This window comes from Pelophylax lessonae (assembly GCF_965119305.1).
Source record: "Pelophylax lessonae genome assembly, chromosome: 2".
Taxonomy (NCBI): Eukaryota; Metazoa; Chordata; class Amphibia; order Anura; family Ranidae; genus Pelophylax; species Pelophylax lessonae.
The window spans coordinates 682,766,111-683,054,468 of NC_138769.1; the positions used below are offsets into that span (position 1 = coordinate 682,766,111).

The 288,358-nt window shown below is 44.0% G+C and overlaps 2 protein-coding genes across 2 annotated transcripts; both read right to left on the reverse strand.

Annotated features, from left to right (window-relative positions):
* Nucleotides 1-30,323: 30,323 nt before the first annotated feature.
* Nucleotides 30,324-159,571, reverse strand: LOC309546508 (uncharacterized protein C11orf97 homolog). The gene is made up of 6 exons (XM_082246248.1): nt 159,516-159,571; nt 152,995-153,129; nt 149,747-149,842; nt 129,546-129,668; nt 69,141-69,185; nt 30,324-30,580 (listed from the first exon to the last, which is right to left on the reverse strand). Exons 2-6 carry the CDS (start codon nt 153,122-153,124, stop codon nt 30,486-30,488), a joined length of 489 nt encoding a protein of 162 aa, XP_082102374.1. The 5' UTR covers nt 153,125-153,129; nt 159,516-159,571; the 3' UTR covers nt 30,324-30,485.
* Nucleotides 159,572-184,351: 24,780 nt separating this feature from the next.
* On the reverse strand, nt 184,352-270,947 carry LOC309548251 (zona pellucida sperm-binding protein 4-like; the record flags this gene model as incomplete). The annotated part of the gene is made up of 11 exons (XM_082248200.1): nt 184,352-184,567; nt 192,659-192,763; nt 211,339-211,411; nt 216,424-216,571; nt 218,917-219,106; nt 221,939-222,066; nt 229,537-229,634; nt 244,246-244,499; nt 248,987-249,083; nt 264,811-265,007; nt 270,824-270,947. The coding sequence occupies 11 exons, from the start codon at nt 270,945-270,947 to the stop codon at nt 184,353-184,355; spliced, it is 1,629 nt and encodes a 542-aa protein (XP_082104326.1). The 3' UTR covers nt 184,352.
* Between the last annotated feature and the right edge of the window lie 17,411 nt (nt 270,948-288,358).

Genomic DNA, 288,358 nt, shown 5'->3' on the forward strand with positions numbered 1-288,358 from the left:
ATAATTGCTTGATTTTTTTGCACCTAAGGTTTACATATTCACAAAAAAGCACCAATTAAATCTAAAAGAAACCCAATAAGTGTTAGTAGCGCAGATGAAATTATCATCTAGGGCTGAAATGAGTGACCCCTCAAGACAGCACAATACAGTCAGTGAGGAATAAAGTCTCTTGGATAGAGTCTATATATTACTGAAAATCTTCAGTGACAGGGTAAAGTCACAGAGAATCCTGTATGTGAATTAAAACACGTCTCTTATCTCCTACAACACTACCCGGCTCCAATCATGGACAAGATAGCAACTCACCAGAGCTCATGCCCATTCACTCACATGGATAAGGTAATCGTGCTAGTATGATGATCTCCACAAAAGCCTTGGATCCCAATGACTGTATCCAGTATAGATGATAGCACCTTGGGGTATCTTCTAATACAGCACACACTTCTTCTATGTCTCTCCTCAATCCAATTGATGACTACAATGGGGGAAAGAAACAAAGGGGCCGCAATAGTGTGATACTGTTTTTAGAGCTGGTTATTATTAAATACCAAAGCCTCTTACCAAAGAAAATGCAGTGACAGCTATTTCCGGTGACACCACAGACACACAGGAAACCAATGTGCGGACAAAAACACCTCACACGCCTCCAACACTGTGACCCATGATGTGATAAAGATGGTAACTCACCAGAGGCGCATGCCTACCCACTCTCGTGGATTAGGCAGTATGGCAGGGTTGATGTTTTCCACACAGGCTGGGTTCCTGGTCACTAAATCCAGCATATATCCTATCACTTTATGGTCCTTTGTAAAACAGCACTCCCTTCTCTTGTATGTCTTCACAATTTCCCAAATAATGATAGCAATAAGGGAAGAAAAAACAGAAGGATCGCAATAGTGTAATACGGTTAAAAATGCTAGTTTTATTCACCCATAAAATGATACACTCACAAAGTGAGTCAGGGTCATCCACAGACGCTCCCGGTTGTTCTCACCCACTCCACACTAGTGAAAAGGTTCCAGGGGACGCTCCGTTCGTGACTCCCGAGTACTTCCGGTTTGCCGTGTGTTCACTCCCTAACGTTTCATCATTTCCGACTTTTTGCCCCCTTTGAAAAAGTCGGAAATGACAAAATGTTGGGGCGTGAACATACGGCAAACCTTCCCTTATTGCTATCATTATTTGGGAGTGCTTTTTTACAAAGGACCCTAAAGTGATAGGATATATGCTGGATTTGGTGACCATGAACCCAGCCTGTGTGGAAAACATCAACCCTGCCATACTGCCTAATCCACGAGAGTGGGTAGGCATGCGCCTCTGGTGAGTTACCATCTTTATCACATCGGGTGTCACAGTGGTGCAGGCGTGTGAGGTGTTTTTGTCCGCATATTGGTTTCCTGTGTGTCTGTGGTGTCACCGGAAATAGCTGTCACTGCATTTTCTTTGGTAAGAGGCTTTGGTATTTAATAATAACCAGCTCTAAAAACAGTATCACACTATTGCTGCCCCTTTCTTTCTTTCCCCTATTGTGGTCATCAATTGAATTGAGGAGAGACATAGAAGAAGTGTGTGCTGTATTAGAAGATACCCCAAGGTGCTATCATCTATACTGGATACAGTCATTGGGATCCAAGGCTTTTGTGGAGATCATCATACTTGCCCGATTACCTTATCCATGTGAGTGAATGGGCATGAGTTCTGGTGAGTTGCCATCTTGTCCATGATTGGTGCCTTAGTATTGTAGGAGATAAGAGGCGTGTTTTGATCCACATACAGGATTCTCTGCGACTTTACCCTGTCACTGAAGATATTCAGTAATATATAGACTCTATCCAAGAGACTTTATTCCTCACTCACTGTATTGTGATGTCTTGAGGGGACACTCATTTCAGCCCTAGATCATAATTTTGTCTGCGCTACTAACACTTATTGGTTTTCTTTTATATTTAATTTGTGTTTTTGGAGAATGCTATAACTGGAATGTAGCTCCGACTTGTTTAACTTCAAGATATTAATTTATTTATGTTCAGTACCTTTGAGCGCAGGGGACCATCTATTTGTCTTTTAATGGTTTTTATATATAAGATTTGCATATGTTGCACAATACTGTTTACCTTATTCAGCACATGCATTTTTTGCACATTAGCAATAATTGCTTGATTGTTTGCACCTAAGCTTTGCATACGTTGCACAATATTGTTTTACCTCATTCAGCACATGCTTTTTTTGCACATATGTTGCACTTTTCAAATATTTTAAATCATTTCTTTGATATATGACAAATTACATTAGTTGTATATCGCACAGAGAGCAAAACCCAATTTTTTTTTTACAGGTTTCATTATAGGCACTACCTAGGTAGTAGTCATAAGGGAGGCAGCAGGTCTATGCACACTTAGTACCTTACCACATATTGTTGAATAGTCATAACGCGGATTACATATATTTAATTAAGTTGCTATGTACTTACCCTTTCCTTTGCAGGCTTGCAGAGGATCTTCCGGCCTTGGAAAGGCCATCCACTGTCTACATTTGTACATATGTAAAATTGCTACTTGTAGTTTAGTCACTTAGGGTGTTTTACCTTCACTTGTCAGACAGATCTTTGTTTGGCGGCGGGTGCATTGGTTCAAATGCACCCGGTACCTTTTTTTTGTGTAAATATTGTACAGCAGAGACATATATTTTGTTTACTTAATTTATTGTATTCACTGGCCACATATGGGGTATGCCCCATGGCCCTGTACATATGTTATTTCCCTTTTCCCCCCTTCCAAGTTTGTGGGATACTCATTGTACATTTTGTACAGGTATTTTTGTAAGGGCGGATGCCCAGAACAAGTGAGGACATAGCTCAGTTTGGCAGGGGGTGGATGTAGCACCCTCCTAGGTAGGTGCTAGAGAGAGAGTATAGTTTTTGAATCCTGTCTGCTTACCAGAGGGATTGGAGGTAAATCTATATAGTTCTCTGCCTACCAGAGAGCAGGATCTGCTAGTGAGGTCTGCTCAATGTGCTCAGGTGCAACTCAGTCTGTCTGCAGAGTGTTTCTCACTGGTCCAATAGGGAGGCATATTGGACAGTGGGAGGAAACCTGACAATTGAGTACACAGGCATTTAATACAGCCCTGGTGATTAGGCAAAGGAGAATGCCTCAGTGCATGCTGGGATACTGTATAAATGCCAAGAGAACATTACTTCAGGATCTTTCATCTGGATAGCGGAGTTCCAGAGGGAGGGGGCGGCTGCCTCCTTCTCCTCTGTAGAGGTACCATGCAGCCTCAGGTAGTCGACCTGAGGGCCTAGAGCTAGAGAGGATCTGAACCCGGAAGTCTTGTAAAGATGACTTGAAAGGGAGACAATGAAGGTTGTGATTCTGCAGTACAGTGAGTACAGATCTGTGTCAAGGGGCCTGACCTGAGGGGGGCAGCCCCTGCAGCTAGAAGAGTCAGTGGATGGGTGTCAGTAAAGGGGATGCTAGAGAGTATCCTGAAGATAATGTAGATCACCAAGTCTATTGCTGGAGAGAGAGATCAAGGAGATTTAACCCTTTCCATACATGTGGCAGTATGGTTTAAAACTCGGTAACTCGACTTTTGTTAAGAAAAAAACATTCCCCTCTGGGAGATCTATGTACAATACAAGGATTTTAACAAACTTTGTTTCAGATTCCTTCCTTTTGTTAATCTGAAGCAATCACTGTTTGTTCCTCTGTGCTGAGTGGGTCTATTGGGAGTGGTTTCATAATTACCAGTCAGCTGTGGCAGCTGCAGGGCTCTAATGAGAAAAGCTACTGGGCCTGCACCCCTTTAGACGTGTTCCTATTGGGAGTATCTCACCAAAAATTACATTTTTGTTGCAGGGGATGCCAGAAATCTGACTTGTATCTTGGGTCAGACTTCTGGGAAAATTGGTGAGCCAATCACACAAGCAGGAAATTATGTTTCTGAGGTGTGGTCAGTACACATTCTGTGTACAGAACAGCTCCAGATAGCCATATTGCATTGCATTTTCAGAAAATTACAGTTGCTGCAGATTGAAAAGGAAAGGTAATTTTTAATAACTTTCAATTACAATATGACTTGTGTTGTAATTGTATACACTGTATTGTTTTTTCTTTATTTGCTATTTTATTTCCCTATGAAAGTGGAGTTGCCTTTTAACCACTTAAGCCCCAGAAGATTTTACCCCCTTCCTGACCAGGGGGTATTTTGCGATTCGGCACTGCGTGACTTTAACAGACAATTGCGCGGTCATACGATGCTGCACCTAAACAAATTTGACATCCTTTTTTTCCCACAAACAGAGCTTTCATTTGGTGGTATTTGATCACCTGTGCGATTTTTTGATCATGCGCTATAAACAAAAAAAGAGCGACAATTTTGCAAAAATAACAATATTTTTCAAATTTTTTTATATGAAATTCCCCCAAAAAAAAGTAAAAATCTAAATTTTTAACATTTTAGGCCAATTTTTTTTTTTTACCATATGTTTGGTGAAAAAAATTGCAAAAAGCGTATTTTGATTGGTTTGCGGAAAAGTTATTGCGTTTACTAACAAAGGGAAAGATTTTTGTCATTTTTTTTTTTTAATGCGTAATGGCGGTGATCTGCAAATTTTTTTTCGGGACTGCGACATTGCGGCGGACAGATCGGACCCTTGACTGACATTTTCGACACTTTTGGGGTTACCAGTGACATTACTACAGTAATCAGTGCTATACATATGCACTGTTACTGTAGAAATGACACTGGCAGTGAAGGGTTAAACTTTATTGGAGAGGGAGGGGTTAAGTGTGTCCCTAGGGGCGTGTTTCTAACTGTGATTGGCTGTGGCTACATGTGTAAGAACAGTGATCAACGGTCCTACATAGTAGAACCGTTTGATCACCATTCTTACACAGGGAAGAATGACAGGCGGCTTTGTTTACATTAGCCGCCTGCCTTTCTTCCGGTGTAACGGAAGATCGCGAGTGCCCGGCGGACATCGGGTCCACCGGGCACACGCGCGGGGAGGTCTGTTACCGCGCAGGAGCGGGAGCGCGCCTCCGGCGGGGCGCACTCGCTCCCAAAACCCTTACAGGCTAGCGACGTAGTACTACGTCGCTTTGCCTGTGAGGGGCTGACTGCCGACGTAAATAGTCGTGCGGCGGTCGGCAAGTGGTTAAGCAGTGTGACTGCTTCCACAAGCAGCCTGGTGAGGCCAAGTGAGAGTTGTCCTCATCCAATGTACATAGTTCCTGTTAGAGTATCCCACTGTTCCCTTCTCCCATCCAAGTTCCACAATAAATACTAAAAACCAACACCCCTGGACTGTTTGTTGAGCAACGAGCCATTGGGTGTAAGGTTTAATGTATGAACTGTACCCTAAGTGACTGTCTACAGGTAATCAGAGGAGGCCCAACAAGTTTTCATACAGCAAGCCCTACAGGGACAGTGCTACATGAGGACAATGCAAGAAGAAGAGGATCTGTGCATACAGAATCAAACAGCCTTTATACACAATGCAGAGGATTAACCCCTTAGGTTCCAAAGTGAGTAACAAGCATGCTTTACTGCATACACAGACTGATTTCACTGTTGTGGGTTTAGTAACACGTTAACCTGTTGATTAAGAGGGGAGGAAGGAACTAGGAAAAGAGAAATATAAGCAGTGTTAAACTTTAAGGTGACCTGCAGTAACTATTTATAGTACCAAGAAAGGTTTATTTGTGTTCACCAGTGGCTGCACAGTCTTCCAAATATGACAAAAATCGAATGGTACAGCAAAGTGAAGTATGAAACAGAGAGGAAAAAATGAATAATGTAATAGAGAAAATGAAGAAGGCAAAGCATATGGTACTGTATATGCCACTGGCAAAATAGAAAGTTGTGAGATTTGCCTCACTGTGCCTTTGAGACCTGTGTGTGTGCCCCATTCATTTTCCCAGTGTGCCCCAATTATTCACCTAAAGGTGAGCTGTCTTCCTCCAGAGGCTCCTTCTCAGTGGGGCTGGCAGGGTTAACGGGCGCAGCCTGCACTTCAGGAATGTAATTTGGCTCCTGCTGGGCAGTACTCACAAGTGCCAGGTCCCCGACTGGGCTGCAGGCCATGGCAGACTTCTAGCTCTCCTCCCTGAGATCACCCGTCTTCGCAGGGGAGTCACCAGGCTAAGATGCAACCCTTCGATTGCTTGTAGGCCCGCTCTCGCCCTCCGGGACTTTCTTGGCTTCTCCTTGCAAAAGCCTGATCGCAGGTCTACACGGTAGACGAGTGGCTCCTGCTCACTCAGTACCAGCTTGGTAATCGGCATGTTGCAGTGCTTGCACACGTGCAATAGGGCACAACAAGCACAGTTTCTCAGCCCCTTAAATTAAACCGAGGGCGAATCCCCCATGATGCTCCAATCTGACACCAGTGTCTACCAATGTCACTGTTAACTCGTTCACGTCAAAGGCAGTTGCAAGATGATTTATGACCCTTCAGTTCTAACTCCCTCATGTAGTGAATTTTTCCTCCTCTGGCCAGGAGATGTACACGCATACAGCACTCAAGCTTAATGGAAATACATCTGATTTATTTAATTTCAGCTCACATATTTATGGGCCATTTGAGCGGGAAAAAACAGTTTAAACTGGTGTACAATCCATGGGTCAGTTTAACAATAGAATATATCTACTAAGACAATACATGAAAAGGTTTTGTTGTCCCTAACACATTGATGTAAATGTGAGGTGTCTTGTGTCTGAAGTTGCTTTTGTGGAAGGGCCTTCCCGTCTATGCCCAGCTGTCTGATGTGTTAATATGTCTGTACTTATCAATGTGTTCAGGTGTTGTCTGTAATCTGTATGCAAAGTCTAACTGTTAAGTGTCCAGAAGGTATGAATGAGATGTGTTTAATATGTAAGCACTTATCAATGTATGACGTGTTAATGTATTTCATTAAGGCACATTGATACACTCTTTCAACCCAAGCTTTGATCCCAACCTTATTCAAAAGGGTGGGATCACCTAGAGACTGAGGATAGCACTATGTGCCCTCCTGGGTATGTTTGCTGTGCTCTCGCTGTAAGTATACATATCCTACACATAGATATGATATTAGGGATGCACTGAGCACAACAGCATAACATGATGATACCCACAATCACCCCCACTAAGGTCATTAGTATCCGTTGGATAAATGCAGTTCCAGGCAACCACCCAAAAAACCAGTCCCACCAATTGCTACTGATATCTTTCTTAATCATAAATCCATGTTTGATAATCATAAGTAAATATTTGATAAATAAAATGGCTGCTTCCCTTTTCCTCATCAATAATCCTCCTATTGGCAATATATATATGCCACAAACAAAACTGTCCCTTCCTACATTGGAGTTCTGGAAACATATCACTGCTATCTCAAGCAATCCACACACTATTTGTAGTGAAGAGCTGGGCCTGTGACCATTAACAGTGTAGCGGTTCCCGTATGACTTACCCAGATGTGGATCCTGGAGGTGCTGATATGAGGAATAAGGAACAAACTAGGTCTCATAACACATACAAAACCTAACATACAATGCATTTTTAAGAAAAGCAGATAAAATTACAATTCCTATCAATCCCTTCTGAATTCCCTGACATCTCCCTCCAACTGCCTAATCTTAGTTTAAATATATATTTTTTTTTCTACTTCATATTTCTCCTGAATTATGTATCCCATTTACTTCTGCAGAAAAATCTCACTTTGCTTTGTCAAGGCTAAAATATACAAAATATTAAAAAATAAAAATGTGACAAAACGAACCTAAAAATCAAAAAGTCTAAAAAAATGATGTGTTGGTCTAACAGTGTATGAACGCCAAGTCTTTTGTTGACTCCTCCTATGACAGCTAGTCCTCCATAAGACTCCACTGCAACACCTAAGAACTCATACAATGTTCATACATAATATTCTTCTCTTCAGGACCATCGCAGTTCACATGACAAGAAACTTCCGGTAGGTGTGCAGATCCTTTTGCAATCATAGCAAACTGAGCTTTAACTTTTCTAGACAGCTGACATGACAAGTATCAAAGTTCTTCAGATATTAAAAGGCTTTTTTTAAAACGCTCTTCTCCATCAATGCTGTTTGTGGTGATGTCATAACGTGCAGGAATGAAGGAGGGTATTTTTGTCGAAGATGGTGTCACTCAGATTGTTAGTCCAACATTTGATCATTAACAAAAAAATGCCCATAAAGCTGTTGAGTTTTTTTTTTCTGCTGAAGTAAATCTATGTTGTGAAGGGTAATAAGACCTAGAAGAAAAGAAAACAAAAATGTCTTAATACAAAGGGAAATCATTCTCATTTCATATAATGCGTCATTCAACCACCATCCACACTAAACTGTGTACATTATCCTGAATTCAGTGAAACATTTATCATGAACAATAGGCTGTCTCAAGGGGGCCTATCGCCTATGGCTTGGATCAACAACCCTACAGTAGATCAGGAACATGTAAGTACAGAGACAAAAACTTGGATAGCACAGAATACAAGATTTACAAGAATGGCAGGAGTATAGTGCAGCGCTGGGCTTCTGGTCTTATAGGCAGGCAGCAAAATAAATGCTAGTAAGAACCACTTGCAGCACTGGGGTTCAGGGCTCACAGGAAGGCAGGTCATTTTAAGACAGGAAGGATACCTAATGGCACTATTTGGGGAGAACACAGCATGTCCACACATGCAACAATGGTGAGGGCCCTTGGAGGGGTTGAGGTGCAAAGTCTAATGAACTGCCTTGTCTTCTCCAAAGGTGGAGATGGGTTAACTTGCAGCCAGGTCCCAGGTTGCAGTCCTCTTACTCACCCAAGCAGGCAGCTACCTAGAACTAAAGGCCAATAGACAACTGAGAATCCCTTGCATGGCTAAGGTGCTGGGATCACTAAACAGTAGGGAGTAAAATTCAAGCTGCCTTGTATACATGGACACACAGAGACACACAAAACAGCTAGAAGTGAGTCCCCATGCAAACAGAAATTTATAAGAGATGGTACAGTTGCCCAGTGATACCAAACAGGAAATCGAAACCAAACAGGTTTGAAATAGACTTGGAGACACAAGGCTTGACTACTAGGAACATTAATATGCAAAGCCTGGGGCAATGGGTCACCTTAGAATGAAAAGAGATGGCCTGGCTGGCCATGTAGCTAATTGAATTAACAACAGGAGGTTTGCCTAGTCTTAACTTTAAATCTTGTTGGAACAACAGGTAACAGCAGACCCATATGCAATGGGACCACATGTACCAGCATACATGCTGATCTTTGGGAATAAACGAGACAGATCTGTAGCAAAACTGAAGATCTGTGTCATAGGCCTAACTTAAAATCTTAGCAATACCAAAGTAACCTTAACAATTTGTAGTAACACTGAACATCATTCATTATAATTCTTAGCACACTATAGGTGTAAAAATAGAGCAACAATTTATCAAATTCCATCCTATTCTTCCATCTCACAATATAATAAAAACTTTATAAGACAGGAGATGCTTAATTATCTAAGGCATAGAAACTCATTAATGCCAGAGCTCATATATGTCAGATTAGAACACATCAAATATCTGACACCCAATAAATAAGAAATTAGAAACTGCTACAAGCAGTACAACACCCATAAAAACAGTCTAATAAACCAGAAGAAAACAATTTGGAACAATACTTCCATTGGTGAATTGTCTTTAAAGGCTGTGATCTGCTTTTGTTCTGAAAGTCTTAAAGAAATCAAACCAGGGCATAGAACTCATCTGAGAAATAAGCATAAAAAAATTTAGTAACAAAACATTATATCTTCCTCCTAAAAATAAAACAAAGGTTATGTGTTTAGCATACAGTAAGCATTTTAAACATTTTCTTTCTTAGATGTCTTAACAGTGCACTTTTCTAATACCAAAAATTGTTGATGTCAAATTAATTATTACCACGTGGATTTCTATTTTTTTTTGTTATGGTATACCATAAATTTAAAAAAAAAAAATGATTATTGTTCACCATGGTTAAAAAATGAGCAGCTCAAAAATAAACATTAGTAATTTCCCATTTAGCTACAAGAAAGTTATACTTCACCATATTGAACCCATTTGGAGCATTCTTCAAAAACTGTTTTTTTTTCTACAAAAGCAAAGATTTATAGTTAATACACATCTGTATATACAATTAACATATTCTTTTGTACTTTCCTCTTAAAGTTTACTCGGCTCAGTCAATTTGCATGACAATACAGCTGTTTACACTCCCAAACCTTGCAATTAACCTGTGTCAAGGGAGGGGGGGGGGGGGTTTAGTTCCCATGGTGGGTTGAAAGACACCAAATTTTTCGTTTTAAAAAGTCAATAGTTACCTCAATTATAAAGTTCAAATTGCTCACGATTTAAGAATAGAAATAAAATTTTAGACCTTAAGGTCACACTTTACACACCAAATATATTTTCTTGCTTCTAAAAGTTGCCATGACCAGCATAGCACTGATTTGTTACCTTTAGTTGTACTTGTGGCAAAGTCACATCACTTTAAAACATAAGTAATAAACACAAAACAAATCATTATGCAACCAGTATTCATTCAGTGTTATCAAATGTTTTGCTGATACAGCACTTTAGGAACATTATTAAAACTAACACAACATAACAATCCATGGATCTCACACACCTCTACACGACTAAGGTTGCCCATACACAATACAATTTTCATACAATTTTCTTTAACATGACTTTCAGTTCTAACCTTAAATTTCATTTTTCCCTTGGTATTCTCCATACCTTGAGAATTGCCCATTATTCTAAGCTCAGAATATAAAGTGAGATTAGCTGAGTTTGAAGGTTTATCTAGGGATGGTGATGTCAGTATTTAGACTTTACTGGCAAACCTGGTTTCCAGCTTATGTGGTTTTCCTACGTCTTTTCTAATCAGGTTTATCTACACCCAATTTATGGTTTGCTTTTAACTATTCTCAGTGGGCAAGTTTATACCTTCAAGCTCAGCTTAATCTCACATACAATCTACATATACATCTATACAATGGCATGCAATACTAAAAATACACTTAAATGTCTATACAGAAATATACAATGTTTAGAGGGAAAATTCACTATCACACACAGTACTGCTTTCTAACCGGGGCATCAGACCCCCTATTATCTTTAGGAATATCAGATTCCTGGGAGGCGCTACAGTAGCGCTTACCAGATCCTGTTAACCAGGACCCGCTCTGACAGTATAGGGTGGCAATAATAAAAAAATAATTACTCACCCGATACTGTATATGGCGGATCCCGCTTTCTGACACCAAACTGTTAACTCGTTCACGTCAAAGGCAGTTGCAAGATGATTTACGACCCTTCAGTTCTAACTCTCTCATGTAGTGAATTTTCCCTCCTATGGCCAGGAAATGTACACGCATACAGCACTCAAGCTTAATGGAAATACATCTGATTTATTTAATTTCAGCTCACATATTTATGGGCCATTTGAGCGGGAAAAACCAGTTTAAACTGGTGTACAATCCATGGGTCAGTTTAACAATAGAATATATCTACTAAGACAATACATGAAAAGGTTTTGTTGTCCCTAACACATTGATGTAAATGTGAGGCATCTTGTGTCTTATTTTACTTTTGTGGAAAGGCCTTCCCGTCTATGCCCAGCTGTCTGATGTGTTAATATGTCTGTACTTATCAATGTGTTCAGGTGTTGTCTGTAATCTGTATGCGAAGTCTAACTGTTAAGTGTCCAGAAGGTATGAATGAGATGTGTTTAATATGTAAGCACTTATCAATGTATGACGTGTTAATGTATTTCATTAAGGCACATTGATACACTCTTTCAGTCACCTCCTGCATTTGTGGAAAACAGGAAAAAACAAGCTCCTTCGCCATCTTGCTCCTCTATCGTTGTAAGTAGGGCACGCTGGGTCTCTTTGAGGGCGTGGCTCCGCCCCCCAAGCTTCCAGACTAGCTGGCGCCTGTAACTTTGATAAGCAGGCCTTTTTCCGCATGCTCTGCAGTAACCCCTTGTTGTCTTGACTGAATTTTGCAGGCACAACGATTATAATGCACACACTGGCACTTGCAGAACTTGTCCGGACATGCAACTGAGAGCAGGTTGCAGCAATTGATCGCCATGGGCAACAGCAGACAGTTTTTTTGCACAGCTTAATGTTCTCAGCAGGACATTGAAGCATAGAGTCACTTTTTCCAGCTTTAAGCAGATCGCTGGTCATATTTGTAATACATGTAACACATGGGCGCAATCACCCGCTGTGGTTGCCATGGGTGACAGCACACGGTACAGTTCATGGAAAAGCAGGTTTGGCACAAGTATCTGTTCCAGCCTCGGCTGGGGCAACTGGGCATACAAGGCAGCAATGATTTCAACAGTAGCTCCCGCTGGTTGCCACAGACAATAGCACATGGTTGCATCGAACAGTCACAGATAGGCAGAGCATACAAGTCCTTCTCCCCTGGTTTTAACTCTCTGTGGTCCAGAACCAAGTGCAGTTCTCCAGCTCGATGAATCTTCCAATGCTAGAAGCAATGGCTATGCAGGTTACTGTGGGCTATATTCCGGACGAGCCCCCAAATGTAGCGCACCCCATGTAGAAGCTGCTGGTGAATAGGGCTCACCCAACCTGCACAGTCAGGCACCCCGAATTTCCACAGGCACACATAAGCCAGGAAACAGTCCAGCAACTTTGTTTTTGTATTTTATTGAGGGTATAATACTTGCATGGGGATAGGGGTATTATGGAATGCCCACTTGACTTTTCAGCAAAAGAAACTCTTCAGGGACACAACTATATACAGTCCATATATAGACTCCTCTTCTGCCTCCTGCATAAATCTTGCTTGCAGATCCCCCTTTGATGTCAACCTTGTAGAAGGTAGTAGCAAAGGCCCTTTACAGACAGGAACCATGGGCCCCTATACTTGAAAACGGTGGGGTGACACCAAAAGCACTTTCACTGTATTTGCTGTCTGTGATCAATGAGCCTAGCACCACCTCTTCAGGCCCTGCCATGCCACCTGACTGCAGCATCCCCTCTCTAGCTCTCCTGGCTAAATCCCACAGTTCTGCCAGATTGCTCACTTACCAGTCCACCCAGCTGACTTCTCCTGGAGACCTCCTGGGTGTGCTCGCTGGCTCCTGATGTCCTCACTCCTGCTCCCGTGCCACTAGACAGGACTCCTCTATGTGTTGTGATGACCCCAGGCCCAAGGTTACCCCTCCAGACTGAGGAGCTTCCCTCAAGGTCCACCGACAGCCTCCCCAACACTCCATCTCCAGCTTCCACCCAAACTCTGCTGCCCTTGCTGGGCTGACCCTGAGTATTTAAGAGGTGCCTGCTCCCTTCCAGTCTTTAGGGGGATTGGCTGAGATCCTCATGAATACTCCAGACAGCTCCTCGTAGACCCCCCACCCAGCTGCTTCTAGAATCTTCCCCAAGTTTCCAGAAAAGAGGGGGATGCTGTTGCTGAGTCATCCAGCCTCCCTAAGTCACTAAAAAAAAAACAAAAGTTGAAAAGGACTAAAAGAGGTGCATGGAAGCCAGCCAGCCCCCAGTCTGATGTACTCACCCTCCAGTCTGCCACCAACCAAGTAGACCTGTCTCATGATATAAATAAAGAACAGGGGTTTAGTTGACACACATTTGCAAACGCATGTGTAAGCTGCAGGGCCACTACACGGCACCCTGTTTTACCTGCAGTCCTAACACTTTCTAATTTGAGTGTCTCCACAATGGAAGCGCATGGCTGTTAAATGGATGGATAGGAGGCAGGTGTGAGGGAGATTAGGGATGGAGGCACTGTGCTTTACAGGCCAATGCCTCATATAAAGTCCCAATCTGTGTTTTACACTGCATCTGCCAAGGGGTTGGAGGTGTATGCTTCTCAGCTGGTCCTTTTCAGTTTGTACCATCGCTACCACATTGCTATTAGAGTTTTGAGATACTAGACCAGTCATGGATGGGGGTGGGTTGGGGGAGGTTTGGGCTGCTCCCTCCCACCTGCCTCCTATCCATCCATTTAGCAGCCATGTGCTTCCATTGTGGAGACACTGAAATTAGAAAGTGTTAGGACTGCAGGTGAAACAGGGTGTCGTGTAGTGGCCCTGCAGCTTACACAAATGCGTGTCAACTAAACCCCTGTTCTTTATTTATATCATGAGACAGGTCTACTTGGTTGGTGGCAGACTGGAGGGTGAGTACATCAGACTGGGGGCTGGCTGGCTTCCATGCACCTCTTTTAATCCTTTTCAACTTTTGTTTTTTCTGATACAGGAATGGAGATGCTGGGCATTACCTGCTGGTGTCTCACATAAAGTCCCACATAGCCTACATTGTTTTTGTCCCTGAGTCACTCAAACACTGATCCAAAATTAACTTAGGCTTGGCTGATCGCCAAGCCAAATGTACCCACTCTAGCAAACTATGTACACTACAGCCGTGGCTAAAAGTTTTGAAAATGACACAAATATTATTTTCACAATGTCTGCTGCTTCAGTGTTTTTAGATCTTTTTGTCCAATGTTACTATGGCATACTGAAGTATAGTTACAAGCATTTCATAAGTGTCAAAGGCTTTTATTGACAATTACATCAAGTTCATGCAAAGAGTCAATATTTGCAGTGTTGACCCTTTTTTTTCAAGACCTCTGCATTTCACCCTGGCATGCTGTCAATCAACTTTTGAGCCACAACCTAACTGATGGCAGCCTATTTGTGCATAACCAATGCTTGCCGTTTCTCAGAATTTGTGGGGGTTTTTTGGTCACCCACTTGAGAATTGACCATAAGTTCCTAATGGGATTAAGGTCTTGGGAGTTTCCTGGCAATGGACGCAAATTTTCGAAGTTTTGTTCCCCAAGCCACTTAGTTATCACTTTTGCCTTATGGCAAGGTGATCCATCATGCTCGAAAAGGCATTGTTCGTCGCCAAGCTGTTCTTGGACTTTTGGGAGAAGTTGCTCTCGGAGGATGTTTTTGTACCATTTTTTATTCATGGCTGTGTTCTTAGGCAAAATTGTGAGTGAGCTCACTCCCTTGGCTGAGAAGCAACCCCACACATGAATGGTCTCAGGATGATTTACTGTTGGCATGACACAGGATTGATAATAGCGCTCACCGTTTCTTCTACTGACAAGGTTTTTTCCGGATGCCTCAAACAATCGGAAAAGGGGATTCATCAGAGAAAATTACTTTACCCCAGTCCTCAGCAGTCCCATACCTGTACCTTTTGCAGAATATTAGTCTGTCCCTGATATTTTTCCTGAAGAGAAGTGGCTTCTTTGCTGCCCTTATTTACACTAGGCCATCCTCCAAAAGTCTTCACCTCGCTGTGCGTGCTGATGCACTCACGCCTGCCTGCTGCTATTCTTGAGCAAGCTCTGCACTGGTGGTGCCTCGGTCCCGCAGCTGAATCAACTGTAGGAGATGGCCCTGGAGATTGCTGGACTTTCTTGGGCTCCCTGAAGCCTTCTTCACAAATGCAGTGGAAATGTTTTTTTATGAGATTACAGTGGGTACGGAAAGTATTCAGACCCCCTTAAATTTTTCACTCTTTGTTACATTGCAGCCATTTGCTAAAATCATTTAGGTTCATTCTTCTTTCTCATGAATGTACACATAGCACCCCATACTGACAGAAAAACACAGAATTGTTGACATTGTTGCAGATTTATTAAAAAAGAAAAAACTGAAATATCACATGGTCCTAAGTATTCAGACCCTTTGCTCAGTATTTAGTAGAAGCCCCCCTTTGATCTAATACAGCCAGGAGTCTTTTTGGGAAAGATGCAACAAGTCTTTCACACCTGGATTTGGGGATCCTCTGCCTTTCCTCCTTGCAGATCCTCTCCAGTTCTGTCAGGTTGGATGGTAAACGTTGGTGGACAGCCATTTCTAGGTCTCTCCAGAGATGCTCAATTGGGTTTAAGTCAGGGCTCTGGCTGGGCCATTCAAGAACAGTCACGGAGTTGTTGTGAAGCCACTCCTTCGTTATTTTAGCTGTGTGCTTAGGGTCATTGTCTTGTTGGAAGGTAAACCTTCGGCCCAGTCTGAGGTCCAGAGCACTCTGGAGAAGGTTTTTGTCCAGGATATCCCTGTATTTGGCCGCATTCATCTTTCCCTCGATTGCAACCAGTCGTCCTGTCCCTGCAGCTGAAAAACACCCCCACAGCATGATGCTGCCACCACCATGCTTCACTGTTGTGACTGTATTGGACAGGTGATGAGCAGTGCCTGGTTTTCTCCACACATACTGCTTAGAATTAAGGCCAAAAAGTTCTATTTTGGTCTCATCAGACCAGAGAACCTTATTTCTCACCATCTTGGAGTCCTTCAGGTGTTTTTTTTAGCAAACTCCATGCGGGCTTTCATGTGTCTTACACTGAGGAGAGGCTTCCGTCTGGCCACTCTGCCATAAAGCCCCGACTGGTGGAGGGCTGCAGTAATGGTTGACTTTCTACAACTTTCTCCCATCTGCTGACTGCGTCTCTGGAGCTCAGCCACAGTGATCTTTGGGTTCTTCTTTACCTCTCTCACCAAGGCTCTTCTCCCCCGATAGCTCAGTTTGGCCGGACGGCCAGCTCTAGGAAGGGTTCTGGTCGTCCCAAACATCTTCCATTTGAGGATTATGGAGGCCACTGTGCTCTTAGGAACCTTAAGTGCAGCAGAAATCTTTTTGTAACCTTAGCCAGATCTGTGCCTTGCCACAATTCTGTCTCTGAGCTCTTCAGGCAGTTCCTTTGACCTCCTGATTCTCATTTGCTCTGACATGCATTGTGATCTGGAAGGTCTTATATAGACAGGTGTGTGGCTTTCCTAATCAAGTCCAATCAGTATAATCAAACACAGCTGGACTCAAATGAAGGTGTAGAACCATCTCAAGGATGATCAGAAGAAATGGAAAGCACCTGAGTTAAATATATAAGTGTCACAGCAAAGGGTCTGAATACTTAGGACCATGTGATATTTCAGTTTTTCTTTTTTAATAAATCTGCAACAATGTCAACAATTCTGTGTTTTTCTGTCAGTATGGGGAGCTGTGTGTACATTCATGAGGAAGAAGAATGAACCTAAATGATTTTAGCAAATGGCTGCAATATAACAAAGAGTGAAAAATTTAAGGGGGTCTGAATATTTTCCGTACCCACTGTAAGTTCATTTTCATGGCAAAGAGGGATTTTTATATGCAATTATTTGAAATTCATCTGATCACTCTAAATCACATTCTGGAGTGCAAATGCCATCATAACAAGGCCACAGGGCTGCAGAAAATTAATATTTGTCTCATTCTCAAAACTTTTGGCCACAGCTGTACACTAGCACAACTATGTAATGGAAGAAATATGTGTACAGACCCAGGTCTGACACTCTGGCATGGAAGTATATTTTCCCCGAACAGGGAAGGCTGCTTTTTATTTGCTATAGGAATAAATGAATGTATTTAAAGTGGAATTAAACTCTGCTATTTATATTTTAAATATGGTTTATGCCATAATGTTCTAGTATATACAGCAGACTTACCTATCAAAAGAAACCCTCCAACAATGAGCTGTCAGCTGCTCCAGCTGGTTCCAGGTTTCACCTATTGAATGACATAATTCCTGAGCAAGTGCATAGGAGTCACTTCATCGGGTCATAGAGTGTTGCCGTAAATGTACAGCTCTGAGCTCATAGGTTTGACCAAATCAATGGTTGTTACAGATTCCTCTGCTGAATTTTAACCCTTCTTCCTTTATAATGTGGTTACTAGTTCATGATCTCTGTGCCAAACAATGCAAAAATGGTTTAGAGAATAAAGATTTGAAATTGTGTATGGATGCCATTAACTCCTTAACAACATAATGACAAACTTTCTAAAAGTAATGTGGCTAAGAACAAGGGGAAGGGTTTGACAATGGCTGAGGAGAGATTGGTGTACCCCCACAGGATTGAATGTCTTTTTAGGTCACTCCTGTGACATGTTTTCATCAGGACGCGGGCTGAAGTTTATACAAACTGACCCTCTTCCCCCCGTTTCTTCCCCTCCCCTGGCTTTTAATGCGGGTGTTGAAGACCTTTTCAATCAATTGGGTCCTCATTCTATATACCCTTTGTGGTTCCGTGGAGCCATGGGCAGTGGCCCCCATTTGGTCTAAACTTTGAGCTACAGGCCACAGCAAAAAAACACTCTTTGGTGTTTTTAATTATGCAGTTGTTTTTTCATTGTTGTGCAGCCCCAGCAGAAAAAATGCACTGTGTAACCATATACCCCATAAGGAAGAAAAACTATACGATTTTTTGAAACGCGATGGGTTCATATCGCTGTCATTACAGTTGATTTGAGTTTACACCTACACAACAGTAATATACATTTCAACCGCAATGTTATGTGATTTTTATTGGACTTTTGTATTGTATTGTCTTTTTTTTACATATATGTAAATTAAACCTTTATGCACTTTTAATTGTTTTGGTAATATTTCTGCCCTATAAAATCCCACATCAGGGGGTCTAGCCAATAGAGTCTATACTTCTCTTTTAAGGAGGGAAAGAAACAATAGTAACAATAATATTGATTAGTAAGCAGATAAGCAGGTATGGGTGAAAGAAAAGATAATGGACTATCAAAGGAACCTCAACGATCAAATCCCTCTGCTTTGAGGGGACTCCTTTAAGTGAAATAACCCAGAGAGCAGAGGTAAACACACAAATATAACAAAATATAGTTAGGATATTACTTCAGTGAATTAACTGCCAACTCTACTTAAATTGAGCGATATGAGTCCAGGCAGGAGGATGGCAGTTCCACTCATATAATGACTAGAGTCCTGAGTGTAGATAGGGTCCTTCAGACTTTTTTTTTGTTAAATATATTTTTATTAGTATATCGAGTGTACAATCACACAACAAAACAAAACCAAAGTCTTCAGTAAAAGACACAGTCGCCCACACAGAGGTCTAGAAAACAGCATAACATCATTCCAGTATCCTGGCGACTATGTTAACACTAGGCATGGCACAAGTCCTAAAAAGGTACCTTCTCGTGTATACCAGTAATGCTAATAAAAGGAGAATGCCTCCAGTATCACCACTTACCTCCAGTTGACACTACAGAATAAAGGGTTAGAGAGGTATGATGATTTGTCTTGCATAGCAGCAGTGGTTGGATCAGCTAACCATTTAGACCATACTTTATTATATTTCTTTGGACAGCCCCTATTAACATATGTTTCTTTGTATAAAGGCATGTTAACATTGACCAAATGTTTCCAAAAGTTAAGGGATGCAAGAGCATCCTTCTTCCAAAACATAGCTATGGCCTTACAGGCATAGAAAAGTAATAGATCAAGCATGGTCCTTCCTGCCACTGTAGGAACCAGTGCCTCCACTAATACCAACAGACACAAACTAACATAAGGTTTTAAGGAAAGCTTAGCAATAGAGTTGATAATAGTAACCACCTCCTCCCAATATTTGACTACAACCGGGCAGCTCCAAAAAATATGTGACAAGTCAGCAGGAGAATGATCACATTTTCAACATTCCTGAGAAATTAAAGGGTTCATTTTATGCAGCCTAGGCAGAGTAAAAGAAGCCCTATGCACAACTTTGAATTGAATAAGCCTGTCTCTTTGGGAAACCAGAAGACGAAAAGAAAAATCCCAAACATCCTCCTAGTCCTCATCATCAAGCTCGGGTATAACCGTCAGCCATCTCTGCCAAAGGCTGCAAAAATCTGGAAGAGAGGCCAAAAGAAGGTGGTCATATAGCACAGAGGTAGGTTTCTCCAAACACTCTGTTCTAATTACATGTTCTAGCTGAGACTGTTTCAACCGTAGGTAGACAGTGGTAAATTGGCTTCTGAAAGCACGGGACAACTAGAAGTATCTGAACAAGTGGGAGGCCAGGACATTATAATCAGAAACAGAAAGTGATATGAGGGATCGCAGGGAACCATTAGCTACAATATGGGGGATACAATTAATGTTTTACTTAGCCCACGCCTGTGGGTCTGGCAGGTTGTACAGGTGTATTCGATTTGGATTACGACACAGAGGAGTATTCTTGGAAATAATTTCCTGCGATAATACCTCAAATAATCCCTCAAATGACAACACTGCTGTCCAGGCCTTAATAGTGGTGACCATGGAAGGGGTCCGGGAGTAAATGGCCTTGAGACCTCTGAAAAGAAGGTGTTGCAGAGCCTTCAGGGAGTTTAATACTGCTGCCTCCATAACCGTGGAGGTGCTAAATATGTCAGGACATAGTCACCATCTGGCAGTGACCAGCTGTGATGCCAGATAATAAATGTAACAATACGGAAAAGCTAGACCCCGATGGAGGTAGGTCTAATGAGAATTGTCAATTTGTATCTCTGTAGATCCCCATATGAAGGAATAGAAAAGTTGATTAAACTGAGAAAAGAGGGATCCAGGGATCCATTGGGGTGATTGTCTATAAAGATAAGTGAATTTCGGGAATACTTTCATTTTAATTAAATGTATGCACCCCAGAAGGGACAAAGGTAAGTTCTCCCATGCCTGCAGCGGAGCTTTTGTAGCCTGGTATACAGGAAGGAGATTAAGCCCAAGATAATCCTCAGCGTTCTGAGACACCATCAAACCCAAATATTTAAATTGCTGCACCCATTGCAAATGCAATGCTGGTGAAGCAGATTTTTGAGTATCAGGGTCAGTCGGGAACAGAAGAGACTTGGATCAATTAACCTTCAAAATCTGAAGTGCCCTTTCCAAGGAGGGACCCGCATCATTTAAAAACAATAGCAGGTCCTCCTCATATAAAGCTACCCTCTCTTCCAGCCAGGCAACTCTCAAACCACGGATGAGTGGGGAGGCCTATTGCGATTGCAAAAAGGGCTGAAGAGAGAGGGCAAACCTGCCTCGTGCCTCTATGTAGGGCAAATTTTGCTAACAGGCCTCTACCTAACCTGATCACTGCTGTAGGGTGCTGATATATCGTTTTTTAACTACTGTATAAAAAGATGTGGAAATCCCATCCTCCGTAATACCTCCCACAAATATGACCACTATCAAAGGCCTTCTCTGTCTAGGGAGACAACCATTCTGAAGCCTAAGTTGTTATGTAGGGCATGGATATCTGTAAATAATCTCTGCATGTTGACATCTGTGGCCCTATGAGCCATGAACCCAGTTTGATCAGCATCAATCACCAAATGTAGAGGAGAGTTCAATCGGCAAGTAAGGAATTTGGTAAATATTTTAAGATCACAGTTTAATAAAACGATCAGCCTATAGGAGGCACATGGAAGAGGGAAGTTTATCTTTTGCTAGACAGTTTGTAAATAGGGATCCCAGAAGCGGGAGCCAGAAGGTCTCCCTTGGCTTTGTAAAACTCTATTGGCAGACCATCAGATCCAGGAGCCTTCCCATTAGAGAAGGATTGTAGGACTAGACGCACATCTTGTGGGGAGATGGGATGCATTAAGAGTGAACGTTCCTCATCAGAGAGCCAGCCAAGAGCCACCGTATCTAATAGAATAGCATTTAGTGGAAGAGAGGAGTTATACAGCTTGTCATAGTAGCATCTAAATTCCTCTAAATTGTCCTCCGAAAGAAGATAGGATATTTCCAGATTGGGATTTCATCTCAAGAATCAGCATAAAGGGAACCTGATTTTGGGACAACAAAGCTAAGAACGGCCATTTTTGTCTCCTTGTTCAAAAAATGTTTGTCTATATTTTAGGAGATTCAATCTAGTGACTTCAGCCAAATGTAAATGCAGTTCCCTTCTAGCCGACTCAAGAGAGTCAAAGTTGTCAGCACTAGGATTTGAGTTATAACTACTTGTTTGCTAAAGTACCCTTTTTTTTGTAAAGACTGCACCTCAGAGGCTTGATCTCACTTATCAGCAGCTATGGAAGAGATATAATGACCTCCAGTGAAGGCTTTAAAAGCATCCTTCTCTACGTCTAGAGAGGATGTTCCCCCATTGATTTCCCAATATTCCTTTAAGATGGTGAGTATCTTATCAGGGATGTCTGAATGGGAAACCCAGTGGGCTCCCGAGTCCCAAACACCACAAAGACCCATAAAAACGTGGTCTAGTACAAAGGACTACTACTAAGGGGCAGTGTTCAGACAGCCCACTAGGCAGATAAGCAGTATTTAAAATGTCCGCCAAGAGGGAGGAATTAGCAAAGGCCAGGTAAATGCAGGAGGATGTTTTGTATGAGGAAGAAAAGCATGAGTATGTTTTCATCTTGGGGTATTTCCATCTTCACACATCCATTAGACCAGCTGCCTGTGCCTAGTCAGACAAGTCACCTGAGAATTGTTTAACTGGAGTGGGTCTATTTAGGGTAGGAGACATAGTGGAGTTGAAATCACCCATGATCAATAATTTGGCCGGACAGTGGGGGAAAATCCTCTCGAGAATGGCATACAAAATAGCAGATGAGAAAGGAGAGGGAACATACAAGCTAGCCATTACAAATTTTTGTTGCCATAATGTCATCACCACAATCGCACAGGGCAAATTTTTACTGACAAACACTAATACTCCTCTGGCATAGTTTGAGAACATGGCATGAAGAAGAGCCCGGAAGGCATGGTAGAATGTCGGCAGGATCGGAGTTGAAGTGCCACACGCCTGTCCTTGTTTACATTCCAGTCATGCCCCTCGGCCCTTCAGACTTTATGGTGGTGCACTTGCTGGCTTTCTTTAGTGGAGTGAACAAAGTAAGTCCAAACAGGGCTTGGTATATAGAAAGGACTAGAATGGTGTTGGTAATCTTCAGGTAAATCAGGCAAGTACTATCACTGCCAAACAGAGTGTAACAGCATCACAGATTCTCCTAATTAAGTGAGGCAGAGTAACAACAGCAATTCAGTGTTCAGGCTTAGGGAGGATTGGGCAAGTGCCCTCTCACCAATCCTGTTTCCAGAGGCCCAAGGGGGAATAATCATAGGATTGATCCTTCAGATTTGCCCGACTGGTAACGTCCACACGGAAACATCAAACGCTGACAGGGATATACCGGAGGTCTTCTCTGTAGCCCTGAATGTCCGCCGCCGACCTCAGGGCTGCAACAGGAACGATCACACAGAATCAGGAGCGCAGCACCCTTCTCCAGCGTCTAGTCTTCCTCACACCTCGTGGTAACTCTCTTTTTCCCCAGGAAGCTTCTGCTGCAAGATTCCTCCTCTCTGTCCTGCTGGTATCATTCGTTTTTATCCTGGAGATTACAGTGGTGCAGCCAGGATTGGGGATTACATCTCCCAGGGTCCCTTGCAGTTCTTCAGTTCTCCCTGGATTGGCCAGCTCCTCCTGCCAATGGAGAAACAGGGGAGGTTACTGAGTGTCTGAGAATATGTCTCTCACTCACTGCACAGTGAGGGAAAGAGAGGAAGGTGGGAAATTAACCTGCAGCTGCTGGCAAGCTGTGTGTGTCCTTGTTAGCCTGCCTATGCTTGTATAAGTCTCAGGCTGCAGCAGGAAATATGGGGTCACAGCACTGCTGTATTTAGGCTTAGGGCGACACTTTGTGGGGGGGGGGAAGCAAAAAAGCTGCATGAAAAACCCCCCGATCCGCCGTTAAAACCTGAAAGAAAAAAATGGGCATTTCTTGGCTCTGAGGAAGGGGGGTCGCTCTCGAAACGCGTCAGCCAGCCTAAGCTACAGCAGCTCTGTGCAGTTCTGCCCCACGCCGTCCAGCACCACGCAGTGCCTGGCCTCCTTGGAGACGTCTTTATTTATACATTGAATTGTTGATATGTGTGTATTATCACACTCTGTGAGTATATTTTATGCTTTTTACCATTTTAATAAATGTTTTTAGTGGTAATGCACTAGGTCGGTGCGCCCCTCTTTTTGTGGTCATTTTCTTCAGTTTGTATCAGATACCCTTGGTCCTGAGGTGGCAGCAAGACCTTCAGTCCTACCTATTCATATTTGTTGGAAACTCACCTCTTCCTTCCCATTATTGCACTGGAGCGCAGGAGAATTGAACTACATTTGTGCTTGTATAAGTCTCAGGCTGCAGCAGGAAATATGGGGACGGGCTGAGAAGCATCTGCTACGTTGGGATGCATGGTTGGTCGAAGCCTGAGACAATGAAGGCAAAGAGAAATGGGGATGCCATCGGCAAGTTCTGATAAGTATTGTGATTCCTCCCCACTCCTTGCTGTACTAGTGGATTGGTGATAGGAAGCCTGATAAGGTCCTGTCTGGTAATAGAGTTATCATTCTGAGTGGTGCACATTAGTGAAATGGCGTGGCCCTGGAATATACAGTTCCTAACTGCCACTGCTGTTGTGGGGATAGTGGAGAGCATTTGGTGTATTGATTAGGATCTTGCTTTCCCTTTGTAAGCCCTCCCCACCTTTCTTATGTAGTAGCTGGCTTCTGAACCCTCTATTACATGTTGTCCATCATTGTGCAATATACAGTATATGGTATACATCTGTTTATCTTCCTTTTAACCGGAGACCTGAAGGAATTAATTAATAAGCTCTCCTTACTGCTTGGCTTGCTTTTCCTTACTGAATGTTAAAATCAAAGTGCATAAGTGCAGCTGCATAAATAAGGTCCTACAGTGGATCTGTATGCATTTCTCATAATAGGGCACCATGTTATGCAAAATGGCTTTGTGATACATGGTCCTGCTTCTTCTATTTAGCCTTCCATTCTGAAAGTATAAAAACTAAACTAACCCCTATAGTGTGTCAGTATTCATTCAGGCCTACAAAATGTAGAAGGAATGTGCATGTAATAACTATCTTTGCTTGATGTTTGATCAAGTAATGTGAATGACAAAGACATTCACAGTGCCATAAGCCATAGTTTGCCCAGCTACAGTCTAACCTTTTTTTTTAGGTTTTGTAAAGTCTTAGAGAAAGCAATTAATTAGGCCAACTTGGTCTAAAACTACATCTTTGTACCATCCATACTGTACGATAACAACCACAACTTAAAAGAGTACTCTTGTCCAGAAACAGGTTATCCATAGCCCTTGTGTATTTAGTTGAGTAGCTCTGAGACCCTAGTCACTATGGGGTTGATTTATTAAAGGCATATACTGTATACACTGCTCAAAAAAATTAAACAAACATTTTTTACAGTATAGCATCAAGTCATTTAAACTATTGGGATATTGATCTGGTCAGTTAAGCAACTGCTTTGGTGTTAATGAAATTACCAACAGGTGCACTAGATTGGCAACAATGAGAAGACCTCCAAAACAGGAATGGTTTTACATGTAAAGGCCACTGACAGTTTTTTTACCTACTCATCTTTTTCTGACTGTTTTTCACTAGTTTTGCATTTGGCTTGGGTAAGGGTCACTACTAATAGCATGAGGCGATGCCTGGACCCTATATAGGTTGCACAAGCAGTCCAATTCCTCCAGGATGGCACATCAATACGTGCCATTGCCAGAAGGTTTGCTGTGTCTCCCAGGACAGTCTCAAGAGCAAGTAGGATATTCCAGGAGACAGACAGTTAATCTAGAAGAGCTGGAGAGAGTCATAGAAGGTCCTTAACCCATCAGCAGGACCGGTATCTGCTACTTGGTGCAAGGAGGAACAGGATGAGTACTGTCAGAGCCCTACAAAATGACCTCCAGCAGGCCACTGGTGTGAATGTCTCTAACCAAAAAAATCAGAAACAGACTTCATGAGGTTGGCCTGAGGGCCTGATACCCTCTTGTGGGCCCTGTGCTCACTGCTTGGCACCGTGGGACTCGATTGGCATTTGTTATTGAACACCAGAATTGTCAGGTCCGCCACTGGCACCCTGTGATTTTGACAGATGAGAGCAGGTTCACCCTTATCACATGAGACAGACTTGAAAGGGTCTGGAGAAGCTGTGCAGAATGTTGAGTTGCCTGTAACATCATTAAGCATGACCAGTTTGGTGGTGGGTCAGTGATGGTCTGGGAAGGCATATCCATGAAGAGATGCACAGACCTCTACAGGCTAGACAATGGCACCCTGACTGCCATTTGGTATCAGGATGAAATCCTTGGACCCATTGTCAGACCTAAGGCTGGTGCAGTGGGTCCTGGGTTCCTCCTAATGCACGACAATGCCCTGCCTCATGTGGTGAGAATATGCAGCCAGTTCCTGGAGGATGAAGGAATTGATACCATTGAATGACCCCCACGCTCCCCTGACCTAAATCCAATAGAACAACTCTGGGACATTATGTTTTGGTCCATGCAACGCCGCCAGGTTGCACCTCAGTCTGTTCAGGAGCTCAGTGATGCTCTGGTCAAGATGTGGGAGGAAATACCCCAGGAAACCATCCGTCCATACAAACTACTGAGCACCTTGAGTTTCTGCAATGAAATTTCAGCAATATGGACTAGCCTGCTGAATCATTTTTTCACCTTGATTTTCGGGGGGGGTCTTTGAATTCAGCCCTCTGTAGGTTGTTAATTTTCATTTCCATCAAACAATGTGGCATCCTTTCATTCCTAACACATTACCCAGTCCATATCAGTATAGATATCCAGCATGATATTTTTTCCCATTGAGATCTGATGTGTTTTCAAAGTGTTCCTTTAATTTTTTAGAGCAGTGTACTTTGCACTTTGCCAAGTGCAGTTGCTCCAGAGCTTAGTAAATTATTCAGCACTGCGTAACTTTAACGGACAATTGCGCGGGCGTGCAATGATGTACCCAAATAAAATTTATGTCCTTTTTTCCCACAAATAGAGCTTTCTTTTGGTGGTATTTGATCACCTGTGCAATTTTTATTTTTTGCACTATAAACAAAAAAAGAGCGACAATTCTGAAAAAAAAAAAACAATATTTTTCACATTCTGATATATAACATTCCCCCCCCCCCCCCCAAAAAAAAAAAAGGAAAAATCAAAATCTTTTGACATTTTAGGCCAATTTGTTTTCTGCTACATATTTTTGTTAAAAAAAAATTGCAATAGGCGTATTTTGATTGGTTTGCGCAAAAGTTATAGTGTCTACTAACTGCGGGAAAGATTTATGTCATTTTTATTGTTTTTTTTTTTTTTTTTTACTAGTAATGGTGGTGATCTGCAATTTTTAGCAGTACTGCGACATTGTGGCGAACAGATCAGACCCCTAACTGACATTTTTGACACTTTTGGGGGGACCAGTGACATTACTACAGTAATCAGTGTTATACATATGCACTGTTACTGTACTAATGACACTGGCAGGGAAGGGGTTCACCCAGGGGCGATCAAAGGGTTAAGTGTAAGTGTAAGCCTAGGGGGTGTTTTCTAACTGTATGGGGGGAGGGGCTTGTGAAATCAACACAGAGACCTGTGATCCTAAATAGAAGGATCACAGGCGCTCTGTGTTCATTCCAGAGAGAACCACGGTCTGCTGTGTTTACAACAGCAGACCATCATTCTCTCTGCACAGGGAGTGATCGCGGGTGCCCGGGGGCAATCGCGGCCACCAGCCCAGTGGATTGGCTTCCGCACTGCCTAATGGGGGCGGTTTGCACAGCCGAGCCAGCCTGCCGCAGTAGATCCATGGCGGGTGGTCGGCAACTGGTTAAATAAGTTTAGCTATGCTTATTTTCCTTCCGGGTGTGTAGAATGCTTGCGCTCCCTGTGGCTGTGGTTCCTTCCGCTGGCTCGTATATCACTATATGAAGTATGAGCTGGCAGGAACCACAATAGCTTATGGAAGGAGAAAGTATTGGATCCATCTGACCAAGGACATGCAAAAGCTGCTTTTTCCATACAAAGGTCACTGTAACAGTAAGTACAGTAAAACCTTGGTTTGAGAGCGCTTTGCAAGACAAGAAAATTTTTTAAATAAATTTTGACTTGATATACAAGCGATGTCTTGATATACAAGTAGCGTCATGTATAAAAAAGAAGAGAGGAGCCTCTAAAGTGTAGCAATATGGTTACATTTAATGAAGGTTCAATATTTAGCAACTCACATGGTTGATGATTAAAACAGGCACATCTAAGAATGCAGGCAGGTAAAGCTGTCCACATAGACCATCTTCTGCACAGCCATCTTCATCATCCCTTCCCCACTGCACTCCATGAGTGATTCAAAGCCTCACTTTCAGATCACTCTACTGCAGGCTATTCTTCCCGGTCACGATTGCAGACTGACAGTGGTGAGAGCCGGTGGTTCAGAAGATGGTCTATGTGGACAGCTTTACCCCGGATGCCTGCATACTTAGATGTGCCTATTTTAATCATCAACCATGTGACTTTGCTTCTAATCCCCTTGGGAAGGCTGCATATTGTGGATGGACATTTTATGGTTACACAACCTATCACATTGCTATAATCTTTGTATATAGACTATAAACCGAAGGACTTGTGGAACGAATCATCTGAGTTTCCATTATATCTTATGGGGAAATTCGCTTTGATATAAGAGTGCTTTGGATTACAAGCATGTTTCCAGAATGAATTATGCTCGCAATCCAAGGTTTTACTGTATATCCATGCTTCTTTTACAGGTGAGCTCAGTGCCGGGACAAGGTCATCCAGCGCCCAGGGCAAGGATGCCAAACTGCGCCTCCCCTTCCCTTAGGGTTAGGGTCAAGGTGTCCCCCCTTACTGCAATAAACCATTGTGCCCAGGGCAACCGGCCCTCCTGCCCACCCCTTGCCCTGGCCCTGGGTGAGCTATTGGGTCAAAGAGTCACTTGAAATCAGTTTGGGAATTTCAACACATTAGAGAGGTTCGAGTCCCAGGTGCAGCTTCTTTTATTTGTACTATACAGGATTTATGTATCACCAACAGTTTGTGCAGCATTTCACAAAATAGAGGGGGGCAGTACAGTTACAATACAATTCAAAACTAGAGGGATAAGAGAGCCCTGCTCATTGGAACTTACAATCTAATAGGGTAGGTCAAAAAGTAGTAACTGTAAGTGATGAGTTGAAGGAAAAGGTAAAAATACAGTTTTTTAGTTAGAGGCAGGCTGGGCCTCTCTGAAGAGGTGGGGTTACAAGGATCACCTAAAGGCAGAAAGAGTAGGAGATAGTGGGACAGGTTGCAGTAAGGAGTTCCAGAGGATGGGAGCAGCTCTGGAGAGGTCCTAAAGGTGAGCAAGGGAAGACGTGATGAGGGAGCTAGAGAGCAGGAGGTCTTGGAAGGAGTGGAGAAGACAGTTTAGTTCAGTGTTTTTCAACCTTTTTTCAGTCAAGGCACCCTTTAAAATTTTAGACAATTTCAAGGCACCCTTTAAAACAATGGACAGTCTCCAGGCACCGCATTCTGAAATAAAAAGTGATTCTAATAGTTTTACATAATGCAGAAACATTCACACATGTAGGACATCCAACATTAGAGGTGATTTTTTTCTTCCAAAGCAAATACACTTTTGCACACTGGTACTGACTAGTATTCCAATGTTTATTTTCTCCCTCAATTTCTCTCCATCAGTCAGCTAATGTCATCTGAGTGCTGAGGGAGAGAGGCACAGGATGGTCAAACAAGGATGCTATGGAAGCACCACACATCCTCCTTATTAAAGCCCGTACACACGTACCGAATGTCGGCCGAATGATCGGCCGTCTTTTGCCCGGTGCTGTCCTGTCGGTTGAAAAGTGCTAAAGACTGCACACGAATTTTGTCGGCCAACAACAGCTGACTGCAGAAGTGATGCCATGTGATGGTTAACTTTCCGTGTGTTTTTTCTTCTCTGAGCATGCCCAGTCTTGCTCATCTGCTGTTAGTCGGCCGAATTCTGTACTGACTGACGAACAATCGGCCGTTCTGGTGACGGCCAACAAAAATTTTAAAGGCTGCAAACCCGATTCTGTTCGGCCGAAAAGTCGCAGTCGGTTGTCGGGAGCATCATACTAACAAGCCGACAATCGGCCGATCGTTCGGTGGCCGAATATTTACAGGCGACAATCGCTACGTGTGTACGGGGCTTAACTGATGACTTAATTGGTTGTTAGGATGCCAGTGTCTAGAAAGTCTTTATGGTGCATAATGAGAACCTGTGGCTTTGTGTAACTGAAATGCAGCCTTTATCCACATGCTGGTTTGTATACAATTTTTGATGAATGTTTAGACGGTTTGCCAAGGCACCCCTGAAGAAGCCTCAAGGCACCCCTGAAGAAGCCTCAAGGCACCCCTGAAGAAGCCTCAAGGCACCCCTGAAGAAGCCTCAAGGCACCCCAGGGTGCCTGGGCACCCTGGTTGAAAAAGGCTGGTTTAGTTGGTATTTTGAGATGCGGTTGGTGATGTAGCTCAAGGCAGAGTTGTGGAAGACTTTGTAGGTTGTTGTTAGTATTATGACATTTGTTTGTTTTTTTATTTACTGTAGTCCTTTTTTTTTTTTTTTTATTACTGTTCTCCAATCCTATGGATGGCTATTTTGGGTTGTTTCAGATCAGAGCAGATGTCGTTTATTATTACTTTATATCATCTGGCACTGTACGTTCACACTGTAAGCACTATAAAGAAACACGGAAAGGTGTTACATTCTAAAAAAGCATCTGCTAACACAAAAACATGTGGCGAGCATCATAAAAGCTTTGAAAACACACTACGGATGAGGCTCATCTTCAGGCTCCCCGCTGATCCGGGCCCTCGGCTGGTTCGTCAGCGGTTTCTGAGGCCAGTGCGTACTGTTCGCGCCATCTGTTCAAAGGGCGAGAACGCAATATATATTTATTTCCCTTTGATTTCTTCTACTGCCTGACTCATTATACTTTTATATCCAAGCATCTCTCAGGTTAGAGTCTGGAACCGGGGGGGACCTCTGACAGTGGGTATAATGTGTAGTCCAATAAAGACTTGTAACAAAATGGTGTAGCAGATGTTCCAGTACAAATCCATTGCCTCTGCCACTAACGATAGAGCAGAACAACACACTTCATGTACAGAACAGGACTGATGTATTGAGTGTTAAACTTGAGGGGAAAAAAAAAGCGGTTTCCGTGACAACCAATTAGATCTTGTTGTTTCATACTTGCACTAGACAAACGGCAGCTAGAATCTAATTGGTTGTTATGGGAAACAAATATATTTTTCTTTGACTTTTTTTTTTTAATATAAAGCAGTCTGTTAATGCGTTCTCTTTTGTTTGGTACAAACATTTGTATGTCTGGCTGAAAAGATTAAAATATCTAAACTGCAGCTTAAACACAAAATTACAGCAATAATTATGGTTAATTAAAGAACAGCTGGAGGCATGTATATAAAAAAACAAATTTATTTCACTTGCGGGCGCCAGTAAAAGTCATATCAACTATTTATTAAGTTGCCTGGCTGTTTCTGGCTTTGGTACTTGGTGAGTTACTGATTTGAAACAAGCATGCAGCTAATGAAGTTAGAATTCCTGATGGGCATGCTTGTTTCAGGATAGAAGCTAACGGATCAGTATAGCAGCCAGTCAACCAGCATTTTTAACGGGGAAAGGTCAGCAATGGCATCCTATATGTTCTTTCAGTGCAGGTTTCCTCAGCTACTGTTAGTATCAGAAATCCGTAGAAGTCTTTATACTGAGTTCACAAACCAGCTGAAAGCTGACAGCAGCCCTGCAGTATCTGTAAACTGTTCTGCACGAGGAGGAGTAATAAGATGGGCTTACAAGAAGGAGAGAATTCAGGGTTGGTGTCACACTGTAGTGCCAAGAAGTGTAAAGAAATGGCAGTTGCATGAAGTGTGCAGGATAGCTGCGGCATGATGTCTACAGGAATGGCAGTCGCATGACATGTACAAGATGACAATAGCATGAAGTATACAAGGTGGCAGTAGCATGTAAATGATGGCAAAAGCATAATGTCCACAGAAATGTCACTAGTGTGAAGTGTACAGGATGGCAATGGCATGAAGTGTACAGGATTGCAATGGCATGAAGTGTACAGGATGGCAGTGCCATGAAGTGTACAGGATGGCAGTGCCATGAAGTCTACAGGATGGCAGTGGCATGAAGTCTACAGGATGGCAGTGGCATGAAGTCTACAGGATGGCAATGGCATGAAGTGTACAGGATGGCAGTGCCATGAAGTCAACAGGATGGCAGTGGCATGAAGTCTACAGGATGGCAATGGCATGAAGTGTACAGGATGGCAGTGCCATGAAGTCGACAGGATGGCAGTGGCATGAAGTCTACAGGATGGCAGTGGCATGAAGTCTACAGGATGGCAATGGCATGAAGTTTACAGGATGGCAGTGGCATGAAGTCTACAGGATGGCAGTGCCATGAAGTGTACAGGATGGCAATGGCATGAAGTGTACAGGATGGCAGTGCCATGAAGTGTACAAAATGGCAGAAGCATGGACATGATGGCAATGGCACGACATCTACAGACCCACAATGAGCCCTCCAGTCACAGATCTAGCCCTGTGCACCGTCTGTCTCCGCTCCTATTTAGTAAACATAGGTTCCACCTAGACTATGGAACAAATAAGCCTCATAACCCTGTCTATCCAGTGGTGGGATTCAAAAATTTTAGTAACCAGTTCCGACTTTCCCAGCAGAATGACCAGCGTGCCCCCTTTAAATGCACAGAAACCAGCGTGCCCCCTTTCAATGCACAGTGACCAGCGTGCCCCCTTTCAATGCACATTGCCCCCAATGATTGCAGAGTGCCAGCCACAGCATTGTCCTCAATGATTGCTGAGTGCCAGCCACAGCATTGCCCCCAATGACTGCAGAGTGCCAGCCACAACATTGCCCCCAATGATTGCAGAGTGCCAGAACAGAGCATTGCCCCCAATGATTGCAGAGTGCCAGCCACAGCATTGCCCCTAATGATTGCAGAATGCCAGCCACAGCATTGCCCCCAATGATTGCAGAGTGCCAGAACACAGCATTGCCCCCAATGATTGCAGAGTGCCAGCCACAGCATTGCCCCTAGTGATTGCAGAGTGCCAGAACACAGCATTGCCCCCAATGATTGCAGAGTGCCAGCCACAGCATTGCCCCCAATGACTGCAGAGTGCCAGCCACAGCATTGCCCCCAATGATTGCAGAGTGCCAGCCACAGCATTGCCCCTTATGATTGCAGAGTGCCAGCCACAGCATTGCCCCTAATGATTGCAGAGTGCCAGCCACAGCATTGCCCCAATGACTGCAGAGTGCCAGCCACAGCATTGCCCCCAATGATTGCAGAGTGCCAGCCACAGCATTGCCCCCAATGACTGCAGAGTGCCAGCCACAGCATTGCCCCTAATGATTGCAGAGTGCCAGAACACAGCATTGCCCCCAATAATTGCAGAGTGCCAGAACACAGCATTGCCCCCAATGATTGCAGAGTGCCAGCCACAGCATTGCCCCTAATGATTGCAGAGTGCCAGCCACAGCATTGCCCCCAATGATTGCAGAGTGCCAGCCACAGCATTGCCCCTAATGATTGCAGAGTGCCAGCCACACATTGCCCCCAATGATTGCAGAGTGCCAGCCCCACATTGCCCCCAATTGCAGAGTGCCAGCCACAGCATTGCCCCCAATGATTGCAGAGTGCCAGCCACACATTCCCCCCAATGATTGCAGAGTGCCAGCCACAGCATTGCCCCCAATGATTGCAGAGTGCCAGCCACAGCATTGCCCCCAATGATTGCAGAGTGACAGCCACACATTGCCCCCAATGATAGCAGAGTGACAGCCACACATTGCCCCCAATGATTGCAGAGTGCCAGCCACACATTGCCCCCAATTGCAGAGTGCCAGCCACAGCACTGCCCCCAATGATTGCAGAGTGCCAGCCACACATTGCCCCCAATGATTTCAGAGTGCCAGCCACACATTGTCCCCAATGATTGCAGAGTGCCAGCCACACATTGCCCCCAATTGCAGAGTGCCAGCCACACATTGCCCCCAAAGATTGCAGAGTGCCAGCCACACATTGCCCCCAATGATTGCAGAGTGCCAGCCACACATTGCCCCTAATGATTGCAGAGTGCCAGCCACACATTGCCCCCAATGATTTCAGAGTGCCAGCCACACATTGCCCCCAGTTGCAGAGTGCCAGCCACACATTGCCCCCAATGATTGCAGAGTGCCAGCCACAGCATTGCCCCCAATGATTGCAGAGTGCCAGCCACAGCATTGCCCCCAATGATTGCAGAGTGACAGCCACACATTGCCCCCAATGATTGCAGAGTGACAGCCACACATTGCCCCCAATGATTGCAGAGTGCCAGCCACACATTGCCCCCAATTGCAGAGTGCCAGCCACAGCACTGCCCCCAATGATTGCAGAGTGCCAGCCACACATTGCCCCCAATGATTTCAGAGTGCCAGCCACACATTGTCCCCAATGATTGCAGAGTGCCAGCCACACATTGCCCCCAATTGCAGAGTGCCAGCCACACATTGCCCCCAATGATTGCAGAGTGCCAGCCACACATTGCCCCCAATGATTGCAGAGTGCCAGCCACACATTGCCCCCAATGATTTCAGAGTGCCAGCCACACATTGCCCCCAATTGCAGAGTGCCAGCCACACATTGCCCCCAATGATAGCAGAGTGCCAGCCACACATTGCCCCCAATGATTGCAGAGTGCCAGCCACACATTGCCCCCAATGATTGCAGAGTGCCAGCCCCACATTGCCCCCAATGATTGCAGAGTGCCAGCCCCACATTGCCCCCAATGATTGCAGAGTGCCAGCCACACATTGCCCCCAATGATTGCAGAGTGCCAGCCACACATTGCCCCCAATGATTTCAGAGTGCCAGCCACACATTGCCCCCAATTGCAGAGTGCCAGCCACACATTGCCCCCAATGATAGCAGAGTGCCAGCCACACATTGCCCCCAATGATTGCAGAGTGCCAGCCACACATTGCCCCCAATGATTGCAGAGTGCCAGCCACACATTGCCCCCAATGATTGCAGAGTGCCAGCCACACATTGCCCCCAATGATTGCAGAGTGCCAGCCACACATTGCCCCCAATGATTGCAGAGTGCCAGCCACACATTGCCCCCAATGATTGCAGAGTGCCAGCCACACATTGCCCCCAATTGCAGAGTGCCAGCCACACATTGCCCCCAATGATTGCAGAGTGCCAGCCACACATTGCCCCCAATGATTGCAGAGTGCCAGCCACACATTGCCCCCAATGATTGCAGAGGGCCAGCGACCCCCCCGCACTTACCTCTCTCGCAGCTTCTCTTCAGTCCCCGACTCCCCGCATCTCCGAGTCTTCAGTCCTCCCGCGGCTCCTCCTCCTCGTCCAATGGCACGGTGTTTGCCTTTCGGCCAATCAGGAAGCGGGAAGACCCGCTCCCTGATTGGCCAGGAGGAGGTTCCGTGTGACAATAGCGAATTCTCATTCGCTATTGTCACAGAATGGGCGGGTCGCGGCGCACTGCTCTGCTTCTTGCCCGCCACGTCTGCGGCTGCGCGGTCCGAGCGCGGGACATTCAATTGTACTGCGCTCGGACGTGCAGAGGGATTCAGCCGGTTCTGCGAACTCGCAGAACGTTAGTAACCGGTTCTATAGAACCGGTGCGAACCGGCTGAATCCCACCACTGTGTCTATCCAGTCCTAATAAGGAAGGGCATTATAGTAGAGCTGCACGATTCTGGCAAAAATGGGAATCATGATTTTTTGGCTTAGAATGAAGATCAGGATTCTCGAAATCCGCCGCTGGGACCACACTTATATTAAAGAGGACCTCCTGCCGTTTAAAAAAATACTGGGGTTATGGCAGCTATCTACTGCCATAACCCCGATATTTAACGTCAAAGTACCCACGTAAATACACGGTGGGCGGTCCGTAAGTGGTGCACTGCAGGCCTAACGCAATGGCACCCAGACCCCTTTTTTTTTCTATGTGCCCTGGCCTGTACACACCATAACATTGTGATAAGTTGGGTTGTGGATGCTTTGTGTAAAAAAAAAAATAGATATAGATATGCTGCATTTTATGCAACACAGTCACCGCACACTTCATGTCATTGTACATTAACTTGATTGAAGCATCATCTTGTAATGCGACACTTAAAAAAAAAAAAAAAAAAAGTGGGAGAAACTTGTGTGCGTGTATAAATAAATAAATATATATATATATATATATATATATATATATATATATTACACTTGTATGTATGTATGTATATATATATATATATATATATATATATATATATAATTAATATAATAATATTAATTAATGAAATTATTATTTCCACTATATTATTTAATATATTAATATCTATCTATCTATCTATCTATCTATCTATCTATCTATCTATCTATCTATCTATCTATCTATCTATCTATATATATATATATATATATATATATATATATATATATATGTATATATATAATTAGTGTAATATATAATATAATGAAAATAATAATTTCATTAATTTATATATTAATTATATTATATTAATAATTTTATTTTTTAGGGATTGCACCCCCTCCCTCCTCTGTCGATTACCTCCCGTGATGGAAAGCTGGAGTGCAGTGTCCATGGGACCTCTGAAGGTACTGCCCATCAGTGGATGTAGTCTCTCACTGCTGACATCAGTTCCTGTATTGGAGGTGGTGGCGCTATTTGCGTTCCAGGCTGGCTCCACCGTGGCCTCCCCTACCCCACCCACAGAATCGCAGATATTAGGGATGGAGATCGCATAGGGGGGTGAATCGAGATCGCAATCCTAAAATAAATAATCCTGCAGCTCTACATTATAGCAACATTGTTTTATTTATTTTATATTTTAATATATTTTTATATTTCTTATGTGAGCAACATTGGGAATGTTAGGCATGTATAATCACAATATCTAATCCTTCTGATATTCCTGAGCTCCGGTCAATAGGGTACTGGGGTTTCACTATCTTGTTTTCTAGTCCTGCACCACGATGGTCCGTCTGACGATTCTCAGGGACACACACACGTATAGATTGCGAGTATACATAACCGGGAATCCAAAGGAAAGTGGCCACCAGATATCCTCATTTAGATGCACAGTAGAGATGATCAATGTTGTCCTCTGATTTTCAACAAAATGGCCGCTACTGAGTCTATCTCTGGGAACTATTAGAACATGGCCACCATAGCATAATGGAGAAAATGGCAGCCATATCACAGACCATCGCTACCCTATTTAGGCACATCACACATGACACCTGCTATCCCCTGATAAAGTCACGTGGGGGGTGACCCAACGCGTAGGGTGGAGGCGTACTGGAAGTGACATTTTGAACGGGCTCAGCGCTCGTGGAGTGCATGAATATTTTTATTGTTAAAAAGTAAGTACATCAGCTGTTTTTATTGAATACATTTACCAAAACGATATTATACTATCGAGATTTTTTTCATACTTATACATATATGTATAACATGGAAAATTGAGGAGGAATCCCAGGATCATAGCAGAGGGAATGTGATCATTTTAGAGACCCACAAGCCAGATAAGGCATTTGAAGGTCCCCTAGACATGAGCAGATATACATGGATCAACATACAAAGCTATTGAACCCATGCTGTTACATTACAGCAGTAAGGTGAGCAGCCTGTGAGCACTTAGGTGTTATTATACTGAAGAATTAATTTCCCAGCACTTACTCATACTATATGGTGAAGGGATTTACCTGTTCATCTAACATGGAAATTTGCAATACAGACTTTTATCTTGTTGAATGCATTACCTAGTTAGCACAACATTGTCACTATTTGTTCATTTGAGCACTTATAAAGTTACATTTATTTACATTCACTTGCTTTTTGAGTTCATTTCATCACCCTAACAGCACAGCACCAACGCCACCCTGCAGTTATTGTTTTATTAGTCACAGATTAGCTAAATTGCTGCTGTAGTGGTGTGCCCCTTTATCCAGATGCAGGTGCAAGTCCCTTTAACTCAATTCCCCACAATCCTCTGGGCTCCCAGCATCCCCTGAGTTCCAGGACATGCCCAGGGAGTATAAATGCCAGCTCCGCCCAGCTTCCTGTGCTCAGAGAGATCCTGCCTGATGGGACAGCAGTGACTGGGCAAGTGAGCTGTCCCCAGGTGCTGGGTCCTCATTCGATAAGCCTGGTGTGTGGGCCTCCAGCAGTGAGCACAAGAGCACACGGTATTTATCCAAGCCCCAGTCACTGGAGAGGACTCTGTTACAGTCCATGTGGAGAAGTTGTCCAAGCAGTCGGTTGGTCCTATCTACGGCCCCCAGAGCCTCCTGACCAAAGTCAGCATCAGCAGTGCCTGTGTGAAGTCTGTGCCAGCAGGAAATACCCTCAACTCCCAGTCTGCTGAATGAACGATTAATCTCTGGGAACACGTGAGAATATTCAGATCTTTTCCTATCTGTAAACTGAACTCAGAACACTCTGCTGCCATCTAGTGGCCATTACTAGAACTGCAATATAATTGTTTTCACACGTTTTATGAATATTTCTCCTTTCCTCATATTGCTGTTTTGTACTGCAAACCCCTGTTCACATGATCTCCTGTGTAATCTACGTTCCACATTGTTAAGTAAAGTAGAAATTGCACATCACCACTGGTCTGATCATTGGCTGATACCATTACATAACACTGCTTGACGACAGCTAGAGAACACTAACATTTGTAGTGGTAGCGTGGGAGCCTCATCACACAAACAGTCTACAGAAATAGCCAGTAACAAAGTGTATATACAGGATGACAGTTGCATTAAGTGTACACAATCCCGCATGCCTGATTTAAGAATGTAAAAAGCGCTCTATAAATAGAGGAGTTAGTGTTTTCATTCATCCGTCTCTTTCTCCAGTCAAATTGATTTCAAAGTTGATTTCAAAATTTCATTGATTGAAGTGGTTGTAACTAACCCCTAAAAAAAAACCACTATGATTCTGATCCTTTAAAGCATGCTGTTTAGCTCAGTGCTCATGCTATGTAATTTTCCCCTTCCTATCTTGTAAAAAAACTGGTTGATCCTGCCAGTTCCTGTGCCTCCTATGTGTGCTGACCACGGTAATCATGGTTGCAGATCCATGATTACCGTGGTCAGTTTACGTGCCTCAGTTCTCTGCCCTGAAAGTCTCTCCTCTCTCCCCATCCCTCTCTGTCAGCATGAGAGCAGCTCTTCTCCCCGGCCCTCCAACTGCTGTTTAGCTGCATAATGCAGCATATATACATGTACCCCCCCCTCCCCACCTGATTGTCCTGCCATTATCTACTGTGTATTTGTTTTTTTCTAATGAAAAGGCTAAATCCCTTTTCCCACATGGCAGCTGTGCGGTCACGTGATACCCCTGTGCTGGCCAACCCTGATCTATGGAGAGAAGCAGGAGGGGCAGAGATCCCCCTCTGCTGGCCCGGCTGACGTCACCGGGGAATCTTGGCCCCTCCTGCTTCTCTCCATAGATCAGGGCCGGCCAGCACAGGGAGATCACATGACTGTACAGCTGCGGTGTGGGAAAGGTATTAAGCCTTTTCATTTAAAAAAAAAAAAATACACTGTTGTTAATGGCAGAATAGCCGGAGGGGATACATGTAAAGTCCCATGGTGACTTTACAATCAGTTCAAAGCTAAAGTACAGCTTCTATGAATAGAGAAGGGGGGTGGAAAGGGCGGGCATATTCAGCACTTTTGACGAGTGCCCTGTATTAGCCTCCACAGCACCAGAACAGTAATACTACTACAGGGGTGTGTGTGTGTGTTCAACTGGGACAGCAGGCACCAGCAGAAGGGACACTTCTCATTCATTATGCTGTATATTATGCTAATTAAAAAAATATTTTTTTTGTGCTGATTAAAAAAAATAAAAATGAAGAAAATAAAATTGTAGGTTTTAAGGCATTTGTCAGGACAAAAATAAAAAGTAAAACGAATATACAGTAGATCTCTCCAATACATACAATTTTGAAAACCATTTATCATTTTCCCTCCATTTTACAATTATGTGCCACTTTATGCTCATGCTATGTAATTTTCCCCTTCCTATCTTATAAAAAAAACTGGTTGATCCTGCCAGTTCCTGTGTCTCCTATCTGTGCTGACCACGGTAATCATGGTTGCAGATCCATGATTACCGTGGTCAGTTTACGTGCCTCAGTTCTCTGCTGCTCTGCTCCGACAGTCTCTCCTCTCTCCCCATCCCTTTCTGTCAGCATGAGAGCAGCTCTTCTCCCCGCCCTTCCCACCGATATTTACCTGCATAATGCATCAAATATACATGTACCCCCCAATACACTACTGTGTATTTGTTTTTTTTTTAAATGAAAAGGCTAAATCCCTTTTCCCACATGGCAGCTATGTGGTCACGTGATACCCCTGTGCTGGCCGGCCCTAAATTATGTACAGAAGTGGGAGGGGTGGAGATCCCCCTCTGCTGGCCGGCTGACGTCACCGGGGAATCTTGACCCCCTCCTGCTTCTCTCCATAGATCAGGGCCGGCCAGCACAGGGAGATCACATGACTGCACAGCTGCGGTGTGGGAAAAGGTATTCAGCCTTTTCATTAAAAAAAACAAATACACTCTGGTTAATGGCAGAATAGCCAGAGGGGATACATGTAAAGTCCCATGGTGACTTTACAATCACTTCAAAGCTAAAGTACAGCTTCTATGAATAGAGAAGGGGGTGGAAAGGCGGGCATATTCAGCACTTTTGACGAATGCCCTGTATTAGCCTCCACAGCACCAGAACAGTAATACTACTACAGGTGTGTGTGTGAGTTCAACTGGGACAGCGGGCACCAGCAGAAGGGACACTTCTCATTCATTATACTGTATATTATGCTGATTAAAAAATCATTTTTTTGTGCTGATTAAAAAAAATAAAAATGAAGAAAATAAAGTTGTAGGTTTTAAGGCATTTGTTAGGACAAAAATAAAAAGTAAAACGAATATACAATAGATCTCTCCAATACATAAAATTTTGAAAACCATTTATCATTTTCCCTCCATTTTACAATTATGTGCCACTTTATGTTGGTCTATCACATAAAATCCCAATAAAATATGTTTTTGGTTGTAACATGACAAAATGTGGAAAGTTGCAAGGGGTATGAATAATTTTCAAGGCACTGTATATTTTTGCAATTATTAAACAAATATAACAATAAATGGCATATTTATTTTTGTTGTTGTTAAAGGTTTACTTTAATGGCATATTTAACAGACCAAAAAAGAAGCCAGTAAGAAAAGTTCATTATTAGGGTTTCCTTACACTTTTATAGGACACATATTTAATTTTTTGGCAATGGTAACCTGGCATTGAGAACATGCCGGCTTGAAGGGTCTGCAGAGAAGTAGGTAAAAGCTCCAGAGGACTTCTTGCAAATTATATATGAGTTCAGAAAAGGACAAATCCCATTCCTTTTACTAATGTCATCTTATGTAAAGTGATACGTGGGAGAGCCTACCAAAAGGCAAGCTAGCAGATTTCAGAAAGTGAATACATAATTGTAAAATGTGAACCCACACAATAATAATGGCATGCATTCTATTGTACAATACAAAGCTATATGATCTCAGTTTTAGACATCAAACTGTAATGTACGATGAAGAAATGGGTGTAACTATAGGGGTGTGACTGTCCCCAGACTCATGAGGTCACTGGGCTCTGGATTACTTTCTTTTTTTTATTATTAACCAGCTGGGTGCTAACATTACAGTTAGAATGAGGCAGCATTTCTCTTCCAGCCAGGAGAGAACTGTGGTAGCTGCCATTGCTAACCTGTTTTTTTGAAGGTACAATTTGTCTTTATCCCTTCTTGATTACCTGGTGTTTTACGAACCTGGAACAAACATTTGTATATGAGGTAATGGGATGCCTGATACACATGCTGGTCAGAGACTCACTAAATCCCTGGTTCCCAACATGCAGCCCTTTGGCACTTTTTGTGCAGACCTCAGGGCCCTGTGGCTCTCTATTGCCCTATTGCAGCCCTATGGTGATGTTGGTGGCCACATTTGAGGTCCCCCATATCAATAATGTTGACCACCACTGTGCTAAATAGTGAAGAAAGGATGAAGAATGACAAAGTCTGCTGCTTCAAAAACATAGATTTCTCTTATAAATGGTTCCCTTTTTATTCTATAATCAGAATAAGGCATCATTCACATAGGTGTACCACAGCGTGTGCCCGTGCGAGGGCCGTGTTTACCTGCACAGGGATGCAAAGGTGTTCTGTACATCCCGGTGCAGTGTCAGGCAAAGGTTCACCTGCTGGTGGCACTGTGGCTCCCAGATCTATAGGCTGCAGTTCCAGTGCCCACCAGTGGGTGTCCCTCAGCAGCCAGAAGCTGACATCATCTGATGCAATCAGTCATCACCTGATGTTGGTCGCAGGAAGTGTAAAACCCTGTGCATGCTCACTGCCTTGGTGTTGTCTCCATATGCCCCTGACCTGCGTTCCTGTGTAACTGCATCCTGATCCTAGACCCTGATCCCAACCCTGCAGCTTGATCTCCTCCTACCTGCTTACTCTGTCTCCTGTTACCCTGTCCTGTCTTGTTCCCAGCTTCCTCTGCTTGATCTCCCGTGTATGTGTATGACCCTTCGTTAAAGCGGAGTTCCGGGCACAAAATCGATATTTTTTTTTTGTGCCCGTCCGCTAGTTCTGCATCACCTGAAAAGGAATTGGATAGTTAGGTTTTTTTTTTTTTAAAACTCACCTTGTAATTGAAGATCGTAAATACTCACCTCAGGGTACTTCCTCCCTCAGCGCCGCGGCTCCGCTGTCACTTCCTGTCTTGCGATGATTCCTGGGAGCTGAACGTCATCGCTCCCAGGAATCAATGCGACGGCACCGGCCCCGCTCGTCACTTCCGGGCGACGCCGCATTCCCCTGCTAAACAGCTTCTGGGCATGCCCAGAAGCTGTTTAGGAATGCGGCGCGGCACTGAAAGTGACGAGAGGGGCCGGTGCAGGCGCATTCTGGGAGAAGAAGACGCGGAAGAAGACACAGAAGAGGACCGCACCGGCTTCAGCTGCCCACAAGAGAGATGGAAACGCTGTGGAAGAAATTTTATAGGTAAGTATTTCCTCTAAAAGGTAAGTGCGAACCGGGACAGATCAGAGGCTAGCCATTGTGGAATGTACTAACCCTGACTGTCCCGGGGGTATGTTTGTTAAAAAATTACTTCTGTGCCCGGAACTCCGCTTTAATCCTGTTTTCTGTATACAGTATACTTGGTGTGAGCAGTTGTTCATTGTGTGCAGAGATGTATAGTAACGAAGTAGAACTACTTAAGTACTGTACTTAAGTACCGAAATGCGGTATCTGTACTTTCCTAGAGTAGAATTTTTTTCTCCTACTTCTACTTTTACTTCACTACATTTTTTCGATGATTTCGATACTTCTACTCAAGTATTTTTTTTTTGTGCTGCATAGTTACTCGTTACTTTTAAAAAAATTACCACTGCCAGAACAGTAGATGGCAGGTTACATAAAGCTCAAAAAAATATGTATAATGTCATTTGTAAATCAGCGCATAGGAAAATAAAGGCTGTGTATAATAAAAGCTGCTATACCAAATCTTTCCAATAAAAAGAAAATATGAAACAAACAAATAAATGGTGCTACAGCGCTTAAAGTGCATCAAGAAACTACTAACAAACACAGGTTAATCATTTGAAATAATAAAAAACAATATGATGTTCAAACATTTGACTTCTTTCTTTAATAACTACATAACACAGTACTTGTACTTCTACACTTGTACTTGAGTAGAAATTTTTTTTTCAAAACTACTGGTACTTTTTACTTTTAGTACTTAAGTAGCAATTTTTTTTAAAAAACTACTTGCAATACTTAAGTAAAAAAAATGTTGAATACTTTAGTACTTCTACTTAAGTAACTTTTTCTGCGAGCACTTCCACTTCTACTTAAGTCACTTTTTGATCGAGCACTTGTACTTTTACTCAAGTAGAACTTTCGAGTACTTTATACAAGTCTGATTGTGTGTCACTATTGTTTGGTTATCTGGTTTTATTTACACAGTTTTAATTTACTGGAGGTGTGTTTACATTTGTGTTATTCACTTATTTTAAAATAAATGATATTATTCTACACTTTACTTGTGCCTGATGTTCTCTGTGGCAGTCTACGCATTTCTGGTCACACTTATTACTGACATAACACCAAGGCCAGTCCTGACCAGAAGTGGCTGCATAAGGAAACCATCTTGGCTCTGCTGTGGTTTGTTGCAAGATGCATCCTGAGGAGGTTATCTACTTTTCTTTGCTAGTGACAGAGGAAAAAGAATACTGCTGCCAGATATTGAAGGAGTGGGCCAGAGATCAGCTGTTAGAATGTATTTGTCTTGCTCATTCCCTAGTTGATCAGGGAAGGATGTTGTTTGGAGATGTTCAGCCATTGATTCAAGTTTGTGCGGAGTTGGCTTTGTCCAGTACTCCTAAAGGCAGTGATGATTTTTCTCCCCCCTTCGGTATGGCCCAAGTAGAATCACTGGTATGGTTAATGGAGGATGACCTGGCTTATTTCTTTGAGCACTAGTCAGCATGTTATCAACAGGTGCTAGTGGAGTGTAATAATGCAGTGCAGTCTCTTGTCAGACAGGCAAAGTGTGAACTGCATGTTGGTAAGCCATTACTACAAGCATGGTCAGATATATTGCAATCAGCCTTAGTCAGCTTGCACCAACCTATTCCTGCTGCTAGACACCTGCCTGCTCTAATATCTCCCTCTCTATCACTGACAGCAACCACATTTGTATCCCAGAATACTCTACTGCTATCCATATGTTAGTACCCTGTTTCCACTTGCTGCACCCACCCTGCTTTTAACCCCTTGAAGATTACTTCTTCTCCGCTGCCTGTACCAATCCCCCAGAAATCCTCCTTAGCAGCTTTTCTTTTCCATCAGCTGCTCCCCCTACCCACAGCCCTGCGTTCACATGCAGAACCTCAGTGGCCAAACTCAAAAAGAAACAAAAGTTTTTCCCAACTCGCACAATCCTGCCACTATCCAATTCTGACTTTACGCCAGCCGATCTGCACCAGTCTGCCTCCACACCAGCCCATCTGCTCCAGCCTGCCTCTACACCAGCCCATCTGCTCCAGTCTGCCTCCACGCCAGCCCATCTGCTCCAGTCTGCCTCCACGCCAGCCCATCTGCCTTAGCCTGCCTCCATGATTGCCAATGGGATTAGGCTGGCCTCTGACGGTCCCAAACCTGATGACCCGACTGACCTTGCTGAGCCTCTGCCTGCTGCCAAGCCTGATGTGCCTCTGCTTGCTGCCCAACCTCTCTGCCCACTGGCTAGCCTCTGCCTGCTGCCCAGCCTGATATGCCTCTGTCCGCTGCCCAGCCTGATGTGCCTCTGCCCACTGCCCAGCCTGATGTTCAAAAAAAGAAAAAAAAAACATCAAGAGAGGATGCCCAAAAAGCGCTATATTTTATAGCGTATAGAGGTATAAATGTTGGATTTTTCCAAATAACGCACCCACACAGTTCCAAATAGAAAAATGTAAATTTATTGAATACAGGAACAAGGGAGCTAAAATAAGCATACGGTGCTTATTGGGCATCCTCTCTTGTCTTGATGTCACATGAGTATCACTCTGTTGATTTAACCTAGATTTTCGAAGAGTGAGTAGGTATTACCAATTGAATACTTTTTGCGAATATTAGCTTGGCTTTCCAGCAGTTTCCCCTTTTTTTTTGTCCAGCCTGATGTTCCTCTGCCCGCTGCCCAGCCTGATGTGCCTCTGCCTGCTACCCAGTCTGTTGTGCCTCTGCCCGCTGCCCAGCCTGATGTGTCTCTGCCCACTGCCCTACCTGATGTGTCTCTGCTGGCTGCCCAGTCTGATGATCCTGTGCCTGCTGCCCAGCCTGATGTGCCTCTGCTCGCTGCCCAGGCTGATGTGCCTCTGCTTGCTGCCCAGCCTCTCTGCTCACTGCCTAGCCTCTGCCTGCTGCCTGCCTGATGTGCCTCTGACCGCTGCCCAGTCTGTTGTGCCTCTGCCTGCTGCCCAGCCTGATGTGTCTCTGCCCACTGCCCAGACTGATGATCCGGTGCCTGCTGCCCAGTCTGATGATCCAGTGCCCGATGTCCAGCCCACCTCTGATGATCCCCTGACCAGCCTGATTAATGATCCTCTGCTTACTAACCAGACGGGTTCTAGTGACTTTGTGCCTACTGCCCAGCTAGCTTTTATTGACTCTATGCCTGCTGCTCAGCTGGATTGTCCTGCAAAGGGTAGGATTCCATTTGCTGTTGAGTCTGACACCTTTGAGTCTTCTTGTACCTTGTATGGATTACTTACTTTACCTGAGATTCTTTTTTCAGTTGACTCGGTTGGGTCCCTCTTACAGTATGTTGCTCTGATGGCGCCAAAGCCTGGTGGTCCAGACATACTCTGGTGGTCCAGAGTACCATTTGTGCCTTGCCATGACCCGGTTGCGATTGCCACAACTTCAGGTGCATTAAGGAACCCGTGTCGGGTAACCAGTGCCATGGGGAAACCTAGATGGCTGACTATGTGTGGAACAGGTCCTGGAAACCAGGCAAGCTACACAGTTGTAACCAGACATTCCGGTGTCAGAGTTCCGGTGGTGTCACATGACCCCATGGCTAGGTTTGTGGATGACCCATGGTACCCCAGCATTGGGATGCCTACTGCCTTGAGGGACCATATGTCTCTAAGAATCTAGCCAACAGGATACCAAGCTGGTTGCCTAACCCCAGAGGTGGGTACCTAGCCAGTCACCAGACCCAGGCGGTAGGACACCTAGCTTATTGTTGGATCCCAGCAGCAGAACATCTTATTTGGAACCCAGCACTCCTTTGGCCTACAAGACATTTTCCCGCTGGACATATGCAGCAACTGGGTATCTTTTATAAACTCCATCAGCTATGGCTGGTTGGAGAACCCTGGGGTCACTCCTTTGAGGGGGGTACTGTCAGGAAAGGGTTCACCTGCTGGTGGCACTGTGGCTCCCAGATCTATAGGCTGCAGTTCCAGTGTCCACCAGCGGGTGTCCCTCAGCAGTCAGAAGCTGACATCATCTCATGCAATCAGTCATTACCTGATGCTCGTTGCAGGAAGTGTATTTAAACCCTGTGCATGCTCTTCCTCACTGCCTTGGTGTTGTCTCCATGTGCTCCTGTATCCTGATCCCAACCCTGCAGCCTGATCCTTTCCTATGTGCTAACTAGTCTCCTGTTACCCTCTCCCTGTCCTGTCTTGTTCCTAGCTCCCTTTGCTTGATGTCCCTTGTATGCCTCTGGCTCTGTTACAATTACGATTAGTTTATCCTGTTTTCTGTATATACTTGGTTTGGGAAGTTGTTCATTGTGTGTCACTATTGTTTGGTTATCAGGTTTGATTTACACAATTTTAGTTTACTGGAGATTTGTTTACAGTTGTGTTATTTACCTATTTTTAAATAAATTATAATATTCTAAACTTTACTTGTGAAAGAATTATATACCCCAAAGTGGTGTATATCCTTCAAGCCTATGGTAGTCCTGTTGTGAGGGTGTTTTTGTTGCAGGCGTTTATTGGGCATTTTTTGGGCGTCTTTGGAGGCAGGCATAACATCTGAACTTCTGTATAGGGGTATATATACACACACACATATATGTATATATACACATACACACACACACATACAGGTGTGATAAGAGCGGAACCCCATCCCTGCAAATAATTTCATTAGCGCAGGGATGGGGTTCCGCTACTTTCACACCTATATATGTGCATGTGTATATATATACAGTTGTGTTCAAAATTATTCAACCCCCACTGAAATTGATTGTTTTGGCCAGTTTGACATTGATTTTGATCATTCAGTCATCCTGCTTACAATTAAATCAAAGAGGCACGTGTAGGTCAGACAAATATAACATAACATTTATAATGAAATACCCACAAATGTCTTTTCTGTATCAGTTTTATTCAACCCCCAAGTGACATTCAATCTTAGTACTTAGTACAACATCCTTTTACAGTTATAACAGCTTTTAAACGTGAAGCATAGCTTGACACAAGCAATCTACGGGTATCTTCGCCCATTCGTCATGGGCAAAAGCCTCCAGTTCAGTCACATTCTTAGGCTTGTGCACTGCAACTGCTTTCTTTAAGTTCCACCAGAGGTTCTCAATTGGATTTAAGTCTGGTGACTGTGATGGCCACTCCAAAATGTTCCAGCCTTTAATCTGCAACCATGCTCTAGTGGACTTGGAGATCATTGTCCTGTTGAAAGGTCCAACGTCTCCCAAGCCTCAGGTTTGTGACGGACTGCATCACATTGTCATCCAATATCTCCTGGTACTGAAGAGAATTCATGGTACCTTGCACACGCTGAAGCTTCCCTGTACCTGCAGAAGCAAAACAGCCCCAAAGCATGATTGACCCCCCACCATGTTTCACAGTAGGCAAGGTGTTCTTTTCATCATAGGCCTCCTCCAAAAATAGCGTTGATCCATGGGCCCAAACAGTTCTAATTTTGTTTCATCAGTCCACAGAACACTATCCCAAAACTTCTGTGGTTTGTCCACATGACTTTTGGCATACTGCAGTCGACTCTTCATATTCTTTGGAGACAGCAAGGGGGTGCGCCTGGGAGTTCTGGCATGGAGGCCTTCAATACGCAGTGTGCACCGTATTGTCTGAGCAGAAACTTCAGTACCCACATCTGACAAATCTTTTCTCAGTTCCTCAGCAGTCACACGGGGACTTTTCTCCACTCTACGCTTCAGGTAGCGCACAGCAGTCGAAGTCAGCATCTTCTTTCTGCCACGACCAGGTAGCGTTTCAACAGTGCCCTTTGCCTTGAATTTGCGAATGATGCTTCCTATGGTGTCTCTTGGTATGTTTAACATCTTTGCAATCTTCTTATAGCCATTGCCCTGCCTGTGAAGAGTAATCACCTCTTCTCTTGTCTTCCTGGACCATTCTCTTGACTTCACCATGTTTGTAACCACACCAGTAAATGTCTAGAAGGAGCTGAAGCTCACAGTCATTTTAAAGCTGCCTAATTGGTGCTTATTAGGCTTTATTGCTGCTCCCTGGCATCCACAGGTGTTTTCAATACCTGATTGAAAACACTTCAATGAACCTCTGTTCTTCAGAGTAGTAATCTTTAAGGGGTTGAATAATTGTGTCAATGAAGAATTCAAAAAAGAAACATTTACTACTGTATTACAAAACCAATTGATGTCATTTTAGTTGCATATGGTTCTTTAAGAAGTCCTTGTAGGATTTCATTCTGAATACAATTACAAATGTACACTAAATTCCCTAAAACCCTTTACAGCATTGGGGGTTGAATAATTTTGAACACAACTGTATATGTGTGTGTGTGTATATATACCCCTATACAGAAGTTCAGATGTCATGCCCAAATGCCCAATAAACGCCTGAAACAAAAACGCCCAGGTGTGAAAGTAGCGGAACCCCATCCCTGCGCTAATAAAAATTCTAAGAAAAATTATCTTTTTTTTCTGGTTCTCGACATGCTACAGAGCTGAAACTTCACAGGTACACTTTTTAGACCCCCAGACACTAAATCCAAAGAAATCTCTTTTTTTTTTTTTCAATAATTTTTTCAATAATTGTCTCTCTATCAAAAACGACAATTTTTAAGAACTTTTTTTTGTGTGATTCATAGTCCCTGGGACATGACCCAGAACCCTAGGCACTTTTTAGGTGCATTTATTGGGTTTTAGGGCTTCAAAATTGTGTTTTTTGATTACCGAAGTTCGGGTCCCATTGATTTCAATGGGGTTCTGGAATCCGGACCCAAACTTTCGGGAAGTTCGGGTGTTCTGGTCGAACCAAACTTTTCAAAAGTTCGATCATCCCTATTAGAGACTGCAGTCACCGCTGCCTCATGCTTCCATTTTGCTTCCCTGTCACCGAACGCTCAGTGCGCTCTTGGTTTCCCCCCTCTGGTGGGTGTCACCTAGGTGTGGTCTGCACCCCCGTGGCTGCGCCACTGGTCGTAGTGTCCCTTCTGACTGTGGGAAGCGATGCCCCCCTGAAAAATGGCACCCAAGGCAAACACCTTGTTTGCCTCATGGTAGATACTCCCTTGGGTACATACACACACCTCTGGTGGCCTGCATTTAAGTGTTTATGACAATTGAACTTCTTTATTGCAGTCAAAAATGTTTTGGAAGCACTGGGCTACAAACCTTGTACTGTATAGAGTTGCTGAGTGCCGTGGTACAGCAAAATCAGCATAGCATAACATGTGATGTTCAAGCTTTATCCTAAACTACATGCCTAATGCATAACACTGTCCCCCTGGGGAGCCCACTTGTTAACAGACAATAGGAAGTATGACCAGAATACATCTAAAAGATGCTGGAAGAACATTATGCATTCTGTGTACAAGGCTTAACATGATAGAGCAGACCTGTCACAAGCCTGTGCAATTCATGCATATAATAAAAAGTAATGCATAAACAGAGGTTACCTTCAATTAAAACTGTATGCTAAAATTATCTGTATATCCATGCAGCTTATGTTATGTGCAAATCTTAACGTTTGCTGTAAACATCAAGTTCTAACCCCTAACACTACCTGAGCTTCCTTATTGGTTTTTTCATGTGATCAGAGCCACTGATAGGGGGGGACCACCACCCCTCTTGTAGGGGGGCCCAAGAACACAGGGGGGCCCACACAGAGAGGGGGATTAGTGATGGACAACAAATACAGAAATCCTCCTCCAGCACTTGAATCTGATCTGTCCCTCTCCCTGCTATCAGCTTTTATCTGTTGAGAAAGATACAGTTGTGCCTCACTAATCCCCCTCCCTTGTGTGCTCCCCCCCCAGCACTTATCACTGCTCAGGAGTTTATTTGTAAAATTGTAACTTTGTTTCTCTCTCTCTGTCTCTCGGATCACTGAGCTCCAACTGCCCAGCCTACATATTTTTCTCATCTCATCTTTTATATTTAACATAGTTTTTTTTTTTAGATTTAGCAGGAATTATGCAAGTTATGTTATATTTGTGTCTGATAGTGATTTTGTTGTAATTTTAGCTAAATATATCTTTAATATTTTCTGGGGGGGGGGGCCCTGCCAGGTAGTCTGTATGGGGCCTCGCGATTTCTAACAGCAGCCCTGCATGTGATGGTTCTGTTTCAAATGCTGCTTTATGCATTGACACACCTCCTTAAATCCAGTCTGTCCAGGCAGTATGGTCACCTGCTGACTATCCACAGTCATCTTAACTTTTCAGTAAGACACAGATGTTGAATCCAATGCAATTATACTTCAGCTAATTGCAGTACAGAGGATGTTCTTCCAGTCTTTTGACATGTAGGAAGAGAGTGACTTTCCTAAATCAGTCTCTGTGAAGAACTAACACTGACTGACAGAACATAGAAGAAAGCTGGTGGGGTCTAGCTAGGACTAAACTAACTAGCACTCAACAGGAGGAGAGGACAGAGGGAGAAACTAAATCACATAGATAAACCCGCATACATCTAAGGCAATTTGATACATACAAGACAGAACAGGTGGCCCCACTAACCAAAAGAAACCCTGGAGAGGGCTGACATATGTTTTGTGTTCCATATTATTTGAGTTCATATTGCCATCGTAAGAGTTTATGATTCGATCTGACACTCCGGTTATACTTCAAATTCGATAACACAACTTCTTTAGAGTGCTACTTTTATTGTTTTACCTTTTTCTGAAGAAAAAGGCACACTTTTGAAGATACAACCACTCTTCTGAAGAAGCAGTCACACTTCTGAAGATGCAACTACTCCTCTGAAGAAGCAGTCACGCTTGTGTAGATGCAACCACTCTTCTGAAGAAGCAGTCACACTTCTGAAGATGCAACTACTCCTCTGAAGAAGCAGTCACGCTTCTGAAGATGCAAACACTCCTCTGAAGAAGCAGCCACGCCACGCTTCTGAAGATGCAACCACTCCTCTGAAGACGCAGTCACGCGTGTGAAGATGCAACCACTCCTCTGAAGAAATAGTCACGCCTGGGAAGATGCAACCACTCTTCTGAAGAAGCAGCCACACCTCTGAAGATCCAGCCATGCCTCTGAAGAAGCAATCACACCTCTGAAGAAGCAATCACGGTTTGTAAGTAGCAGTCATGCCTCTGAAAAGGCAGTAAAACTTCTGAAGTAGCAGTCATATTTCAGAAGAAGCAGCCATGCCTCTGAAGAAGCGGTCAAACTTCTGAAATAGCAATCACTCCTCTGAAGAAGCAGTCACACCTCTGAAAAATACCCACAAAACTCCAGAGCAGAAGAGGTCATTTAGACAGTACCCCCTACCTCATTGGATACAGCATACATTCCAAGGTGGTCTGCTTTAAAAAACATGATCTAGGTTGCTGAGGAGCTAAGAAAGGACAGGGAATATTTTTGAAGTAAATATGGGGGGCTGCCATTGCTGACCTGAAAGTATAATAGAGCAGAGTCTCAGTAACAAAGAGAGACTCTTGGTGTCACATGCAGCTTACACTGAGGCTTTGGGGTGATTGGGTGGATCTGGGTATTTAAACTGCCCTTTTTCTGCATTATGTTTAATCTAACAGCCAACTAGAAGCTGGCATTGAGCAGGCATGCCTCTGAAGATGCAGTCATGCCTCTAAGGAAACAGTCACACCTCTGAAGAATATTCACTAAACTCTGGTGCAGAAGAGGTAGTTAGACAACACTCACCTACCTCATCAGATGCTGTATTCCATGGTGCTCTGCTTTGAATACGTGATCTAGGTTGCTAATGAGGTGGCAAAGAAAAGGCAATATTTTGAAAATAAATATAGGGGCTGCCACTGCTGACCTCCTTATTGGGGGTGGATTTACTAAAACTGGAGAGTGCATAATCTGGTGCAGCTGTGCATAGAAACCAATCAGCTTCCAGGTTTTTTGTCAAAGCTTAAAGTGATTGTAAAGTCTAGTTTGTTTTTTCTTTTAAAATAACAAACATATTATACTTGCCTACTCTGTGGAGTTGGTTTTGCACAGAGCAGCCCAGATCCTCCTCTTCTTGTGTCCCTGGCTGGAGCTCCTGGCCCCTCCCTCCTGTTGGGTGCCCCCAGAGCAAGCAGCTTGCTATGTGGGCACCTGAGCAGACCCGCAGCGCCCTGTGTACATACAGACATGGAGTTGCCATTCATGTTTAGATTGCTCATTGGCTGTGATTGACAACAGCGGGGTTTGGGTACATTTTAGGGGGGGGGGGGGTTGTTTTTATCTTCATGTATAGAATGCATGAAAATAAAAAAAAAAAACCTTCTGACTTTACAACCCCTTTAAAGTGTTTGTAAAGGTACAAGGTTTTTTTTCTTCATGTATTCTATGCATCGTGGCAAAAAAACCTTCTGTGTGCACCAGCCCCCCCCCCCCAGCCCCTCGTAAAACTTACCTAAGCCCCCTCACGATCCAGCGATATCCAGGAGAGCTTTGCCTCTCCAGGGACTCGGACTCCTGGTTGGCTATTGGCAGCAGCGGGAGCCATTGTCAATCATAGCCAGTGAGCCAATCAGGAGACAGAGGGGGTGGGGCCAACCCATAGTTCCTTGTGTGAATGGACACACAGAGCAGTGGCTTGGCTCAGCTCCGGTGCCCCCATAGTAAGCTGCTTGCTATGGGGGCACCGGACAGGAGGGTGGAGCCAGGAGCTCTAGCGTGGGACCCAAGAAGAAGAGGATCGGGGCTACTCTGTGCAAAACTGCAGCACAGAGCAGGTAAGTATAACATGTTTATTATTTTAATGACTACAAAATAAAGCTTTACAATTATTAATATTATTATTATTATATAGGATTTATATAGCCCTGGCAGTTTACGCAGCGCTTTACAACTGAAGGATAGACAGTACAAGTATAATACACTTTAATACAGTAGGAATCAGAGGGCCCTGCTCGTTAGAGCTTACAATCTAAGAGGGAAGGTCAAAAGATACAAGATGTAATAACTGTGGGGGATGGGCTGATGGAGGAAATGAAAGTACAGTTGTTAGGTGGTTGCCAGATAGGATTCTCTGAAGAGATGTGTTTTCACGGATCGTCTGAAAGTGGACAAAGTAGAAGACAGTTGGATAGATTGGGGTAGAGCATTCCACAGGATGGCAGAGGCTCGGGAGAAGTCCTGGAGGCGAGCATGGGAAGAGGTGACAAGGGAGCTAGCGAGCAGGAGGTCCTAGGAGGAACAAAGAGAACAAGTTAGAAGCTGATTGGCTGCTATGCATAGGTCCAGTTTTATGAAATCAACCAGCGGTGGCCCGTCCATTGGGGGCGCAGGGGCGTCACCCCCCCCCCCCATCAGTGCATCCAGCCCCATAATCTACATGCAGGGCACTGGGTGCATGGATTCCAATAGGGTTTTTTTTTTAGCACCTGATTAGAGCCAGAGGCTCTAATAGGCTTCAAAAAAGGGTGGGCTCGCGCCCTGAGCCCACCCAGTTGTATGACAATAGCGAATAAACATTTGCTATTATCACACTGATTCTCCTCCCAGCCAATCAGGAAGCAGGTCGTGAGTCCGCTTTCCCGATTGGCTAAAAAGAGAAGTTATTTTACTGGCCATTGGCCAGGAAGAGGGAGGAGACGCACGGCCGGAGGAGACGCACGGCCGGAGGAGACTCACAGCCACTTGGGGAAGGAGGAGATAAGGATGCTGGCTGTCTGGTTGGCCAGCCCTCCATCTGTCCATCCCGGGGGGGGGGGGGGTGGTGGATTTGCCGGGCGGCCCGCAGGGGGGGTGATGGTTCTGCTGCCCCCCCAAATTATCATGCACCACTGAAATAAACCCCTTGGTGTTACTGGCCAAATGGAAAACAGACACATGCTGCCCACTAGAGAACTACTTTGCTGCAAGAAAGAAGAATAGGGCGCAGCAAATACTGGCAGCATAATTATTACCAGACTTTATTTTTTATCTCTGCCTGAAGTACCGCTTTAATACTAAGACGTTTATGAGTCCTAATAGAGCTGTGATAGTTCATTTGAAAAAAAAAATCTATAATGTAAGTACCCTCTCTTGGTACATGTTTGAAACGTAATAAAATATAGATTAAATCTTATATTACAAAGGTGTTGGGAGCTGAAGAAAGTGCTGACCATCGCAATGTTTGCCCTGAGCCCGTTAAGATCTTAAAGTGCCCTGTGTTGAGATATAAATGAAAATGAGTTTTTGCAGCCGTCCAAGGAGCAGAGGGAAATAGTGGTCATCTCATCAGTATGCAAGTAGATGGTATGGCAAGCTAATTATTTAAATGCACAGATGTGCTTCTACGGGCTCAGAGCTGTACTCTACCTGATGAAATTGTCAGGCTGAGACCCCCCTGGTCCCTCCGCATCAATAACTCTAAGTCTCAGTGTAACTGAAGAACACTTGCAGCCACGGAGAGAGAGAGATCAGCGCTCCGCTGCCAGTTCAGCAAAATGTGATGACACAGAGTTTATAAGCTTAAACTTTCGGGTGAGACTGAGGTCTCGCTATCTCTTAAAAAAATCGGTGAGTTGCAGAAAAAAAAAGTGCTGAGTGTCATATCTTTTATATACCTGTATTGTCTGAGAGTGACTGCAAATGCACTGGCCTTATTTAAAGGGTATTTCCAGGCATTAACCAAATATAAGTAAGGGGATACAGCGCCACTGATCCCAATAAAGTGCAAGCAGTGGCGGCTGGTGCTCAAAATTTTTTTGGGGGGGGGGGGGGCACAAACAGAAAAATGTAATAGGCATTGCTTTGCGGCAAAAAACGCTGTAAAAAATTGTGTGACTTTGAGGTCACAAAAGTGTGAAAGGGGCCTTCAGTAATCAAGCTATAGTGTGCCCCCTTTCAATGCAGAGTGACCAGCGTGCCCCCTTTCATTGCAGAGAGACCAGCGTGCCCCCTTTCAATGCAGAGAGACCAGCGTGCCCCCATTCAATGCAGAGTGACCAGCATGCCCAGTTTCAATGTAGAGTGACCAGTGTGCCCCCATTCAATGCAGAGAGACCAGCGTGGCCCCATGCAATGCAGAGTGAACAGCGTTCCCCCTTTCAATGCAGAGTGACCAGTGTGCCCCCTTTCAATGCAGAGTGACCAGCGTTCCCCCTTTCAATGCAGAGTGACCAGCGTGCCCCCATTCAATGTAGAGAGACCAGCGTGGCCCCATTCAATGCAGAGTGACCAGCGTCCTCCCTTTCAATGCAGAGTGACCAGTGTGCCCCCTTTCAATGCAGAGTGACCAGTGTGCCCCCATTCAATGCAGAGAGACCAGCGTGCCCCCATTCAATGCAGAGTGACCAGCGTTCCCCCTTTCAATGCAGAGTGACCAGCGTTCCCCCTTTCAATGCAGAGTGACCAGCGTTCCCCCTTTCAATGCAGAGTGACCAGCGTGCCCCCATTCAATGCAGAGAGACCAGCGTGCCCCCTTTCAATGCAGAGAGACCAGCGTGCCCCCATTTAATGCAGAGTGACCAGCGTGCCCATTTCAATGCAGAGTGACTAGTGTGCCCCCTTTCAATGCAGAGTGACCAGTGTGCCCCCATTCAATGCAAAGAGACCAGCGAGCCCCCATTCAATGCAGAGTAACCAGCGTTCCCCCTTTCAATGCAGAGTGACCAGCGTTCCCCCTTTCAATGCAGAGTGACCAGCGTGCCCCCATTCAATGCAGAGAGACCAGCGTGCCCCCATTCAATGCAGAGAGACCAGCGTGCCCCCATTCAATGCAGAGTGACCAGCGTGCTCCCTTTCAATGCAGAGTGACCAGAGTGCCCCCTTTCAATACAGAGAGACCAGCGTGCCCCCTTTCAATGCAGAGAGACCAGTGTGCCCCCTTTCATTGCAGAGAGACTTACCTGCAGCGCCGGCTTCTCCTCAGTTCCCCGCGTCTCCTCGAGTCCACCCGCCTCCTCCTCGGCCAATGGGACCTGCTTTCTGATTGGCCAGGAGGAGGATCCGTGTGACAATAGCAAATTTTCATTCGCTATTGTCACACAATGGGTGGGCTCGGGGCGCACTGCTCTGCGCCCCAAGTCCACCCTTTTCTGAAGCCTATTAGAGCCTCTGGCTCTAATCAGGTGATTAAAAAAAAAAAACCCCATTGAACTCCATGTGTCCGGTGCCCCGCATGTAGATTAGGGGGCCGGATGCATGGATGGGGGGGGGGGCGGCGCCCCTGCGCCCCCAACGCACCAGCCGCCACTGAGTGCAAGTAGCAACAGAATATGTGCAAAATGTGCAAATGAGTGCCCAATATGTTATTGCAATCCAAATACAAATGATTATATAATAATTGATGTATAGCTTACATAAACGCATCAAAAATGTGCAAATTAGCAAAAAAGCATATATACTGAATTAACAAGTATAAAGTGCTGATCTCAATAACTAGTATAATCTTGCGTGATTCAGTAATAGTGTCGATACACTATCCATGTTTCATCCACTGGATAAGCACTGAGCAGTTTATTTTCTCCTTTGTATGGACTTTTATCTATTTTATTTATATCACAATATATATTATGTTTTTTTTTGCTAATTTGCACACTTTTGATGCGTTTATGTAAAATATACATCAATTATTGATGCGAGCACTTTATATTTATTTAGTAATCATTTGTATTTGGATTGCAATAACATATTGGGCAGTGGGCACTCATTTGCACATTTTGCACATATTCGGTTGCTACTTGCACTATATTGGGATCAGTGGCGCTGTATCCCCTTACTTATTTATTTACTATTTGTATGTGTAGTGATTTCACATGTTTTGATATAGCCGCCACGATTATTAATAATTTCTTTTCATTGGTCACTAATGTGCGAATCCATACATAGTCGCGCCATTACCCAAATATAACCCCAAACTTTTCTATCCCCCTCTATAGCATGTCTCTGCATCATTTTGTTTCTTTTAGTTTGTTTCTGTAGGGAGAAGCAGCCTTTATTACTCCATGTGGCATCATCACCAGGCTTGTAAAATTCTTATAGGGCAAGCAACTGGGAGCTTCTATATATGTAGGCACATCCCCCTCACCCCAAGAACTACATAGTCCAAGAGCCCTTTCCCTATCCATAGGGGTGTATTTATCAAATATTTGCAGACCTATTAGTCCTGCAAAACTGCATGTTAATTCTGTGGGAATGCCAGCAAAATTAAAGTGTTACTCCACTTTTGTTGAGAAAAAAAAAAACATTCCCCTCTGGGTGATCTGTGTACATGACAAGGATTTTAACAAACATTGTTGCAGATTCCTACCTTTTATTATTCTGAAAAAATCATTGTTTGTTCCTCTGTGCCGAGAGGGTTAAATGGGGGTGGTATCATAATTTTCTATCAGCTGTGGCAGCTGCAGGGCTCTAATGAGGAAAGCTGCTTGGCCTGCATCCCTCCCACCTACTCCCATCTATTGGGAGTATCTCACCATAAATTACATTTTTGTTGCAGGGGATGCCAGAAATCTGACTTGTATCTTAGGCAGACTTCTGGGAAAATCGGTGAGCCAATCACACAAGCAGGAAATTATGTTTCTGGGGTGTGGTCAGTATACATTCTGTGTACAGAACACCTCCAGCCAGCCATATTGCATTGCATTTTCAGAACATTACAACAGCTGCAGATTGAGAAGGAAAGGTAATTTTTAATAACATTCAATCACAATATAATTTGTGTCGCAATTGTATACAATATATTATTTTTTCTTTATTTGCTGATTTTTTTTTCCTCACGAAAATGGAGTTACCCTTTAAATAATACTAGACTATTTTCTCTTCATCTCAGATGTTCTTCATTCATAAGAATAGTGTGAATCATGAAAATAATACATTTTTCACCACTAAAAGGAGCTGATGATCATAGTAAATTAATGCTTACTGTATTCACTTTGATCATCAACTCCATCTATTGGTCATATTGCAGTATTTTCCTGATTCATACTGTTTTTAGGATTGAAGAACATCCAACCTAGAGAGAAAAATAATCTAGTAACTTTCAATTTTGCCAGCATCTGCACAGAACATACGAATGTGCATGCAGTTTCGCAGGATGGACAGCTCTGAATATTTATAGATATATAGTCGGGGTAGCAGCATCGTTTTGCTGGGAAATAAATCGCTATTGCCTGTGTAGAGGGACAGAGAGGGGTGCAAGACAGGCAGAGTACTGTAGTGAAGCAAGCAAGACTGACATTTGCTGAAATTACAGTGCAGCAAAGCCACTATGTTCTTAGCTCAATGGGGAAATCAGGAACAAACTAGATTTTTTGCAGATCGTTCAGTGTTTTAACATTTTAAAGAGATAAAACATGGGAAAATGTGCTTGTAGAGATGTACTAAATATGTTATTTTTTATTTTTTGCCCAGATATTCAGTATAAGAAAACCATGGCAAGGGAAAGCCATGGCTTAAGGCCCGTACACACACGCAGATCGTCGTCATACAAACGTCGGCGGACGAAAGATCTGCCGATTGTACGCGTGTTAGTATGGTGCCTCCGACAGATGTCTGCACACAATCTGCGGACAAGAGTCTTTCTTGCAAACATGAAAATTTTTGTCTGGAGACACCAGAACGGACAATTGTTTGCCTGTCAGTACAGAAATCAGCCGACAGACCGCAGATTTGCAAGACTGGGCATGCTCAGAAAATAAAAAACACAGGGAAAGTTAACCATTACATGACATCACTTCTGCAGTCAGCTGAAGTCTGCGGACAAAATTCTTGTGCTGTCCTTGTGCTGTCTTTGCACTTTTCAACAGACACCGACATCCCGGGGAGAAAAGACGAACATTTGTATGACGACGATCTGCGTGTGTGTACGGGGCTTAAGTCTGTGCAGCCAGTCCTATAACCTAGGAACCCGGTAAAGTAGGTTTACAGTTTATACAACAGACAGGTTTATACAACATGACTGTTGTATAAAAAATAAGCAGATGCCCAAACTGTGTACACCGGAAGAGAACACACATGCACTGAGTAGCTGCGAGAAAGTTCTCTTGTCTATTCAGTAACTTACAAAGGCTTTTGTATATGTTAAGAGATAAGGTTAGATCAGGTTTCAGTTGGCTGAGACAGAATACAACTTTATTCCTAGTAAACGAGGTCAGCGCTGGGTATATACCTGGATATTAAATGTTATCTCTATGTTTCCATGAGAATGTGTTCTAGACAATTTTAAAGGGGAACTCTATGTGTATATAAAATACAAAATAGAGTCTCTAAGGCTCCATTCACACCTGGGCGTTTTCAGCTCCAAAAACGCTCAAAAGAAACGTTTCCAAAACGCCCAACAAGTAAAACCCCATTCATTTAAATGGCCCCTGTTCACATCTGAGCGTTTTAACGCCTGAAGAAAAACGCCCAACGCTTAAAAAAGTACATGAGCTTCTTTTTGGGCAGATTACAGGCGTTTTCCATTGGTCTCTAGTCAATCTAAAAATGCCTGCACAAAAAACGCCTGTAAAACGACTATAAAAACGCCCATAAAACGCCTGAAAAAACGCCTGAAACAAAAACGCCCAGGTGTGAATGGAGCCTAAAGCATAACTCTGGGTAAGGCCCACTTGCTCAGGACCAAAAGATGTTCCATCCTATCCTTATTTTTGGGCATGGCAAGAAGGTGACCCAAAGACATACACTGCACCTAAAAATCTGTTTAATGTTTTCTTTTAAGTGTTTAACCACTTCAATACTGGCCACTTTCACCCCCTTCCTGCCCAGGCCAATTTTCCGCTTTCAGCGCTGTCACATTTTGAATGACAATTGCGCGGTCATGCAATGCTGTACCCAAATGAAAATTTTTACATTTTTTTCACACAAATAGAGCTTTCTTTTGGGGGTTTTTAATCACCACTGGGTTTTTTATTTTTTACTAAAAAAAAAAGAAAATTGACATTTTTTTTTAGTTTCTGTCAGTAAATTTTGTATATAATGCATAAAGTGGTCACCGCCTCCATCTATAACAGTAATTTTTCTCCTACACTGATGTGCACTGATGAGGAGGCACTGATGAGATGGCACTTATGGGCAGTGATGGAAGTAACTGCGTTAAAGTAAACGGCGTTACTTAACGCAGTTACTTTTGAGGGTAACGAGTAATCTATCAGATTACTCATTCTCTTCCTGTAACGCCGCTGCCGTTACTTTCGGCTGCGTTACTGCAATTACATCTACTGCCACCAGATGGCAGTAGATGTAATTGTAATTCCCCCTCTCCTCTATGACCGCTGTCTGCGGTACAGGAAGTAGAAGAGGAGGAGACTCAGCCAAGGAAGGAGACACTCGGCAGATGATGATGGCTGCAGAGGGGCGGAGATGATGGCTGTGGAAGCGGAGATGACGGGGAGATGCAATGCTCTGGCAGAACCTGCCTGGCTACATATCCATGGAGGGTTCTGCAAACTATGGAGATGACTACAGCGGGCGGAGGCAGATCGTTTTTCATGCTATGGAGCTGCGGTATAGAGTACGGGGAGATGCACTGCTCTGGGGGGGGGGGGGGGGGGGCTAGTGGCTACATATCCATGCAGGGTCCTGCAAACGTCAGGAGTTGGGGCTGCAGATGAGTGTGCATTGGGCCTGTTTAGTAGTGGGATGGGAGTTAGTTGCTGGATGGTGGATGGCAACCCCCAACTCCTGACGTTTGCAGGACCCTGCATGGATATGTAGCCACTAGCCCCCCCCCAGAGCAGTGCATCTCCCCGTACTCCACACCGCAGCTCCATAGCATGAAAAACGATCTGCCTCCGCCCGCTGTAGTCATCTCCATAGTTTGCAGGACCCTCCATGGATATGTAGCCAGGCAGGTTCTGCCAGAGCATTGCATCTCCCCGTCATCTCCGCCTCCGCAGCCATCTTCTCCGCCCCTCTGCAGCCATCATCTCATAATGGGTTAATCATATCAAGGTATATCGGGCTCGAGAGGCAGAGAGCACAGCGCGCCAGCCCCAGGAGGAGGACGGAGCCAGATGGACCCGGACAGTGTGCCAGTGCCTGCCAGGCCACACCACCTCCAGCAGCCAGTCCAGCACTGCAGGTACCAAAAAAAAAAACCTCACAGTCAGTCAGGACTCAGACCCACACCGCCACCACCAGTGTGCCACACCGCCACCACCACTAGTGTGCCACACCGCCACCATCACCAGTGTGCCACACCGCCGCCACCACCAGTGTGCCACACCGCCGTTACCACCAGTGTTTCATACCGCCACCACCAGTGTGCCACACCGCCACCACCAGTGTGCCACACCACCACCACCACCAGTGTGCCACACCGCCACCACCACCAGTGTGCCACACCGCCACCACCACCAGTGTTTCATACCGCCACCACCATTGTGCCACACCGCCACCACCAGTGTGCCACACCGCCACCACCACCAGTGTTTCACACCGCCACCACCACCAGTGTGCCACACCACCACCAGTGTGCCACACTGCCACCACTCGTGTGCCACACCACCAACAGCCAGCCACTCCAGGCAGCAGGTACCAAAAAACAAAACAAAATAGTTACTCCAAGTCAGGAGGACTCAGGACTCAGACCCCCACAGTGTGCCACACCGCCACAACTATTAAAGATCTCATAGAACGTAATTGCATTATAGAATAGTAAAAAAAGTCGCAGTTACTTTTCTGAGTAACTAATTACTTTTTCATGTGGTAACTGAGTCAGTAACTCAATTACTTTTTGGGAGAAGTAATTTGTAACTGTAACTAATTACTTTTTTAAAGTAAGATGACCAACACTGCTTATGGGCACTGATGAGGTGGCACTTATGGGCTGCACTAATGGGCACTGATGAAGTGTCACTTATGGGTACTGATGAGGTGGCACTTATGGGCACTGATGGGGTGGCACTGAAGGGCACTGATTAGGTAGCACTGATGAGGTGGCACTAATATGCCACACTGATGGGTACTGATAGGTGGCACTAATAGGCAGCACTGATGGGCACTGACTGGCAGCACTGATGGGCACTGACGGGCGGCACTGGTGGGCACTGATGGGCAGCACTGGTGGGCACTGATGGGCGGCACTGGTGGGCACAGATGGGTGGCACTGGTGGACACTGTTGGGCAGCACAGATGAGCAAGAACTGACTGGCATCAATAATGGGCACTGATTGGCACTGATTGGGTGCACTGATTGGCACTGATTGGGTTAACTGATTTGCCATGTTTTTGATGTGATTCTTGTGCATTTAATTTACTTTGCTGTAATCAGGGCACTGTCTGTCTTTTTTTTTTTTTTTTTTTGTAAATCTCTGTTTATTGATTTTAAACAAGAAAAAGACATAACACAACATAGAACACAAAAACAGAAAATCAGCTGACAACAGGCAGGAGCAGGGCCTTACGGGCATAAAAGAGCAGCAAGCTCAATAACGATGCAAATGGCCCTAGCGGGCACCACCCCATCAACTAACCCCAGCAGGCAAACATCCATAGATCTAGGAACCGACACCTTCGCCACTCAATACACCTCAATACAGGCCAGCACAGCAGTCCAGAAGTCCTGAACCATCGGGCAGCGCCAGAAGATGTGCCCAAAATCTGCAGGGGAATGCAAACCGCGCCAGCACTCAGCGGAAGATCCTGGGAAAATGCAAGCCAGCCGTGCGGGCGTGTAGTAGATCCTGTGCAGGAATTTAAAGTGGATTAAACTTTCAGGGCATCAAAGGGGCACAGTTCCCCGCCGGACGTAACATCACCCAGCGTCTTGACCCCCCCTCGACGCACAGATGATAGGGTCAGGTATCGAGGAAAGATGAGGAAACCGAGGATTCCGCCACAGGGGGGAGGCCGCATCTGGTCCCAGGCTACATGTGTCTGTCTGTATGTGTGTGTGGGTGTACATGTGTCTGTATGTGTGTGTACATGTGTCTGTATGTGTGTGATGTCACCCTCCTTCTCACCAAATCTTTAAGAAAGGTGAGTATATTATTAACACACACAGATTCTTTTTTGCCCTTTCATGCAGCATTACCAGATAAGGAATGGAGGTCATGCTGATCAAGTGTTAATTTTGTCGACTAAAATATTTTCATCTACCAAATTAATACTATTTTATTTGACTAAACTACAACTAAAACTAAAATAATTCATATGACTGAAATACGACTAAAACGAAAATGTCATTTTAGTCAAAAGACTATGATTAAAACTAAATCGAAAATTGACATCAAAATTAACACTCCTCTGCTGGCCATTTCTAAACCGTCAATACAATTCCATCCAGAGCCTGTAATAATGGCACATTAAAGTTTAACCACTTCAATACTGGGCACTTTCACCCCCTTCCTGCCCAGGCCAATTTTCAGCTTTTAGCGCTGTTGCATTTTGAATGACAATTGCACGGTCATGCAACACTGTACCTACACCAAATTTATTTCATTTTTTTCCCACAAATAGATCTTTCTTTTGGTTGTATTTGATCACCGCAAGGTTTTTTCTTTTTTGCTAAACAAATAAAAAAAGATCGAAAAGTTTGAAAAAAAAAAAAAAGTTTTTTTGTTTATGTTATAACATTTTGTAAATAGATACGTTTTTTCCTGCACTGATGAGCACTGATGAGCCTGCACTGACAGGCACTGATGAGGAGGGCACTGGCGGCCTGATTGCCATCCCTGGTGGCCATGGTGGGCATCCCTGGTGGTTCTAGTTTCTAGTGGCACCCCCCCCCCAAGCGTCTGCACTGGTTATCAATGCTCTGATTACCAGTGCAGACCCCCCCCCTGTCAGGAGAGCCGCAGATCGGCTCTCCTCTACTCGTGCCTGTCAGGCACGAACTAAGGTAAGCCGATCAACGGCTCTTCCTGTGTACTATGTGACCAGCTGTGATTGGACACAGCTGGTCACATGGTCAGAGATGTATAGTAACTAAGTAGAACTACTTCACTACTGTACTTAAGTACCGAAAGGCGGTATCTGTACTTTCCTAGAGTAGAATTTTTTTCTCCTACTTCCACTTTTACTTCACTACATTTTTTCAATGATTTCAATACTTCTACTCTGATATTTTTTTTTGTTCTGCATAGTTACTCGTTACTATTATAAAAATGACCACTGCCAGAACAGTAGATGGCAGATTTCATGAAGCTCAAAACATGTGTATTATCAGCGCATACGAAAATAAATGCTACTGTATGCATAAATAAAAGCTGCATTTGAAATAATAAAAGACAATATGATGTTCAAACTTTTGACTTCTTTCTTTAATAACTACATAGCACAGTACTTGTACTTTTACTTTCAGTACTTGAGTAGCAAAATTTTAAAAAAAACTACTTGCAATACTTAAGTTCAAAAAATGTTGAATACTTTAGTACTTCTACTCAAGTCACTTTTTGATAGAGCACTTCCACTTCTACTCAAGTCACTTTTTGATAGAGAACTTGTACTTTTACTCAAGTATGGGTTTCGAGTACTTTATACAACTCTGCACATGGTAAAGAGCCTACATCAGTAGGCTCTTTACCGAGATCAGAGATGCGGTGTGTCAGAGTGACACGCCGCATCTCCGATCGCCGCTCTGCACGCCCCCCCCGGGGGGGGCCGCAGAGCGCATTATCCTCCCGCTGTCATATGACGTCCGGTCAGGATAACGCAACCACCTTCCCGCCAATAGGGCGGGCGGGCGGGAAGTGGTTAAACATGTATTGCACTCCCGAATAAGCATATGTAAGGGGCATCTACTAAGCTGCTGAAAGAGAAAAAATTAAGAAAAAGGTTTTTCTTATATTTTTTCTTAATATTTAATGTTGGTAATACATTCAGGTAATATGTGCAGTGACATTACAGCCAACAGAGTTTACAGTTTTTGTGTTTTTTTGTATTTTAAGCTTCTGTATGTCAAAAAGCAATATTTTTGTTTGTTTATAAAACTTGATTTTATTTATAAAGAAGTTCTATATCACAATGGCTAAGCCCCCGTTCACACTGGGGCGACGCTACTTCGCACCGCGACCTCCGAGGTCGCGGTGCGAGCAGCGCGCCGCGACCTCGGAGCGGCCGCCACGGACTTCATAACATTGAAGTCTATGGCGGTCGCCTCCTGGTCGCCCCAAAGAAGCTCCGGACCCTTTTTCTGAGTCGGAGCGACTTGTGTCGCTCCTATCAGAACGGGTCCGCAGCTTCCCTATGGGAGGCGACCTGCGGCGACCTGAGAGGCGATCAGGTCGCCTCACAGGTCGCCCCAGTGTGAACGGGGGCTTAATCTGTGTCTGTAGTGCGTGTTTAAACCTTAATACCGTAAATAATAACATATTATTAGATTTTTACTCCAGGAGTAAATAATTTGTTGGAAATTCTAGAGACATGTTTAAATAATGCATTACAGTTTACCTAAACCCATTCGATTTTCAGTTGACTAAAATGTACTGGAGATTTTAGTTGACTAAAATACGACTAAAACCTTAACAATTCAGATGACTAAAATATGACTAAAACTAAAATAGCGTTTTAGCCAAAAGACTACAATAGGACTAAAACTAAAATGTCAGTTTAGTCAAAAGACTATGACTAAAACTAAATTGTAATCTGCTGCCAAAATTATTACTGCGCTGAACAAGGGGATCTTGACTGAAGTGCAAGGTAACAAAAGAAGCTCAATTCTTGTTCAAATATTTTTTTTCTTACAATCTGTAAAACAAAAGTAGGCAAATGAAGACGTTTTGTCTCCTCTCAAAACAGTAGAAGGCACACTTGTCAGACCCCTATTTTTGTGCCTGGTTATTTTAGGCCAAATTATGGATTCTCCACAGGCTGAAAGTTGAATGTTTCTTTCTGCTGACAGTTACCTTAGAACTACTTCTGAACTCGGTAATTACACTCAGTACATTGTTTCAGGAAGTACATTTTTTATCTTGCTTATAAGATTCAAAAAAAGCACAAAAAAAGTAAAAGTAGTACTTTAAGGGAAAAAAAAAAACATGGCAAGTAATTTTGATACACAATGCTTTAGCAAAGAATACTTTAGTGAGATGTAGCCAGGTAGGGTTTCCATGTCTATGTGTTTTTTAACCACTTGCCTCCACTTAAACCCCCTTCCTGCCCAGGCCAATTCTAATTTTTGAATGACAATTGCGCGGTCATGCAACACTGTACCCAAATGAAATTTTTATCATTTTTTTCAAACAAATAGAGCTTTCTTTTGGTGGTATTTAATCACTGCTGGGGTTTTTATTTTTTGCTGAACAAACAAAAAAAGACCGAAAATTTTGAAAACAACAAACAAACAGTTTTATAGTTTGTTATAAAATTTTGCAATCAGGTAATTTTTCTCCTTCATTTATGTGCGCTGATGAGACGGCACTGATGGGCCCTGATAGGCACTTATAGGCTAAACTGATGGGCACTGATAGGCTGCACTGGTGGGCAGTGGCGTAGCGTGGGTTGTCAGCACCTGGGGCAAGGCAAGTAATTTGCGCCCCCTAACCCGGCTTTGAGGTCACAAAAGTGTGAAAGGGGCCTTCAGTAATCAAGGTATAGTGTGCCCCCTATCAATGCAGAGTGACCAGCGTGCCCCCTTTCAATGCAGAGAGACCAGCTTGCCCCCTTTCAATGCAGAGAGACCAGTGTGCCCCCCTTCAATGCAGAGAGATCAGCGTGCCCCCTTTCAATGCAGAATGACCAGCGTGCCCCCTTTCAATGCAGAATGACCAGCGTGCCCCCCTTCAATGCCGACAGATCATCGTGCCCCCATCAATGCAGAGTGACCAGCGTGCCCCCTTTCAATGCAGAGAGACCAGCGTGCCCCCTTTCAATGCAGAATGACCAGCATGCCCCCATTCAATGCAGAGAGATCATTGTGCCCCCATCAATGCAGAGTGACCAGCGTGCCCCCTTTCAATGCAGAGAGACCAGCGTGCCCCATTCAATGCAGAGAGACTTAACTGCAGCGGCGGCTTCTCCTCAGTTTCCCACGTCTCCTCGAGTCCTCCCACCTCCTCCTCGGCCAATGGCATGCGTTTGCCAATCAGGAGGAGGATCCGTGTGACAATAGCAAATTTTTTATTCGCTATTGTCACACAATTGGTGGGCTCAGGGTGCACTGCTCTGCGCCCCGGGTCCACCCTTTTTTGAAGCCTATTAGAGCCTCTGGCTCTAATCAGGTGATAAAAAAAAAAACCCACTCTGTGACAGAGCCAGGCTGCTGACTCACTCGCTGCTAAACTGACTGAGCAGTGAGGAGAGGAGGCATAGGCGGGGCTTGGCTTGCAACGCCACCCCACCCTACACCAATGGACGGGTGAGGCACAGTCCAGCCCCGACCCACCATTTTCAGCCATAGCGCACTGGACATCTCCCAGCCTAAAGATGGAGGCAGCCGCAGACAGTGTGTGAACTGTGTATGTCAGAGTCAGACAGACAGAGTGACACTGCGGATGCGCCCCCCCAGATGTTGCGCCCAGTGCGGCCGGCCCCCCCTGCACCCCCCACGCTACGCCACTGCTGGTGGGCACTGATAGGCTACACTGATTAACACTGATAAGGGGGCACTGATAAGGCAGCACTGATAGATGGCACTGATGGGTGGCACCGATGGGCACTGATGGATGACACTGAAGGGCACTGGTAGGTGGTGCTGAAGGGCACTAATAGGCAGCACACATGGGCACTGATAGGCACTAATAGGTGGCACTGATGGGTGGCACTGATGGGCAATGATAGGCACTGGTAAATGACACTTATGATGGGGCACTGGTTGGCACTGATAGGTGGCACTGGTGAGCACTGATAGGTGGCACTGGTAGGTGGCACTAGTGGGCACTGGCAGATGGCACTGGTGGACACTGGTAGGTGGGGCTGGTGGGCACTGGTAGGCAATTGTGGGCACTGGTATGCACAATTTGCCCTCTCCTCTTCGGGACCGATGTCCCCCTGACAACAGCTGACAGTGTGAGAATAAAAAAACAGCTCATCGCCGGCTGCTGTTTACTTCACATGATCAGCTGTCATTGGCTGACAGCTGATGACATGGTAAGGGGGCAGGACTGCCCTTACTCTGATCTGTGATCAGGCAAGTTTCATGGACTTGCTGACCATAGAGCGAGCCGGGCGCGCTCCGCAGGGAGAGCGCAGGCCGCTCATGCACAGGAGGATGTCAATGTATGCCCTCCCGGCAATTAAGGTCCGCGCTGTAGTCGTCTTTCGGCTATAGCGCGGGCGGAAAGTAGTTAATCAGTTTTGCTTTGCATTGCATAGATTTGTGATGGGTTTACTTTAGTAACTTGAAAATGGCTTTGCAGTTTGAGAGCTCATACATGTCTCAGCTGTCAGATCCCTATGGAAGAAAGGATTAATGCTGCTGGAAGCCTGCAAACCTCTACAATTCAGTGTATTATTTCCAAGCAAATAATTACCTTCCTTCTGCAAGCTGTTAATGTTGTTTGAAACTCTTGGTGGACCTAAGACAGAAAAAAGTGTATTTAAGTTTCCATACGTCTGCAATGCTCAGTTTTAGAGCTTACGGCATTGACCTTAAAGGCCCGTACACACGTACCGATCGTCGGCATACAAACGTCGGTGGACGAAGGATCTGCCGATTGTACGCGTGTTAGTATGGTGCCTCCGACAGATGTCTGCGCACAATCCGCGGACAAAAGTCTTTCTTGCAAACATGAAAATATTTGTATGCCGACACCAGAACGGACGATTGTTCGCCTGTCAGTACACAATTCGGCCGACAGACCGCAGATTTGCAAGACTGGGCATGCTCAGAAAATAGAAAACACAGGGAAAGTTAACCATTACATGACATCACTTCTGCAGTCGGCGGACAAAATTCTTGTGCTGTCCTTGTGCTGTCTTTGCACTTTTCAGCAGACACCGACATCCCGGGGAGAAAAGAGGAACATTTGTATGCCGACCATCGGTACGTGTGTACGGGGCTTTACTTTACTGCATCAACTTTTGGCCCATCCTGACCAAGTTTGCTTTAATCCCCAACCCCCAACAACATACACTAGATTACCAAAAGTATTGGGACACCTACCTTTAGACCAGGGATCCTCAAACTATGTCCCTCCAGCTGTTGCGGACTACACATCCCATGAGGCATTGTAAAACTCTGACATTCACAGACATGACTAGGCATGATGGGAGTTGTAGTTCCCTAACAACTGGAGGGCCATAGTTTGAAGGCCCCTGCTTTAGACACACATGAACTTTAATGGCATCCCAGTCTTCAGGGTTCAGTATTAATTTGGCCCACCCTTTGCAGCTATAAAACAGCTTCAACTCTTCTGGGAAGGCTGTCCACAAGGTTTAGGAGTGTGTCTATGGGAATGTTTGACCATTCTTTCAGAAGCGTTTGCGAGATCAGGCACTGATGTTGGAGAGAAGGCCTGGCTTGCAGTCTCCGCTCTAATTTTTCTCAAAGGTGCTCTGTCGGGTTGAGGTCAGAACTCAGTGCAGGCCAGTGAAGTTTTTTTTACCCCAAACTGGCTCATCCATGTCTTTATGGACCTTGCTTTCTGTACAAGCCCTGTCAGACTTGTTTTGCCATTTGTGTCCCATTGTGGAGATTTCTCTTCACTTCCTTTCCCATTGCCAAACAGGAAGTGAGATGAAATCCCTGCAAAAGAAGGGAATTCCTTAGAGACCCCCAGGTCATCAGAAGTAATGTCCCCATTGGACGATTTCCCCTCTATTACTTTTCTAGGGACAACCCAAAATTTTTAATTTTCTTTTACTTTCACTTTCAATGATAATGGTAAAGAGGAAAACGATGAATGATGAAACAGGGGCAGAGACAGCAATAAAAACTGACAATCATTCTAATCCCTCTGCACGCTATCCAAAACTAAAAAAAAAAAAAAAAAATGTGCCTTTAGTTATACTTTAAAACAGTGTGTAAGGGTTTTTTACATATACTCAGTGAAGTGTTTAGCCTCAGGTGATACACAGAGGGGAAAAAAATCCTCCTACATAAGTTCAGAGATGTATAGTAACTAAGTAGAACTACTTCACTACTTCACTACTGTACTTAAGTACAGAAAGGCGGTATCTGTACTTTCCTAGAGTAGAATTTTTTTCTCCTACTTCCACTTTTACTTCACTACATTTTTTCGATGATTTCAATACTTCTACTCCAATATTTTTTTTTGTGCTGCATAGTTACTCGTTACAATTATAAAAATGACCACTGCCAGAACAGTAGATGGCAGGTTTCATGAAGCTCAAAACATGTGTATTATCAGCGCATATGAAAATAAATGCTACTGTATGTATAAATAAAAGCTGCATTTGTAATAATAAAAACCAATATGATGTTCAAACTTATGACTTCTTTCTTTAATAACTACATAACACAGTACTTGTACTTTTACTTTCAGTACTTGAGTAGCAATTTTTTTTTCAAAACTACTGGTACTTTTACTTTCAGTACTTGAGTAGCAAAATTAGAAAAAAAACTACTTGCAATACTTAAGTACAAAAAATGCTGAATACTTTAGTACTTCTACTCAAGTCACTTTTTGATCGAGCACTTCCACTTCTACTCAAGTCACTTTTTGATTGAGCACTTGTACTTTTACTCAAGTATGGGTTTCGAGTACTTTATACAACTCTGCATAAGTTGCACATGTTTATCTGCTGTCTTCTTTTCTCTACATCCTTTCAAAGTCCAGAAATGAACAAAGCTTGTCTGAGGGGGCGGAGGGATGAAGTTACACTCTGCAGAGCTTAGTGAGGAGAACTATGAGAGCTGATTGGAGGGAAAGGACACCCCCCCCCCTTCACACAGCACACAGGAACAGAGAGGAAGCTGTCAATCACAGGCTGTGTGCTGGTAATCTCTCCCCGTCACCTTTTTACCTCTTGGTGCCAGGAAAACTTGTCAGAAGTAATTCATACAGATAGCAGAGGAATGAGGCAGCAGACAGAAATGACACTTAGTGCTTTGTATTGAGAGGGATATGCAATGTTCACAAATCAAAGAAGAACCTCATTACATGGCCAGTAACTACTTAGCAACCAGCAATTGTTAAGACAATGAACATTTTGTTTAAGAATTCCTAATATAAAATATAGCAAAAAGAGTCCAGGGTCAGTAGTATGAAAAGTAAAATATAGTGTATAGTGCAGGGGCCAGGAGTGTGTTAGCAAAGAGCAGGGCTCAGGCTTACATAACACAAAGAGTGCAGGGGTGAGGAGTAATGCACAAAGCACAAGGGTGGGTAATGTACAGATCAGTGTACACAGTAGAAGCAAAAAATGTCCCGCCTGTACAAATTCTCAAGTACAAATCCTTGCTCAGTACAGCCCCTTCTCCAAATACACCCCCCCCCCCTTACAGACACACACACACTGTACAGAATTTCCTCTTGCCTGCACTGCCAACAAACTACGACTGGTTGAAGAGAAAGCTTGCTGAAATATCTTCATTTCTTGTCTCCCCTTCTGTGCTCAGTGGCTCCTTTCATTGTCCCCTGTGTTCTTCATTGTCAAATGGTGTGATGGAGGAAACTACAAAGTGCACCAGAGGGTGCCAGCATTCGACACTCCCGGTAGTGTCAAACGCAAAGTATGGGTGAATAAGCTTCTTTATTCAACTGACAGCAAGATAGGTACTGTAAGCATTATTTACCTGGTTAGCGATTTAAAGGGAGCAGGTAAGTAAATGTCCTCTAAGAATTTTTGTGTTTAACCACTTTAAGACCGGAAGGATTTGCCCCCTTAATGACCAGGGCCTATTTTGCGATTCAGCACTGCGTTACTTTAACGGACAATTGCGCGGTCGTGGGGCGCTGTACCCAAATAAAATTGATGTCCTTTTTTTCCCACAAATAGAGCTTTCTTTTGGTGGTATTTGATCACCTCTGCGATTTTTATTTTTTGCACTATAAACAAAAAAAAGAGCGACAATTTTGAAAAAAAAACAATATTTTTCACATTCTGCTATATGACATTCTCAAAAAAAAATTAAAAATCTAATTTTTTTAAATACTTTAGGCCAGTTTGTTTTCTGCTACATATTGTTGGTAAAAAAAATTGCAATAAGCGTATTTTGATTGGTTTGCGCAAAAGTTATCGCGTCTACTAACTACGGGAAAGATTTATGTCATTATTATTGTTTTTATTTTTTACTAGTAATGGTGGCAATCTGCGATTTTTGCTGGTCTGCGACAGATCGGACACCTAACTGACATTTTTGGGGGTACCAGTGACATTACTACAGTAATCAGTGCTACAAATATGCACTGTTACTGTAATAATGACACTGGCAGAGAAGGATGTAACGCTACGGGTGATCTATGAGTTAAATGTGAGCCTAGGGGAGTGACTCTAACTGTGGGGGTGCGTGGCTTGTGAAATTACCATAGAGACATGTGATCCTATATAGAAGGATCACATGGGCTCTATGATCATTTCAGGGAGAAGAGCGGTCAGCTGTGTTTACAACAGCCGACCATTCTTCTCTCTCAGCGGGGAGCGATCATGGGTGTCAGGTGGCAATCAGAGCTGCCTCACCCGTGCATCGGCTTCCCTGCTGCCGAGTGGGGGGCGGGCACTCGCCCCCTAGCTTCCCGCACGCGACCAACATAGACCTACGTCAGTTCGCGCAGGAGAGCCACCCTGCCGCAGTAAATTTGCGGCGGGTGGTCGGGAAGTGGTTAACCACTTCCCGACCAGCCACCGTCTATATACGGTGGCAGGTCAGCAGATTCCTGCAATCTTCTCCCTCTTGCCAGCCAATGCACGGGGCCGGCAGCTCCGATTGTCGCAGGGCACCCACGATCGATCCCAGTGAAGAGAGAACAGCGGTCTGCTGTTGTAAACACAACAGACTGTTGTTCTCTCAGGAATCAATGCAGAGCTCCTGTGTTCCTCCTATTTAGGAACACAGGTATCTGTGTTGATTTTACAAGCCCATCGCCCTCACAGTTAGAAAACACCCCCTAGGCTCACATTTAACTCTTTGATCGCCCCTGGGTTAAATCCTTCCCTGCCAATGTCATTTTTACAGTAAGTGCATAGTTGTAGCACTGATTACTGTAGTAATGTCACTGGTCCACCCCAAAAGTGTCAAAAATGTCAGTTAGGGGTCCGATCTGTCCACCGCAATGTCGCAGTCCCGCTAAAAATCGCAGATCGCTGCCATTACTAGTAAAAAATAAATAAATAAATGAGAATGACATAAATCTTTCCCCTAGTTTGTGGACGCGATAACTTTTGCGCAAACCAATCAAAATACGCTTATTTACCAAAAATATGTAGCAGAATACAAATTGGCCTAAAATGATGAAAAAAGTAGATTTTACATTTTTTTTTTTTGGGGAATGTTTAATAGCATAAAGTGAAAAATATTGTTTTGTTTATAGAGCAAAAAAAAATTGCAGAAGTGATCAAATACCACCAAAAGAAAGCGCTATTTGTGGGAAAAAAGGACATCAATTTTATTTGGATACAGCGTCGCAGGACCGCGCAATTGTCTGTTAAAATAACGTAGTGCCGAATCGCAAAAAATGTCCTGGTCATTACGGGGGGGGGGAAAACCTTCCGGTCCCAAAGTGGTTAAATAGTGAATGGTAAAGCAATGCAGTTGCTATCACTTAAAGCGGAACTTTACCCATAACAACTTAATAAAAGATAATGTTCTCTAGTAAAGCATTATACTGTATGCTTTATACCCCTTTTCTTTTACCCTCTTTATTCAGCCCCTAGGTCTTTTCAGCCGGTTGGACTATATTTTGTACCCCCAGTGACATCTCTCCTCTTCTATGGGAATGGTGGGTGAGCCGCCTGTTCTGTTCCAGTCTTAGGTCAACACAGACGACCATTTATCTACTGGATTTTTATATACCCCTGGGCTGATTTTGTATGTGGAGCGTCTCAATTTGGCCTGGTCAGTAGTCATTTAATTAGATCATACTCTGATATACTGATATATTTATCTACTTTTGTTACATTTTTATATTGTGTATTCATTATCTTATTTTGTATTTTAGAACAACTATGTATACATGCATGTGAGCATCCCTGAAGAAGAGCATTGCGTTGAAGTCTCGAAACGCGTCGGCTAACTCACTCTATTTTTATGTGTTCCATAGAGGTTCTCTTCCTGTTGATGTGGTGTTTCACCTACATACATTTAAGCCCGAATTCCCCTTTTTCCAGGTGATTTTTATTCTGATGTTTAATAAATTTATACTTTATATATGTAGCAGGTTTTCCAGGCATTGGGCCTGAGATGGGTCTGCCATTGTTACCGGTGACACCTTCAGCCCATTTAAGCTGAGTACCCAAGTGTGAGAGTTTGGTTTGTTTTATTTATTTTATATTGGGGATGGGAGAAGGGAATGAGTGGGATACTCCTCTGGCTCAACTAGGTAAAACTGGGACACTCTGTAGAAAATGCCTGTTAGCGCTGTCTTGACGCCAGCTGGATGCCGACCAACGCTTACTGGCACTTGAAAAATGCTTTATTACTGAACTGTGCTCGAACTTGACTTGTAACACACTGGTTAACTCAAAAGATACTGGACTGTAGTAAGACTTGACTCTCGACACTCTACTCGAGGTAGCTCCTTGTAACTGCTTGTGCTGCTGCAACTCTTCAACACTTCACACTGCACGCTGTACACATTAACTCTTTAGGGCCCAAACGCTAGCGCCCTCTTTGACACTTCAGGGTCCTCTCACTAGGCACCCCCTCTGACACTTCAGGGTCCTCTCACTAGGCACTCCCTCTGACACTTCAGGGTCCTCTCACTAGGCACTCCCTCTGACACTTCAGGGTCCTCTCACTAGGCACCCCATTTACCACTAGCTAGCTCCTGGATCCCTTGGACCTTCACCGGAGCGGTCCCCTATGTCAGCTAGGCAGACCCCCAGGGGCAGTTACAGTACTCACGAACTTGGAATGCTTTCCTGAAACTGGGCCCCCCTCAACTCCGCTGGTCCTCGGCACACCAGATCCTCTCTGCAGCTCAGCTCAGCTCTCTCTGTATCCTCAGGCAAGCCACCCGAGACACCCGACCCTTCTGACAGGAGGAGAGACAGCCATACTCTCCCTTCTGGGACTCTGCTTCCCACCAAAGACGCTGCGTCATGCACTCCCCTCAAACTTATACCCACTCCCAGAATGCTGTGCGGCAGAATCTGCCTTTCTGGGGTAGATACAGGCCTGAATGTGCCACTGATTGGGTTTCCTCCACTGCCCAATGAAAACCCTCTCATGGAGCCAGTGTGGAGACTCCCCAATCCCAATAGCAACACCTGGGAGACATGACAGCGCAGCTGAAAATCATGGCCCTGCTGTTAGGCAGCCAAGGCCCACTATACTTTTGCCTAGCACCTACCTTGTAGGGTGCTACATATACATACATGCCTTTGTGCTCTTTGTCTGATATCGCCTATAATAGTCTCACATCCAGAAGGTTTTTCTTCTTCCATCTTCTCTAGCAAGGAACATACATTCCACATTAACAATTATGCTACCAAAATGAGTGTGTGCTGTAAATTACCTCCAGCATTGCTCCTGTTTCTTCTTGCTGGAGGCCGCCATTTTGCTAAAGCCCAGAGCCTTTGAAGAACAGTAAGGCCTTATTCACACTATGTGCAGCAGAGACGTCAGTTTTTCTGCATGCATTCTGCAAGGCCACAAAAAATTGTTCTCTATGTGCCCTGTTCACATCACAACACTATTATCACGTGCAGGATTTTTTTCTCTGCAGGAATCTGCAATGCCTATGCTGTTTTCTGCATGGGAAAAAAACTGACGTGACATCAACACACAAAACTGACGCACATGAAAACTGATGTCAATGTGCAAAAAAACTCACTGAAACATGCATGATGTAAACTGATGTTTCTGCAAGGGAAATCTGTGTGGTTTTCCCATCAGTTCCCATGCATGTATGGTGTGAACGAGCCTAATCAATTAAAAAAATAGTTAGGGCTCCTTCACAGCATCTGCAGAGATCTGCGGTTGTCTCTGTAAGACATACAGGAAACAATGGTTTCCTATGTGTCTCGTTTACACCAAAACGGAGGTGTGATGTCTGGTGCAGAGCTGTGAGGGATTACGCAGCATGTCTGCAGTTCCCCCCACAGCTCTGCACTGGATCACAGGCAAAATGGACAGCACCTCTCTGCATGCCTCCCATGTGATAGGAAGTGGGAGGAAATGTGCAGAGCGGCACTCCGTGAGCTTACAGCCCACCTTCTCCCCCTGTGGATTCCAGCTGGGATGCTGCCGCTTGAGTACGTTTCTGGAAGGGCACTAGCGGGGAACAGAGCAGAGGTATGCTGTGAGAAGGGACACAGATGATGGGCACAGATGCGGCTAACCCACAGGTGGTATGTGAGGGCAGAACAGAGCAGCGGTATGTAATCAGGGGGACATGGATGGTGGACAGTGATGGTGGGGACAGAACAGCAGACAGTGTTAGTGGGGACAGAATGGCGGACGGCGATGGTGGGGACAGAACGGTGCACAGTGATGGTGGGGATAGAACGGCGGACAGTGATGGTGGGGAGAGAACGGTGCACAGTGATGGTGGGGATAGAACGGCGGACAGTGTTAGTGGGGACAAAATGGCAGACAGTGTTGGTGGGGACAGAATGGCGGACAGTGATGATGGAGACAGAATGGCAGACAGTGTTGATGGGGACAGAATGGCGGACAGTGATGGTGGGGGACAGAATGACGGACAGTGATGGTGAGGAAAGAACGGCGTACAGTAATGATGGGGACAGAATGGCCGATAGTTATGGTGGGGACAGAATGGCAGACAGTGATGTTGAGGACAGAATGGCGGACAGTGATGTTGAGGACAGAATGGCGGACAAGGATGATGAGGAAAGAATGGTGTACAGTGATGATGGGGACAGAATGGCAGACAGTGATGGTGGGGACAGATTGGCAGACAGTGATGGTGGGGACAGAATGGCAGACAGTAATGCTGGGGACAGAATAGCGGATAGTGATGAGGAGGGAATGGTGTATAGTGATGATGAGGAAAGAATGGCGTACAGTGATAATGGGGAAAAACTGGAGGACAGTGATGGTGGGGACAGAATGATGGACAGTAATGATGAGAAAATAATTGCATTCAGTGATGGTGGGGAAAGAATTGCGGACAGTGATGTAGGGACAGAATGGCAGAAAGTGTTGGTGGGGACAAAATGGCGGACAGTGATGATGGGGAAAGAATGGCGGACAGTGATGGTAGAGACAGAAAGGTGGACAATGATGGTGGGGCAAAATGGCAGACAGTGATGGTGGGGGCAGAATGGCAGACAGTGATGATGAGAAAAGAATGGCATTCAGTGATGGTGGGGACAGAATGCCGGACAGTGTTGGTGAGGACAGAATGGCGGACAGTGTTGATGGGGACAGAATGGCGTACACGCAGGGGTCTTCAAACTATGGCCCTCCAGTTGTTCAGGAACTATAATTCCCATCATGCCTAGTCATGTCTGTGAATGTCACAGTTTTACATGCCTCATGGGATGTGTAGTTCTGCAACAGCTGGAGGGCCGTAGTTTGAGGATCACTAGCGGACAGTGATGGTGGGGACAGAATGGCGGACAGTGATGATGGGGAAAGAATGGCGGACAGTGATGATGGGGAAAGAATGACATACAGTGATGGTGGGGACAGAATGGCGGACAGTGATGACAAAGTGACAAGTGCAGATAATATGGAAAATATAAATAATATAAATAAGTCTGTGGTTAAAAAATTAATAATATAAATGGGCTCCTACTGGTAAAGTGTGTGATCTTTTAAATAAATTCCAGTATGTGTATCAGCATTTCTTCTAAGTATATGTGAATGAACAAAAATGCTTCATGCAAATGTGTCACCAAATACATAATTGTGCATTCAAAATACACAATAAATGCAATATAAAATCATGGTAAATTAGATATATAGCAATAAATAAATAATAAATAAAGTGTCAAGTGAAAAAAAGTCCTTATATTCCACTATGACTATATTGTATAGGTAATTCTTTAAAAAGTGCTGGTGCTCAGAATACAAACGATAGTGAGATGCTTCGTGCTCCACTCTGTGCTCCCCTCTTGTGTCCCCACTCACCGGACAATAGAAGGGATGAATGATGGATCAGCAATGAAATACAGTGCCTTTGCGAAAGTATTCGGCCCCCTTGAACTTTGTGACCTTTTGCCACATTTCAGGCTTCAAAAATAAAGATATAAAACTGTCATTTTTTGTGAAGAATCAACAACAAGTGGGACACAATCATGAAGTGGAACAAAAATGTATTGGATATTTCAAACTTTTTTAACAAATAAAAAACTGAAGAATTGGGCGTGCAAAATTATTCAGTTAATACTTTGTAGTGCCACCTTTTGCTGCTATTACAGCTGGAAGTCGCTTGGGGTATGTCTCTATCAGTTTTACACATCGAGAGACTGAAATTTTTACCTATTCCTCCTTGCAAAACAGCTCAAGTTCAGTGAGGTTGGATGGAGAGCGTTTATGAACAGCAGTTTTCAGTTCTTTCCACAGATTCTCGATTGGATTCAGGTCTGGACTTTGACTTGGCCATTCTAACACCTGGATATGTTTATTTGTGAACCATTCCATTGTAGATTTTGCTTTATGTTTTGGATCATTGTCTTGTTGGAAGACAAATCTCTGTCCCAGTCTCAGGTCTTTTGCAGACTCCATCAGGTTTTCTTCCAGAATGGTCCTGTATTTGGCTCCATCCATTCCCATCAATTTTAACCATCTTCCCTGTCCCTGCTGAAGAAAAGCAGGCCCAAACCATGATGCTGCCACCACCATGTTTGACAGTGAGGATGGTGTGTTATTTATTTTTTCTTTATTAATTAAAAAAAAATAGAATAAAATGGTTTATAGTGCACCAAAGCACAAAAGTATTGCACCCAAGCACCACATTCCCTTTCCACATTCTATACTAAAAAGTAGGGATCGACCGATTATCGGCAAAGCCGATTATCGGAGGACCGATATTCACTTTTACCGATATATCGGTATCGGCCCCGGAACTTGTCGATATTACCGATATTAGTGTATGTAATATTAGTGTATGTAAAATCCTAGCATCCACTTTATTAGTGTTTTATATAATGTCCAGTGTGTGGTTTTGTAATCTAATAGTGTGAAATACCTTTGTTATATCAGTGCTCGGCGCTCAGCTGATTCCCCGCTCTGCTGTTTTCTCCTCTCATAGCTGTCAGAGGAGGATCTCAGCCCCTCCCCTCTGCAGTGTACACAGAAGCCCAGGGTATTAGATTAGAATCGTGTGAAATACCTTCGTTACATCGCCGCTCGGCCCTTTCGTGACTCCCAGCTGTATGGGAGAAGAGAAGTACAGCAGAGCAGGAGATTAGCTGAGCCCGGAGCGTCAATGTAACAAATGGTATTTTACACTATTCTAATCTAATACCCAGCACTTCTGTGTACATTGCAGAGGGAAGGGGCTGAGATCCTGACAGCTATGAGAGGAAAAAAGACAGCAGAGCAGGAGATTAGCTATCAACACTAATAAAGTGGATTCTAGGATTTTAATTACACTAAACTGGGTTCACACGTTTTTCTGCACCTGTATGACAAGTACATACAATTTCAGATTTGTATGGAAATTTTAACAGCAGGGCCCATTCCTGCGCCCAGTAAGAGTAACTGCGAGGGGTTGCGGTGTTCAGGCACCACCAACAACCAAGGCCCAATTTTTTTGCACCTGTATGACAAGTACATGCAATTTCAAATTTGTATGGAATTTTTAACAGTAGGGCTCGTTCCCGTACCCTGCGGGGTTTTTTTTTTTTTTTTTATATAATTTTGGCGTACCAGATCCAAATCCATACCAGGGGGGGACCCTACGCCGTTTTTTCTTTTTTTTTTTTATCTGTATTGCGGGAAGCCGACAATACATTACAGCGGCGAGCAATTTTAAATGACATTTTTTCCTTTAGAAATGCCAGTATTGCTGCAGCAGGCTACATACTTTAAACAGATGCGCTACTTTACAGGCACAATAAGGGGACCCCCCAGGCATGATATTTAAAGGAGTTTTTCATTTTTATTGTTTTACTTTAAGCATCATAGAAATCACTGCTCCTTTAAAAACGATTGTTTTTTTTTTTTAAAAATTGCATTGGTACATGTCCCCCAGGTCAGTACCCGGACACCCATACACTTTTTTTGGGCAATAACTTGCATTTAAGCCTTTAAAATGAGGACTTTTTATTTTTGACGTTCGAGTTCCATAGACTTCAATGGAGTTTGATTATTCAAACAAACCTTTCCTTTGTTCGCGGTGTTCTGGTGCGAACCGAACGGGGGGGTGTTTGGCTCATCACTACTTATTTTTAATATTTTACATAGCTAAAATAGGAGCCAGCCTGAAGTGATCTAGCAGGACTTAATTTTTTGACTAATTTTCCACTTCAAGATAAATATGGACAGTAAAGCCTCGTACACACGAGCCGAATTTTGGAAAACAGCCGACATTCAGCCCATGTGTATGACACCCTGTCCGACAGAAGCCGGCTGACGAGTTTGCTGAAAAACCAGCAGCCGACCAACTCCCAATCAACTCTCTCTGCCAATGGCGGAGAGAGCTGATCAGAGTGTTCTGGCGCATAGTAAGTATAGCGGCTCCGACCGTTTTTTTTTTTTTTTCATTCAACCAGGCTTTAGCCACTTTTACATTCCTTAACAAGAAAATGTAAAAATTATATTGGGCAAAACCTACATGAGGCAGTATGCTCGAAAATAGGTCCATTTAGGCTTACACAGTGGGTTTCACAGATAGGGTGCTGTGCTGGCGATGTAGGGCTCAAGGATGCACCAATCTAAATGCATTCTGAGCAAGAGGGTCCTTCCCCAAACTGGAGGCAACATACAGGGATTCTTTGGACCATCTCTATTCTGTCCCTGCTCTTTAGAATCCACTAAGCATATCTTTCCCTAGCTAGCATTTACCTGTCAATACCCATATACTTCTCACATTGCACATTGCATAGTGTGCAAAAATGACCCAGGGTATATATAGCCTTGGGAGTAATTTTTTTCATATGTGGGCTCCCAAGGAGGCCAAAGGCCCAAGATGACTGCCCAAAGCTTGGGAGCAATCTGTGTCCAATCAGACAAGATAGTGCTGGAAGCCTAGTGCAAAGGACATCTTAGTCCTCTGCAAGGTTCCCCTACCTAGTGGATTGCCTTTTTTACTCTCTCTTGCTGTCACTCACCCAAACGATATTAAAGTGTTACAAAAACCCAGGACACTGCATTCACTATATCTGGTCTCCCACAGTACAAAGAACATGCCTAACTGAAGGCAACGTACAGGGATTCTTTGGACCATTTCTATTCTGTTCCCACTCCTCAGAAACCTTTCCCTGCACTAAGCATATCTTTCCCTAGCTAGCATTTACCTGTCCATAACTGTATACTTCTCACATTGCATGGCGTGCAAAAATGACCCGAAGGCCCAAGATGTCTGCCAAAAGATCGGTAATGCTCAGTGTCCAAGCAAACAACATAGTGCTGGAATCCCAGTGTAAAGGACATCTTAGTCCTCTGCAAGGTTCCCCTGCCTAGAGGATCACCTTTTTTACTCTCTCTGCTGTCACTCGCCCAAACTGGAGGCAACATATATGGGTTCCTTGGACCATCTCTATTGTGTCTCCGCTCTTTAGAAACCTTTTCCTGCGCTAAGCATATCATTCCCTAGCTAGCATTTACCTGTCCATAACCGTATACTTCTCACAATGCATGGCGTGCAAAAATGATCCAGGGTCTATATATAGCCTTGGAAGTCATTATTTGCATATGTGGGGTCCCAAGGAGGCCAAAGGCCCAATATGGCTGCCCAAAGTTCGGGAGTGCTCTCTGTCCAATCTGACAAGATATTGCTAGAAGCCCAGTGCAAAGAACATCTTAGTCCTCTGCAAGGTTCCCCTGCCTAGTGGATTGCCTTTTTGACTCTCTCTGCTGTCACTCACCCAAACTATATTAAAGTGTTTCTAAACCCAGGACCCTGCATTCACTATATATGGTCTCCCACAGTACAAACAACATGGAAATGCAATTATTTTAGAAAATAAAAATGGTTAAATACCTTTTTTCATCAGCAGTATATAGCAGCCTTGTGACTTCTATCAGTTCCTAGTAAAGCTTTAAGGAGGAGTTTTCATTCTCCCCTGATCCTCTGTCTGGACATGTCTGGAAAGTGCTGATTGGCCCTGTTCTGATCACATGCACTCTCCCAAGAAAAAAAAATAAAACTCTAGCAATACACACCAAACTGAGCATGTGCAGCCCAACCCCTGGCTCTGTAAATTTTTTTGGAGACAGTGAAAGAAGAAGAGGAGGATCGGAGAGACAGGATCAAACAGCCTTTATACACAATGCACAGGATTAACCCCTTAGGTACCACAGTGAATATAAAAAGCATGCTTTACTGCATATACAGACTGATTTTACTGTTGTGGGTTTAGTTACACTTTAATGCTAATTTGATGCAGCAGCCAAAATAACAGGTCCTCTTAATACAATAATGGTTTGTTGAAACATACTGTATGTTCATTTTTGTGTCTTGAAGCCAGCACCTGAGTCATACAGAGAGTGTTTATCTCTGGAGTTTTCTTTAGGTTACATTTTATATTTCTACTTCCCTTTTCATATGGTGCTGAACACAGTGGTGTGTCATTTAGTGGGCAGACAATCGATCAGCCTAACACGCACCTCACATCATTCGTTTTCTGTGCATTAACCACAATCTTTGTCCCCACTTGCAGTTCCGAGGCTGACAAGCGGCTGGAAATGATGCGTGCTGAAAAGCTTCACTATAAACTCTATTGTCTCACACAATTAGAATATTTATAAGGAGTAAAAATCTGCCTGAGGGCAGTCTCCCTCATATCCAATGGTAAAATGTGAATGCTGGGAGATTCTCAGCAAATGCAACAACGTGATTTACATAGGGAAGCAATCTCAGACTTTTTTCATCAAGGTCTGTTGTAGTACTTATCACAGATGACAGCCGGATATCCTGGGCATCACCTATTCAATAGGTGTTCACTGAAAATGAGAAAACTACTTATTTATACTTGCAGTTAGGGGGCAGCAAAAGCGCGCAGTTGCTTTTACCGCTGCCCCTTAAAGTGGAAGAAAACCCAAACTATACCTATTCTTATTAATATCCCTGTCATGGTCTTACCTTCTTGCTGTTCTCCTTCGTTTGACATGTGCTGGCGGCCATCTTGGTTTCTGGGTTTCTTGTAGCCTCCCACTCTGCGGCTCCTCCTTCCCACTGGGAGGAGCTGGATGCCTAGCTCATATATATAGGAGGCCTGTGGCTTCAGTTCCTTGCTTGGTCCTCCTGTGTTCACATGCTTCTAAGACTGCTGCTGCTTCTGGTTCCTGATCCTGGCTTCGTCTGACTACCCTGCTGGTTCCTGATCCTGGCTTCGTCTGTCTACCCTGCTGGTTCCTGATCCTGGCTTCGTCTGTCTACCCTGCTGGTTCCTGATTCCGGCTTCGTCTGACTACCCTTCTGGTTCCTGACCTCTGGCTTCGCAAGGACTCTGCCTCGGTTTCACCATCCGTTTGGACTTTTGCTTTACAGCTTGATTTTCAATAAAGCCTTCTTATTTTCACTTATCTGTTGTTGTACGTTTGGTTCATGGTTCCGTGACATTAGGACCAAGCCATGAATTCTGACGGTACAGGGCCATCCTCGCTACCCACGCTGGTTGCCAGACTTGATCAGCAGGATCACCTGTTGGGTCAGTTCGCCGTGGCGTTGCAAATCCTGCTTGAACGCACGGCTCATTTCGCTCCCGTTGCCGATGGGTCGGTTGTCGCTCCTGGGTCCGCTCCTACTGCCGCTCCGGTTGTTGCGCCAGAGTCTACCCCGACACCTGTTGTTGCGCCTGCGGTGTTTCGGGGTATGACCGGTTCTGCCCCCCTTCCACAGCGCTTTGGGGGAGAGCCAACTCAGTGCCGAGGTTTCCTTAACCAGGTGGGCATTTATTTCGAGTTGCTGCCACATGCCTTTCCTACTGAGAGATCAAAGGTGGGCTTCTTAATTTCGCTGCTCTCGGACAAGGCCTTGGCCTGGGCCAGCCCTTTATGGGAGAACAACAATCCGGTGGTTGCCGAGTTTTCCGGTTTTGTTGCTTCTCTTCGGAGGGTATTCGATGTGCCGGCTCGTGCTGCCTCTGCTGCGAAGCTCCTTATGTCCATCAGACAGGGTTCACGATCCATAGCTGAATACGCCATTGAGTTTCGTACCCTGGCAGCAGAGGTGGGCTGGAATAATGAGGCTCTGGTCGCTGCTTTCTCTCATGGTCTCTCGGATGTCTTGAAGGATGAGGTTGCAGCTAAGGACCTACCAGTGGAGCTCGAGTCTCTTATTTCTTTCCTGATTTTGATTGACACCAGACTCAGGGAGAGACCTTCCTTTAAGGAGAGTCTGCGGAGGCCTCCTAACAGATTGGCGCCTACCTTTGCTGTCCCACCCGTGCCTCCCTCTCCTCCCACGCCTCCTGGGGATGACTTGGCTGGGGATGAACCCATGCAGCTGGGCTTTGCTCGCCTGTCCGAGGGGGAGAGGGTACTCCGGAGACGCGAGGGTCGATGCATGTACTGTGGTCTCGGTGGGCATTTCCGGTTGGCATGTCCGAACCGTCCGGGAAACGCTCGCACCTGAGATCCTGTCGGGGGCAGATCTTGGGTGGAGTCTCCTCGTCCCCGGTTTCCCGTGTTGACAAACCACTGATCACTGTTGTCCTCTCCTGGGTCGGGGGCTCAGTGACAACCCAGGCGTTGGTGGACTCTGGTGCTGGTGGTTTGTTCATTGATAGTGTGTTCGCTGCCGCCAATTCCATTCCTCTGCAGGCCCGAGGTTCTCCACTGGCTCTTGAGGCGATAGACGGCAGACCCCTTCTGCCGCCACACGTGACTCATGAGACCCTTCCAGTGGGGATAGCCATTGGTGCCGTTCACAGAGAGTCGGTCTGCTTCCAGGTTATTTCGTCTCCACACTACTCGGTGGTCTTGGGGTACCCCTGGCTCCAGAAGCATAATCCGACTTTCGATTGGAGATCGGCCGAGATCCTCTCGTGGTCACCACAGTGTGGGGCTAGTTGCATCCATGGGCCTGTCAAGTTGCTGTGTACTTCCTCGGACTCTCTGTTGCCTCCTGAATACGAGGAGTACCGGGATGTATTCGATAAGGTGCGCGCGGTTGCCCTACCTCCGCACCGCCCATTAGATTGTGCCATCGAGTTACAACCTGGTGCCGTTCCTCCTCGTGGCAAGTTCTATCCACTGTCGGTAGCGGAGAATGAGGCCATGGAGGAGTACGTGAAGGAGGCGCTTTCACGCGGACACATTCGCAAATCCTCGTCCCCGGCAGGGGCTGGATTTTTCTTTGTGAAAAAGAAGGGCGGTGAGTTGAGGCCTTGCATCGATTACAGGGGTCTCAATCGCATCACGATCAAGAATGCTTACCCGATACCCTTGATTTCCGAGCTGTTCGATCGCCTTAAAGGGGCCACGGTCTTTACCAAACTCGACCTGAGGGCGGCATATAACCTCGTAAGGATCAAGGCGGGCGATGAGTGGAAGACCGCGTTTAACACCAGGACCGGTCATTATGAATCCTTGGTTATGCCCTTTGGGTTGTGCAATGCGCCCGCAGTCTTTCAGGAATTCATCAACGATGTTTTCCGTGACCTGTTGCAGCAGTGTGTGGTGGTCTATTTGGATGACATCTTGGTATATTCTGAATCCATGGAGACCCACATTCTGGATGTCAGACGAGTGTTGCAACGGTTACAAGAGAACAAGCTGTTCGGTAAGCTTGAGAAATGCGAATTTCACCGATCCCAGGTAACCTTCTTAGGTTACATCATTTCCGCTGAGGGGTTCTCCATGGATCCTGAGAAGGTTTCGGCTGTCTTACAGTGACCCCAGTCCAGTGGTCTTCGCTCCCTGCAGCGCTTTATGGGCTTCGCCAATTATTATCGGAAGTTCATCAGGGACTTTTCCATGCTAGCCAAGCCTCTCACGGATCTGACCAGGAAGGGCAGTAATTCCCAGGTCTGGCCGCTCGAGGCCATCCGAGCTTTTGAGGCTCTAAAGTCCGCCTTTGTGTCGGCTCCGATTCTGTCGCATCCCAACCCTGGGTTGCCCTTTGTCCTCGAGGTGGACGCGTCTGAGACGGGAGTAGGCGCCCTTCTGTCTCAGCGTAGAACACCAGAGGGTCCTCTGCTTCCTTGTGGGTTTTACTCCCGGAAACTGTCTTCCGCGGAGTGCAACTATCAGATTGGTGACAGGGAGTTATTGGCCATCGTGCAGGCCCTTAAAGAATGGAGGCACTTGCTCGAGGGTTCGGTGGTTCCGGTCCTCATCCTGACGGACCAAAAGAATCTGACCTACCTTTCTGAGGCCAAGAGATTGACTCCACGTCAGGCCAGATGGGCCCTGTTCTTGTCACGTTTTAATTACGTGGTCTCCTACCTACCCGGTTCCAAGAACATCAGGGCGGATGCCTTATCACGGCAGTACTCCGACCTGTCCAGGGAGGAGTCGATTCCGACTTCGGTCATACCTCCGAATCAGATCCTGGCCGCCATTCGCACCAGCCTGACCTCTCCCCTGGGTGAGCAGATTTTGGCGGCTCAATCTGGTGCTCCCTCTGGGAGACCCAACGGCAGATGTTTTGTGCCTGAGGAGTTGCGCACTCGGTTGTTGCGAACCTACCATAACTCCAAGACCGCGGGGCATCCTGGAAAGAATCAGCTGTCCTGGGCTGTTTCACGTCTGTTCTGGTGGCCTTCCCTACGTTCCGACATCGCCGCATATGTAGCGGCATGCTCCGTTTGTGCCCAGAGTAAGTCCCCTCGGCACCTTCCGTTGGGCCTTCTGCAACCCATAGCCACCGGGGAGCGCCCATGGTCACACCTGGGGATGGATTTCATTGTGGACCTCCCTGCATCCCGAGGCCATATGGTCATTCTCATGATTGTAGATCGGTTTTCCAAAATGTGCCACTGTGTTCCTCTCAAGAAGTTACCCTCTGCACAGGAGTTGGCCACGATTTTTGCCAGGGAGGTTTTCCGGTTGCACGGTTTGCCCAAGGAGATTGTGTCGGATCGGGGGAGTCAGTTTGTGTCCAGGTTCTGGCGTGCCTTTTGCTCCCAGTTGGGGATTCATCTCTCCTTCTCCTCGGCCTACCACCCTCAGTCCAATGGGGCCGCAGAACGATCCAATCAGGCCTTGGAGCAATTCCTTCGTTGCTATGTCTCCGATCACCAAGACAATTGGGTTGACCTCCTGCCTTGGGCTGAGTTTGCCAGGAACACGGCGGTGAACTCTTCCTCTGGGACGTCTCCCTTCATGGCCAATTATGGGTTCCAACCTGCCGTGTTACCGGAGGTATTCTCTCCCCAGGATATTCCGGCTGTGGAGGATCACCTTTCAGTCCTACGTGCTTCTTGGGTACAGATCCAGAAGTCCCTTGAGGTCTCTGCGCAGCGCCAGAGACTCCAGGCTGATCGCAGACGAGCGCCTGCTCCTTCCTACCAGGCCGGAGACCGTGTATGGTTGTCCACCCGCAACCTTCGAGTGCCCACTCCCAAGCTGGCGCCTCGCTTTGTTGGTCCCTTCCGAGTGCTTCGCAGGGTAAACCCGGTAGCCTATGCCCTTGCGCTTCCTCCTGGCATGCGGATCTCCAACGTGTTTCATGTCTCCCTGTTGAAGCCACTGGTGTGTAATCGTTTCACTTCCTCGGTTCCTCGGCCTCGTCCGGTCCAAGTGGGCAATCGTGAGGAGTATGAGGTGAGCAATATCCTGGACTCACGCCTGGTCCACGGTCGGGTGCAGTTTTTGGTTCATTGGCGTGGTTATGGTCCAGAGGAGCGTTCCTGGGTTCCCTCCGCAGATGTCCATGCTCCTGCCTTGCTCCGTGCCTTCCACGCACGCTTCCCTCAGAAACCGTTCTTTACTCCGCGGAGGAGGGGCCCTTGAGGGGGAGGTACTGTCATGGTCTTACCTTCTTGCTGTTCTCCTTCGTTTGACATGTGCTGGCGGCCATCTTGGTTTCTGGGTTTCTTGTAGCCTCCCACTCTGCAGCTCCTCCTTCCCACTGGGAGGAGCTGGATGCCTAGCTCATATATATAGGAGGCCTGTGGCTTCAGTTCCTTGCTTGGTCCTCCTGTGTTCACATGCTTCTAAGACTGCTGCTGCTTCTGGTTCCTGATCCTGGCTTCGTCTGACTACCCTGCTGGTTCCTGATCCTGGCTTCGTCTGTCTACCCTGCTGGTTCCTGATCCTGGCTTCGTCTGTCTACCCTGCTGGTTCCTGATTCCGGCTTCGTCTGACTACCCTTCTGGTTCCTGACCTCTGGCTTCGCAAGGACTCTGCCTCGGTTTCACCATCCGTTTGGACTTTTGTTTACAGCTTGATTTTCAATAAAGCCTTCTTATTTTCACTTATCTGTTGTTGTACGTTTGGTTCATGGTTCCGTGACAATCCCCCCCCCCCAACCTACTGTATCCAGCCTAACCTTTACAAAAAATGATCTGTGTACTTACCTACATGTATTTTTAATCCGATCTGGTCCATTTACGTGATCCTGCATGACTGGATTAAAAATAGGTAAGTACATACATCTTTTTTACACTGGTTAGGTAGGATGAGGGGGGAGGAACATTTTTAAAATTAGTTATACTTTGCCTATTCTTCCCCTTTAGACCCCGTTCAGACAGGGGCGACACGACTTGGTGGGCCGACCTGTGAAGTCGCGGTGCCCAGCGTGCACCGCGTGCACCGCGACCTCGGCGCGACTTGCACGGACTTCATATCATTGAAGTCAATGCAAGTCGCCTCCAGGTCGCCCCAAAGTAGTACAGGACCCTTTTTCTAAGTCGGAGCGACTTGTGTCGCTCCTATTAGAACACCCGTTCTGTGCTAATCAATGGCGAGCGACCCACCGCGACTTGTCAGGCGACCAAGTCGCCTGACAAGTCGCGCTAGTGTGAATGGGGGCTTAAAGTGATACTAAAGTCTGTTTTTCTTTTAGTTAAAAAATACAAACTAAAACTGTGCATTGGTTTCGCACAGAGCAGCCCCGATCCTCCTCTTCTTAGGTCCCACTTCGGTGCTCCTGTCCCCTCCCTTTCCTGTTGAGTGCACCTACAGCAAGCAGCTTGCTATGGAGGCACCCAAGCCGAGCTGCAGCTCCCTGTGTCCATTCAGACACAGAGCCGCCCCCTTTCTCTCCTTATTGGCTGACTGACTTTGATTGATAGCAGCGGAAGCCAAAGAGGAGGGGAGTCCTGGGCAACTGAGACACTCCTGCAACATCGCTGGATATAGATGGACCTCAGGTAATTATTAGGGGGGCTGTAGGGGCTACTGCACAAAGAAGGCTTTTTATCCCAATGCATTGAATGCATTGTGAAGTGAAAGTAAAATGATAAATGGTTTTCAAAATTTTTTACAAATAAATATGTGAAAAGTGTGGCATGCATTTGTATTCAGCCCCCTTGAGTCAATACTTTGTAGAACCACCTGCACTACAATTACGGCTGCAGGTCTTTTTGGGTATATCTGTACCAGCTTTGCACATCTAGAGAGTAAAACTTTTGCCCATTCTTCTTTGCAAAATATCTCAAGCTCTGTCAGATTGGATGGAGATCATCTGTAAACAGCAATTTTAAAGTCTTGCCACAGATTCTCAAATGGATTTAGCTCTGAACTTTGACTGGACCATTCTAACACATGAATATTCTTTGATCTAAATCTATTGTAGCTCTGGCTGTATCTTTAGGGTCATTGTGCTGCTGGAAGGTGAACCTCCACCTCCACCTCTCAAATTGTTTGCAGACTCTAACAGGTTTCCTTCTAAGATTGTCATGTATTTGGCTCCATCCATCTTCCCATCAACTCCGACCAGTTTCCTTGTCCCTGCTAAACAAAAGCATAACCACAACATGATGCTGCCACCAGCATTTTTCACGAGGGGGATGGTGTGTTCAGGATGATGTGCAGTGTTAATTTTTCGCCACACATAGCGTTTTGCTTTTAGGCCAAAAAGTTCAATATTGGTGTAGCAGGTTTTCCACGCATTTGGCCTGATGTGGGTCTGCCATTGTTACCGGTTACCTCTCCAGCCCATGTGAGCTGCGACCCTGGGTGTGAGAACTGAGATATTGACAATTCTGGCATCTTGGGTTTTGTGGTTTTATTGTAGATAAATGGGATGGGAGAAGGGAATCAGTGGGATACTCCTTTAGGCTTAACTAAGTACAATTCGGGACTTTATCTAGAAAATGTCTGTTAAAGCTGCCTTGACGCCAGCCGACGCTCACTGACGCTTAGAACACACTGTATCTTGAATGAAGTGCTGAATCCTCGACTCTAGGTCCAGAAGACTCAAGACTGTGAAGCATAGAACTACTGACACTGCTGCACTGCAAAGTCACTGACCACCCTCTCCAGCCTGGCACTGGCTTGAGGTAGCTCTCTGTGAATTACTGTATAGCTGCAACTCTCAACTGGCACTCTGCACAATTCAGGGCCCAAACCGCAGGCAACCCCTTTACACTTTAACTCTTCAGGGTCCACTGACTATGTACCCCCTTTGCTACTTCAGGGTCCTCAACCTAGGTACCCCCTTTACAGATACAGTGCCTTGCAAAAGTATTCGGCCCCCTTGAACTTTGCGACCTTTTGCCACATTTCAGGCTTCAAACATAAAGATATAAAACTGTAATTTTTTGTGAAGAATCAACAACAAGTGGGACACAATCATGAAGTGGAACGAAATTTATTGGATATTTCAAACTTTGTCAACAAATAAAAAACTGAAAAATTGGGCGTTCAAAATTATTCAGCACCTTTACTTCTCTCTGATCTCTGAATGATCCAATGTTGACCTAAATGACTAATGATGATAAATAGAATCCACCTATGTGTAACTAATGATGATAAATAGAATCCACCTATGTGTAATCAAGTCTCCGTATAAATGCACCTGCACTGTGATAGTCTCAGAGGTCCGTTTAAAGCGCAGAGAGCATCATGAAGAACAAGGAACACACCAGGCAGGTCCGAGATACTGTTGTGGAGAAGTTTAAAGCCGGATTTGGATACAAAAAGATTTCCCAAGCTTTAAACATCCCAAGGAGCACTGTGCAAGCGATAATATTGAAATGGAAGGCGTATCAGACCACTGCAAATCTACCAAGACCTGGCCGTCCCTCTAAACTTTCAGCTCATACAAGGAGAAGACTGATCAGAGATGCAGCCAAGAGGCCTATGATCACTCAGGATGAACTGCAGAGATCTACAGCTGAGGTGGGAGACTCTGTCCATAGGACAACAATCAGTCGTATACTGCACAAATCTGGCCTTTATGGAAGAGTGGCAAGAAGAAAGACATTTCTTAAAGATATCCATAAAAAGTGTTGTTTAAAGTTTGCCACAAGCCACCTGGGAGACACACCAAACATGTGGAAGAAGGTGCTCTGATCAGATGAAGTTTTTGATAGGCAAATGCAGTTTTAGTTTCTTTAATGTGTTTAATGTGTGCCTGTTTTGTAAAATTAATACTATTCCAAATATTTCACTGAATTGCTCTCTCCATTTTCTCTTGATTACATGGACCCCCTAAGTATTGTGTAGGCTTTAAAACATGTTAGCACTAAACAGTCAATAAACAAGTGCGTATTTTTTCGATTTTTAGATATTAGTCATTTTTCAGTACAAAGGCTTTAGTTCACCAATCACAGCAGGACCATTGTGTTTCACAAAAGTATTTAAATTTGTTTTTTAAAGTATTTAGAACATTTATACAGCAAACTTCTGCAAAATAAAATTACGTGAAGGAATAAAAGAGGCAAAAACACATAAACAGGTCTACCAGGTGCGTAAGAGTAGCGCATAAAGCTGCGTTAATGTGAAGGAGTACAGATAATTGCATATTTGCATCAACGAGATAAGCTTACAGATCACGCCGGTGGTAAAAATTGCTGCCGGTGAGAGTGCTTGCCTCTGTGGGAGGGGAGAGGGGTGAGAGGTGTTGTGGAATCAAACTGAGGGCTTGGAATTTATCGGAGAGAAGTTGAAAGTAGGGAATGACAAGCGGGGCGATTGTGAACAGATTAAATTAAAAAGAGGACATTGTTTCAACTTAGAAAAAAAAATAAAAAATTCTAGGCTAAAACTTTTAAATAAATGATGAGCTAAAAACTTTTACAGCCCATCAATTCAGACGCACCAAAGGAAGTAGCTGCCATCACAGCAGCATAGTCGCCCAAAACAGCATGCTGATCATACAGGAAACACTACAGCATAGGGACTCCAAAGACTTCTCTTTTAGAAAGCCTCTAACTATGAATGAATATAAACAAACTGAATATCCGCGCTACCAAAGTGAGCAGCTGGCACAAACCACAATGTGATACAGAGAATAAGATATAAAATGCAGCGCTGTAAATAAAATCCTGTATATATATTATGGAAACATAAGTTCAATTGAGGATAATGTTATGGAACAGTCCAATCCACCAAAACACCATGGTAAGTGAAGAAATCCGTCAACTTGGTATTGGAAATAGTGAGAACCTCCACCACACGTAAAGTGACCAATTGGCCTCTTACCAGATACAGGTGACCAATGCTCTCACAAAGGTCGCCAAACGCTTATGCTCAAAGCAGGACGGTCAACTTCCAGAAAGTGTTAGCAGAAGCTCCCAGGATCCACAGATCACCTCCCAAGGACAGGATCAACCATGTAACGTCCCTCTCAAATATGAAATATAGAGACAAGGAAAGACCATGGTGCATGTTCCAATATAAAATTTATTTAAAATTAGGTGCACTCACCACATGTAAGAGCATAAAAGGACCTTCAGTATAAAATCCAATAACCGCTGACAAGCGGTACGTTCAATCCAGCTTGTGACGTCGACGCTGGTGGCTCCGCCTACATGTTTCGCAGGCAACTGCGTCATCAGGGGGGGGAGTGAGCAGCGTTATAGACGTCTTTTAAAGGCTAATTAAATCCGGAAGTACAAGGGATCATCCGAAACGCCCTCCGGGGTCACACAGGAAGTGAAAACCACACCTGGACTGCATTAAGACACCGGAAGGAGTTCTCAGACCTTGAGACTAATAGCTAATGGACCGGAAGTATACCCTCGCTCCGGAAACAAAACAAACGATCACCTCCCGTAAGGATACATCCGCCCTCCAGGGGAGGGATCATTACATAATATCCCAATGTCCATAGATGGAAAAAATGCATAAGTCCGCAAACGGGAAAAATTACAAAAATTATACTAGAAACTTAAATTAATAGAAACAGCCCTATAGACCATCCAAGGACCCATAAGAGCTATTGCATAAAACCGGATATGAATACTCAAACCCAAACCGGGGGAGAAATATAGAAAAGGTCGAGGTCACAAGCCAGAAGAACTACAATTACAACAAACATATACAATAGTGATATGAAATACCCAAAATATATATAAACAATACCTCAATGTATACAGATTAGGTGAATACGCAAAAATTAACACAACTTAACATAAAATATTAAATCAAAAAATAATTTATGCCAGGATAATAATTTATAACCGCATAAAACAAAGTATCCAAGGTTAGCTGTTATTAATGAATGAATTTAGATCCAGATCTACATTTAAACCAGACGGCCTAAGGCATTTGAGGAGATAAATCCATTGGGTCTCCAACTGGGAGATACCTCTACGTAGGTTGCCACCCCGCCAGTTGGACTTAAAAAGATCGATGACCATGAAGGAGGTCCCTGTAGGGTCCCTCCCATGATACTTGTCATAATGCTTGGACAACTTATGCTTCGGGAAACCCCTGCGAATGTTACCGATGTGCTCATTCATTCTCACCCGAAACTCCCTAATGGTGCGCCCATTTAGAGTCCTTTTTCTCCACTCTGAACAACAATGATCGTGGTATAGCCCTGAAACATGACATCAGTATGGAGGAGATTAGTTTTCTGGATTTGAGGATTCGGGTCCAGGATAATAAACTAATCACATCCACGTTCTTTAAGGAAACGGACCGTAACGGGTTCATCAGCCTGGAGAGCTGTCATCATAGACCCTGGCTAAAAGGTGTCCCAAAGAGTCAGTTTCGAAGACTCAGGAGGAACTGCACTTTGTTGCAGGACTTCCTTGAGGAGGCCCAGGTTCTAAAAGAACGTTTCCTGGACAGAGGTTATGGATCAGATGAACTTGACTCCGCGATTCAAACTATCGCGGAGATGGATAGGAGTCTGATCTTGTACCCCGAGAGGGAGGTTTTATCTGCTAATAGGTCGGTGGAGGGGACAACCAGGTTTTCACCTCGGTTTTCCTTTTTCACGTCCTATTCCTCTCACCATTACTTGGTGAAAAGAATTTTGGCCAAGCATTGGGACATTTTGAAGGGAGATAGGGTTCTGGGATCTATGATTCCAGATCAGCCTCCAGTTATCTTCAGGGGTGCCCCTCCACTAAGGTTGAGGATAGCACCAAACATCATTGAACCTCCCATTAGACCTAAATTCTTCTTTGACAGAGATGGTTTTTACCCTTGCAGACGCTGTGCTGTCTGTTCAATCAACCATTTGAAACAGCGTAAGTACACCCAATTTTTGTGCAATGTGACAGGTCTAACCTATGACATGCTCGGCATACTTTAAAAGTACTGTACCACGTTTTTTTGTTTCAGTAGGCAAAAGAAGCTATAGGGGAGTAAATGAGAAGGCTGTTGGCAAACATATCCCTCTACATTCTGAGATAGCAAAGAGGAACACAAGTAGTGCAAAGCATAGGCAATGGTCACAACCCTGTTATGCAGACAAAGAATTAATGCACAATAAATGGTTGGTTAAGCCAATAAGTGCTTCTTTTTCCACCACTACTTTATTTTACTTTATTCTGGCTTTTCAGAATAACAAATCCAATCATTTAAAGGTTGGGTGAAAGGTTTAGTGCAGTGAAAGGCTCTTACACATTTTAATAGAGGTATTTATTACAGCCCAAAAAAAAGGATTTGGTTCCAAAATATGGATAGTATTTACAAATGAGAGACAGCTGGGAGATATATACCGACACAAGTAATCTCCATGGCTCCACTAAACACTGCACCAGCCCTAGGTAGGCCAGGCAGTGGGGAAGGAGCTTTATATAGAAAATACAATTTATTGCATATACTTAACTGCTGCAGAGTCCATGACTAAGCAGTAAATGCTCAATAACCTAAAAGTATAAGAAGGGCAAAGCAACAAGTTATCTAAAAGACTCTCACTTTATCCATTCAAGCCAAAGTGAATGGTTCTCTTGTCATAACCCCACCACCTGCAGATACCAATTTACTTACCTCGTGAAGATACAGTCCTAACCGTTTGTTAGGTCTGTGCTGGATGGCATCAGAACCTATACAGGGCTGACTTTCTTTTCCTTGTCAGGTAACAGTGTTTCAGCCTGGTAGTAATAACTTAGGCACAATTAATCTTTACAAAAAGTGCAGCGCTAAAGTAATTTGAATAATAATGTGGCAAGTGGAGAACCACAAAAAAAATATACAATATAAGCAAAATAGTGTCCAAAATACTGAATAAAGTCCCAAAACAGAAATGCAAATGAAAATGAATCCGCATGCAAGGTGTTGAGGAGAACAATCCTTTTCAGTGACACCCAGGGAAAAGTGGAGGATGGGGACACCTCTGTGCACAAGTATCACAAGCAGCTTACCAGAACTCCTTGGCTACTCAATTTAATGAGACAGCCTCTCCCAGCAAGATGTTATACCAATGTCACCAGCGGTTGTCAAGCTCCAATGCTTCATAATCACTCCATCATATAAGCATGAGTATATAAAAAGAATAAAAGCCCATAGCGTAATTCCGTAACATATAAAATCCAATTTATTAAAAGAATACTACTCACAGTGAGAAGGTAAAAAACAGGTACATAGAACAGTGCGGCGTCCCGCAATTGTCCAAAACAGCATCAAGCAATGTAAAGCAGCCGGCTCCGTAAGGGGGCGTGTGGACTTTGCATCTGGAGTCGCCAACGTTTCGTCATCAAAAGACTTCGTCTGGGCGTGACTCCAGACACAACTCACACGCCATTTGTACCCCCACATCTAGGTGAGTGACAACCTCGTCCACCAATGATGAAGCAGCGTGGAGACAAAGGTTGTATACATCCAACAATGATGGCCGACAACCCGGAAGTGTAAGCAGTGTCATCACATCTGCCAATGGTAACCACCAACCCGGAAGCGGAAGTAGTATCATCACATGATCTCACTCAATAGGAAGTGATAGACTACCCTGCACTCCATTCCTCTCTATGGTAGCTTAGTGCAAACTAACCACTGCGGGCTATATCATGCACCCACCACTAGAGACAGTATACCTCGCTCATGATTAAAAACTATAAGAAAATAAGGAGGAGTACAGTGTATTAATCACAAAGATTGAGGAGAATTACACAATTTAAAAATACCTATATTGAAACATAATACTTATTTAAGCACTATGTATTTCATAAAACTTTACACATCGTTATTCATAGATTGGGCTAATATGAACACACATCCTGTTGTGAATAAATAAAACGCCATCTTGTGGCCAAAAATGTGTGAAACATCTAATAAGAAAAATGATGAAAAGGTGAAAAAACAGTGAAAAATTACTAAAAACTTTAAAAATTTATACAAAAAAGGCTGTTGGTGAAAACAGTGTAATATTAAGAATATATTAAAAAATGAAATTAATATTTAATCATATGAAATAAAGAAAAATATATATATATAAAAATATATATCTAAAAATATATACATGAAAGGTGTATATGAAGTAGTGCATGTGAATGAACACATGTATGGAAAAAAGTATCCATAAACATATTATTCTTAATAAATGATGAAAATTCTGAATGAATCACCAAGCATCATACTATAAAGTGTGTCGTGCTAATAAAAAATTATATTAGCAGGATGTGTGTCCTATAACAATCCCAAATCTATACCAAACATATATTTATCACAGTTGTCATCATCACAAATGTTAAATAAAAATAATAAAAGGTTAAAAATATTAAAAATCAACTGTTATTAATAAAAGAGTTTACATCCCATTCCACATTCAACCCATGAGTGACATAAGTCTTTAAAAAATAGATCCAACGGGTTTCCATCCTTGATATCTCTCGTCTTATGTTGGATCCTCTCCAGTGAGGTGAGAACTTATCTATCCCTATAAACAATGTGTTTTTAGGGTTCTTGTGGTGGCACTGGTCATAGTGCTTAGACACACTATGACCAGGGAAACCTTTCCTAATGTTTCCCACATGCTCCCCTAGCCTGATCTGTAATTTCCTCGTTGTTCGTCCAACATATTGCTGACCACACTTACATTGCAGCATGTAGACAACATTGGTGGACGCACAGGTAATGAAAGAATCAATCTTATATTCACGTCCTGTGGAAGAGGATGTAAATCTTTCAATTTTTCTCCCCTTAAAAGAGTTGAGAGAACAGATCTGACATCTGTGGCAAGGGTAAAAACCTTTAAAATCACCAAAAAATGAGGGTTGAATGGGTCTCTCAATAACATTTTGAGCTATTTTATGTCTTAGGGAGGGGACTCCCCTAAAAATAACTTTGGGGTGTTCAGATAAAATAGGGCCCAGAATGCGGTCATTTTTTAAGACCGGCCAATGTTTTTTAATAATGTTTTTGATTAAGAAATGTTGGGTGGAGTAGGAGGTGACAAAAGAGTTTTTGAAGCTCTGGTTGTCATTCCCTTTCAGACTCGGGCGTAGTAGAGACAACCTGTCAATGGCAGCTGTGTCCCTAATGGTCGCGTCCAATTGGGTAGCATCATACCCCTTCTCCACAAATTTTATTTTGAGAGTGTTAGCTTGTTGTAAAAAATCTTCTTGTCGGGTACAGTTTCTGCGTAATCGCAGAAATTGTCCTTTGGGAACAGCGTTAAGCCATGACTGATGATGACAGCTGTCATGAGGAATAAAGCTGTTCCGATCCGTTTTCTTGAAGTGAGTGGTGGTGGTAATTCTATCACCCTGTGCTACCAAATTCAAGTCAAGAAATGTAATATGGGTGGAGCTACTGGTATGGTCCAATTTAATGCCCCTATCATTGGTGTTCAGCCTGGAAATGAAGGAGTCCAGCGAGGGGGTATCGCCATCCCATAGGAGGAGGATGTCATCGATGTATCGCCGCCACAGTATTAGCTGCGGCGGTCGATTGACAAAGACGACATCCTCCTCCCACTTGGCCATAAACAAATTCGCTAGGCTGGGGGCAAATTTAGCCCCCATCGCGACTCCTCTATTCTGTAGATAATAGGTGTTGTTGAACCAGAACAGATTATGAGACATGGCAAATTTAATAATGTCAATTATGAATGTCCTTTGTTCACAGGGTAAGGAGCTCCACAGATCCAAATAGTGCTGTACAGCTTCTAATCCCTGTCCATGATCAATTATGGTGTACAGCGACGCCACGTCCGCTGTGGCCATAATATACCCTTCTTTCCAAGAAATGTCTTGTAGAATATTCAGGACGTGAGTAGTATCTTTAAGATAAGACGGGATCTGTTTGACAAGTGGTTGTAAGAACTCATCTGCGTATTTGCCTATTCGGGAACAGAGGGAATCTATCCCGCTAATTATGGGACGTCCCGGAGGTTTAGCAGGGTTCTTATGGACTTTGGGTAAAAAATAAATAATTGGCAAACGGGGCGCAGAGGGTATTAAAAACAATTTTTCTTTTTTATTAATAATTCCCTCTCCATGGGCCCTATCCACTAGGGATTGCAACTCCTTTTTGTACTTGGGAGTAGGGTTAGAAGCAAGGACTTTGTATGTGTCTCTATCACTTAAAATATTTCCCATTTCGGAAATGTAGTCGACTTTGTCTAAAACTACTATGCCGCCCCCCTTGTCGGCAGGGCGGATTACAATGTCCTTGTTGTCACAGAGTTTCTGAAGCCCTGTGTGTAACCCATCATTAGTGGGGGGCCTTTTTATTCTAATATCTTCTATATCTCTCAAAACCAAGTCCTTGAAAACTTGGACTGAGGGGGCAACTTTCCCAGGGGGGTTAAATAAAGAAGCATTGGCCAGGGATGTATGTACAAACCTATGATCAGAGTTGGCTATAGTACGAGTAGGATTGGAGATGATGTACCTCTGAATGTTCAGTTTTCTGACGTACTTCTGCACATCCATGAAGACGCCAAATTTATTCAGCGCCTTCGGAGGTGCAAATTTTAGTCCACGATGAAGGACAGTTTTTTCGTCATCAGTAAACTGAGCCTTTGAGAGGTTAAATATGCCAGGGTCTTTTACACTCTCCTCCTTTTTCTTCCTTGACCGCCTCCCCCCTCTGGTCCCTCTCTTTGTTCTATGAATCTCTTGTTTCCCCCTCCCCTGTGAAAACCCCCCTGTTGGAAATTCCCCTCCTGTGAATATTCATAAGAGGGATAATTAGAATGAGGGGTATTTCTGGATGGATAGTAATCATTTTGAGGTCTTCTACCATCCATCCAGCCCCCATTAGGGGTCTCACTGGGATGGCGGGTGATCACCCTATTACCCGTATCAAAAGGGGAATCCCATCCTTCATTTTCTAGAGGGGTAAAACGATTAAAAGTAGGTACATCGGAGCGTCTAGGTGTTATGAACTCAGAGTTAGACTCTCGATGACCATTGTTGTTATTACCTCCTCTATTGTAGGGAGGATTTCTATAAGGTATTTGGAAGTTATTGGAATTATTACCCCTTTGATTTTGAGGTCCCTGTTTATTAGGGGGGGGCTTCCGTCCTTTTCCCCCCCTACCCCCCTGTTGAGGTCTCAAGGGGGGAGGGGGAGGGGGAGGGAGGGGTACAAAAGACTGTGTTTGGGTCTCCATTTCCTCATCATGAGGGTTGATGGTACCGGAACTATCAGAATTTCTCAACGTTTGCCATTTAAAAACGGTATTATTCTTATAGTCTTGTAAATCCCTATTGAACTTCCGTTTCTTTTTATTCTTTTGCTCCGTTATTTCTTTTTCTAGATGTTTTCTGAGTGTTTCAGATCTTTTCTTGTATTCCTCATCGTTTTTAAGGTCAGCAAGAGACGTTTTTAAGATCTCAATTTCATCGTTAATTTTAGTCAGTTTGCTTTTTTTCCTACTGATGAGAAATTGAATGAACCTGACACCCGCCTCATTAAAGTACTGAAACCAGCCATCTAAGTCAGGTTCATCGCTTTGGGGGTTGACTTCCCATCTAAGGCTACGGGGGACCATTTTGTCAACCACATACTTTTCCAGGAAGGCAATATCCCAGTTAGTATGGGTTTCTGATGTCATCAGATTTTTCAAACGTAAAAAACGGCCAGCAATGTCGTCTGAAACAACTCCACTGCCGTCAAACACATCCCCCACATCTAGAATGTAGTTGCTCCTATATTCAAAAATGTCTATATTAGTAGCCATCATAGACGGAAGATTTTGAATGATAAGCTGCAGAAATGGTGTGTTCATTCACATGCACTACTTCATATACACCTTTCATGTATATACTTTTTGTAAAGATTTTGGTTATTGATCACTGTTAGTTGATTTTGGTGCTAGCTGCTCACATAATTCATATCGAATACACTGTCATTTATTTAACTTAGCGCAGGAATTTTTTTCTCTCCCTTTATATTGTATTTTACTAACACCATTTCTGCAGCTTATCATTCAAAATCTTCCGTCTATGATGGCTACTAATATAGACATTTTTGAATATAGGAGCAACTACATTCTAGATGTGGGGGATGTGTTTGACGGCAGTGGAGTTGTTTCAGACGACATTGCTGGCCGTTTTTTACGTTTGAAAAATCTGATGACATCAGAAACCCATACTAACTGGGATATTGCCTTCCTGGAAAAGTATGTGGTTGACAAAATGGTCCCCCGTAGCCTTAGATGGGAAGTCAACCCCCAAAGCGATGAACCTGACTTAGATGGCTGGTTTCAGTACTTTAATGAGGCGGGTGTCAGGTTCATTCAATTTCTCATCAGTAGGAAAAAAAGCAAACTGACTAAAATTAACGATGAAATTGAGATCTTAAAAACGTCTCTTGCTGACCTTAAAAACGATGAGGAATACAAGAAAAGATCTGAAACACTCAGAAAACATCTAGAAAAAGAAATAACGGAGCAAAAGAATAAAAAGAAACGGAAGTTCAATAGGGATTTACAAGACTATAAGAATAATACCGTTTTTAAATGGCAAACGTTGAGAAATTCTGATAGTTCCGGTACCATCAACCCTCATGATGAGGAAATGGAGACCCAAACACAGTCTTTTGTACCCCTCCCTCCCCCTCCCCCTCCCCCCTTGAGACCTCAACAGGGGGGTAGGGGGGGAAAAGGACGGAAGCCCCCCCCTAATAAACAGGGACCTCAAAATCAAAGGGGTAATAATTCCAATAACTTCCAAATACCTTATAGAAATCCTCCCTACAATAGAGGAGGTAATAACAACAATGGTCATCGAGAGTCTAACTCTGAGTTCATAACACCTAGACGCTCCGATGTACCTACTTTTAATCGTTTTACCCCTCTAGAAAATGAAGGATGGGATTCCCCTTTTGATACGGGTAATAGGGTGATCACCCGCCATCCCAGTGAGACCCCTAATGGGGGCTGGATGGATGGTAGAAGACCTCAAAATGATTACTATCCATCCAGAAATACCCCTCATTCTAATTATCCCTCTTATGAATATTCACAGGAGGGGAATTTCCAACAGGGGGGTTTTCACAGGGGAGGGGGAAACAAGAGATTCATAGAACAAAGAGAGGGACCAGAGGGGGGAGGCGGTCAAGGAAGAAAAAGGAGGAGAGTGTAAAAGACCCTGGCATATTTAACCTCTCAAAGGCTCAGTTTACTGATGACGAAAAAGCTGTCCTTCATCGTGGACTAAAATTTGCACCTCCGAAGGCGCTGAATAAATTTGGCGTCTTCATGGATGTGCAGAAGTACGTCAGAAAACTGAACATTCAGAGGTACATCATCTCCAATCCTACTCGTACTATAGCCAACTCTGATCATAGGTTTGTACATACATCCCTGGCCAATGCTTCTTTATTTAACCCCCCTGGGAAAGTTGCCCCCTCAGTCCAAGTTTTCAAGGACTTGGTTTTGAGAGATATAGAAGATATTAGAATAAAAAGGCCCCCCACTAATGATGGGTTACACTTCAGAAACTCTGTGACAACAAGGACATTGTAATCCGCCCTGCCGACAAGGGGGGCGGCATAGTAGTTTTAGACAAAGTCGACTACATTTCCGAAATGGGAAATATTTTAAGTGATAGAGACACATACAAAGTCCTTGCTTCTAACCCTACTCCCAAGTACAAAAAGGAGTTGCAATCCCTAGTGGATAGGGCCCATGGAGAGGGAATTATTAATAAAAAAGAAAAATTGTTTTTAATACCCTCTGCGCCCCGTTTGCCAATTATTTATTTTTTACCCAAAGTCCATAAGAACCCTGCTAAACCTCCGGGACGTCCCATAATTAGCGGGATAGATTCCCTCTGTTCCCGAATAGGCAAATACGCAGATGAGTTCTTACAACCACTTGTCAAACAGATCCCGTCTTATCTTAAAGATACTACTCACGTCCTGAATATTCTACAAGACATTTCTTGGAAAGAAGGGTATATTATGGCCACAGCGGACGTGGCGTCGCTGTACACCATAATTGATCATGGACAGGGATTAGAAGCTGTACAGCACTATTTGGATCTGTGGAGCTCCTTACCCTGTGAACAAAGGACATTCATAATTGACATTATTAAATTTGCCATGTCTCATAATCTGTTCTGGTTCAACAACACCTATTATCTACAGAATAGAGGAGTCGCGATGGGGGCTAAATTTGCCCCCAGCCTAGCGAATTTGTTTATGGCCAAGTGGGAGGAGGATGTCGTCTTTGTCAATCGACCGCCGCAGCTAATACTGTGGCGGCGATACATCGATGACATCCTCCTCCTATGGGATGGCGATACCCCCTCGCTGGACTCCTTCATTTCCAGGCTGAACACCAATGATAGGGGCATTAAATTGGACCATACCAGTAGCTCCACCCATATTACATTTCTTGACTTGAATTTGGTAGCACAGGGTGATAGAATTACCACCACCACTCACTTCAAGAAAACGGATCGGAACAGCTTTATTCCTCATGACAGCTGTCATCATCAGTCATGGCTTAACGCTGTTCCCAAAGGACAATTTCTGCGATTACGCAGAAACTGTACCCGACAAGAAGATTTTTTACAACAAGCTAACACTCTCAAAATAAAATTTGTGGAGAAGGGGTATGATGCTACCCAATTGGACGCGACCATTAGGGACACAGCTGCCATTGACAGGTTGTCTCTACTACGCCCGAGTCTGAAAGGGAATGACAACCAGAGCTTCAAAAACTCTTTTGTCACCTCCTACTCCACCCAACATTTCTTAATCAAAAACATTATTAAAAAACATTGGCCGGTCTTAAAAAATGACCGCATTCTGGGCCCTATTTTATCTGAACACCCCAAAGTTATTTTTAGGGGAGTCCCCTCCCTAAGACATAAAATAGCTCAAAATGTTATTGAGAGACCCATTCAACCCTCATTTTTTGGTGATTTTAAAGGTTTTTACCCTTGCCACAGATGTCAGATCTGTTCTCTCAACTCTTTTAAGGGGAGAAAAATTGAAAGATTTACATCCTCTTCCACAGGACGTGAATATAAGATTGATTCTTTCATTACCTGTGCGTCCACCAATGTTGTCTACATGCTGCAATGTAAGTGTGGTCAGCAATATGTTGGACGAACAACGAGGAAATTACAGATCAGGCTAGGGGAGCATGTGGGAAACATTAGGAAAGGTTTCCCTGGTCATAGTGTGTCTAAGCACTATGACCAGTGCCACCACAAGAACCCTAAAAACACATTGTTTATAGGGATAGATAAGTTCTCACCTCACTGGAGAGGATCCAACATAAGACGAGAGATATCAAGGATGGAAACCCGTTGGATCTATTTTTTAAAGACTTATGTCCCTCATGGGTTGAATGTGGAATGGGATGTAAACTCTTTTATTAATAACAGTTGATTTTTAATATTTTTAACCTTTTATTATTTTTATTTAACATTTGTGATGATGACAACTGTGATAAATATATGTTTGGTATAGATTTGGGATTGTTATAGGACACACATCCTGCTAATATAATTTTTTATTAGCACGACACACTTTATAGTATGATGCTTGGTGATTCATTCAGAATTTTCATCATTTATTAAGAATAATATGTTTATGGATACTTTTTTCCATACATGTGTTCATTCACATGCACTACTTCATATACACCTTTCATGTATATATTTTTAGATATATATTTTTATATATATATATTTTTCTTTATTTCATATGATTAAATATTAATTTCATTTTTTAATATATTCTTAATATTACACTGTTTTCACCAACAGCCTTTTTTGTATAAATTTTTAAAGTTTTTAGTAATTTTTCACTGTTTTTTCACCTTTTCATCATTTTTCTTATTAGATGTTTCACACATTTTTGGCCACAAGATGGCGTTTTATTTATTCACAACAGGATGTGTGTTCATATTAGCCCAATCTATGAATAACGATGTGTAAAGTTTTATGAAATACATAGTGCTTAAATAAGTATTATGTTTCAATATAGGTATTTTTAAATTGTGTAATTCTCCTCAATCTTTGTGATTAATACACTGTACTCCTCCTTATTTTCTTATAGTTTTTAATCATGAGCGAGGTATACTGTCTCTAGTGGTGGGTGCATGATATAGCCCGCAGTGGTTAGTTTGCACTAAGCTACCATAGAGAGGAATGGAGTGCAGGGTAGTCTATCACTTCCTATTGAGTGAGATCATGTGATGATACTACTTCCGCTTCCGGGTTGGTGGTTACCATTGGCAGATGTGATGACACTGCTTACACTTCCGGGTTGTCGGCCATCATTGTTGGATGTATACAACCTTTGTCTCCACGCTGCTTCATCATTGGTGGACGAGGTTGTCACTCACCTAGATGTGGGGGTACAAATGGCGTGTGAGTTGTGTCTGGAGTCACGCCCAGACGAAGTCTTTTGATGACGAAACGTTGGCGACTCCAGATGCAAAGTCCACACGCCCCCTTACGGAGCCGGCTGCTTTACATTGCTTGATGCTGTTTTGGACAATTGCGGGACGCCGCACTGTTCTATGTACCTGTTTTTTACCTTCTCACTGTGAGTAGTATTCTTTTAATAAATTGGATTTTATATGTTACGGAATTACGCTATGGGCTTTTATTCTTTTTATATACTCATGCTTATATGATGGAGTGATTATGAAGCATTGGAGCTTGACAACCGCTGGTGACATTGGTATAACATCTTGCTGGGAGAGGCTGTCTCATTAAATTGAGTAGCCAAGGAGTTCTGGTAAGCTGCTTGTGATACTTGTGCACAGAGGTGTCCCCATCCTCCACTTTTCCCTGGGTGTCACTGAAAAGGATTGTTCTCCTCAACACCTTGCATGCGGATTCATTTTCATTTGCATTTCTGTTTTGGGACTTTATTCAGTATTTTGGACACTATTTTGCTTATATTGTATATTTTTTTTGTGGTTCTCCACTTGCCACATTATTATTCAAATTACTTTAGCGCTGCACTTTTTGTAAAGATTTTGGTTATTGATCACTGTTAGTTGATTTTGGTGCTAGCTGCTCACATAATTCATATCGAATACACTGTCATTTATTTAACTTAGCGCAGGAATTTTTTTCTCTCCCTTTATATAGGCACAATTAATGCATTCTAGGTGAGGGTTGTGTGATCACCTATACCTGAAACTGGAGGGGGAACAATGTGAGAGGCTCTCTTGCTTCATCTGATGCCCTCCCCTACTGCACAAACTCGTCGTCTCTTTGTTTCTCTGTTGCTCCATTTGGCTACCAGAAGAAAAGTGATGGAGTGCTGCATAGGGTCAGTCATGGTTTCCCACCTCCATGTAACCGCACTGGGCGACTAAAGGGCCAAGCGGCCAACATAAGCACTGTCAAGTGTAAGGGACGGTAATGAGTCACATGCTCAACATACCCAAATGTACAAAGTTTCTTTGCTTTGGTAGGCAAAAGAAGTGGTGGGGGAGCAATCGAGAGGTATGTGTAGCTGGGCAACATGTCACTTTAATGCACGGGTTCACCATTATTTATACTGCACTTGGACTTTACAACTTTTACTGTCAGTTTTATAAATTGGTCCAAAGCTCACTGGCAAAACAGACTACAAAAAAAAGGGTTTTTAAAGCCCAACTCTGAGCACATTAACCTACCAAGGTTCGTTCAGTTTTATATTCTGTCATAGTCAACCCCTCCCTATCATGATGGCTTTCCTCCACATTAGGCATAGCTGCTCATTTACATGCCGGAATTAATAGATCCCACCGTAGTTCCAGCCTGCTCAGATGTAATTGCTGTAGGTCTCAAACCTACCTGATGGTTTCTTAAACTTTCTTTTTGTATTTTGGGTACATTAGGGAGCTGGGCCACTGTTGGGGGGTACAGCTGGTCCTTCTGAACTGGGCCCTGACCCCATTAGTCCAGTAAGAAAGGGAGGATAATTGTTTTTTTTTCATGGGTAGCATGTGGAGTATTACTGCTGGAAATGGCTCCCAGCATTTATAGTAAAGTTCCCTGAACCCCATTAGTTCAGCAGCATTGCCAGGGCCAGAGAGGGGACCTTATTTTTGCTTTCAGGAGCAACTAAACTAATATTAAGTGACTTGGATTCCAACAGTCACTCCTGACCACTGCACTTTGTACCTTACATACTGCTCAACCTGCACTCTGTACAATACATACTCCTGACACCTGCACTCTGTATGTAGGCTCGAAGAGAACCTAGGGGCGACCCCTGAGAGCCCCAGTGGAAAGGATAATAGACTATCTCGGTACCCAAATATTAATATTGAATTATAAAAATGTAAGTTGTATTTATACAAAAATATTAAAAGGACATAGATCCACAATTTCAATAAAACAACAATTGATGGTAACATCATCAGATCATAAAAAATTCAAGGAGTTCTAGCTGATAGCATGATATCCTCAGACATACGCTAAGGAGGTAGAACAAACAATTTCTCGATGTACTCTATATTCTCTACATGTTTCACGGCAGTAGCCCCTTCTTCAGGAGTTTTCATGTAAAGCATTATCTAAAACAGAACAAAAAAGTTATATTATAATAGTGTACCAATGAATTGTAATGAGGGGAGGATAGTCACTGACCTGCTTACCCAAGGGAAATAAGCACTAGAATGGCAGTTGAGACAGGAATGCTTATAAAACGCTACATCCCTATTATAGGTGTCTTTTTGGTTTCAATATTTCCTGTTTATTCATAGAGTAAACCTTGTTTTTAGCCTCCACTAGGTTTTGTTAGTTAATAAAAGGGAAGTAACATTTATAACAGGCTATTACTTACAATATAGATAATTGGAAATAAATGCATTAATAAGTACTGGCCTATCCTCTTAAAAGATAACACAGTCAAAGAGGTGCTTCCCAGCCGCCCCCACGTTTATATATAAACAGGCTCCAGGTTTGAGAAATATCATATCCAAAAATGTACCAGACCCCCCAAGAGAGCTAGAACTTTTCTGCAAAGAAATGGAAGGAGGAAACTTTTTCCTCATCTGAGGGAAATTAGTACACAATGGATTAATTTACTACATGCGGTACAAGATTTGTTACATATCTGTTGATTTGTCTGTGCGGCCTTAGAAATGTTGGCCGGACAACCTGTATGTTGTCCAAGCGTATTGGGGAGCATGTTAGTAAAATTATTAAGGTGTACAGACAGCATAGTGTTTCCAATCATTATAGGCTCCTGCATAATAGGGATCCCTCATCACTATGGTTTTGTGGTATTGACAGCATGTATAAACAGTGAAGAGGGAGCGATATGCGGAAACAAGTGTTGCAAAATGAGACCCAATGGATTCACCGTTTAAGTCCAGGGGGGGTAAACTTGGATATAGACCTTAATTGTTATCCTAATGATTTTTAATCTTTATTTTGGGTATGTGATTGAATAGTCATTTGTTGAAGTGGTGGGCCAGGAATAGGGTGAGAAATCGGTCTATTTCGTATATTCATGATTTTTTGCTATAAATATTTTTTTGCCATATTATGGTTCCATATTTCACTTTTATTTTATATTTATGTATTTTATTTTTATTTAATAATACATTTTTTACCTCTCTTGATAGGGGGAAATTTTAATGTTTCTATTTAGTATGATAGTCGGCCTATATGTACATCAGATATTGTTATTTACAGTATCTTACAAAAGTGAGTACACCCCTCACATTTTTGTAAATATTTTATTATATCTTTTCATGTGACAACACTGAAGAAATGACACTTTGCTACAATGTAAAGTAATGAGTGTACAGCTTGTATAATAGTGTAAATTTGCTGTCCCTTCAAAATAACTCAACACACTGCTATTAGTGTCTAAACCACTGGCAACAAAAGTGAGTACACCCCTAAGTAAAAACGTCCAAATTGGGCCCAAAGTGTCATTATTTTATGTGGCCAACATTATTTTCCAGCACTGCCTTAACCCTCTTTGGCATGGAATTCACCAGAGCTTCACAGCTTGCCACTGGGGTCCTCTTCCACTCCTTCATGGCAACATCACAGAGCTGGTGGATGTTAGAGACCTTGCGCTCCTCCACCTTCCATTTGAGGATGCCACACAGATGCTCTATAGGGTTTTGGTTTGTAAACATGCTTGGCCAGTCCAGCACCTTTACCCTCAGCTTCTTTAGCAAGGCAGTGGTCATCTTGGAGGTGTGTTTGGGGTTGTTATCATGTTGGAATACTGCCCTGTGGCCCAGTCTGTGAAGGGAAGGCAATATGCTCTGCTTCAGTATGTCACAGTACATGTTGGCATTCATTATTCCCTCGATGAACTGTAGCTCCCCATTGTCGGCAGCACTCATGCAGCCCCAGACCATGACACTCCCACCACCATGCTTGACTGTAGGCAAGACACACTTGTCTTTATACTCCTCACCTGGTTGCTGCCACACACACTTGACACCATCTTAACCAAATAAATTTATCTTGGTGTCATCAGACCACAGGACATGGTTCCAGTAATCCATGTCCTTAGTCTGCTTGTCTTCAGTAAAACTGTTTGCGGGCTTTCTTCTGCATTATCTTTAGAAGAGGCTTCCTTCTGGGACGACAGCCATGAAGACCAATTTGATGCAGTGTGCGGCGTATGGTCTGAACACTGACAGGCTGACCCCCCTACCCCTTCAACCTCTGCAGCAATGCTGGCAGCACTCATACGTCTATTTCCCAAAGACAACCTCTGGATATGACGCTGAGCACATGCACTTAACGTGTTTGGTCGACCATGGCGAGGCCTGTTCTGAGTGGAACCTGTCCTGTTAAACCACTGTATGGTCTTTGCCACCATGCTGCAGCTCAGTTTCAGGGTCTTGGCAATCTTCTTTTGGCCTAGGTCATCTTTATGTAGAGCAACAATTTTTTTTCCAGATTCTCAGAGAGTTCTTTGCCATGAGGTGCCATGTTGAAATTTCAGTGACCAGTATGAGAGAGTGAGAGCGATTAACACCAAATTTAACACACCTACTCCCCATTCACACCTGAAACCTTGTAACACTAATGAGTCACATGACACCAGAGAGGGAAAATGGCTAATTGGGCCCAATTTGGACATTACCATTTAGGGGTGTACTCACTTTTGTTGCCAGCGGTTTAGACATTATTTGCTGTGTGTTGAGTTATTTTGAGGGGACAGCAAATTTACACTGTTATACAAGCTGTACACTCACTAATTTTCATTGTAGCAAAGTGTAATTTCTTTAGTGTTGTCACATGAAAAGATATAATAAAATATTTACAAAAATGTGAGGGTTGTACACACTTTTGTGAGATACTGTATATCCAATTAGACTATATACAAATAGTTGGGAGGTTCCACATCACGGGTACCCTTGTATCACATGTTGATTGATTGTTCGGCCATTTCACAGGGGTTAGTGATGGTGAATGGGAGTGCATGCTATGGTCTTTGACCAATATGCGCTACCATCTACTACACAGCATGACCACAGAGGGGCAGGATTCCCATAACATGTGTTTCACAATCTAATTATATACATTGGGGACTGGGTCTTTTTTTTTTAATATGAGATATGTGTATTTTATATGCATGAGAATTTTAATAGTTTAAATGGGTACTAGGATGTTGTTTCTCATTGCATATAATTGTAAAGAGCGATGCCAACTCGATAGTCATTACCTACCCTGGAAGGGGAGGAATAATAAAATGTCCATTTGAGGGTTTGTTAATGTTAGTGTGCAATATATGGTCACATCTATTAGGCGGTATGATTATTATTACGGTTATTTCATTAAACATGCAAATTGTGTTAAATGGTAGCCCACCAATTAGAAGAGCTATTTAGATCTCAGCATTTAAGAAGGCAACCGGATTTCCTGATGATGCCTATGGATGGTGAAAATGCATTGAGATCTGGTTGCTGTTTGAAGTAGATGTTTTACCACTGACGTCATATCCGGAACCACCATGGAACGCACGCCGGCCGGCGGATCGGAGCGAGGGGTGAGATGTTACCGATGCCAAAGAGTGTGGAGTGCAGTAGAGGCGATTTGAGCTGGTACCAGTCTAGGCACTTTTATGTACGCTGAATACCTAGGGATGTTATTGAGGGGATACTTTTAATAAACAGTGTTGCATGATCACCTTGTTTTCTTGCCCTTATGTTGTATGCAATCTGCTATCTGAGAGAAGGATGTGCACCAAGGCTAAGAGTGTTCTTTGTGGACGGATTTCTGGATGTTTTGGCGTCCCTACCGCTATAAAGCTTAGTGGTCCCTGGGACCGGGGAACTCTGGTGAGCGCATATATTTTGCCTTTCACGAGGTGGAGCCCTTTATTCAAGGAAGAAGAGCACATTTATTTATTGGTTGTGGTCACAGTAATTGGAGATCACCAGATTATTGGCATTTTATTTTTTTAGTGGACTATCACCATTATGAATATATTTTTGGTGATCAAATACTAATAATTTTAATTAATCAGTTTTTCACTTGCACTTCATGTTATTTATGGGGAGTTGATGTATACTCACCTGTTTGTTATATACAGTGCCTTTGCGAAAGTATTCGGCCCCCTTGAACTTTGCGACCTTTTGCCACATTTCAGGCTTCAAACATAAAGATATAAAACTGTAATTTTTTGTGAAGAATCAACAACAAGTGGGACACAATCATGTAGTGGAACAAAATTTATCGGATATTTCAAACTTTGTTAACAAATAAAAAACGGAATAATTGGGCGTGCAAAATTATTCAGCCTCTTTACTTTCAGGGCAGCAAACTCTCTCCAGAAGTTCAGTGAGGATCTCTGAATGATCCAATGTTGACCTAAATGACTAATGATGATAAATAGAATCCACCTGTGTGCAATCAAGTCTACGTATAAATGCACCTGCACTGTGATAGTCTCAGAGGTCCGTTTAAAGCGCAGAGAGCATCATGAAGAACAAGGAACACACCAGGCAGGTCCGAGATACTGTTGTGGAGAAGTTTAAAGCCGGATTTGGATACAAAAAGATTTCCCAAGCTTTAAACATCCCAAGGAGCACTGTGCAAGCGATAATATTGAAATGGAAGGAGTATCAGACCACTGCAAACAGGGCCGTTGATAGGGGGGGACCACCAGCCCTCTTGTAGGGGGCCCGAGCACACAGAGGGGCCCACACAGAGAGGGGGATTAGTGATGGACAACAAATACAGAAATCTTCCTCCAGCACCTGAATCTGATCTGTCCCTCTCCCTGCTATCAGCTTTTATCTGTTGAGAAAGAGACAGTTTTCCCTCACTAATCCCCCTCCCTTGTGTGGGCCCCCTCCCAGCACTTATCTCTGCTCAGGAGTTTATTTGTAAATTGTAACTTTGTTTCTCTCTCTCTGTCTCTCTGATCACTGAGCTCCAACTGCCCAGCCTGTATATTTTTCTCATCTCATCTTCTTTTTTATTTAACATAGTTTTTTTTTTTAGATTTAGCAGGAATTATGCAAGTTATGTTATATGTGTGTCTGCTAATAGTGATTTTGTTGTAATTTTAGCTAAATATATCTTTAATATTTTCTTGGGGGGGCCCTGCCAGGTAGTCTGTACGGGGCCCTGCGATTTCTAACAGCAGCCCTGACTGAAAATCTACAAAGACCTGGCCGTCCCTCTAAACTTTCAGCTCATACAAGGAGAAGACTGATCAAAGATGCAGCCAAGAGGCCAATGATCACTCTGGATGAACTGCAGAGATCTACAGCGGAGGTGGGAGACTCTGTCCATAGGACAACAATCAGTCGTATACTGCACAAATCTGGCCTTTATGGAAGAGTGGCAAGAAGAAAGCCATTTCTTAAAGATATCCATAAAAAGTGTCCTTTAAAGTTTGCCACAAGCCACCTGGGAGACACACCAAACATGTGGAAGAAGGTGCTCTGGTCAGATGAAACCAAAATCAAACTTTTTGGCAACAATGCAAAACGTAATGTTTGGCGTAAAAGCAACACAGCTCATCACCCTGAACACACCATCCCCACTGTCAAACATGGTGGTGGCAGCATCATGGTTTGGACCTGCTTTTCTTCAGCGGAGACAGGGAAGATGGTTAAAATTGATGGGAAGATGGATGGAGCCAAATGCAGGACCATTCTGGAAGAAAACCTGATGGAGTCTGCAAAAGACCTGAGACTGGGATGGAGATTTGTCTTCCAACAATACAATGATCCAAAACATAAAGCAAAATCTACAATGGAATGGTTCACAAATAAACATATCCAGGTGTTAGAATGGCCAAGTCAAAGTCCAGACCTGAATCCAATCGAGAATCTGTGGAAAGAACTGAAAACTGCTGTTCACAAACGCTCTCCATCCAACCTCACTGAGCTCTAGCTGTTTTGCAAGGAGGAATGGGCAAAAATTTCAGTCTCTCGATGTGCAAAATTGATAGAGACATACCCCGAGTGACTTATAGCTGTAATCGCAGCAAAAGGTGGCGCTACAAAGTATTAACTTAAGGGGGCTGAATAATTTTGCACGTCCAATTTTTTATTTCAGTTTTTTATTTGTTAAAAAAGTTTGAAATATCCAATAAATTTTGTTCCACTTCATGATTGTGTCCCACTTGTTGATTCTTCACAAAAAATTACAGTTTTATATCTTTATGTTTGAAGCCTGAAATGTGGCAAAAGGTCGCAAAGTTCAAGGGGGCCGAATACTTTCGCAAGGCAATGTATGTACACTGGAAAATGCAAGTTTTGTCATAACAGCGCCTTACTTTATTCGAGATTTCAATAGGAATCTCCTACTTAGAGAGTTGCCACCAGAAAAGTTGACCCTACTGGAAGATTTACCCTTACTTCTTGCACTGGTGACATCTCCAACATGCAATACCACAGAAAGTGTAAGGAAATCTCTACAAAGACAGAGAAATGCCTTCTTAGACAGCTGTCATCAAACAAGTACTCAAATTGGAAGTCTTACTCTCTATTCTTGTTCTGGTAACAACTTAAAACTTTGTTTGTACTCTATGCTCCATCACAGTATGAACTCTTCGTGTGATTCAATGGAGAGCGTACAGCCCATGTGCAGGTCTGGCTGGCAAGACTTTGACAAATAGATGTGCAGCACCAACAAGCTGTTTACTGTAGCGTGCCTCTATGTAGTGAACTTTAACCCTTGCCCTACTGGCACAGGCATTTCATGAGAATGCTGTGGTTCCTTTGCATGGAGCCCACCAGGTTTCCCTTAACTGCCGTGCAGAAACCTCTAGACATTGCCTTTCTCAGGACCACCTGTGGGTAACCCTGCCTTGTCTGAACTGAACCCAGGCCCTTTGACCCAACCCACTGTCTCTTCCTGCTGGCCTTGGCCCTTCTCATTCCCTATGAACACAAGCTCTTTTCCAAAAGTAGTCCCCTGTTGCAACTGAATAAGCCTAGTCTACACCAGGCTGTTTCAAATGAAGTCCCGGTTTTCCTCAGAAGGACAAATACAATGGTCCTAATTCGGAAATACTGTTTGATTATTTCCCTAGATGGAAGTTTACTCATACTAACCCACCAGCCTACATAATAGCCCATCAGAAATACCCCGTACTGACAGGACATGGTTGCGAAGCTACTCAAGGAGGGTTTGCATTTTAAAGTGGTAGTAAACTCAGCCAATTTTTTTTTTTTGTTATGCCATAATGTGCTAGAATACACAGCATACTAGCACTTTATGGAAGACTTACCTTTTAATCGGAGCCCTCCAACACTGAGCTGTCACTGCTCCCGGCGCTTCCCTCCTCACCCGGTTCTCCTTCCAGGTCTGCATTCTCCATCTGCTTGAATGGCTGCATGCGCACGGGATCCACAATTGCAGGACTGCATTCTGGGCACACTCAGTGTACCCTGAATACAGAGCGCACTGCGCATGTGCAGTTATATCGACGACTTGAATGTAGGAGATATTTTCAGAGAGCCTACAGGTAAGACTTATTTTAAGCTTACTTAATGCTACAAGTTTTAAGTTAGAGTTTACTACCTCCTAAAAGGGCTTTACCAAAGTTACTGTCCAAGCTGCACTATTGAGTAAAGACCTCTTATGGTGGCTTAGGGGATCTATAACAGGGTATATGTGGCACTCCCATATAGCTGCCAAAGGTAAAGTTACGTGTCGACTGTTTATGATTAAACTTTCAGAATATAATGTTTAATCACTTGCAAAAGGCACTCATTTTTTGCTTTGCAAGCTTAGCACCCTCCTAGGTAGGTGCTAGAGAGAGAGTAACATTTTGGATCCTTTCTGCTTACCAGAAGGATTGCCAGGTAAATCTATATTGTTCTCTGCCTACCAGAGAGCAGGATCTGCTAGTGAGGTCTGCTCAATGTGCTCAGGTGCAACTCAAGTTTGTCTGAAGTGTTTCACACTGGTCCAATAGGGACGCATATTTGACAGTGGGTGGAAACCTGACAAATGAGTGCACAGGCATTTAGTACATCCCTGGTGATTGGCAGAGGAAAGTGCCTTGGTGCATGCTGGGATACTGTATAAATGCCAGGAGCACATGTGATCGGGGGCTTCCAGATGCAGAATCCCAGGGGGAGGGGGCGGCTGCCTCCTCCTCTGTAGAAGTTGCCATGTGCCCTCAGCTGGTTGACCTAAGAGCCTAGAGAGCTAGAGAGGAACTGAACCCAGATATCCTGAAAAGCTGACTGGAAGGGAGACATTGGAAGGATCTGATTCTTCATACAGTGAGCACAGATCTGTGTCAAAGGGCATGACCTGAGGGGAGCCATCCCTGTAGCTAGAAGAGTCAGTGGACGGGTGTCAGTAAAGGGGATGCTAGAGAGTATCCTGAAGATAATGTGGTTCACCCAGTCTATTGCTGGAGAAAGAGAGCAAGGAGACTTAACCCTTTCCATACACGTGGCAGCATGGTCAAAGCACTATGACTGCTTCCACAAGCAACCTGGTGAGGCCAAGTGAGAGTTGTCCTTATTAACTGTATATAGTTCCATTTGGAGTATCCCAATATTCCCTTCTCTCAACCAAGTTCCACAATAAATACCAAAAAACAAAACCCCTGGATTGTTTATTGAGTAATGAGCCATTGGGAGTAAGGATGAATGTGTGAACTGTACCCTAAGTGACTGTGTGCAGGTAATCAGAGGAGGCCCAACAAGTCATCATACAGCAAGCCCTACAGGCACAGTGCTACACAAAGTATATATCTAAGAGTCATATGGGATAACGCATGGCCTGGGGGCATACAATCCCCCTCTGCTCAACTGAAAGATTGGGTTGGTCTGGATTGTATACCATTTCTGCTTTTAAATACCATGCCGGCATTGATACCAGTGCACTGATATACCTTACCTGTGTACTCAGCTACCAGTATAACCTGTCTAATGACCCAAAAAAAAGACTGGAATCCATGCTAGCCACAGTGCTGCTCAAGGCTTTTAGAACTGTAGCAGCTAAAATGTCCTCAATAAATAATTGTCACCCTAAGCATTATAAATGTAGTAAAGCTGTTATCTACATTCAGTCACACTATGCATGTTATCTAGAGGCATGAATTTTAGAGGATGTGTTTTTTTTAGCAGTAGTACATAGTGGATCCAATGCAGATAAAGTTTGCCATTTAAAGTCATGCCCTAGGCTATTGTGTAATATTAGGCAAGGTAATGCCAGCTTGTCAGGGCTTTAAATTCAGAGGGGCATCATATATATACGTTGAAGTACTTAGTGGAACAGCAATCTATTTTCTAGGTCTGGCTAGTTTTCCCTAAGCTTGGTGGCTCATTGCTCTTTGTCAGCCTCTGGAAGAAGTTTCCAGAAATAGAGAAGAAGGGTCAGTCACTGGCTGATGAATATTTATGTGACTTCAACCAATCTCTGGGGGTAGGTACCCAAAATATTGCTGTGGAGTTAAAAAAATTAATGTTTGTGAGGCCTGTTCTAAAGTTCCATTTTCCTGGGACTGCTGCCCCTGGGAGGCACCCAGTGTAATGAAGAGCTTTGTAGGCCTTAGCAGATGCTTGTCTCAGGGCCTGGAAGAACTTGGATTTAAGGATATTTGCTGGAGGGCATCACCTGTTGAAGCTGAGCTGGAGATGGACCTTTTTTCTCACTGGAGAATGTCACATGGAAGCTTGGTGGAGGACAGCTGTCTTTGGACATTGTGAGTAGGACCTTGGCTTAGGACTCCAGGTGTGCATGTGCTTTGGAGGTTACTGTAAAGTCTGGGGCTGTTTATACAGAGTCTCAGAATAGCTGGTTGTCCCCTCTACCTCCAGCAAAGGCTGCTGCTAGAGAATTCGTGATTTGTCCTCCTGTACTTGCCGACGTTCTTGTATTATCCTGCAATGTCCTCCCTCTTGCCAGTTCTATTGCTGCAATATATCTACAAAAAGACATCCCCTAGGGGTCAGAAACCAGCAGATTGTGGACAAGTGACTGGTATATCTCAGTCTGGACTTGCTGACCCGCCACCCCAGAACACCAAACAGAGTACAATGCAGAGGGACTACTTGTAAAGTTGGAGCTGTAGTAGGGAGCATAAGTTGATGCTTCCTCAATAGTGCTTGCTCCTGTCCCATTCGAAGTGATACCAACTGCACGCTATCTCTTGTCCTGGCTAGCGGTCTCCAGAGTGGTGCCAACAGCAGAGAAAAAGAGATCTTCAGGTCAGTGTGAAGCAATACAATGGGCATATTAGTATAGGGCTCCTTTCACACTGACATGCTGCAGTTTACCCTCGCCCCGCATGCAGTGCAGTGTACCTGCAGCTTTCCTGTGGGTTTATATATCTGCAGGATATAATAAAAGTCTATGTCAAAGCACAGCTAACCCAGGAAAGTCGCAGATGCACTATGCTGCACCCGCGGTGCAGGTAAAACGTAGCACATTAGTGTAAAAGAAGCCTTATAGAGGTGCAGAACAGTAAGGGTTAATTTACATTTGCAGTTTGGGGGGTGGTAAGCCCCCATAGTTAAGGTGTGTTTTTACCACCCCAACCCCAACTGCACCTTTATTCAAGGAGATGGGTGTTGGGCGCTAATTACCAGAAGAAGTGTCCACCAAAAAACACAGAAGATGACCAATGGGTGCTTTTCGGACTGTCCAATAATAGCCAACATTCAGGGCAGCACTGGCGGTCAAAACACAGGAAATCCCGCTGGCAACAATAGAAAAGAACAGGCGCCACTGTAGTAAGCCAAGACTTTATTGCATAACAGAACGATATAGTAACTTACATGGAGAATAGCTTTAATCCATATTCCGTGTAGTGATGTTTCCTAGCGTGTAGTCTACGCTATTCCGGCCGCCCTGCAGCCAGGAAGTGACGTTCTAGGAAGCTGATCCACGGAGCTGGTTAAGCCGGAAGCCACCCTGTCATGGTTGGTAGGTGTAGCACAACTTGCTTTAATCTCTTGGACCCCACAGAAGCATAAAGTTGCATGACGCTTGGAGAGTGGCCCCATTTGAACCAGTCACAATTGGCAGGCAGTAGCACCCACCAGAATAATCAGGGGGTTTAATTCCTGCTGAGTCATGTGTACACCTTTGGCTCAGCAGCTAAAGGGGGTAGGAATTGAGGGCCATAAAACTGTGACTCAACCACGTGGTTTTACTCCCCCTCAACTTTATGTGTGAACAAGCCCTGGCGTCTAATGCAATAAGGGGTTAATTCAAAAGTACAGCAGGCAATGCTGCTCCTCAGAAAAGTGTGTTTGACAAGTGGAGAGGAAGTGATATGTTGCCTCCTTACTACCTGATTTAAACCCATGATTACTGTGCAATGCATGCAATTGTGACATGGTAGTACAGCAATTAGAGGTTTAACCAGTTCTGGACTGGAAGGATTTGCCCCCTTAATGACCCTTAATGCGATTCGGCACTGCGTTATTTTAACAGACAACTGCGCAGTCGTGTGACGCTGTACCTAAATAAAATTGATGTCCTTTTTCTTCCCCACAAGTAGAGCTTTCTTTTAGTGGTATTTGATCACCTGTGCGATTTTTATAAACAAAAAAAGCGACAATTCTGGAAAAAAAAAATATTTTTCACTTTCTGCTATATAACATTCCCCAAAAAAAATTTAAAAATCAAATTTTTTCATAATTTTAGGCCAATTTTTTTTCTGCTACATATTTTTGGTAAAAAAAAAAAAAAAAATCACAATAAGCGTATTTTGATATCGCGTCTACAAACTAGGGAAAAGATTTATGTCATTTCTATTGTTTTATTAGTTTTTTCTTTTTTTTTTTACTAGTAATGGCGGCAATCTGCGATTTTTAGCGGGACTGCGACATTGTGGCAGACAGATCGGACCCCTAACTGACATTTTTTACACTTTTGGGGTGGACCAGTGACATTACTACAGTAATCAGTGCTAAAAATATGCACTGTTACTGTACTAATGACACTGGCAGGGAAGGGGGTTAACACTGTGGGTGATCAGGGGTTAAATGTGATCCTATATTGAAGAATCACAGGCGCTCTGTGATCATTGCAGAGAGAAGAATGGTCAGCTGTGTTTACAACAGCTGACCATTCTTTTCTCTCAGCAGGGAGCAATCGCGGGTGGCAGGCGGCAATCTGAGCCACCAGCCCTGTGCATCGGAGTACCCGCTGCCGAGTGGGGGCGGGAGCACGTAGCAGTAGGCGCGTGACCGACGCACAGTTACATCAGTTTGTGCAGGAGGAGCTGTCCTTAAGTGGTTGAATCAGATGTGAGAAGGCGACACTGTGATCTTTTACTTCTCCCATGTCGTTCAGGTGAATCTCCATCTCTTCGCTGAGCATCCTGGATCCTCTGACGTCCTTACGTCACGCTGCATTCCAGAGAGAGTGATACTACAGCCGGCTTCCTCCTCATCTCCTGGGCCCATACAGCATTCCTTCCAGCGGTGCAAGCGGACATAGCCAATGGCGTCCCAGACCTCCATACATGATAAAGCCTGATTTTAATTTATCTATGTGAGTAGACCTGTTTATGGGTTTGATAAAACTTGCTTGTCCTACTACATTTAGTGGTGCTTCTCCTCTTCTGCTTCTTTCCCATTTTGTTCCCAAAACCAGCTACTGCACAAGGATTGGCTTGCCTAAGTGTTGGACGTTTTATGAACTGTTTCAAACTGAGAGACTTTGCCTTTGCGCCTACCATTCCTTCCCTTTTTTTAGCTCCACACATGTGATAGATCACGTGGTGCTACGGGACTGGCCCTGCAGCCTCCTGGTTTGTGTGACATGTCCCAGGAGAGTGTGGGCCAGGATGGGAACGGGGCGGGTGACATAATTATCTCCAAGGTGAGAAATGAAGAAGTTGGTTCTTGTCAAAAATAGGACCTGCTGGGCTCGTTTCGGACATACTCCCTTGCCGGTGACCCTTCGGTGGAATCCCTGTCCAGAACCCCCTTCCAATGGGTCAGACTGACGCATGACTGCTTATGTTTCCATTGCGTTTTGGGGGCTAGGGAGGTACTACGGTGGGCCATTTAAACCTTTCTTTTGAACCTCTCACGTTCTTTGGCAGGACAGCCAGGTCTTTGCATCATATCTTTCTAACAAAAGCTACTGCAATGGAATTTTGACTTTAACAGTTCCGCTTTGTATTTATATTATTTTATGTGTGGATATTTGTATGACTTGGACATTTTACAATAAAATGTGGAAAAAAAACTACCTTCCTACAAAAAATAAATAAATAAATAAAAAGTGTTAGAGGAGGGGGAGGTGAAGAGGATGAACAGCACTTTTCCTTTTGAGTAAGAGCCCATTCCCATTAGCGCGACTTGTCAGGCGACTTGTCAGCCTGACAAGTCGTGGTATGTCGCGGTCTATTGAGTAGTACAGGACCCGATCTAATTAGAAAAAGGGTCCTGTACTACTTTGGGGCGACCTCGGAGCGACTTGCATAGACTTCCATTATGTGAAGTCTCTGCAAGTCGCGCCGAAGTTGCGGTGCACAGCAGTGCACGCGACTTCACAGGTCGCCCCCGAAGTCGTGTCGCCTCAATGTGAATGGGCTCTTAAAGTACACTTCAAAGTGTATTTACACTTTTGCAGCCAAATTGGGATAACACATACTTTAAATTTGTTAAATGTTCTTATCACATAGCATAAATTAAAAAATATATATATTTGCTACCAAATTAGCATAACACCTATTTATATTATATTTGTTACATGTTCGCATTGACATAGCATAATTTAAAGTGGAACTCTCTCAATCAACATTGACTATTTTTAATTCTTATGCTGCTAGCATTAGTAGATAGATAGGAACTTATATTATATTTGCTTGTTATAATCCTTTTTTTCACATTTTATCACTTACTTCCTGGTTTTCAGACCTTGGCAAATGATGTCATACATCCTAGGAGTCTTCAAGAGGGGAGGAGGGGTTTTCTCAGCTAAGCACACATAGTTACATAGTTACATAGTAACACCCTCCTGCCTGCATGTCAAAACTAAGGGCAGATGGATTTTAGGAAGTAAATGCTACATGAATCATTTGCCCTTACTCAGGATGGCCATAGCCAGAAATGATAGGGGGTGTTTTTCAAAGTGATTTCTCAGCAAAATAAAGCAAGGAGACATGAATGAATGGGGGAGTTTGCTTTGAACAATAAAAATGAATTAAATAGCATTTTTGGTTTGTGGTGCTGGGGAGCGGTGTTGGCTGTAATTAACCATGGCTGTACTGTGCTTGCAGACAGTGGTGTATTTAGGTTTTGTGCTGCCCTAGGCCTGACTAAACTTGTGCACCCCCTAATTTAAATATAACGCACCCCTTCCTGTAAAGGCCACACCTCTTCCTGTTTATGACCCTCCCTGTCATCTGTAAACCACAACCACAGTCTATCAGTGCCCATCAGTGTAGCCTCATCAGTTCCCATAAGCATATGCACACAGAATTTATTCTAAATATTGTTACAGGTATCCTCTACCTCTTTGCACAATATCACATATTCTACTGCACCTTATATCACTTAGCACTTTATATATTTATATTTTGTATTGTGATTGATATTGGTGGTTTTATATGATACATATTTTTATACATATATGTTTATATTTTTTATATATATTTATGTACTTATGATTCTGTGTATATCAACACCACACGTCCCATTGATTAGATATTAATACCATTTACATATCCCTATCGGGCAGCGCCAATTTCCTACCCCTTATATACTATATCAGTGCCCATCAGTGTAGCCTCATCAGTTCCCATAAGGTCAGCCTCAGCAGTGCCCATCATCATACCATCATATCATACTATATCATACCAGGAGGTAGCAGTGTGACCGCTTTATGGGGGTGCCAGACTGATTTGCCTCCTGGACCCTGCCCTCCAGCCCAATTCACCCTATAAGACTGGCACTATACTAAAAGTGTGTAGCGCAAGCCGTCAGGGACTCTTTTTAGTGGGGGAGGCGGGAGGAGGCTGTTTTTTTCTCGTGCGTGGTGCAGCTTTTTTGCTGTCCCCCTGCAAAGTGCTGCCCTAGGCCTGGGCCTCGTTGGCCTAGGCCAAGATACAGCACTGCTTGCAGATCTCCTTATCAGTTGATAACTAGCTTTTAACATTGTCCTAAAATGGGTTAAAGATTTAGAAGCTGGGCATCTTACAGTGTATGTTAATGAGAGGAAGCTGAGTTTTTCCTCAGACTTTTTATTGCAACAGAATATATATTTGGTATGCCGTGTGAATGGAAAGACATATCAAACATATAATGGGGTTTTTCTTGAATTGAACTGCTAAAAGTGGAAATACACTTTAGGCCATTACGTTCATCCAAAATTACTTTCTTTATTTATCTTTGATGAGAAAACCTAGGTTTCTGATATGGTGTCTCCCTATAAGTGTAGAATATTGCTGTAATCACTGTTCTTGATGGCGCACACTAGTATATTTGGAGGATATTTCATATACTAAGAAAACTAAGATATACTTAGAAACCTGAAATAGCCACAAAACAGGATTATTTTCATTCTTCAGTCCCTGAACAATCTTTCAGTTACTGAAAACGATTTCTTAAGGGACCTCTAAATGCAGACTACAGATGTTCCCAACTGGTATCAGAGAACACAGTGAATTGTGTGTTGTTCTGCGCTTTGCTACCCTCTGGTGGTCAATTTCCCAATTGCTGTTTTAGAAGTATGTAAAACCCTAAAATAAAAATGTATATAATGCAGTTAGTCTGTAGGTAAGTTGGCTGCAATAGTTTTTTTTAATCTTTTTTTTTTCCCTGGTGATTTTGTAAATGACACACTTCCTGTCCTAGAGTGCCAATGCTCACTCACTGTACTAGCAACAGTGTATAAAACACTGTATAAAGCAACAGTGTAGTCACACTAGGACATGACTATAGCATAGTACAGTCAGAAATACTTTAACTTTTGTCAAATATTTGCTGTCTCATCAAATGAAAGTGTCAGATGAATGAAGGTAGGATGTATCATCGACTATTATTATTCTGCTCGGGGGAGGATAACATAGAAAGATCTCCCTTAAGTGATACTAAACTCTGGTTTAAAAAGATTCAATTCAAATATTGACCGAGGCTACCAACAATGCACAGAGGCTGACAGAAGGAACAGTATTGACGGAGGTTACCAGCAATGCACTGAAGCTGACAGAGGGACCAGTATTTACCGGGGTTACCAGCAATCCACTGATGCTACCAGAGGGAGCAGTATTGACCAAGGCTACCAACAATGCACTGAGGCTGACAAAGGGAGTAGTATTGACCGAGGGTACCAGCAACGCACTGAGGGTGTCAAAAGGAACAGTATCGACTGAGGCTACCATCAATGCACTGAGGCTGACATAGGGAGCAGTATTGACCGAAGCTACCAACAATGCACTGAGGCCGAACAGAGGGAGAAGTATTTACCTTGGCTACCATCAATCCACTGAGGCTGACAGAGGGAGCAGTATTGACTGAGGCTATCAACAATGCACTGATACTGACAGAGGGAGCAGTATTGACCGAGGCTACCAACAATGCACTGAGACTGACTGGGAATGCAGTATTAACTGAGGGTACCAGCAATGCACTGAGGCTGAGAGAAGGAACAGTATTGACCGAGGCTACCAGCAATGCACTGATGCTTACAGAGGGAGCAGTATTGACTGAGGCTACCAGCTGTGCACTAAGGCTGACAGAGGAAGCAGTATTGACCAAGGCTTCCAGCAATGCACTGATGATGACAGAAGGAACAGTACTGAATGAGGCTGCCAGCAATGCACTCAGACTTACAGAGGGAGCAGTATTGACCGAGGCTACCAACAATCTACTGAGGCTGACAGAGGGAGCTGTATTGAGTGAGGCTACCAGCAATGCACTGAGGCTACCAGAGGGAGCGATATTGACTGAGGCTCCCAACAATGCACTGAGACTGACAGAAGGAGCAGTATTGACCAAGGCTACCAACAATGCACTGAGGCTGACAGAGGGAGCAGCATTGACCGAGGCTACCAACAATCCACTGAGGCTGACAGAGGGAACTCTATTGACTGAGGCTACCAGCAATGCACTGAGGCTGACAGAGGGAGCAGTATTGACTGAGGCTACCAACAATGCACTGAGACTGACAGAGGGAGCAGTATTAAGCGAGGCTACCAACAATCCACTGAGGCTTACAAAGGATACTGTATTGACTAAGGCTATCAGCAATGCACTGAGGCTGCCGGAGGTGATCTAAAAACCTATGCAACTGTGATCAACTGGTTTGTTATACAGCATGGCTTCATTTACTGGTCTGCAGGTAGGACTGCATTTGTCATATTAGATTATTGAATTTGCTTGGGAGGCACTAGCAGCACATGTGCAGTACAATAAAGCAATAAAGTCAAATAAACAGTACCCTACTAAATCTAAAATGCGAGCACCATTAGCATGAGGTCAGCGAAATCAAGAAGCACAACAAGGTCAAGGTATGCAGATGGTCACATATAGATGTACATTATATTTTCAGAAGTATTGGGACACCTGCCTTTACACGCACATGAACTTTAATGGCATTCCAGTCTTAGTCCGTAGGGTTCAATATTGAGTTGGCCCACCCTTTGCAGCTATAACAGCTTCAACTCTTCTGAAAAGACTGTCCACAAAGTTTAGGAGTGTGTTTATGGGAATGTTTGACCATTCATCCAGAAGCACATTTGTGAGGTTAGGCCCTGATGTTGAAAACAAGGCCTGGCTCGCAGTCTCCGCTGTAATTAATTCCATAAGCCCCCACCCCAAAGCACTTTGCCCCCATGTTGATGGGGACAGGGGTCTCTTCCCCACAACCCTGGACTGTGGTTGTGGGGGTCTGCAGGGGGAGGCTTATCGGAATCTGGAAGCCCCCTTTAACAAGGGGACCCCCAGATCCCAGCTCCACCCCCATGTGAATGGACATCGGGTACATGGTACCCCTTCCCATTTACCACAAAAATTGTACAAAAAAGTAATGACAAAAGTCTTTTATTAAAAAATACTGTCCCCTGATGATCAGTCGCCCGTCCGCCCGAAAAATAGAAAAAAAGAAGAAGAAGCTCCTGCTTCTCCGGACGCTTCCCGTGGAATGAGCTGTTTTGATTTTTGACATCACAAGCCATCCCAATGACATCAGTCATTTATTCACTGCACCTAAAGCAATGGATTATGGGGGGGCGTCAGAGCCCTTTAAAAGAGCTGTCAATCTCAGATAGAAGTTAGTTAGCCAGAGAGAGTCCAAGGTTAATCAGCTGGCTCGGTGGCTTAGCTGATAGAATACCAGTCTTGCAAACAAAAGGCTGTGAGTTTTAATCCTCAGGCCAGTGGGTGTTTTATATTAATTATGGGTTTTTATTAAAAACATATTAATTGTCCCACCTCTTCTGAAGTGACATCAGTAATTTATTCACTGCACCTGAGCAATGGATTATGGGGAGCTGGTGATGTCAGAGCCCTGTAAAAGAGCTGTCAAACTAAGATAGAGAATTGTTAGGCAGAGAGAGTCTAAAGGCCCGTACACACGTACCGATCGTCGGCATACAAACGTCGGTGGACGAAGGATCTGCCGATTGTACGCGTGTTAGTATGGTGCCTCCGACAGATGTCTGCGCACAATCCGCGGACAAGAGTCTTTCTTGCAAACATGAAAATTTTTGTATGCCGACACCAGAACGGACGATTGTTCGCCTGTCAGTACACAATTCGGCCGACAGACCGCAGATTTGCAAGACTGGGCATGCTCAGAAAATTAAAAACACAGGGAAAGTTAACCATTACATGACATCACTTCTGCAGTCAGCTGAAGTCTGCAGACAAAATTCTTGTGCTGTCCTTGTGCTGTCTTTGCACTTTTCAACAGACACCGACATCCCGGGGAGAAAAGAGGAACATTTGTATGCCGACCATCGGTACGTGTGTACGGGGCTTTAGGTTACTCAGCTGCCTCGTGGCGTAGCTGTTATGTTATCTCTGTTTGAGATGTTCTGGTGCGAACCAAACATGGGGGTGGTCGGCTCATCACTACTAGCCTGTCTGCACCGCTAGACTCAAGCCTGAGGCTGTATGTACCTTACACCCTACAGCAATGCACCACCATCTGCTTTGTATACATTGATGGTCAAACAGACTGTTGCAGTACAGCTTTGACATTCGATATAGGCCAGGAAAGTTAAATCCAGTAGCATGTAGGCAGACTGCCTACAGATATATGGTTTTAGTTAGTGGCTGGCCCAGGCTGTGGGGAAATAAGTATTGTGTGTGTGTTACCGTTTCCAGGCTTTTTGGATCCAGTCTACCCACCAGTAGTATAAATATGGGGGAAGGCTGGGTTCGGGATCTTCAGGAGGGATACATGGAAGGACATGCCATAACTGCTGTGGAGGAGGACTACTGCACCAGGGTTACGGGGATCAACCAAACACTTGGAGAATGCCAAAATAGACTACTGCCTTTCTGAGGTACAGTATTCCTGGGCAGCCAAACAGTTATAGTTAGGGTCAAGATATGGATATTGTTCATGTTGAACTGTGTTGCAGAAATTCCTTATGTAGCACCCTCCTAGGTAGGTGTTCGGAAAAAGCATCTATTGCTTCTTCTACTTATCAGGGGAGCTGATCTGTTAGGTTGCCTGTTGCATGTCTCCAGGTGTGATTCACTGGGTCTGAGGGAGTGCCCCACTGTATCCAATGATGGAGCTTGTTGGACAGTGGAGGAAACCCAGCCAGTGACACATTAGCTTTTATGGGAGTCCCAGTGGGAGGGCATTCTTGCAATGCATCCTGGGATTGCAGATAAAAGCGGAGGGGACATGTGACAGAGCTTTTTTGGTGGGAAGCAGAGTCCCAGGAGGAGGTAGACGGCTGGTCTCTCCTCCTGCTGTGTATGAGGAAGGTGGTCTTAGGCAGTCAGCCTTGTGAACCAGGTGTGGAGCTGAGCTGCAGAGGACCCAGTGTAGCTGACGGTGGAGTTGCTGGCAGAGTCTCTCAGGAAAAACAGTGTCCATGAGTAAGCAGGGACTTGCCAAAGGGTCGGCCCAGGAAGGGGACCACTCCAGTGAAGTCAGGGGATCAAGGAGCTAGCTCACACGGAGAGAATTACAGTAAAGGGGGTGCCGTGTAGATCCCTGAAGAATAGGGGTGAAGGGGGTGCCTTGTTGGGCCCTGAAGAGCGATTTATAGACTAATACAAGTCCATTAAGTTCTTCTTCACTGCTAGTGACAAGGTGAAGCAGCAGCCTTGCCAGACTCAGTTATATCTAGACGTCCCAGCAAATTGTGCATAGTTTATTCAAGTTGGAGTATCCCACTCATCGCTTCTCCTATAAAAGTTCTCATATAAAACTACAAAAAAACAAAACAAAACCCCTAGACTGTTTCTTGACTGAGCCAAGCACTTCAAAGTCACTAAGCTATTGTGTTGTTGCTATGGGTAACCCAGGGAAGCCTGTCACCAGCAACTCCCAAGGGAGTAGTGCTACACTTAAGTAAAGTTGCATAAACTGTTCTGAACCTGGTTTGAAGTTATATAAAGGAGCGCATGTTGGTTTTGGGGTATCAAAAGAACTAGGGTCAGTAAGGCACATGTGTGGTATGAAGCTTAGCTGCTACAGAAGGTTTACTTGGTAAATAAAGCAAGAGGAGTAGTGCAGTTGCTATGGGTAACCAAGTGTTAGAACAAGCTTCTATGCAACCAGTCATTAAGCGTGGTATCTGGTAAAGGTGATAGGTCCTCCAGTAGTGAGGGGGTCAGTGCGCTGGCTTCTTCCCCAGAGGTTGGTTTCCAGTAGCAACTTAACAGAACCCACGTTACAGAGACCCATGTCCAGATCACAATGTATGGGAAAGAAGGTGTTAACTAGTGCAAGTGTGAGGGTTGTGCTATGCACATGGTGGGATGCCAATCTATTACTAGGAGTGAGGTAACAGAGGTATGCTGGGCTAGTGGAGAGGGCGCGGGTTTGGCAGCATCCCTTCTAATGCTACCTACATCAAGTGTGTAGTGACATGGGATGCTTCAAAAAGGAAACGGGATAGTCATTCTGCCCTGTCTTCACTCTCTATTAAATGAAAGATATTACTCTTTGCCCTACACTTCTTGAATATTACAAACCAGAAGCACATTTACCTTATTGTGGTAGTAAATTGCCAGAAAAAAAAAAAATATTCTTTCCTAGGTGGATGCAGCATCAGTTTGATTCTGCATCTGTCCCCCGTTGTCTCTAAGACTGAGAACTGAATAATCAAACACCGCTGACCGCTCGGTTCTCAGAGTTGTCTGCTTTGCACACCCCTTGCTGAGAGGCTGAGCTGGATGCCGGTCCAGGCATGTGGATGGATCCCAACCATATTGTCGCACTCTTGCCCCCGCCTGGACCGGCTCTGTGACGACAGCTGACATCGGGCTTCAGCCTCCTGTCAGCTGAAAACATGTTACAGGAGTGCAAAACGGACTGCACTCTGGTGATCCACAGGAGAACTACAGCCAAGCAAGCTTTGGCTGTACTTCTCCTTTAAGCATTAATACTTTCAAGTCTAGCAGAGAAAGAGTTACTCTTACCTTTGATTCCCTGGTGTCTGGAGTAATTGTCGGGTTGCGTCAGGAAGCTGTTCCGAGGCAGAGCAGCTGAATTAAAGGATCTCATATTCTTCTCACTTTTCAAAATCCTGTCCAGCTGCATTACTAGAGAGAAAAATAAATGTGAAGTAATGTTATCGGTGTGAAATTTCTATTGTTTTCTGCTCAGGATAGCATTACAATGTGATTTGGGAGGGAAGAGATTAAAGTAATAGCTCATCTTTGGTGTAGCGAGAAATAAAAGTGCAGACCGCTGCAGAATGGAATGGTTATCTGCCTTCTGCTACAGGTTTTCCAGTCTGGTCTTCCTTACCGTGAAGAAAGGTGAGGTGATTTTCTTAGTGGTTCAGTTAAGCCGTAGCATTGGATAAGGCTCTCTCTTCCTTCTTGCCCTCAGTTTACCTCTTGGGGACACATAGAATGGCTACAGTAATTCAGGGCCTGCATTAACCCATCCAGCCTCATATTATTATTTTTAATAAAATTATACAGGATTTATATTGCGCCAACAGTTTGTGCAGCGCTTTACAACGTTAGGGTAGACAGTACAGTTACAATACAATTCAATACAGGAGGAATCAGAGGGCCCTGCTCATCAAAAGTCTCTAAAATAAGAGATGCCTGCGATGGTGTACAAAGGCTTCAGACACTGAAACTGAAAAAATGCTGTAAAGCAAGGATATTTTCTTAAATAATGCAATGAATAGTTTTTATTTATCAAATAACCTTAAAACCTACAAAGTCAAATTAATATTTGGTGTGTCCACGTTGCTAAGAAGCTCCTATCTGGGAGCATCTTAACAATATTCTAGCATCAAGGCTGCACAAAAAGGCCCCATCTCAGGGAGTTTTTAGGCTAGACTCCAGGAGGTTAAGTAAATGGTCTACAGCTATGGCCATTACATTACATTGTACCACAGATAAAAATGCAGTGAAAATGCATGTGCAGTAACACATTTTATATGTTGTGCCTTGCTTTTATATGCATTAATGTGTGTTGTTGAGTGAACAAGGCACATAAAAATCCATGCTGTTAAGCATAGCAAAACTCTGAGAATCCAGCATAGTCCTGCAGTGATCCACTGTTCAGCTGTTTGTGCCCCTTGCCACCATCTTGGTCCTCTTCAGCTGGTTGGCTCTCCTGGGTTCAGGCAGCTTGGTCCCTAATGACATGGCAGCTCCATCCCCCTCCAGCCATTCTGTAAATGGGTTCCCCCAGTCTCCTAGGATATATAATGAGGCTTCCCAGGGGGCTGCAGGAGCAGAACACATTGTTTTGGCCTAGGCCAGAATGGCAGCGGGGCCACTAGAAAAAAACGGAACTCTACCCCCCCCCCCCCTCCAAAAAATACAACCTGCTAATATTATTGTCTAGGCAGCTTTTTTTCGCTGAGGAGGAATGCTATCTCTCTTCTGCAATTCCAAACACTTAACTGCCTGCCAAAATCATGCAATTTCGGGTGGACATGAAAAATTGAATATACCCTGAGCTGCTCATGTACATGTGTGCATTTTAGGTACACTCTGACTTTTATTGATGCACAAAACCAATCAAATAGCTGAAAACCTGGCACTCGGAAGTTGGCCAGGGAGAAGATGACAGTGACCGATGAGAGATGTAACCACCACATTACTGGAAGATGGAGGTGACTATTTCTGGGGATTTAGTTCCACTTTAATGTTAAATTTAAAAAGACTGAGAATGACTTCTGAAAATACATTAAAGCTTTCATGAGATTTATGATACACTAACACATGGAAGGTTTTGAATGTGGTCTATGACCTTGGTAGGAAGATATCCGTTCAAGTGATTGGAAATCTCATCAGTGGAGACACAGACTGCAACAAAACAGTTTTCGTTTTTTCTCTAAAACAGAAAAGGGTTAGAATGTGTGTTGGGTTATTATTACTGTCCAATATATCCTTGCCCAGTGATGACCCCTTCCCTCATTTTATGTCCTGCTGTCACAGGCTGTCAAATGGACTGGAATTGAATATATTTTTCCCAACATGGTCATGGACAGTGAGTATTTACTTTTTTTCTGGCCAAGTTGAAACTAATTAAAAGGTTTTGGAAGAAGTTGGGTTTTCGTGCATTATAGAAAAATCAGGTCATTCCTTCACTTTTCTTTTTTTATCAATGTTTGATTCATTAATAATTTGTTTAATTGAAAATTAAATACTTCTGATTGCATTGATGTTGACAGCTAAATAACCTGCATATCAAAGATGTTTCCAATCAAAGACTTTCCAACTTTCCATTCTTATTTAGGAGACTTTTTCTCTGCTCAAGGGAGCTGGATGGCTATGCTGTAAACAAGTAGATGTGCAAGTGTTTTGTGACACGCGGTGTAATCATGCAATTCATGTGCATCAATGCATCTTGCATGAATTCCGGTAAATCTGGAATGAGTTTCTGCTTACAGTGGCATCTTCTTCCTGGCAGCAGCACAAGGTAAGGGTGTGCTTTGTGATGTAAGGAAGGGTGGGTGACGCTTGACTTCTGATGGCGGGGGGCTCTTGACAACTCATGTAAGGGTGTAAGGGGGCGTGGGGTGCTCTGGACATCTAATCTTACAGATATAACCGGTCCTTTGAGGGCATAATGCTGATGCGGCCTGCGATGCAATTGAGTTTGACACCCCTGGTTCAAACAATAGAAAAACACAAACACACACACACAAAGTCCATATACATACCACAACTGCATGCATTGGATACAGTTGTGAAATGGCCTATTCACTTGAACATTGCATTCAGCAGCAGTATCACCTGCCAAAAGCACAAGTAATTAAATTTTTGCTGGGGCATGAGTACAGCCCTGAGCAGCTGCATTTCTATGTTTAGGTGGGTGGGTGGGATGAAGGGGGGTTGTAAAACCGCAGCTCAGCCACCTGATTTTACCACCCCACCCCACACCCACCAGTGTGATAAACCCTAATGGGGACAGAGCACAGGTAAAATAATAATGTTTTTTTGGTACAATTTTATAACCCAAAAGTGGAATTTCTGCTTTAAGAACTCCTGATCCCCTGACATGCCACATTTAGTGGCACGGAAGTTCTCCTCTCCCCCTCCCTCCCTGCAATCTTCTGGGACACGTCACAGGTCCCAGAAGATTGCCTGGCCATTCAGGACGCCCAGCGCGACTAACGCGTGTGCACACCCGGCTGTGAAGCCGCAAGCTGTCACAGCCAGGTGCCCACACTAATGAGGCCAGCACCGGGGAGAGCCGAGGGAGAGAAGAAAGGCTTCGGGCGGCCACATCGCTGGATCGTGGGACAGGTGAATGTGTGTTTATTAAAAGTCAGCAGCTACACTTTTTGTAGCTGCTCACTTTTCTTCTAATTTACTTTTTATTTTAGTTTTCATCAATACAGCATTTTAAATTTACATTTATACAGCATATGCAAATGATGATTCTACAGACAAGATCCATCACAATAAAAAACAATCATAGCCAACAACACTCAAACTAATAAGGAAAAAAAAGGAAATTTTTTTAAAATATCCTACAGTATCATATTACATGATATCCGTTGATATCCACGGTTCCCATAGTCTGCAAAACACACATCCCCTATTTCTATAAATCTGTTGTTCCGTCATAAGAGTATCGTTTACCTGTATTCTCCACTCTTCTAATGAGGGTGTACAAGAAGACAACTTTTTTATAGCAATCAATTTACAAGCTACAAACAACTGTTAAGGTTTCCCTTGAACCTAAATCTTCCTTTAAATATCGCAATATACAGGTCTTTAGATCCTGTTCAGTATATAATAATAGCTGCTGACTTTTAATAAACACAGAAACAGTCGGAACTCCGCTTTAGGCTCCGTTCACATCTAGGCGTTTTGGGGCGTTTTTGGGGCGTTTTTCTGCTCTAGGATCAGCTCTCAAAACGCCCAACAAGACAAATCCTATTCATTTCAATGGCCCCTGTTCACATCTGAGCGTTTTGACGCTGTATACAAAACGCCCAACGCTCAAAAAAGTACATGAGCTTCTTTTTGGGCAGATTACAGGCGTTTTCCATTGATCTCTATTCAATCTAAAAACGCCTGCACAAAAATCGCGGTAAAAATCGCGGTAAAATCGCGGTAAAAAACGCTGCAAAAATCGCGGTAAAATCACGGTAAAAAACGCGCGAAAAACGCTACGCTCAGGTGTGAATGTAGCCTTACAACATTTGTCAGATTTTTATTGCTCTCTTTGTCTTCTTGTCCTGGTGATACCCACATCCTTTTACTTCTTTCCCTGGTGTACAGAAAGTAAGGGAAAATCTCCCAAATCCGACTGACTTTTTTTTAAAACATTTTGGCTATTGTGTGACTTTAAAAAAATTAGCATACACATTGTCTATTCCGTGTATAAAATATTCCTTAGTTTTTCTTCCATTGCTCCCCTATTAGGAATATGCAAAACTGAATTATCATTTCATAATGATATAGTCTGCCAAGCCTAGATTAGGGGGGATATTGATGACATTTCAGAGAACATTCAGATTTCAGAGATGAAATGATGAGAAGAAATCTGTCATGGTAGTTCTATGCATTCTATAAATTATTATCTTCTCCCATCTCAAATACATTCTTGTTCCATGTCTAATGCATTGCTGATAATGAATAGGATCTCCATATAGAGATTCTACACAATCCACTGATTGCTAGAGGGGACTTAGAAGAGGATTTACTTTTTTCTTAATATAAATCCCATTCACATTTATTATCTCACTTTTACCACCGGATTGGTAAGAGTAAGATAAATGAAATGAAAGGCTTTTCGGGAAAGATTTAAACTCTTTCTGCTTCCTCACGGGATAAAGAGTTTGCAGTTTAGTACATTTTACAGTTCTCAGCTCATTAATTTTTACAAGAAAGTTGCGGTCTGGTGGTTAGAGAAGGAATTGCCATAGATGATCATAGACCTGAGTAGGTATTCCTTGCCGCATCTCCCATCACAACCATTTTTTTTTTTCAGCAAAGCTGTTGTTAACACTTTATACGAAGAAAAAAATCAGCGCAACAAAAAAAAAACCATCAAGTGGTTAAACACAGATGTATAAAGTGAAAAAATATATATAAATAATAAATTAATAAAAAACAAGCGGCCGCTATCACTGAGTATGTTTTCACTGCATACAAAATATCATATAATGTTAAAAAAAATGTGCTGCGCCACTTGAAACAATAATATAAAAAATTATGTGAGTGTAAAATATCATACTAGTAATGGAAAGAATCCCAAATGATACATATGTTAAAAAATCACTGTAAAGTGCAAAAATGGGAATTACAAAAAGTGAATCAATGTGATCAATGTGATACAATTCATATTAATAATAAAAAGTCCCATAAAAAGTTCATATTTAATATATCCCAGTAAAGTGCAAAAAAATTAGTGAAAACTGCAAATCCAAATAAAGAAAAACATTATATGTTTTTAACACTTGGTTCTGCTGTGGAAGATGATGAACTTGTGGCAAATCACTCAACAGCCCTCTTATCTCAAAGTAAAAAAAGTTTAACTCTGTCATGGAGAGGAAATGACGTCAAGTTCCCATGACTTGGGGTATTCTGACACACCAGTTGAAGCGACCATGTGATTAAAAGGGTGCTGCAAGGATTCCCAACTGGTCATGGTGTACAACATGGATAAAATTTGTCACCAGTACACTGGCAAGCGTATTTCAAAGTGCAAAGCACTTTATTGTTGTATGATCATATAGAAAAGCAATGTTTCGGGAGCACACAGGGACCCTTTCTCATGCATTTGATACACAAACAACAAAAAATGCAGACATATAAAGGAATCATCCAACAATAGAAAAGAGAACCTCCCAATGCCCCAACCCCAATTTTCCCAGCAAAATGGTAAAATATTGTTCATAAGTACAAATATGTTGACGGGGCAGTTAGCTTGCCTGCTACTAAATGGCTCTGTTTCCATTATAGCATGGTAAAGGAAAAGTTGTATTATATATTAGCTTACCTTTGAGCATAGATCCTCCTTTAGTGATGTCATGGGTGTGGTTAGTGCCCATATAAATGCCTGTGTGAAACGGGCCTAGTAGATGGAGCATGGGACCCAGACACCCCAGAGCTGCTAAGATTTAATCTTCTGCAGTATTGATCTAAAGAGCTCCTTGCAGGGCCAAAGTCTCAGGCAAGGTGGTACAAACCATGGGAGGCATGACAGAGTCCTCTTATGTGAGCAGTGGTGGAAACTTGGCAATGAGTGTGCCATCTGGGAGCATGCCTGGCTGGGCAGAGCTGTAGAAGGGACAGTGAGAGGGAGAGAGACTGGTACACTAATGAGGGCATCATGATCCCCCTGACCTTCAGCTGCAGGTCCTGTGATGAGGTGATATTATCATATAAAACATATCAAATTCATATGTGCAATATGAGTATAAACATTCATAGGTAATATGTCAATACAAAATAGGTTACATACATGCCCCTCATGTTTGAGGCTTGCGCATTAGCAACATAGGCTAATTCGTGCAAGCCAAGTAACTCACTAACTAACTGGTAGGGTTGAGTTCCCAGGAATGGACAAGCTGTTTTTCCTGGGTGGTCCCTAGTATAATTCAGGAGGGGGGCCTCCTTCCTTTTCTGACCTGCCAAGCTGCATGCCCAGTTAAGGGTCTGGTATGGATTTAGGGGGGGGGGGTCCCTTTATTGTATGCGGTCCCTCTTGATGTCCATACCAGACCCTTAAAAAGATAAAGGGTCTGGTATGTATTTTAGGCGGAACCCCACGACTTTTTGTGTGATGTCCCCCCAATAACATGTTTATGTTGGCTCATTGTCTAGGACGAAAATGAAGGGAATTCCTGGCCATTTGGTTACAACTGTAATTTACCAGAAATTTAAACTGCATTTTAATCTTTGTAAATAACATTTTTGCTGTAGTAGGTTGTATACCATGTACAGATGTGGCACTTCACAGGCTGGGTCAGGACATCGCCAGGCATGATATTTAAAAAAAAAAAAAATGTTTTGTTTTCAAAGTTTCACTTAAGCATTACTAAAATTGCCGCTCCCCGCTAAACGTTTTTTTTTAAATCAAATCATTTTTTGTCACTGGTACATGTCCCTCAGGGCACAGCCCAGCTCCACATGCCCTTTGTTTGACAATTCTTTGCCTATTAGCCTGGAATATAGCTCTCATTAAATTCAATAGGAGTGTGGATTCAACATCCAAACCGAACCGAGGTACATCTGGTTCATCAATAAAGACGGCTATGGGCCTACACTTTTATAAAAAAAAAGGGCTGAGCTATTCAATACTTCATATATTGGATCATCTTACTCAGCTGACCAGGGACAAAGGCTATGCTTTGCACTATAGGTTGTTCCTTATTTATGGTGGCACACCTGTAATGTTTTAAACCAAAAGTTAAAGATTCACAAACTCCCCATGGTAGTGGCGAACCAGAAACTCAATTCCTATTAGAAACAATGGTGGAACATGTTTGTGCAGTATGTGTGGTCACAGCCTTTTGTAAATTTTTGTTTATTAAAAATCTTACAATATAAAACTTAATAAAAACATATTTACATATACTGAATAAATAAATATTATATATATATATATATATATATATATATATATATATATATATATATATATATATATACACACATATACACCCACACATACACAAAACTAGCTTACTACAGCATAGAAAACAGAAAAAAAAATTTTTTTGCCAGAAAAACATCAAAACACCCATAGGCTAAAAAACGAATAAAAAGTTAATCCATACATGCAGCCTTTTTTTAAAAATTTGATCTTATAAAAATCTAGGGGACATGAAAGAATAGAAAGAAAAAACGCACACCCAGAGACTCACAAACAGCGGCTACAAAGACCTGACATTCCTCCACGTCTTTGTTCAAGCCCCCTGGTCACCATCTGCTCCCCTCAAGACCCTGAATCTTCCCAACCTCACCTAGAATGTTGTGCACCACCAACTTGACAGGAAGGACTTTTTCCCGAGTGGAAACCTGACACCGTGCATTCCATGTGAAGTAATAGACTACTAAGCTAACAAGAATAAGTGTCTCAAAATTAAAAACCCCAGTGAGTCTCAAAAGCCCCGTACGCCCACTCCCCATAACTCAAGCGGGAAAGGAAAGAGATACCCAGAGCCCACCCACCCACTTATAGACTTCTATATTGAAGGGGCCCTGAAACAAGAAATGGTCCATAGTCTCCTCCACACTGTCACACTCCACTCTTGGACAACCACAATTCTCCCCAGATCTATGCTTCAAGTTGCCCTTCACATAGTGTGCCATGGAACAAGAGCCAGGCCAAATCCCAAAACTTTAAAGGGATACTCTCAAGATTTTTTAAACGCAGACCCTCCCTCATAACAGGGCCTGGGCCATCCCTCAAGGCTAGTGCCTCGTTAAAGACAGATTTAACAACCCTCCTCTCCAGGACCTTCCTTTCAAGAGATTTAATTTCCTCTGCCATCACTTGCCACTGCCGAAGCATTTTCAGGCATGGTGCAACATAAGCTGGGAGCTCACCATGTCGGACCCTCAGTCTTTTCACTGGCTCCCCATTCTCCCAGCTTTGCACAAAAGGCCTAAACCATGACTGAAAAATACAGAACCACTCAGGCGGTTCCTCTGCCAGCATATTACCAAAATTATGTTTCATAAAAACATCATAGAAAAAAATACCACTGAGTTGACCATACCTAGGACACCCATCTCCTGGGAAGGTAGGTTACAGTCTTTTGTAGGCTCCTCCAGGGGCTCATGTCAAAATGGTTAATGCAAGAGCACAACTGAGAGGCAGATGTCATCCAAAACAAAAAGTGCCCAAACAAGGACTATGATGGCAGGATCACCAGGTATTTTTTTTATTGAAATATGCAGATTTAAAATTATTAAAACAACTTTTGAAACTGCATACAATTCTACAAGGATATCTATATTTGTTAATGGCATGATCCAAATTCCCTGTATGTTGGGGTTAACTAGTTTAGTTTGTAGATAGACCCCTCTTTTCTTCAGGTTTCCTCAGGAGGCTGCTAGATTTCATAGCAGGCATAGGGCTCAAAAAAGTATTGTCTCTTTACACATCAAATGTCCACTGTACTTTATTTTAGGAAGTAAAACTATGTTGGATTAAACTGCCTTGTCTTATTAAAGAGTTTAGCTAACTGCAGAGTAAATGTATTTAGCAGTTGGGCATACTAAGATCTATAGGATGGACTAAGGGCTAAAGGAGGTATATCAACGCAAAAAGCTGTGCTTAAAACAGAACATGCAGTCTCCTTGTCACTTCCTGTGAAATAAACTAAGATTTCGAATAATCTTACATCTCTTCCAAGCTATCTTCTAGAAAAAACAAATCACCCCACCTCCCATGTAAAGGGGATAAAACGAGAAATACACATTTGTAGTCAAAATCAGGAGACCAGCTTTGGGCTCTATCAAATAAACAGTACAATGAGTGAGCCTTGTTACCCTAGGAAAAGAAGTGTGTTATTGGTAGGAAAATAAAGATATAAAAAGGTGAAGGAACAGCACATAACGACTGAATGGATGTTGAAAACTGCCATCTACCCACCATTAACAATAATATAAGCACTAAGAGCACTTTATATCAGATTGGACACTATTGCAACATTACTATTAGTAGTATTCACCATGGACTTTCACAATCACTAATATATGTTATATTTGCAATCTATTTATTTTTGGACTTTTGAATTTTACTTATTTATTTCACTTATTGGAAAGATATTGAGTCATATTTACTGATGTATTTTTGATAATCCCGTAATAGATATTTATTTATTTAAGCGCGGTCCCCCACTAAACCTACAAAAAAAAAAAAAAGCCATCACATCTAATAACTGGTAAGCTGCACTATATACATTTTAGTTTTCCAGGTTGTTTTAAAGCTTGTATCTTGATTTAACTGATTGGGTTTAAAGCAGAATGTTTTTCACAGAGCACATATTTTGATATACGACAAAGTGGATAGGTGCGAAGGCAGATATAATATATGAGCCTCTGCAGAGAGATGCAAATCAAATATCTCCAGTGAATCATGGTTCCAAATTCAAGTTTGAGTTATTGATGCAGTGTGTACTTTAAGGTACCGTTCATGTTCAAATTTTTACATGCTTGCATTTTTACATTTTAGTTTCTAATAATTTCTAATTTGTAGCCTATGTTTTGTTTTGTGTGTGCTTATATTGATTATAGTGTATCTTTATCAAAGATATTGCTTGTGTATTGGTTGAATTTTAACCATGAATTAATAAAGAATTCTTAAACACCTCTAAATCCCAAGCTTAGGGATGATAAATCTTCTCAATAACTTTAACTTTGCTCAATTCAGTCAACTTTCTGCACTATATACACATCATTTTCTAACTAAATGAGCCCAATTGAATTCCAGGATTGCACGCCAATATATTTATTGATGAGGATCAATCATAGATCCCTCTAGGCATAGACCGGCTATCCTCATCAACCCCTTTTTCCCACTCACTCACAATATGTGACTAACTGATTTTCAAATATTCTTTCCAACCTGTCTGTCAGGATTATTGGGGAGATTAAATAAAAGAAAAATGGAATTATAAAGGCCATGTATATTCAGTCCTATATAGAGATTCTGAACAGTACAGCAAGCATCTTGTATGAGATCATGTTCTTTTGAACAAAATGTCTCTTACAAAAAGGTCTTGTATTTTCAGCAGATATTTCTGTAAGTCTTAAAAACGTAAATAATGGGACTTTCTGACATTTCACCTGATAAAAGCCTAGCCAGGATGGCACTAGGTTTTAAAGGGGGGGGGGTGATGTCTTTTTGATTGTCTGTATTTTACAATGAGCAATAAGTTCAGTATATTTTTTTTTAAAGGTTCGTTTAAAAATACATTTTAGAAAAAATTGTCACGTGTGAGATGTATATTAACGATAATACATTGTATTTTTATTATTGATATAATAAGTGTGAACTTGGAATTTATAAAATGTTGGATATATAAATATATATATATATATATATATATATATATATATATTAGAATATTTCTTTTAAGTGTAAGGACTTATGTGTCTTGAAACAAATTACTTCATTTTAAGGCATATAAAGGGAGTGTTTATATAAGAATTGCTTCAGCCTTGGCTAGGTAATATAAATCCTACAAGCCAGACACAAAGTCTGACAGCATATGACAGGATTTTGATAATTTAAGGATTTTCACTAGCCAGAGGTCATAGGTTATCAGTGTAATAGTGGTACTATTGTATTCTATATACTGAATCTAACAGTAATACAATATTGCCCCCTTTTGGGGACTGCTACTAAATGTAAAGATTTGGTATCTGGGTATAGTATATGGGTAAAATCAGTCATTTCCCATTAATATATATACTGTATTAATAATATATCCTTCTTAAATGGCTTTACCAGGTTCAATCCTTACCTAGATATATGATGGAGATATTAGATGGACATGTATATATACTATGAGAGTATGGAAAGATGTTTATGTTGTTTTTATGATTATTCTTAATTGGAGAAATTATTATATAATTCTAATATCCAAAATACTGGATGATTAGTAGAGGCGTTGCCAATGACCTCACCAGTAGGGATGGACGAAAATCGGCCGGGGCGGTTCGCGAACGTCAGTCGCAAATTTTCTCAAAAGTCCGCGAAGCGAGAGTTCGCGGCAGGCCCCATTGACTTTAATGGGAGGCGAACTTTAAAAACCTTTAGGTCATATTTGCAGCCACAAAAGACATACTAGCTGTGCACAAATAGTCCCAGCACATGGACAATGTCATAACAGAAATATTGCAATTGAAAAAGTTGCCCTAAATTTTTTTTTTTTTTTTTACAGTAAAAAATATATATATTTTTTTCATAAATCAGCCAGAACTGCCTGCAGCCGGTAAATAAATTGTGTAATACATATAGGGTCCATTCACACATCTGTAAAATGGGTCCACATCCATTCCACAATTTGGCAGAACCTTTACAGACCCATTGTTTTTCATTTCCAGTCTAAAAAATTTGGCATTCACAGGATAAAGAAGTAAGTGTCGGCCATTCAAGGCCCCAAAAATTAGCCCACATGTGTTTACCTGACAGCTAAGAACGTAGTATTCTGTGGCTGAAGGTACATTAGGCATTCACATGATACAGAATTAGGTGTCGGCCATAAAAGGCCACAAAAATTAGCCCACATGGGTTTAACTGACAGCAAAAAAATTCGTTTTTGATGGCTAGAGGTACAGTAGGCGTTGACAGGATACATAAGTAAGTGTCGGCCTGTATAGGCTCCAAAAATTAGCTCACATGGTTTGAACTGACAGCAAAGAACTTTGTTTTTGATGGCTACAGGTACAGTAGGCGTTCACAGGATACATAAGTAAGTGTCGCCCTGTATAGGCTCCAAAAATTAGCTCACATGGTTTGAACTGACAGCAAAGAACTTTGTTTTTGATGGCTAGAGGTACAGTAGGCGTTCACAGTATACAGAAGTAAGTGGCGGCCTGTATAGGCGTCAAAAATTAGCTCACATGGGTTGAACTGACAGCAAAGAACGTAGTATATGATGGCTAGAGGTACAGTAGGCATTCACAGTACACAGAACAGTAAGTGTTGGCCTGTATAGGCTGCAAAAATTAGCTCACATGGGTTAAACTGACAGTAAAGAACGTAGTATATGACGGCTAGAGGTACAGTAGGCGTTCACAGTACACAGAACAGTAAGTGTCGGCCTGTATAGGCTGCAAAAATTAGCTCACATGGGTTGAACTGACAGCAAAGAACATAGTATATGATGGCTAGAGGTACAGTAGGCGTTCACAGTACACAGAACAGTAAGTGTCGGCCTGTATAGGCTCCAAAAATTAGCTCACATGGGTTAAACTGGCAGCAAAGAACGTAGTATTTGGTGGCTGGAGGTACATTAGGCATTCACAGAAAAAATTATTGTCGGCCTTGAAAGGCCCCAAAAATTTGCCATTCAATGGACATGAAATGTCTTTTATGCCGCTGTATGTAGCGAAGCCAAGGACCAGGAATTGTTGTGGGTGGATGGCGGTCTGGCGGATATTTGTGGCCTAGCATGAGGAATTTTGATGAAACCTGGTCTACTGGTCACATGTGTTGAATTCCTCAGAGATCCATGCCTCATTCATTTTTATAAATGTGAGGTAGTCTACACTGTCTTGAGCTAGGCGTGGGCGCTTATCGGTCACGATCCCTCCTGCTGCGCTGAACGTCCTTTCGGACAGGACACTGGATGGGGAGCAAGCCAACATTTCCATTGCAAATTGTGCAAGCTCTGGCCAGAGGTCAAGCCTGCCCACCCAGTAGTCCAGGGGTTCATCACTCCTCAGAGCGTCCACATCGGCCGTTAACCCGATGTAGTCGGACACCTGTCGGTCTAGGCGTTCCCTCATGCTGGATCCAGAGTACAGCTGTAGATGGTTCGGCTGAAAGAAGGATCTCATATCTGAAGTGGCCAAGACATCTTTAAACCTCCCTCTTCTTGCAGGCGCTGTTGGATTGCTACCCGCAACTGTCTCTCTGTGACTGTAAATTCCTCTGCCAGCGCACGGAAAAGCAGAATACAGCATTTTCTGCAGCAAGGCCTGGAAGTGCTGCATTCTGACGGCCCTCTGTGATTGTGGTAACATTTCCGCCATTTTGTGTTTGTACCGGGGGTCTAAGTACGTTGCCACCCAGTACTGGTCCTTGGCCTTTATGCGTTTTATACGGGGGTCCCCCTTAAAACACTGCAGAATGTAGGCTCCCATTCGCACTAAATTGGAAGCGGTGTAGTGGCCTGCTTCCAGCTCTTCATCCAGGATAATGTTGTCCTCGTTCTCCTCCCCCCATCCACGGATAACACCAGGGATCCCAGAAAGGTTTAAAGCATTATCTTCTTGCTCCTCCTCATCCCCCCAGCACCATCCTCCTCTGACTCCTCTTCAGACTCCTGCTGTTGATTTGTCTCAGATGGAGTAGCACCCCCTGGGAATTCATTCAACATTGCGACTTCCTCATCTTCCTGCTCCTCAACGGCTTGATCAATGACACGACACAATGCATGCTGCAGAAAGAAGGCGTAAGGTATGATGTCACTTATGTCGCCCTGGCCGTGACTGACCAGTTTGGTGATCTCATCAAATGGCCGCAGAAGTCTGCATGCGTCCCGACACTGGCGAGGTGAAAAAAACCCAAGCTCCCCAGAACCTGTCCTGCCGCCGAGTTCGAACAGGTAGTCGTTAACTGCACATTTCTGCTGGAGCAGCCTATTGAGCATATGCAACGTTGAGTTCCATCGCATCGGGCAGTCACAAATAAGACGCCTGAGGGGCAGGTTGTGTCGCCGCTGAATGTCAGCAAGGCGAGCCATGGCTGTGTAAGATCTTCGGAAATGGGCAGAAATTTTCCTGGCCTGCCGCAAGACATCCTGGACCCCTGGGTATTTGGCAATGAATCATTGCACCACCAAGTTCAGGACGTGTGCCATGCATGGCATGTGTGTTATTTTGCCCTGTTTCAGCGCACTCAGCAGATTGGCACTGTTGTCGCACACCACGTTACAAACTGTCGAATTCAGCGGTGTCAGCCACTGATCTGGCTGTAAAGGCAAAGCTGAAAGGAGTGCAGGACCAGTGTGGCTCTTGGCTTCCAGGCACAACAGACGCAGCACAGCATGGCAACGTCTCACCTGGCATGTGGAAGAGGTTCTGGGGATCTTGGGCGGCGCAGGTGAAGAGACGGTAGCAGCGGAAGAGGAGGAGTCAGCCGAGGAGGAGAGGGAGGATGAAGGAGGAGGAGAAGAGGTAGGCCTGCTTGCAATCCTTGGCGGTACAACTAAATCTACACAGGTGCCACGGCCGTCAGAAGGTTCACCCAGTGGGCAGTAAAAGTGATATACCTTCCCTGCCCGTGTTTGCTAGACCATGTGTCTGTGGTCAGATGTATCTTGGCACCAACACTGTGTGCCAGAGATATATTCACTTGCCGCTGAACATGGCCATACAGCTCTGGAATGCCCTTCTGCGAGAAGTATTTCCTGCCTGGGACCTTCCATTGTGGTGTTCCAATGGCCACAAATTTCCGAAAGGCCTCAGAGTCCACCAGTTGATATGGCAGTAGTTGGTGGGCTATCAATTCCGACAAGCCAGCAGTCAAACGTTGGGCAAGAGGGTTATCCGGCGTCATCATTTTTTTCCGCTCCAACATTTGGACTACAGAAGCCTGCCTTTTTCCAGAACAACGTGATGACGGCATCATGGAAGGTTGAGTGGAGATCAAATGTGAGGAGAGAGGAGAAGGAGAAGGAGCTGGACGGTGAGAGCCTGGAGTGTGGCTTTGTGGGTTCTGACGGTGTTGCTCCCACTGGGCTCGGTGATGGGAGTTCAGGTGCCTTCTTAAGGCGGTTGTCCCTAGGTGAGTGTTGGGCTTACCGCAACTTATGCGTTGACTGCAAAGGCTGCAGATGGCAACACTGTTGTCAGCAACGGACACATTAAAAAAAGCCCACACTGCGGAGCCATAAGCCGGCGTCCTGGGAGAGCTCCAGATGTGACTGTACATGGTTGATGGATCGCTCCTGATACATTTGCAGTCTGCTTTGTACCTCTTGTGCAATGCAAGTTCTGACTGCCTCTCCTCCCTGTCTGCCAGTCCGTCTCTCCCTCTGAACTTTCTTCCTCTTCCTCTCTTGTGGCCACCCGTGACGTCCATAGACTCATCATCATCCACGTCACCTTCCCCACCACTAACATTTGAGATCTCGGCGTAGGCAGCAACAGCAGGGACCAACCTCCTTGGGCTGATCTGGGTACTGTCGTCAGACTGCTGAGTGGCGGCTGTTGCTACCTCCTCTTCCTGATCTGATGCCAACAATGGCTGCGCATAACAAACGTCTTGTGATGGATCGGAAAATAATTCCAGTGACTAAAGCGGAGGGTATGTGATGGTGGTGGTGTCTTTGAGGGTGCACACAGCAGAACGTGAAAAGGGTGCAGATAGAGAGGATGAGGAGGGTGCAGAAGAGGAAGGCTGAGTGACCCACTCAACCAAGTCTGGTGCGTCCTTTGCCGTAATTGCACGCGCCTTTTGAAACTTCACAGTTAGGCTCCAGCCTACTGCTCCTGCTCTACCCCTACCACCCCTGTGTACGTCTCTGCCTCTTCCTCTGCCTGTCATGTTTTTAATTACCCTGTGACAAAAGTCTCTAGAGAATCGCAGTATATCTAGAAAAAGGTAGATAACACCCCACTTCAATATGTGGTGGGCCACTGGTCTATCACACCAGTTCTACAAATAATTGGGCAGTAACTGTTGTCACTGTGTGTAGCACAGTCAACACAGCAAGAGAGGCCAAATTTTTGCAGGACCAAAATACACTCTTAGAAAAGTATACTGTTAAATAACACCACTTCAATATGTGGTATTGGGGGGCCACTGGTCTATCACACCAGTTGTTGAAAAAATTGGCCAGTGAGTTTGGCACTGTGTGTATCAGACTTCACTCAGCAAAGAGGCAATATTGTTGCAGGACACAAATACTCTTGTAAAAGTATACTCAGATAACACCCCACTTCAATATGTGGTATTGGGGGGCCACTGGTTTATCACACCAGTTGTTGAAAGAATTGGCCAGTGAGTTTGGCACTGTGTGTATCAGACTTCACTCAGAAAAAGAGGCAATATTGCTGCAGGACACAAATACACTTGTAAAAGTATACTCCGATAACACCCCACTTCAATATGTGGTATTGGGGGGTCACCGGTCTATCACACCAGTTCTACAAATAATTGGCCAGTAACTGTTGTCACTGTGTGTAGCACAGTCAACACAGCAAGAGAGGCCAAATTTTTGCAGGACTAAAATACACTCTTAGAAAAGTATACTGTTAAATAACACCCCACTTCAATATGTGGTATTGGGGGGCTACTGGTCTATCACACCAGTTGTTGAAAAAATTTGCCAGGGAGTTTGGCACTGTGTGTATCAGACTTCATTCAGCAAAAGAGGCAATATTGCTGCAGGACACAAATACACTTGTAAAAGTATACTCAGATAACACCCCACTTCAATATGTGGTTTTGGGGGGCCACTGGTCTATCACACCAGTTCTACAAATAATTGGCCAGTAACTGTTGTCACTGTGTGTAGTATTGCTGCAGCAATGCTCATTCGCCACACCTGTCACAATGCTGCACAGTGCACAATAATACTACTAATCCTCTATATTATGCTTTCTACAAAGTATATTATACTGTGGATTAACACCCTCTCCCACCCCCCTTTTTTGTGCACTGCACAGCAATACCAAAAAATTTGCAGCCCTTTAAATGACTTTTGTGGACATTAACAGAGCGATTTGTGTCACTGCTGACGATCTCTAACTGCCCCTACAGCAACCACTGGATACCTCTCCCTATACTAAAGAGACTGTAATAGACCCTATAACGACATCGGAGCACTTTAAATGACTTTTGTGGACATTAACAGAGCGATTTGTGTCACTGCAGATGACGATCTCTAACTGCCCCTACAGCACAGACTGAATAACCTGTCCCTATACTAAAGAGAGACTGGAACTATACCAATATACCAGCCCTGAAAAGGACTTTTGTGGACATTAACATAACGATTTGTGTGACTGCAGCCGATTTCTAACTGCCCCTAAAGCACCGACTGAATACCTGTTCCTTACCTGAAAAGAGACTGTAGAAGGCCTATACCAAAATACCAGCCCTGAAAAGGACTTTTGTGGATCTTCACAGCGCTATATGTGTCTAGCAAACTCTCCCTGATGAGCACAGCAGACCTCTTCCTACACTGGCAAAAAGCGGAATGTGAAATGGCCGCCAGGTCAGGTCTATTTATAGGGCAGGGGGACTGTCCATGTGCTGGAATGTTTCAATTGGCTGTCCCGTTCCACCTGACGGCTGTGTCATGGGTCAAAGTTCTCCCCAATGTAAACTAATATGGCCGCCGCGAACGACGACATGTGTTAGCAAATTTGGCGGGTAGGAAACAAACCAAATTCGCCGCAAACCGACCGCTGGGCGAACCGCAAGGCCATCTCTACTCACCAGTTAATGGATAAAATATCCCAACCAATGGGGATAAAGTTCCTCCTTCTGGGTTCGTCTTATAGTAATTTTACTGTCTTTTTGTTCAATACAATATAAAAAGGGAACCCCAGATGAAATTGGACACATATACATTACGACAACACTCATTACACTTACAACACACACGCTACTCACATCCATACATATACTCATTTATACATACTCCATTTTGCTCCATCATTTATCTGGAACTTTGAAGGACGCCAGACGAAACTCCTCCCTAACCGGCCTCCATTTTGGGAAGGCAGCCATCTTAAGGACTCTGGTAACGATAATTTTAAGCTAGCAGCCATTTTAAATGTGGTAAATATACCTTGCTGTTTATTTGATTATTATTTACTGTTGTTTATTTCCTTCCTTATATGTTTTATATTTCATGTTTAAGGGTAACGAGATTACAGTCCCAGCCGTATGAACCATATTAGATTTTTCTCTAAAAGCTGATTTTTGTTTTTATACATTTTTATTAATATCAGATTTAGCGCAATATTAGCGATATTAGTCTCCCATTTTGCATAGCCTATTCTCACTCCAAGCGGAGTATCGGACGCGCTTCCTGATTGGCCAGGAGAAGGATCAGTGTGGCAATAGCGAATTTTCATTCGCTATTGTCACACAATGGGTGGGCTCGGGACGCACTGCTCTGCGCCCGAGCCCACCCTTTGCACCGCCCTATTAGAGCCTCTGGCTCTAATCAGGTGATGTAAAAAAAAAAAAACTCATTAAGCTCCATGCGTCCGGTGCCCTGCATGCAGATTAGGGGGCCGGACGCTTGGATGGGGGGGCGGTGCCCCTGCGTCCTCAATAGACCGGCCGCCCATATATCTAACAAGAGACATTCCCCATATATCTAACAAGAGACATTCCCCATATATCTAACAAGAGACATTCCCCAATTATGCAGCAAGAGACAGTCCCCATATATGCAGCAAGAGAAAGTTCCCATATATCCAGCAAGAGACAGTCACCATATATCCAGCAACAGAACAGGCAGTCCCATATATCCAGCAAGAGACATTCCCCATATATCCAGCAAGAGACATTTCCCATATATGCAGCAAGAGACATTTCCCATATATCCAGCAATATTTAACCCCATATATCCAGCAACAGAGCAGACAGTACCATATATCCAGCAAGAGACATTCCACACATATCCAGCAAGAAACAACCCCATATATCCAGCAAGAGACAACTCCATATATTCGGCAAGAGACAGTCCCATATATCCAGCAAGAGACAGTCCCATATATCCAGCAAGAGACAGTCCCATATATCCAGCAAGAGACAGTCATATATATCCAGCAAGAGACAGTCCCATATATTCAGCAAGAGACAGTCCCATATATCCAACAAGAGATAGTCCCATATATCCAGCAAGAGACAGTCCCATATATCCAGCAAGAGACAGTCCCATAAAACCAGCAAGAGACAGTCCCGTATAACCAGCAAGAGACAGTCCCATATAACCAGCAAGAGACAGTCCCATATAACCAGCAAGAGACAGTCCCATTTATCCAGCAAGCGACAACCCCATATATCCAGCAACAGAGCAGACGGTCTCATATATACAGCAAGAGACAGTACCATATATCTAGCAAGAGACGGTCCACATATACTGTATACAGCAAGAGACAGTCAAATAACCAGCAAGAGACAGCCAGTGAGCAGTCAAAGTCTCAGGACAGGATAGGACACCACACCACATGGCAACTCTTGCTCACAAAAGGAACATCCCATCTGCTACAGGGAGAGACTGAGTGCAGCTGATATCACTCTGCCTTCCGCACTCCTAAGGCTGCAGCCGGCACTATAGGAGCTGTGTCAGCTTATGTGGCTGCCAGCTCACTCTGTGGGCCAGCAGCAGCATAAACCAACTGTAAAAAAAAAAAAAAAAAGTTCTGCCCTGTGGCAGAGGTGCCGAAACGCAGTTCCGGAAAGTTCCAACAGAAAAAAAGCCCTGCTTATATATCTAAAATACATAACTAAATATTTTGGCATTTACTGTTCTTACCAACTGGAGCCTGGACTTCATCTTTTTGTAGGAACCTCTCTTCCTCAGTTATCTCATGGATCCTTTTTGGGGTGCCAACATAAAAGAAATGCTTCCCTGTAGACAAGAGTGTAGTTTCATCTGAATGTAGTGCACATGAAAAAAAAAACATTAATCATGTTAGACAATCTTAGTGTCTTAGTTCACTATCATTACAATAAGTACAAGGCTTTTCATCGGTACCTCCGATGACATGATAAATATTGTTCAAAAGTAGTTCAAAAAATGTTTGCTTTTAACATTCAATTTTACAATGAATGGAGTTTCCCAAACAAAAAACACATTATCTATTAGAAATTCGTCTGTTCAGGTAGCTGTCTGGACCAGGGGAACACACATTTGTTGTTGCTAGTGGCCAATCGAGCGATCAACTTGGGTGTACAATCAGCCTGCCCTGACTGTCTCTTGCTGTATACAGTGCCTTGCGAAAGTATTCGGCCCCCTTGAACTTTGCGACCTTTTGCCACATTTCAGGCTAAAAAACTTAAAGATATAAAACTGTAATTTTTTGTGAAGAATCAACAACAAGTCTCTATCAGTTTTGCACATCGAGAGACTGAAATTTTTGCCCATTCCTCCTTGCAAAACAGCTCGAGCTCAGTGAGGTTGGATGGAGAGCAATTGTGAACAGCAGTTTTCAGTTCTTACCACAGATTCTCGATTGGATTCAGGTCTGGACTTTGACTTGGCCATTCTAACCCCTGGATATGTTTTTTAGTGAACTATTAAATTGTAGATTTTGCTTTATGTTTTGGATCATTGTCTTGTTGGAAGACAAATCTCCGTCCCAGTCTCAGGTCTTTAGCAGACTCCATCAGGTTTTCTTCTAGAATGGTCCTGTATTTGGCTCCATCCACCTTCCCATCAATTTTAACCATCTTCCCTGTCCCTGCTGAAGAAAAGCAGGCCCAAACCATGATGCTGCCACCACCATGTTTGACAGTGGGGGTGGTGTGTTCAGGGTGATGAGCTGTGTTGCTTTTACGCCAAACATAACGTTTTGCAATGTTGCCAAAAAGTTTGATTTTGGTTTCATCTGACCAGAGCACCTTCTTCCACATGTTTGGTGTGTCTCCCAGGTGGCTTGTGGCAAACTTTATACTACCCTTTTTATGGATATCTTTAAGAAATGGCTTTCTTCTTGCCACTCTTCCATAAAGGCCAGATTTGTGCAGAATACGACTGATTGTTGTCCTATGGACAGAGTCTCCCACCTCAGCTGTAGATCTCTGCAGTTCATCCAGAGTGATCATGGGCCTCTTGGCTGCATCTCTGATCAGTCTTCTCCTTGTATGAGCTGAAAGTTTAGAGGGACGGCCAGGTCTTTGTAGATTTGCAGTGGTCTGATACTCCTTCCATTTCAATATTATCGCTTGCACAGTGCTCCTTGGGATGTTTAAAGCTTGGGAAATCTTTTTGTGTCCAAATCCGGCTTTAAACTTCTCCACAACAGTATCTCGGACCTGCCTGGTGTGTTCCTTGTTCTTCATGATGCTCTCTGCACTTTAAACGGACCTCTGAGACTATCACAGTGCAGGTGCATTTATACGGAGACTCGATTACACACAGGTGGATTCTATTTATCATCATTAGTCATTTAGGTCAACATTGGATTATTCAGAGATCCTCACTGAACTTCTGGAGAGAGTTTGCTGCACTAAAAGTAAAGGGGCTGAATAATTTTGCACACCCAATTTTTCATTTTTTTTATTTGTTAACAAAGTTTGAAATATTCAAATAATATTGGGCCACTTCATGATTGTGTCCCACTTGTTGTTGATTCTTCACAAAAAATTACAGTTTTATATCTTTATGTTTGAAGCCTCAAATGTGGCAAAAGGTCGCAAAGTTCAATGGGGCTGAATACTTTCGCAAGGCACTGTATGTTTTGAATCTTGGCCGGTCCCTGCTGAACCAGTCGAGATTCGATAAGTCTAAGGCTGGCTTTATAGTGAAGTTCTCAAGATAGGCATCATATGACTATGGGCAACAAGAGGGCCTATGGATCTTACTAGCAGAATTTTTTGGCTGGGAAGGACTTGAATTAAAATCATTATTGTTCCATGGAGATAAGGGTGGTGCAAAGGAGGTCAGCACCATACCCTGGAGATAAGGTTGGTGCAGAGGAGCAGAGCACCATACCCTTACATTGCATAATCACCTTTACTCACCAGGTAACTTCATTGCTATCCTATATCTATGACCACCAGTGAAGTTGTAGAAAAATATAAATAAGTTGAATCCAGTTCTGTTTTCATTAAAAATGTATTAGTTGTTTTTAAAAATGCTTTATGTTTCTGAATCAGTTTTTTTTATTCAGTCTTTGCAATCTTCTGCAGAGCAGAACTCATAATGGAGGAGGTAAGGGCAGCACTGTAAGCCAATAAGGTTGAGCACTCAGTAAGGTTGTTGACAAAGAGAAAGCACGATGATGGGACCATAAGTGTGATATGCCCCTTCACTGGTCAATCAGTAGGCAGGGGGCAGGTCACAGACTAAATTGTAGTTCTTAACTGCGCACACAAAAGAGTGAGGTCAAGGCTCTGCTGTCTGACAGGAATGCCTGGATCATCAGACTTGCTGAAAGGATTCCAAACAATGTTATCTTGCGTCTGTATATTACTCATCCCCCCAATGTAATGGAGATTAAAAGATGGAGACATGTTTGCCAAGCTGGGTGGCAATCATAGCTCCCTCCATGGATTCAGTGGAGTAGTGAGCGTAGCCACCCTATGATGGAAAATGTCTCACTGGAAGAATCGTTAGGTAAAAATCTTTGACTGTAAGTGCAGGTTCACGTTTGTGCGATCACAGAGATCGCATGTAATTCAGAGCGCACTGCTCCTAAAATTACATGCAATCTCTGTGCCCTGCAAATTTCAGCCATACAGTTTGTATGGCTGAATTCGCACCGCAACCGCACTAAAACACGCACAGGACCCTTTTTTTAATCCGCAGCAGAATCGGATCGCATGGTGGTTCACACTAGTGCGATCTGATTCTGTGTGAACTTGCAGATCGCACTGCGATATGCGATCTCAACTGGGGGTGTCGTTAACTTTTAATTGTCACCCCCTGCGTATCGCATATGGCAGTGTGAACTGCCAGATGTGCAGATGCGATGCGGGAACACGCTGTATATTCGCAGCATTCCCGCATCACACAAATGTGAACCGGGACTAAAAGGAATCTATGGAATGATCACTCACTGAATGGTACACCTTCTAATGTAGAAGTCAGCTCTGCTTCTTCATGTTCATTACTGATCTCTCCATCCGAGGTCGCATTCCACAATGTCATATCCCCGCCATGAATTCTGCTCCTTGGCTGTCTCCTCATATCTTCTTAAGGGGAAAAAAAGAGTACTGGTATAGAGCAGTTCACCAATTAGAATAACGTTAAAAATAAATATATATATATATATATATATTTATATATATACATACACATACACACACACACACACATACGTACACACACTCACTGGCCATTTTATTGGGTACACCTTGCTAGTCCGGGTTAGACCCCATTTTGCCTTCAGAGCTGCCTTCATTCTTCATGGCATAGATTCACCAAGGTGTCGGAAACATTCCCCAGAGATTTTGGTCCATATTAACATGATAGCATCACACAGTTGCTGCAGATTTGTCGGCTGCACATCCATGATGCGAATCTCCTGTTCCACCACATCCCAAAGGTGCCCTATTCGATTGAGATGTGGTGACTGTGGAGGCCATTGGAGCACAGTGAAATCATTGTCATGTTCAAGAAACCAGGTTAGTGTTGTGTTGAGCTGACCTTGAGGGGTTGTCCTGCCTTCTTAGGGGGCTTTTGTTTTTGCATAATCAGACCACTGGGTGGAGCCTGGGGTGGTGGGGGTTGGGTGACCTGTTGTCACTTGTTTTCTTTTGTATGTTTGTCTTGTGTGGCAATGTGTTGTATGTTGCATTTCATTGAAAAACTTTAATAAACAGAAATGTCAAAAAAAAGAAACCAGGTTAGGGTGATTTGAGCTTTGTGACATGGTGCATTATCCTGCTGGAAGGAGCCATCAGAAGATGGGTACACTGTGGTCATAAAGGGATGGACATGGTCAGCATCAATACTTAGGTAGGCTGTATCGTTTAAACCATGCTCAGTTGGTACTAAGGGGTCCAAAGTGTGCCAAGAAAATATCCCCCACACCATTACACCACCAGTCTGTACAATTGATATAAGGCAGGATGGATCCATGCTTTCGTGTTGTTGAAGTCAAATTCTGACCCTACTATCTGAATGTTGCAGCTTAAATCGAAACTCATCAGACCAGGCAACATTTTTCCAATCTTCTGTAGCACCCTACAGGTAGGTGCTAGGTAAAACCATAGTGGGCCTTGTCTGCTTAACAGCAGGGTTGTGATTTATCTAGTCAGGGTGTCAGGGCTTCCAGATGTGCCTGCTGAGGGGAGAAGTATCCCCACTGGCTCCTGTGAGAGGCGTCTCATAGGGCAGTGTGGGAAGCCCAATCAGGGAACACATCCCAGCTTGTAACTACCCCAGAAGGCAGATTATGCTGCAAAGGATTCTGGGAGTGGATATAAGTTTGGGGGGAAGTGCGTGGCACGGTGTCTTTGGCGGGAGCAGAGTCCCAGGAAGGAGAGTGCGGCTGTCTCTCCTACTGTCTGAGGAAGGTGGATGTCTCAGGGTGTCGCCTGAGAATCCAGAGAGTGCTGAGCTGAGCTAAGGGGATCCGGTGTGCAGAGAGCCTACGGAGAGAGAGAGGGGTCCAATCCCAGGAAAGCCTATACTGCGGATTGCCCCTGGGGGTCTGCCAGAGTCAGGGGACCACTCCGGGAGAGGTTCGGGGATCCAAGGCCAGCTAGCTGTAAAGGGGTTACCTAGGTTGAGGACCCTGAAGTTGTAAAGGGGCTACATAGTCAGTGGACCCTGAAGAGTTCAAGGAGCAAAGGGGGCACCTGCAGTTTGGGCCCTGAATTGTATTGCGTGTGCCAGTTACAGTGTTAGCTATTTGGAGTTCTACAAAATACTACCTCAAGCTGTGCCAGGCGGGGGAAAGTATTCAAAGACTTACACAGTGAAGCAGTGTCAGGAGTTCTACAGTTCTCAGTCTTGGATCTACTGGACTATAGGTTGGAGATTTAACACTTCCTTTGATTTACAGAGTGTTCTCAGAGTCAGTGAGCGTTGGTTGGCGCTGGCTAGCGTCAAGGAAACAGCAATGGGCATTTTTCCAGGATCAAAGTCCCAATTGTAATTAGTTCAAGCTGAGAGGAGTATCCCACTCATTCCCTTCTCCCATCGCCTTAACTTATAATAAAAACCACAAACAAAGATGCCGGAGTTGTCACTGTTTCAATTGTCACACCTGGGGACTCAGCTCACATGGGCTGGAGAGGATTCCGATACTAATGGCAGGCCCACATCAGGACACAGGCCTGAAAACCTTGCTACACTTCTATTACCCAATTTTGGTGAACCTGTGCGAATTATAGCCTTAATTTCCTGTTCTTAGTTGACAGGGATGGTACCCAGTGTAGTCTTCTGCTGTTGTAGCCAATCTTTTTCAAGGTTCGATTTGTTGTGTGTTCAGAGATGGTATTCTGCATACTTTGGTTGTAACAAATGGTTATTTGAGTTACTTTTGCCTTTTTATCTTCACGAACCATTCTGCTTGTTCTCCTCTGACATCAACAACTGCCACTCACTGGATATTTTCTCTTTTTCGGACCATTTTCTGTAAACCCTTGAGATGGTTGTGTGTGCAAAATCTTAGTAGATCAGCAGTTTTTTAAATACTCAGACGACCCTGTCTGGCACCAACAACCATGACAAGTTCAAAGTCATTTAAATCCCCTTTCTTTTCCATTCTGATGCTCGGTTTGAACTTCAGCAAGTCATCTTCACCACATCTAGATGCCTAAATGCATTGAGTTGCTGCCATGTGATTGGCTGATTAGCAATTTGTGTTACTATGTAATTGAACAGGTGTACCTAAATAAGTGGCTGGTGGGTGTATATAAATATATACACACACACATTTTATGAATATTAGCACATGAGAGGAGCAGCATAAAGGAAAAGGGTAATTTCCTAATTGTTTCAAAGTGTTTTAAGAGAAGATCATTTCACACCTGCCAGAAGAACTTAAAAAAAAATAATAATAAAAAAATAGGCACGTAAAACAAAAGAATTAGAAGATTCCGCAAATTATCAAATTTAAGAGCACTAAGTTCCGGTTCACACTAGTGCCATTGCATGTGATTCGCACCGCATTGCTGTGCGATGCAATTTCAGCCTTACAAAATGTAGGACTGAAATCTCATCGCATTTGCACCAAAATGGTATAGGACCCTTTTTTTGGTTTGCACTGGAATCGGATCACCTAAGCGATCCGATTGCTGCACCATTTCACAGTTGGCACTGCGATCTGTGAACCAATCTGGGGGTGTCATTACCTTTACATTGACACCCCCAGCGATTCGCAGATCTTGGTGTGAACCACTGTGCGATTCTGGTGCTGGGAACGGGCACTGATTGGCAGGGTTTCCAGTGTGAACCGGGACTTACAATATTGTAAGCTATACGCCCGAAATTCCCAAATATAAATGGTTTATGTATGTTATTATAATCTGTCGTGTTACAGCGCTCATATTTTCTTAGCAGTTCATGTGGCCACATCAAAATTTTCACCCGGTCCAGTCAGAGAACACTTTCCATTCATTAAGAAAATGCAATCTTTTCCCTGAATGGTGCCCATGCCAAGTGAGAGATCTCCTGTGTTCAGTAAACAGCAGCTCAAGATGAGACCCGAAAGTTAGTAGAGATTGCTGTAGTATTGGTACCTATGATAGTGATTTCCAGCTTTACCAGGGATCCCACAGGTATGGAATATACATACTTACATTGGTCCAAGCTGGATGTAGATATTTAAAAATTGTCAAGATTCCAGCTTTAAAGAGGTTGTAAACCTCAGATTTTTTTATTTTTTTGGAAAAAAAAAACACCTGAAAGACAAACACATAATGAGCTAGTATGCATCACATACTAGCTCATTATGAAATACTTACCTTAAAACGAAGCCCCGAAGTGCCGAACGCTCACCTCTTTCATAGGCGACATGTTCTGTTGCCCTTCTTCCGGGTTTGCGGCATCCGGCCATCTGATTGGCCGGAGCCGCGATTACGTCACTCCCGCGCATGCGTGCGGGAGCCGACGGTCACGGCACGGGGCTCTGAAGGAACGGCACCAGCGGCCGTTCCTTCAGAGCGCATGCGCCAGCGATGTCACTGGCTACATTTAAGGTAAATATCTCCTAAACGGTACATGTGTAGGAGATATTTACAGTAACTATAGGTAAGCCTTATCATAGGCTTACCTATAGGTGCAAGTTACAGAGGAGGGTTTACTTCCTCTTTAACATACAATTTCCTTGGTGTAGTATCCTACAGCAAGCAATCAGTCTCAGCTTGTACTGGCATGAACTCAGCAGAGTAAATTTTGATTGGTCGCTTTGTGTTTTTCTATTTATTAGGAATTCTTTGTTAAATAATCCATGTATTCCCAAATGTGGACCAAGAAACACCTAAAATTACCAGTTGCTGCCCTGTCAACTGCCTGACCACATACTGGCTTCCAGCTCCTCAAATGGCATAACCAGGGCTGGCCCAAGACATTGTACTGCCTGGGTCCAAAAATTAAATGCTGCCCCTCCCCAAAAAAAAAATCACGCCCACCAAAAGGCCCATGCAATTTTATTTTATATCATGATAATTAAAACTAAAATAAGTTTATCAGGAAGTCAGATTTATATGCAACAGCACCTCGTCTACATGCGCAATTATATGACATACCATTATGTTCAATTCCAAACCACAAACGCCAGTATTATTTTTTTTGTCTGAATGTCTGACGTCTTTGCGCACACCACAATCACATAAGGAATGTTCCTTGTAGGGGACCCTCTGCCTCCTCATACTCATCAGTTTGCACTACGGGCGGCAGTATGAGATGGGGAAATGCCGCCCCGTAACGTGCCGCAAACTGATGACACACAAAACTGCTGGGAAAAAAAGTCTTGGGCATCAATTTGCTGCCCCTTTCAAAGTTTTGCTTGGGTCCAATGGACCTAGTGGGACCAATAGTAAGGCCAGCTCTGGGCATAACTACATAAAAAAAAAAAAAAAAACTCTGGAGTTCCTTCAACTCCTCCTCCTTATTGTGGGACTCTTATTTAATATGACTGCATACTCTCAGGAGTGGAGACTCTGGGGTTGATTTACTAAAGGCAAATAGGCTTTTCATTTTGCAAGGGAAGTTGCACTTTGCAAGAGAATTTCCCCTTTGCTTAGTGGATGTATTAAAATGTACTTTGCAAAGAATACCCAATCACATCCAAGGAAAATATTAACAAAAAAAAAAAAACACATGCCTGCACATGATTGGATGATGCAAGTTCACAGAGCCATATTTACTAAGCTGTGAAAACAATTCTCTTTGCAAACTGCAACTTCCCTGACAAAGTAAAAAGCCCATTTGCCTTTAGTTAATCATCCCCAGTTTGTAAGGCCAGGCAGCACCTGCCAGACTCTCAAGCTGAAGAGTCAAAATCTACGGTTGAAAATCTGTTCCAATAGATGACGGAATATTCAGACTTTTGAATAGGCCTAGCTGAAACTGTTCCTCTTTAACCGCTTCTGGACTGCCTATATACTGCGGAAGGGCGTCCCGGCTATGCAAAATCACATAACTGTACTTGATTTTGTGCATGAGGTCTGGGGTGCACGCGCGAGCCACCGGTGACCCGCTGCTGCTGTGACTGGTCACAGTGGGAGCCAATCAGCGGGTCCGGCAGCTGCGACGGCCGCCGGACACCCAGATCGTTCTCTGGAGAGGCAGAACGGCGGTCAGCCTATGTAAACAAGGCAGACCGCCCTTCTTAGCAGAAACACGGATCTCTGTTTCTCTCCAGTCACAGCATTCCCCCCACAGCTAGAAAGCACTCCCTAGGAGCACACCTAACCCTTTGGTCGCCCCTGATGTTAACCGCTTCCCTACCAGTGTCATTTATACAGTGACAGTGCATTTTTTTTTTTTAGCACCGATCACTGTATTGGTGTCACTGGTCCCCAAACAGTGTCACTTAGTGTCAGATTTGTTTGCCGCAATGTTGCAGTACCGCCAAAAACCACTGATCGCCGCCATTACTAGTAAAAACTATTTAAAAAAAAAAAGAAAAAGCCCATAAATCGATCCCATAAATCGATCCCATAGTTTGTAGATGCTATAACTATTCCGCAAACCAATCAATATACGCATACTGGGATTTTTTTTTTTTTTACCAAAAACGTGTAGCAGAATACATATTGGTCTAAATTGATGAAGAAATTCGATTTTTTTAATTTTTTTATTGGATATGTTTTAGAGCAAAAAGTAAAAACGTATTATTTCATTTTTCAAAATTGTCGGCCTTTTTTTTTTGTTTATAGCGCAAAAAATAAAAAAAATTGCAGAGGTGATCAAATACCATCAAAACAAAGCTCTATTTCTGGGGGGGAAAAAGGACATCACTTTTTTTTGGGGGGGGGGGTACAATGTCACATGACTGCGCAATTGTCAGTTAAAACAATTCAGTGCAGCTTTGCAATAAAGGGCCTGGTCAGGGAGGGGGTAAAACCTTTCCGGGGCTGAAGTGGTAAGGGATAGTGACTGATAGAGATACTTAAACTCATACCTGATAAGAAGCAATGTGATGTGGTGAATTATGCTTGCTTTGCTGCTTCCGCTGTGCCATAAGATCGGATCACTGTGGTTTCTATAGACACTGGCAACAAAGCTGGGTGGAGCGGACACCTTGGCACAGTGTCATGTACAATTCCCCTATGCAGGGGAAGCCTTTATTCTAAATTCTGTTTCCAAGCCGCTTCACTAATCCTGTAACAACAGTCCCATGTGTCTGCTACCACCACCACTCCTTCTTTTAAAGCATACCTGTACCATAGCACCAAAAATAAATCTATGAAAGCTGAGAGTAGGGGAGACCTGGTGTGAACCGACTCTTAGTGCCTTATGTGCATCATATCAGCCTCAGAACCTGAGTAATGAATATGTGTCCTGGTTTAAAGGGATGAGGTGGCAACCCTACTTGTACAGTGACTCAGGGACACTAAGTAAGGGAAAACTCTTCACCACTCTAACCAAATTTAGGTTAGGCTTCAAAGCTTTAGAGCCTACCTCCAGATTAAGCGAAAACCTAAAAAAGAAAAAGATAAAAATGTTATTCTTGCCTAACCACTTCAATACTGGGCACTTTTACCCCCTTCCTGCCCAGGCCAATGTTCAGCTTTCAGCGCTGTCGCACTTTGAATGACAATTGCGCGGTCATAAAAAACTGTACCCAAACTAAATTTTCTTATCATGTTGTTCACACAAATAGAGCTTTCTTTTGGTTGTATTTAATCACCACTGTTTTTTTTTTTTTTTTTGCTAAATAAACAAAAAAAGGCTGAAAATGTTGAAAAAAACACACACCCTTCAGAATTACTTAATTCTACTTTGTTCTGGTTGCACTATATGAAATTTTGTAAAGATTATACCTTTTTCATGAGCCTTATACCGTTCAGCTGCAGTTAGGCACAAACGACAAACGTGTGATATTATTTGTGATATGTTAATGACGTTGACATTTAATTTGTTATATTATCTCAATAAAGCACCTTTTTGTGAAAAAAATAAAAAAAAATTTGCAAATAAATAATCTTTCTTTGTGAATTTAGACAAAAATGTATTCTGCTACATTTCTTTGGTGAAAATTAGCCAAATCAGTGTATATAATTTAGTCTGGAGTCAACAAACTATGGTATATATCTGAAAATTGATCAATCCTGATGTACTGATGGCCTAGCTCATTTCTTGAGGCCCAAAAAGTATGGCAGGTTTATTGAAGTTGTAATGTTTTGTCCAAATTTTTTTTTTTTTAAACATACTGTCACCAGTGCAGTGCAGCGTCATCATATAACTGGTGTGGTGGTGATCAGGGATACTGACTGGTGACATATGAAATAAAAATATATAATAATTTTTTGAAATTTTATTTTATTTTTTTAATATATATATATGTATGTATTTTTAACAATTTCTTTTTTTTAAACACACTTTGACCGGAGCAATGTAATGTTACCATAGTACTAATCTGGGGTAGTAATCAGTCTTTTTTTCACATTATGTTTGCTTACAGCAATGGATTTCTTTTGCCAAAATACAGCAATGGATTTCATTGTTATATGCAAGCATTTTTTGAATAAAATCGATTCATTCAGTTTGTAGTGATTAGCTGTGATTGGCTGATCACATGGCACAGATGGGCTGTAATTGGCCTAGTCTGTACCATGTGATCACTGTGACCAATCACAGCTAGCAACACAATTGTGCACAATGGATGGCTTGAAAGGAATCCATAAATTGTTTACAACTGTCATTTTGACCTGCTGTGATTGGTTACAGTGGTCACATGGTACCAGTAACAGGCTAATACAGTAATAAGTCTTTAGCTGCATCCCGTGGAGCAGCGCTCCGGGAGGACGTCATATAAATCATTATTCCATAGGCCGGATGGCAACATGTTAAAGCCCAAAAAATAATTCTGTGCTCCAAGGTAGGTAGTCCAGCTCAGCAGGAGATGTGGTGCCCATCAGTGATGCCCAACAGGAACCATCAGACGTCCCTGGAATGTCAGTTGTACCCTTCCTCCCTGTCAGCCCCACCTGGAAGGAGCCAAAGTGTAAAGACAGATTGTCTTTAGGTGAGCCAAAGGGGAGAGACAGTGGTGGGGCAATATATTGGGGGTTATCCAAACTGCAGACAGAGTTCAGGCCCTTGGAGGCTGATTGAGATGAGTCGTTCTCAGACAGTGGGTCGGACGAAGAGTGGGATTGGGGAAGCACTCAGGAAGAGACAGGGCTACTGACAGGAGCAGCAGAGAGATCCCTTACACCAGAACCAGCTAAAAGGAAGTGGAGCAACTGTTAGCTTGTGCTGAAGAACTTCAGCTGACCCCAGCATACGTCCAGCAATGGGTACAGTCTGGGCCGTCAGGGCCAGGGCTGAGGCCCAGAATACTTCATACAAGCACTGGATTGTCCGGTCATCACAATCTTGTGTTCTTCCTTGTCAGTGGTGAATGCAGGCTATGAGAAGGTTCTCCCAGTTTCAGTGAGAGATTCAAAGGAGAACTGCTTTTGAGTGGGATCTGGGCCAACCTTATGTCCCACAACACATTATGGACATTATTGAGGCCTCTCCCCCCCCCACAGTGGGAAGCAGATATGGTGTTGGATTACATACATGTCCCCAAGCCACAGTGGGAGTCTCATTATCAGGAGGCCTGGGCCTTGTTTCAGGATATTCAGCAGGAGTGGAGCAGGGGGTGGGCCATTCAGAAAGACCGGGTAGTAGTCGTCAAAGCCGGACAGCCGAAACTGAGCTATTCGGTTGCTACAAGGAAGTCAAATGGTGACATCATTAGACTGCCTAATCCCAAGATGTACTGTTAAAGAGCCTGGTGCAGGAATCCAGCCTGAAGACAGCAGGGATGGATGACAGTTGTTGCTGCAGATGAAATTCAGATCCTTGCCTTTTTATTTTTTCCTCACAGGCTAGGCCGGATCAGTTCACCCACTTCCCTTCCAGATGTGCTGTCCCAGGAGAAGACACCTGGGTGAAGCCTAGAACCTTGCTATACTTTGTTGCTACAGAGGGGCTCCTCCTTACTAATATATTTCAAAGACTCATGCCAACACTGAAATGCCTAGTTTATGTTTGTTCTTTTAGCAGAATAATAACCCCTTGTTGGTAGATTGTTCCTGTTAGTTTCAGTTAGTATGAGGGTTGTGCTTCCTCTTTATTTCGGCAGGTTCACCATGGAGGACTGTCCCCCTGCTCAAGTATTGAACTTTATCAAGCATTTCCTTCTGATTGTAAAGTCTCGTTTTTCTTTAGTTTAAAATAACCATCATGTTATACTAATAGTGGTTTTGCACAGAGCAGACCAGATCCTCCTCTTGGGGTCCCTCTTTGGCTCTCCTGGCCCCTTCCTCCTGTTGAGTGCCCCCACAGCAAGCAGCTTGCTGTGGGGGCACCCAAGCTGAGACACAGCTCTGTGTATCCATTCAGACACGGAGCCGCGCCCTGGCCATACCCCCTTTTTCTCCCCATTGGCTGACTGACTTTGATTGACAGCAGCGGGAATCAATGGCGCCTAGCCGCTGTCTCAGCCAATAAGGAGGGGAGTCCAGGCAATCCTACAACACCGCTGAATCTAGATGGGGCTCAGGTAAGTATGGAGGAAGAGTGGAGAGGCACAGAATCCAAGTTGCATGAGGTTTATTAAGAAGTTTCCACAGTCAGTGATGATTTGGGGAGCCATGTCATCTGCTGGTGTTGATTTGGCCAGCAAACTCGCCTGACCTAAACCCCATTGAGAATCTGTGGGGATTGTCAAGAGTAAGATGAGAGACACCAGACCCAACAATGCAGATGAGCTGAAGGCCGCTATCAAAGCAACCTGGGCTTCCATAACACCTCAGCAGTGCCACAGGTTGATCGCCTCTATGCCACCCTGCATTGATGCAGTAATTCATGCAAAAAGAGCCCCAACCAAGTATTGATTGCATACTATACTGTACATACTTTTCAGTAACTCAACATTTCTGAATCAAAATAAAATTACTTTTTGATGATATTTTAATATTATGAGAGACACCTGTATATCTTCGTTACTGTTGAATAGAGATTACTATCACAAGTTCCTTAATTTGCAGGAAACCTGTAGAATTACTTACAGGCGAGATAAAACTCCAAATTATATTTATTTATTACATAATTATGGAGAGCACACACACATAACAGGCTGTTCAAAATGTGCTCTGGCACGCTTGTCAGAGCCTACTCTTTATATATGGTTTCTTAACACACAACACACATAAAAAACACCCGTTGGGCACCCCAAGATGCCAGGAAAGTCCCCTTCTGAGTTGTTTACTTAAAAGAGTTTTTTACTACATAGCTCAAATGGCCATTTTAGCTTCAATTATACAAAATGGAGAGAACACAACCATGTTTGAGATTAATATTATTCCTAATTAATGTATATCATGATGTGAATCAGTAAGGATCACCATTGTCCCTATACACTGTAAATATGGCAAATGTATATACTTTATTCTGTTTTTCTATGGTCTATATATTTGTACAAAACCCTTTTCCAAGTTGTTCACTTTTTCCTCCAGTATTTCTTTTAAGATGCCCTTGTTCCTGGGCGCAGGAGCTTTTTTTGACTCATGGTTAATTTGTGAATCTGAAATTGGGGCAGGGTTACTGAAGGTCAAGCTGGGTGGCTTCACAGAGGCAGGTCTCTGGTACCTCTTCTGGATCTAAAAGTTTAGAGAAGCTTCTAGCAGTTAGTGGTCGGAGGCCAGGAGGGACTCATCTGCAAACTTGAGGGAACTTGGCTAGTCCCCAGGCAGAATGTCCTGGCAGGGTGGCAAGATCAACCCTTAAATGTGGGGGAGCCATGCCAGCAGGAGAGTTAGGTGGAAAATGGAGTGCTGAGGAGGCTGTCGAAGGCCTAGGAGGGGACACCTGGGCCTGGGGGAGCTGGGCTCAGACTGGTTTGGGAAGATCCTATCAGGGTCTTGGTTTGAAGAGGACTCTTGCTCAAGGAGCAGCAGGGAGCAAGGAGGACAGAGTGAGTACATCAGCAGACCCAGGGATTCACAAGAGAAGAGACTGCCACATGTAGAAAGCTTTCAGGAGGACAGTGCTATGCTTAACCCTTCCTATCCCTTGCCCTGGGTGATCTTCGAAGCAGGTGGGCTGGTGGACAAGCAGCCAGGAGTGCTGGTAGATCCTGTAGGCAGTAGAGCTGGGATCAGTTCTACAAAGGAGAGGAGATACTCCTGTATGTAGTTTTCCACATAATGTGAAAGCTCCTAGTCATCAAGGGACGTTTGCTTTTGATCACTAAATACTGTCAGAATGTTTATATCAATATGTAGCGAATTCTTTTTATTGATTAATTTATTTTTAAAAGCATATACCAATCATAGTGAAAACAGTCTACAGTATGGAATATATAAGAATATTTATTCACGAGACATGTAATCACGATAAATGATCAAACTTGAGATGACACAAAAAAATAACTTTACATAAAATATGAACTTCAAACAATAAATGCAATGTGATGTGTAGCTCAATAATGAAAGTAAAAATAAAGCAAGATTAAGTTTTCTCCAGGTATAGTATAAACCATAAATTAATATTCTATATAATCAGACCACAACAGACTGCGCAATGCACAGTCTGATAGTCACTCCACTGCAGATGAAGCAAGAATAGGCTATGCAAAATGTGAGACTAATATGCCAATATGCGCTAAATCTGATATTAATAAAAATGTATAAAAACAAAAATCAGCTTTTTAGAGAAAAATCTACATATGGTTTATACGGCTGGGATTGTACTCTCGTTACCCTTGAGCATGAAATGTAAAACATTTAAGGAAGTACATAAACAATATTGAATAATAATCAAATAATTAGCAAGGCATATTTACCATATTTAAAATGGCTGCTAGCTTAGAATGGTCGTTACCAGAGTCCTTAAGATGGCTGCCTTTTTAAGATGGTGGCCAATTAGGGAGGAGTTTCGTTTGGTGTGCCTCAAAGGTTCAGATACATGATGGAGCAAAATGGAGTCTGTGTACATGAGTCTATGCATAGCTGTAGTAGCGTGTGTATTGTATGTGTGATGTATGTTGGGCAAATGTCATGTGTGATGTGTCCCTCTCTCATCTGAGTTTTCCTATTTATATGGTATAGAACAAAGGACTATTACAATTACCATAAGTTAAACCCAGAGGGAGTAACATGATCCCCATTGGTTGTGACATCTTATTCATTAACTGGTGAGGTCATTGGGTGACACCTCTTGGTTGACCAGAATATTGAAACTATAGGATTTCTCCATTTAAGAATATCATAAAACAACATAAAATGTATCCATGCTCTCATCTATTACATGTCCATTTAATATCCACCATGTATCTAAATAAAGATTAAATCTGGTAACACCATTTTAATATTTAATATATCTTATTTAATATATATATCTATATATATTGGAAATTACTTTTTAACCTAAGACTTCAACTAGTAGCAGTCAGTCACCAGAGATGGCAGTATTGTGTTGCTCTTAGGTTCAGCATATAGCAATATAGCAGCATTATTTATCTTCAAATAAACTTTGCACCTTATAGTGACAAAGAGCTTACAATCTCAGACCTTCTAGATCCTGGCAAGGTTAAACAAAATTTTATGATGCTTTCTACAACTTACAATTTACAAATGTTTACTGAAGCCTCTCTTGACATACAGAGATGAGTCATCAATACCAGTTATCAAGAATGAAACAATTATAATATATAACGGTTTTCTACATATCTATGTATGTTAGTTATATATATATATATATATATATATATATTTCATTGTTAATATTCTGTTACATATAAGATTATAATATATCTTTAAAACTTATTTTTACATGGGTTTAAACACAGAATATTTAACCAGTGTTTTATGGTCCCACACACACAAGATTATCTTGGTATAGCGTCTTAGACTTATATCTAAAGCCCCGTACACACGCACTGATTGTCGGCCGAACGATCGGCCGTCTTTTGTCCAGTGCTGTCGTGTTGGTTGAAAAGTGCTCAAGACTGCACATGAATTTTGTCGGCCAACAACAACCAACTTCAGAAGTGATGTCATGTGATGGTTAACTTTCCGTGTGTTTTTTCTTCTCTGAGCATGCCCAGTCTTGCTCATCTGGCTTTTGTCGGCCGAAATCTGTACTGACTGACCAACAATCGGCCGTTCTGGTGACGGCCAACAAAAATTTTATAGCATGCAGACCAGATTTTGTTTGGCCGAAAAGTCGCAGTCGGTTGTCGGAAGCATCATACTAACAAGCCGACAATCGGCCGATCGGACGTTGGCCGAACATTTACGGCCGACATTCGGTACGTGTGTACGGGGCTTAAGGAAAGTCAACAGACTATTTATTTATTACCTTAGGTCAACACAGCATGTTTGGGGTAAACCTGTTGAATAGGCACTTTTTGTTAAAGAGATTTAACCTTCCAGTAACCTAACAAAAATGGATGTCATTGCTTCATATTTCTATATAGACAAAATATAACATTTCATTTCTTTTTTTTTTAATTTAACCTCCCCAAATAAGCCTGACAATACTATTGGTGTCCAGGAAAAAGAACTGTCAGGGATTTTTGTATATAGGGAGGAAGTTGTCCCCATTCATTGTTCCAGTCAAGTTGGGCACCCCATAACCCCTTTTCCCCATCCAAGTTACTACCTGTAACGGAACAAAGCACCCCAGACCGGGTACCTCCGTTGAAAGATGCTCCTAGTGCTTTCCGAGGGCTCCAAGCACTCCACCAGACACCGTAAGCACTTCAGACCCCACGAACCGCCGCAGCTTGGTTAGGGTCTTGGTATCTCCTACCCACCCTGGACCTACGACAAGGCTCCAGGTTCCATTGGGTGAAGCTCCTTTCCCCAGAGAGTGCAGCAGAACAAGCTCTTACACAAGCTCTTACAAGAGCTTAGTGATTCTCTAAGGGAGTATGGAAGACCATAGCAATCCCTGCAGCAGATTCCCCCAATAAGAGACAGAACTCTAGATTGAGGTTGGATGAACTCAGCACAACTTTATTGAACACGACTTATATACAGTTTTCACCCACAAAGTTACCACCCAGATGGACCTTGTTGAAGACTGAACATAATATTCACCATCCAATAGGAACAGAGCTTTACACTCTCATACAGTGTACACAAAAATATACAATGTGGGACAATCCCCCCTCCCCCTTAGCATCTAATCCACATTCCTATAAGTTTCTCTTAAGGCAGACAGACAGAACAAAGGTGAGCTCATTAGCACACTTAACAATAGGTGAATGGAGAGCCACCTCAGACAGCCCGTCTCCTCAGAACTTCCTGGAATGACCATATTAGGAGTGGACTTCCTGTACCTTACAGTTTACAGGAATAAAGGTTTGGCATCCAGGATAGAGGCAAGACTCCATTAGTCCCATGTTTAAAGAAACACAAAAAGACACAAAAATGCATAACTCCCAGTCTACTGAACAGAACCCCCACATTCAACCCATCCCCAGATAGCCTGGATCTGAGTGCTCAACATATCCAAACCATTACTTATCCATCTTTAAATTCCAGTGACGGTGAATACTGTCACACTACCCCTAATTAAACAACAAAACCAAGCTCAGAGACGGTCTTCTTGTGTCTGGATGTGAGTGAGAAATGCTTGTTGCCTGGCAGTGCAGGGATAGGGGAACCAGTTTCCAGCAGCCCTTGCAGGGGTAGTGCTACACAAGTGTTTGTGCTGTGTGCCTGGAGCCTTTATGGTGCTTGAAAATACTTACTACCTGGCTGTGGCGTTCTAAAGATGATGCTGCTGGTGATAGCTTGAGGGTCCTTATTTCACAATACACCGTGATCCTCGCTATGCATTGTATCAGTGGGAGTGTGGTGGAGGCTTTAAGCCCTGTTGCTAATAAAGACCTATATCCTAACTCTTTCTCCCTATGAGTTGGAGCAATCAAAACCTAAAAAAGTCTAAAGTGACTGGCACCCTTTATTGTTATGTGTCGTTTTCCACAGAAGCCATGGATCCACACTGGGGTGATGTTAGCCTTCTCACTGCGCTTAAGGTAAGCCCACACTCTACCCTTGGCCAGGAGGGGTGCACTTGATTTACTGAAAAAGTGTTTTTATTGCCATTGTTTTGTGTCCCTGATGAATAGATTTTCCATCACTTTTTACGCCAACACTACCCCAACACTACCCCGACACTAAGTGAGAGAAAAGCTCCACTTTGGGGACACAGACCATAATATTGTTGTGGAAATTTTATTAGGACTAGTGTGGACATTTTTCAGGCTGTGTTTTATTTAGCTTGTCATTATGGCTCCTGTTGTCGGTTTGCTTGCAATACGCTCATTAGAGTGTGTAAAGGCGAACTGGCCGTGAAAACCTTCCTTTAGATGTGTAGGTGCGTTCGCTCTACATAGATATCTCCGCCAGCAAACACTCCAAGCACTATGTGCGGGTCTGCTTGCCGGTAGAGATCTATATAAATTGCGGTGCGGAGTTCCTGTATAATGCGCAGATTTGTTCGCTCGGCGAAGTAGTATAATCTTATTAGGCATTGTTCTCTGAGCCTTGCTGAGTGGGATTCACACTAGTAGTAGTGGCGGGAGTGCCTGCACGAGTTTGCTCAGAGCAGCGTTCACGGTTCTACACGCTGGTTTCATTGTGTAGTGTTAGATGCGAATTCTGCTACACACGGGTTTCATTGTTAACTGTGGAGCGCAGATTTCCATGCACCATCGGTGGGAAGCCGTGAACGCTGTTCTGCTCGTTCACGATCGAGTAACTTGTGTCATGTGACTGTACATTTGGAACTGATTGGCTGATGTTGTATAGCCATCACTTCCTGCTGTTGTCCCTTTGTTGTCCTATAAATAAACGGAGCTCAATACTTTAGGCATGACATTCTATCGAGCAGCCAATGTGATAACAGCCTATGTGTCTGTATTACTGGGTACTGCTGAGCGTGCTCCATTTCCTTATACAAAAGAGCTGAAAACAGTGCTTTTTAGCACAATGAGATTAATTGCACTTGGCGTATATTAATATCCAAAATTGCACTTATTAGAGCAACAGAGTTATTTGCGCATCAAGCGTACATTAAGATCCAATACAATATAAATCTAAGGGAGGTTTTCTGAACCTGCCTAAAGCCTAAAAAATGTTGCATTAAGTTGGGCCCTAAAAATGTTTTTAATAGCTATTGCCCGGCATCAGGAGTATCCAGGAGTCAGCTGGAATGTGTCCACAAAGTAAAACCAAAACAAAGGGACTTTTCCAGAGCCACTTATAAGTATACAACATAAATATAATTATTTAAGCAAAAGTTCAGTCTCAATGTCACACAATTCTCATTAAAACAACCTATATTACCATACAACTATTTTATTGCATGTGTACCAAGTAAGAGTACCAGCCCCGATGCATGGGGCTCTGGCATTTAGCTTCAGGTGGAGGGTACATGAGTAATTTCCAGCCCCACTGCTGGCAGCCTGTCAAACTTTATGAGAGGCTGACAGCCGATGCACCTGGACAAGGCTACGCAGAGCAATAAGCAAGGACTTTCATTAAGATCAGTTTGAGTATGACAGGCTGCCTGCAGTGGGGCTGGACTTTTCACCTGTCATCCACAACTAAATTCCAGAACATCATGTGCAAGGGGCTAAATGCTCAGTATGCTTAGGGCCTAATAAGGTTTGGTACCCATGCTCTTTTAAACATACCTCTGTTTTAATGAGAATCCTGTGACAATAAAGCTAAACTGTTAAACAAAGCTCCCAGGAATATGTGTGTGGGTAAGGAAAAAAGTAAATAAACCCAGCACACCACAACATTCTTTTTTTTTTTTTTAGCTATTAACTAATTTTTACTATTTTAGGTTCTAGTTGTAGGCAGGTGCAGGCTGCAGTATGTCTTTCGACCTGAAGGAGGCATTGCACCATCCCTTCAGGTTGGTCGGAGTCCAGTGGGGAGGAAATGTCTCCTATCATAGTCTCTGGGCAGCCATCTTCAGGAGGATGGTGATCCAGCTGGATGCTAAACCCCCTGGAAGGTTTCGGTGGCTATCTTGATATAGGACTCTATAAAAATAGGAGGCTGCCATTCTTTAGCATGCCCGTAGTGAAGCAGTAGACTGGGAAAAAGCTCCACTGGGTAGGGAAAGCACAGGTGCAGATTAGTAGGGGTTCAAAACGGGTAGGAACATATAGGTTTCCTTTGCAGGTTGTCTATACACCCAGTCCCCATGCATATTGCTTTGATCCGTCTTATGTTGCAGTTGCCTAGCGGAGTCTAGCCACAGTTTAACCTTACCACCTCTCCTCCAGCACAGTGAAACTCAAAGCAAATGAAATGAGAGTGACTTTTGCCTCTTTACCAGTATTCTGCAAATCAGAACAGTGTACATCACCGCTGCTGATCTGCCAGAATTATAATTGATAGTTGTGCCTTATGGTTGACTATTTAATTTATTTTCTTCATCATAAAACAAACAGTACTAAACCCCTTTGTTTCATGGTTCTTCCATAAGCCTGGTGCACTACGCAATCCCTACCTACACAGTGATGTCTGTCTAAAGATGTCCTGCAATGTCTGATCCAGCATTAGCAGGGCAGAGGAAGGAAAAATGTAGTCCCCCTTCTAAATGGTCAAATTCCCATTTAATCCCTGGCAGGGTATTGCAATAGGGATAGTTGTATGTGGCCAGGCAAGTCTGAGGAGGGAGCTCCCTGAGATGGCACATTGCACATATTTGGAATAAGTCCAATGTGACACCACTATGCACAGCTGAATTAAGTCCAAATATGGGAAAATATAATACAGGAAACTCCATTCTCAGAGTAAGTAGGGCAAGTGATCAGCAGCCAAATCTTCCTTCAGAACTCACATGCAGGCAGTTAGGCCAGAACCTAATAATCAAAAGTTTTCCGGGTGACCTAATGAGTTGTGGTGAGCACCATCGCAGTTGCCACCAGCGTACACTAGCTCCAGTTGACTGGCCCTGTGTCCTTGGGCCTGGGATCCCTTCAGTTGTTTGCATGTGTTACCAGAGTTACCATGGACTTCACTGGGAGGGATGCTCTTCATGGAAGATATATATACTGTCATGGAGCACAAATAACTGTGTTCTTAAAGGTTTTCACAAAAGTAGCCATTGCCAGATTGAGTCTTATGACCCATGATACATGGACACATTACCTTGATTTAAGCACAAAGGCATGCTCATGAAGAGTCCAGGTTTATACAGATTTGTATTATTCTGCAGTGTATGCATACTCTTTGCCATTCCGACCCTGTTTTGCATTATTGATTTTAACTTTTGCACCCATTTAGTAAACTGCAGGTTAAGGTTACTCTCTGATCAACTGACCAATTACCGATTATGTTACACTTTGTGTCTACAAATAGAAAATCAGCAGAATATCAGACAATTGAATGGGCTGATACTACAGCGACACTTAGTAGTACTATTCCAGAGCGTAACAAGAAACCTGCCACTCCTGCAAGAATGACCCTCTTATTCCTGACAAGGTTTCCCACCACAACAATTATCCAAGTACACAGGGATAAATCAGGATTTGGATGATTGTGACAAGAAATGTCAATCATTTGGAATCCCACCCACTTAATGTATAACTGGCCTTTGATGCCATAGAGGGGAAAGCAAGAAGAATAATCCTTCCATTTCCGGGGAAGACCAGGATTCCCTTGACAAGATAGTGTTCTTGCTTGGCTATAGGTGATTTCCTAAGGAACCTTAGGGCCCATTTAGCTGGCAAAAAGTAGAGGATGGGAGAATCAATTATGCAGAATGCAGTGCAACTTTAAGACATAGCAGCAGAGATATGCCATAGGAAAAATGGCCAAGTAGAATGGCCTGACCTGTGACATGCCTGTGACATGACCTGTGACAGGACCTGTGACATGACCTGTGACATGACCCGTCACCTGACCCGTGACATGACCTGTGACATGACCTGTGACATGCATGTGACATGACTGTGACATGACCTGTGACATGACCTGTGACATGCCTGTACCATCACCTGTGACATGCCTGTACCATCACCTGTGCCATGCCCTTACCATGACCTGTGCCATGCCTGTACCATGACCTGTGCCATGCCTATACCATCATCTGTGCCATGCCTGTACCATGACCTTTGCCATGCCCTTACCATGACCTGTGCCATGCCCTTACCATGACCTGTGCCATGCCTATACCATCTCCTGTACCATGACCTGTGACATGCCTGTACCATCACCTGTGCCATGCCTATACCATCACCTGTTCCATGCCTAAACCATCATCTGTGCCATGCCTGTACCATCACCTGTGCCATGCCTGTACCATGACCTCAAAGTCACGCAATTTTTTACCGCGAAGCAATACCTATTACATTTTTATTTTGGCGCCCCCCCAAAGAAAAATTTTGAGCACCAGCCGCCACTGGTAGGAGGTATAGCCTGTATCCAGCCCCTAGCCAAGACCTTCCTGGCACTGAACAACATTTTGTGCACAAATTTGAGAGTATTTGTGTCCATATCAGTGTTGGGAAATAATCCCAGTAAACATTGTCTGGGGTCCATTGACACCAGGGAATCCATCTGGTCATGAAGGAATTGGACTGTGTACAAAAGCCTTGAATGCGCGGGCATTGAAGATATTAGATATAGATGTTCAAAAGTGCCAATGGAATTCGGGCATTTTGGTCAAACAAGGCTCTGAGGTGGACAAAACATTGCCATACGTTCCGGAGTAAGATAGGATCTGTGGAGTATATAAGTTTGGGTGAGTCTATCTGACATTTTAGGAGATCTGATTTTACAGATCTGATTTTACAGACTGTTATTATTTCACTCCAATCTTCATCATCCAATTCTCCTGCAGCGGTCTCTCAAAGCCGGCAGAATATTAGCATGCATAAAGAAGGGGATGTACTCCAGAGATAAAACTATAACCCTCCCACTTTATAAAACTCTGGTCCGACCGCATCTGGAGTATTCTGTCCCGTTCTGGTTGCCAGTCCTCAGGAGGGATGTGTTGGAGCTGGAGAGAGTCCAGAGAAGGGTAACTAAACTAATTAGGGGATTGGAGGACCTTAATTAGGAAGAGCGTCTACAATCGCTTAATTTATTCTCCCTGGAGAAGAGACACCTGAGAGGGGACATGATAGCAATTTACAAATACCTCAATGGTGATCTCAGCATAGAAAAAAGGTGAGGGCATACAATGTGATTAGAGGAGAAGCGTTTTAACCTCAGGCAACGCAGGGGGTTCTTTACTGTTAGGGCTACAAGATTGTGGAATTCTCTACTACAAGAAGTAGTTTCTGCGGGAGGTATGGCTACTTTCAAAAGACTCGATCAGAACATTAAGGGGTATGAGAGATGATTAAGGCCACACACACCTACACAGGTTGAACTGGATGGACTATTTTCTATTTTATTATTTTTATTTTTTTTATTTTATTTTTATTATTATTTGCAACCTCAACTGCTATGTAACTTGGGTTTAAGAGCATATGCTAATTTGGTTGCAAGCATTTTGTATATTTATTGAATTTTACACCTGTAAAAAAGTTATTTACACCTTCCTCCAGATATATATTAGCAAAATGTTTAGTCAATTAAAATACAATAAATGTGTGTATGACAAATTAGTCCATAAAGTGATAAGTGACAATGGATATCCAAATAGGAATGATAGAAGACACTTGGTACCAATATGGTTGGTAGCAATATACACCTCCACCAGATCACCCAGAGTGTATATATGCTTACCAGAAAACGTGGACCCCTTCAATTACAGGGGGTCAGTAAAGCAGATATGTAAAACAGACACCAGGCATCAGACAAGGCACCGGCTCCAAGTACTCGAAAATGATTCCTCTTCCAATATTAATCAACCTGGGGATGGGCAGCACGACATCACCGGTTGCTCATCCTCGACACCAGCGTGGGTGATCTGGAGGAGGTGTATATTGCTACCAACCATATTGGTACCAAGTGTCTTCTATCATTCCTATTTGGATATCCATTGTCACTTATCACTTTATGGACTAATTTGTCATACACACATTTATGGACACTTTGGAATGATTTTGCACATTTTTGAACACTTTGCACTTTATTGTTGTATTTTATGTGATTTTTTGAGTTATGTATTTTACACCATTTGCACATAATTGCTCTTATTTTGCATTATTTGCACATAATTGCTTATTTTAGTGATTTAGTTGAGCGCAATCTTTTATTTAGTAATAATTAATATTTTTTGCCATTTCTCACGATCACGTGTTGATTGCTGCTTCTAATTTGGGTTGTCCCACACTAATAACACTTAATCTGCAATTTTTTGTTTTTCACTATTCAGTTTTTGTTCCTTTTATTCCTTTTGCGGAGGCAATTGGTTCATTACCATATTTTCACATTTAAAATGCAATAAACAATTCTGAGATTAGGTATACCCATTAACCGCATCTCCCATCCCCATCCCATTTCCTGGTATTTGTTTTTCATTCTTAATAGGAATCGTACATGTCAACTGCTATTTCTCCACGAGGTGGCAGTACAAAGTCAGTAATTCTCGCTCTCTCAATTCAGCACCATGTGAAGATGTTGATCTCTTTTGAAATGATGAAAACCTAAACCTTGAAAAATAGAAAATGTTCAGCGATCTCAAAAAAAAAAAAAAAAAAAACAGAGAAAAAGTACACAAAGTAAAAGAACACATTTTTTTCAAGAGTGTTTAAATGGGGATTTATCAAGCATGTTGACTGCATGCACAGTCAGAAGCTCTTTACAGATTTTCATTTAGCAAATGTTTTGGATTTTGTTACTCACTGTAAAATCCCTTTCTCTGAGTTCATTGACAGACCCAGCTCTCCATTGTCTTGACCAAATTGGAAGTCCAAAAACAGTGCCAAAAAGAGGAGAGTTGGGTAACCAGAAAAGAATATGAAACACACAAGAAGAGGGGGTCTGGAGGAGATGCATGCTCCCAAGACTCAATGCACCAAGCACCCCCCCCCTCAGAGGAGATGCATGCTCCCAAGACTCAATGCACCATACACCCCCCCCCCCCCCGGAGGAGATGCATGCTCCCAAGACTCAATGCACCAAGCAACCCCCCCCCCCGCCCCGAATTAAGGCATATGCATCTACAGAGAGGGATCCAAAACACCCCTAACAGGCTGCCATAGCGGTAATGGGACCCCAGCAGGACTAACCACCAAAAAAAGGAAACCGGGACAGCCAGGTATGCAATGCTGAGCACTGTGTCTGCACCACAGTATCTCGGACCTACCTGGTGTGTTCCTTGTTCTTCACGATGCTCTCTGCGCTTTAAACGGACCTGACCTCTGAGACTATCACAGTGCAGGTGCATTTATACGGAGACTTGATTACACACAGGTGGATTCTATTTATCATCATTAGTCATTTAGGTCAACATTGGATCATTCAGAGATCCTCACTGAACTTCTGGAGAGAGTTTGCTGCACAGAAAGTAAAGGGGCTGAATAATTTTGCACGCCCAGTTTTTTATTTGTTAAAGTTTGAAATATCCAATAAATTTCATTCCACTTCATGATTGTGTCCCACTTTTTGTTAAATCTTCACAAAAAATTACAGTTTTATATCTTTACGTTTGAAGCCTGAAATGTGGCAAAAGGTCGCAAAGGTCAAGGGAGCCGAATACTTTTGCAAGGCACTGTATATTATATATATATATATACATACATACACACACACACACACACACACACACACACACACACACACACACACAGGTCCTTCTCAAAAAATTTGCATATTGTGATAAAGTTCATTATTTTCTGTAATGTACTGAAACATTAGACTTTCATATATTTTAGATTCATTACACACAACTGAAGAAGTGCAAGCCTTTTATTGTTTTAATATTGATGATTTTGGCATACAGCTCATGAAAACCCAAAATTCCCATCTCAAAAAATTAGCATATTTTATCCGACCAATAAAAGAAAAGTGTTTTTAATACAAAAAAAGTCAACCTTCAAAAAATGATGTTCAGTTATGCACTCAATACTTGGTCGGGAATCCTTTTGCAGAAATGACTGCTTCAATGCGGCGTGGCATGGAGGCAATCAGCCTGTGGCACTGCTGAGGTTTTATGGAGGCCCAGGATGCTTCGATAGCGGCCTGGAGCTCATCCAGAGTGTTGGGTCTTGCGTCTCTCAACTTTCTCTTCACAACATCTCACAGATTCTCTATGGGGTTCAGGTCAGGAGAGTTGGCAGGCCAATTGAGCACAGTAATACCATGGTCAGTAAACCATTTACCAGTGGTTTTGGCACTGTGAGCAGGTGCCAGGTCGTGCTGAAAAATGAAATCTCCATAAAGCTTTTCAGCAGATGGAAGCATGAAGTGCTCCAAAATCTCCTGATAGCTAGCTGCATTGACCCTGCCCTTGATAAAACACAGTGGACCAACACCAGCAGCTGACATGGCACCCCAGACCATCACTGACTGTGGGTACTTGACACTGGACTTCAGGCATTTTGGCATTTCCCTCTCTCCAGTCTTCCTCCAGACTCTGGCACCTTGATTTCCGAATGACATGCAAAATTTGCTTTCATCCGAAAAATGTACTTTGGACCACTGAGCAACAGTCCAGTGCTGCTTCTCTGTAGCCCAGGTCAGGCGCTTCTGCCGCTGTTTCTGGTTCAAAAGTGGCTTGACCTGGGGAATGCGGCACCTGTAGCCCATTTCCTGCACACGCCTGTACAAGGTGGCTCTAGATGTTTCTACTCCAGACTCAATCCACTGCTTCCGCAGGTCCCCCAAGGTCTGGAATCGGTCCTTCTCCACAATCTTCCTCAGGGTCCGGTCACCTCTTCTCGTTGTGCAGCGTTTCTGCCACATTTTTTCCTTCCCACAGACTTCCCACTGAGGTGCCTTGATACAGCACTCTGGGAACAGCCTATTCGTTCAGAAATTTCTTTCTGTGTCTTACCCTCTTGCTTGAGGGTGTCAATGATGGCCTTCTGGACAGCAGTCAGGTCGGCAGTCTTACCCATGATTGCGGTTTTGAGTAATGAACCAGGCTGGGAGTTTTTAAAAGCCTCAGGAATCTTTTGCAGGTGTTTAAAGTTAATTAGTTGATTCAGATGATTAGGTTAATAGCTCGTTTAGAGAACCTTTTCATGATATGCTAATTTTTTGAGATAGGAATATTGGGTTTTCATGAGCTGTATGCCAAAATCATCAATATTAAAACAATAAAAGGCTTGCACTACTTCAGTTGTGTGTAATGAATCTAAAATATATGAAAGTCTAATGTTTATCAGTACATTACAGAAAATAATGAACTTTATCACAATATGCAAATTTTTTGAGAAGGACCTGTATATAGATGTATATACACACACAATATATATATATACATACACACACACACACATACATATATACAGTATATATACACACACACACACACACACACACATACATACATACATACATACACACACACAGTATCTCACAAAAGTGAGTACACCCCTCACATGTTTGTAAATATTTTATGATATCTTTTCATGTGACAACACTGAAGAAATGAAACTTTGCTACAATGTAAAGTAGTAAGTGTACAGCTTGTATAACAGTGTAAATTTGCTGTCCCCTCAAAATAACTCAACACAGCCATTAATGCTGCTGGCAACAAAAGTGAGTACACCTCTAAGTGAAAATGTCCAAATTGGGCACAAAGTGTCAATATTTCGTGTGCCCACCATCATTTTCCAGCACTGCCTTAATCCTTTTGGGCATGGAGTTCACCAGAGCTTTACAGGTTGCCACTGGACTCCTCTTTTGACTCCTCCATGATGACATCACAGAGTTGGTGGATGTTAGAGACCTTGTGCTCCTCCACCTTCCGTTTGAGAATGCCCCACAGATGCTCAATAGGGTTTATGTCTGGAGACATGCTTGGCCAGTCCATCTTTACCCTCAGCTTCTTTAGCAAGGCAGTGGTCATCTTGGAGGTGTGCTTGGGGTCATTATCATGTAGGAATACTGCCCTGCGGCCTAGTCTTCATAGGGAGGGGATCATGCTCTGCTTCAGAATGTCACAGTACATGTTGACATTCATGGTTCTCTCAATGAACTGTAGCTACCCAGTAAAAGCAGCACTCATGCAGTCCCAGACCATGACACTCCCACCACCATGCTTGACTGTAGGCAAGACACACTTGCCTTTGTACTCCTCACCTGGTTGTCGCCACACACGCTTGACACCATCTGAACCAAATATGTTTATTTTGGTCTCATCAGACCACAGGCATGGTTCCAGTAATCCATATCCTTAGTCTGCTTGTCTTCCCCAAACTGTTTGCTGGCTTTCTTGTGCATCATTTTCAGAAGAGGCTTCCTTCTGGGACGACAGCTATGCAGATCAATTTTGTGCAGTGTGCAGCGTATGGTCTGAGCTAGAGAAAGGCCGATATGCACTTTCCCCGATATATCGGTATCGGCCCCAGAACTGGCTGATATTGCTGATATTTTTGTGGTGTCATTCTGCCTTCTTAGGCCACCTCCATTGCCTTGGACAGCCTCGTCTGGAGTCGGGACTAGTCTCGTAGGACTGTATCACAGCCATACACCCACCCACAGCAGCCATGTACCAGCCAGCCACAGGAACTGTACCAGCCAGCCAGCCACCCACAGGCCCTGTACCAGCCAGCTACCCACAGCCCATGCCAGCCACCCACCCTTCACGGGGTGCCAGACAGTCAGCCACCCACAGACCCTGTACCAGCCAGCCACAGGCCATGTACCAGCCAGCCACCACAGGGTGCCAGCAAGCCAGCCATAGACGAAATTAACATGTTCAGTATCAGATTTGTGTCAAAAATTGTCTATTTTTCAAAACTTTAAATGTACAAAATATCGGCCGATACCGATACGTTGTGACCAATATATCGGTATCGGCCATGAAAAAAACCATATCGGTCTATCCCTAGTCTGAGCACTGACAGGCTGACTCCCCCACCCCTTCAACCTCTGCAGCCATGCTGGCAGCACTCATACGTCTATTTCCCAAGGACAACCCCTAGATATGACACTGAGCATGTGCTCTCAACTTCTTTGGCCGACCATGGCGAGGCCTGTTCTGAGTGGAACCTGTTCTGTTAAACCACTGTATGGTCTTGGTCACCGTGCTGCAGCTCAGTTTCAGGGTCTTGGCAATCTTCTTATAGCCAAGGCCATCTTTCTGTAGAGCAACTGTTCTTTTTTCAGATCCTCAGAGAGTTATTTGCCATGGGGTGCCATGTTGAACTTCCAGTGACCAGTATGAGAGAGTGATAACACAAAATTTAAACACACCTGCTCCCCATTCACACCTGAGACCTTGTAACACTAACAAGTCACATGACACCGGGGAGAGAAAATGGCTAATCGGGCCCAATTTGGACATTTTCCCTTAGGGGTGTACTCATTTTTGTTGCCAACAGTTTAGCCATTAATGGCTGTGTGTTAAGTTACTTTGAGGGGACAGCAAATTTACATTGTTATAAAAGCTGTACACTCCTTTACATTGTAGCAAAGTGTCATTTCTTCAGTTTTGTCACATGAAAAGATAGGACATATTTACAAAAATGTGAAGGGTGTACTTTTGGGCTATATATATACATACATACCTGGCAGGTCCCCTTAGTCTGCCTGGAAGGTGGCACACCTGTACCATGTATGGCACCTGCTGCAGCACTGACTTATAAAGCCGAAAAAAAAAAAAACCTATATTTTCCATTCAAAATTGCGTTATTTTATGAACAATGTCTTGGGGAGGCAGTCTTTATGATTAGGCCACAATTTAGTGCTCTCAGAACAAGATTAAAGATTTTTTTTTTTTTATAAATTCTGGTGTCTTTCCCAGACTTTGGATAGAAAGAACAGAAAACTTGGTCTTTGAAGGTCGGTGGTGGTGGTACCTTCACACAGTAACCCTGTAGAGGTACTTTTGATGAAAGCAAGAATTGGCCTTGCTGTCAAAAATTGCAATGATATGCACCTGTCAAAACAGGTGTGGAAAAACGGTTCTTTGAAACCCTACACTCAAATTTTTTTTTTATCAGATGAAATAAAAACACCCACAAAGCAAGGCAGCCTAGCCAGTCTTTCAAAGATTCAACATCGGCATCAGGGGGCTTGATCGTTTCTGCTAATTCAGGACTGATTCATTTTCATAAATGTGAGCAGTACACGGAGTCTGTGGACAGATGCACTCGGTCATCTTTCACAAAAGCTCCGGCAGCACTGAATGCCTGTTCGGAAAGCACGATGGGTGCAGGGCAGCCCAGCAGCTCATTTGCATACTGGGTAAGTTCTGGCCAGTGGTCTATTCCCATGACCCAGTAACCCAGTGGATCATCAACTGGAAAGCGCTCCAGTTCTGTTTTTGCCCCTAGATAATCTCCCACCATGTGATGCAGACACTGGTGATGGGATGTGGACGCTGACAGCACTGAGCGACGAGTACTAAAAAAAAATTTTGAAACGCATCACTGAGGAGGCCCCCCTTCTTTACAACTCCTCTCTTGACCAACAGAAGTCTCAAAACTATGTTTTCCACCAGACTAACTTAGTAGAGTCAGGAAAGGCATTACATAATCTCCTCTTTAAAGGTGTTTAAAGAGATTTCATCTTATGCTCCCACGGTGGGGACGGGATGAGTTCCAAGACTTTCCCCTTGTAATAGTTGACAAGGTGTCAGAACAATCCACAGGAGAGCTGGCGTATCGGTAAATAGCCGTGAGAATCACGCACTGGTGAACAGAAATTCGCTAATGCGCAAATGGGCAAGATTGGTCAAGAAGCTATATGTGCTAGCGCTTTGGCGTACGCAATGCGTGACAGATCCTGGCACCCATTGGCCTATTTAAAGCCAGCAGCAACCACTAAATACTGGATGATGGTCAGCCCCCTATGTTTCCTGTGCCTTGTGTATTCTGATCTTGGACCTCCTGCTACTGACCTGGATTGCCTTTGACCCGATTCACCTTGATTCCTGGCTCTGATCCTTGGCTTGAACTTCTGACTTGCTCCTGCTTGATCCAATGCGTTTGACCTTGGCTTGGCTCACTGACTCTGCTATTATTATTTTACCCGTGTATTACCCCAGCTTGTTCCAGTTATGCTTCCTACTTATGCTCCTGACTGATCCACCCTGTATGACCCTTGGCCTGGCTTCTGGTTCTGTTTCCTAGTATACCTGCCCTACAGGACATACTGCCTGTTCCTGCTGCCATCCGGTGCTCAGCTCTGTAGACTAGAACTGGCAACCCGCGCTTCTCTGGGCACTGAATCCCCTGTACCACCACTAGGGGTGTTCTGCACTTAGCCCCAAGGGGAGCCCTCTCAGCACTCCAGCCTCTGACCAGGTAGGGGACACACGGAGGGTTGCCAATCAATAGTGATTCTTCTCCTTGATGCCACGTATTCTCGGGTCCTTTCGCAGGCTTTAAAGAATGTGGGAGCCCATGAACGGCAAGTTTGCAGAGGCATGAGAAGCTGACTCCTCGGGGTCACTGAGGATTACAGTATCTGGAACTGCCTCCTCCCAGGAACAGACTACTACCAAAGGTTCTGGGGATGAAAAACCATCTGTTAAGGGTTGACGCATGTCTTGCTCTGCTTCAATGCCTCCAAAACTGCCAGAATCTTCCTCCCTCTTGTGTGTGCTGTGCCGTAAGAAGAATGGTGTCTGCATAAAGCAGGCCTTGAGAGGAAAGGAAGTCATCCTATTCCTCCCACTGCTCTGTGCTCTGTCCATAGTGCCACGCAGAGTCTGCTCCAGCAGGAACACAACAGGGATCCGGTTATTGATGCATACATTGTCACGGTTCGCCATCCTTGTGGTCTCCTCAAAACTGTCACAGTAAAATGCATGCATCCTTTTATCAGCAGCCACAGGCATATGGGGGGAGAAGCCGAGCCGGCCTGAGCCTGTGATTGTGCCATACTGACACACACGTTCTTGTTGGTCCTTTGCTGCATGTGCAGCAGCATTGCTAAAATAGAGTTCCATCTAGCAGGCAGGTCACAAATTAGGTGGTTTATGGGCAGGTAAAAGTCCCACTGAATATCAGGCCCACCGAGCACTGGCTGTGAATGACTGCCTGAAATGGTTAGTCTCTTCTGGCACTAGTCTTGGGCGATTGAAGAGGATGAGGAGGATGGCAAGGATGGTTTAGTAAGCCAGTCCACCACCTCCTCTGCATGCTGTGGCTGGATATCACAATCAACATCAGTCGAATGTCCTGACATTTCGGGTGTTTCTTTGAACGGGCAAACAACCAATGTTTGGCCCGAACTCAGGCTGTCATGGTCTTACCTTCTTGCTGTTCTCCTTCGTTTGACATGTGCTGGCGGCCATCTTGGTTTCTGGGTTTCTTGTAGCCTCCCACCCTGCGGCTCCTCCTTCCCACTGGGAGGAGCTGGATGCCTAGCTCATATATATATATATATATATAGGAGGTCTGTGGCTTCAGTTCCTTGCTTGGTCCTCCTGTGTTCACATGCTTCTAAGACTGCTGCTGCTTCTGGTTCCTGATCCTGGCTTCGTCTGACTACCCTGCTGGTTCCTGATCCTGGCTTCGTCTGACTACCCTGCTGGTTCCTGATCCTGGCTTCGTCTGACTACCCTGCTGGTTCCTGATCCCGGCTTCGTCTGACTACCCTCCTGGTTCCTGACCTCTGGCTTCGCAAAGGACTCTGCCTCGGTTTCGCCATCTGTTTGGACTTCTGCTTTACAGCTTGATTTTCAATAAAGCCTTCTTATTTTCACTTATCTGTTGTTGTACGTCTGGTTCATGGTTCCGTGACACAGGCTCAGGCTGAACCGTTTACTCATCTCTAACAAACATATATGGCATATTTTTTTCATTGCCTATGGCAGCAGGTTTTTCGCAAAGAGAACCTGTATTTTGCTCATGCAGGGTACAGCAGCAGTCCACTGCTTCCTTAGGGTTTTCTCATGTCGTATAGTTGTGTAGGTGTGCAGTTGTGTTGTATAGTCATGTAGTGTAAGGTAATTGAGGTACAGCGTGTAGTTCTATTATTGCAATGTGCAGAGTGTGTGGCATAGTTGTAAAGTTTTATACAATACTGGGTTATGGATAAAGAACTATGTAAAGATTTCTCTTGAATTCCTTGGTGTAGGTCGTGCTACGAGAATCATGCAGTTTAGCCAACCAGATGTCAATGGGTTGATAAACTGAATGGATTAGGTTCATGCTACCAACTACACAACTCCATGCCACATTGCATTGTACGTTTCATATTTTGGATATGCTGAGAAAGAATCTTTACTGAAATAACACCAGGCAATAATTTCATATTTTTATTTCTTTGAAGTACTGAAGTTTTACAGAAACAAGATTATCTTTCAATATTCTAAGGTTTATTACACTGAATTTCCCCTGCTCTAAACCTTGTGGACACACACACACACACACACACACACACTTTATCATATGGACTAGGCTTATACATTTCAGGGAAAAAAACAAACAGGGTTGTCAAAACTTAACCACACAGTGTAATGTGATTGGTGGGTGGATCAGCCTGCTAACGCCCTAATGATGTCCTTCGAGGCTCTGGTCTGCTTGTTCTTGGTCAATGGCTCACATCTAATCACTAAAAAAAGTGACAAGATTGGACCTACAAAAACCAAGACCACTAAATTCTATGCTGGCAGATCTCATTTTCAGCACTTTCCCACTGCACAAATCAAACGCCACTGGCTTCAACAAGCAAAAAAACACGCCTTTATCTCATGGCATTACCAGTTCACTAGATACAGTTCTGATATGTATAGGCGTTTTCTTCTGAGAGGGTAGTTTGCTGATGAGCAAAGACCTAGATCTGTGCTGTCTATTAAAGGCCCAGGTAGAAAGCATCAAGAGCAAAACTCCCAACATCCCCAATGTCACCAACGCAATGTTTATCTGATCCTGCGGCAGGGACAGTCTTTTGACACCATAGACTTCTAAAGAGAGAAAAAAAAAAAACACAAAGTTAGTTAAGTTAAACAACCTGACTGGTCATTTCTGGTCTTCATCATTTATGGTTTATTGAAGTGGACTGGAAAAAAAAAAAAAATAAAAAAAAAAAAATAAAGAAGTTACAGCACCAGGGACATAACATGCCTCTAATGTTGCTGCATTAGCTTAAAAGCATAAACTGGAGTTGGCTTTTTAAAAGTCTATTTAAAAAAAACTAAGAGTGACCATGTTACAATCAATTCCGAATTTACATAACATGAGGATTTAGTCTATCCAATCAGACAGGCCCTTGCACTGCATAGTTGCTGGTAGATATAAAGGGGATTGTGAAATCAGACTGTAGACTTGAATGAGCTGCCTGTATGCTGCAACTGGCTGCTCAAACTGCTTCCCATAGTCTCACATGGAGTCCTATTCAGGGATTACAGGTCTCAGTTCCCATGTGAAGGGGTACACTGTCCTACAGGCAAGGCCGGGACAAGGGGTGGGCGGAAGGGATGGCTGCCCTGGGCACTGTGGTATCCTTTGAGGTGAGAGGGCACCACAAGGAGATGGGGGGGGGGGGGATTTATGTTGGAAGAGTGAATTTTTGGGCAGCAGGCGATAAGTATTATTCTAGGGAGAGGAAATTGGGGGGGGGGGGTTGTGCTAGAAGAAAGGGGGATATTTGTGCTGGGAGGGGGCAATTTGAAGCACAAGATGTGTACCAGGAAGGCAAATTTTAGGGGTGGAGGAGTTGTGCTAGGAGGGGTACATTTCTTTGGGGTGGGGGGGAGGGGGCATTTCAGCAGGGGGGCGGATTTGCACTTGAGGAGGGTTAATTATGCAAAGGGGGTAATCATGCAGATTCGTGCTCAGTGTTTTTGTGGGGGGATTTTTGCTGACACAATGCTCCTACATCTTGGGGGCGGGGGAGCAGTTTGGCATGTTTGCCCTGGGCTCTAGAGAACCTTGTCCCGGCACTGCCTAAAGGTGACAATGCCAATTAGATTTAATACATTTTTGAATAGTGTTGTCATCCCGTGGCATACAATTGAATCTTTGGGTAGAAGATCCAATAAAACAAAGTTACAGGTAGGATGCCAAACCAAGTACATCTGTGTTAATTTAGCAACAGACATCATATATGATTTTTTATTTTGCACATCCAGTGCTGTTCAAAAGTTTTAGGCAGGTGTGAAAAAATGCTTTGATATAGAAATGTTAGTTTATTTTTATCAATTACCAAAATGGGGAACAGAAGAGAAATCCAAATCAAAAATCAGTGTTTGGTATGACCACCCCTTGCCTTGAAAACAGCAACAATTCTTTTAGGTACACTTACACACAGTTTTTGAATGAACTCGGCGGGTAGGTTGTAGGCTGCCTTGAGTCCTTTTGTCTTTTCATATAATCCCAGACAGACTCAACAATGGGATCAGGGCTTTGTGGGAGCCAAGCCATCACTGGATAAGTAGCTGCCTGTATTTCTCAGCATTGACATCACCATTGATTGTTACCCATTCTCCAACTCCATTTGCAGAAGTGCAGCCCCAAACTTACAAAAAACGAACCTCAATCATGCTTCAGCCCTTCGAGAACAAATTGCCTCCGACTTCAGCCAAATATTGCAAAATTTGACTCATCAGTACAGAGCACCTGCTGCCATACCAACGGGGAGGCATGTAAATAGCCCCAAAATGTATTCTGTAGCAGGACAACCAACCCAAACATGCAGTCAATGTCATTAAGAACTCTTCAGTATAAGGAAGAACAAAGAGTTCTGGAAGTAAAGGTTTGGTCCCCACAGAGTTCTGATCAACATCAAGTGTCTGGGATTACATGGAGACAAAGATTTGAGGCAGCCTAAATCCACATAAGATCTGTGGTTAGTTCTCTAAAATGTTTGGAACAACCTACCTGCACAGTTTTTGAAGGAACTCAGCAAGTGAACCTGGGGGAATGGATGCTGTTCTGAAACCAAAGGGTGGTCACACCAAATATTGAATTAGATTGCTCTTCTGTTAATTTAACTTTCCATCTTGTTCACTGATAACTAACACTCTATTTCTGAAAACATTTTAACACACCTGCCTAAAAATCTTTTGCACAGTGCTGTAGGTAAGATAAAGGGTTTTGCAGTTTGGGACAACTGTGCTGCCACGCAGCTTTAACTGTCTAGCAGTTGTTATTACATGTTATGTTATGCTATGTTATTGGTATCTTCCTTGCACCCCTGCTGTTTCTGGCTAGATGGTTTCTCCCATCCTCCATTTTCCTGCTGTAACTGCCATTTTGTTTAGTTGTTATGAGGAGACTGCAGAGTGTGGAAGCTGTGTAACTTCATTGTAAATTTACCTATGGAAAAGCCTCTATGTTTATGTCTTTGCTAACTTGAAGCATAAAGAAGCATTGGAGAACACCTCTGGAGTCTTTATTCATTGAGTAAACTATCTGTTAAAGCCATCATTCAACCTGCTGCACACATTTACAGACTGGAGGTCTACAAGAGGGTCACAGGTACAATCGATGCTGAGACAGAACAGTAAATTTACAGGAGTACACAGCTTCAAAAAGTAAATTTACAGGAGTACACAGCTTCAAAAAGTAAATTTACAGGAGTACACAGCTTCAAAAAGTAAATTTCCAGGAATACACAGCTTCAGAGAGTACAGTTCCAAAAAGTACTTGAAGTAAATGTCCATGGTAATATACAGCTTCAGAACTGTAAGTACCAAACTTGTCTGTGAGTCACCAGAAGCATTACTCTGCATATGAAACCAGCCACCTATTACTGCTTCATTACTGTTACAGCCTTCTGAGGTGATCCAGTTTGAACTAGTTCCAGCACTAGCCACTATTGTAACAAAAAATACCTCAGCCAGCCTGCTTAATAACAGAAGTCACTACTTACAGAGCTGAGCTCTGGCAGATTTCTAACAAGACACCAGAAATACAGTACTTATTATGTCTGACAGAGATCTCACAGAGTTACCTGCATTTAGTCAAGATAAAGCAGACTCCTTACTTCATTCTGCTCGTCCTGTCAGAGCCCCTCACCCATCCTTGAAGGCAAGGGAGGTTTATGAAGCAAGTAAGGAAGAAACCTCTAGTAACCTGACTGCATTATGGGAAAAGACTTTAAGTTGTATAACAGCCACTAATGTAACTAGCAACAACTCTGAGCAATTGAACACTGCTCTCTCAAGGGTTATGAAGGCATTTGAGAATTATAAAAGACTTTCTGAGAAGTACTATTCCCTATTGTCACATTCCAACATAGAGGAAGCTGCATTGGAATTAAAGGACTTTACTTCTAATGACCAGCAGAGGCATAGCACATATCTTGAAGCAAAGGCACAGATAGAAGGGAGATTGGCACAGCTATATGAGACTATATCCTGTAACTCTGCTTCTTCAAGACACTCAGGAAAATCTTCTAGGTCTGCCCGCTCATATCATAAATCTTCTAAGTCATTGCGGTCCTGCTCTATAAGGTCAATACTGAGCGACCAAATACTCAAAGCTCGCCAAAAGGTTGCAGTAGCCCAGGTTCAAGCCGCCTGCTCTGAAAAAGAAGCAGCCATCAAGGCAGAAGCTAAATACAAGGAAGAAGAAGCTAAATGCAAGGAAGCAGAAGCTAAATGCAAGGAAGCAGAAGCTAAACGCATTCAAGCAAGAATACAAGCAGAAACAGAGGCTCAGCTAGAAATTCTTCAGAAGAATAGAGAAAAGGAAGTAGCTTTAGCAGAGTTATCTGTCTTGGAACAAGCCCTATTGGAAGAAGAAGGAGCAGCTTGTACCAGCTTGGCTGCTTTTCAAGACCCTGTTGAAAGGACCCTACAGTTTGTCTTAACTCAGAACCACGACAATACAGTCCCACCTACAGTTGGAGATTCTTCTCATAATCATCCAGCAAGTGGATCAGAAGGCAATGTGTCGCCAAAGCAAGCTGGTCAACTAGACACACCTACTAACAGAGACCCTCCACAACTACCGCACGTCACAAAATCAAGTGAATCAACCTACGCAGCTCATGTGCCACCACAACCCTATGTGCATAGAGATTACAAGGGCACAGCAGAAGACTACAGAATGAACTCTATACCCCCTTTGATACAGCTCTCTTTAACTTCAAATGCTCAGAGACCTTCAGATGACAGACCCTTACCTAGATTAAACCCGTATGCAACACCTTTCTCTCTACCTACCAGCCAACATCATATACCAACCATGGTCCAAGACGGCGCACCATCAGTAGACCCTGTGGCTATAAAAACTGAAAGCACTGACATTGCAGAGTTCAGCAAGTATATGATTCGACGAGAGTTGATTACAACTGGACTGTCTAGATTTGATGACCGCCCAGAGAACTACAGGAGTTGGAGATCTACATTTAAGGCGGTAACCAAGAACTTGGACATTGAACCTCAAGCAGAACTTGACTTACTAATAAAGTGGTTGGGGCGTCAATCTTCAGAACAAGTAAAGAGACTTAAATCTGTCAACATTTATAACTTTAAAGCAGGCCTTGATGCTGCCTGGGAACGTCTAGAACAAGACTATGGGAGCCCCGAAGTCATTGAATCTGCCTTATTCCAGAGACTAAACAACTTTCCTAAAATCTCTGTTAAGGACAATCATAAGCTTAGAGAGTTAGGTGACCTCCTTCAAGAACTTGAAATTGCTAAGTTAGATCCTAGTTTACCAGGTCTTAGCTATTTAGACACTGCTCAGGGCGTAAATCCTATTGTAGCAAAGTTGCCTAGTTATCTTCAGGGAAAGTGGACTAGTGTAGGATCAAAGTATAAGTATGAGCATCGTGTTTCCTTCCCTCCCTTTTCTTATTTTTCAGAGTTCGTGCGGAAGGTTGCAAGATCCAAGAATGACCCAAGCTTCTTCTATCCAGATACAACCACCATTCCTTTAAGTACTTCAAGGGGTATTGCCACCAACGGTAAATTCAAGGATTTAAGGCATCCTATTGCAGTGGGGAAGACCGCGATAGCATCCAACGTCTTAGCTACAGACATCAAAGCTAGCAATCTTAATCAACAGTGTCCTATTCATAATGCGCCACACTCTCTCTCCAAATGTCATGCATTTAAGGACAAGCATATTGAAGAACGCAAGTCATTTCTCAAAGAGCATAATATCTGTTTTAAGTGTTGTGCATCCTCCGATCATTTAGCTAGAGACTGTAAGATCGCCATCAGATGTTCTCTCTGCAACAGTGCCAAACATGTGGACGCTCTTCATTCAGACCTGTTCAAAAGGAAACCTTCACCCGGCAGCAACCCCAAGACTACATCAGATGATGGCGGGGAGAGAACTGAGCAATATGCCGACCCCGTAACCACAAGATGTACAGAGGTATGTGGAGAAGGGCTTCATAGCAAGTCTTGTAGCAAGATATGTCTTGTAAGAGTTTTTCCTGAAGGATGTCCACAAAAATCCATAAAAATGTACGCCATACTCGATGATCAGAGCAATCGCTCATTGGCCAGTACAGAATTCTTTGACCTATTCAACATTCAAGGAGAGGCCTGGTCCTATACCTTGCAGACATGTGCAGGAAAGGTCAATACTTCTGGAAGAAGAGCCCATGGCTTCATAGTCGCATCAGAATATGAGGACACAGAGTTTTCTCTTCCAACTCTAATCGAATGTGATCAGCTACCAAACAACAGAGAAGAAATCCCCACACCAGAGGTTGCACGTCATCACCCTCATTTGAGCCACATTTCTAACTACATTCCACCACTTAACAAGGATGTTAAGATTTTGATTCTACTAGGGAGAGACATTCCTAGAGTTCATAAAATAAGAGAGTTATGTAACGGTCCAGATGATGCTCCTCAGGCCCAGAAACTCGATCTTGGATGGGTGATAATAGGAGAAGTCTGCTTAGACCAATCTCACAAGCTCTTGGACGTAGCTTCCTACAAAACGAATGTTACCTGTCAATTGATGAAATGTCCATCGCACTATTATGTGAAGGAAAGACTTGATTTTAAAAACGAAGTTCCATATCAAGCACTCCAAAGCATTAACTGCAAGCTCACTTCTCAAAAGGACTTTGGTGATTCAGTGTACCAGACTACTTGTGATGACAACAAGATTGCCCCTTCAGTCGAAGACAAGGAGTTCATCAAGGTTTTGGATGAAGAGTTCTTCAAGGACAATTCCAACAGACCCAAGTTTTTATTGGACCAGTCTTCTACAAACTCAGAAGAAGACATCGATTTCCACCTGAAGGATCCAGATACTGATCCGGAAATCCGGCCTGAAGTTGTAGCATTGAGTTCCAACATCTGCTCAAGAAGTAATTTGGAGGATGAAGATGACTCCACAGATATGGGGGATGGAGCTGATAAATGGATGCAGGCCAAGACTCTGGTTAAGCCTCCGAACCAGCTGGAACTCAGCGAGGCTGAACTTAAGGAGGAATTCACTCGTATCCTGACTGCAAACAACCCTCATGCCCCCCAGAACATTGTGAGGTACAGTTTTAAGGAACTGGCCTACAAACCCATTAGCATCGTGGACCAGCTGGCCGTACACTTCTCCCTGGATGGAAACATGTTACACGAAGACTCTGATAAAGCGCGGCGACAGATAGCGAAGTTGGGAGTCATTGAAGAGACTCAGACCAACGACTCCACAGAGACGGGAGACAAAGTTACAGATGGGAAGTCTGACGCTCAGGCTAGTGAAGAATGGACAGAAGGAGAGGAAATACAATCCAGTAACAAGAAGGAGAGAAAACTGACCAACCAGTTCAATTATAGCGAGAGAGCGTCCCAGAGCATTAACAAATCCCTGCGGGAGCGAGCTTCTCAGACAGAGCCACCTCCAAGGGCCACCTTCTCCACCACTGCAATCCAGTGGAAATTCAACCAACCACACGCTTCACACATGGGCGGAGCATGGGAACGTATGATTGGGATGGCAAGGCGCATACTGGATTCTATGTTGCTTGATGTGAGTTCTTCACGTCTTACCCATGAAGTACTTACTATATTCCTTGCTGAGGTCGCAGCAATAATCAACTCAAGACCGCTGACAGCTGTATCCACAGACCCAGAACGTCCAACTGTTTTAACTCCAGCTGCATTATTGAACCGGAAAATTGGACAGATCCCAGCGCCAAAGAGCATTTTTGATGAAAAGGACACATATAAACGTCAATGGAGATATGCTCAATACCTTGCAGATTGTTTCTGGGACAGATGGAGGAGGGAATACCTCACACTTCTTCAAGGACGTAAAAAGTGGCAAACCCAGAAGCCTAACTTAAAGGAAGGGGACCTGGTTCTTCTAAAAGAAAAGCAAACCAATCGGATCCAGTGGCCAGTTGGAGTTATTTCAAAGGCCATTGCTAGTGATGATGGAAAGGTCCGAAGTGTGGAAGTCAGGATTGTAAAGGACGGGAGCCCAAAAACCTTCCTGAGACCAGTCATTGAGACAGTCCTAATTATGCCTGCTTCCAAAAATTCTGATTCAGTGTTATGTGTAGGAGTCACTTAGACCTCTAGCATAGTTAGCTTAGAGGAGAGGGCTGCATAGCATTCTACTGTATGCAATGTTAATTGTATGTTTATGGAAAATATTTGTGTAGTGGTATCTCACGATACCAGGCGGGGAGTGTGCTGCCACGCAGCTTTAACTGTCTAGCAGTTGTTATTACATGTTATGTTATGCTATGTTATTGGTATCTTCCTTGCACCCCTGCTGTTTCTGGCTAGATGGTTTCTCCCATCCTCCATTTTCCTGCTGTAACTGCCATTTTGTTTAGTTGTTATGAGGAGACTGCAGAGTGTGGAAGCTGTGTAACTTCATTGTAAATTTACCTATGGAAAAGCCTCTATGTTTATGTCTTTGCTAACTTGAAGCATAAAGAAGCATTGGAGAACACCTCTGGAGTCTTTATTCATTGAGTAAACTATCTGTTAAAGCCATCATTCAACCTGCTGCACACATTTACAGACTGGAGGTCTACAAGAGGGTCACAGGTACAATCGATGCTGAGACAGAACAACAACCATACCCAGTCACTACACACAATGTAAAAACCTTTACAGTCAGTCACTTACTTGGGACTTTTTGCATATTTTGCAGCAAGACCTCAAAGTGAACAGGGATATTCGAGGAGACCAGAGCAGTTTTACTATTATCTATAAGGACGCTTGACCTTTTCCCTGTAGAAAGAAAAAAAGTAATACATTAAAAAGGGTGGGGGGGGGGGGGATTAGAACAAATGCCACACTAAACTAACAGCTATAAAAGAAATACATGCATATGCTAAATGTCTGGCTGTTGTGCTGTCTGTTAAGCCTAGTACACAGGCAATATCAACTGGTTAAAAAAAAAAAAAAAGGCAAACATTTGGCCCGTGCATACAGCAGCTGGTCCAACAGAAGCCGGTCGTTTGGCCAGTTTCTGTCGAAGGCGCATAACTGAAAAAGGTCTACCGAATGGCTCCCTATCAGTGCTCTCAGTCAATGGCTGAGAGCGCTGACTGGGGTGTTCTGGCGGGTGGGCCATCCACCTTTCAGAACAATAGCTTAGCAGGGGAGATCGTTGTACTAACAGCAGATTGTTCGTACAGTGGCTCCAACTGAGTGGTCTGTGTGTATAAAGGTTTTAGACCCTTTCCTAGTTAGCAGGATAGATGGCAACTTGCATTTGCAGGAGGGTGTATCAATATTTGCTCAAAACCTGTTTTTCCAAGCCAATTTTTTTTAAAATTTTTATTATGTTTATCCATTTTTCACATTACAAAACCAAACATATAATATTCAACATCTTACAATTTTACATAAAAAGGTACCCCTTTATCCCCTCTCCAATACTCCTGTTCCTTGATCAGTCTCTAGATTCCCCTCAGCTCCAGTCTTTTTATAGGCATTCCACAATATTTCCCCTCTAAACTTTTTTGCTACATCGCAGTTGTTTTCTATATTGTATCTAATTTCCACTTTTCTCACCCAGTCTGCCAGTGTGGGGCATTCTGTTTTTGCCAGAATTGTGGAATTAAACTTTTTGCTGCATTCATCAAGAGGAATTCTGGGAGTTCCTATACTCTGTAATTGGCTTATTTGTACAATGGAATAACAGGTCCATCGGTCTTCCAGAATAACAGGTCCATCCGTCTTCCGGTATTTCTAGGTTACATAGTCAGGTTGAAAAAAAAAAAAAAAAAAAAAAAAAAAAAAAAAAAACAGTGCATCTGGCTCAACCAATAAAGAAGCAAGAACCAGTAAAGAAAAACACAACCATACAATCCCATATACACAATCCTATACTCGCAATTGATCAAAAGGAAGGTGGAAAACCGCAAAAAAGCATGATTCAATTTGCTACAGCAGGGAAAAAAAAAAAAAAAAGCCCCCCCCCCCCCCCCCCCGAGAGGCAATCTGATATTCCCTGGGTCAACTTTACCTATAAAAATTAGTACCCACTTCTATTATTTACACCTAGGAAAGAATCCAGGCTTTTTTTTTTTAAAAGCAATCTAGCGAGATGGCCATAACCACCTCTGGAGGGAATCGATTCCACATTTTCACAGCCCTTTCTGAAGAAACCTTTGTTTTTAGAGACTAAATCTCTTTTCCTCTAGACGTAAAGAGTGCCCCTTTGCCCTCTGATGACCTACAATTGACTAACTCAACACCAAGTTCACTATATGGACTGTAATCTGTATTTAAGACAAAGCGCATGCGCGCGAAACAGGTCATGGAAACGTCCTCTTCATGCATTCCAGGCTGGTTATAGTTCCGGGTTTGAGACTTCCGCCCTGCTTTTTTGTTGCGGATACGTCACTTGGTGAACACTGGCTGGTCCGGCTTGGCTCCCGTCTACCACGGCTTTCACACAGCTTTCCCATAACCTTTGGATTGCCTCCCACCTTTAGTCCACCCCAGGGGGATTCAGATCCGCTCACCCAGTGGCCCTGCAGTCATTTGCCCATCACCACCTGGATTATCGGATTGGTACAGAATTGGGTTTTGATTTACTTCATTGTAGCTTTTAAAACTTTGATTTTCCCAAACAAATGTTTTCTACATCCATAGTTTTTTTTTTTTTTTTTACACAGTACTTTTATAAACACCAACATCTGGATAGTGCTGCCTTCCTTTTCTCTCTGCAACTGGTTTACAGCAATTTATTAGCAGCAGCACTGGTTTTGGTCTGGGATTTCCTGCAGTGTTTGCGCTGGAACTTTTGTTGCAATTTGTGTATTTATACATGTTGATCATATCCCCCCCTTAAACTCCTCTTCTTAAGAGAATCAATTCAGTTCCTCCAATCTTTCCTCATAGCTGAGCTCCTCCATGCCTCTTATCAGCAGAGATGTATAGTAACTAAGTAGAACTACTTAAGTACTGTACTTAAGTACCGAAATGCGGTATCTGTACTTTCCTAGAGTAGAATTTTTTTCTCCTACTTCTACTTTTACTTCACTACATTTTTTCGATGATTTTGATACTTCTACTCAAGTATTTTTTTTTTTGTGCTGCATAGTTACTTGTTACTTTAAAAAAAATTACCACTGCCAGAACAGTAGATGGCAGGTTGCATAAAGCTCAAAAAAATGTGTATAATGTCATTTGTAAATCAGCGCATACGAAAATAAAGGCTGTGTATAATAAAAGCTGCTATACCAAATCTTTCCAATAAAAAGAAAATATGAAACAAACAAATAAATGGTGCTACAGCGCTTAAAGTGCATCAAGAAAATACTAACAAACACAGGTTAATCATTTGAATAAATCATTTGAAATAATAAAAAACAATATGATGTTCAAACTTTTGACTTCTTTCTTTAATAACTACATAACACAGTACTTGTACTTCTACTTTCAGTACTTGAGTAGAATTTTTTTTTCAAAACTACTGGTACTTTTTACTTTTAGTACTTAAGTAGCAAATTTTTTGAAAAAACTACTTGCAATACTTAAGTAAAAAAAATGTTGAATACTTTAGTACTTCTACTTAAGTAACTTTTTCTGCGAGCACTTCCACTTCTACTCAAGTAATTTTTTGATCGAGCACTTGTACTTTTACTCAAGTAGAAATTTCGAGTACTTTATACAAGTCTGCTTATCAGTTTGGTTGCCCTTCTCTGCACTTTCTCCAGTTCCCAGATATCTGGAAAATGCAGTTCAGTTTTGGGCACCAGTTCTCAAAAAGGATGAGGTTTTACTAATGATTTGTACAGGGGCAAAATAATCTCTCTGGAGTCCATGTCTCTGTTAATACAAGAAAGGACTTTGCTTTGGAAACCAGAAGCTTAATAGCATGCAATGCCAAGCTGCAATCTACCAGAACACCCAGATCTTCTCCACTATGGATTTCCCCCAGTTCTACTCTCCCTAGTATGTATAATGCATGCATATTCTTAGCCCCCAAGAGGATAACCTTTACATTTATCAACATTAAACCTCTCTTGCCACATAGTTGCCCATTGAAACAGTGCATTGAGGTCGGCTTGTAAGTTGGGAGACATCCTATAAGGAAGTTATTCCACTGCAAAACCTGGGGTCATCTGCAAAGACTGAAATGGTACTTTTAATCCCAGACCCTAAATCATTTACAAAAGATTAAAAAGTTAGGGTCCCAACACTTAACCTTGGGGTACACCACTGAGAACCTTAGACCATTCAGAGCAAGCATCATTACCATTCAGATTAAGCATGGTTAGGGATCGCTTTTAGCTTATTCCATATATCTCTCCAATATTTCCTTATTTTGGGCCATTTCTACCATATGTGGGACATATTGCCTGTTATTTCACAGCCTCTCCAACAATTTTTAGATTTACGTATATGATAATTATGTACTATACATCAGGTGTGATGTACCATCTAACTTTGCATTTATAGTTCATGCCTATGGTGTTTATCTCAACCAATGAGCTTTGTACCATTTTTAATAGATTGTTCCCAAGTCATCCTCCAGGATGGTCACATGAGAGAGATGGCTCCTCCTCCTACAGAAAACACAAGCACAGTTAAGTTTAAAAGGCCGCCCCCACAGGCTGCCCCACAGTTCTTGTGTTTCCTGTCCTGCTTACACAAGCATGGTCCTGAACATCCCCTGTTTGTTTTTTTATTATTCCCTATCCTGGGCAGGCGTCCTGGGATACCTCTTCCCTTCACCGGCCTGAGCTGTAAGGGTATCTGGCGGGCCGGTGCCAGCAATGGGGGCAAGGGAGGACGACGTCCACAGGAGAGGAGGGGGTCGGGAGGCTTCAGGAAGATACCCCCTCTCTTTTTTATGGGGCAGAAGCGAGGCTGGAGACCTAAGCAGGTAAAACCCAGTATCCTGCCCAAACGCTTACCTTGCTCCAGTGGGACCGAGGAATAGCTGACCAAGATGGGACCACGGCGGCCAGCCGGAGGCCGTGCTGAGCCGCTCGCCATCTCCCCTCGGAAGAGTCATCTCCACGCTGGGCTTCCAGTGGAGTCTCCAGCGTGTGCTGTGACAGCCAGCGTCGCCGCTGGCGCGGCGGAAGTGACGTAGCCAATATGGCGCCCCCACCGGAAGTGGGCGGCGGCCATATTGGATGTGGGCAAAGAGCGCCGGAATAACGTCAGAAGCTCTGGCGGGAAATTTAAACATAAATGGCGCCAGTTCACAGGAAGATCGGCTTGGCTACGCTCACCTGCTGCAAGACTCCTTCCCTCCAGGCGGTCCTAATGGCGGAGGACCAGTCCCTGTTACCAGAGGCTGTGGTGTGTGGCCCCAGCTCGAGTATGGTTAAGTGGAGGGAAGAAGAGGGGAAGGGTGCTCCCCTTTACCTACCCCCCCCCCCCCCCAAAAAAAAAAAAAAAAAAAAATTATGTTCTTTTCCTTTGGCTTTTCAAAAAAGGGGGGTCAGGGGGGAAAAAAAGGGGGTTAATCTGAAGGACCTTTTTGGGGGTCAGGGGAATTAGGGGGGGTAATAGGGGGAGGGTATACGCATACCCCTGAGACGGGAGATAACTAGATATGTGTCTGTTTCTCTCTCTCTGTCTACAGCCCAAACCCGCAGAAACTACAGACACTTCGGTTAAACCAAAGGAAAAGCACTGCCGCACCTGCGGGACAAAAATGCCAACGGATTCAGACAAGCTATTGTGCCAAAGATGCATTAAGAAAGTAATCAATGAAGAGTCCAAGCCACTAGGGAAGGATTTCCTTGATTTCAAAAAAGAAGTCACGTCCACTCTGAAATTGCTACAGTCGTTCATAGAAGGGATGAAAAGAGCAGACCAACCCTCCACGTCAGGATACCGCACAAAAACGGCAAGGATCCAAACGGTCACCAGGCTAATGGAAGAATCCTCGGAATCAGACTCCCAGGATGAGGAAGGGGAACTCCTGGGAGGAGACAGCTCAGACTCAGAAGAGCATGACAGTGAGGTACAGGAAAAGGTGACCAGACACCTCTTTCCAACAGAAGAGACGGAAGAACTACTGAAAGCAATATATGTAACAGAAGACATACAAGAAGAGGAAGAACCAAGATCGGTGAGAGACCGACTATATAGAGGCCTACAGGTTCCGAAGACACGTACCTTTCTGGTCCACCAATCCCTGAAAGGGATCATCAAGAAGGAGTGGGAATGTCCCGAAAACAAGCTTTTCTTCCCTAAAGCAATGAAAAAGAGATTCCCCCTTTGAGGAATCAGTAGGAGTTTGGTCCAAATGCCCAAAAATTTACGTGCCTCTAGCCAAAGTGTCAAAAAAGTCGGACTTGTCTTTTGAAGACATGGGCCATTTAAAAGATCCAATGGATAAGAAGATCGATGTGACACTTCGGAGGGCTTACGAGGCGGGGGCGGCATCTTTTCAGCCAAATATGGCCAATACCTGTGTGGCTAGGAACGTGTCCTTCTGGCTGGAACAGCTAAGGGGACAGTTAGAAAAGGTCCCAGGCAGTGAAGAGGCACAGGATTCCCTCCTCTTGATAGAGGAAGGGGTGGCCTATATGGCGGATGCAGCGGCGGAAGGTGTACGGATAGCAGCCCGAACCACTGGTCTGGTAAATTCAGCCAGAAGAGCTCTCTGGCTCAAAACATGGGAAGGAGACTACGCATCCAGAAATAAGCTGTGCAGTATCCCTTTTGACGGGAAGCTACTTTTTGGCCAAGAACTGGATAAAGTTCTGGAAAGATCGGCGGACAAGTCAAAAGGATTCCCCTCCAAAAAGAAGGAGAAACAGAAGAGATTTTTTCGCCGGCCGAGAGGCGATACACAATCCAAGGGAGGAAAACCAAATACCCAGAGGAAGTGGGTATACAATAAGAGCAAGGGTAGACCAAACAACCCCTTCCCCAATAATAGCAGCAATGTCAGCAAGCCCCAGTGACGCCAGACGGCCGGTAGGGGGAAAACTGAGATTCTTCTCCCCTCAATGGGAAGAATTCTGTACGAACCGTTTTATAGTACAGATTCTCAAGGAAGGCTACAAGATAGAATTCGTGACAACTCCCCCTCACAAATTTCGGATAACATCTCTACCAAGAACATCACCAGCAAAGGAAGCCTGGGAAGTATCCATCTCAAACCTATTACAAGAGGAGGTAATAAAAGGAAATACCCTTATCACACCAAGGGGAAGGGTTCTTTTCCAGAGTCTTTTTAAGGCTAAAACCATCAGGCAAACACCGCCTAGTCCTAAATCTCAAGGACCTCAAACGAAGAGTAAGGTACAGGAGGTTCAAGATGGAATCCATCTCAGTGAGAACCCTACTTCCCGAAGATGCTTTCTTAGTGACCCTAGATCTCCAAAATGCCTATTTACATGTGCCAATCCACCCAAGGCATCAAAAGTTCCTAAGGTTCGCAACCAGATTGGGGTCACAAATACGCCTATTCCAGTTCCAGGCACTCCCATTCGGAATCTCCTTGGCACCCAGAATCTTTACCAAGATTATGGCGGAGGTAGTCCAGGACCTTCGAGTAAGAGGGGTCCAGATAATTCCCTACCTAGACGACTTCCTGATATACGGCAAATCAGAGTCAGAAGCGTTGGAAAATCTCCGAACAACAGAGGATTTCCTCACATCACTGGGGTGGGTGATCAACGCCCAGAAATCTAACAGAATCCCTTCACAGGAGACAGTGTTCCTGGGTTATCGAATCAACACAGAGACACAAAAAAATCCTATTACCAGAGAACAAGATTGTGAAGCTCAAAGAAGCTACAAGGCGCTTGATAGAGCTACACCGTATATCAAGAAGAGACACCATGGTGGTCCTGGGCCTCATGTCAGCAGCCATCTCAGCAGTACAGTGGGCTCAGCTACACATGAGACCTCTCCAGAGACATCTCCTGAGTCACGGGAATGGGAAGACCTCAGAGCTGGACGGTCTAATATCAATTCCACCAACCGTAAAAAGATCACTAACCTGGTGGCTAAAAGAAGACTCCCTCTCTCAAGGAAGACTCTGGATGCCCACAGTACAGGTCAGGATAACAACAGCTGCAAGCCTTTTCGGCTGGGGAGCCCACATAGGACATCAGGTGAGACAGGGAACCTGGTGACAATCTGGGGAAGAAGTGTCCTCAAATATGAGGGAGCTAGCGGCTGTAAGAGAAGCTCTGGTAGGATTCCAACAAGAAACAAAAGGGAAACATGTCCAAATTCAGTCGGACAATGTCACGACAGTCTATTACATCAACCACCAAGGTGGTACACGCTCAAAGCACCTGATGAGAATAGCGCAAGACATTCTATCAGAGGCGGAAGCAAACCTTTTTTCCCTTTCGGCAGTGCACATAAAGGGATCAACAAATGTGCTGGCAGATCTACTGAGCCGAAAGCACCTGGACCCAGCGGAGTGGGAACTAAATCAACAGATTTTCAACCAGCTGGTACAGAAGTGGGGGACACCGGAGGTGGACCTTTTCGCCACAGAAAGCAACAGAAAAGTGAGAAAGTTCTACTCTTTACATATAGGTGCCCTAGCATTTCCCTGGAGTTTCGGCCTGGCGTATGCGTTTCCCCCGATCCAACTGATTCCAAGAACAATCAGGAAAATCCATCTGGAGGGGACAAGGGTAATCCTAGTGGCACCCTTCTGGCCAAAACGAGCATGGTTTACTCCACTCTGGAAAATGGCAGAGGAAGAACCCTGGATTCTACCAGCTCAGGAAGATCTTCTGGCCCAAAAAGGGAGCACATCACCCTTCCAGCCAGACGCTACAACTAGCAGCATGGATCCTGAACGGAGCATACTATGGAATAAAGGATTATCTACAAGGGTCATGGAAGTACTACTCCAGAGCAGAAAACCAGTGACCAGGAAAATTTACAATAAAATATGGAAGACATACAGATTCAAAATGGAGCCCAGCAACAGGAACCTAAAGGACATTAGCACTGTGCTGGATTTTTTTCTAGACGGGGTAGACAAAGGTCTGGCCGTAAGCACCCTTAAAGTGCAGGCAGCCGCTCTGTCAATCTTTCTGGAAAAACCTATTAGGAGAAGATCCCTTAGTGAATAGGTTTTTTAGATCCATCCAAAGATCCAGGCCTAGCAAAGACCTTAGCTTGGCCCCATGGGATCTAACATTAGTACTACAGGCACCCACCAAAACCCCTTTTGAGCCTTTAGAAGAATGCAATCTAAAGAATCTGACTCTGAAAGCGGCATTTCTTGTGGCAATTACATCAGCCAGAAGGGTGAGCAACCTACAGGCCCTTTCCATCAAGGAACCTTTCTTAAAGATTTTTCCGGATAAATTAATCCTCAGGACGGACCCTCTTTTCCTCCCGAAAGTATCATCGGAATTTCATCGGACACAGGAAGTAGTCCTTCCATCTTTCTGTCAAAACCCAACCTCACCAGGGGAGGAGGTCTTTGCTACTCTGGACATCAAGAGGTGTATCCTACACTACATAGAAGTCACCAGAGAAATCAGAAAAAAAACAGCTAACTTATTTATACTATTTGGAGGCACTCAAAGGGAAAGCTGCCTCAAAATCATCCATAGCCAGGTGGATCAGAATGGCTATTGGTGCAGCCTACACAGTGCAAAACCAGAGTTTACCAACTGGTATCAAGGCACACTCCACCCGGGCGATATCGACATCTTGGGCAGAAAAGGCTGGGGCCTCAGCAGAGCAAATCTGCAAAGCAGCCACCTGGTCAAGTGATCTGACGTTTGTCAAACACTACAGGGTCGACCTGGTCTCCGCCCAGGATCTATCCTTCGGTCGCAAAGTGCTCCAGGCAGTAGTCCCACCCTAGGTATGCATCGTTGGGGTCTCATGTGACCGTCCTGGAGGATGACTTGGGAAAGTATAAGTTATTACCTGATAACTCCCTTTCCAGGAATCCTCCAGGACGGTGGACCCCCACCCTATCAGTAAATTGTATACTTAAGATTATAGTTTGAGCTAGTCGCTTAAGCAGGCCAGTTCATCTTTTAACAACTGTGGGGCTGCCTTTTAAACTTAACTGTGCTTGTGTTTCCTGTAGGAGGAGGAGCCATCTCTCTCATGTGACCGTCCTGGAGGATTCCTGGAAAGGGAGTTATCAGGTAATAACTTATATACTTTTTTTTTTTTTTTTAATGCTTGCTCCTCCACTCATGTGCCCAGTTCCTTCTCCCATTTCTCGATGTATGGCGGTTTCCTCGGCCCTTCCAGCATCATGCATCTTTCGGACCTTATACAGTAGATCCGCCGATGCCATGTCTAGCATCTGCCTGGCTACACAGCCGTTCCAATGTTAAGAGATTCTCTTCTGACCTTATCGACTGTGGTAGCTTAGTGACAAAATGCCTGGGAGATACAGCCAGTCATCTATCAACATTTCTTTTTTTTTTGTTTTAACTCCTGTTTTGTGCATATTACCCCATCACTCATTATGTCCTTTAACCGTGTATTTTTATCTTTTATCCAAATGCCCGCTATGCTCTCCATCCCTGGGGGGGGAAACATGCATTTTTAAATGGCGAGTTAAAACTTCCAATTTGCTCTAGTGTGGGTTCAGTCCCAATTTTTCAAAACTTCCTGTGTCAGAATGTGTGTATTCAAGCCTAAATCTCTAAATTGTTGTGGTATCCAAAACGACTTTTCCCAGCTGTACCCCACTCATTGTTTTCATTACTGCTATCCATCTTATTTCCCCTTTTTTCTTTCGTCCACTCAAATACCCATGAAAGTAATATTGCCTTGTAGTAATTTTTAACATCTGGTACCGCTAGACCCCCCTTGCATTTTATTTTTCCATAGTACCGCCAGCTGTATCCTTTGTTTTTCCAAACAACATTTTGGATATAGTTTTCAAGGTCATTAAAAATTCCAAATGTTACCTATTCCCCCTCCCCCCCAAATGTTTTTCAAGTACTTTGGGTAATAAGACCATTTTTAACACTATCCCTTCCTACCCATGAGATTTCCCTAAGGTTGGTGCCAGTTTTAGTCCTAAATATTTTAATTCTGTCTTCCTCCATATGAATGGGAAGTCCCTAAGGCTGGTCATACATTATACAATTTTCTTGAAATTTATCTTCAACTATGTAGTACAAAGGCCTCCCTAATTGGATACAAATGAAAGTTGTTTAGCTTTGACCCAATTATGTGGTTAGTGGTAAATCTTACAAAAAATTGTACAAGAAAACAGTGCATGTATAGCCAGCCTAACTCTTGTACTTCTTGTTTATATTTAATATTTCATATTTATCATATTCATTTTAAAGTTTGAAAATTCTCCAGAATCCTTTCATTAAGGTTGGAAGGGATGGAACGTTTTTTCATATTTTTGGTCCTGCTCTAAACTGAGACCCCTTTTGGCTGGCGGTAAGCTCTATAACTCAAAAATTCACAGATTACATCTTATTAGATGATCCAGCTCTGTTAATTTTACGTGTCTAATATCCTTATGGAGTCCTATAAGAGGTGGATCGTTTGCTATCTATTAGATGCAATGGCTTGCATTCCTCTTTTTTGGAAAAAGCAAGTGCCTCTATATTAATAGAACGGAGGATTGGATTCTCTCGGCACAAAATAAACGAGAATAATATGATAAAACTTGGGGTTCTTAGATAGTTACATAGTAGTAGTTAAGGTTGAATAAAGACAATAGGTCAGGAGTGAGAAGGCCATGCTCTCCATCGGAATACATGTGGGTGCTTTGTGCTACTGGGACAACCCTATCTGGATACCATTAGGAGGTTCCTTTGGCGTGCCTCAGAACGAGCATGACAACTAGACACTACCCATTGTATCTGTAGATGCTTAGCTGCTTTTTCCTCCATCGGCCTCTCCATAATTTATCAGCATTCTCTGTGAGAGATAGGAGCTCTTGGGTTCAAATTTACTCTATCTCATTATTAAGCTGTATATAATTCAGTACTATTGAAGGTCTATTAAGACTCTTCTTATATAGCATGTTACAGACCCCTGAAGAAGCAGCCCCAAATAGGCTGCGAAACATGTTGGGTTAATTCTCCGAGGTCCTGCACATCGGATAAGCTATATATCTATCATCGCCTATTGTCTGTACCTCTGTTACTGCATTGTATGTACTCGATGATATGTTTTTATACATATACAAATGTCTCCCCCTACCTGGTTTTTAATGATGTATAAATAAAATACTTGATTTTATCACCTTTTCTATGATTTTTTTCTACGGTACCATTAAAATCCCACCAGTCCTCATCATTTTTCCTTGGACCTTTGTTCTGTTTTTCTTTTTTCTCATCTTTCCATTCTTGCTTCCTTGTCTTCCTCTCTTTTTTCTCCCCTTTTCTTTATTCCTTCCCTGCTCTCCTCTTGTCCCCCCTCTCTCCCCCTCCCCTTCCTTTCCATTTCTTTTCTCTTTTTTTCTTACCCAGTCTTTTGTTCTTCCCCTTCTTTATATCTTTTTCTTCTCTATGCTCACTCATGGTAGTAACAGTCCTTAATGTGCATAGGTAGATAGTGCAATAAGGTTATGGAGGGTTCCCCTGCGGGGTACTTATCACTTGAAATGTTAGTAGTTAGAGAAGTCCAGTAGAGGAGGAATGATCCGGTAGTGAGATACAGGGATCAGTAGCGAGGTTCCGGTCTGCTCCAGGTAAAGGGAATGGCTGGAGGTTCCGATCGAGAGACAGGCTTGAAAGCATGTGGGTAACAAGGCAGGAAAGCAGGGTGAGATAGCCATAAGTAGAAGCAGTATTCCAAGAGTGATCGGGTAGCGAGATACAAGATCAGTGAGTGAAACAAGTCCAGGTAGCGAGATACATGAGCGAGTAACATCAGGTATGGCTGCTTCAGGCATGGCTTGATCGAACCAACCATGCGGTTGAACGAACAATGTGAGTGAGACCGCCGGCGGTTGAAATAGCCGCTCTGCGGCGCTCAGCAGTGACATCATCGTTCTTAAAGGTATATGCGTACCACCTGAAGAGAAAGGTGGGACGCATTACAGAGGAAAGTGGTGATTAAGGGTACCGGAGGTACCAGAATCTTACAGTACCCCCCCCTTAAAGCCGGCTCCGGAAGGCCTATAGGACAGGTTTCTCTGGGTGTTTCGAGTGGAAGTTCCGTATAAGTCTAGGTGCATGAATATCAGAGGTATCTAGCCAGGTGTCGTCTTGGGGTCCATAGTTCTTCCATCTTATGAGATACTGGAGTCTTCCTCTATGGATGTGAGAATCCAAAATTTCCTTGATCTCATACTCTTCTCCGCCTTCAACTTGTATTGGAGGTGGAGGCAAGATGGTAGGCCTTATTCCTTGGTTAGGAACATGGGGCTTCAGTAGCGACACATGGAAGATGGGATGGATCTTGAGATCTGCTGGTAGGGTGAGCTGTACTGCAGCTTTTCCGATAAGTTTTTTTAATTGGGAAGGGTCCCAAAAATAAAAGGTCCAAGCTTCTTGCTAGGGATTTTTAATCTTAAGTTCTTTGTCGATAGCCAAACAAGGTCCCCAATAGCATACTGAGGAGAAGGTCTTCTACGAAGGTCGTAGTATTTTTTTGTTGACTGTGAGCGTGTGATATAGTGGTATTGAGTAAGCCCAAAGAGTCTTTTATTTGGGTAAGGTAATCCGAGGCTACTGGGTTACTCGATGGCAGGATGCGTGGAGGAAGAAGAGTGGGATGAAACCCATAGTTCAAGTAGAACGGACTTTGCTTCGTGGTACTGTGGGTTGCATTGTTGTAAGCTAATTCTGCTAGAGGAAGGAGATCCACCCAATCATCCTGCAAGTATGATGTGTAGCAACGTAGATATTGCTCAATGCACTGGTTGACTCTTTCAGTCTGTCCGTTGGTCTGAGGATGGTAGGGAGAAGTGAGCTTTCGCTCAATGCGTAAAATTTGACAAAGTGCTTGCCAAAATTTAGAGATGAATTGTGAACCACGGTCGGACAAAAGTTTTTGGAATTCCATGCAACTTAAACATGTTTCATCAGTAGTTCTGATGTTTGTTTAGATGAAGGTAGTCTACGGATAGCAATGAAATGTGCCATCTTTGTCAAGTGGTCCACTGACACTAGGATGGTATTAAATCCTTTAGAAGGTGGTAGTTCTACTATGAAATCCAAGGATACAACTTCCCATGGAACCTGGGGTATTGGTAGACTAAAAAGTAGTCCAGATGGTTTTGTAGTGTCAATTTTGGACCTTGCACAGATGTCAAATGAAGAAACAAATTTTTGTACAGACGTCTTCATATCAGGCCACCAAAACTGCCTGGTGAGCAAATTAAAGGTTTTCGTTATACCCATAGGTCCTGCCATGGGCACATCATGCGATAACTCCAAAAATCTTGGTGCGCATAGTAGGGGGTATGTAGAGTTTGTCATTGTAATAGAGGAAGCCTTCTGCATCAGTACTTAGTTGTGGTGGAGGTGAATCCATTCTTATACTGTGCAAAATCTCTTCCATCAAGGAACGGACAACACCAATAATGCGTTCATAGGGTATTATGGGAATGGAAGGGATTTCGGCGCAGTTATCTTCGGTTAATCTTGATAGCGCATCCGCTTTTTTATTTTTGTCTGCAGGCGTGTAGGTCACTAGGAAATTAAATCTTAAAAAGAATAATGACCATCGTACCTGCCGGTGGGAGAGAGTCTTGTTAGTCTGGAGGTATTGAAGGTTTTTATGATCTGTATATATGAGTATTGGTAACTGGGTACCTTCAAGCAGATGTCGCCAATTCTCCAGTGCCAGTTTTATGGCAAGCAACTCCTTTTCACCCACTGGGTAATTCACCTCTGGGCTGAATAGTGATTTTGAAAAGAAAGCAACTGGGTGAAGTGATGAAGTGTTTGTTGGTCGTTGGGAGAGAACTGCTCCTACTGCCATATTCGACGCATCTACCTCTAGAATATATTGGAGGGATGGGTCTGGATGGCGTAGTATGGGAGCAGAAGTAAAGCTTGATTTTAACAAGCAGAAAGCTTGATTCGCTTCTGAATGGTTTTTTTATACTTGTCAGTTGTGTGAGAGGTCTAAAAATAGCGGAAAGTGCACTTTCATTCTTTAAGTACTCAGCAGTTGTTCTTCGATGTATAAAAGGACAAATAAGGAAAATTGTTTTCATACTTACCGTAATTTTCCTTTCCTGGATCCTCATGTCAGCCTACTATGGATCAGCTCCGCCCCTATGACCCCTCTAGGACAACCTCTAACTAGCCTTAAAGGGTGGCTGTCTCCCCTAGGAAATCCTTGGCTGACATGAGGATCCAGGAAAGGAAAATTACGGTAAGTATGAAAACAATTTTCCTTATTCCTGGACCTCCTAATGTCAGCCTACTATGGTACGTAACAAGCAATATCATTTCAGGAAGGGAGGGAAGACTACAAAAAAAATGCAACCTGCTGTCTAAACCTATTTACACGAGAGACAGCTGCAGAAAATCATACGAAGTTCCTCAGAAGGCAGCAAGGTCAGGACCATTCTTTAGTGGTGAATGAAAGTGTTTGCCAGCATAGCCTGATGCTTACAATCTACTTCTGCCAACCCCCTAGCCTATATGCTCAAGGAACTGCCCTAGGTTTGTGCAATGTGCTGTAATTTCTGAAGACAGAGGAAGCCGCAGGGAGCTAGTCAAACCGAACCATCCTGACTGATCAGGAAGAACTAACCCCTGCCACGCCGTGAAACTCCCCTAAACCCACTTGGGACACCAAGTAGTTATTCCCCTTGAAAAGACCAAACTGATCCCCAAGTAGGCCGAAGGGGGAAGAACCAGATTGAATCCCCTTTCATATTCTCTCTTTCATCTTCTGAAAAAGCAGGAAGAGTGGTTTCTCATTTCACTTGGAACATAGTCCATGGAATGTTGGAACTTGGGAAAAAGCCATCTGGCCTAAAAGACCTAAATAAGACTTTTTTTTTTTTTAACAAAAACACATAATCCTGATACTCTCTAGAGAAGCAAGTATCCATTGCCACAGGATGCAGGGTTTTCAATGAGTTGAATGCCACATCATTCTCTAACCAATTTGGTGGCATACAACAAAATCTAAACCTGAAGGAGACAAGGAATCCCAATTCTTTCACGAAGAATCACGCAAGACTGCCACCTGTGGTGATAAGTGGAATAGAACGAATTTCTTGATTCTGCAATATGGAGCCAATTTTCCCTCTGGCAATATAAAATGATCACCGGTACCACATTTCAACCCTACAGACCATCCATTTCCGGCCTTCTAAAATCTGGATGGAAATACTAGTCTCCTGGGAGTATGAAATCATGGCAGCACAATAGTCGAAGGGTCCAGGTGTGTTTACAAGCTATATGTACTGGTGTTGACCATGCTTAGGACAGTGGGACATTTGCTCTATACAGTGAGTGCACGGATAATGTGAAGATTGCAGTCGGCCATGCCGGGAGAGGGAGTGGAACTATCTTTGGAGACAGTATGGAGGGCCTTACTTGCACATGCGTTGGGGAGAGGACTATTAACCGTGCATATGACAGCGGGATATTACTCTTGCCTGGCAAGGAGGGACAGCTGGCTCTGGGAGAGGGAGGCGCAGTTGTGGCCCGGGTGAAGGTAAGAAAAAAAAAAAAAAAAAAAAAAGAGTGGATGCACGTGTAGCGAGGGATGTAGTCAGCAGCTATGGGTCCAGTGTTGGCAATGTGGCTATCTGCTGCTGCGGGGGGAGCGTAGTGATGGCCGACCTAAGATAATGTGCGTTTCTTGGGAGTCAGGGTTCACTCAAGAGGTGACCGGATCGGAGTCCAGGTTCCTCCACGGAGTTGGAAGGGGCATGATGCATGTCATGATGAAGCTGGAGGCCATACACACCAACAGTGGGCCAGCATTATCAGTGAGAGGGACTGAGTCACTGGGAGCTCTGGGAAGAGGATGCATGCCGGTAAAAGCGTCCAGGAGGTGGCCAGAGGGTGCATCAGTCGCAGCAGCAGCAACAGGGTCTGCCCCTATTACAATTCCGCAGCAAACATGGCCTTCAGCCATTCTGGCCTCACCCACAGGCACTAGTAGTGAGGAAGAAGCCGGAATTTTAAATTTAGGATCCCCATCCTTTCAACATAAGTACGGATCGGTTGAAGAAGGGATCGATGATTAGAGGTCCACTGATGAAACCAAGTGGGACTGGGGGTCAGAAGCTGGGAGCAGCTCCCCAAGTCCTGAAATTGTGGGGGCTCTGGATGAGGCCATAGAAAGGGGGGGGGATTGGCACAAAAGCTGTGATTTTGGGAATCTATGCTAAAAGGATTCCAGACTCGTCCCCACCTACAAACTATGCCCGGGCTCGGGACCAGAATACGTCATATGAAAAACTTCAATTCAGTCTGTAGAGACCCCTTTTTCTCTGCCAGGGATAACCAACAGGAAGACCCTCCCCAGGTTATACAGAATGCAGAGATGGATTCAGCGCAAGGTGGCGCTCGAGTGTGGCTATGATTATCCTTATGTTCCCAGAGAGGTCATGCTTTTTATTGAAAAACAGAGGGACTTTTGGCGTAATCAGGCTATATGGGACTTTCTCTTCATTCCCAAACCATGTAGGGACTCACCAGAAGTTAACCTAAAAGAAAGATTCAAAGCTATTAAAGCACAATGGAACTATGGGAGATCCATATATATTGACAGGGTGGAGGTTCGCCGCCCAGACGGGTCAGGCCAGGCCTGGTCTGTCCCGAGTAATAGATGACCAGGATGCCTATGTTAGGGTACTCCACCCAGATTATTATATTTAAAAGGAAAGAGGAAGTTTTTGCCACTTTGCTGTTCAAGACTGTATTCATGGCTGGCTAGCCGTCACATCTGACCAAGGAACTGACAAAATATAATGCTCAGTTATGCAAATTTAGTTGGAAGTACTACATTGTTGCAGACCCCTTAGGCCATCAGACCAGGGTCCTAAGAGTAAACTTTGCGAGATCCCCCGGGCCAGGATCTTTGTGGATTACAAATACTGTGCACAAGATTCTGCACAGTTCAAACAAAAGGGGACGAATGGCTGTCAGTCTCTAGCGGTCACATCCAGAAAATTTGGTGAGGGGTGCCCTGGAAAACACCTTTGTGTTGTGAGCCTTTGAAATCCTGCATGAACTTCAATTTTTATAAATAAGGACCCTTGGTCCAAAGGGATATTCAGGCCTCCTGCAGTTAAGCTTCAGCGCTCCTATATTCATATCCTTATCTCTCCCCCCCCCTTTCACTTTGTGATGCCACAGTCCTCTAACCATCCAACTTTATATTTGTCACTTTTTACGAGCTTAAGACTAGCTACCAACTTCAGGGTCTGCTTCCTCCTGCAGCATCGCTCACCTTTCTTTATGTCAACTGCTGACCCAATATGGAGTGAAGCAATGTGTAACAAAAAGGAGAAGTAAAACTAGGCGTGACAAAAAAGGAAGAAAAATAAGGCCTCACCACCGGTGGGGTTAGGGCCTGCGCTGCCTGATTTAGTCCTGGGCTGAAAAATGGTCTTCCCCAGGCAGGGAGAACACTTTTACCTTTAATTTGGACGTTGCTGACTCTGCTTGTTGGTTTGAGGTTGGTAGAGAGACCCTTTGCTGTGGGGATTCTTCACTTGTGGAGCCGCCAACTTACTATCCTGGCTCTCCATGGTGGCTGCTCTCTTTCCTCCACATAGTGGCCTTTTACTGCTTAAGTACAGCTTCATCTACTGGCCCAAAGCCCCCTGTTCTTTGCTCTCCACGCGTGGCAAAGAACCCAGCCAACACACCACTAGCACGTCAAGGCCCACGTCACCTCCTCTTCCCCTCTCCGCCCAGCTCTGGCGCCGAGGCGTCTCTCACCTGCCTCTAGTGGCCTGTGCATCCCGCTGCCTAATGCAGGTCTGGCGCACCACTCCCCGGACCACTGCTGCCAAGGTACTGGATGCTGTCTGTCAGCAACTAGGGGCGTTTGGGAAAGGCTGTACATGCAATAGGTCAGATTACTCATCCTCTGGGATGTGGAGCTCCAGTGTTTATAGCTGGTTTCTTTTCGGAGCCATTTTCAGGCTCCACCCTCTGTCCACTGTTGCACGCTAAGCCGCATTTTTTAATTCTGCAATCTGCAGAAGCTTATTCTGACATCTCAAAACAGTTTCCTCAGGAGGCACCTACAGGAGGCAGGATCAGAGACTTTTTTTTTTTTTTTAAATGGTTTTTATTGCATTAGCAAAAAAAGCTTGCCCAGAGCTGTAGAGGGTTCCCATGCAATTTGGGTGACATGAGCTTTTGGCAGCTCTCCAAATACCAAAAACACAATTCGAAACCTTTGGATCAAATGTAATGTTTTCACATTTGGCATAACCATAAACACATAACAGAACAGTAAAAACTTACTTTTAGAACATGTCGTTGTGCAAGTCTCTTCAAGGCTGGGCGTACATGCTGAAACACTGCAGTGTATATACACCTAGAACAGTCAGATAAGGGGTGAAGGTCTTTACTGTAGAGAAGTACTGTAGTAAGAGGACTTTCAACAAGCTGTAGATGCTACAATCACCACAAATACTGAAGGCAGAGGATTTCCATGTATTACATCACCTAAACAATTGAATTTTAAAAATCTATATTGGTTTTAAATGTCCCTCCCCAGCCCCCCCCCCCCCCCACCAGATTATTCTACTAGTAACACTTTCAGTAATAGCAGGACAACACTCCCTAAACGCTGCCCTGGTCCATAATGAAGGGGTGTGGTTCTGTCATTTGAACCAACTAAGAACAATGCAACTGATGTGCAGTACAGGAAGTGATCAGCTCACTAGATTTTCAATAAGCTCTTTTTTTGTCAAGTTTAAAATTACATGTACATAAGTATTCACAGCCTTTGCCCAATACTTTGTTGAAGAACCTTTGGCACCAATTACAGCCTCAAGTCTTTTGGTATGATGCTACGAGCTTGGCACACCTATTTTTGGGCAGTTTCTCCCATTCTTCTTTGCAGGACCTCTCAAGCTCCATGAGGTTGAATGAGGAGCGCCGGTGCACAGCCATTTTCATATCTCTCCTAAATGTTCAATCAGGTTCAAGTCTGGCCACTCAAGGACAATCAGAGTCATCCCGTAGCCACTACTTTGTTATCTTGGCTGCATGCTTAGGGACGTTGTCCTATTGGAAGATGAACCTTTGCCCCAGTCTGAGATCTAGAACGCTGTGGAGCAGGTTTTCATCAAGGATGTCTCTGTACATTGCTGCATTCATCTTTTCCTCAATCATCTTTCCCTAAATCCTGATTAGTCTCCCAGTTCCTTCCGTTGAAAAATAGCTCCACACCATGATGCTGCCACCACGATGCCTTACTGTAGGGATGGTATTGGCCAGGGGATGAGTGGTGCCTGGTTTCCTCCAGATATGACACTTGCCATTCAGGTCATAGAGTTTAATCTTTGTTTCATCAGACCAGAGAATTTTGTTTCTCATGGTCTAAGAGTCCTTCAGGTGACTTTTGGCAAACTCCAGACGGGCTGTCATGTGCCATTTACTAAAGGAGTGGCTTCCATCTGGCTACTCTACCATACAGGCCTAAATGGTAAAGTACTGCAGAGATGGTTCTTCTTGAAGGTTCTCCTCTCTACAAAGAGAATGTTGGAGCGCTGTCAGAGTGACAATCAGGTTCTTGGTCACCTCCCTGTCTAAGACCCTTCTCCTCGTTAGCTCAGTTTGACCAGCCAGCCTTCTGTAGGAAGAGTCCTAGTGGTTCCAAACTTCTATTTACAGATGGAGGCAAGTGTGCTCATTGAGACCTTCAATGCTGCAGAATTTTTTCTGTACCCTTACCCAAATCTGTGTCTTGTTACACTCCTGTCTCCCAGGTCTACAGACAATTCCTTGGACTTCATGGCTTGGTTTGTGCTCCGACATGCTCGGCTAACTGTGGAGCCTTATATAGACAGGTGTGTGACTTTCCAAATCACATCCAATCACCTGAATTTACCACATGTGGACTCCAATCAAGTTGTCAAAACAAAGGATGATCAGTGGAAGCTCAATTTTGAGAGTCATGGCAAAGACTGTTAATTCTTACGTACAGTGATTTTTTTTGATTATTTTTATAAATTTGCAAACAATGTCTTTCACATTGTCATAGGGTATGGTTTGTAGAATTTTGAGGAAAATAATGAATTGAATCTATTTTGGAATAAGGCTGTAACATAACAAAATGAGGAAAAAGTGAAGCGCTGTGAATACTTTCCGGATGCACTGTACATAACAGCACAAAAAAGGATCAAATTAGAGATTTCCAACAAACTTGTTTTACTGGTTCTAACTCATCAAAAGCATTGTGATATGTAAAAAAAGTAAACAGTAAACCCACTACAGTAAAACCTTGGTTTGAGAGTAACTTGGTTTAAGAGCGCTTTGCAAGACAAGCAAACCTTTCAAATAAATTTTGACTTGATATACAAGCAATGTCTTGATATACAAGTAGCCTTAAGTCACAGCTGAGTATAAAAGAGAAGAGAGGCGCCTCTAAGTGTAGCAATATGGTTACATTTAATGAAGGTTCAACATTTAGCAACTCACATGGTTCATGTATAAAAGAGGCACATCTAAGGATGCAGGCATCAGGGGTAAAGCTGTCCACATAGACCATCCTCTGCACCGCCATCTACGTCATCCTTTCCATGCTGCCCCTCGCTTTCAGATCGCTTTTCTGCAGGGTAGTCTTCCCAGTCAGGATTACAGACTAGCAGCCGGCGGTGCAGAAGTCAGAAGATGGTCTATGTGGACAGCTTTACTCCAGATGCCTGCATACTTAGATGTGCCTCTTTTATACATCAACCATGTGAGTTGCTAAATGTTGTACCTTCATTAAATGGAACCATATTGCTACACTTAGAGGCGTCTCTCTTCTCTTTGATACTCTGTAGCTCCTGTTGGATTTTGCTTCCAATCCCGTTGTGGAAGCGGCTATTTGTGGATAGACATTTTATGGTTACACAACCTATCGCAATGCTATAATCTTTTTATATGGACTATAAATTTAAGGATTTATGAATAAATGGTTGTGGAACGAATCATCTGAGTTTCCATTATTTCCTATGGGAAAATTCGCTTTGATATAAGAGTGCTTTGGATTACAAGCATGCTTCCGGAACGAATTATGCTCGCAATCCAAGGTTTTACTGTATTTGCAAAACCACATTCCCCCTTCTCCCCCACCCCACTTTTAAACACACAAAGCCACTTGTAACAGTCCCTCAAAATAAAAAAAAAAATAACTTGCCCCAACCTCCTACTTCCAGGTGACTTGGGTGAGGTCAATGTGCTGCCCAGCACAGCTAGAGTTTGAAACCCCAGGAGAATGCATTTATGCAATGGGTTGGCGCACAATCTATGGAGATGCAAGTGTGGCACCCTCCTATGTAGGTGCTAGAGAGCAATGTATAGATTTGGATCTTTTCTGCTTACCAGAAAGATGATCATGTAAATCTATATTGTTCTCTGCCTACCAGAGAGCAGGATCTGCTAGTGAGGTCTGCTCACGGTGCAGCTCAGTTTATCTGAAGTTGTCACACTGGTCCAATAGGGAGACAACCTGACAAAAATGAGTGCACATGCATTTAGTACAGCCCTGGTGATTGGCAGAAGAAAATACCTCAGCGCATGCTGGGATGCTGTATAAATGGCAAGGTCACATGTGCTTGGGATCTTTCAGCTGTAGTGCAGGGACCGGGAGGGAGGAGGCGGCTGCCCCTCTGTAGAAGTTGCCATGCCGCTTCAGGTGGTCGACCTGAGAGTTAGAGAGGAGCTGACCTGGAGGTCCTGCAAAGCTGACTGGAAGGGAAACACTGGAAAGGACAGATCTGTGTCATGGGGCCTGTCCTGAGAGGGCCATCCCTTCAGCTAGAAGAGTCAGTGGATGGGTGTCAGTCAAGGGGATGCTAGAGAGTAATAGAAGATAATGTAGTGCATCAAGTTTGCTGCTAGAGAGAGCAAGATGACTTAACCCCTTCCAGACAAGTGGCAGTATGATTAAAGCAGTGCAACTGATTCCACGAGTAACCTTTTGAGGCCAAGTGAGAGTTGTACTTAACTTTATGTAGCACCCTCCTAGGTAGATGCTAGGAAAACGCATCCATTTGCTCCTTCTGCTTATCAGGGGAGCCTGATCTGTTAGTTTGCCTGCCATGTGTTTCTAGGTGTGATTCACTGGGTCTGAGGGAGTGTCCAATGAGGGAGTTTGTTGGACAGTGAAGGAAACCTGGGCAGTGACAAATCGTGTTTTATGGTAGTCCCATTTGGAGGGCATTGCTGAAGTGCATCCTGGGATTGCCCATAAATACGGGGGGGGGGGGAGCATGTGATGGTGTCTTTTGGCAGGAGCAAAGTCCCAGTAGGAGGTGGACGGCTGTCTCTCCTGCAGGTGTGAGGAAGGTGGTTCAGGCGGTCGGCCTAGTGAACCAGGTGTGGCGCTGAGCTGCAGAAGGATCCAGAGTGCTGACAAGTGGAGCTGCTGGAAGAGTCTTGTGGGAAAAACAGTATCGTGAGTACCAGAGCATTTGCCTAAGGGACCAGTCCAGAGAAGTCAGGGGATCAAGGAGCTAGCTCACACAAAGTGTATCAGTAAAGGGGATGCCGTGTAGTTGACCCTGAAGATTAGGAATAAAGGGCGTGCCAGGAAGGGCCCTGAAGTTGTTCAGCAGTACAGATTGCCCTTAGCTGTGACATATAAGTGAATGAGCTTTCTGAGGTAAAGTGAAGCCGTGATTAGCGTTACTCAGCATTTTCAACTCATCCCAGCCAATCGTGAAAAGTTGTACAAGTTGGATTATCCCACTCATTCCCTTCTCCTATCAAAGTTCCAAAAAAAAAAAAAAACCCAAAGCTACTGGACTGTTTCCTAACTGAGCAAAAAGACTTGGGAAAATGTCAAACTGTCATTGTTGTTGCTAATGGTAACCCAGGAGAACCCGTAATCAGCAGCTCCCAAGGGAGTAGTGCTACATTTAAATAGTTCAAGTTGGAGTATCCCACTATTCCCTTCTCCCATCCAAGTTCCACAATAAATACCAAAAGCCCTGGACTTTTTGAGTAACGAGCAACTGGGCGCAAGGACGGATGTGTGAACTGTTCTTAAGTGACAGTCTGCAGGCAATCAGAGGAGGCCTGAGAAGTCATCACATAGCAAGCCCTACAGGGACAATGCTACACACAAGCCTCAAGCACTGCCTGGAGGCAAGATGGATTTCACCTGTGCCATCTGGGGAATGTCAGAGGCTTTGGTCAGTATTTTTGGGTGGTCAATTTGCAAATTACTTAAACAATATTAGTGCTGGAAGGGCAGGGGTACTTAAAAAAAAAGGCCAATACATGAAAAATAGGCTTTTTCACCTATACAATTGGACCCCCTATGCATAATGAATTTTGGTCCTGCCTATACAGTACCTAATCTCAAGTTACAAAGCCCATAGCTTGGCCTACCTGTCCTCCGAGGGGTTGACCAGTGTTCTCATCCACAAAGACAAAGGTCTTCAGACTGAAGCGGGAGTAGTGGGTCGGAAACATAATTGTGGAGGTGCTATCAATTGGTATCAGCTTAGAGATGTAGTTATCACCAGTGAATGGGCATCTGTAATTACATAAAGATGCCTATGACACGAGTAAAGCATGTATCTAAACAAATAACCCATCACAAACCTGGCCCATCATTGCATATGTTGAAACAAATTATAAAATGAGACACTAACTTCCAGAGATGTATAGTAACTAAGTAGAACTACTTCACTACTGTACTTAAGTACCGAAAGGCGGTATCTGTACTTTCCTAGAGTAGAATTTTTTTTCTCCTACTTCCACTTTTACTTCACTATATTTTTTCGATGATTTCAAATACTTCTACTCAATATTTTTTTTTTTGTGCTGCATAGTTACTCGTTACTATTTTAAAAATTACCACTGCCAGAACAGTAGATGGCAGGTTTCATGAAGCTCAAAACATGTGTATTATCAGCACATAAATAAAAGCTGAATTTGAAATAAAAAATATGATGTTCAAACTTTGGACTTCTTTCTTTAATAACTACATAACACAGTACTTGTACTTTTACTTTCAGTACTTGAGTAGCATTTTTTTTTTCAAAACTACTGGTACTTTTACTTTCAGTACTTGAGTAGCAAAATATTTAAAAAAACTACTTGCAATACTGAAGTACAAAAAATGTTGAATACTTTAGTACTTCTACTCAAGTCACTTTTTGATCGAGCACTTGTACTTTTTAAGTATGGGTTTTGAGTACTTTATACAACTCTGCTAACTTCAAACGTAATTGTATCTAAAACCAACAGTAGATTTTGTGACGTTAGAACACTTATCAGGTTTGTATTGCCATCTGCTTCCCAGTCAGGGAGATTTGTTCTGTCATTCCTGGCAACTGGTCAGCAGAGCAGAAAGTCAAGGAAAAGCCAACATTTGTAGCTCTCAAACAAGAATAAAATGAATTCTTCCAATTAGGCTCTTGTGTCACCTTTCCAAGATGGCATTTCCTTCCTTTTGAAGAAATGTCCTCACTTCCTATCAGGTTTTGTAACAATTGCAACAAATGGCTCCCTGGGGAATGTTTATTTGCTTCTGTTTATTGTGTTAAAGAAGAGCCTCACCTAAAAGGGGGAAAGTCCTGCTTTAAGGCCTCCTTCCTGGTCCGCTTTCAGAAATTGCAATTTTGAGGTACCCGCTGCCACTTCCAATTGAATCGCCTAGGCAATTCAAGTAGAAATGGCAGCAGGTATCTGTCAAAAGTTATCCTCTCCCCCTCCCTCCCCGTAGTCTTTTGGGACCTGTCACAGTGTAGGACCATTCACAATGTGCATTGCGGCCCACGTAAGCGCAGTGGGCACCTGGCTATGAAGCCACAAGCTGTCACAGCCAGGTGCCCACAGTTAAGATGCCGGCATTGGGGACCAAAGACTGGTGGAGAAAATTGCTCAGGTAAGCACAGCCCTGGTTCCTAGGACAGGAGAGTGTAGTAAAAGTCAGCATCTACAGTTTTTGTAGCTGCTGACCTAAGGCGTTTGTTACCCCAACACTTCAAATTCCTGTTGTGTCTGCTGCAACATGCACCTATACGAGAAAGGATCCTGCCCCCTTTGAATTGCTTCCTTTGTATGAAATCTCTGGTGTTGCTGCTAGTCTCCTTGCTTTCCTATTAAAAACTGACCACACTAAGTAGGAGAGCACATCATGGTCAGTTCTTTAGCGATGCTGGGAACTCCCATGTACTCTCCCCCAATGATCAAACCATGATCAAATGATTATACCTATACAAAAAATGTTTTGCCTTTTATTTTAAACTGAATGGTTTGTTTTACGAGGTGATCGTTTACAATCACGTACATTTTTAAAACGACTGGAGCTCCTCTTTAGTCTCTTTTTGATCTATTAAATCCTTTGCCCTGGTTTTAAACTTTGGATAGTAAAATATTTTTTTTTCTGGCAGTAAATACTTTATACAGCCCACTTCCTCTTGTCTGATCATTAGCTTAGGCTAATGACATCTTGCACAGCTCTCTCTCCAACTCTCGTGAGAGTTTGCCATTGCCAGCCAGGAAGGGAGGGATGAGTCATAGAAAAACCAAGAAGAGCTGCAGAGCTGGAGGGAGCTGGAAGAGGATAGATAACAACAAGAGACTGCAGTGTGTGTGTGTGTGTCCAGGAAGTGAACAAGCACCAGCTTCAGCTGCCCAGTTAAGATAGCTGCAGCCAGAGACTTAGTGGAGGGAGATTTCCGCGCATATTTGGCAAGTACAGAATCACAGTATATTATATAAAATATTATGCAAAGTGGTTGGAGGGAAGCGTCGGAATGGCAATGATGTTTTTATTGCAAATTATGTGAGCAGTCTGTAGTTCCTCGTTAATGCCTAAATAAAATGCTGATGGTTGAATACTACAATGTATCAATTTTAAGCTTCACTTACCCTTTAACAAGTATTGGCCACTGTATTTCATACAATGGGTCTGTGGTTGGGGTAGCCCAGCACTGGTGCAGCACAAGGCTAAGGTAGGAGTCATTCTTTCCAAGTAACCGAACCTCAGCATACACTGGATCCCGCAGTACCTTTACCACTGGATAGTCCTGGTCTTCATAGTAGTTACTGTACTGTGAATCTGAAAGATAAAAAATGAAACCTAGCTGGGAGAGCAGGAATGTGCCAGGAAAAAAAAAAAAAAAAAAAACTACCAAACAAACCACCAACACACACACTGAAGCCCAGCAGTCTTAGCCCCATTTTGAGCAAGCTCTTTGCACCTCAATCCCTCTCAATCTAGTCCCTGTCCTGGGTTGCCCCAGAGTAACATATTCCCAGCTGCAAATTTTTGTCATTTTTATATGCATTTAAATAAAATTTTGGTATTGTTAGTTCCTCCCCTTCCACCTTCAACTCCTATGCCATCTCACAAGTAGAATCTCTGGGGCTTTTAAAATCAACCCCACTAGGGTCTCTTTCCTCATAAGACCATCCCTGCCCTGATCAAGCAAACATGGGAAGGGGCAGCATTTAAAATACTTTAAAATCTACAAATATGTGGTGTTCAGTTTTTGGGAGCTTGGAGAGGAATGCAACACCTGTAGTCGGTTCCATGGCACAACACAGTGGGGTTAGTAAAGGGAACATTCCCCTGGGCTGACAATGCAAACTGGGTAAAAATATTTGCAGCTGGGAAGGGTGTTGCAAAGGGTACCCAGTTGGATTTTGCAGGGCAAAGTTTGGTGAAAGGCATTTAAATCTTCCTTTAGTCCTCTTTGGCCCTTTCATGTCTTTCCAGGAACAAGAGGGGAAAGGGCAGGCGGGGCAGATATTATGCATACTCTCCTACAGCCATTGGAGCCCACCCTTCTCCAGAAAGGGCATTGAAACCTCAAACACTCACTAGCACCCACTCCACCGTTTTCAGTAATCACCTTTCCATGACAGGTTCTCTTTGCCCCATCTGCATAAGCTTCCAGAAATAGAAGGATCAGTCTTTAGGCTAGGAATTATTTATCTGACCTCCTCCAATCCCTGGGAGGTGTGCCTGGGGAAAATAGAGATAAAAAAAGTGTTTGGCAGGGCCTGTTCGGAGCCCTTTTTCTGGGGCTCTGCCCCTGGGAGGCAGCCTGTTTTACTGAAGAGCTGTTATCAGGCCTTAGCACATGCATAGCTGAGGGTCCGAATTAGAAAAAAAAAAAGATGCTAGTCATGCAGAATGGAAAAATTTTGTTTTGGGGGGGGGGATTTAGGTTACGAATTTCATTTTGTTGATTCGTTTAGTTTAACTTTGATTGGTTTTATTTTCTAACGAATTCCAAATTTTCGAAATACAAAAATTGACCGATTTGAATTCTGTGTGAAGAATAAATGGTTAACAATGAGCCCGGGAAGCCGGGATGACTTCTCTGCTGACAGATGAATGTAAAAACAAAAGAATGGTGGCAGTGAAAAAAAATGCAGAAAAAGAAACCAACACCACCACCACCCACAACCGGCTCCCCCAATACCAGACCCTTATTCGAGCATGAAGCCCACCCCTCCTGAACCTCAGCATAAACTAAAACTTCATCTGAATGTATATTCAGAACAAAAACTCAGCATGTCTAGAAATTGCTGGAGGACCTTACCTTAGGAAGCTGGGCTGGTGAAGGACCCCTTTCACTAAAGCTAGTTGGGGAGCGGTTTCTGGACTTTAAGAAACTTTTGCCTAGAGCTCCAGGTGTGCCTATGCTTTGATGGTTAGATGCCAGAGGATGCTACAAGGACTGGGACTGTTCTTACAGAGTCTGACAAGGTGGCTGTCTCCAAGGCTGCTACAAAAAAAAAAAAAAATGGAGTCTGAAATTGGTCAGTGTGCTCTGGAGCCGGTACCTGGGCTGGCAGCCTCTGAACAGGTAAGGTGTACTTGTATTATTTCCAGGGACCTATTTGGGGGTGAGCACTACATGCAGTGGCATAGCGTGGGGGAGGGGGGCAGCTGGTGGACTCGCCCCGGATGCCACATTTAGAGGGGTGCAAAAAAAACTGCGTCATCCCGAGTATGCTGTGTTGCGGCCTATTGCCTCCCCAACTATTCCTCCCCCTGGCCCGGGACTCTGCCATCTGCGCTTACAGGCTGGAATGGAGGAGGTACGACTGCTGTTGGTGGACCTACCAGTGGGGGATGCCGAGGAGTGGGGTGACCCCAAAACAGTACTGTACAGTGCTGAGGAGAGCGCTGATCAGCCTGATGGAAGCCATGGAGAGGGAGGAGGAGGATCCACTGATCTATATGGTCCTGTATGTAGGGGGGCGCAAGCAGTGCTGTACTGAGGGCTGGAGATCACGTCTCAGCAAATGTACAGAGCTGTCAGTTAGTAGGAATCAGGTTAGTCAGTGAAGTGGTCAGGTAGGTCAGTACTACTGTACTAGTGGAAGTGACTCAGGCAGTGCTAAAAGTCCATGGGTTAGGGGGTGCGCAAATGACTTGCCTTGCCCTGGGTGCTGACAACCCACATGACACCACAGACTACTACATGTGTTATGCAGTAATAAACTCTTCCCATCTCCCACAATATCCTGCCTGCAAATGATCACACGTTCTCCCAAAAGAAACCATAAGCTGCTGCACAGGCATATTCCACTGTGGCCACCAACAAAACAAAACAAAAAAGGTAGGCGAAATATAAAATTTCAGCCAGCAAAAATTCATAAACAGACAGCGCTGACCAATTAGATTCTGGTCCATACTTGCAACACTGTTTGGAGAAGGGAGAAAGCAACAGGGATTTTTATTCCCTGGACCTTTGGGTGGCTTGCGAGAGCCTAGACAGCTCAGGATCGCAGAAGGCAAGTACAGTGGGGACTGAGGGGGGGGGGGCTCTCATGTAAGGTCACCTTTACAAACAAACATTCTGTAAAAGGTGAACATCAAGATTAAATTAGGACTTTAAAATAGTTTTAAACATGGGCGTATTACGATGCATACCTAAACTAATCCTCATGTCAAACTCCATTGGCCCTTCACTGGAAACTGGCGGTGGAGGTGGCAAAGTCATTACTTGTACTTTCAGCGGCAGGAAACCAGCAACACCAAAACTGCAACGAATCAGCAACCTGTATAGGAGGCAGTGCACATGATCAAAAAAAAAAAAAACACTGAAACCTGTTATGTGTAGCCATTTTTGGAAACTTAAAAAAAGGTCACACTTCCATGAAGAATTGAACCATTGCAAGTCTACATGTCAATCTCTGGAAGGCCCCTGGGGAATGTCATTCTGAAGGGCATTTATGTAATGTGGAAAGTATCCATTACTGAGGTACAAACTCTGTATAAATGTGGAATACAGGTCGTCTTTATCTGGATGGTCCCCTTAGTCTATCTGCCATTCTCTGCGCAATACTCCATTTTATGCACCCCCATCCCCTTTTCCACACACACTTTTGATATAGTGCCATTGGAGGTTAAGATGTGCAGCAGGAACACGTTTCCAGTAGGTTTATGTGATGTGTTGAAGGTGTACTGTTGCAATTATTCAATTCTGAACAAAGCAAGACTTAGGATTTAGTAAATACCAAAAATAATGAGCTGGGTGACTAAACACCAGTTCCCCAGCATATAGGTGTAGCAGATCCCAAATATGCATATATATGGGGAAGGAGGAGGAGTACACAGATTTTTCCTAGAGGTGGTGGTAATGCTTAAGTTTCAAAATGGTGGTCTAGCTTCAAAACTGTGTAGCGCCCTTCTAGGTACAGTGGGGAGAACATGTATTTGATGCACTGCAGATTTTGCAGGATTTCCTACTTACAAAGCATGTAGAGGTCTAATTTTTATCATGGGTACTAAAACTGTGAAAGACGGAATCTAAAACAAAAATCCAGAAAAATCACATTGTATGATTTTCAAGTAATTATATTGCATGCCATAAGTATTTGCAGAACTTAATATTTGGTACAGAAACCTTATTTGCAATTTTAGAGATCAAACCTAGTCAAGAACTACAGGAAAACGTATGCACACTGCAGCAGGGATTTTGGCCCACTCCTCCATTCAGAGCTTCTGCAGGTTTTGGGGCTGTCGCTGGGCAATACGGACTTTCAGCTCCATCCAAAGATTTTCTATTGGGTTCAGAACTGGAGACTGGCTAGGCCACTCCAGGACCTTAAAATGCTTCTTACGGAACCACTCCTTAGTTGCCCTGGCTGTGTGTTTCGGGTCGTTGCCATGCTGGAAGACCCAGCCACGACCCATCTTCAATGCTCTAACCGGGGGGAGGTTGTTGGCCAAGATCTCGCAATACATGGCTCCGTCCATCCTCCTCTCAATACGGTGCAGTCGTCCTGTCCCCTTCGCAGAAAAGCATCACCAAAGAATGATGTTTCCACCTCCATGCTTCACAGTTGGGATGGTGTTCTTGGGGATTTACTCATCCTTCCTCCAAACATGGCGGGTGGAGTTTAGACCAAAAAGCTCTATTTTTGTCTCATCAGACCACATGACCTTCTCCCATTCCTCCTCTGGATCATCCAGATGGTCACTGGCAAACTTCAGACTGGCCTGCACATGCGCTGGCTTGATCAGGAGGGACCTTGCGTGCGCTGCAGGATTTTAATCCATGACGGCGTAGTGTGTTACTAATGGTTTTCTTTGAGACTGTGGTCCCAGCTTCCTTCAGGTCATTGACTAGGTCCTGCCGTGTTCTGATCTGAACCCTCACCTTCCTCGTGATCATTGATGCCCCACGAGGGGAGATCTTGCATGGAGCCCCAGACCGAGGGAGATTGACCGTCATCTTGAACTTCCATTTTCTAATAATTGCACCAACAGTTGTTGCCTTCTCACCAAGCTGCTTGCCTATTGTCCTGTAGCCCATCCCAAACTTGTGCAGATCTACAATTTTATCCCTAATATTCTTACACAGCTCTCTGGTCTTGGCCATTGTGGAGAGGTTGGAGTCTGAGTGTGTGGACAGGTGTTTTTTATACAGGTAAAAAGTTCAAACAGGTGCAGTTAATACAGGTAATGAGTGGAGAACAGGAGGGCTTCTTAAAGAAAATATAAACAGGTCTGTGAGCTGGAATTCTTACTGGTTGGTAGGTGATCAAATACTTCTGTCATGCAAAAAATATGCAAATTTAAATATCATACAATGTGATTTTCTGGATTTTGGTTTTAGATTCCGTCTCTCACAGTTGAAGGAGTACCGATGATAAAAATGACAGACCTCTACATGCTTTGCAAGTAGGAAAACCTGCAAAATCGGCAGTGTATCAAATACTTGTTCTCCCCACTGTAGGGGCTAGAGTGATATCTTTAGTTTCTCTGCCTAACAGGGAGACCGCGAGGCAAATTTATATACCGTCTGCTTAACAGAGCTGTGACTGTTTAGCAGACTGCTCAGTGTGCTCTGGTACAGCTCATGTCGTCTTGGTTTCGCAATGATCCAGTAGCAATGGCGTATACAGGCGGTCCCAAGGTTACAAACAAGATAGGGACTGTAGGTTTGTTCTTAAGTCAAATTTGTTGCAAGTCATAGCAGGTACTTTTAAGTGTAGCCCCAGCCAAAATAATTTTTAAGTTTTTTGTATAGCATAGTGAAGGGTTAACACCCCTGTACTATTTGTTTTGCTGTCTCTATCCCTGTTCAGAAGATTTCACCTTGCTTTCTGTCCCTATGACAACTGGATTTTGAAAATTTTGGGCTTTTGAGGAAAGAAGGATTAGTGATAATGCTTCAGTGGAGACACCTTTTTCCCCCCCATGAGAACTTTTACAGGAGTGAATTTCCCTTACTAGGGGGAGATTTCACCTCACTTCCTGTTGTCTCCCTCCATTTAAGTCGAAGTCCTTTGTAAGTCAGATTTTTGTAACCCGGGGACTGCCTGTACTGGATAGTGGATAGAAACCTGGCAGATGAGCATGGGAGGGTTATACAGCCCTGGTTAATGCGAAGGGGGGGGGGGGATATGCCCAGAAGAGCATGTGGGCTCTGGGCCAGTCTTCCTCTAGAGCGAGGTCCAGGTGGGGAGGGGGGGGGGGGCTGCTGGCTCTCCCCAGCACAGGCTGCCATGTGACCTAAGGGCCTGAAAACACTGAAGCTGACACCCATGGTTCTCGTGCAAGCTGACTGAGGGAAAATGTCCATTTATCCTGTCTGGTATCACAGAGGAAGGTGACCTGCAGCCAGGGTCTTGTGAGTACAGACCCCCCTAGAGAGACTGTTGTTGCTAAAATCCCCCTCTTTGTGCTAGAAGTCAGCATACTGGGTGTAAGCTAAAGGGGACACTGGCTAGTGTCTTGAAGAAGCAAGGTCCACTAAATTTCCTCTACTACAAAAAGGGACTTGCTTAATTCTGTACAGCCGGCTGCACAAGTCTACTGAGTCTGCTATACAGTTCTATTGCAGTTGTCGTCACATGTGAAGAGTTAAATTTGGAGTTTTCTACCAACAGACTCTCTAGGGGGGTCTGTACTCACAAGGCCCTGGATGCAGGTCATCTTCCTCGGTGATACCAGATGGGATCCATGGAAATTCTCCCTCAGTCAACTTGCACGAGAACCATGGGTGTCAGCTTCAGTGTTTCCAGACCCTTAGGTTGCATGGCAGCCTGTGCTGGGGAGAGGCAGCAGCCCCCCCCCCCCCCCATCTGGACCTCGCTCTAGAGGAAGACTGGCCCAGAGCCCATAAGCTCTTCAGATAGAAGTACAGTCACCCAGCATGCCTTGGGGGCAGATCCCCCTCCTAATTAGCCAGGGCTGTATAAACCTCCCATGCTCTCATCTGCCAGGTTTCTACCCACTATCCAGTAAAGAAAAAAAAAAAAACAAACACACCTCCCCTGGACAGGTTATTAAAGACAACAAGCAGACGTGTGTGCACCTGGCTGTGTAAAAATACCCTGCAACTGGCTGTGGATCAGTGGGAGAGCTGGGCACAATTATTCAAGCAGCTCCTGTGGGTTAGCGCTACAACTGTATGTATACTTTTCTTGCATCAGAGTCATTGGCGATTATAGGCATGACCTCCAACAGTTTGTTTTTTCCAATTCTCTAATAGCAAAATGTACTGGGGGGAGGGGTGTGGAGATGGATCATGATGGGAGTGATGGACGAGGATAAAATAGTTTTAGAAGTTGGATCTTTGATGGTGTGAACAGTTGGATGTTGGGATTGGGGTTGAATTGCAAGTTTATTTTGGAATGTGTTCCACAGAATCTAAGATGTGACATTTAGTCATTAAATTAATCATTTTGTTGTTTAGAACCTACATCTCGCTAGTACTCTGCTTTGTTTGGAACCTTTTAATTCCATGGTATACTTTCCAACATACCACCATAAACCTACTAAAGGGGTGCCCACAACCTGGGCTTTTCTACTGTAGCACTGCTTGATATTCACTGTGGGTTCCCCCTGGTTACCAGTACATGGCTAGAATTAGGAATAAGTCCTTATTTCTCCTTGGCTCACATGCCAATAATCAATCCAGGGGGTATTTGGTTGCTTTTGTTGGTTTGTTTTAGCATGGGGATAGGAGAAGGAAATCGTGGGATACTCCAACGTTAACTATTCACAGTAATTGAGGACTCCTATTTTCTCTGTTTCACATTAGGGTTGAAACAGCCAGGCTGTCGATTCATCCTGCCACTTTGGATGGATGTGGATTCAGTCTCTTACCTTTAAGACAACTGGGTGAACAATGAGTCACCTTCAGAACACTTTCCCCAGTAGCCTTTCTCTTCCTTCTCTGCCGACACCCATCCACTGACTGTCCTACAAGCGGGGGTGGCCCCCCTCAGGCCAGGCCCCTTGACATGAATCCCTGTACTCGCCATATTGCAGTCCCAGGGCCTCCAGTGTCTCCCCTCTTAGTCAGCTTCCCTGGACCTCTGGGCTCAGCTCCTCTCAACCACTCCTCTGGCCCTCAGGACAACCTCCTGCAACCACATGGCCCCTCTACAGAGGAGGCAGTCACCCCGTCCCTCCAGGACTCTGCTCTCCAGCTAAAGACCCCGCAGCACATGTGCCCCTGGCATATATACAGTATCCCGCAATGCACCAAGGTGCCCTGCCCTCTGCCAATCATCAGGACTGTATCAAAAGCCTATGTACCCATTCGCCAGCTTTCCTCCCACTGTCCAACATGCCTCCCTATTGGACACTCTTCAGACTGAATGAAAATCGCATACTGAGCACAATGAGCAGACTTTAAAAAACAGATACTGCTCCCTGATGGGCAGAGAGCAATATAGATTTACCTGCAGCTCCCCTGGTAAGCAGACAGAGCTCAAAACTATACTTTCTCACTAGCACCTACCTAGGAGGGTGCTACACTAATTTGCTGCACCTTCCACTCACCATCCTGAAGTCCCTCAAAAGGCTATCGGTTTGGGCTCTCCGAGCATCTAGAGCCAACTGGATCTTCGGTGCATGGAGACAACCATGCTGGCCACAAGCATTGTGTAAGGTTGCATATACCAAAAAGGTTGTCTGCAGCCTTTCAGATGTACAGTATCTCACAAAAGTGAGTACACCCCTCACAGTTTTGTAAATATTTTATTATACATCTTTTGATGCGACACTGAAGAAATTACAGTTTGCTACAATGTAAAGTAGTGAGTGTCCAGCTTGTATAACCGTGTCAATTTGCTGTCCCCACAAAATAACTCACAGCCATTAATGTCTAAATCACTGCCAACAAAAGTGAGTACATCCCTAAGTGGAAATGTCCAAATTGGGCCCAAAGTGTCAATATTTTGTGTGGCCCCAATTAATTTCCAGAACTGCCCTAACTCTCTTGGGTATGGAGTTCACCAGAGCTTCACAGGTTGCCACTGGAGTCCTCTTCCACTCCTCCATGACGACATCACTGAGCTGGTGGATGTTAGAGACCTTGCGCTCCTCCACTTTCCATTTGAGGATGCCCCACAGATGTTTAATAGGTTTTAGGTCTGGAGAGATGCTTGGCCAGTCCATCACCTTTACCCTCAGCTTCTTTAGCAAGGCAGTGGTCATCTTAGAGGTGCGTTTGGGGTTATGTTGGCATACTTCCCTGTGGCCCAGTCTCCGATGGGAGGGGAATCATGCTCTGCTTCAGTATGTCAAAGTACATACAGTATTGGTATTCATGGTTCCCTCAATGAACTGTAGCTCCCCAGTGCAAGCAGCACTCATGCAGCCCCAGACAATGACACTCCCACCACCATGCTTCACTGTAGGCAAGACTCACTTGTCTTTGTACTCCTCACCTGGTTGACACCACACACTCTTGACACCATCTGAACCAAATAAGTTTATCTTGATCTCATCAGACCACAGGATATGGTTCTAGTAATTCATGTCCTTAGTCTGCTTGTCTTCAGCGAACTGTTTAGGGGCTTTTTGCATCATCTTTATAAGAGGCATCCTTCTGGGACGACAGCCATGCAGACCAATTTGATGCAGTGTATGGTCTGAGCATTGACAGGCTGACCCCCAAGAGTTCTTTGCCATGAGGTGCCATGTTGAACTTCCAGTGGTCAGTAAGAGAGAGCGATAACACCAAATTTAACACACCTGCTCCCCATTCACACCTGAGACCTTCTGACTCTAACAAGTCACATGACACCATGGAGGAAAAATGGCTAATTGGGCCCAATTTGGACACATTCACTTAGGGGTGTACGCACTTTTTTTGCCAGCGGTTTAGACATTAATGGCTGTGTGTTGAGTTATTTTGAAGGGACAGCAAATTTACACTGTTATACAAGCTGTACACTCACTACCTTACATTGTAGCAAAGTGTCATTTCTTCATTGTCACATGGATATAATAAAATATTTACAAAAATGCGAGGGGTATATTCACTTTTGTGAGATCCTGTATATCACACCATTTCAACTTTTTTCAAATGTACCCAATGTTTCTGTCATTGATAGGGGGTTACCCATTTACTACTTTATAATGTTCTCTCGCCTCTATTTTTCTGTGGCTACCAGTTTTGTTTTGTTTTTTCCCCCCAGCATTAGAAACTACCTAATTGAAGACAAGGAACACACCACTGTTCTTGCTTGTAATTTTACAGAAACATTGTATTTGAGGATCGGGCACAAGCTTGACCATAGAATGACTAAGGTGGACCTTCAATAACCTGTTACCCACAGGCTAGCAGAAGTCTCTAGTTGGTGCAAACACTGCAATAGACCGTATGCAATGTCACAGTTGCACATCAAAAAATTCCAACAGTAAAAAGTCTTCACAACAGGGCCTCAGCTACTCTAGGAGGAAATGGAACCAAAAGGCTGTAGAGCAGGGGTCTTCAAACTATGGCCCTCCAGTTGTTCAGGAACTACAATTCCCATCATGCCTAGTCATGTCTGTGAATGTCAGAGTTCTACAATTCCTCATGGGACATGTAGTTCTGCAACAGCTGGATGGCCGTAGTTTGAGGATCCCTGCTGTAGAGCATCCCCTATAGAGTAAACGACATCTGGACTGAAACAGGTCAACTGTTTTTATTTGAAAGACCTCCTGAAAATGTTAGTTGTCTGCTTGCCCCTGGCTTCAGTAGTTTAAGTGCCCGTTTACCAAAATAAGAAAAAAAGTACCTGAATGTGGTTTCTCTGGTAATGGATATTCCTTTCCATGTCTGTACAGTTTCTGTGGCAAGCAGCTCATTCTCATACACGGCCTGATCTCCAACCACCTAGGGTTACATTTTGCACTCAACCTCAAGACACCATAGTTAAGAAAAAAAAAAAAAAAAAATTTGCCCAATTATAAAAACACCCCACCACACACTCATCTAGGTGGATGCAGCATTGGTCCAATGCTGCATCTGTCCCTGCTGCTTCTTAAGACAGAGCTGAGCAACCAAAGACTGCTGATCGCCCAGTTCTCAGTTGGGATCTCTCCATAGTCTTGACTGGTGAGGTCAGCCGACAGCAGACTCTTGTCTGAATATGGGTCACAGGAGTACAGAACTAAGTGCACTCCCGTTACCCATATTCAGAGCTTTGGCCCTACTTTTAACTTGAATATTCCCATTCTCAAAAAGATCCCGTTCATACCCAAGCATTTTTTTTGCTTTGCTTTTTGCTTGCAGCATAAAGCTTGAAAAGCACTTGAGCCTCTTTAGGGTAGAGGAATGCTTTTCGGACCCCATGGAAAGGAAACATGTGTGTTGTATTTTTATTTTTTTTTGGTGCTCAAAAAAAACAAAATACACAAATTTTATCCTACTACAAGATGCATATACAAACACTTGAAAGAAGCCCATCACCTGGCTTTGTTCACACCAAGAGTTGAAGGTCTGCCTCGGCAAAAATGGAGGAGATTTTAGCAAAATTTTGGTCACCACGTTAGCTGACCCAGCATTTTTAAATCCATTCCAAACATCTACCGTAGTAGGAGGGAGGAAATGGAAGCATGGGGACTACAGCTCTTTCAGACCATTCCCACCCCCCTTTTTTTTTTTTTTTATTGGATTTTAAAAAGCAGGATCTGAAAAAAATTAAAAAATCTGGCTACGCCTATGGGCAGTCCCAGGGGGTACAGTGCCTTGCAAAAGTATTCACCCCCTTGACTTTTTACATTACAGCCTTAAGTTCAATGTTTTGTCAATATTAATCAGAACACGAGAAAATTTTTTATATATATAGATATAGATATATAGATATAGATATATAGATTTTTAAGAAATACAAAACAGAAAATTGGCATGGGCGCATGTATTCATTGTTGTGAAGCCCAAAAAAAAGCTCTGGCGCAACCAATTACCTTCAGAAGTCACATTAGTGAAATGTCCACCTGTGTGCAATCTAAGTGTCACATGATCTGTGTAATGTAAACACAGGCACAGAAATGACCCGCTCACTCCTCCCAAAATCCTTTTTGGATTCATTGAGAGGAGAGAAAGGATCAAAACTGAGTACTGCATCAAGCACACACACACGTAGATAGTAGGCACATTTATCCCCCCCCCCCAAGGTAAGCCCTTCACCCACTGTCACATCGCACACTGTATATAGCTGGGTCCTATATTTCTGTATTTGTGCGACTTGGTTTAGCACTTGCGACCGTTCCTTTTAGGCTTAGGATACCCGCCAACCCCCCCCCCCCCTAATAAAGATTTAACCCCCTGATCACCCCTTCTCCCATCACATTGCACACTATATACAGTTAATATAGTGGTTTTCTGTATTTCTCCGATAGTGTGATTGTGATATCAGTTAGCGCTAGCGAGTTAGTTTCTGTCCCAAGTAGGTTTAGGGTCCCCGCCACCCCCCAATAAAGATTAAACCCCCTGATCACCCCCAGTTAACCCCTTCATTGCCCTGTCACAGTGTCACTTTTATAGTGTACAGTTTTTTTCTGATCACCATTAGGGTCACAGGTGACATTAGTTAGCCTCAGTCTAGGACAGCGCAGATCCCCAGCGCATAGTTAGATATTAGTTAACCCCTTGATTACCCCACACACAACTCCACTACTAGTATAGTTTTTGAACACATCAATATCTGATCAGAACTGTACTAGCGTCCCCATAGTTTAGTGTTCCCAAAACGCAGTGTTTGCACGATCAGCACTAATTCCTACCAGCACCTGCGTTTAGCCCCTCCTCCAAGCCCACCCCACCCAGGCAAGTGCAGTAATCAATAGATTACTGTCACTTCCAAAAAACACAAAACCGCTGTGTTAGAATCAGGCCTGATCCTTGCTAGCATTAGCAGTTTTTTGGTAGAAGTTGAAATAGTCCTTGGTAGTCCAGGTGCTTTTTTACCTGCGAGTCACACTACTGTATCTGTAAATTTAGTGAAGAGGCCTACATTATACTGACCATGTCAGATGAGAGCGATGGGGCAGCCTCACTGGCAGAATCAAGGTCAGTATATGAACCTGAAGAGAGCAGTGGCTCCCTGACAGATAGCTGAGATGACGGATGGGTCCCTGTTAAGATCATGTGTAACCTACCCTATTCCGGAGGTGCAGGAATTGCAGGGTGCTCGTATGGAGCAGAGTGTCTGTACTAGTGCCGCTCAACCTTCTGGTGAACTGGTGAGCACCAGCGGCCTAGTACACCCTGGACCTAGAACAACCAGGACTGCAGTATCACTTGGTGACTTGGCGAGTCCCATAAGTGCAGTTGAAGCTGGTGCGGTGGCTAGCACAAGTAGTGTCTCGCAGCCACCGTGAATTTGAAGACAAGCCCGTAGAGCCCATAGTGCCCTCCCTGATGTGCTGGCATATCCTAATTGGCAGCCCACTGATTCTACAGCGCCCGCGCTCTTCCCCACCCCCATTCACTGCCCCACGTGGAAACCACCAATTTTACTCCCCTGAATTTTTACGAGCGGTTTTTCTTTTCAGATCTATTGTGGACCAAAGCAATTTATATGTTGGTCAATTCATCGCCGCCAACCCAAAATCGCCCCTTGCCAGACAATTCGGCTGGAAACCTAGCGGTTTCCGAGTTTAAAACCTTTATGGGCCTTTCCCTTAACATGGGCATAACCAAAAAGAGTGAGTTGCGGTTATATTGGTCCACTAACCCAATTCACCATATGCACGTGTTCGCTGCTTCCATGTCCAGGGCAAGATACAAACAAGAAAATTCTGCAGTTCATGCACTTTAACGACAATGAACTGACGTCCTCGGGGAGACCCTGAATATGACCGGCTCCACAAAATTTGGCCCCTCGTAAACCACTTCAATCAGCGGTTTTGCAGCCTTGTTTACCCCCCCTCCCCAACAAGTTGTCTGCGTTGATGAGTCCCTGATTAAGTTCACGGGCCGCCTTGCTATGAAGCAGTATCTCCCCAGCAAGCGTGCCAGATAGGGGGTCAAGCTGTACAAGCTGTGCGACAGGGCCACAGGCTATACAGTTAATTTCCGGGTTTACGAGGGAAAGATAGCACTGTGGAGCCCCCCCAACTGCCCAGACTACATAGGGAGCAGTGGCAAGATAGTTTGGGACTTGGTGTCACCCTTATTCGGAAAGGGATATCATTTGTACGTGGACAACATTTATACAAGGGTTCCACTTTTTAGTCACTTGCTTAAATTACAAATTGGCGCATGTGGCACCGTGTGACCTAATCGCCGGGGCATCCCCCAATGGCTTGTAAATTAGTCTTAGTCGGGGGGGGGGGGGGGGAGAGCCTGCTTGAAAAACTTACAAATTGCTTGCAGTGAAGTGGAGGGATACACGGAATGTTTTCGTTCTGTCCTCCCTTCACGCAGACACGACGATCCAAATTCCTACGGCAACTGGTGTTTTGGAGAAACCCCTTTGTGTCCACGAATACAACCTTAATATGGGAGGGGTGGACCTCAACGACCACCTTTTGGGGCTGTACTTAATTGCCCGTAAAGCCAGATGCTGGTACAAAAAAGTGTCTGTTTATTTATTCCAATTCGCTATGCTGAACAAAGTGTCAGGATGAGCTGGATCCTTCCTAGAATTCCAGGAAGAGATCGGAGCCTACCTGTATCCAGGAGGTGCTCCTACCCAACTTCCCCTACCAGATGCAGTGAGCCGACTGCATGAGAGGCATTTTCCACATGTCCTCCCACGTACCACTACCCAAAGACACCCCCCAAAGAAGAAGATGTCGTGTCTGTAGCAGGCGCGGATTTAGGCGTGACACCCGCTATTATTGTCCCTTCTGTCCTGACCAACCTGGTCTCTGCATCGGGGAATGTTTCCAACGCTACCACACACAAGTGGAGTATTAGCGTAGTGTACAGCACGACACAGTTTAGGGCACACCAACACAGGGTCTCAAAAGATGTTCGTTGGCTAGCGACATTTTGAGAGACCCTAACCTGGAAAAGTTGCAGTTGAAAAAAAAAAAAAAAATATATATATAAAAAACACCCTACACTATATGCCAAACAAGGACCAGCATTGTACCGGTACGTTGCTGGACTTTGAGTGGTTATACCAGGATGCCTGCAGATTTAGGCATCATCTTGGCATCTTTTTTACAGACAGCGGTCAGCCTTCATGTAAAAGCGATCCTAGCAGATAATTAGCCGCTAGACTGCTTTTACAAACAGTGGGAGGGGGTCCCCCCCCCTCCCGCTCCCGCCACCTTCTGCGGTTTTTCTTGGGCTCTCCTGTCCCACCAGTTAACCCGAGAGTGCAGCCGGTGGTTCAATGATCTAACCATAGAGCTGATTGGAGACGAGAATGGCTCCAATCCTCTCTATCGCCCAAGATACCGGAAGCTACAAACATTTCATGACTTCTGTTTGGCCAGAAATAAACAGCGCCATTGGTGTGTTTAGATGCGTTAAGGTCAGAGGAGAGATCTAGAGTCTAAAAACGCCCAAAAGAGTACCTGTGACTACAGATTGCTATCATAGGGGATATTTAAATTCACTGTGATAATAATTTTATTATTATTTTTTTAATTTTAAATCAAAAACCCCCCTCCCCCCCCGTGCTTGCTCGCAAAGGCACACACAAGCGTTGGTCCAAGATATCACAAAACCCCCCAAATGACCTATTTTCGAAAAGTAGACACTCCAGGGTATTTGCAGCTCTCATTTATTTTGGAAAATGGAAAAAAAAAAAAAGAAAAAAATGCATTTTTCAATTTCCAAAACTTTGTGACAAAAAGTAAGATCTGCAAAACTCAACATGCCTCTCTGCAAATAGCTTAGGGTGTCTACTTTCCGAAAAGGGGTCATTTGTGGGGGGGGGGGGGGGGGGGGGTTGTGCTGTCTGGCATTTCATGGCCTCTGAAACTGATAGGTAGTGAGGAGTGAAATCAACAATTTATGCCCTTGGAAGGCCTGAAGGTGGTGATTGGTTTTCGGGGTCCTCTACGCGGCTAGACTGCCAAAGTGTCTCACACATGTGGTATCCCTGTACTCAGGAGAAGCAGCAGAATGCATTTTGGGGTGTCATTTCACATATACCCATAGCGTGTGAGCAATATATCATTTAGTGACACCTTGTAAAAAAAATAATTTTCCCGGAACTTGTGGCAAAATATAAAAAATATTCCATGGACTCACCATGCCTCTCAGCAAATAGCTTGTAGTGTCTACTTTGTGAAATTGGGTCATTTGGGGGGGGGGGGGGGTTGTGCTATCTTGAAATTTCAGGGCCTCTGAAACTGACCGGTAGTGCGGAAGTAAAATGCACAATTTACGCCATTACAAAACCTAAAGGTGGTGATGGTTTTCGGGGTCCCATAGACAGCTAGGTTCCAAAAAAAAAAAAAAAAAAAAAAAAAAAAAAAAAGTCTCACACTTGTGGTATCCCTGTACTCAGAAGCAGCTGAATATATATTTTGGGGTGTAATTACACATATCCATGGCATGCGTGAGCAATATATCATTTCAATGACAATTTTGTGTTTAAAAAAAATGTTTTTAGTCATTTTTCAAACACCTGTGACAAAAAAATTAAATATTCAATGAGCTCAACATGCCTCTCAGGACATTCCTTAGCATGGCTACTTTTCAAAAAGTGGTAATTGGGGGGGAGTGGGGGTTTGTACTGCCCTGCCATTTTAGCAATTCATGAAATGAGATAGGCAGTCAGAAAGTAAAAGCTGCATAAATTCCAGTAATTACACCATAGTTTGTAGACAAACTTTTGCGCAAACCAATAAAAAATAAGTTTGAGATTTTTTTTGTCAAAGACATGTAGATAAATACATTTTGGCCAAAATATGACAAAAATTTGTACAGCTGCAAGAAAAAGTATGTGAACCCTTTGGAATGATATGGATTTCTGCACATATTGAGTCATAAAATGTGATCTGATCATCATCTAAGTCACAATAGACAATCAGTCTGCTTAAACTACTAACACACAAAGAATGAAATGTTGTCATGTTTTTATTGATTGAACACAACATGTAAACATTCACAGTGCAGGTGGAAAAAGTATGTGAACCCCTAGACTAATGACATCTCCAAGAGCTAATTGGAGTGAGATGTCAGCCAACTGGAGTCCAATCAATGAGATGAGATTGGAGGTGTTGGTTACAGCTGCCCTGCAAAAAAAAAAAAAAAACCAAACCATACACAAACACACCACACAAACCAGTTCTGGGTTTGCTTTCCACAAGAAGCATTGCCTGATGTGAAGCCTCGCAGAAAAGAGCTCTCAGAAGACCTACGATTAAGAATGGTTGACTTGCATTAAGCTGAAAACCTACTGTTAGTTGACCGGTAACGGTCTTTTCTTACGAGCCTTTCCAGGACGGCCCAACATGAGAGATGATAGGCTCCTCCCTCCCGGAAACACAATCAATTAAGCACATTTAAAAAGGCCCCACCATTTCCCTCTAGCCCCAGTTGTAATAGAGTAACTTCCAACAACCGAAATTGAATTGAGGGAAATGTTTTAGACAATATTATAGGCATCTATCACCTACAGTCATGCATAACATTATGCACCCCTTTAAATAGGGTGGGTAGGCGGGCCGTCCTGGAAAGGCTCGTAAGAAAAGACCGTTACCGGTGAACTAACGGTAGGTTTTCTCTCCTCACCTTTCCAGGACGGCCCAACATGAGAGGATAATAGAGACCTGCCTACCTTAGGGTGGGACCACTGCCTGCAAGACTTTTCGGCCAAAGGCTAGGTCTTGTTGAGACAGTATGTCAATGCAGTAATGTTTCAGGAAGGTGTCATGACTGGACCAGGTGGCTGCCGTGCGGATTTGTTCCCAGGATGTGGCGACGGCTCTTGTTGAGTGCGCTTTTATCTTGGTTGGAGCAGGAAGGCCTGACAATTCATAAGAAGTGGTAATTGTTTGCCTAATCCACCTTGCTAGTGAAGGCTTTGAAGCCTGCAAACCCTTCCTAGGCCCTGAATGAAGGACCAGTAGATGGTTTGATCTCCTGAAATCTTTTGTTCTTTCTAGATAGGTGAGGAGAGCTCTTCTCACATCAATACAATGGAAAGTTTTTTCCTTGTCATTTTTTGGTCTATCACAGAAGGAAGGTAGATTTAGCTCCTGCGTCCTATGAAAGGAGGATGCTACCTTAGGCAAGTATAAGGGATCTGGTTTTAGGAATATCCTATCTGGGAAAACCAACATAAAAGGCTCTTTAATAGACAGAGCCTGTAAATCACCTATTCTAGCTGTAGTGATAGCTAACAAAAAGGTTATTTTTAAGGATAGAAACTAAAGAAATTTTATTGGTTCAAAAGGATCTTTAGATAATGTCTCTATGACCTTATTTAGGTTCCAGGGAGGGAACCTGTCTTTTATAATAGGAGTAACTCTACTCCTGGCTAACAAAAATCTCTTAACCAGTGGATCTTTTGCCAAACTGGTGTCAGGAAAACGGAAAGAGCTGAGATTTGCACCTTGAGGGTGTTAACTGCCACACCCTTATCTACTCCATCTTGCAAAAACTCAAATAATTGGAGTAGAGGTGGAAGCAAAATTCTTTTGTTTCCGCCAGGTACCGAATCTCTTCCAAATTTTATAGTGTAGATTTTTCTGGTTACTGTTTTTCTACTCAGTAAGAGTATCTATCACTCTGAGCATCCCTTTGCCTTGAGTATTTGAGTCACAGGACGGAACTCTGGGTACTGATGTTGTACTAGACTCTGGGATGTAAGGTCAGAGGGAACTGGTAGATGCCACTGGCGAGCCATGGGCATTACCTCCTGGGATAGGGATCCTGCTCTTTGGAGAGGTCTGGGAGTGGACCGAATTAAATTCAGTCCTTGATCCCCGGTCCATTTGTGGATTCTTTCTGGAAAGGGTATCAGAGGAGGGAAGACATTGGCTGGTTTGCGTAGCTGCTGTCTGTTTCCGACATGGTTGGACCCCCACTTCAGAGAGTTCTGGGCCTGTGGAAGGAAGATGGGTTCCTTGTGCAAGGTTTTTATCCTTCTTGCCCAGAGGCGTTTTTGGAAGGACCTTAGTTTGCCTGTCAGGGGTTGATCCCCTGAAGTGGCCGGGATGCTTCCTGTATTCTTTTGAGTTTTGATCTGGTAGTGTTTTTCCATGGGTCTTGATGCCACCAGGAAGTGGGAACAAGGCCCTCGGAAACACCGGGCTTTTAGTGCTGGTATGCGCACCAGTAACTTCCCCAGTCTTTGAATCCTTGGAAGCATCCTGGGTTTTTCCCTTGCCTTTCTTTTGGTAATGTGTATAGGGGTCGTTAGAGGAACTATAAGAGCAGTTTTTGGATTGTAGTCTGTTTGCAGGGAGTTGGGGGAGAAAAGGGAGGTTTTCACTCTTTTTGTTAGAAAAAAGGGATCCAGTCCAACCCTTCTTATGACTGAAAAGTAATTTTTTGTCCCTAATAGCTGTGTTGGAGGAAGAAAGAAAATTTCTTGTCTTATCCCTCCGGAAGCTCCAATTTTTTGTAGCTTCTCTCCTGTTTGGCTGCTTATTATCCCTAGGGCCACGAAAAAACTTTATTGGTTTGTTTTGTTTTTGTGGGAGATTTAACCCCTTTTTCTGAGGATCTAGAAAGGACTTCATCAAGCCCTGAACCAAACAAGAGAGATCCCTCGAATGGAAGACCACAGAGCTTGGTCTTGGACGTGATGTCTCCTTCCCATTCCTTAAGCCAAATGGCCCTTCTGGCCGAGTTCATAAGTGCCCCTGTCTTAGCAGTGGCTTCTACTAGTCTACTCCAGCGTCTGCTAGATATGCTACGCCTTGGCAATTGTTGCCAGGGCGTCTTGGATATCCTGGGCTTTTAGTTGAGTAAAACTTCCATTTAATTTCTCTACCCAGGAAAAGGCATTTCTAGCGACACAGGAAGCTGCTAGGGCTGTCCCCATTGCTTTAGCATTGGAATCCCAAGCTTTTCCCAGCAATGTCTCTACTTTCCTATTCATAGTATCTTTGATACTACCTGCATCAAGAAATGAAAGGTCTGATTTCCTGGAGACCTGTGCTAGGGGGGGCATCTATTTTTGGCCTTTTAAGGAATTTATCCGCATCTCATCTTTAAAAGGGAAATCTTCTTTTCCAAGAATTCCCTTTGCTTAACCTGTTTTCAGGAACTTGCCATTGGTGAAGGATTAGACTCTTTAGGGAATGATGAATGTGAAAAACCCTAGAAGGGTTTCTTCCTATCCCCTTGTAGAGCTTGTCCTGTGCTGAGACCTCCTTAGGTAAATCAGGAATCTCTTCTGTAGCATATATAGCTTGAAGACTCTGCATGTTTTCTAATCCAAACAGGTTTTTGGTAGACTATCTGAGAGGTATCCGAGTCCCTATTATCCCCATCCTCTGAACAGGATGGGGAATTTGAGCGGTTATCTTCTGGGAATATACCATCTTCATCTTCCACCTGTGCCGATGGAAGACCTTGTGTAGCTGTTGTAGTGGCTGCAGGCCCTGCTATACTGAGAGGGTTTTCCTGATGAGAAGTCCCTGCTTTTGCTGAAGGATCTACCTGTTCCACTCTGATAGCCGTAACTAAACTAGACCGCACTGCTGACATAGTATAAAGCATTTGTTCTTGCATACTATTAAAAAAGTCTTTCATAAAATCTGAAGTTTCCCTTCCTGACAATTTATGAGTACACTTATAGCAGAATGGTCTAGTGTGGGAACTGGGTAACTTATCTGAACAATAACCACATCTTATGCACAGCAGGTACTGAAGTAGCCTCTTGTGAACCGCCCTGGGACTCTGGAAGACAGGATACTAAAATGTTGTATCACCCTTCCTAAAATAACATCAAAAAGTAGGGACCATAGCATGAAGGTAAAACAAACTACTAGGGTCAAGGAAATGAAATAGTTCCAGGCACATGTCAGCTACTAGCAGGCTTTCCCTAGGTCAGTAAGGATACGAAATATCACTTACCTTGTCCGACCTGGTTCTTAGCTGCCGACACCTGGGACTGTCTCTCCTCCTCCTTCCCCGGAGGTTGAGTCATGGAGGACCTCATTTCCGAAGCAGGAATCCTAGCTGTGGAAGTCTTGGAATCTGCTTTACCGCTGTCTAGCGGTTCCGGCGTCTCCTCCATGCTTCTTTTCCTTCCCATGTCGCGCTCCTCTGACGTCTGCGCCAGAAGTTCCGGTTTGAGAGCGAGGTCTGGAACGCCCGTCCTCTTGATTGCGGCGGCAGGAAATTCAAATCTTCAAACAGGAGGAGAGCTGCTAGTGCCAGAGAACAAGACCTGGAACCACTAGGAAGTGACCGAGGGCTTGCCAATGGGCGACCTGTGAGTTCCCTCGGATGGGAGTGCAGGGACTGGTCCCCTAGTAAGGTGTCCCCCCCCCCCCCTCCACTCCAGAGAGTTTTAGCGAGGGGAGCCCGTGGCTTTCTGCCGAACCTGGCTCACAGGGTACCTTCGTCGACTCCTACAAGTCTGCAGGTAAGTCTTTGCGTTTCTTCCTACCAAAGAAATGCAGCACAATCTAAACTGGGGCTAGAGGGGAAGGGTGGGGGCCTTTTAATGTGCTTAATTGATTGTGTTTCCGGTAGGGAGGAGCCCATCATCTCATGTTGGGCCGTCCTGGAAAGGTGAGGAGAGAAAGGGCTATAAAAGTATCTCCAAAAGCCTTGCTGTTCATCAGTCCATGGTAAGACAAATTGTCTATAAATGGAGAAAGTTCAGCACTGCTGCTACTCTCCCTAGGAGTGGCCGTCCTTTAAAGATGACTGCAAAGATGACTGCAAGAGCACAGCGCAGACTGCTCTATGAGGTGAAGAAGAATCCTAGAGTGTGTCAGCTAAAGACTTACAAAAGTCACTGGCAAATGCCAACATCCCTGTTAGCGAATCTACAATACGTAAAACCCTAAACAAGAATGGATTTCATGGGGAGGATACCACAGAGGAAGCCACTGCTGTCCAAAACTAAACATTGCTGCACGTTTACAGTTTGCACAAGAGCACCACAGCAGTACTGGCAAAATATTCTGTGGACAGATGAAACCAAAGTTGAGTTGTTTGGAAGAAACACACAACACTATGTGTGGCAAAAAAGAGGCACAGCACACCAACATCAAAACCTCATCCCAACTGTGAAGTATGGTGGTGAGAACATCATGGTTTGGGACTGCTTTGCTGCGTCAGGGACTGGACGGATTGCCATCAAAGGAAAAATGAATTCCCAAGTTTATCAAGACGACATTTTGCAGGAGAACTTAAGGCCATCTGTCTACCAGCTGAAGCTCAACAGAAGATGGGTGTTGCAACAGGACAATGACCCAAAGCATAGAAGTAAATCAACAACAGAATGGCTTAAACAGAAGAAAATACGCCTTCTAAAGTGGCCCAGTCGAGTCCTGACCTCAACCCGATTGAGATGCTGTGGCATGACCTCAAAGCGATTCACACCGGACATCCCAAGAATATTGCTGAACTGAAACAGTTCTGTAAAGAGGAATGGTCAAGAATTACTCCTGACCGTTGTGCAAGTCTGATCTGCAACTACAGGAAACATTTGGTTTAAGTTATTGCTGTCAAAAAGGAGGTTCAACCAGTTATTAAATCCAAGGGTTCACAAACTTTTTCCACCTGCACTGTGAATGTTTACATAGTGTGTTCAATAAAAACATGGCAACATTTCATTCTGCGTGTGTTATTAGTTTAAGCAGACTGATTGTCTATTGTTGTGACTTAGATGATGATCAGATCACATTTTATGACCAATTTGTGCAGAAATCCCCCGGGGGGGGACCTGGAGACTCCAGACTAGGGATCAATGTCTATGAACTCCAAGTGATCAGACTGTGCCTGAACATTGAATGGACGGATCGTCTTCAGGGATGTCCAATGCATATTCAATCAGACAATGTCACAGCTGTGGCTTATGTCAGTCACCAGGGGGGCACAATAAGGGTCCTGGCAGCTGTGGAGGTAACCAGAATTCTAAGGTGGGCAGAACAGTTTGTTCCAGCCCTCTCTGCCATATACATTCCCGGGGTGAAAAACTGTCAGGTGTTGGACCAAGGGGAGTGGTCCCTTCATGCAGAGGGATTTGAGTCTCTGGTGGGGCATCCCCAAGGTGGATCCATGGCGCCCTGGCCTCTCGCGGACGCCACAGATGCGCTGGTGGCCCGTGGGGTCAGTATCGTCTGATTTTGGCCCTCCCGCCTCTCAAGTTTCTGCCAAGACTTCTACGTGAGATCGAGGCAGAAGGGATTCCGGTCATCTTAGTGTCCCCTGACTGGTCTCACCTGGCTTGGTATGCTGATCTGGTGCACCTGGTCTCCAACGTTCCTTGGAAGCTTCTCCGGTAGGATCTGTTGTCCCAAGGACCAATCTTCCATCCTGCTTTACAGTAGGGAGTCGGTTTCTAATGCGGTTAAAAGCTAAGAAACCTACTTCTAGGAAGATATACCATAGTAAATGGAAGACGTACTTTGCATGGTGTGAGTCTCTTGGGGTTCATCCTTGCTCCAGTTTGGTGGCTCGGATCTTGGCCTTCCTTCAAACAGGGGGGGGGGTTGAGCATAAAATGGCCTTGAGTACTATCAAGGGTCAGGTGTTGACCTGTCTTGTTAGCAGTCCTCTTTCAACAACCTTTGGCCACATGCTCCCTGGCTGGTGCACACTTTTCTTCATGGAGTTAGGCAACTTACGACTCCAGTGCGATCTCTGTTGCTGCCTTGGAACCTCGCTTTGGTGCTTTCAGTCCTCCAGAAGTTTCCTTTGAGAATCTTCTGGAGATTTCCCCCCCTTACGCTGTCCCAGAAGGTGGCCATTTTGGTGGCTTTCACCTCTGTGCGCAGGGTGTTGGCATTGGCGGCGTTATCCTGTCTTTCACCATACTTGGTGGTTCTTCGCCCCTGTACATCGTTCCTTCCAAAGGTCGTCTCTGATTTTCATTTGAATCAAGACATTGTGTTGCCTTCCCTGTGTCCCGGGCAAAAACATCCAAGGAAATTGCTTTGCAAGCCTTGGATGTGGTCCGGGCAATTAAGGTGTACCTGGTAGCTATGGAGTCTTTTAGGAAGTCAGACTCACTATTTGTTCTCACGGATGGGCCTCAGAAAGGGTTGTCCGCTTTCTCTGCGACCATTTCCACAGACGGTGATTCAGGCCTAGTCCATCAGGGGTCAGGTTCCTCCTTTCCCTGTCAAGGCGCACTCTACTCGGGCGCTTAATGCCTCCTGGGCTTTCCTTCATCAGTGACGCGGGTTTGCAATATGGCCACCTGGTCGTCTGTGCACCCTTTCACTTTCTTTTGGCCGCAAGGTTTTGCAGGCTGCTGTTGAGGACCTGATCCTTTGAGGGTGTACTATTTTTTCCAGATGTTTTGTTTGAGCTCCTGTTGCCTGGCTGGCTACTGTTTAGCCTTGGGAATTTTTAGGCTGTCCCCACCCCTCATGTTTTACACTGCTTTGGGAAGTCCCAATGGTTAAGATCAGGAGCTGTGTCTGTCAATGAACAAAAGTGAAAATTGGATTTTTGACTGTAAAAAAACATTTCTCCGATGTTCATTGAGAGACAGAACCCACCCCTCTGGAGTTGTAATTCTGACACTGCTTGTAACAAAACGGAGAACCTATAGCAGAGAGGGAGTATACTCCGAGAATGCCCATAGGTGCAGCCAGTCTTTTTCTGCCTAGTGTCCTACTCCTGTGGGGGGCAGGATAACCCAATGTTATGAAGATCAGGAGCTATGTACGTTAATGAACATCTGAGAAATGGATTTTATGGTAAGTCAAAAATCCCATTACTACATTTTTAAAAAATTTGCCATGCTGAGAACTAGGGAGGGGTTTGGGGTCTTTTAGACCCCCAGATTTCTCCACAAGAGTACCGGTAAAAAAAAAAAAAAAAAAAAAATTTTAATGTACAAAAATAAATCGGCCAATACCGATATGCGATTACCAAAATATCAGTAATCGGCAATAAAAAGAAAAAAAAAAAAAAAAAAAAAAAGTGGCATTTATTTAAGCTACACATTGCTTGCAATGCAAGTTGTTAAAGCTGAACTGTAGGCAAATAAAATTAAATACGACAAGACCTGTGTTACTTTAACTGTAGCTGAGAAAAGGTCTTCTGCCCACCAGGCAGGACTGGGCTGTGTTGCAGAACCATGCAAGTCTCAAGATTTGTATTTCGGACCAATCTTTTTGGAACCTCAAATAATCAGAGGTTTGACCAAGCTGAAGTGCAAGTTTTCATCTCAACTTTAAAGTTCAGCTATAAGCAGGTTTCTCCAAACCCCCCCCCCATTTTGAATATATAGATTCAACCTAGCCACAATCCACCACAACAATTTTTTTTACATGCCATATGCCAGATTGCTAGAGAAATACCAATTTTGTTATTCATTTCATTTTAAAGGATATTGTATTCCAATAGGTATTTTTTCTGTAAAATGTATTTAATATTTTAGTACCCTTACCTTGAATGTTGTCCCACAAGAAGAAAGAGGGAATGTATACAGCACAAATGCATCGTTTCTGGCCACCGGGTCACATTCGGCACCACTGTCAAGTAGGTGAACAGAGTTCAGGTCCAGCATTGGTGCAGTCAGGGTGCTGGGAACAGCAATTGAGAAAAGGCCATCTGGCGTGCAGCTAGCAGTAACTGGGGAGGGAAGGTTGAAGTCGAATAAGCATCTCGCTAGCATAAGCCTAGAACATTGTATCTTGCATACTATTAAAAGGGTAAAGTCTAGGGGGTATGAGAAATGGCCCTCCCCAAACTGGATATTGCACTAAAGCTGTAGTTAAAATATAAAGCCAGAACCTTTGCTCAGTGGAAGAGTGGGATTTATAATAAAAGTTGGTAGTGTCTCCACCCAGGACAGGGCCTCTGAACAGAGGGGATTCCCTTCCTGGGAAATTAATCAGTACGTTAAGCAAAGTAATTGGAGTAGAAGAACTACATACATTCAATGTACAAACAAGTAGTATCAGCAAAAGGGCCCAATTAGGAGTCCTGGTAGAACTGTGCACATATAACCAGGTATATACAGTTTTTACTAGAGATACCTCTAGACGAATGTTACAGCAAAGTCCAGTTATAATGGCGTTCGTATTACCACAAATCTTGTCTTCAGGTCTCAGATACAGACAGACACTTTCCAGCATTAGCCAACCAGCCTGGAAGGCAGTCCTAATTATTTGGCACTGGTGGCCCTGACAGTAACACTTTTTAGGCTCTATCCATCTCAGCAATCTGCTGGAGATGCTGTTTGGAGGACACAGAGGTCCCAGCCATAACTTAGGTGGGGGGCCTTTTCATGAAAGTCAAATTTATTTTATGGTCTGGAGAAGCACTCGAGAATACCAGGTGTAGATTGGATGGGAAAAAAAAAAAAAAAAAGGTCCAGTGGCTGGTGGTATAGCGAGTCTGTGCCCCCCTCATTAAGAAGTGCTCAGGGGGATCAGAAAATGCCAGCTAATGATACTAAGGCCTTGCGTGCATTGATTCAAGCCCTGTGCCTTAGAGACTATATGCATTTTTTTTTGTTGTTTCTACAAAGAAGCACATCCTTAACACTTCTCCTAGCAAGCAGTAACTGTAGAAGCGCTCTACCAGGAAGGGGAGTAGAGGAAAAAAAAAAAAAAAAAAAAAAAAAAAAAAGCGAGAAAGAGAAAATAACCCCATAACATCACACTTAATTGAGCCAGCGGGAGAACAGACCTAGCCAAATGTCACCGCTTTGACACCCTCGCATTACCTCCTGCTCTCCAACCAACCTCATTTCCTTTTATGGAATAGCGGACAAACCATTACTATCCCATACCCTACAAGGGGGGTACATTGACCTCACTGTCACAATTAATAGGGTCCTGTCACACTAAAGCCAGAGCTTGGCTGGAATACTCCCAACTCCCGCCATTACCCTTCCACTAAAAAAAACTCCCACTGCTGCCCTGACCCGGCCACTCACTGATTTTGAAAGCTTACTGACCCAATCTGACAGACCATTGCACCCCCTATCTCACATATATAAATTTCTGCTGAAAACTGTGCTACCATAAAATCCTCCATTCATGGCTAAAGGGGAACAAGAACTTAACCGTCCTAGTAGCGACTTCAATTGAGATAAAATACTGACATTTACCTACAAAACCTCCTTCTAGAGCACAATTATAAGATTCTTCCCAGGTGGCATCGATGCCCTGCTACTTTACACAAAAACTCGGTCATTTCAAACACTTGTTGGGAGATGCTGGAAGGCCCCAGGCACCATATCCCACATCTGGCACTCCTGCCCTCTAATATCCCCGTTCTGGGACAATATACTTAATCTCTACCATGAATTAATCGGGGACAAAATTGATAACTGCCCGCTCATCACAATGCTACCCGAATCATACAAAGTAAAAAAAGCCTCCTCCGACACTTAACTGCAACACATACGGTCATTGCTAGGGCCTGGTGAAAACTACAGCCCCCATCCTTTGGGGACTGGGCCAGTGAAATGGACTCTATATGCCACATGGAGAGGTTAATTTCCTGGGAAACGAAAAAACCTGAGGAATACAACTTGTCCTGGTCAGTTTGGGATCACTTGTCATTCCTCTAAATTTGCTTCCTACCTCTGACCTTCCTGGTACAATGATTAATCATACCCCTTCTCCTTGGATTGAACAAGGTGGTCCCCATTACAACGCCTGGGTCTCATGTTCTTCCCTATGCCCCCCCTTTTCCAGTCTTACTCTTTTTTTGATAATTGCCGTCTAATGGTCTCTATGCCTTAGATAGAAACATTGTGATATGTTCTCACTGAAAGATAATAATTGAAAGTTGATTTATATACGACCCACTTAAGTGGGCTCGAACCATGGTCACCTACATATTTAAGATGCACAAAATGCTATGTCATCTTGTGTTGTATCAAGTAACTATAACCTACTGTTATTACTTTGTATTATACTATTCACGACTTGTTTCCGAGTTGTCCAGTCCCATTTACATGTCATTGTCATCTCATGTTATATGCATTTTCAACTTTCAATAAAAACAGATAAAAAATGGTACCTGTATTGCCATAGTAACATGGAGTTGTCTGATCTGAAGGGTCATAGCAGCAACCTACACTTGTACATGAGTCTTGAACACTAGGACAGCTCAGTCTGTCAGATTTAGAGACTGCAGTACATTGGTCTGGACTTGGAGCATCATCATCTGAAGATCAGAAGAAAGACTAACAATCTTGGAAGGGACCAGAAAAACTTTAGAGGTTATTGCCACTCTGGTAAGTAAAGTGCAGAGAGATCTTTATAAAGTTTGGAAAAACAGAGTCCATGTACAGAAGTCGCAGCAGCTCCCCCCCCCCCCAATTAGTTGATCAAAATAGGGTTAAAGTGATTGTAGAGGAGGTGTTTTAACATTTAATACTTCCCTGCTCTGTGTAATGGTTTTGCACAGGGCAGCCAAGATTCATCTCTTCTCGGGTCCTTAGCTGGAGCTCCTGGCCCCTCCCTTCTGTTGAGTACCCCCACAGTAAGCAACTTTGTATGGGGGGCACCAGAGCAGAGCTGCAGCTCCGTGTATCCCTTCAGACAGAGCTGCCATACGGCTCCACCCCCTCTCTCCCAATTGGCTAACAGTTTGACAGCACCTGGAGCCATTGGCGCTGCTGCTGTGTCACTGCCAATCCGAATGCCTGAGGCATTTGTAGACATTGCTGTATAGAGATGGATCTCAGGTAAGTATTGGGGGGGGGGGGGGGGATTTTGCGCTGCTGCACACAGAAGGCTTTTATATCTTAATGCATAGAATACATCAAGATAAAAAAAAAAAAAAAAAAACTCTGACGTTACACCCACTTTAAAAGTATTTTGACCAACAAGACGAGTAGGAGACACCTTTATCGCTGGATACATTGGCTTGGCTGGCAATTGGTTGCGATCTATGACCTAGTGCGACCTTTTAAATACAAAATCAATAATGGCAGATTGCATATAGACCCTTCTTACAGCACCTTTTATTTACTGCTTTTCAAATTGAAAAAAAATCAAGCACAAACAAAAAGGGGAAGGGAGATCACTCTTAATTTTGGGTAGACTTGTTTTAGAAGCCACTCACGAGCACCCCCCCCCCCTCTTGTATCAAATGGTAGGTTTGTTCCTTACAGACAGACATTCACTGGTAGCCAGATATTACCCATTTACCACACTTTTAAATTGGCAGAGTTTCATTACATGGCTCAACTGTAGGGGAATAGGGGGGGGGGGGGGGCGGGGGGGGAGAAAAACACACAAAGGTCTCAGGGTGAGTACCAGGGGGCTGATCTGTGCAGTACATGAAAACAAGGGCCACTGCATAGTCATCAAGGGCCACTGCATAGGCACCAAGGCACCCCAAAAAAGCCAGGCCTCTCTGCAATGCATTTAGGTCTCACAAGCACCCAAATAGAACAGGATCCAAAATACACATCAGTAGCTTAACTGCCTACTTACTGTCATTAGTAAACAGAGCCAGCAGTGGACATCCTGCAGACAGAGCTGAGAGAGGAAGTCTTCAACTACGCATGTGATCCATAAGGGCAGTGTCATTCTAAACAGCACCACACTAACAAAGCAACCACACTGCATGATATGTGGGTCGTGGCACATTATATATATATATATATAAAAACAACCCCACACACACCACTGGTAGCATGCAAAAAGAACCATTAAAACGTAAAGATGTTATTGGGCCCCAAGGCTTTGTGTTAAACTACTCTTTTGGAACGAGTAAGCCATTTAATCTGATGCAAGGCTCTCCAATGGTAAATTATAAATTAAGTCTTGTGGGACCTTACCAGAGTAAAATTTTGGAGGTTGCCATCTCCTACTTATTCAGCAAATGCTAGTTGCTTGACATGTTAAATTGCTTGCTTTAATACACTAATCAAGAGCAAGCTTCAATAAATTACAAATCCGCTTTTCAAATTTGTACACGTCCAAAGAAAAAAAAAAAAAAAGAAGGTCAATATAATAAAGCAAGGGGTTGCCATAAAAGCCAGGAAAAAAGTGCCATTTTCAAAGATGTTAAAAATAGGATTGGCAGTTACAGTCTCTGGCTCTCTTGCTGGTGAAAGGGTACTGGAGCAAATATACCTTACTAAAAATAAATGTCAGGACTTTTAAAGCAATTCTCTATAACCGTAAACAAGTTAATGTATTGGCCCAGATACTCACATGACTCCATAGAACACTTGAGCCCTTTCCTTACCATTACTTTCTTCCCACCATCTTGTCTTGTTGGAAAGCCGAGAGTCATTACAAAGTCCCTGTCCTAAGGATAAGTTAATATATTAATAACCAGAAAAGTTTTTGGATTAAAATATTACAGATTACTAAATAGGCCACTGAAAGTCACCACCTACTCATATTACGCATTGTGTTACAATGGGTAATGGTTATAGCTGAGCTGTAGCCCATCATTCAGGTCTCATGTTCTTAAAATGTGGTGGTTGATTACTCCTGTCTGCTGTTAGAAGAATGTTCCAGGAATAGTTTGAAGGGGGTCAAAGCACAGGGGCTATTAGTCTTTTTGCATCCTAGCCAACATCTGGGAGGTTGACTCCCCAATGTGGCTAGGGAACAAGTGTGGAGGAAAATTTCCCATTGATGCTGGGCTGAAGAGGGAAATCTCCACTGAAAAAGAGTGTTACAGGGGAACTGGGCAGAAGTTGCCTCTGAACATTTCGCCAATAGCTCCAGGTATTTTAGGTACTCGAGGGTCAGGCACCATGAGGCACTATTGCAGGACCAGAACTGCCCAAAAAAAAAAAAAAACACCCCACAACCATTCCCTTCTGGGTGATCATGCACATTAAAAGGGTTTTACAAACTTTGTTGCAGATTCCTACCTTTTGTTATTCTGAAGAAATCATGGTTTGTTCTGTGCTGAGTGGGCGAATGGGAGTGGTTTCATAATTATCTATCAGTTGTGGCAGCTGCAGGGATCTAATGAGGGAAGCTGCTGGGCCTGGATCCCTTTAGACATGTTCCTATTGGGAGTATCACCAAAAATTACATTTTTTGTTGCAGGGGATGCAAGAAATCTGACTTGTATAGGCAGACTTCTGGGGAAATTAGTGAGACAATCACACAAGCAGGAAATTATGGGGGGGCGGCCAGTACACATTCTGTGTACAGAACAGCTCCAGGTAGCCATATTCCATTTTCAGAAAATTACAACAGCTGCAGATTGAAAAGGAAAGGTAATTTTTAAATAACATGCGACACAAATCGTATTGTGATTTAAATTGTATACGCTATATTGTTTTTCCTTTGCTATTTCCCCCCCCCCCCCCCCCACAAAAGTGGAGTTACCCTTTAAGTAAAAAATCTAAGTACTACCTTATTCTTGCAAGTTTGTAAGCATGCACGAAGAGCAGGGTTGGGCTATAGTGGCCCTCCAGATGTTGAGAAAGTTGCTAGGGCCTGATCCCTGGTTTACATAGTGTCCAAAACCTCCTGTAGTTGGCAGTATGCACATAGGTTAGGAATATTTAAGCTCTGTGTCTACCAATGAAAACTGGTGTAATGGCCTTTTTTCCTATACAGTGCCATATCAAACTAAATCTATAATTCGATGCTGCTGATAATGAAGACCAGACACTTGACAGTTTTCAAAGAACTGTACAGGAAGTTAGCTTTGCGATTTATAACCCCTGCATCATCCCCCTAGATAGGTTGAACTTGACAGAATGTAAAATAAACTTAGTTTTTTGGCTCTTCTGTAATTTTAGGAGCAGCTATGGATTGCTTTTGGCTGTTCTGGATCTCAAAGACTGCAGGTTTAATCTCCCCCTCCCCCTGCATTGTAGAGGTTTCTGGAAAATAGTGGACAGGAATGTCAAATGAGCAGCGTGAATGTAGATTGTGCTCCAGCCAATTTCTGGGGAGGTGCATGGAGAGGCGTATAATAGACATGTGCAGGACGATAAAATTAGTTTCGTTTTGATTCGATATTTAAATAAAATTAGTTACATTTGTTTTGAAGCATAAGAAGAATAAAGTATTTGAATCCAAAAACAGATTCAAATTCAATTTCTCTTAAGTCCTCTGACTGTCGCCGCCCACTCATACAGTCTTCACTACTGGGTATTGGTCTTATCCACAGGAGTAAGCTAGGCAGAAGATTGTTAACTTTGCATAGACACACCTATAGGGGGCTGTCCCTCTGGTCCAATACCCCCTTGCTAGCAGCATTCTCAACTCAGTTTGTCTTTTGCCTAGTTAAGAGTAGGCAGGCTTCCCTTGGCTGGGGCTGCAGTCTCAGCCTTTTCTTTCTTCATTTTTATTTCTTCCAAGTGATTTGTCTTTACACTGGTAGCTTTTTATTTGTTCCTGCGCTTAGTTAGTCAGACTTTGGAAAACTACAGCATTTGCGGGCTGGGAATCGCACTGGTTGTACTAGAGCCTTACGGAATCCCAGCCTACCATTGAGCGTTAGCAGGCTATGCGTATGCCTAGGCCTCGCAAACGACCTGTCCCTGTCCTCGGGGACAAAGACTGTGGAGTGGCTACTTCGCTAGGATGTCTCAACTGCGGTACGCCGCATGTTGCTAGCGTCCTCTTCGGCTGACGGCACCCCCACCCAGAGCGGGAGGCTTTCCATCACAGAGCGGCACCCACGGTTTCGCTGGATCGGTGAGTACCATGCTATCCCTCTCTCTATGCCATTTTCTGTCGGGGGGGGGGGGGGGTGTATGTGGGGCCTTTGTTATGGGGATGGCAGTCTGTTTGGAGTCTGTGATATCCCCCTCAAGTCTGTCTGTATGGTTCCCGTATGTCCCTAAAGGTCCCTGTGGGGGAGCTATAGCGGTCCTGCCGCGGTGTGGGGGGTTTGCGGGGGTCCCTGTGTCCCTTGTGGTGCTTGTGCAACGTTTTGGGGGGTACAGACATGTTTGTGGGGGGTCGCAGCGGTGTAAAATCACGGGGCCGCCATTTCGGGTGTGGGCAGGCTGTTTGGCCTCATGTAAGGGCAGCAGCCATTTTCTCTGTAATGCTTGGTGCCCTTTCGGCACCATCTTTAGTGTGGGCAATGCATTTCCCTATGTGCTCCTCCTCCATAGACTTACATTTGCAACCATTTTCTTGTGGCTCAGACCTATGTTCGGCCTCTAGTGGCGTGACATCATTTCCTCTCTCCAAGCACTCAGATCGAGTTGGCAGCGTGGTATTGTATAGATACACTTCTGGGGGGCTTTTCTGCTAATTTTTTCGGGTTTATCTCTGCTGGCAGTTATATCCTTCAGTGCTTCGTAGCACAGGCTAGTCACTCATTGCGGTGGGAACCGCCGCCATCGCCGATTTAAAGGGCCAGCGCCATAAAATTTCTAAGTGTGCTTTATGGAGTCCCAGGATAGCAAATTCCCCCCAGCTCTGGTGGAGGGTTCAGGTACTCCTGAATCCTCTGCAAAAGTCTCACTTACTGCTGCACTTGCGACTTTAGCGTCCAAAGTGGATCTGTTGATGTCTGAGCGGGCTTCTAAGAAAAGGCCCAGGCTCTCTCAATCTTCTCATTCGGAGCTAGATATGGTTGCCATGGACAGTGTACCCCCTGAGGGGTCTCAGTCGGATGAGGAGGGGAAGGATTCCCCCTCCGGGTCGGCCAGAGAACGCGCTACAATGTCTGCGCTCATTAGCTCTGTTAAAGACACGCTACATTTAGAAGATGAGCCCCACCCGCCGGGTAAGCGGTCTTCCTCTGGGACCAGCAGAACCCAGAAGTCGGTTCAGGTGTTCCCCTGTCCCGCTGGGTTTCACGAAACAGTGAACGAACAATGGCTCAATTTAAAGCGCAATTTTGTGGTACCCAAGCGGTTCCAGTACCGTTATCACTTTGCGTCTCCGACGGATTCGTGCTGGACTGTGGCCCCCAAGGTGGACCACACGGTATCCAGGTTGAACAAAGCCACTCTGATGCCCGCGGAAGATTTTCCCGGTGTTCAGGGACCCGGCGGATAGGCGGGTGGAATCCCTTACCCGCCACTCCTATATGGTGGCAGGTTCCTTGATGAAACCCATGTTTGCCTCAGTAATGGTCTCTCAGGCTGTGATGGAGTGGACTAAGGTGCACCCTTGTGGCTGATTCCGCCCCTCCTGCTACTTTGGAGATGGTGGACCAGATTATTCAGGCTGTTTTATACCTGTGTGACGCAGCCTTGGATGAGGCCGCTTTAGTCTCCCGCTTATCTGCGGTCGCAGTGACAAATCCTTCAAGGCCTCTGGTGGCCAGAAGAAGCCTTCGGCGGGCAAGCCAAAAGCCGCTCACACTGGCATGGCGGCCCAGTCCGCCTCGACCCGAAGGGACGCCCTCACCCGTTTCCGGGGTGGGGGGGGGGACATCTGCGCTGTTTTCCAGGACCTTGGCTGGCCAAGATTCAGGACACATGGGTTCAGGAATTCGGTCGGGGTACAAGATCCAATTTCGATGCAATCCTTGGATATCTGGATGGTCTCCTGTTAAGGTCAAGTTCCAGTGCCAGTATGTTGCAAGATCTGTCAACCACAGTTCAGATGCTCCAGGAGTTCAGGTGGACCACCAATTTTCAGAAGTCGACATTGTCTCCTGTTCGCCTCCCTTACCTGGGGATGGTTCTGGACTCCGCCCAGGCAAAAGTCTTCCTGCCGGAGGACAAACTCCGGACTCTACAGAACGAGGTCAGGTCCCTCAGGAACAACGAATCCTTATCGCTCAGGACCTGCATGCGGTCAGTGGGATTGATGGTGTCAGCCTTCGAGGCGATACCATTTGCACAGTTCCACACACGTTCTCTGCAAGCGGAGATTCTGGCCAGGTGGGACAGGCATCCTCAGTCCTTGGAAAGGATGATATCTTTGAGCCACCAAGTCAGAGCGGATCTTCTGTGGTGGCTCCAGTCTCCGGCTCTACGGAAAGGAAATCTTTCCGGCCGTTATGGACGGTGATCACCACGGACGCCAGCCTGTCAGGCTGGGGTGGCATTCTGGGCAATTTTTCTGCCCAGGGCACTTGGTCGGAGGAGGAATCCTCTCTACCGATAAGTGTCTTGGAATGGAGAGCGATCAGACTAGGTTTGCCCTGTTGGTCGGATTGGCTTCGGGGCCGCCCTGTGCGTGTGCAGACGGAGAACGCAACGGTGGTGGCTTACATCAATCACCAAGGGGGCACCAGGAGTGCCCAGGCGGCCAAGGAAGTGGCCGAGATCCTGACTTGGGCCGAGACGCAGGTCTCAGCGCTTTCAGCAGTTCACATTCCAGGTGTGGAGAACTGGCAGGTGTCCATCGGCTGGTTGGAGTCCTGATCAAAGCCGGATTCGATTTGGTCTCCGATGATGTAACCCGGAAGCGGCATCCATGGCGTCACTTCCGAGTTACTCAGCGGCTAAAGGCGCCGAATTTCAAAAGTGACAGCATTCAAAAATTGCAGTTTTTGGCATTTTGAATACAGTGAAGTGCAGTGGAGGGGTCTGGGGTCTTTTAGACCCCCCGATCCCTCCATAAAGAGTACCTGTCACTAGGAGTACCTGTCACTAGTGATCTATCGATATTGTTTTTTTGTTGCCGATATTTTGCCGATCGCATATCGGTCTCGGCCGATTTTCACACATGTAAAAATTACCCAAAAAAAAAAAAAAAGACAGAATCTCTTAACAAACATGTTAATCTTTATTTAGCAACATTGACTGCTCGTTCACACCTTAACTGCATAAAAACTTCAATTCCAGGGACATTTGATTGTGCATTAATGCATAAACTGACTAGTTTTCTAGCGGTTTTGCACTGACTGGACTACAGTAACATATTTCAGTGTGTGAGTCCACTACTGCATCACTTTTATGATAAAAGTGCTGCAATAGTGGACTCACACGCTGCAATATGTTACTGTAGTCCAGTCATCAGTGCAAAACCGCTAGAAAAAAAGCTAGGCAACAACAGCTACACAAAATACACATACAGTGGATTGGATGGACTGGCGTCAGGGGGAACAGGACTACCTCTGCAGTAAGGCACTGACTGCAACTAATGCAGTTCAGTCAGTGCAAAACTGCTAGAAAAAAAGCTAGACATTGGATTGGAGTGGACACTACTCTTTTCAATACTCCCAGTTGAGTAGATTATAATGTAGAAAGCAGAACATTTCATGTCCATGGTCACCTGTTAAAGGTCTTCTGTTTTGTTCAAACAATGCTGCAACTTCATAAACATGGTCAGGAGGGGAGGACAGAGGAGGTATCTTCTAGCACGGGAAGCAGGTCTTTTGTAGCATGCCTCATTTTCTCTCTACCACTGAAGAGGATGACTTCTTCTGTCAATTACAGCTTCTTTCAAATAGAGATGAAGTTCATCATCCAGGCTCATTGTTGCACATTCAGAAGAAATTGAAACCTCCACATGAGGCCCCAATAAAAAACACAGAAAACCTTAGTTACTTACCGGTGACGGTATTTCTAAGAGCCTTTCAGGACAGCACCTGGAGAGAGCGCAGCTCCACCCAATCCACAGGAAACACTGCAAATAAAAACTCCTCCTCTTCCACCATGCCTCAGTCATAGAGTAGCCTCCGACATGCTGGAAAACATAAACTACCACAGGTTAAACATTTACAAATTATATTATAAACAAAACCAAGGGGGGGTAGCTGCTGCTGTCCTGAAAGGCTCTTAGAAATACCGTCACCGGTAAGTAACTAAGGTTTTCTCAGATCGCCTTTCAGGACAGCACCTGGAGAGGATAAGCGAGTAACTTACACTTAGGGTGGGACCACTGCCTGCAGAACTTTTCTGCCGAAGGCTTGATCCTGAGCTGACAACAAGTCCAACCTGTAATGTCTAATAAAGGTTGAATAGCTGGACCAGGTAGCTGCCTTGCAGATTTGATCAGGCGAAGCACCGGCCCTTTCAGCCCATGAGGTTGCCACAGACCTTGTAGAATGCGCCAAGATGCCTTCTGGAGGTTCTTCTTCTTGAGCTACATAAGCCTGTTCAATTGCCCATCTGAGCCATTTGCCTAAAGTGCTCTTTGATGCTTTTTCTCCTATACGGGACCCTGAGAAGATGACAAATAATGCATTTGTCTTTCTAAATTCCTTAGTTACCAGGAGGAACTGAAGTAAGCATCTCCTCACATCCAAGGTATGAAAGGATTCTTCCCGAGTATTACTAGGAGCTGAGGAGAAAGTTGGTAAGACAATTTCTTGTGATCTATGAAAAGATGAAGCAATCTTTGGAAGAAAGGCTGGGTCCGTTCTTAGGACTACCCGATCTGCAAAAATTGTCAAAAAAGGGTCTGAAATTGAGAGGGCCTGGATCTCACTGATCCTCCTGGCCGAGGTAATTGCTATCAAAAAGATAGTTTTCAAAACTAAATTCTTCAGGGAAGCCTCTTTTAAAGGTTCAAAAGGAAACTTAGTTAGACCTTGTAACACAATGGTCAAATCCCATTTGGGAAATACTTTAAGGGCTATTGGCCTATTGCGGGCTAATGCCTTGAAAAAAACGAATGATTAGAGTCTCTTGGGACAAAGTCTTTTCGAAAAAAACTGAAAGTGCCGCTACTTGCGTCTTTAAAGTACTTGCTGCTAGTCCTTTCTCCATTCCCTCATGGAGGAACTCAAGCACTGAAATTAAATTTTTTAATTCAAAATTTTTGCTGGAACACCAAAAGTTGTATTTTCTCCAGACTTTCAAGTAAATATCCCTAGTCACCTTCTTCCTGCTGGAGAGAAGGGTGGAGATAACTTTTTCTGACAGGCCTCTGGCTCTCAAGATGTCTTCTTCAGTAACCACGCTGTCAGTTGTAAGCGGTCCAGTTCTGGGTACACTAGGTTCCCGTGTCAAAAGATCTCTCCTGTACGGAAGCTTCCAGGGAGGTTCTGAGGCAAGATTCAGCAGGAGGGCGAACCAAGGTCTCTTTGGCCAGTAAGGTGTAATCAGAATCAAGTTGGTCTTTTCTTCCCTGAACTTCTTGAGAACCAACGGAATCAGTTGGAATGGAGGGAACGCGTAAGACAAACGGAAGTCCCATGGATGGGCTAGGGCATCCAAGCCCCAGTCCTGATCCTCCCTGTGTAGGGAAAAGAATCTTTGGACTTTGGTGTTCTGTTGACAAGCGAACAAATCTATTTGGGGAAGACCCCAGACTTCCACGATCTGCATGAATACTTCTTGATTCAGACTCCTGATTCCAACACCTTTTTCCTGCTCAGCAGATCTGCTAGAAGGTTTTGTGACCCCTTCAGATGCACCGCTGTCAGAGAGGCTAGATTTTTCTCCGCCCAGGAGAGTAGCTGTATTGCCAGATCTGATAGCTGTCTGCTTCTTGTGCCCCCTTGCTTTGACACGTAGGCCACTGCTGTCATGTTGTCCGACAGAACTTGCACATGATGGCCCCTGACTGTCTGTTGAAAGGACCAAAGACCCAAAAGGATGGCTTTCAACTCCCGCCAGTTGGATGATTTCCTGGACTCTGCTTTGGACCATGTCCCTTGCATCGTCCGGCCTTCCAGGTGGGCTCCCCAACCCCACGAACTGGCATCCGTCGTCAGATGTTTGTTCGTCTGGAAAGTCCATTGCAGACCTTCTTCCAGATTTCTGGAATTCCTCCACCACCACAGAGATCTCTTTGCTTTCGTGGAGATTCTGATGGATTTCTCCAGATGTTCCGGGTATGACCAACTCTGCAGAACGTCTCTCTGGAGAAGACGGGAATGCAGTCTTGCCCACTGTACTGCAGGGATAGCGGCTGTGAGTAAGCCCAAAGCTGCCATGGCCGACCTGACAGTAACCTGATGATTGGTTTGTAATCGAGCAACTGCGTTCTGAGTCTTCTCGATCTTTTCTTGAGGTAGAAACACCTTCTGGAGGACCGAATCTATTCTGTATCCCAGAAATTTTATCTGCTGAGATGGAATCAAGCTGGATTTCTCCAAATTCATGAGCCACCCCAGACTCTCTAGGTGGTCCTGAGTCTCCTGAAGGTGTACCAACGCCTGGCTCTTGGACTCTGCAAAAATTAGCAGATCGTCCAGGTAAGGGACAATTGAAATACCCCTCAGCCTTAATGGCTCTAGGGCATCCGCCATTACCTTGGTAAACACCCTTGGAGAAGATGAGAGGCCAAAGGGGAGGGCCCTGAACTGCAGATGCCAGACCGATTCCCCGAGATTGACCGCCAGCCTTAGGAATTTCTGGCACTCCTGATTTATTGGGATGTGCAGGTAAGCGTCCCTCAGATCCAAGGATGCCATGAAACAGTTTGGGGACAACAGTTTGGTCACTGAATAAATGGTGTCCATCCTGAAGTGCTTGTACCGAATTGATCTGTTTAGGATTTTCAAATTTAGGATCATTCGGTACTTGCCTGAGGGTTTTTTCACTAGAAAGATCTGAGAATAAAACCCACGGCCTTGTTGCCCCTCGGGGACTTGGATAATCACTTCCTGTTGAATCAGCTCTTGTAAAAGAGACATCATTGAGGAAGCCTCTTCCGGATCCCTTGGAAGGGGAGTAACATGGAATCTGCTTGGAGGTGTCTCCGAAAACTCCAGTTTGTATCCTTGAGCCACTATATTCTTCACAAAGGGGCTTGCGGATACGTCTTCCCAACGTGGGAGGAACCATAACAGCCTTCCTCCCACTGGAAGACTGTTGTCACTTGCTTTTATTGGCCTGGTCAGGTGGTCTAAAGAGGACTCCACCTTTCCCTTTGCCTTTATGGGAGGTCCATCTTGATCTCTGATCTTGTTCACGACCTCTGTTGGTTTGTTGAACAGAACGAAATCTCTTCTTAGGAGGAGATTTTTTTGATGGAAAGGCTTTCTTCTTATCCGCCGTTCTGTCAAGAATTGCTTCCAATTCAGGCCCGAAAAGCAAGTCACCGGCAAAAGGTAAACCACAGAGTTTCACCTTAGAAGCTGAATCACCTGTCCAGGTTTTCAACCAGACCGCCCTCCTGGCAGAGTTGACAAGGGCTGCTGACCTGGCAGACATTTTGATAGACTCAGCAGAAGCATCGGCCATATATTTTACTGCCTTTAGGAGCAGCGGAAATGAATCCAGGAGATCTTTCCTTGCTGTTCCAGCCTCCACATGCCCTTTAAGTTGTTCGAGCCAGCACTCAAGATTTCTGGCTACCACCGTGGAGGCCATGGCCGGCTTAAGGCTAGACGTAGAGGAGTCCCAAGCCTTTTTAAGGAGAGAATCTGCCCTTTTATCCATGGTGTCTTTCAGAACACCCATGTCTTCGAACGCCAAATCCGTGCGGCGAGACACCTGAGAAAAAGCAGCATCCACTCTGGGCTTTTTGTTCCATAGGTGCGCCGTATCCTCTTCAAACGGAAATCTCCTTCTTAGGGATTTAGAGAAAAAAAAGGGGCCCTCTCTGGGTCCTTCCACTCTTTTTCAATAGATTCAGTAAGGACTTTATGAACAGGAAAAACCCTGCGCTTTGTCTGTTCAAGGCCCTGGTACATTCTGTCATGAAGTGAAACTTGCACCTTTTCTTCTGCGATTTCCAACGTGGTGTAAATCGCTTTCAGCAACTCCTCAACCTCTTCCAAGGATAATTTGTATCTGGAAGAACTAGCCACCTCTTCCTTCTCTTCCTCCTCTGAATCCCTGATGGAACAGAGAGCACTCTCCCCCTCATCTTCTGAATCACTTGACACTGCAGACTTAGAAGTAGACGGCTGGGAAGATGTACCACCCGTTTGTTGGGAATCTGATAGAACTTGTGGCGTCCTGGATAACAGGGAACGAACTGAGGACAGGGTGTCTGTGAGTTCTTTAAATGAAGATATGAATTCATTATTCTGCTGACTAGACTCTTCCTTCACAAGGTCAGCAATACATGTTTTACAAAGTGGCTTCACCCAGGAATCTCTGAGTGGATTCCTGCATGAAGGGCATTTCCTTGATGCTGGGGCTCTTGTCTTCACTGTGGCTTTAACCTAGTAAAGAAAAAGCCACCATGAAAGCCCAATAACCACAAATAAAAGAAAACCACCACCTAGTGATTTCTTGCAAGGGAGAAAATCGTGACCCACACCAAAAAGGATCAGAAGAAAAGACTCCCAGATGCATATGTATCCTGTTAGACTGGGAACAGTTACTCAGTCTACAGGGCAGGCTCCAAAGGAGGAAGGAAGAAACCCCACAATAAAAGCTCACACAGTAAAGAAAAAAGAGGCACCACTGCACCTCTCCTACCTGAGCTTGGCCGGCGCTGGCGGTGCCTGCTTCCACCGTCGCTGCAGACTTTTCCTCCATGTTGTTGAAAAGTGCAGCTTGCTGGCAGATCTCTCCATTTAAATACCGCTTCCCGCGTCCTCCTCTGTGGACCGGAAGCGGAAGCGCCGACCTCGTGACCTGCCTCTGACCCCTGCGTGTACTGCGGTTGGAGCAAACCCCGCCACGCCCCCACCGGAAGTGACGCCGCGCGTCCCCGGGATCAGAGCCCGAAAGTGCGGGAGATTCAAATGCCAAAAGCGGCTCCCCGCCCGCCGACCGGCCGAAGCGCGGATCTCTGACGCCCGGACCGGATCCTCCGATGGGTTTCAGCTCCCCTGAGCGAACGAGGTGAGAGGCTCCGGAGCATACCCCCTTTGACACTCCAGGGAGGGGAGCTGGGATGGTCTCCAAGCTGAAACAGCAAACACAAAACTGGGCAATAAATCCTTCTCTCCCCCTGGAGAGAGTGCAGCCCTTTCCACATAGCTCCTGCAATGCTTCCACCATGGCGGAGGAAACACAAATGACTGAGGCATGGTGGAAGAGGAGGAGTTTTTATTTGCAGTGTTTCCTGTGGATTGGGTGGAGCTGCGCTCTCTCCAGGTGCTGTCCTGAAAGGCGATCTGAGAAAATGTCCTGATCAATTCGACGACGAAGCCGATTCTCTTCTGTTCATTGACGTATTTTTGGACATTTGTCTTTTTTCAGCATGCTGCTCTTTATAAAAGTAGTGTTGTGGGTTCTTTTTGCAGGAACCTCCTGCACCTCCATATGTTCTGTCAGCCATTGTTTCACCTTACGCAAATACATCATCAGAATAGAAAGCATGGTTCTTGTAGCAAGGATTCAAAAGACTTGCAAGCACATGTTTAATCTCTTCATGCTTCTCAAAACATATCAAGCAAAGCTCTTTGGCTTGACAGACCATCATTTGAAAGTTGGAGGGTGTTGTGTGCCATGATGACACAGAGGTCTGACGTATCAGCAAGCCTCACGCCTTTAGGCATGTTTGCTCCACTGTCTCCAAGTTTTTCAAGCATCACTCGGTCTTTGTTGATTCCCCATTCTTCAAGAATGCCTAGAAACCTCTCTCTATTGTACTCAGCTGTGTGGGATCCTTGTATCACTTTTGTATTCAATACCAATTGCCTTTGTCCATCTGCTGTCGATGAAGTGGCATGCAAGAATGAGTAGTGACTCTGGCTCCGTTTTTTTGTCCTGACCAGCAGTCAGTTGTGAATGAGAGCAAGTTTCCAGCATTCTCTGGGTGCAGCATAGCCTTTACTTTGTCAACTACCTTTTGGTGTAGCTTTGCCAGCATTTTGGTTCGATAATACTTCTCACTCTTCAGTGTGTAGCTTGGCTCAAGCATGGACATCAACCGCTTAAATCCGAGTCAGACACCATTGTGAATGGCTGGTTATCAGTGACATCTCTGATTACTCTGTCTAGCAGTTGGGATCTTCCATCTGAATCTAGACAGTGACATCTGTTTTTTCACAAACATACAGTGCCTTGCGAAAGTATTCAACCCCCTTGAACTTTGCGACCTTTTGCCACATTTCAAGGCTTCAAACATAAAGATATAAAACTGTAATTTTTGGTGAAGAATCAACAAGTGGGACACAATCATGAAGTGGAACGAAATTTATTGGATATTTCAAACTTTGTTAACATAAAAACTGAAAAATTGGGCATGCAAAATTATTCAGCCCCTTTACTTTCAGTGCAGCAAACTCTCTCCAGAAGTTGTGAGGATCTCTGAATGATCCAATGTTGACCAAAATGAGTAATGATGATAAATAGAATCCACCTGTGTGTAATCAAGTCTCCGTATAAATGCACCTGCACTGTGATAGTCTCAGAGGTCCGTTTAAAGCGCAGAGAGCATCATGAAGAACAAGGAGCACACCAGGCAGGTCCGAGATACTGTTGGAGAAGTTTAAAGCCGGATTTGGATACAAAAAGATTTCCCAAGCTTTAAACATCCCAAGGAGCACTGTGCAAGTGATAATATTGAAATTGAAGGAGTATAAGACCACTGCAAATCTATGAAGACCTGGCCGTCCCTCTAAACTTTCAGCTCATACAAGGAGAAGACTGATCAGAGATGCAGCCAAGAGGCCCATGATCATTCTGGATGAACTGCAGAGATCTACAGCTGAGGTGGGAGACTCTGTCCATAGGACAACAATCAGTCGTATACTGCACAAATCTGGCCTTTATGGAAGAGTGGCAAGAAGAAAGCCATTTCTTAAAGATATCCATAAAAAAAAAAAAAAAAAAAAAGTGTCCTTTAAAGTTTGCCACAAGCCACCTGGGAGACACACCAGACATGTGGAAGAAGGTGCTGTGGTCAGATGAAACCAAAAATCGAACTTTTTGGAAACAATGCAAAATGTTATGGTTTGGCGTAAAAGCAACACAGCTCATCACCCTGAACACACCATCCCCACTGTCAAACATGGTGGTGGCAGCATCATGGTTTGGGCCTGCTTTTCTTCAGTAGGGACAGGGAAGATGCTTAAAATTGATGGAAAGATGGAGCCAAATACAGGACCATTCTGGAATAAAACCTGATGGAGTCTGCAAAAGACCAGAGACTGGGACGGAGATTTGTCTTTCCAACAAGGCAATGATCCAAAACATAAAAGCAAAATCTACAATGGAATGGTTCACAAATAAACATATCCAGGTATTAGAATGGCCAAGTCAAAAGTCCAGACCTGAATCCAATCGAGAATCTGTGGAAAGAACTGAAAACGGCTGTTCAAACGCTCTCCATCCAGCCTCACTGAGCTTGATCTGTTTTGCAAGGAGGAATGGGCAAAAATTTCAGTCTTTCGATGTGCAAAAAACTGATAGAGACATACCCAAAGCGACTTACAGCTGTAATCGCAGCAAAAGGTGGCGCTACAAAGTATTAACTTAAGGGGGCTGAATAATTTTGCACGCCCAATTTCAGTTTTTTTTTTTATTTGTTAAAAAAGTTTGAAATATCCAATAAATTTCGTTCCACTTCATGATTGTGTCCCACTTGTTGTGGATTCTTCACAAAAAAAAAAAAAAAAAAAATTAATTACAGTTTTATTTCTTTTGGTTTGAAGCCTGAAATGTGGCAAAAGGTCGCAAAGTTCAAGGGGGCCGAATACTTTCGCAAGGCCTATGGAGATTTTTTTATTGACTGTAGTTTGTCGCTATTCTATATTATATTCTATTCAAAAATTAGAATTTCTGGAGATGGTTGTGTTCTTATTATAGTCCATTCTTTTTTCTATATTTTTGTATTCCATTGTTCTGGATTCTCATCTATTAGTCAAATTAATTCTATTCGAAATTCGGAAGACAGTCATATTCTATTTTTTCTGTTCTATGCTTCTCTATTCCAAATTCAAAGATGGTTGAGTTATATTCTATTGCATTTCTATTCCATTGTTTTAAATTCTATTCTACACTGACAGATTTGCATGGGGCACTGGTGCACACTGCGAAAGATGGTCATGGGGCACAGGCACACTGCAAAAGATGTGCAAAGGACAATAGTACACCGACAGATTGCGATGGGGCAATAGTGCAGTATGGCACTGACAGAAGAGGTATAACTCATTATTTCTATTTTTTTGGCTTTATATTCTATTTTTTAATTATTTTCTATTTAAAATTTAAATTTCGGAAGATAGTTCTAAAATAACTTAATCTAAGAATTTCGCATTTTGAATAGAAATGATTAGAATAGAAAACAAAATAGAATAAAAATAGAAAGAATATGTAACCACCTTCCTAGATTTCAAATGGATTAGAATTTGAATAGAAAAATCAAGATAGAAAATAGAGACTAGAATAAAATATAAAGAACATAATTATTCTATTTTTAATTATTTTGGATTCCATGGTTTTGGATTCTATTCAAATTTAGAAGATGGTCATGTTCTATTTTAATCTTTAGAAAATCAATTTGATTTCGATTGGAATGCAAGATTCATTTAAATTTGTTACAATTTTAAATCTGGATACATTCAAATTTCCATATAACGAAAAATTGGTCTGAAATTCCATTTGGAACGAACCACACATGTCTAGTGTATAAACAGCCATATTTAGAATAGCAGGGCCTTCCTGTTGGAGAGATTCAACCCATCCCCCCCCCCCCCTCCCTGCAGCAGTTCTACTAGTTCAAGCTGAGGTTTATCAAGGTCCCAGCTGTGGCATAGCCTTTTTCCTAAGGCTCCTTCCACACTATCCGTCCGTTGGACGGATGCCGTTTTTCTCAGCGGGGGAATCGAGCCGCCGATCCCCCGCTGAGCAGAATGATGACAGCTGTGTCTCCGGGCTGTGTGCGGAGACATGGCTGTCAGTTCCCCATGCATCTCTATGAAGGAAATCGGATGGGAATGGACCGTCGGTCCGTTCTCATCCGATCCGCTGGACGGATGTAAAAAAGGGTTTCCATCCGTCCAGATTTGACGGATCGGATCGGGTCAGATGTCAGCGGACATGTCTCCGCTGCCCCATAGGAATGCATGGGGGGGGCCGTTCAGATCCGCCAAAAAAAAAAACAAAAAACGAACAGGCGGATCTGAACGGTCCGCCTGTGTGAAAGGGGCCTAACTCTTCTTGGAGCTAAGGACCTGGTCTGAGAACTCCCTAAAGAGTACCTGGTGAGGCCCTATTAACATTGCTGGTATCCTTTGGGTGAGTGCCAGTGGTGGTCCATAATTATTTTTTTTCCTGGCATATAGACCACAATGACTCCTGAATCATTTATATACATCTGTTTTAAGGCTTGTAGGATCTTACAGTTTGAGTGACATAACAGCCTTCGTAAGCAGTTCCAACGATCACAGAGCCATCTGGTTTCTGGGTTACCCAAAGGCTGCAGGAAGCGTCAGTTTGCAAGATGTCCATTTTTCCCCTTTTATCTGAAAAATAAAATACTCTTTGAGGCACACTATACAGAATCCAGACAGGCACACTATACAGAATCCAGACATTGTCTGGAAAAAAAAAAAAAATGGTTACAACAGAAAATAGTTTTTATTACATCCATCAGTTTTTCCTCCTGCTCCTACATATGGGTTGAGATGTCCCTTCAAGTTCATAGAAGTAGTAATTCTACAATGCATCTGTTTTTGCATCAGTTTTTTTCATCCGTTTTTTGTTTTGATGGATAAAAAATAGGGCATTCATCCGTTCCAAAAAACAGACATTGACGGAAGTGGATGATCATCCGTTGTCATCAGTTTTTACATAGAGATGCATGGACGTCAGTTTTTCATCCGTCAACGGTTGGATGAAAAAAATGGACAAAGACCATATGTGTGAAAGGGGCCTTAGACTGCATTCACACCTGGGTGATTTGAATTGTAGGCAGAATTGCAGCAATTACGCCTGCGATTTTAAAACTCCCTAGTAAAAAACGACAAATTGCACAAACGCAAATTTCAGATGCCATTTATTTTAATGGCACCTAAAAAAACAGTGCGGTTCTGCCACAAGTGTAGCTCAAACCGCATCTTGTAAAGCTTGCCCAAAAAGGATCAGGAGCTTCTTTTGAGTTATAAGCTTCAGGCAATGCTGATTGCAGTACGATTTTTTACACGTCAGAACCACACAGTGTTTTAGGTGCCATTAAAATGAATTGCATCTGAAATGCACATTCTGCAATTTGTCATTGTATCAGAAAAATGCCCAGGTTTGAATGCAGCCTTACATACAATGTATAACAAACTCAACTCCGAGACATATGTAGACAAAAGCATTATTAAAGTCATGATTACATGAACATAATATAAAACCATAAACCCTAATAACTATGGTCGTAGAGCAAAATTCCCCAAGGAAATAATGATAAATACCAAAAATCTTTTTTTGGGGGGGGGGGGGGCTTGGGGATATCAGCATGGCCGTGATGCTTAGTGGTAATGAAGGTGTTAAGTCAACCTGTTTCACGATGCCGCTTCTTCAGGAGCATCTCACCACTGAATTAGTAAAAAGCTGGTAAATGGGGGATGGTTGGTGCATACAAATGTGGATCCACCAAGGATGTGGTAAAGCAAGAGATACTATCAATTCAAATAGTATCATGAACTATTACATATAGTACTCAGATACAGGGGCATAGTACCCACCCCAATAAGTGGGCCTGTAATTGTGTTCAATTAAGGTATGAGGGAGTCCTTAGAAAAGGGAGGGTCCCATTGATATCGGAAAGTACTAGAGGTAAATATTTCTTTATAAAAAGCTTCTGGGTAGCAATAATCTCCACAAGCATTAGAAGGGATAATCTTGGTATTCCGAGGAAAAATCCCAATGTAAAAGGATATTGGATCCATAGGGTAATAGTATGAATCTGATGGCAAGTCCACAAAGCATGCGCCATCCGATGCTATGGGGGAGCCGCCATTGACACGTCACCATTTTCCCCATGTAAATACATTTCTAAAAGGGGCTATTGACATGAAATGTTCACCACGTCGTTAACAAGCCATGCAATCCATACAAAGACAAAAACAAATAAGTATAGAAATTTAGTTATATGTAATGAAATGGAATGACAGGGGAAAAGTATTGAACACGCTAACTGAAATGTATTTAATACTTCATACAAAATCCTTTGTTGGTAATGACAGCTTCAAGACGCCTCCTGTATGGGGAAACTAGTCGTATGCGTTGCTCAGGTGTGATTTTTGGCCCTTTCCTCCACATAGTCTTCAAGGTTCCATGGGCTTCTTCTATGAACTCTGATCTTTATTTCTTTCTATAGATTTTCTATTACATTCAAGTCAGGTGATTGGCTGGGCCATTCTAGCAGCTTTATTTTCTTTGAAGCTAATTGAGAGAGTGTCCTTGTCTTTGTGTTTGGGACCATTGTCTTGCTGAAAGGTCCACTCTCGTTCCACCATTGTCCTGGTAGATGGCAGCAGATTTTTAGCAAGAATGTCTCGGTACATTTTTCCATTCATCCTTCAATGATATGAAGTTTGCCAGTACCGTATGCTGAAAAACAGCCCCACACCATGATCTTCCCACCTCCAAACTTCACTGTTTTATATGGGGATGAGCAGTGCCATTTGACCGCCAGCGTATTAAATCCAAAGAGTTAAATTTTGGTCTCATCTGACCAGACTATTTTCCCCCAGTATTTCACAGGCTTGTCTAAATATTGTGCAGCAAACTTTAAACAAGCTTCAGCATGCTTTTTCTTGGCAATGGAGACTTGCGTGGTCAGCGTGCAAACAGGCCATGGCGGTTGAGAGCATTACTTTTCAGGTAAAACAAATTATTGAAAAAACGTCACAATTTTTCTAGGTAAATATATTTCTAAAGTTGCTATTGACAAGATTTTCACCATGTCAGTAACAGCGCATGCAAGCCATACATACAAAAAAAAACAAATACGTTCAGAGATTAAGTTATGTGTAGTAAAATTGAATGACATAGGGGAAAAAAAAAAAAAAAAAAAAAGTATTTAACACATGAAGAAAGGGGGGTTCAAAAACACATGGAAAGCCAAGACACCAGCTGAAATCTATCATTAATGAGAAATTACCTAGATCTATATTACACCAGATACCCCTCACTCAAAATCCACTGATTGGAATATAGCATAATGTCAAGCAAGGTTTGCTTTCCGGGCTTTGTAGTACACAACAAATTTGGAGGAGTAAAGATGACTAGGACCTCTGTCAGACATTTATTGGAGATTTGGGTCCTCTTTGGATAGCTTTTCTCTCACTTAGGGAAATAAGATCTTGAGAGGAATACAGACCAAAAAAAAAAAAAAAAAAAAAAGGAAGGAGGTGAAGGGAATACTGTGCAGCTCTACTTGAGTTACTGACCTGGAGCCTAGGTTCACACTGTATGCAGGTTTAAAATGCATGCGAGTTCAGCTGAACCCGCACAATTTCAAACTGGCATTTCAGTCCGACTACAGGGGCGATTTGAGAGACATCTGTCTGGGTTCATGCACAGATGTCTGTTGAAATTGCATCTGAAGTTGCCAAAAGTAGTGCAGGAACTACTTTCGGGAATCGGTGTGGTGCCGCAAAGTCGGCGTTGCACGATTTGGACAGTGCGGTTGCCAGCAATAGGCTCTGATTTGGCATGTCAAATCTGCCCAATGTGAACAGAGGTGAAGCAACCATGCAGATCACAACTCCTGACACATCAACGCCTCATAATATTGGAGGCGTTGGGTGACCACAAAAGCAAACCAATTCGAATTTAAACTGGTTGTAAAGGCAGAAGATTTTTTAACCTTAATGCATTATCTGGACTCAAAAAAAAAAAAATTTTTTTTTATTATACATCCATCCATACATACACACACGTTATAAACCCGCGCTCAGAACTACAAAATATGATGCATGTGAAAAAATTTGTGAAGTGTATATTTGCAGCTGCTGCTCACTAAGTAAAAACTCAGAAAAATAGGATGTACAGAAAAACAGCGCTTGCAATAATTTAAATAAAATTAAAAATAAAGTACCAATTGAATAATAACCATTAAGTGCAATTGTGCTAAATAAACTATAATCTTTGATAATATGAGTGCATAAGGTGCAATCATGCTACATCCAAACCGTATTAATTTATAATAAACAAAACGCAAATTATAGTTATCAATAAGAGCAGAGTGTTCAATATAAAAGGTGCAAAATGATAACAAAAACAAATGGCCGGCTGCGTTCCTGGAAGGATTATGGGATCGCCTTTTTATGTGGATCTGTGTCTTTTACATGATAATATCCTATCTTTCCTTGTGAGTGTCATTTTACCTTCCAACAAATAAACAATTTTTTATGTGGGCTTCACCATGTTGATCCATCCTTTTTTTTTTTTTGAGTGACACTGGAGAAGGGAATTTTCTGTGTTTCCACTTGGATGTCTATTGGTCCACTTTATCATAAGGCTCCTTTGACCCATGAGCTCTGGTCAGTGGATTCCCTAAGGAGATTCGAGGCACTTTGCACCGTGTGGAGCACCTATAGCCCTTTTGGCAACAGCACCTTTCTGAGCACTTTTGCACCCGATTTTGGACTTAATACATTATTTATCATTTATTGAACTGTCACATTGTGGACATTTGTTTTTGTTATTTTGCACCTTATATTGAACACTCTGCTCTTATTGATCACTATAATTGCATTTTGTTTAGAAATTAATACGGTTTGGATGTAGCATGATTGCACTCAACGATTATAGTATATATTTACCACCATTGCACTTTATGGTTATTTTTAAATTTATGATATTTTATTCTTAATTTAAATTATTGCAAGCGCTATATATATATATATATATATATATATATATATATATAGCTTTTTTTCAGGGGAACACAGTTCCGGCACCTCCAGCCCTGAATGTATGTAAATGGCAAGGAGTGCTGGAACCCATTGTTGCTGGAGGGGATCTATTCCTGCAGGAGGATTCATTGCTGCTGGGAATATCTAATGTGGCTGCTTGGGGATCTATTGTCTCTGGAAGAGATCTCGTTTTGCGGGGGGGGGGGGGGGGGTCTATTGTTGCTGGGGTGGGTCTTATGTTGCTGAGGGGTCAGTTGTTGCTGGGAGGGATCTACTGTTTAGGCAGCAGTCTATTGATGCTGGCTGCTGGGAGATCTGTTGTTGCCGCTGAGGGCCTATTGTTTCTGGCTGGATCTATTGTTGCTGGGGGATCTATTCTACTGTTTTTTTTGTTATCATTAACAAATTCCATACAAATTACTTAGTACCACAAATGTTACTTTGTTCTGTATTTTCTAAAAGGGATGGTACTGGGAGGTGGGTAGTGGGTGGAACCAAGGAACGGTTCACGGAGGTAGGTAGGGGCGGAGACAAGGGGTAAGTCCAAAAGAGGGAGTTCCTGCACCTATCCTCTGAGAAAAAAAAAAAAAAAAAAGCTATATATATTATATAGCTATATATATATATATATATATATATATATATATATATATATATATATATATATATTTTTTTTTTTTATTTTTTATTATTATTATTATGCATTATATATACACACACACACACGCGCAAGTTATTCACACCTGTTATTAGGGATACGGTGTCCAGCAGCAACCAACGCAGGTAGCGTAGCCGCAGCAGGAATCTGATGCCTGTGCTATTTGCGCCTGCCCTAATCGCCGGTGTGAATGTAGCCTAAAGGACCGCAGTATACAGGAGGAGCCTTGGCACTGCGCCTTTCACATATTTGCAAAAAAAGCGTGCAAGCAAGCCATCCATTTAGAACACGAGTTATTGGACAGGGTCAATTTAGCTTTTTTTTTTTTTTTTTTTTTGCAAGCACGTTGGGAAATTGTCTGTTTGTATTGGTCGTTGTCCTATGTGCACCTTACTGTAAAAGGCGAGTTAATAATTGGGGTGGTTGCCATCTTTTTATAAATAAAGCAACCAAGGCATTTGCAATGCTTCCTCATTCACTTAAATGACATGTTGGATCGTTTTTTCTGCAGGTGCAAAGCATCGCAACCGCAGCATATGAACAGTACACTCATCTGCTGCCATTGCAGCATAAGGTGCTCAGAACTAAAAAACAAACACACACACACTAAAAAAGGGGAAGTTCTCATGTCTTAGCCACAATGTGACAATATATAACAAAAGAAAACCCCTCACACCCATGCAAACATGCTACTTTTGGGGCAACAGTACATCTCAGATGCATGAAAGACAAAAATAAACACACACATAAATGTTCCCCTTAAAATCAACAGTTTTTTTTTTTTTAAATAAAGGAATATTCAACAATTATGAAATATACTAGTTTGTTATTAAATGAAACTTACGTAGAATCAGAAGTTTGGAGTCATGCTTTATGCGTCTTGGAATGACAACTTGCATATTCTCCATACCACACTGCACATCCAGATCCTCATCTTGTACAGCCAAAGCGCTAAAAACCCCAGTCATTGCACAATATATGATGCCTAGGACCCTTAGAGCCATGGCTCCCTTTATCCTAACTCCTCACTTTAAGCTACAGAATATGCTCCCTGGTCTCTTATATTGGGAGTGTGTTGAGTACAGATCACCTGAGCAGGATTGCAGTTAACTCTTCCATAGACTGCATAGACAGGCTACTCAGTAACAGACCAATGTTGTCATAGCCAGCCTTCAGGGAACCCCCGGGAACCATAGTTCATGACATGTACAGCTTTCTTTTAAAGGAAAATTCTCTCATCTGACAGGGTTGGTGGTATGTGACCATTACCGGTGCCTCATTTATTATAAATGTGAACATTGTATAAAATGATACACTTACCGGCCACCTTAGTAGGTACACCTGTTCAAATGCTTTGTAAGGGTCCTTTCACACGGGCGGTCCGTATGTCCGTTTTTCATCCCATTTTTTTGCAGATGAAAACAGACATAATGCATGTCAATGGGATTGCGGATGTCAGCGGATGACCATCCACTGAAATCCGATTTGCGTCCTTTCCTATCAGTTCCGTTTTTTGGAATGGAAGAGAACCCTATTTTTCTTCCGTTTAAAAAAACCGGAATGGACGCAAAAATGGATGTCAGCGGTATCATCCGCTGACATCCACAATCCCATTGACATGCATTATCTCCATTTATCATCCGCAAACGGATGGGATGATAAACGGACGTACGGACCGGATGACACAAGTGTCATCCGTGTCCGTAAAAAAAAAAAAAGTGCCAGAGCGGATCAAAAAATGCCTAACCCTATAAAACCCTAACACAAATTACTAATCAGTTACATAGCAGCAACTCAATGCATTTAGGCATCTAGACTTGCTGAAGTTCAAACCGAGCTTAAGAATGGGGAAGAAATGGGATTTAAGTGACTTTGAACGTGGCATGGTTGTTGGTGCCAGATAAGCTGGTCTGAGTATTTCAAAAACTGCTGATCTACTGGGATTTTCCCCCACAACCATCTCTAGGGTTTACAGAGAATGGTCCGAAAAAGAGAGAATATCCAGTGAGTGGCAGTTGTGCGAATTAAAATGCCTTGTTGATATCAGAGGAGAATGGGCAGGCTGGTTTAAGATGATAGAAAGGCAACAGTAACTCAAATAACCATTTGTTACAACCAAAGTATGCAGAATACCATCTCTGAATACACAACACATTGAACCTGGAAGCAGATGGGCTACAGCAGCAGTAGACCACACCAGGTGCCACTCCTGTCAGCTAAGAACAGGAAACCGAGGGTAAAATTCGCACAGGCTTACCATAATTGGACAATAGAAGTGTAGCACTACTCCCAAGGGAGCTGCTGAAGATGGGTTCCCCTGGGTTACCATTAGCAACATTAGAACATTCAGACATGTTTCCAAGTGATTTTACCTCAGACAAGGACCAGTCCAGTTTCTTTGGGTTTTGTGTTTTTATTTGTAACTTGGATAGGAGAAGGGATGAGTGGGATACTCTAAAAACAGAACTATGCACAAAATGGCAGAGACTGTACAAAAGATGCTGACTGACGCTGGTTAACGCTGACTGATGCTGGTTAACGCTGCTTGAGCTAGTCACGGCTAGGCCACTTACTGTATTTCACCTTTGACTGTGAAAGTCCTATTAGCTTCCTAAGGTACTCCTTTCCAGAGGTAGCTGACATTAATAATAAACTGCACTACTGAGTAACTTCAGGGCCCTTCCTGGAAGCCCCTTTAATCCCTAATGTTCAGGGCTTTACAACTTGGCACCCCCTTTACTGTAACACTCCGGGTAGCTGGCTCCTTGATCCCCTTGACCTCTCTTGAGTGGTCCCCTCTCTTAGGCAGACCCCTGGGCAGATGCTTAAGCACCACTCACAATACTGTTTTCCAGAAGTATTCTGCCCAGCAGCTCCACTGGTCAGCACACTGGATCCATTGCAGCTCAGCTCCACTCCTGGTTCCTGGTCCCTAGGCCGACCGCCTGAACCACCTTCCTCACTCTGCAGGAGGCGAGACAGCCGTCCATCTCCTCCTGGGACTTTGGTCCCTCTGTCACATGCTCCCCTCCTATTTATGTCCAATCCCAGGAAATTGCAGGAATGCCCTCCCACTTGAACCGACCTAAAACAGAGTGTGCCCCTGGCTAGGTTTCCTCCACTGTCCAATGGGCTCCCTTATTGGCTGCAGTGGGGACACTCCCTCAGACCCAGTGAATCACACCTGGAAACATGTGACAGGCTAAACCAACAGATCAGACCCTCCTGATAAGCAGAACAGGGTCACAGATATGTTTTACCTAGAACCTACCTAGGAGGGTGCCAAATTAGATTGGAAAAACGTCGCCTGGCCTGATGAGTCTCGATTTCAGCTGCGATATTAAGATGGAAGGGTCAGAATTTGGCGTAACATGAAAGCATGGATCCATCCTGCCTTGTATCAACGGTTCAGGCTGGTGGTGGTGGTGTAATGGTGTGGGGGATATTTTCTTGGCACACTTTGGGCCCCTTACTACCCATTGAGCATCGTTTAAATGCCACAGCCTACCTGAGTATTGTTGCTGACCGTGTCCATCCCTTTATGACTACAGTGATGGCTCCTTCCAGCAGCATAATGCACCATGTCACAAAGCTCAAATCATCTCACCACTGGTTTCTTGAACATGACAATGAGGTCACTGTACTCCAATGGCCTTCACAGTCACCAGATCTCAATCCAATAGAAGACCTTTAGGATGTGGTGGAACGGGAGATTCCCATCATGGATGTGCAGCTGACAAATCTGCAGCAACTGTGTGATGCTATCATGTCACTATGGAGCAAAAGCTCAAGTTATTGCCCCAAAATGTATATGGGGGTCTGGGTACTGACCTGGGGAACATGTAGCAATGAAAAAAAAAAGTTTTTAAAAACTATCGTTTTTAAAGGAGCACTGATTTACTGATTTTAATGAGGCTTAAAGTGAAACTATAAAAATGAAAAATTCCTTCAAATATCGTTCCAGGGGGGTCCCCTGAATGTGCCTGTAAAGTAGTGCACTTCTACGATGTATGTAGCCTGCTGCAGCAATACTGACATTTCTAAAGCAAAAAATGGCATATACATACAAATTTCAAATCGCATATACAGTCAGGTCCATAAATATTGGGACATTGACACAATTCTAAACTTTTTGGCTCTATACACCACCACAATTGGATTTGAAATGAAACAACAAGATTAAGGGACCAAAAATAATGGGACAGATTAACAATCATAAATCAAACTTTCACTTTTTAATACTTGGTTGCAAATCCTTTGCAGTCAATTACAGCCTGAAGTCTGGAACGCATAGACATCACCAGACGCTGGGTTTCATCCCTGGTGATGCTCTGCCAGGCCTCTACTGCAACTGTCTTCAGTTCCTGCTTGTTCTTGGGGCATTTTCCCTTCAGTTTTGTCTTTGAGCATTCATTTCACTTGCTGATCAGATAACATTCCACTTCTTTCCCTTAAAAAACTCTTTGGTTGCTTTCACAGTATGCTTCGGGTCATTGTCCATCTGCACTGTGAAGCGCCGTCCAATGAGTTCTGAAGCATTTGGCTGAATATGAGCAGATAATATTGCCTGAAACACTTCAGAATTCATCCTGCTGCTTTTGTCAGCAGTCACATCATCAATAAATGCAAGAGAACCAGTTCCATTGGCAGTCATACATGCCCACACCATGACACTACCACCACCATGCTTCACTGATGAGGTGGTATGCTTTGAATCATGAGCAGTTCCTTTCCTTCTCCATACTCTTCTCTTCCCATCACTCTGGTACAAGTTGATCTTGGTCTCATCTGTCCATAGGATGTTGTTCCAGAACTGTGAAGGCTTTTTTAGATGTTGTTTGGCAAACTCTAATCTGGCCTTCTCGTTTTTGAGGCTCACCAATGATTTACATCTTGTGGTGAACCCTCTGTATTCACTCTGGTGAAGTCTTCTCTTGATTGTTGACTTTGACACACATACACCTACCTCCTGGAGAGTGTTCTTGATCTGGCCAACTGTTGTGAAGGGTGTTTTGTTCAGCAGGGAAAGAATTATTCGGTCATCCACCACAGTTGTTTTCTGTGGTCTTCCAGGTCTTTTGGTGTTGCTGAGCTCACCGGTGTGTTCTTTCTTTTTAAGGATGTTCCAAACAGTTGATTTGGCCCCACCTAATGTTTTTGCTATCTCTCTGATGGGTTTGTTTTGTTTTTTCAGCCTAATAATGGCTTGCTTCACTGATAATGACAGCTCTTTGGATCTCATATTGAGAGTTGACAGCAACAGATTCCAAATGCAAATAGCACACTTGAAATTAACTCTGGACCTTTTATCTGCTACTTGTAAATGGGATAATGAGGGAATAATACACACCTGGCCATGGAACAGCTGAGCAGCCAATTGTCCCATTACTTTTGGTCCCTTAAAAAGTGGGAGGCACATATACAAACTGTTGTAATTCCTACACCTTTCACCTGATTTGGATGTAAATACCCTCAAATTAAAGCTGAAAGTCTGCAGTTAAAACACATCTTCTTTGTTTCATTTTAAATCCATTGTGATGGTGTATAGAGCCAGAAAGATTAGAATTGTGTCGATGTCCCAATATTTATGAACGTGACTGTACTTGTCATACGTCTGCAGAAATATTGGGCCTTGTTTGTTGGTGGTGCCTGAACACCGTAACCCCTCGCAGTTACTCTTGCTGGGTGCAGGAACGGGCCCTGCTGCTAAAAAATCCATACAAATTTGAAATTGCATGTACTTGTCATACAGGTGCCAAAAATTGGGCCTTTGGTGTTGCTGGTGCCTGAACACCGTAACCAAGCCCTCGCAGATACTCTTGCTGGGTGCAGGAACAGGACCTACTGGTAAGAATTACATACAAAGTTGAAATTGCATGTTCTATACAGGTGCCAAAAATTGGGCCTTTGGTGTTGCTGGTGCCTGAACACCGTAACCAGGCCCTCGCAGATACTCTTGCTGGGTGCAGGAACGGGACCTGCTGTTAAGAATTCCATACAAATTTGAAAATGCATGTGCTATACAAGGGCCAAAAATTGGGCCTTTGCTGTTGGTGGTGCCTGAACACTGTAACCAAGCCCTCGCAGATACTCTTGCTGGGTGCAGGAACGGGACCTGCTGGTAAGAATTACATACAAATTTGAAATCTCATGTACTTGTCATACAGGTGCCAAAAATTGGGCCTTTGCTGTTGGTGGTTCCGGAACACCGTAACCAAGGCCTCGCAGTTACTCTTGCTGGGAGCAGGCACGGAACCTGCTGGTAAGAATTCCATACAAATTAGAAATTGCATGTGCTATATGAGTGCTAAAAATTGGGCCTTTGCTGTTGGTGGTGACTGAACACCGTAACCAAGGCCTCGCAGTTACTCTTGCTGGGTGCAGGAAGGGACCTGCTGGTAAGAATTCCATACGAATTTGAAATTGCATGTGCTATACAAGTGCCAAAAATTGGGCCTTTTCCGTAGGTGGTGCCTTAACACCATTACCAAACCCTCGCAGTTACTCTTGCGTGGTGCAGGAACGGGACCTGCTGGTAAGAATTCCATACAAATTTGAAATTGCATGTGCTATACAAGTGCCAAAAATTGGGCCTTTGCTGTTGGTGGTGCCTGACCACCGTAACCAAGGCCTCACAGTTACTTTTGCTGGGTGCAGGAATGGGACCTGCTGGTAAGAATTCCATACAAATTTGAAATTGCATGTACTACACAGGTGACAAAAATTGGGCCTTTGGTGTTGGTGGTGCCTGAACACCATAAACCCTCACAGTTAACAGGGCACAGGGACAGAACCTGCTGTTAAAAATGACATATGACATTTAAATTGTATGCACCTGTCATACAAGTGCAGAAAAATTAGGCCTTGGGGGTTGGTAGTGACCTAAAACAAAAACATTATTGGAAGCTAGTAGAATAAAGGTAGAGGAATAGGATAGGCAGCATATTCAGTCTTCAAGGGATGGCAGACCCCTAGCAAACTCAATCAGTTACATCAGCATCAGGGGCCTGATAGCTCTTGTTGATCCAGGACTGGTTCATTTTGATAAAAGTCAGCTGGTCAACAGAGTCTGTGGACAGACGCACTCTTTTGTCCGTCACAAAACCTCCAGCAGCACTGGACGTCCGTTCAGAAAGCACACTGGAAGCAGGACAAGCCAGTAGCTCCATTGCATATTGAGCAAGTTCTGGCCAGTGGTCCATCCTCAAGACCCAGTAAGCCAGTGGATGCGCAGCTGGAAAGGTCTCCAAGTCTGCTCTTGTGCTTAGATAATCATGCACCATATGATGGAGACGCTGGCGATGGTTGCTTAAACCTAACAGCCCTGGGTGCTGCTAAGGACAAAAGAACTGTTTAAAGGCATCGGTCAGCCAGCGGCCTTCTCCACCGCTCCTCCTTTGGCTGAACGGTGCCTCAGAAACATGTCCACAGAATGTTGACCTCCAAGTGTCTGAAAAGGCGGTACACAAATATTTTTTCAAGGCCTCCTCAAGATGTTTCATCCTCTGCTCCTTCTGTCATGGCAGGATGAGCTCTGCAACTTTACCCTTGTAGCAGGCTTTGCAGAATCTAGGAGCCCATACAACGTAAGTTGGAGGAGGCATGAGCTTCTGAGTCCTCTGGGTCACTAAGGATGACATTGTCAGCAGGAGCAACCTCTCCCCAACCACGTACAACTCCTGTGGTTTCTGGGGAATCAAAACCATCCATTGAAGACTGCTGTATGCTATCCACTGCCTCTGCATCCATGCTGCCGAAATCCTCATCCTCCTCCTCTTCCTCCTGTGTGTTTTGTGGCCCTGCAGGAATGATATCTGCATAAAGGGGGCCATGTGAGGAAAGGAAGTCCTCCTTTTCCAGCCACTGTTCTGCCTCAAGTGCCCTGTCCATGATTCCACGCAGCGTGTGCTCCAGCATGTAGACTAGCGGGATAGTGTCACTGATGCATGCATCATCCCGGCTCACCATCCTTGTGGCCTCCTCAAATGGTGACAGGACGAGGCATGCATCCTTAATCAAAAGCCACTGGCGTGGCTAAAAAAAGCCAAGCTCCCCTGACCCTGTCCTTGTGCCATACTTGCACAGGTACTGATTGATGGCCCTCTGCTGCATGTGCAGCCGCTGCAGCATTGCTAACTTTGAGTTCCACCTGTTGGGCATGTCACAAATGAGGCGGTTGGTGGGCAGGTTAAATTTCCCTTGAATGTCAGTTAAGCGAGCACTGGCATTGAAAGAACGGTGAAAATGGCCACAGACTTTCCTGGCCTGCCTCAGGAGATCTTGGAAGCCTTGGTATCTGCTCAAGAAATGCTGCACCACCAGATTCAGATCATGTGCCAAGCATGGAACATGTGTCAAGTGTCCCTGTCGGAGGGCGGAGAGAAGGTTGGTGCCATTATTGCATACAACCATTCCTGGCTCAAGCTGTCGTGTGTCACGGAACCATGAACCAGACGTACAACAACAGATAAGTGAAAATAAGAAGGCTTTATTGAAAATCAAGCTGTAAAGCAAAAGTCCAAACGGATGGCGAAACCGAGGCAGAGTCCTTGCGAAGCCAGAGGTCAGGAACCAGAAGGGTAGTCAGACGAAGCCGGAATCAGGAACCAGCAGGGTAGTCAGACGAAGCCAGGATCAGGAACCAGCAGGGTAGTCAGACGAAGCCAGGATCAGGAACCAGCAGGGTAGTCAGACGAAGCCAGGATCAGGAACCAGTAGGGTAGTCAGACGAAGCCAGGATCAGGGACCAGAAGCAGCAGCAGCCTTAGAAGCATGTGAACACAGGGGGACCAAGCAAGGAACTGAAGCCACAGACCTCCTATATATATGAGCTAGGCATCCAGCTCCTCCCAGTGGGAAGGAGGAGCCGCAGGGTGGGAGGCTACAAGAAACCCAGAAACCAAGATGGCCGCCAGCACATGTCAAACGAAGGAGAACAGCAAGAAGGTAAGACCATGACAGTACCTCCCCCTCAAGGGCCCCTCCCCCGCGGAGTAAAGAACGGTCTCTGAGGGAAGCGTGCGTGGAAGGCTCGGAGCAAGGCAGGAGCATGGACATCTGCGGAGGGAACCCAGGAACGCTCCTCTGGACCATAACCACGCCAATGAACCAAAAACTGCACCCGACCGCGGACCAGGCGTAAGTCCAGGATATTGCTCACCTCATACTCCTCACGATTGCCCACTTGGACCGGACGGGGCCGAGGAACCGAGGAAGTGAAACGATTACACACCAGTGGCTTCAACAGGGAGACATGAAACACGTTGGAGATCCGCATGCCAGGAGGAAGCGCAAGGGCATAGGCTACCGGGTTTACCCTGCGAAGCACTCGGAAGGGACCAACAAAGCGAGGCGCCAGCTTGGGAGTGGGCACTCGAAGGTTGAGGTTGCGGGTGGACAACCATACACGGTCTCCGGCCTGGTAGGAAGGAGCAGGCGCTCGTCTGCGATCAGCCTGGAGTCTCTGGCGCTGTGCAGAGACCTCAAGGGACTTCTGGATCTGTACCCAAGAAGCACGTAGGACGGAAAGGTGATCCTCCACAGCCGGAATATCCTGGGGAGAGAATACCTCCGGTAACACGGCAGGTTGGAACCCATAATTGGCCATGAAGGGAGACGTCCCAGAGGAAGAGTTCACCGCCATGTCCCTGGCAAACTCAGCCCAAGGCAGGAGGTCAACCCAATTGTCTTGGTGATCGGAGACATAGCAACGAAGGAATTGTTCCAAGGCCTGATTGGATCGTTCTGCGGCCCCATTGGACTGAGGGTGGTAGGCCGAGGAGAAGGAGAGATGAATCCCCAACTGGGAGCAAAAGGCGCGCCAGAACCTGGACACAAACTGACTCCCCCGATCCAACACAATCTCCTCGGGCAAACCGTGCAACCGGAAGACCTCCCTGGCAAAAATCGTGGCCAACTCCTGTGCAGAGGGTAACTTCTTGAGAGGAACACAGTGGCACATTTTGGAAAATCGATCCACAATCATGAGAATGACCGTATGGCCTCGGGATGCAGGGAGGTCCACAATGAAATCCATCCCCAGGTGTGACCATGGGCGCTCCCCAGTGGCTATGGGTTGCAGAAGGCCCAACGGAAGGTGCCGAGGGGACTTACTCTGGGCACAAACGGAGCATGCCGCTACATATGCGGCGATGTCGGAACCTAGGGAAGGCCACCAGAACAAACGTGAAACAGCCCAGGACAGCTGATTCTTTCCAGGATGCCCCGCGGTCTTGGAGTTATGGTAGGTTCGCAACAACCGAGTGCGCAACTCCTCAGGCACAAAACATCTGCCGTTGGGTCTCTCAGAGGGAGCACCAGATTGAGCCGCCAAAATCTGCTCACCCAGGGGAGAGGTCAGGCTGGTGCGAATGGCGGCCAGGATCTGATTCGGAGGTATGACCGAAGTCGGAATCGACTCCTCCCTGGACAGGTCGGAGTACTGCCGTGATAAGGCATCCGCCCTGATGTTCTTGGAACCGGGTAGGTAGGAGACCACGTAATTAAAACGTGACAAGAACAGAGCCCATCTGGCCTGACGTGGTGTCAATCTCTTGGCCTCAGAAAGGTAGGTCAGATTCTTGTGGTCCGTCAGGATGAGGACCGGAACCACCGAACCCTCGAGCAAGTGCCTCCATTCTTTAAGGGCCTGCACGATGGCCAATAACTCCCTGTCACCAATCTGATAGTTGCACTCCGCGGAAGACAGTTTCCAGGAGTAAAACCCACAAGGAAGCAGAGGACCCTCTGGTGTTCTACGCTGAGACAGAAGGGCGCCTACTCCCGTCTCAGACGCGTCCACCTCGAGGACAAAGGGCAACCCAGGGTTGGGATGCGACAGAATCGGAGCCGACACAAAGGCGGACTTTAGAGCCTCAAAAGCTCGGATGGCCTCGAGCGGCCAGACCTGGGAATTACTGCCCTTCCTGGTCAGATCCGTGAGAGGCTTGGCTAGCATGGAAAAGTCCCTGATGAACTTCCGATAATAATTGGCGAAGCCCAAAAAGCGCTGCAGGGAGCGAAGACCACTGGGCTGGGGCCACTGTAAGACAGCCGAAACCTTCTCAGGATCCACGGAGAACCCCTCAGCGGAAATGATGTAACCTAAGAAGGTTACCTGGGATCGGTGAAATTCGCATTTCTCAAGCTTACCGAACAGCTTGTTCTCTCGTAACCGTTGCAACACTCGTGTGAAATTCAAAATGTGGGTCTCCATGGATTCAGAATATACCAAGATGTCATCCAAATAGACCACCACACACTGCTGCAACAGGTCACGGAAAACATCGTTAATGAATTCCTGAAAGACTGCGGGCGCATTGCACAACCCAAAGGGCATAACCAAGGATTCATAATGACCGGTCCTGGTGTTAAACGCGGTCTTCCACTCATCGCCCGCCTTGATCCTTACGAGGTTATATGCCGCCCTCAGGTCGAGTTTGGTAAAGACCGTGGCCCCTTTAAGGCGATCGAACAGCTCGGAAATCAAGGGTATCGGGTAAGCGTTCTTGATCGTGATGCGATTGAGACCCCTGTAATCAATGCAAGGCCTCAACTCACCGCCCTTCTTTTTCACAAAGAAAAATCCAGCCCCTGCCGGGGACGAGGATTTGCGAATGTGTCCGCGTGAAAGCGCCTCCTTCACGTACTCCTCCATGGCCTCATTCTCCGCTACCGACAGTGGATAGACCTTGCCACGAGGAGGAACGGCACCAGGTTGTAACTCGATGGCACAATCGTATGGGCGGTGCGGAGGTAGGGCAACCGCGCGCACCTTATCGAATACATCCCGGTACTCCTCGTATTCAGGAGGCAACAGAGAGTCCGAGGAAGTACACAGCAACTTGACAGGCCCATGGATGCAACTAGCCCCACACTGCGGTGACCACGAGAGGATCTCGGCCGATCTCCAATCGAAAGTCGGATTATGCTTCTGGAGCCAGGGGTACCCCAAGACCACCGAGTAGTGTGGAGACGAAATAACCTGGAAGCAGACCGACTCTCTGTGAACGGCACCAATGGCTATCCCCACTGGAAGGGTCTCATGAGTCACGTGTGGCGGCAGAAGGGGTCTGCCGTCTATCGCCTCAAGAGCCAGTGGAGAACCTCGGGCCTGCAGAGGAATGGAATTGGCGGCAGCGAACACACTATCAATGAACAAACCACCAGCACCAGAGTCCACCAACGCCTGGGTCGTCACCGAGCCCCCGACCCAGGAGAGGACAACAGTGATCAGTGGTTTGTCAACACGGGAAACCGGGGACGAGGAGACTCCATCCAAGATCTGCCCCCGACAGGATCTCAGGTGCGAGCGTTTCCCGGACGGTTCGGACATGCCAACCGAAAATGCCCACCGAGACCACAGTACATGCATCGACCCTCGCGTCTTCGGAGTACCCTCTCCCCCTCGGACAGGCGAGCAAAGCCCAGCTGCATGGGTTCACCCCCAGCCAAGTCATCCCCAGGAGGCGTGGGAGGAGAGGGAGGCACGGGTGGGACAGCAAAGGTAGGCGCCAATCTGTTAGGAGGCCTCCGCAGACTCTCCTTAAAGGAAGGTCTCTCCCTGAGTCTGGTGTCAATCAAAATCAAGAAAGAAATAAGAGACTCAAGCTCCACTGGTAGGTCCTTAGCTGCAACCTCATCCTTCAAGGCATCCAAGAGACCATGAGAGAAAGCAGCGACCAGAGCCTCATTATTCCAGCCCACCTCTGCTGCCAGGGTACGAAACTCAATGGCGTATTCAGCTACGGATCGTGAACCCTGTCTGATGGACATAAGGAGCTTCGCAGCAGAGGCAGCACGAGCCGGCACATCGAATACCCTCCGAAGAGAAGCAACAAAACCGGAAAACTCGGCAACCACCGGATTGTTGTTCTCCCATAAAGGGCTGGCCCAGGCCAAGGCCTTGTCCGAGAGCAGCGAAATTAAGAAGCCCACCTTTGATCTCTCAGTAGGAAAGGCATGTGGCAGCAACTCGAAATAAATGCCCACCTGGTTAAGGAAACCTCGGCACTGAGTTGGCTCTCCCCCAAAGCGCTGTGGAAGGGGGGCAGAACCGGTCATACCCCGAAACACCGCAGGCGCAACAACAGGTGTCGGGGTAGACTCTGGCGCAACAACCGGAGCGGCAGTAGGAGCGGGCCCAGGAGCGACAACGACCCATCGGCAACGGGAGCAAAATGAGCAGTGCGTTCAAGCAGGGTTTGCAACGCCAAGGCGAACCGACCCAACAGGTGATCCTGCTGATCAAGTCTGGCAACCAGCGTGGGTAGCGAGGATGGCCCTGTACCGTCAGAATTCATGGCTTGGTCCTAATGTCACGGAACCATGAACCAGACGTACAACAACAGATAAGTGAAAATAAGAAGGCTTTATTGAAAATCAAGCTGTAAAGCAAAAGTCCAAACGGATGGCGAAACCGAGGCAGAGTCCTTGCGAAGCCAGAGGTCAGGAACCAGAAGGGTAGTCAGACGAAGCCGGAATCAGAAACCAGCAGGGTAGTCAGACGAAGCCAGGATCAGGAACCAGCAGGGTAGTCAGACGAAGCCAGGATCAGGAACCAGCAGGGTAGTCAGACGAAGCCAGGATCAGGAACCAGTAGGGTAGTCAGACGAAGCCAGGATCAGGGACCAGAAGCAGCAGCAGCCTTAGAAGCATGTGAACACAGGGGGACCAAGCAAGGAACTGAAGCCACAGACCTCCTATATATATGAGCTAGGCATCCAGCTCCTCCCAGTGGGAAGGAGGAGCCGCAGGGTGGGAGGCTACAAGAAACCCAGAAACCAAGATGGCCGCCAGCACATGTCAAACGAAGGAGAACAGCAAGAAGGTAAGACCATGACATCGTGGCATCAACCATCTCTTAGCCTGCCCTTGCAGAGCTGACAGAATCTCTGCACCGGTGTGACTCCTATCCCCTAGACAGACTGAAGCACAGCATGGAATCTTTTAGCCTGACTGCTTGTGTAGCCCCTTGAACGCTTAGGGAGCACTGCTGCTACAGAGGACAATTGAGCAGAAGAGGAAATGGAGGAGGAGGAGGTAGTGGAGTAGCCAGATTTGGCAGAACCAGCACCAGCTTTTTGGAGGCATGGTGGCAAAACAAGCTGCAACACCGAACCCTGTCCTGCCTCCTTCCTAGCTGCCAGCAGAGTTACCCAATGTGCCGTGAAAGAAATGTAACGTCCCTGTCCATATCTGCTGGAAATGTGCACCTTCCTGCTGACCACTTTGTCCAACGAGGCCAAAACACTACTTTCCACATAACGGTAGCGAGTCGGAATGGCCTTACGCAAAAAGAAATTTTGGGAACTTTTTGGGACCTGCCACTGTGCTGCAGCACATTCCATAAATTTGCAAAAGGGAGCCGAGTCTACCAGATGAAAAGGCAGCAACTGTAATGCTAGCAATTTGGCCAAGCTAGCATTAAGACGCTGAGCATGTGGATGGCTGGGACAGTATTTATTTCTACAGTTCAAATACTGGGGTAGTGAAATTTGCCTGGTGCTCAAATCAAGCGGTGGTGTACTGCTAGCAGATTGGGTGCAAGTCTCTGTGCCACTCATTGCTATACCATCATCCCTCTCAATGCTGGTATTTGAGAAGCATGAGGTATAGTAGGGTTACGGATCGCAGATGAGGAGCAAGGTGATGTATGCTTCTTTTGATCTGGTGCCTATTTCAGGTGCTGTTGCCAACGTACTGCATGGCAGGTCGTCATATGCCTTGTCAAGCATGTGGTGCCCAAGCGGCTGGTGTTCTGGCCATGCTTGATCCACTTTAGACAGATGTTGCAAACAGCAATGCTGCAGTCTACTGCACAGATGCTGAAAAAAGCCCACACTAATGAACTTTTTGGAGTCTGCGGGGATTTTGCAGCACCCTGCACCTGTGGAGCTCTGTGCTGTGATGCAATAGGTTGGCTACTGCTATGGCAGCCCCTGGAGCACATCCTGCCTTGGAGTTGTGCGTCCTCCTCCTCCTCCTCTATCCTGTCAGGCACCCAAGTACAGTCAGTGACCTCATCATCCCCTCCCTCCTCGTCACTGGAGCAAACTTGGGAATATGCTTCAGCTGTGGCAACATGACTGCTGGTTTCTTGTCTGTCATTGTCACCCCCTCTCTCTAGGCTCACGTTATTCCCTTCATCAACCTGTGAACCAACATCACAGCTTTCAAATTGCTGCGCATCCTCCAGGAGCATTTCACTGACACTATGATCGAATAGTTCAGGTGACTCCTCTGTGCATGATGTTGGGGCGACTGAAGGAGTAGCTGTGGAGAAGGAGATGGGCCGCTTTGGCAGCTGCAGTGGAAGGCAAACTACTGGGAGCATGGGTGTCAGAGGAAGATGAGGACGGCTTATTGATCCACTCCACCAACTCTTCCACATGTTGTGGATGAATAGAACAGGCAGCACCGGAAATAAAGGACGGACGTGCCCCGCCTGCAGAGGATGCACTATGTCGACTGTGACCACCACTTTTCACAATGGACACAGAGGCTGCTTGCCCCCTTTTCATGAGCATCGGCAACTCCTTGTCGGCCTTTCGGGGCATGATGTGGATACAGATCAATATAGGGTATACGTAACTGACTAATAGATACTCAATGACCTGATATGATGTAATTGATAGCCCTATAGATGAGCTGTGGTTCTCATAGATGTACGCAAGTGACCGATTAACAATACTCTCACTCTCTCGTTCTTAATTTTTCCCCCCACTTGTTCAACCCTACTCCGGTATCTGTCCCGTGTGGGGACTTTGCTGCTGCATCATCTGGTCTCCAGGTGACGTTTCCCCGGTCCGGCCGCTGACAGCCGGTGACGTCATCAGCCCAGGACACAGGAGGAGCTGGCGAGCTCTCTGTAGGTGGCCGGTCTTTCACCGCACACAGCGGTGTCACTACTCCCAGCAAGAGCCGACGCCGGGGATGGTTTTCTCCTCCTCCGCTCTGTGATTAATTATTTTGGGGTGAACACTCGCCCCCCTTTTACACCACAGACAGCCCTCATCATCGGCATTCTCTCGCTGGACACACCACCAGCAGCATCAAGTTTCCCCTGGAGGTACTGCTCCATTGTCCATGCTTCTATGGTGACCTGTGGATGTGTTTTCTTTCTTTTGCCCTCTTTATACTGGAGTCTGTTGTCAAGATTTTAATAATCTGTGACATTGTTTCTTCATATATTCAGCCTTGTGGTTTTTCTGTTTTGGTGAGCGCTAACATCCCTCTGTTGTTGTAGTGCTTCTTTCATTTGGGACTGATTATGGGACAGCTGCACCCTTGACTTTTAGACCCATGGCTACTTCCCATACATATACATTTTTGTATATATTTTATTGTTTTATGTCAGCCTTTTGGGTTTCTCCTTTGTCAATTAGTTCTTAGCGCCAGGTTTTCTTTTGTATTTCTGTGAATATTAAAGAATGTTCCACGAATGACCAATGAATACTCTGAATGATATCTGAACTGATCTATAATGAGATAGGTCTGTGAATATTATAGAATGTTTCAGAAACTGACCGATGAACAATACTCTGACTGGTATCTGAACTGATCTATAATCAAATAGGAATGCGAATATTATAGAATAGTCCAGAAACTGACTGATGAACAATACTCTGACTGGTATCTGTAAAGAAAAAAATCTCTCCCTACCTCACACAGGAACCTGGCCCTCCCTACACTGCTACTCACTCACTGGCACTATACTGTCTGATATGATGTAAAGAAAGAAATCTCTCCCTACCTCACACAGGAACCTGCCCCTCCCTACACTGCTAGGAATGTCTCTCTGCACTGTCTGACTCAAAAAAAAAAACTACTCTCTCCCTGCCTGAATCGCGTGCCTCTCCCTGTCTCATCGCCGGCACAATGACACTACACGCTGCGGCTGCGCGAGCAGCCTTTATGTAGTGTGGGGCGTGTACTTGGTCCCTGAGCCATGATTGGCTAAAGGCAGCCTTGGCCAATCACATAACGTGCTGCATGTGCGGCGCGCGTGCAGTGCATTATGGGAAACACTAATTTCCCACAAAGAAGCACATTTGTTCGTCATTCGACGTACGATCGAATTAGCGATGTTTGAGTCGAACTTACCTTCGACTTGAACTCGAAGCTCATCCCTACACCCCATCAGTGCCTCCTTATCAGTGCCTGTCAGTGCATCCTCATCAGTGCTCATCAGTGCAGGAAAAAATGTATCTATTTAAAAAATGTTATAACATAAACAAAAAAACTTTTGTTTTTTAAAACTTTTCGGTCTTTTTTTATTTGTGTAGCAAAAAAGAAAAAACCTTGCAGTGATCAAATACCACCAAAAGAAAGCTCTATTTGTGGGGAAAAAAATTATATAAATTTGGTTTAGGTACAGTGTTGCATGACTGCGCAATTGTCATTCAAAATGCAACAGCGCTAAAAGCTGAAAATTGGCCTGGGCAGGAAGGGGGTGAAAGTGCCCGGTATTGAAGTGCTTAAGAAGACATTGTGTATAGTGCAAAAGTATACCTGCGCTGCTAACAAAGCAAATACATAAATAAATCCCAATAAATATGGTGTATAAATAATCTGTGTAAGGTGCTAGTGCTCAACTTCAAACACACATTCCTATATCATAATCCCAATCAATATATAAAAAATCATAAAAATACAATAAATACAAATTTTATCACGTGTAAATAAATATCAAAAAAGTCTTTCAATAAAAGACGTGCTTAAATAGTGACAGTCTTTGTGCAAAACATAAGTCCAAAGTGCTGCGTGCTCGTAAAAGAAGTGCCGGTGCTTTCTCTACACGAGTAGGTGCTCCCCTCCTGGACCCCTACTCACCAGAAGCCAAATAATACACCGCTTTCAGAATATCCTTAGATAGGACGAGCCTTAATGGACCATCAACTCAATCAGCTTTCCTGTAGGTCATATCATCCAGGTATTGCTCAAAAAAAAATGGAAAGAGATGCTGGCATCGTGAAGTATGTAATCACTTTATTCGATGCACACAATACAAGATACACTTACAATGTGGCAAAGGTTAAAACGCCTAAAAAATCATCCCACGGGTTGCCAATCCAAACGGCTATACTCACTCCCCGTGTCCCCGTATGTCGGAAGGTGGATGTAGTTTGGCGTAGTACGTACTCGGACGAACAGCTTGACGCGTTTCGCTCCGCACACAGAGCGTTATCAAAAGCAAGTCCGCTCCGGATACGTACTATATTTATAAGGTAACAAATTACATTATTGCTGATACCTTAGAGGAACCGGAAGTAGAATGCCGCCATTTTGTGATTACTATGGTGATGAACTTCCTATACAGTCCTCTCATTCAGATCTGCATACATATGTCCTCACATCTTAAGCTCTCATATACCGCTAT

Coding starts and splice junctions, on each gene's coding strand:
- LOC309546508 (XM_082246248.1), bottom strand. CDS start 153,124: ATGAGGAGACAGCCAAGGAGCAGAATTCATGGCGGGGATATGACATTG. Junction 129,669..149,746: donor TGAAGTCCAGGCTCCAGTTG/GTAAGAACAGTA, acceptor TTTTCTCTCTAG/TAATGCAGCTGGACAGGATT. Junction 69,186..129,545: donor CAGACACCAGGGAATCAAAG/GTAAGAGTAACT, acceptor TTTCTGTCTTAG/GTCCACCAAGAGTTTCAAAC.